Raw genomic sequence first — 286,562 nt, 5'->3', positions numbered from 1 at the left:
ACATACGTAGCGCGGTCATAACTAATGTGTTTGACCTGTATATCAGTGAAGAATATCAACATCTCAAATGGTTTGTGTGTATACTACACACAAGCGTGCTCTGACATTCAACAGTTGCTCACCTTTCCATGGGAATGTGTTCTGCTTTTCTGTTCTGTCCTGCCAATCTACCCTTTACATGTCTGTTCAGTGATGTTTTGTTTTTTTATGCAGTAGATCTTTGATACTGATGAGAAACTAGTAGCCTGTGTTTTCAGTGATACTTTTTTTCTTAACTGCTTTAGTCTTAGACCGCAGCGCTTATCAGATTGCCCGGAATGAGAGGGTTGGGTGTCAAATGTTAAGGTAGTCGGATGTGTGTTGTATGTGATTCAGCTACCTGAGTTTAAGGTGGACTGACGGAGTGGCCACATTAGTGTGCTTCCCCTTCAGTGGGGAGTTATCTCATAGTTTTTTTTTAACAACTGGTAACACGCATTTCTCAATACTGAGTTCACTTTTTCAAAAAGTCTTCACACAGTCAGCACAACAGAAGTTGATTCGCCTTGCTTTGACACAAAATGCAAACAACTGTTTTCTCACATAAACGCAAGAAAAATGCTGTGTTTTAATACCTCATCTGCACATGCTTACATACTATATTAAAACCTGTTTAATGCACATTCAAAACCATAAAAGCACCTTCTTGACATAACATGAAAAGACTGTAAAACTAGACTGCAAAATGTTACATTGTACTAAATTGATATCTAAAATACATCTATACATTTGATTTAAATTTCAAAAATATAAAACTCCTAATATAACCCTCTTATTGGGACATACAACACTTAGAATGTATTCCCATTCCTCTCTGAAAGACTTGGATGAAAGACAAGGATGGTGTCACCCATGCCTTACTCTCCATTCCTCATCTCCATAGAGAAATGATTTGCTCATTTTGGTTGAAAGTTGATGACCCCCCAGCCAAATAATCAGATATCCCCACGAGATGCAATAAATGCTGGATAGCTGGACATAATCTGCTATAGATTGCTGGTGATGGATCTAAAACATTCTTTCCCAGGTTTTTTTGTAAGAGAGGATGTGAGGTATGCAAAATACAGGGATTTCTATATCTGTAGTCATTCGATTCAGACTATATATATGCATAGTTTTGTTTTGCATCGCTGGAAATACTTTTGCTTCATTTAGTGCACAAAAAAAATAGCCTGTTGATTTCTGGTTCCTTTTCTGTGAGGTAGCACAATCCATGCAATGACAAAGTGACCTTTTTGTTTCAATTGAATCTTAGTTCATTCTAAATAAATAAACAAAGATAATTCAATATTGATACATGTTGTAATGCTACCTGTTGATAGTGGGTTTTGTTAGGTCACTGTGTGATGAGTGATCCTGTTGTGGTTGCAGAGGTGCATTTCAGATGTTTGATTTACTGTTGTGCTGAATTGAATGTCAGTTGAGAGGACTGTCTGAACAGTTTTGACGAAGTAAACTCAGTATATAGAGAAATCAGGGACAAAATGACGAAATGCAAGTCCCTATAACATGAATCATTCCTTTAAAGGGACTTAAAGACTTGGTTTAAGGTTGGGTTAAGGCTAAGGTTAAGGTTAAGGTTCATTTTAGGTTTAGGTTTAGGTTAAGGTAAAGGTTAAAGGTTTAGGTTTAGGTTAAGGTTAAGGTAAAGGTTTAGGTTTAGGTTTAGGTTTAGGTTAAGGTTTAGTTTTATGTTAAGGTTAAGGTTAAGGTTAGGGTAAGGTTTTGGATTAGGCTTTTAGTAGTTAGGGTAATACTCCAGGAAATTTGTCAGTGTAATGTCCCAAAAGTCATTAAAAGACACTACTGTGTGTGTGAGTGAATGTGTGTTTATGACAAATAAAAGATGGAGAGAAAGCACAAATTGGTACAGTTAGTGTCAGGAGTTGCACAGGTATGATTTCATTGTCTAACTGATTAGTGGCTTCAGTCCCTGACAGTCCAAACTTCATGGATGTTTGCTGCAATGTCTATCATGCCAGCCACAATTGACGGTACAGTGGCTTTATTGTTGCACCAAATGCATGAACGGTTCAGTGCAATAGATGCAGAGGGAACAAGAACGCAGGTTGTGAGAGGAGAGAGAGAAAAAAAAGAGAGCAGCTCACAAACAAGGCCTTCAAAGGGCCCTGGCTTCAATTAATCAATTAAGGAAAGAAAGAGAGGAATTTGCATATCCCCCCGCCAGTGTGAGAGCGAGAAAGAGAGAAAGGGGAGAAGGGGGGGGGGCTGGATCTGTAGCCAGGAGTCTTGACACGGATGGGAAAGGGAATGAGGGGGGATTTCCGAAAGAGAAAAAAAGGAGAAGCTGTTTCCTGAATGGCTTGAATAGAGCAAGGATGAAGGAAGAGGAAAAAAGTGGGTGAAGTGAGGAAAAAGGAGGCGTGGAAGGTCTTCCTAAAACCAAATCAGTGATATGATGGACACAGACTCATTTCAGGCACACTCAGAGAAGAGGCTACTCAGGGTTTTGTACTCATTGTCATGCACAGGAGGATTTCCCCTTTCCACCGTCGAGTGACAGCAGCGATGCGTTTCCATGGATGCACAGTTAAACATTATTATGTTGTCTTAGGAAAAAATGCCAATGCAAATGCCCAAACAGTAACTCGTGGGAGTCCGGCACACGCTGACTCTATTTACAAACAGCTCTCTGTCTCTTAAGCCGGCCAGGCTCATTACACAGAAGAGATATACCTTCGACCTGCTCTGCACTCTGGGGGGAAATTCCCCGCACAGACGTCGTGACATCAATAACATTTCCCCATCAGCACTTCTGTTTGTAGTAGCGAGCGTGTCTCCTCTTATGTGCGGCCGCTTTGAAAGACAGAGCCGGATTCACTCTGAGTCAAAGGGGAGAGATGACGGATTGTAAAGGGCACAAAGATAAGAAAGCCACCGACCGGCCAAAATGTACAATGATGAATCAGTCATTTCAGTTTTGCACTTTATAAAACACAAACTTGTGAAAGATACACACAGAGATATTCATGTGTACATTTAGAAATGAAAATGCCTTTCGTCAAGCAAAGATGCAAAGCTTGTTCCAGCTTCTTTTTTTCATCATTGTAAAACACTAAATAGTTTTGGGGATATGGACTGTTGCTCACACAAAACATACAAATAGACTTCACCTTGAACTCTGGGGACATACGATAGGGATACTCACAGTATTTTGATATTTTGAATCATTTCATCATTAATTGAAAACCCATCAGTCATATATTCAATAAAATAAATCAGCCTCCGGAGGTGGGTTGAGTATGTTAAATGACGTATTGTTTTTACTTACATACTTACAGTCACTGATTGATTTTTCCACAGATGTTGTTTAGTTAAAGTACATGAATATATTGACCGAAAGACTAGCAGTACTACAAACTGATGATCATTTCTCTCCACGTTGTATAAATCAGTCAATACATTTGTGCATTTCCAAAGGTTGCATTTTGCTCTGAAAATCTGAACACAACTAATTCTAAATAGAATATAGTACAAAGACAGACAGACTTTGTGGTAACTAAAAAGAAAATGTAATTATTATTTTTTTTTAATTTCCAATATACATTTTTGAAAACAGGGCTCTCGCTGCTCTGTTGGTTTCCATTGTTGCTGTTAACATGTACTCACCTGTGGTCATTTTAAAGTGATTACATACTGACTGACAAGTCAACAATCAAGCAATTAGGTGTTCAGACGTGTATTTTGGCCAGTTGGTCCATGTGTGTGGCATTTTGAATGGCAGTGTTTTGAAATGCAAAACAAGTGACTTTATGTCAGATTGTGTCTTATTAAGAGAAATGTGTTCAGTGTGTTGAACTACAAATTAGGTGCAAAGCAGAAAATATGTTGAGTTTTGGAGATTTGAGTTTAGGTTTTTGCTATCTCAGTGTCAGTCAATAATTGTGTCATTTTAGTGTGTCTTTATAAATGAAAAAAAAATGAATTAAAAGTAATTAAAATTTGAAATTTCTCAGAACCAGTTAAATGAAATCTGTTTTTAGGAGCTGAGGAAAACAAAAAAGCTTTAGGTATCTGAAGCCCTTTTGACATTGTGTACTGCTTACAGGGAAGTCAAGTGAAGTCAATATTATTTATACAGCTCCAAAATCACACATTACACATTAGCCTCAAAGGGCTTTACAGTTGGGACAGAAAACTACAAGGTCTAAGGTTAGAGGGAATGCATCTTATCTCTGACCTCATCCTAAAGCATGGACATCACCAAACATGCGGTGAGATTCAAGGAACAAGTGTAACAGCTGGCTGAGACAGCTAGAATGAACCCAGTCATCTCCATGTGTTGTGAAACTTACCCATCCTTACTGCACAATAGCTCGCAGTGGTACATGCTGTGCTGTTTAGTGTTTTGAAGTCAGTAGCCAGCTGATGTAATGAGGTGAAGAGGAAGAGGAAGAGGAAAAGAGGAGGAGGATGATGAGGAGGAGAGGTTGGGCTCTCTGTGGCCCAGCAGGTTTCCAAACCAGCCGCCTTGGAGCTGGACTAGCGGGGGTGAAAGAGATGGGGTTGTCACTGACAAAAAGCCTCCATCAGGGTTTGTGAATCCATGCGTGGTCTGAGAGGGGGTGGGGTGGGGGGTGGGGGGGGGGGGGGGGGGGTGTTAATGTGTGGTGTGATAACTGTGTGAAACGGCGCGTACAGGCAGCGGAGCGGCTCGTGGTACAAATAGATCAGTTAAAGTCACCACGTAGGCCTGTATGAAGACGTGCATCCATGAGCGTCCATTAATGAGATGTACATAAAGCAAACCATGGTTCCGTATGTGTGTGCATGTTGAGTTATGCATTATTTGTGCGTGTAGAATGTGAGTGGGCTGTGGAGAAATGAGCCACACACTCACTCACTCACACACACACACACACACACACACACACACACACACACACACACACACACACACACACACACACACACACACACACACACACACACAAGAGAAGGGGATGCAGGTCTGGTCATTCAGGGAACTTGTCGGCAGTTCTCTGAAGTCAAAGTGTTTCCTGTATCAGGACAGTAGCCGCAGTTTCACAGCGTTACCCGATACAAGCTGTTTCTACAGGCACAAGAGGACACCACTGAACGGTTTACAACTGTTTTTGTTTTTTTCAAAGGGAGACCCACATAATTATAAGGTTTCATTTCAACTTTGGTCTCATATATAAATGTGGCAGTGGGCTCGCGGATCAAACCTTTTGCCCTGAAGTCTCAAACCTCAAAAGTGAGGCAGAGATGGTTTGAAATGTTAAAAAAAAAGTATGAAAAGGGTCGGTTAGTGATTATTGTGAAATGCAGTGAGATGTTGCTAAACTGAGCCCCTGATCTGAAGAGGAAGCAATCGCATCATGTCACAAAGCAGTCTCATTTGTCTTTTTAAGGGCATTTGAGAAGCCCTTAATTAAAGAGTCAACACTACAGAAAAGAAGCACTGCTCCCCGACCTTCATTGGCTGAAAGTTTTATTTTTCCTTTCTGACCTCACTCAGCATCAATCCAGCTGCAAAGGTGTGGTCTCGATGTTATGCATGAGCTTCCGTCATTCATTTTTTAGCCCAGGCTCTCCTTGGTTACCTAATGGTGATCCCTGGGAGTTCAACTGAGGAGTAATCTTTCCCTCTCAGACGGGCTGTTTTAAGACACCTGAGGAGCTGAAACTATTCTGTACTAAAACAGCAAAAATAAGTGTAATAAAGTGTTTTATTTCCCAATGCAACACAGATTTTACAGTCTAACAGTAAATGTTGCTCATCGATCGCAGGAGCCTCCAAACATGCTGTCATACGTTTGCTTTGTGCAGCATGCATCCCATGTTCTCCATACTGTAAATCACATCGCAGTAAACGGTATCCACTTCAGCCACCGCGTACGCCGCAAACTCTCTTTTGTGAGCACATACAGGCACTGAAGGGAACTGGTTTTCTGAGGAAACGCTAGAGAAAACCAGTATCGGCGTAGATGTGCTACATATTGTAGTGCTGACCTCAACGTGACGCAATATTGTACTTTTTTAGCCTGACTCCAGATTCTCGGGGTAAACCGCAACAACTGTTTAAAGGCATGCATTAGTACTACGAGTGTTGGCAACTTTGACCAGACATTTCGAAAGCCCTCAACGTGGCCATCTTCATAAACACAGCTGTGGTAGTTATAATCATTTATATCTGGTTAACTAATAGCGTATTGCTCTGTTCTGCACTTGCATCGAAAAGAGTTTAACACAACTAAGGTATGGGCTCCGTGTTCCAAACAGGATGGGTGTTTCTGACCAAACACAACAGAACTTTTTACAAGTAGCACATGTAAAAATACAATACACCTGTCTGTAGCAGGGCCAATTACTTCCTTCCCCTGCAGTTGTTTGCAGTTGTTCTGGCAATGCGTGATGGTTGAGGCAGCTGCAGCGCTGCAGAACAGCTTATCAGATGTGGGGGAGCTGCGTTTCCTCAAATGCTGACCTGCACTACCTCACCACACTCTGCTCTACTTATTTCTAGGCTACTTATACTCCCTGTCTGTGTCTGACTCTCTCTCTCTTTCATTTTCTCTCTTTCTCTTTCTCAGGAAGCCGAATGGAGAGGGCCGGAAGCTGGTCCAGCGGAGGAGGAACACATGTCCCAGCCCTCAGGACATCACCCGGGCCCTGCAGAGCCCCAGCTCGGCCCCCAGCCCCAGCGCCGCCAGCCTGGATGAGCTCATACAGCGCTGCCTGAACTGCTTCGGTCAGTCCCTGTCCCAGCGTGTTTGCATGTGTTCCCAAAAGTGTGTCATGTGCCTTTACCCTTTATCACAGCCAGGTTATATAAATGAGGGATGAGGGAGAGAGAGGGGGGGAATCCAGGGCGAGAGAGAGACTGACAGGGAGGGAGGGAGGGAGTGAGGGAGACAAAGGGCAGTCTCATACAATCAAGCTTTGTTTAGTTGGTCTGCAGAGGCCAACTAGCTATTCCCATGCAATGGTAAAGTATACAGATCTCTCTCCTCTCTGCTTCTCTTTTCTCTGTCTCACTCTCTTCATTGGTTAGGTCATCCAAATCACATACCAAAAAAAATCAAGATACCCCTAGTGGTATCAGCACAAAGTGAATGTTTATTTATTTAAAAAATATGAGAAGATTAAATTAAATAAAGAAAGAAATAATAAAAAATGATAGAGATACCAACAACCTTAAGACAGTGACTAACACTTGGTTTCACTCTTCATGTCCCGTTACGGTATAATGTTTGATGAAAAGGTTCATTGTATATCAAGTAAATTAGACACATTTGTCTGGACCTTTTCTTTCTTTATTTGCTTATTTCTACTCTAGGTCACAGTTGGATGTATCTCATACAGTAGGCGACAGGCAGGAAAACAACCGGGGGCAGGTTGTCAAAAAAAAAGAATGTCCAATCCACCTGAGCTGCAAAGTCAGGAAAACAAAGCACCTGGAAAAAACCACGATGGAAATCTCAAACCCACCTCAAATAGAACTAAGTGACTGACTGAAAGGAACTGAAATGAACTGGACTGAGCAGCTTGTCCTGATCCAACAGTGTTTGTTGTTGTTGTTGTTGTTGTTGTTGTTGTTGTTGTTGTTTTGGACCGTGTTAATCCCTTGCCGCTGTGCTCTGGTTGCAGATTTGGAGGGGAAGCTCTCCAGCCCCAGAGGGACCCAGCTGGTCCACATGACCCTGATGATGCACAGTTGGGTCGTGCCGTCTCAGATGTTCGCCCAGAAACTTCTCGCCCTATATCCTCCACTGTCGCTCCGTGCAGGGCCGCGGTCCCCACCGGGTGCACTGGTCCCAATCACATGTCCCCGTTCATTAATCAGATCAGGGAACAGGCATGGCTTTGTTTTGTAGGAGAAAAAAAACAACAAGATTTTGAAGTAAATATCCCCGCTGCTGGTGTTTAGTGTAATGCCGTGCCATATCTGCACACCTTGATTCTGTGTTTGGATCCTTGACTCTTTTTCCCACTTATAAGGATTGTCCCTCGGACAAGAGGGGACCGAAGCGGACACAGATCTGCCACCTTATCAGGTGAGTCAAGGCCCGGGGCGCATGAGGGGAACAGAAACTGCTAGTCCTGTCTCCATCTGCGGGTTAGTAAGCATTCTTTTTTTCTGTCCTGCTCCGTGGAAAGGCAGTGGATCAGCCAGTTCCCGGCAGTGTTCGAGGCAGACCCCCTCCTAGAGCAGACCATGGGGGACCTGTGGGCGCTGGTCCGCTCAGACAGGGAGGAGACGCACTCGCAGCTCATCGACACCTCCTGCTTGTGAGCAATGTTTTGACTTTGATTCACCATCATGCCCCAGAGGAACCACGCTTTGCTTATTTGGCCACAACTCAAAGGAGTTCTTCTATAAATAGAAAGTAGTTTTTTCTATATATAGAAAATAAATTTCTATTTTTGTTCTGTTGCCCGGCTTTCTTTTCCTAGAGGCCCTCATGTGAACATATTCCAGGCACCCTCGCCCTCTGTGAAGAAAAGGAAGGTGTCTTTGATCTTCGACCACATGGAGCCGCACGAGATGGCCGAGCACCTCAGCTACCTGGAGTTCAAGAACTTCTGTAATGTTTCAGTAAGTTTAGAGAACAACTTACTAATTGCTGTTCTTTCTTTGCTTAAAGGTTCCATTAACATATTCAGAGCATTAATGTACCAACAAACTACTACTGTCTGTGTAAAGATAGAGTGGAGTTATGTCTACCTGAGCAGAGAATGAAGTCGCTCTCCCTCTGTGTGTGATGTTTTCCTACCTTCTCCGTGCTTTGTTGTTGTAGTAGGCCGGCTGTGCATGCTTGTAGTGCATGTTAGTGCATGTTAGTGCATGTTAGTGCACGTGAGCGTGCCCCACTGACTAGCTCACGCTCTACATTCCTCTCATAAGGCGGTTACAGCTTATAACACCCCTCTCCACTTTTGCCATTGTTTGCATTGTTAGCTCTGTTAGCACCATTAGCTGCAAGCTGCCAACTTGCAGCTCTCAGCTTGAGAGCTGTTGAGGGCTGGTGATAGAAATGCTCCCAATATATATATTATATATATATATATATATATATATATATGCATTACCAGTCAAAAGTTTGGACACACCTTCTCATTCAATGGTTTTTCTTTATTTTTTTAATTATTTTTTTCTACATTGTAGATTAATATTGAAGACATCCAAACTATGAAGGAACACATATGGAATGATGTGGTAAACAAACAAATGCTCAACAAACCAGAATATGTTTTATATTTTAGATTCTTCAAAGTAGTTGAATGAGAAGGTGTGTCCAAACTTTTGACTGGTACTGTACATATTATCCACCTGCACCAAAATCCATTTAGCTAATAATATTTACATGCCCAGACTCAAACCCTTTATAAAGTACGTGTATTAGAAAGAAGCGTCTTATTGAGAAGTTAGGTTAGATTCTTTGTCAAATTTTCAGTAAAAAAGTTGTCAGGAGTAAAAAATATAATCTGCTCGTTGCAAGCTGGCATGTGCACTTTAGTGAAAACCAGAGTTGTTTCCTGTCTGACCGCTGCTATCTGACTGGGCAGTTCATGGACTACCGCAGCTACGTGGTGCGAGGCTCGGTGAGGGACAACCCCGCTCTGGAGCGCTCCGTCATGATGTGTAATGGAGTCTCCCAGTGGGTCCAGCTGATGATCCTCAGCAGACACACGGCCCAGCAGAGAGCCCAGGTCTTCACTAAGTTCATTCACGTGGCTCAGGTAAACGGGCTGAGGGAGGCTCAGAGGGATTTGGGTTTTGCTGCTTAGAACTACACTCGTTTTATTATAAGGCCTTCATATTCTGTCACTCTGCTCTTTACTCCATAGAAACTCCGAATTCTGCAAAACTTTAACACTTTAATGGCAGTGACTGGAGGTCTCTGTCACAGCTCGATCTCCCGCCTCAAAGACACCTCTAACCTGCTGTCTCCTGACATCACTAAGGTTTTTCAGATATTACACATAACCATGAGTCACTCTGTCAATGCCTCACCGCAAAGACATTATGATTACACTTCTCTTTCTTAAATCCTTCTCCTTCTTGAACTGTGACATTTCTTTGGGTTCATTGTCTTTGTGTTGTATTGAATATATAGAATTGATTTGATCTTTTCACCAAGAAGGTTTTGTTCTTGTTTACTTCAACCTTCTCTGTCTGTCAAGATATATCAATATATATTTTAGCCTTAACTGTGACACTAGTACAGGTTTCAGTAATCATTTAAACATGTTATATAAGGGAGAAGAATAATTCAGGTATAACAGCAAAACATTTTTTATCTGTTATTGGTTTTAATACCCTGTTGAAGTTTATTTGTCTTGTACTTTTATCAATTATTTCTTTATAGTTGCTTTGTTACATTGTTACAAATAATGACATCATGCACACCCTAAAAGACATAATTAACGTATAGTTTGAACCAGATTCAAGTCACAAATTTGATGAAATTTAACTCAACTTGAAAAAATTACAAAATAAAGACTTGTAACTTGACTTAGACTTAAACACCCATGACTCATGACTTTACGTGGACTTGAGCCTTTTGACTTGAAAATACTTGAGGCCCAAAGATAAAAAAGTGTGCGAACATGAATCATTCCCACAAGTTCACACTTGAACTTAATACTGTTGGCTGCGAGCTGCCGGCTCAGTCGTTGTCATGTTTAGAGACGTTTAGAGGCATTGAAATTCTCCCAATCTTGCATTTAGCACCTTTAATCCCGCAGATCTTTTTTTTTATGATTAAATGCAGTTGCACTTGTTTTAACAAATAAATACCAATTTTATAAAAAAACATTCATGAATTAGCTCAAATGATCTAAATTCACTGCTTACATGGGCTTGAACAAGAAAGATTAACTTATGTCGCAAACTTGCATAAAATGTTGGAACATGCTGACAGAATTTTATATTGAAGTTCTGGGCCTTCACCCTCTCTCAGGCCCTGAGTGAGATGACAGAGCTGCTCTCCTCGCGCAGTAACTACATCAACTACCGGCGGGTTTACAACGTATGCAGCGGCTTCAAGGTGCCCATCCTGGGGGTCCACCTGAAGGACCTGATCTCGCTGAACGAGGCCCTGCCGGACTACATCAACGAGGACAAGATCAACCTGAGCAAGCTGGAGCACCTGTACAGCAACATCAGCGACCTGGTGACCCTTCACAGCTGCACGCCGCCCTTCGAGGCCAACAAGGACCTTCTGCATCTGCTCACGGTACCAGAGAGACACCAGGAGATGTTTTTTTTAGAAATCAGATGAGAGAGATCCTCAGGAGGAACGTCTTGAAACTGTGTTCTTTTGATGTTTCAGCTCTCTCTAGATTTATACTACACCGAGGATGAGATATATGAACTTTCATACAACAAGGAGCCCAAGAACACCAAGATCCAGGTCAGTAGAGCCCCAAACTCTTCTTTGAAGTTGAGCTCCATCTTACGCCACTCAGCTGACACTTGTTATAACCTCTTCTCACGAGAGGAGGGACACTTGTTTGCTCTCTGTGTGGGTGTAACACCTCTCTTCAAAACAAAAGCACAAACTCGGTGCTGTAACACATCAAAATCGGCCACATCAAAGCGCTGTACGTTAGAGGAGCTTGTTATGTGGTGGGCGTGCTCTTTTTTTGTTTTTCCTTTCCTTCTTCTTGTTTCTCACATGTGCAGTCCTTTTGTGTCTCATCACTGCATCTGTCCGTCCACAGCCCGTAGCACCGGTTAAAGCACCTGTAGTGGCGGAGTGGGGTTCAGGGGTCACCCCCAGGCTCGACCCGGACACCATCTCTAAACACGTCAAGCAGATGGTGGATGTGAGTATGTGACTCTGCAGCAACCTCCCGCCTTCTTTCACTTCCTTATTACTTGGCAGACCAAAGCAGAACTAAACCAACCGATCTCTGACGAGCGCAACCGCGTATCTGATTGCTCTGTCGCCCCCTGCAGTCCATAATGAAGAACTACGACCAGAGCCAGGACGGATACGTTGCACTGGAGGACTTTGAGAAAATAGCAGCCAACTTCCCCTTCTCCTTCTGCACTCACGAAACTGACAGGTGAGGAAGCCGCTGCACGCACGGAGGCCTGTTGCTATGACAACATGAGGTGTTGAATGGTTTACCAAAACAAAAACACTAACTCACTTTTTGTTGTTGCACTTTAAGGGAGGGACAAATCAGCCGTGAAGAAATCACCTCTTACTTCATGAGGGGAATGTCTATATGTGCCAAGCTGGGCTTCAACTTCAACGCACACAACTTCCACGAAACCACGTACAAACGGCCGACGTTTTGCGAGACGTGTGGAGGCTTTGTGAGTTTCCATTGTATGCGTTTTTATTTAATTTTTTATATTTATGGCCAACAAAGCTGCAATATCACATTTACCATGTCTGTCCTCTTGTAGCTGTGGGGAGTCATCAAACAGGGCTACCACTGTAAAGGTAAGATCACATGTCGTTTCATCCTGCATCAAAGAGTAATCCGCTTCATCAGACCAAGATGGAGGTCAGTTCACCCATATTACACGCCGCTCTGGCAAAGCAGATCATTTTGACCCAGGTTTTTAGAGATATCTGTCTCCCAGGTTTCTGCTGCCACGTGTGGAAGTAATTTGTTATCTGCTGCTCCAAGCATTAAATCCACGGAGCTGTTGTGATTTGGGTGAACTGATCCTTTACGTAGCAGCACTTCCTTTAAAGTCTCATCAGTCTTTTTGTTTCTTCTGTCTCTCAGACTGTGGGATAAACTGTCACAAAAACTGCAAAGATCTGGTGGGCATGGAGTGCTTGAAGAAACACAAGAACACGACCGGGTCCTGTCCGTGCACCCCGGCCCCCAATTTAAGAACCAAGGGTAGTAGCTGGAGTAAGTCCTTTCTCCGTCACACTGCAGAACACAACACCCACAGAATTTCCCTTTAAAATGAGCCCGAACCCTTAATATCTTATTGTTTCCTGTCAGGTTCGGAGGAGGAGGCCTTTGTTTTCCCCCAAAGTAACGACACAGAAAACAACCAGGGCGTGTCGGACTGCTCCACTCAGACGGATCCTGGGGTGTGGACGCCGCAGAAGAAGGACAAGAGGGGCAACCACCACAACTCTCTTGTGCATGCATCGCCGGAGAGAAAGGTGAGACAGAACTGCGGACGGAGCTTCTCAACCTTTTCTGTTTTTAATTTCTTACCACAAATGCTCAGACTGTCAGGTGCTGCTACAGGAGTTAATAAACGATGAGTCAATCAGTGACACTTAAATGACTCTCATTACTGTAAACCTGCAGATGTTTAATACTTCTGCTGATACAATCATCTCAAGCCTTTATGTGTGGAATCTTTGTATGAGTATAACATCTTTCAAATGATCTTGATAGGATAAGTTTTGACAAATATCTGCCAAATACAGAAAATGTCAAATTCTACACACTTTTCCTTGTCTTTTCCCTCCTAAAGCTCCTACGCAGGTGTTTTAACTTAAGGTTGGTTGCTTCGAACTTTTAGTCTGAAATCCTTAACACCAAATCAAACCAGGTTGTCTTTTACCAAAAGTATGGAGGAGTATTAGGGCCAGCCACAACGGGAAAAATTAAATGAGAGGAGAATGTTTTTTATTTATTTATTTTGCATTTCGAGAAAAAAGTAAAAATGTCATTATATGTTAACCCTAATAGTTTGATTTATTATCAAAAGTTCAAAATGTATTCTCAACATTTTATTTACATTTTCATAATGGTATTTCAACTTTATTTTCAAATTTAAAAAAAATATGAATATATATAGATAGATATTTTTTTTATGCCTGGCATTTCTAATGTAATTCTCGTCATTTCGACTTTCTTCTTATAATGCTATAGAAAATAAAAATATTCCTCTCAATTTTTTGCTTAAGATTAAGAGCCTATAGAGAACAAAGCAGGTGAATGGAATTTTGTTTTCGCTGATCAAAGAATTCAAGAATTACATTTGACAAAATCAAAAGCAACACCTCTCTTTAGAAACACTCAGGATAACCCACAGAGCTCCCCGTCGGCACGTATCAAAGGACTGCAGATTAAACAAACTTTGCATGGCTCTTAACCAAGTGTGACAAGAGACTATTTGAAGAAGCATCTTTTCATTTAAACTGTCTCACTAGAAAGTGAAAAAGTTTTTTTTTTTCACAATTCTTCTTGAGTTTGATAAGAACCGTCTTGATTTGTCTTGTGTTGCTCCAGCTCAACACACTGCCACAGAGAACCCGAGGCTGCTCCATGCCCGTTTCCTTCCTGCAGGAGAAGATGGAGGAGCTGCATCTCCACAAAGACAAGAGCAGAGAGCCAGACTGAACACTCCGTCTGCTAACATTTCCCCCGTCATGGACAAAAACACACCCAGACACCACCACGTTTCTGACGAACGCTACGTCTGACTGGTGTTGAACTGATGAGATTTACTGGCCATTCGCATCAGAAGGCCAGCAGTTATATGTATGGACTCCCTTGTGTTTTTCAAGTATGGTTACTCGTGTTATTTTATTTTTGTCAGTCTTGTGAGTTCGGCTAAATGTTCAGGCTTCAAGCACCGATTGTCCGGATGTAATTTATGAACACCTCGCTGGTGCCTTGGTTCTCTGGTGCTAAGATTCAACCTCAATCCATAAGGTCACTCATGACCACAGACAGGAGCTGCCTGGTCCTTATACACACAACACATGCAGGGTAGGAAATAAACACTAAGAATTGTCGCTGAAATTGTCACTTTGGCAGCTATATGACAACTCTGCTCATGAATTCGGAAAGCAAGCAAGCAAAACATTTGTATTATTGCTTTTTGTTTGGCTTATGGTTGGGTGATATGGAGACGTATACATGAGACAATTTGTCAACCAGTAGATATCGCTGTACTGTGTATGAGGTATCTATTCCTTTATTATCTCTGGTTAGATCAGGAAAGACAATTTTTTTAATCACTGTAGTCCTTTCTTGAGGGCGATAATGGATTTACGGAAGTTTTCATTTGATTAACTAACTGGGCATTTCCATCTTGTTAGTTTCTTAAATTTACAGAAAATGCTATATTGAATATACATATAAATATATATATAATGATGTCATACCATATAACATATTGCCCTCAGTTTAGTTGTTCATAAATAGTGGAAGGAGCACGTGAAGTTTTATCCATAAACCACCATAACTAGCAGTGGTAAATGTTCATTTCCTGCCCTGTCAACTTTTTGGACTTTTAAACAGTTCATTCAAGGTTCAACAGAACTGCACTGGAACTATTCTCTTTCAAGACAAATGCTTCTTTGTTTCATTCTTTGTCCACAATGTCAATCTTGTTGAAAATAAGAAAGATACACCAGCAATGATGAATCCTGCAGTATGTGTTGTGTTTTAGTTCACTTGCAGAAACAGAAAAGATTAACATCTCAAGGCGTATACAATTGCATTTATTGTATAAAGACAAGAAGACAGCTTGGGTAGTAACAGGTCATTATCAGATTTTCATTTTCAGGTAGAAAAAAAATGAGCTTGACAACTGGATTTAACTACCGGATTCAATGAACAGCAATCACAAAGGGATAAAAAAACTGCACATACAACTACTCAAGAGTGGCAAAATATTCATTTAAAGACGGAATTAAACGCTTAAATACTACAGTATCAACACCTATAAAAAAATGTTCCATAATGTTTGAATCCTATTGGGAGTAAATAAAATGTGCTCACTGGGAAACTGAAAAATGAAGAGCAAAGACAGATGGAAGGGTTGTGAAGGTAAAAAGCATGCATTTTTGATCTTTGTTAAGCTTCTCAAAACAAACAAATGTATTCAGGCCTTGCTGTATTTCTCCTGCCCCGTCACGTTTTCACACTATGCATCCTAGAAATATACAATAACCTCTTCAATCTGTAGGAAATGTGGAGTTTGCAGTTCAACAGACGCCCACATTAAATGCATAATAGATAACATTCATTAAAATGTTTAGATATCTATCATCTACCACCACGGTCACTGCGTAGAGTAAGACTTCATTCAGTAAAAAAAAGAAAAAATGAAACACATCAATCTGGTAACAGTTTGTGTGTACATTGATTGGTGAGGAATGAAGGCTGCTGAGTTAACCTAGACAGAGACGGTTATGGTTGGGGACTTGATGTGAGACTGTACAAAAATCGATTTGCTGCGGAGGTCAGTTTAGGACACAGGTGGATGCAGGTAGAGATGCGGACCGGAGCTACTGGGAACCAGATGAGCCTTGGCTGCCCTGTCCAGGGTAGCCACCATACTGGCTGTAATACTGGTTCCACTGGTTCTGGTTCTGGTAGTACTGCTGCCACTGCTGAGCGTACTGGAGGGAGGAACAGAAAGCAAGCACAGCAGTGAGAGCATGTTTACATTTTGACATTTCTGATCGGAAGTCGAAACACATTTTACTTTAATAAGAGTATAAAGAGCACATGCATATTAACATAAATATAAGTGGAACATCCATTTTCATTTGCCATGTTAATAGCTAAGTAGCAATATTGTGTTTTCCAGAATAAGGTTATAAAAGGGAATCATTTAAGCGTATAAAAGTAGTCAATGTTAACAGGGTTTTCAAGCCAACTGGGGTTCAAGCAACGCAGCGTAGCTCAGTACACCGGCCCACTGACAGCTCCCTAACTGACCCACCCCCTCTAAGTTTTTTTCTAAATGTGTGTGAGAGGCAGCGTTAGGTTAGTAATTTACTACCTGCTGATATTGCTGGTTGTAGCTCTGTTGTTGCTGCTGCGGCTGCTGTTGTTGTGGCGGCTGCTGCTGCTGCTGCTGCTGCTGCTGCTGTTGCTGCTGCTGCGGTTGTTGCTGGTGGTGGTTGTACGTCTGTGCAGTGGTAGGTGTCTGGCTGTAGCTCTGGCTGTAACCCGGGTACTGACTGTAGCTGCCGTAGTAACTCTGGTTGTAGCTGCTCGGGTTGTACCCTTGACTGTAGCTCTGGCTGTAGCCCTGGAGGTGAAGTAAGGAGGTCAGGAGATTACATTCATTAACTACTCAATTAAGTGTGGATTTTCTCCTATTTCAAAACATAAAAGCTCTTGTTAATTACCTGGCTGTATGCTCCCTTGTTGTAAGTGGCCGGGCGATTGTAGCTTCCTCCTGACTGCTGGCTGCGGTTATAACTCCCGCGTGCTTCGGAGCCTCCGTCACGGTAGCTGCTGCCCCAACGGTTCTGGTTATAGCTGCCACGATTGTAGCCTGCTAAAGAAACAAAAAATGTCGTGTTACATAGCGATATACATAACTTTACTGTAAACTATATACTAGCCCTAATTTTGCATCTTATGTATCATTACATTCAACAGAACTAGGGAAGATTTACATGATTAAGATAAATATGTATGAGGTACGTTGACTGCTCCGCTCACCTCCTCTGTATCCGCTGCCTCCATCTCCACTGCGGCTCTGGTAGCTACCGCGGGATCCATCACGGCTGTCATACCGCTGGAAGCTACCGCCGCCGCCGCCACCACCGCCGCCGCCGCCACCACCACCACGGCCACGGAACCCGCCCTGCCTGTTGTCAAAGCGTTTCTCAGGCGGCGGTCCGGCCTTGCGGCCCTCCTCATTGTACTGCTTCAGCAGAGTTTCAGCCTCTTCGTGCTGCAGCTCAGCGAACGTCACCCCCTCCAGGAAGTCGCAAGCCTCAGGAAGAGTAAAGTTGGCTTGGAGAGTGACAGAGGTGACCACAGGAGGAGGAGAGAGAGACAGCCCATCCAGCAAGAGATGGATGGAGAGGCAGAGAGAGAAAGAGAGGGATAGGGGGAGGGGGTTGTAGTGAGGACCAGAGTAGCCACACCACCAGAAGACAAAATGAAAAAATAATTAGTACCAAACAGAGGCAGTGGAAATCATAGAGAAACTAAGTTCAGATAGATGAAAGCAGATGGCAGGGTAAAGGGAACAAACGCCACCTCCAGGGGAACATGGAGGAAACATTTGTTTAAGCAGACAAAGGAGAGGGAGGAGTTCAGTAGAGGTGGGGAGAGGGACAAAAGGGGACAACTAGAAGGTTGGTGAGAAGAGGAAACAGCACTGCAAACCAAGGACAGCTGATGTAATGCTGTTACAAATTAACTTCCAACAACTTCAGCATGTGACTGCTTGTAAGTTTGCTATTTGGAAACATCCTTTTCAGGAAAGCAAATTGTGCAATATTAGCTCTACTATTACACTGACCTCGACGAGGTCCACATCTCAGTTTGCAGTGCATTAGAATTAAGCTGTATGGCGAGTGGCAGATAGAGGGCAAAAATAAGGAGGAATCAAATTCAAGTGGACTGTTTAAAAAAAATGTCCAGGTCTGATATCTGGCCAAAATATATGATGGGGGAAAGGGGGGGAGGGAGGGGGCATCTTCCAAGTTTGATTTTAGAGACAACACATAGAAAAGTAAAAAGTAGATCTGGTGTTTTGTTTGTTGTTTCCACAGCGTTCCTACCTTTCATTTCTAAAACAGCATGATCGGGCACATCCTTCCCCTGCTCATTGGTTTGCTTTAATGTTCGTTCTTTTAAATCCTCGTCCGTGGGACAAATTACAATAGCCTTGCGTTGAAAACCTTCAAAAGGACGCATTTTTCGTCTCCTTGCTGATCCATATACATTTGTCTAGCAATGGTGACAAGAAAGAAGTAGAAGCTTGTTTGTTATTGTTTACTTGTTATGGCTTTCCACTGGAAGGAAGCTGGAACCCTGCAATAATGAAGTGAGAGAGGTTTGGCTTGGATGTCAAGTCTACGCTTTTACTCAAGTTCTAATGGCCTCTCGTCACTCCACAGACTTACCTCACAGTCAGCACAGTCAGGTGTCCAGTGGCTGCTGATGAATGTTAATTATTGACACAAAAAAGGGACCCCGCACATATTTAACCTGACTTTCCTGTACATTACTTAACAACATAGACAAACAGGTTTCAGATCATTAACACCAATAGATATTTACGTCGTTGTGCTGTGTGAATCGTTGTGTGACGTCTTGCTGCAGTGACAGTGTGCTGCTTGTAAACAGATTTCTAGCAGAGCGAATGCTGATGTGTGAGCATTTTGTCCTCCATTTCAATAACCTAGATCATCATCAATGGGTTTGCGGTACTGCAGAGGTAGGATGATAAAACATCCTGCCGTTTTCATTATATGAATTCCGGTTTAGAACCAGATTACTGATTTAAATCCTTTGCACATTATTGAAGACAAAATATGAGGTGAAAGCAAAAACCACCACATGCTAATTTGGGCTGCCATGAGTAACAAGATAGTATGATTTTTTTTAGGTTTACATTGTGATAAACATAATACTTGAGTTAGTTATCCCATTAGACGCCTTTACCATGGCATTATGACAACTAGGGTTGCATCAAATGCAATCTATGCCAAAAATATATAAAAATACGTTCCATTACGACTGACATTCGTCAAATTTAGCCACACTTTTAACAACCGTCTCAGCTGCACCAGATTGTAAAAACTATCCCAAATCACTGACGCATCTGTGCACGTTGTCGGTCCAAATTTTGCTTCAAGATATCAAAAAGTGGAATCAAAACATTTAACAAATCTTGAGAATCCTCTGGGGTTCAAAACAGGATATTAACTTAAGGTTGAGAATTAAAAACTGCAACACATCTCCAGTACAAACAGGGCCGATCATAATAAAGTTAGCGTCATACTGTGTCGTGTTATTCAAATAGAAGATTCCACCGTCACCAGCAGTTGAACATGCTCCATCACTCATCTGCAAAGTTTCTGAGTGGGCGCAAAACACAGAGTACCTGCTGCAATCAAAGAACTCCCTGTTCATTTTACAGCAACCAGTGATTTCTACAATGACCAACAGACAATCAACACTGCACCATTATGCATCTTAGTATTTCAGTAAAAACAATTCTGTAGTAATGTCGCGACGAATGTTTATATCGGAAACATTGTGATAAGTGAACGGCTATTTCTTTTTTCTAAATACAAGTAGCGCCAATTCCTACTTTCTTTCATTCTCTATCAATTCCTTAAAAATATCTACAAATCCACCACACACGTTACAATTCTCTCTTTTTACAAATAATGATCTCTTTGTGATCCGATCTCACGAGAGCATTCTTCATCAAAAACAACTTGCTATTCTGAAGGGTCCCCCACACTTACCTCGACTCACCTGATCTTCATACGGACTCTAGTGCCAGACAAGACAACAGACAGATATAACCTACCTGCACATACTCACAGTTTCCACTGAAAAGCAAGTCCGCCATTAGACCCACCTACCTTTTATCACATTGCTGAACACAAGGATCTAAAAACTTAAAAACTGTTAGTCATTACTTACCTTCAGGGTCAATTAATTAAAAAACACACTTAAAAGTTCCATGTATCTCACTTAAAAATAGCTTTTAAAAAAGCTATCCACTCTGTCTTATCAAATTAGCAACGGAAGGTGTTTTTCTTACTCACCAGTCAGAGCTTACTTGTTTCTCAACATCTTTACATAGTCATGGTTTACTTGTACATTGTTGAAATCCACAAGACAAACAATACTGTATTATGACAAGAAATAGCAAGTGCAAATATACTGAGGGATGAAAACATGAAATACTCTGTCACTTATGAGAGCCGTTAATCATTTGCTTTTACAGTACATGACAAGCAAGAAACAAGAGGGTGATCAATGCTTCTTCTACTCTATAATACACAGAGCCCCCCTGAAAGATAAATAAATAGTCCATTAGAGAGAGTGATCATCAGGGCACATTGACTGACTGTGGCGACTTTCAGAGCAGAGTGTGGGTGGGAGGGCAGTACCTGATCTAGGATGTAGTTGCGTCTCTTGCGGGCAGCGATCTCAATCAGCCGGTTCAGACACTGGGTGGCCTGCTGGATCAGAACATCCCAGCGCCCGGAGTAGTTTTTCTGGCGACGCAGACCCATGACCTGCAGAACAAATAGTCAAATATGACACAGATGGACCGTTACATTGTGTGAATTAGGGTAACGCGATCGTTTTTATTTTCCTATGATCCAATGCTGGTTCCTCCAAATTACCAAGTGGTGGGAGGAGTTAAGCCACAACACACCAAGAAAGGCCAGCATGGATGTCTTAGTCTTAGTGTCATAATGTATTGAACACATTACTGTTAAAACATTTATATTACCTTGATAATAGAATGTGTACTATTCTAATAAGTAGTGGTATTACATTTTTTGTTTTTAATAAACTGTATATTCTGCCTAGTATTTTGATGTAAAAGTTTAATTAGATTAAAGATTGTGAATAATCATCTTGAGTTTGGCTCAGAGTCTGACAGAGCTTTGAAATAATCAAATTTAAGTGAATAAACATTCATTAGAGTGTGAATGTTATTTAAAATATTCAAACATAAAAGACAATATTTAATAGCAATGTGTCCTCTATTCCATTTAATATTTTCATCTCGTCTTTTATATTAAAATCCAAATCATATCCATAAATCAAACTACTCTTATGGAGTGCAGTGCAAAGCTTTGGTGGGCTCTGGACTCCATAATGAACAGTGAACGGAGATGTAGGAAAAGAGACGGGAAAATGGCTTGGAGTTAAGGATTATGATTAACAGAGTTTGGCGGGCCGACATGCTGCTGCATTAGAAACACGTCTAAATACACAGTCGGACGTGGATTGTAGAGATTATTTTTACAACATTTTAGCTGATCAACCCTGATCAAATCGTCCACATACAATGCGATCACCAAAAGGCTAAAGTCTAATGCGACTGTTTCGTTCACCTTCATCTTGTCCATGATGGCATTTGTGCCCAGGATGTTGTACTTCTTCTCAGGGTTACTCTCTGCATACTTTATGGCCCAAGTGGTCTTTCCGCAGGCAGGCAGGCCGACCATCATCAAGATCTGAAACAGGTTACCAAAGAAAACAGGTCAATTCTACTCCAAAAGACCAGTTTTGTTTTTACCTCATCTGCTAAACTTGCAGCTTTATTTTGTTGTTACGTTTCTGCTGCTTTGTTTATTATGCAAATAAATGAAATATCGCCAAAATCATGGGCTGCAGACAAACTGTAACCAAATCAATCACAACTTAACTTTTTGTGAGCGACAAACAAACAACCAACCAAACAAACGCATATTCTATGATTTCAGCGCCGCCCTACCTCGCATTCAGATTTGATGGCAGGACCCTTTGTGCCTCTGATCTTGTCCTCCATGCCTAGATTGTGGATGTAGGTGTAGCCCTCTGGTGGGGGGAAGTACGGCTGCTGCTTCTGTCCAAAGTTGAACTCAACGGCACAGTTCTTCACCAGGACGTGAGGGAACAGGGCTCGGCCTGCCAGCGCCTCCTTGGTTGTCCGGAAAGCTACGCCCAATGAAACTCCATTCTTGGAATAGCCCATCTCCACCTCATCACCACTGTCAAAGTCCTAAAATAGGAAATCATCACAAGTTCTACCTTTTAATGCTGTTCCGTCAAAGAAAATCAAATTATGAGAAATTATCTCCATAAACATTAGTTAAAACCCAAGGTCCACTAAATTGTTTTGTTGTATTAAGGTTGATAAATCAGTTAATTTTAAAATATCCTACATATTAATAGAATGTAATCACTGATCCCGTTACTTACAATGTAACAGCCGATGACGTCATTTTCACCAAACTTCTCGCCAAAGTCTGCAAACTTACAGTCTGCAGATTTCTTTCCTGTTCCTCCATATCCAAAGGAAAAGGGCTCCTCACCTAAAACCATACAGGGTGAAATACATTGTTACTCTTTTAAGCCACAGCCCTCTTTCGTTTCATTCATGTTAAACATAATCTTGATTGTTGGGGCAATTGCTCCTCTCACCAAGCTGAGTGCTGCAGTGGTTGAGAGACCATCCAATTCTGACGACATGGGGATCTGGCTCACTACCGGGCAGGTGCTTTACAGGAATCTCCTCGTTGATCTGAAGAGTGAGGGGACAAATCAGGTCAAAAACAAGCCTAGAGAAGACAGTCAGAAAATATCTATTGCAGTACAACAGCAACAACGCATCACAGTGGAAGTTATTTAACAATAACTGGTAGTAAAATCTCCTAAAGTTCTGAAGTTCAGGTAAGGCAATGTAGGATTTTTTAAAATCCCATTCTCTGTTAGCTTTTAACAACTAAGTAGAATGTTAATATGGGGTGCTTAAATGTTATGTAGTGCTTAAATGTTATGTAGTACTTAAATGTAAAAAGATACTGTATGTAAATATGATACAAAAGAACCGGTATCCCAAAGTATAAAAATGATAAACACACAGAGCCTGTCTCATGCATCTGGGACAATTATGTCACAAAAAAGTCTATTTACAGTAGCTCATTGTTTCACCAAACCACCATCTGTAAGAAGACTTTGCCCCATCATCTCATTGGTTGTTTGAGTGAAGCACACTTCTGTCTAGTTTTAAAACCACCAAGACATTAGAGAATGATACTTTTAACTCATTACCTTCATCTCATAAAACACACGGCCCTTCATGACACCGTGTGTGGCTCGTGCTCCAGCCCACAGGTAGGCAAAGCCTTCGATGGTCAGTGGATAACCACTGTAGCGATCTCGTGACACTTTGAAATGCAGATCACAGTTGTCTGAAAGGAAAGAGATTTTTAAATGAGTTTGTTTGTCGAAGCCGACAGGTCCAAGATATTAAATGCAAAACATGATAAAGACATGCTTGGATACAATCTTAGCTGTGCAGCTGTGTGAGGTTACACATTAAGTGTCATTTGAACCAGCTTTGGCATTAAAATGCTTCTTGTTGGTTAAAATCAGCGCTTCCAGCCTCTATTGATCAATTTTCAGGCTCCTCAGTCTTTTATATCTTGGATATCTCCAAGGGAGAAATCTGCTAAGGCACTTGGAGTTGCTGCAATACAGATTGTGGAGCAGGCTGAGGTAACAACATCTAACACTTTATCTGCAGCTGTATTAAAAGGAGCTTGTGAGACAGGAATCCACTCAAGAGTTCCCTTCCCTTCTTCTGATGAAAGGTGTAAACAGAGCGCCAACTATCAATGAAATAACACGAGATCAAGCTGTGGCTTCACTTAAAAAAAAAAAAAAAAAAGGCAGAGAGTTTATCCTCTTACTTACACGTATCAATTGTTACAAGAGTGTCATCTATGTTTTCTTCCTCGTCCTCAGCAGGGGGCTGTGGTGTGCGGGATCTGTCAAACATAAGCATAGTATGAAGTTAAGAGCCTTTACAGCCACTTTCATTGACAAAACTCTTATAAACCAGACCAGTCAAAGACACAACATTTCCCTCATTCTACTGTTGTGCTACACCAGTACTGTATTGTTCTACCTGCTAGAAGCCAAACCGAAAATAAAACATTTTTAGGATGATCATACCTCTTCTCCTCACGGTGCTCATAGTAGCTGTAGCTCCTGCTCTCCTCATATGTTCTCTTGCGGCCGTATTGTCCACTTCTATCAGATTCCACTTTGATTTGCTCAGCCTGACTTGCGCCATCTTGGCCGTCCTGATGTTCTGAAGCATTGCTATCCTGCCGTGTGTCTTCATCAGCTCCATGGTCGTCTTCCATTTTGACCTCAACTTTAATTTCTAAAATGATAAATGAACAATGACAGTAAGCGAGGGCTGGGCAATATATTGATAAAATATAAATATCATGATTTGAGATTAGATATCATGCTAGATTTTGGATATGTTAATATGGCAGTGTTGTCTTTTCTAGCTTTTGTTGTCTTTACCCACTTTGCCATTATATGTTCATTACTAATGCTTCTTTATAAAAAATAAAAAAAAACATTGTGTAAATATTTATTGCAAGGACCAAAAGTGAACCCAACAATGCCCTTGCAGTATCAATATTAAAGTATTTGGTCAAAATAATGACATTTGATATACTTTCATCACCCAGCAGTAGAGTGAGCTACACATTCAGTGTTACCGCTGTAGAACCAGGCTTGGTCAAAATGCACAGCTTTGAAATGACTCATATTTTAAGTGTTTTAAAGCACTTCTTCTGGCAATTGAGTAGAGAGATGATCCTATGATTCTGTTCCTCTCATGCCTTTAACTTGGGCCGGACAAAACATGTACACCACTGCTAACTATGGTGGAACGCAGACTTCCCTGACAGGGTCATAAAAATGCAATATTATAAACCACCAAAACGTTAAGTCACAGTGCTGCTGCAATCCTTTAGAAACACCATCTTGACAATTTGGATGAAGAGGCTGCCACAGAGGGAAGTAAATACCACTCAAAATACAGCGTATAATACTAACCAGTAAGTCGTTTAACTGATAAATTGGTGTGTGTCACTATTAAATACTAGTAAACTTTGCTGTGTCTGCAGAGTTTATCTCTTTCAACTATATTTATATCTTCCCTACTCTGGCAGTGAACACGTCATGAGATAGCCACGTAATCATGGTGATATTTTATAAAATAATCGAAAGTCTACGTGACTTTACAACATTGTATAAAATGTATCTGTGGACCAAACCACTTAATCTATAGGCCTTCAGGTTTTATATTGCATTTCTTGCTTAAAAAAAACTGCTGCAAATCACCTGGTTTGTTCTCTTCTTTCTCCATTGGCTCTGGCACAGGCTTGGCCTGTTCCTCTGACATGTTGGATTTCTGTACATCGACATCTGCTGTGAAGTCAGGTATGCTGTGACCCGAGTCCGAAGTTGGACGACTCTCATAAGGCTCGCCTTCTGCCTCCTCGTCCTCGTAGTAACCACCTGAATCTCGACCCTCATCTTCCTCTTGAGGGGCATCATCTTCCTCCTGAGGGGCATCATCTTCCTCCTGAGGAACTTCGTCTTGAGGGGCACCATCTTCACCATCGTCATTACCTTCATCGTTATCGCCTTCATCTTCATCATTATCGCCTTCATCATTAGCGCCTTCACCTACATCATTAGCGCCTTCACCTACATCATTGTCCTCAGCTACTTCTGCATCTGGAAAAAGGAGAACCAAAACTTTTAGGCTTGTAAGAACAGAAAAGCATGAACTCGCAAAATTAGAACTTGAATGATTTTATTTTTATTAAAGTTGGATTTAAAACTTTTTGAGAAAGTTTGATTTCTCAAAACAGTTTGAGAAATCATACTTTTTTAAAGTTTGATTTCTCATCTGCAAGTTCACTTTGTCCTCTTTAATACACAGAAGGGGAAATCGTACACACTATAAGTAGGCACTTATGTTTTCAAAGTCACGGTCAGAACAAAGGGATTGTATGCACTGGGTTGAATAAGCTTCCTCAAAAAGAATTCATCTAAAAGATGCCTCTGTTGCAAGTTAATGTTTATATTAAGAGTGTACTTAACTCGAAATCAGGCATAACATTGAGAGAAATCATTGTTTTAATTAAGCTTAATTTAAAAAATAATATTTAGATGGAAGACAACGAACAACCACTCTTATGTTTAAATACCAAACCTGCACAAGAACTTTCTCTGCCTCACACTTACTGGCCATATCATACCTCCTGCTGGTCATTCTGTATAAATGTCTTACTAGTAGCATAACTTTTAATTACACCAGCACCGCCTACTGTAACTGCTTCACACGTTGCTACTATTGATACTGAATGCATCCTAGTATATCCCTTACTTTCAGATGATATTGTGTATTACTAGGATATTCATATCTACCCCTTACTGACCACTCTATATCATATCAATTAAGTAAGATCTAGTCTTCTAATCATTTACAGGAGAACTGTGTACAGACACAACATCAATGGGGCTTACCCAGTTGCTCTTGTTCATCATCCTCTACATCTCCATCTCCATCCTCTTCGTTTTTTTGCAAGTCCTGGCAGAATTCATCGTCCTGCTCGCCTTGGTCCGAGCCATCAGCCTGAGCGTCGGTCTCCAGCGCGGCTTTCAGCCTCTCCACCAGGTCTGCCTTCAGGCCTTTGGTGTCCAGGCCGCGGCGCTGGAGCTCCTCTTTTAGCTCGTTGACTTTCAGTTTCTTCACGTCCATACTCATTGTGTCTCAGTTGTTGGTTGTCTTAGTTTGTTTACTAGAAAACAGGGGAAAAAAAGTAAACATTGAGCGGCGTTACAGCCCCACAACATGGTGTTCAACTTTCAAATCGGTAGCTGATGGCGCCAGAGTGCACAGCCACACAGGTTAGATTAGCTCGGCTAGCTCGGCTGGTTTATAACCGTGCTGCACATTTCACCCGGTTCCACTCTTATCTGAACACGACGTGACCTTGGTGTATAGCTGCACGTCTTTTAATAGTTGTTTGAAAGTGGGGAAATAGCATTGGACTATTTGTTATTGGCTCAGAGTTGCGGCTTTGTGGCTAATGTCGTTAGCTAGCCTAGCGCTAGGCTAGCTAACGAACCGATGCAGAGGAGCAACACCGGCTCAACTACCTCTAACTTTGAAACGGAGAGAGATGCATGCGTTTTATATCATGTGCAAGTTAGTGCTGCAGCTAATGCATAGTTTTCTCAATGTATACTTTTGGTTATGATGCAAAAATAAGATTGAGGCCTACCTTGTTTCAGGCGAGTTGCGCGGTCAGTCGGGATAAAAGACGTAAAGCGTCGCTGCTGCCCTCTGTGGGCCGGAAACCAGAACGTCACCGACCACCGGAAGTCAACCAGACCGGCGCATATCTACAGGTCTATTCTACTACTATTTAAGCACCGGTGTGGGTGTGCTGTGTCTAGTAAAAAAAAAAACACGTTAGTTTGTAAAAATTAGTCTTATTGTAATCGCCGAAAGTGAGGGGAACATATTGGCTTAGTTCGCGTTTATGTTGCTCGTCGTGCACTTGGAACAGTCCAAAGTGGGACGTGACGCGGTATTTACGTTTCAGGAATTCTGGGTAGTGTAGTGTCGTAAACCTACCCGCTTCACTCTGGCCCACACATATTAATAATAATAATAATAATAATAATAATAATAATAATAATAATAATAATAATAATAATAATAATAATAATAATAATAATTAAGCCTTTATTAGTCCCACAATGGGGAAATTATTATTAATTATTATTACATCAATAATTATATTCGAATAGTATAATACATATTGTTCTGAAATGGGCCATTCTGCATAACAATAACTTTAAGTTTAAGTAATTTAAGTAGGCCTATATTTTGATTCTAATCTTTTGTGCCATTACTTCAGTAACCTCTTTAATGCATGACTTGTACTTGGAATAAAGTAGGCCTATGTATACTCTGTGGCAGTGGTGGAAAAAATACTAAGATCTTTTACTTATGTTAAAGTAGGAAGGAAATAATGTATTTTTCTAACTGCACTATAATAATTTGACAGCTTTTGTAAATTAATTAATTCATTTTCCGTAACCGCTTATCCTGTTAAGGGTCACGGGGTGCTGGAGCCGATCCCAGCTGTCATTGGGCGAAGGCAGGGTTCACCCTGGACAGACTATCGCAGGGCTGACATAGAGACAGACAACCAGTCACGCTCACATCCACACCTATGGGCAATTTAGAGTCATCAATTAATCTAAGCTGCATGTCTTTGGCCTGTGGGAGGAAGCCGGAGAACCCAGAGAGAACCCACGCTGACACGGGAGAACATGCAAACTCCACAGAGGGTTCGGGCCCCTCTTGCTGTGAGGCGACAGTGCTAGCCACTACACCAACGTGCAGCCCATTTTTGTTAATTTACACATTAATAATATATATAATATAATATACAGTAATAATAAGTGCGGCTGAAACAATAAGTCGATTAATTGATTGACAGAAAATGAATCGGCAACTATTTTTGATAAAAGTTTGATCCTTTTATTTAATTTTTTTTTCTATTTTTTTAGGTTTAGTCAAAACAAACATTGGGAAGTTGTTACTTTGGGCTCTAAGTAATTGTGACGTGAATTGTCACTATTTTCAATCATATACATAATAGTAAAAAAAAGTGTCAACAGTAAAACCCTGCTTTAGCATTACTGCAAGTAATAATAAGCTATTGAAATAATAGTAGTAGTCACATGGGACATTTTTCTACATTGAGTACTTTTTTTCAGTGTACACTTTTGTGTTAAGTGACAAAAACTCTATTAACAGACTGCTTACCATTTTATTTCACACCTTTATGATTACAGTTGTCATCACATCTAATGTAAATGAACCATAAAGGAGATTTACAGTGTAATTATAACATGACATGTCAATGAAACTGTAGGGGCAGGCACATAAGAATAACCCAATGTGATCTGGTGTTTGTTTGTGTTTTTGTCCATGTTTGGCCATCAATCAAGCGCACAAAATGTTGCTCATTTATGCAAATTATTATCATCATATAAGCTAGAGTCTCTCCCAAGTGATTAAGGTCAATAAGGATCACTGGAATATAAAGACCAATCATTATGCTGAAGCTGTTGTAAAATATATTAACTTCAATTTGCCATTAAATTATAAATCCTTATATACAGTCAAATTTATAATGAACATGCAAGATCAACCTTAGACATAAACTATGAATATCATAGCAATCCCCCTTACCAACTGGTTGCTCAGTTTAAACATGAGTTAATGACAGCTCCCAAATCCACAGCGCACTGATATATTATATAAGCACCTGTTCCAGCCAACTTAATGGGCTGTGTGTGAAGCGGGGTCATTATCAATCTGCACATATGGCAGTACTCTGTGTGTGCACTCTTGTTCTTTCACACACAGACCAACAGACACGGCTAATTTCATCACTTTTTGGTAGGAACAGGATAGGACAGCAGTAGCCTATTGATCTCTCTCAGCTGAGCATCTAGAATCTCTGTGGTAAGTGTTAGTTCTCCTAGTTGAGTCTGTAGGCTTGTGATGGTCTCGCTCTGCTCCTCTTCTTTGCGGCGAGAGTTGGCCGCCTGCCTGCTGTACTCCAGCACCATACATCCAGTACCAATGACGAAGATGATCGCCTCTCCCAGCAACTCCGCACCCAGCTCTGCAGCTGCCTCCTCATTCAGTGGCTTGATGGTGGAGCCCCGAAAGCCCATTATCCGCATCTTCGTTCTCATCTCAACCCAGTGGTAAACTGTGAGGACAGAGAGCATACACAGTTTCAGTTAGATTTTCAAGAAGAAATGAGCTTTGAGCAAAACTAAACTAAACCTCTTAAGCACAGTTTGTTGGTGTACAAATAAGTCAGGGAACATTTTAAAGTCTGCAACTGAGGCAAAGCCCCTAACAACCACCACCAGCTATGAACTAACCCAGGATAAGATGCGATGTGATGAGATAAGAACAGATAAGATATGATAGGGCAATGAAGATGAATAGAGAAAGTAAATAAATAAATAGTAAGAGGTATATACCACTTGTATAAGAAAAAAACACAACAACACAGGAGCATTGGAGACGGTTATTGATGATGCAAAAGATCTTTAACATCAACATAATATTGTAAAGTATAAAATGGCAAATTATCACATAATAAAAGGTGAAAGGTAGTAATATCGTATAACATAATAGTTAGTATAATACAGTGATGTAAAAAACAGCAATCCAATAGAATAGCAAATATAATATGTAATTTTATGGGTATAAAAATACTATGTCCTAATATTCAGTGCCTTAGTGGCATTTAGATGCCATTGTCCACGTTTGACTGACAAAGCGCTCAGTCAATCCTGGATGAGATCACACCCAGTGTTTCTCTTTTTATTTTTCTAACAAAGATTAAAATCTTAATGTGCTATTGTGTCTTATTCTCTGTGTGGTTTCTCTGTTTCATTTTGTAAACGTAAACTTCTCTTCAAGAAGTACTACCTGAGCCTTCCTCGTAGCACTTATTGCATTCATATTAGTTGTTGCATTTACTGTATTTGTATCAGTTCGCTGCACTTATTGAATTCGTATTCGTTTACTGCACTTATCCTATTCGTAGTGGTTTGTAGCACTTATTATATTCGTATTAGTCTGTTGCAATTATTGTTTTCGTAGTAATTTGCCTCTGCACTATACTTTTGCTCTGGTTTATGCTTTAAGATGCTTGTTTAAGAAAGGAGATGCACTGATGACTTCTGGTGACTAGTAGTTCTCTTGAATACCTATGTTGAATACACTTCCTGTAAGTCGCTTTGGATAAAAGCGTCTGCTAAATGACTGTAATGTAATGTAATGTAATGTAATATATAATGTAATGTAATGTAATGTAATGTAAATGTTTTGAAAATGAATGCTTTTGACACAAGTTTTCTGAAAAACACATGAAGTGTTTTTGGCAGTGTTTAGTAAAACTGATCTGTCAAATGTGACTAAAACGACAGGACGCATAGGCATGTCAAAAATCTTTTCATATTGTGAGTTAAAAGCCATTCGGACTGCTGTCCTGTTCTGGCAAAAGCTAAAGGCTACTACATACAACCTGTTCAATGACACACAAAGCCCGCCCCCTTCGAGCTTGCCTGGCTGTGATTGGTCGACGAGGTAAACCCATTTAAATGATTGGGTAAGCGCTCTCGGCTACTACAATCTGATTGGTTGTCGCTCGGGTGTCTGACGCTGCAGTCTAGCGGTCATAGCTAGCCTTTAGCTCGGTTACTCACTCTGTGCCGGCGGCAGACAGATGTATGTCTTAAAGAACTCGCTCCTCCGGGCTCCCGCTTTTATTCGGTTCGCCACAGGCTTGCTCATCTGCCTCACTCCGAGGTAGAGGAGCTTGGCGATAGGGAAGGCACCGACAACCATCTTGGCGGAGACACGCTTGACAAGCGCTTCGGTATAGAATAGGTCACTTCCGCCCACGTGTTTATGACGTCAGCGGTTCAGAACATAAACAGTAATGTTATTCTCATATATAACACTTTTAGTTACCTTAGCAACTTTTCAAATTCCCCCAAAGTATTGTTTATAAAAAAATATATCAAATGAAATGCAAACAAAAACAAATAAAGCATTTTTTAAAATACATTTTTCATTTTTCTTTCTTTTTAAATAATTTATTTATCCCTTGGTATATGCCCACCTGCTCACGTGTGCAAGCAACTAGGCAAAAGCTTTATTCATTGACTTGCCCTTTAAATAACGTGAATTTATGCACGTCTAGAAAACTTAGACACTTAGTTCTTACTTGTATAGTATGTGTATTTATTGTCTGTGTAGTTGTATAGTATGTGTATTTATTGTCTGTGTAGTTGTATAGTATGTGTATTTATTGTCTGTGTAGTTGTATAGTATGTGTATTTATTGTCTGTGTAGTTGTATAGTATGTGTATTTATTGTCTGTGTAGTTGTATAGTATGTGTATTTATTGTCTGTGTAGTTGTATAGTATGTGTATTTATTGTCTGTGTAGTTGTATAGTATGTGTATTGTCTGTGTATTTATTGTCTGTGTAGTTGTATAGTATGTGTATTTATTGTCTGTGTCTGTGTAGTTGAGCTGCTGCAACACTTGAATTTCCCCCATGGGGATCAATAAAGGAATATAATAATAATAAAGTATACAGTAGTCAGACCTTTCAGGTTTTTAATAATTCATTTCTTATCACACGAGGAGGAGTTCCATGTGATCTCAGAGCCTCTTAATTCACAACACACACGGCTCACTCATGACTGGGGCCTGAAAATACTGTACACCAAATATTTCAAAACATTTTGAACCATGTGAGGTCAACATACCTTAAAGGTTCAAAATGTTTTGAAATATTTTGTCACTTGTTCAAAAGTCATTCAAGTGTTTTTTTAAATAAGTTTCGACTAAGTATTGATGTATTTAGTTTGTACTAGTGTTGCATTCCAGCTGCTATGCATATAATTTAATGGTATGTAATGTAATGTTAATACATTTGATTTTATGAATTTAAGTCATTTTAAATGAGTTGTTTTCAATTGTCTTGAGCTGGTCTTTCTTTATGAATATATCAAAATAAGACTTAATTGTTGCTCAATCACAATCCATTGCAGTCCGTCCATCTAATCAATCCATTGCACTATAACATATTCTAGTTGCTATGAACTGAAAATGATTACTATGATACTATGATATATTTACTACTTACATAACTTCAATAGAGACTTTTGACTTGCATTATCTATCTTATTTGAAGTAAAAAGGCAATTATTCAGCCATAATCCTGTCATTATTCATGTTGTCAGGTGGCACAACTGGTAAAGGTCAGGTGGTGCAACCAGAAAAAACATTAATTTAGAGCAATAAATAATAGATTTAAGTGACCAAAGAGTTGATAACTATAATGTTAATAACTATTGTATTGCATGTATTTATTTGTATATTTGTATCATTATTTTTATCATTTTAAATGTAAAATCAGATGCTTAAGATACCAAAAACCTGGCCAAAAGAATGCAATGATCTTAAATTATTTAAAAAAACAACCACATCCACAAAATAGATATGTGTTAGGCACTGTAGGCACTCTAAGGGATACTTGCCAAAGATTTCAGTTAAAAAAATGGTAGGAAATTATATATATTTTATCAAATATTCAGTTGCGCCACCTGACATTTTTTTTTGCCAGTGAAGTTCAAAAATGTGAAAAGTAATTTAACAAATGAGACTTGTTTAACAACATTGTTCCACACAAAAATATGCATAACATCCATTATTCGTCATTGACCCATATAACATTTGTCATATAACTGTAGCCTATAAAATAAGATAAGATAAGATAAGATAAGATAATCCTTTATTAGTCCCGCAGCGGGGAAATTTGCAGGCTTACAGCAGCATAGAGTTAAAGTGCACACAAGAGACATAGTAAAGAAAGACTAGATAAAAATAAAAATGAAAAATAAAAAATAAAAATAAAATAAAAAAACAAGTATTATAAATAAGCAATAAAAACAGTAGAAAAACACAATAACTGAAATATAATATTTACAGACAGAAAAAAAAAATATATATATATATAATATTTCATAATTTATATCTTAACATTTATGAATAGCCTTCCTAGATTTCTGTACACGAAAGGAGGTTATTTTCTGCTGGGGGTTCTGAAGCTGTTGTAAATCATGCAACTTGTAGGCTACCTGTTCTTTACAGAAGAAGTCAATGAGGAGAGTCAGCCCACTTCACCTGGGCCAGCTGTGCTAGAAACACCTGGCTCGGGTTACAGCAGCAGAAGGAGAGCCAGAGGGGCTGGACTCCGAGCCAAAATAACTCAAGTGGGTAAGTTACGCAGCAATGACTAAATGTCTGGAGCAATCACCACAAGAGAGCAACACAGTCTGAGCTTCACCACTTTTTCAGGAAGACGAAAGTTCTAAGATTTCCTCTCAAATAGAAAACGAAAAAGACTCATCTGTTTGAGGTAAGGAAGTTTTTTATGCGCAACTATCAGCGTTGGGAATACTGTATGAGGTGAGGAAACAATGTTTATTATAAGAACGTCAGAGTTAGTGTAACTCTTTGAGCTGAGTAGCTGAACTGCAGTCGTCAAAACGCCATTTTTCCTCCCTCTTTGAATCGTTCTTTCCATGGTTTTTCTCGTTCATTGTGAAAGGTCTTGAATGCGAGGAGGAGCTTGTTCTCAAACTAATGGGAATCAGATGTTACCATCTCTGCCTGGCATGCCTCACAGTCTGCACCCACAGAATAAAGCTTCAGTGCAGCAGCCAGATGCTGGACTTTCCTAGACTACTGTGCAGCCAGCAGTAGAAGACAATAACAGACAGTCATATTACTCTACAGACAGAGTTACTTTCTACAGGTAGGGCTGGGACAAAATTCATTATGAGAATGTATCCTCTTTCAATAGAATCGTATGGTGGTGAAATCCTATATCGAGTAATCGTGGTCTAAATTGTTAATAACAAGCACATACTAACTCATATGATTCTGAATTGATAAGAATTCTGCTTAAGGGAACACCGAACTGAAATCAAACTATTGCCTTAATCAGATTACTTTGTGTGCCATGGATGTAAACATGGTTACTGTGCAACCGGGAATATTATATCCTCTATAACATCAGTTTAATCTGTGAAATGAGAAATGTCTCAGTACTTTTCATTTGTCATGTATTAAGTTAACGCAGGAGTATACAGAAAAAAGGTTTTACCTTGGGGTTATTTCATATAGAATATGTATCTATTGGACTACCAGAAAATATGCTTTATCGTGATATATATCGTATCGATATATGAAATGTCCTTTATCGCGATAGAAGATTTTGGCCATATTACGCAGCCCTATCTACAGGGACTTTTGAGGTGTGGTGACTTCATTACTAGTGATTTAATAGTGAATTCATCAGATTTAATAGTATTTTTATGATCCATTATGTGATATTAAAGTTGGATGATCATCATATTGTGTTGTAGATTAGAAATTATGATTTTAAGTGTTGCTTTGATAAACAAAAGCTTAACCATGACACCGCTTGGGGCTCCTTCTGCACTGTTTCTTGTATTCACTGGTTAGAAATTCGAATGTGTCAGTTATTTGCTGAATTTATTAGCGGCTAATCTAAAAGTAAACCAAACCTTCCTGTCAGAGCAGGATTTGAATGGCATGTAGCCAACGTGTTTGCTCCATTCTGGATCCTCCGTCAAAAACCAGCCGGGCTACATTGTGAGATACACTTGCTAAAACCTGTTGCCTACAAAAAACTGTGACGGTCACCAGCCATCTGACTTTCTTCTAAGTGATCCAAGTTCATGCATGCTCACACATGAAAGCAATTACACTTGTCACTCCTTGCACTTCGCACCTCAGTTTGAGCATGACACAGCTAGACGGGGCTTGTAACTTCTGAGAAATGTCTGTAATGTTGTGCGACACTGAGAGATTCCTGAGTCATATGCTGAGGTAAACAGCGCTGCTCTAGAAGTGAAGGGGGTAGCTGGGATCAAGCTAGAAGCCATTATCCAAAAGAAGAATGAAGGCAGGTTAAGGGATTAGTTGCTATCACCTCAGAAATATATTTTGGTCTGTGCATTAATGTACCTTCATGTAGCTTTCAGAGACTGATGCTTATTCTAAGTTTGAAAAGATCAATAGAGCTGCATTGTTGAAGGGCTGTTGTCTTTGGCAATGACTTGAGCTGCTGTGAATAGAATGTGCATATGCTTGTTAGTGTTTTTTGTGTAGGCAGAAATTATTTAAATGACTAACTAGGTCAGAGGTATGGGTGTAATAAAATTAAGTTATTTGGGTGGAGTTGTTGTATCTGTGAAACTTACAGTTGTTGAAGTCTGTCAGTAGAATATATGATTCATTTATCAGCTATTTATTGGTAGGTCATATGTCAGCATGGAATTCAAATGTAACTGACCAGTTCATGCAATTAAGGGAAATTCAAAATTCAACAAAACTTGTTATAGTATATCAGTTTGCTCATAGTTTTCTAGCTGAGGTGATATTCTTTGGATAAACCTTTTCTAGGAAACACTCTTTCTGTGGCTGTGGCAGAAACTGAAGATGTAAATCATGAATTCTACCATCAACCACCATTCAACCAGAGAATAACAATGTTTTACACAATAGCTCCCAATTGTTTTTTCGCGATTAGTCTTAATCTCCTCTCAGACTGCGTGTTATCTTTGACTATGGCATAGATCCCTGGCATCAAAATACCTTCAAGAGAATCCAGACAGATGATATTCCAGATGTTTCAAATCAAGCTGTGCAAGAGTTTGTGGAAATATAAAAAAAAATGTAATACCAGGGGTTATGTTTTTTCACTAGAACCTAAGAGAGAGTATCATCGGCATGTATTTCCTTGTGGGACATGATTTAGTTTATGTTTTCTGCTTGAGCCAGATCACAAAGAGACATGAAAAGCAAGCCACAAAGGGAGGCGTTAAGTTGTGTCAGAGGATTTGTTTTTGTCATTCAGTCTCAGCCAAATACCTTGCCAAGAGCGGACTGTGAAAAGAGACAAAAGCAGAAAGCTCTGAAGGAAGGATACGAGGGAGGAACCAACAGGAGGGGGAGGAAACAAATGGAATGTTAAATGAAATTATGGAGTTCAGCATTTACTAAAATATTGGTTAGATGCTTAATCTGGAATTGTTGGTGAAGAACTTAAAAGAAAAGGGAAAGAGGGAGGGCCCGCTTGTAGTCTTGGTCAGACACACCCTTGCATTCTGCAAACCTACTGATTTTTGTCTTTAAACCTTTAATCTCCCTGTATCTTCCCACAGAACCTCTCTGTCAGTTAACAAAGTAAATAAATTGATTTCCCATTTGTTCAGCCTAGCATGAAGAGGTAGCCAGTAGTTTTCTTACTCCGTTGTGGTTACATCTGGGCTTTACCACACGAGCAAGCTAATTGTTGTATGTTAAAATGGTAGAACCAGCTAGTAATCATAGAACCATAGTAATCACAGCACTGAAAAGAAAAAGCACATAAAGTGCATTTGAGGTTTTCCGGGAAAATTCCCTCAAGAAAGCAACCAGTGTGCAGATCCACAGGCCTAGAATAGCAGCACTGCAGAGGCCACAAGCTGTCAGTCCACTTTAAATTTTCAGATGATTAATGTATTTGTGCTTTAATTCTTACAGACGAACAGCCTTTCTTTCTACTGCGTGTGTCCTTTAAGGTGTAACAGCTGCCTCATGTGATATATGTGATAACTGCATGTATTTTGCCTGTTTCAACAAAAACATATGCTTCTCTTGTAAAATTAATGTTGGCGACAGCTGTGGAGTTTACCTAAAAATGTATTTGCATAGTATTAAAATATGCCGATAAGAAAAGCAAAAGACAAAATGCAAATTACAAACACTAGCTGTCAAGATAAAAAAAAAAAAAAAAAAAAAAATATATATATATATATATATATATATATATATACATATATTTATATATTAAATAAAAATATATTAAATAAATATATATTAAATACAAATAAAATAAAGAAAGAAAAATGTAATTAAATATCAACACATCACCTCAAAACCATGAATCAACAACAAAATGCAAATCCACAATCTAAATGACAACAGAACACGACATGGTGGGAGGATTAGAAGGTCAAAGTCCTAAGGGAAGTTGGGCATTCTATTATCCTGTGAATGAACCTTTTAAAATGCATTATAAGTTAACAATACCATTGTAAATATATGCTCTTTCACCTCTTATTATCAAGTACTATTTACTTACTTGATATTGTTAAGACACATTAACAGTGGCATAAGGATTGAGGAAGGAGAAAATTAAACATCAAGCAAGCAGTAAACATTCAGTAAGTGGTCCAAAAATATGTACTAAGTACATCTAAAAGTAAATTGACAGTGTAACAGTAGAATAAAAAGAACAGTCACCATCACTGTAAAAGTTGTCATAGAACAGGTTTAAAGAAAACTGGGAAGGGGTGGGATTAGGGCTGTCACAATGTCAGATTCTGACTTTATTTGAGACCACTTATCATGGCCAAAATACTTTACATTAACAATATTATTGAGATATAATCCATTTGAAAGAAATAATAAATATGATGTTAGTCAAATTAAGCTTCATCTTTGATTATTGTGAGTTTTGTCTCTTTGTTTTTAGTTACACTCACAATACGATAGTGTAGGGAGGTGGAGAGTCTGTAACCATGACTGTGTCTATCAAATGATTCAAGAGTCACTGGATAACTTTCACGATATTACCAAATATGTGTTATTAACATGATGTCAACATTTCTTTGAAAATACAACAGCCATTTTCATTACTAGTATATTGCGACACCCCTAGGCGGGGTGAATGACTTTCTAGGCAGGAAGGGTAGAGCCCAGTGAGCGATCGACTTGACCTTTATGAGTCAGTGAGAGTGTAATCTCTTTGTGTGTGAGCTGCTCTGACAGAGATAAGCGTCCCAGACTGTGTGTGTGTGAGGTGAATGCCTCACTGGGAGGAGTGCTGAGGAATGTGAGCCTGTGTTACCCGGCATGAATACAGTACAGCAAAGTACACAGTGTGAAGAACAGCTTTTATCTGTGCAGTAGCTTCAATTTGACGACCTTACATAACATGTTCTTTTTCTAGCTCGTGTTCAACTGGTTTTGGGGCTCATCGGGAGGTCTAGTTTTAAAGTTGCACCTTTTGTTTCAGGCAAAAAAGATGACACCCTTGCCCTCTCTCTTCATGCCGACATTTTAAAAAGCAGCTTAAAGGAATGCTGCACCTTTTTTTCTTTTCTTCTTTTTTGGTCTTTCACAAAGTAAGAACAATATCTATTTAAATGAATCTGTTTGTAATGAACAGATACAAATGATACAACCTGGAACATATTTAACACAAAGAGTTGAAGTAGGAAGAGACACTTAACTCTCTGCTTCATTTTAAAGGAAAATGATGCATTCCAAGCAACTACAAAACTGTCTGTTGTAAAAAGTACAACCTCCAACAAACGGAGGTTACTGTGTATCACTACCTGAAGAACATGGAAGCTAAAGGGATAGTGGGCACATGAAAACAATTAAATTACAAGACTTTCTGACAGAGTAATGTCTGTAAAACAATACACACAACACATTGATGGTATGTTACAGATTAATAGTGTTGTTTTTGAAGTAGAAAACGTACCGAAATAGCTCACAGAAATGTCGAGTGGTCACACAGCAGGCCGAGCACTTGAATCATCGGTGACACTGGATTCTTTGTTTTTTTCACAGGCTGATGAGAGACTGATCTCACTGTCTGTGTCTGTCTGTGAGACTGTGCGTGCACAGCCATTATTAGTTAAATGGGGCGAGCTCGTAGATGGGGGACAGGTGCGTTAGGAAAGCGCAACACACTTTTATAAACATACAATTTAACTAAGATATTTTATTATCCCCAATGTGCACAGATTTACTGTCTAACATATTAGACTTACTGTTCTAATATTAAGGCTTCATAGAAACTGAAAGAGAAAGTAAGGTCTCTATCATTTCCTTTTCATTTTACTTTTACTAACATGTGTCATTCTTTCTGCAAGATGAATAGAAGCTTACTTCATCAGTACTTGACAGCTATAGCTGTCACACATAGAGTATATTAATGAGCATAAAATCAAACCAGAAATGTTTAATAACCAAGAACGATTTCCCGTGCAGACATATTAAGTGAGTATTAGGCATGCAGTGATTCTTTGGCATTATCACATTGTTTGAACAGCTTTTTGCTAATTGACCTGTTGGCATACCCAGCTGTCTGGATTATTTGTATTATAAACCATCCTTGACTATCAATGCACTACACCTGTCTGTTTGTCTGTCTGTCGGAAACTGGCTTTCAAACAGACCAGTCATATGTGATGTTAAGCCAGAACACCTGGCATCACATATAATGTGCTTGAGTCAGCAAAGTAGGACAGACACTGCTTCCAGTTTTCCTGTCAGAGGGCCTCAAAGGGCCGTGATGTCGTTGGTGGTGTGATTTGCCGTTTCAAGCATGCCTGCAAGTATTTTATTACATTTTATGAACGAACTTGTTTAGACATGAAGGGCGTTCAAATTGTGTTCACACAAAGTTGGCTCGTTGTCAGAGAGCCTGAGGGGGTGAGACAGCTGGGAGCCTGGAGCGGGAGAGAAAGGGTAGGGTTAAACACTCCTTAGCGTTTTCAGTTCGAAGCCACAGGAACTCTTAACTTTAAGGCATCAAAGTAAAAGTCAACGGCTCAGTCGGATGGCATGATGGGAACCTAAAGGGCAGACTGCAGAGCCTGTTCGTGCGAATCTGTTGCGTTAAATTGTTGACAGGGGGCCCGCCGATCCCTATAAAATGGGAATCAATCTCATGAGATCGTGAAAACGTCAGTTTAAGGTGGTGTGACACTTTCCTCCTAACAGGTGTGGTGTGTTTACTTCCTCAGGAGCCGAACGCTGCTACCTCGCAGCAATGAGTTCTCCGGCCAGCTTTGGCAGCAGCATGCTGTGTGAGTTTCCACAAACCCTTCACTTGTCTCCGTCTGGCTCAGTGTATGTCTGTGCATGTGGGGGGGAACACGCTATCCTAATTGTCCCTGGTGCTTGTGTGGTTTGTGTCCAGTCCAGACTATAAATGACGACCTGAATGCATCACTGGCCACAGCAGATGAGTTATCCAGAGAGTTCAACTCCCTGCTGAAGGGGGCCTCGTCTGACAACAACAACACAAAGTCTCAGGTATATACATACACACACCTCCAGCCCTGGAATCCTCTTGAGTGAGTTGAAGTCTCCCTCCCTCTCAGAGCTAGTCACTGCATGTCATTCTACATGCATTCTGTCTGATAAATGTGCTTCTTAGGTTAACTTGTCCATATTCTAAGCTAAATGGTTATCTACAACTGCACTAGCCAGTAATGTTAAACTCCTTGTTACTCAAAATACAACAACAGTTAGAAAACGACATATTCCACGAGTCTTAGCCACTTGCAGACTGTCAAAGGCTCTTTTCTTTTATCTTAAAAATAAAATGAATCAATGTTCTAATTTTGATACCCAGCACAGTAGTCATTCCTTATAATATTTATTTATAACAAACACATTTTCCCCTTCAGACGAGCGCTTTCATCTTCAGCGATAACCCCCAGTCCATCCCCTCCATCACTACGAGTGAGACAATAGGCAGCAGTAATGGCAGCTCTAAGCCTTTCTCCCCGAGCTCAACGACGTTCCATTCCCTGGACTCCATCTTCTCCAGCAACAGAAACGAACCGTCGCCACCCCCTGTCTTCACCACCAGCCCGCACTCATCCCCCAAGATCAAGAAGCAGGCACACTCTCCTCTCCCTCGAGCCGGATCCGACAGCTACTCCTACGGCCAGCAGAGCCCCAAGCACTCGCCTCACTCCCCCAGGCGCAATTCTCCCTCACGTTACGACAGGAGCCCACGGGGCTCCATCAGTTACGCCGATAGAAGCCCCTCACCGAGCCCCACGGCTGTTTCTTCCGACCAGACTTGGTCTGCCCCGGTCCACTCCTCCTCAAACACGCTGAGCCCTTACGACAGCAGCCAGATGGGCCGCAGGTCGCCTCGCCTGGATAGAGCCCGCTCTCCTTTGTACATCAATCACCCCATGTCCAACACGCTGCCTCGAAATTTTGCCGCTTTCAGGAAGTCTGGTGAGTGGCTGTAATTAGATGGAAGTTGTGGAGACAGCTGAACCCAACAGATATATGGGATTATAATGGGATTAGATAAACTATATTCCCATTGTTGTCGTTTTTTAGTTAACATCACATACAAGGTGGGAAACTACCTGATGGATTGTCGTACTGTATATGAAAGAAACATCAGCTCAGCATATAATAAAGGGCTTTGTGCTGTGATGTTTACAATATGACCAGCGTTGTTATGTTTCACGACAAACAAATGCTACCAATGGGCCTTATAGATAAGGAGTAGAGTAGTCTTAGATAAGCTACAGAAATACACTGCCAACGCAAACAAACAAATGTAATCATTCTTTGTTTAATGTCATGTTGCTCTTCCAGAGAATCTTCAACTCTACAAATGAAAAGATTTAGAGAAAAACAGGCCTTTAAAGTACTGCAATGTTGAAGCTTCCTTCCGTAATCTCTCCCTCTTTCTGGCACGCTGTTTTTTTTGTTTGTTGCCCCTTTTGCTCTTATTTTCTTTTTTAATCTCTCTCTCTCTCTCCCTCCCTCCCTCCCTCTCTCTCTGCTAGATGAGGGTGTGCAGCAGCAGCAAAAGAGCCCTGGCAAGTGGAATGAGACAGATCTGGACGTGTCCTACGAGAAGAAATCTCACCACACCTATGACAGTTGGTTGATTCCTGCTATTTATAGGGCTGGGCAATTCATTTAATATGATAATTTCCCTACGTGGTGATGAAATCATGTACGGAGATGTCGAGATACACATTTGTTTATTTCAAATTGATGATTGAGTGAAGAAAAATAGGCTTTACCATGTGGTGAATTTCATATGGACAATTTATTAATTTATTGAACTATCAGAAAACATGCTATATCGTTATTGAGATATCAAATGACCTATATCGTGATACTAGATTTTGGCCATATCGCCCAGCCCCACTCTCTCTTTCGTTTTGTATGTTAAGGTGAGGAATTAGTCCAGAGCAATCCATTTGAGTACAATACCAGATGAGCACTGGCGCCGAGCCTGTACTGTACTTGGTCTCTGTGTTCTAACTCAACACTTTCCTGTTACAGAGACAGAATGGCTGCGGCCGTCTCTGCCAAGCAGCTGGAGAGAATCCAACCTCGATGGCCCTCCTCCGGCCCCAAGCCCCAAAAAGGTGGGTGGGGTTAACAGAGAGGCTTTCAAATAGGTACTGTGAGAGACTCTTTTTTTATTTTAAGCCATTCCTTCGAGTTCTTGAGAAGCCACAGATATCCACAGAATGGGAAGTACTGCGAGTAAGAGGAGGAAGTGGGCGGGGATGGGAGTTTCACAAGCCTTGTTAAATCAAAAGCTCAAATCATAGCATTTCCTTTTTTTCTAAAGATACGTCAGTCAATTTGTGCCTCTATGGGATAGAAAACAGTTTAATGAACAGTCAGCACCATGTTACTGGCTTGTTGAAAATAAAACAAGCAACAAGCTAAAAGAGGCTTTGAAGCTCCGTAAAGCTGCAGAGTTATGTGATAATTCTCCTACACTATGACAGACAGTGCACATTATATGGTCATGTGATTCAGTGCATTGGGATTGGATTAGAATGTTTCCCTCTTTTCTTTCTCTTCCAGGATCCTCGCTCTCCATCTCTCATTTATTCCAACGCTTCTCTCCCCCGTAACATACGCATAGCCGTACCTCCGGATGTTTCTTCCCCAGTCCACTCCCCTTACTACCCTCAACCCATCATCTCCCGCATTTCCATTCCCCCGACTTCTACTCAGACCCGCCAACGCAAGCCCATCCCTCTCTCCGTCATCATGCGTCTCCAAAACCCCCACTGGGGAGCAATGTCGACCCCAAACCCCAGAGTCCTGGGAGTGGAAGGCAACCTGGCACCGTACCCACCACCTATGCCCTTCCCGAGGGAGTTCTTCCACAAACCTGTGCCCCAGCTGCTGCAACACCCACCTGAGCTGAGACAGCCCGCCGTATACAGTGACGGTACAACACATTCAACATCTGCACACACACTCTGACGTTAAATGTGTTCACAGGATATTTGTTGGACGGACTTCTCTTGACGAATGTGGTTTTGGTGTCCGTCTTTGCAGCGCTGAACTCGGGGGATATTGAAGCAGAGCTTGAGCGGCTGGACTTTGCTCATCAGCTGCCTGTGATCTCGGAGAATCCCAACATGCCAGAGGGCAGAAAGGAGGGCGCACCCCCAGCACCCCGGCCCCTCAGCCCCACCAGGCTGCAGCCAGTGGTGGACCCCGAGGCCCAGAGGCAGGAGATTCCCAACCTGGAGGAGCTGCTCCGCATGAGGGCAGAAATTCCACGGGCCCTGAAGAGACGGGGCTCTGTGGACCAGTCACAGCCCCTGAAGAGGGCCTCCCACTACCAGCCCAACCAGTACAAGAATCTCATCAACAAGCTCTTTCGCAGGAAGGACCACCGACAGAGGGGGGAGCGTGGTAGTGAGACCAGCAGCTCCTCAGACGGAGAGGAAGCTGCTCCACCACCTGCACCTCTACCTGCACCCACGATCCATCCTGATTTCAGAGTAAAGAATGGGCTAAGAGCAATTTATGATGTTATAGAAAAGCAGAAATTGTCCAATTGTAAAAAAAGCTATATTTTTATTTATTTTATTATGCATTCAACGCACTGTAAAGGAACTGTACATTTAGTTTTAAATCCTTGTGGTGGATGACATTCTCTGCAGTCCACTTTATGCAAGCTGGCATCCTGTTTGTCCCTTCAGAGCTACCATTCCATCCTGCGGCGGTCCAAGCGGGAACACAAAAGTTCTGGGAGGCGAGCACGACTCAGCCCGCTTGTCTTGCTGCTGGACGGAGCACTGGTCGGAGAACTGGACACAGTGCAGAGGGCCGTGCAGGAGGTGTGTGTGTATGCACTTATATACCTTATTGTATATACTGTATGTACTGCCACGCAACTACTGCTTTGCTGCAGCCACAACTACTACTACTACTCTGCAGCTGCTACTACTCATATATAGTCATGCCTGAGATACTCAACCTATTGCACCAATAATTACTTACAAATATTATATATATTTGATTAAACATGGAGCTTTGATTTATCAAGGAAGCAAAATAATAAAAGCTATACACAAAGTTGATATAAATTCAAAGGAATTTGCCAAAAAATGCCAAAAGTAAAGACTATAAAAAACATAATCTATTGAGATAAAGATTTATAAAAAGAAAAGGATTAATTAATTCATTAAAATAAAGGAAAATAAAAGTTTGGTTACACTGTTTTCCTTGGTTTCCATTGCTTGCAAAAACAAAAAAAAATTGGAACATTACTTATTTTAAGCTTAGCAGCCTCAATAAATGAAAATATCTATAGGGTAAAAACTTGGTCTGATCTAAGACGGTAAAGTGCAGTGCCAAAGTCTGCTCCAGGTCTGGATTTGCACTTAAAAGAAGCACAACAATATGTGATATTTTACTTTCATTCTCTCAGGGAAGGTTTGCTGAGTCTGCATTCAACACATCCCTGCTGCTGCTTCTTCACACACGAATACATTTGTCTGGAAGTTGCTTGTGCTGCACAAAAGCTTCCACCTACATTCTAGCAGTTAGGAGGTTAAGAGCTGTCTCAAGGTGATCCAGACAGTAGTTTAGGGTGAGGTTGCAGAGAGACAGAGAAATGTATTCATCTAACATCTTTAACACTTTCTTAATAGGTCCCAGTTTGAGGATATCCAAGAGCAGAAATGTAACGTATTTAATAACAATTTAGTCGTGTAAAATGTCTTCTGCAGATGAACGACCCTAGCCAACCAAATGATGAAGGCATCACTGCCCTTCACAACGCCATCTGTGGGGGCCACTACAACGTGGTGGACTTCCTGGTTCGCATTGGAGCCAATGTCAGCGCTCCAGACAGCCACGGCTGGTAAATATCTGCTTATTAGTTTATTAGTTTCCACCTGTATCCTCTCTCCAGTGGTGGAATGTAACTAAGTACATTTACTCAAGTACTGTACTTCAAATTTGAGGTACTTGTACTTTATTTGAGTACTTCCCTGTTATGCGACTTCTAATATAATATTGAAAAAAGTGTACTTTTTAATCCACTTACACTTCCTGTCAAGTGAAAACCGCATATCTCCAGATGCGTTGATGTTGAATGTTTGTGATAAACTGGAAGATTGAAGTGTTCCTTTATGTGTTTATGTGTTTCTTAAACCAAATAAACTCTTTTAAAAGCCTTTTGGATTAGCGGTTAAAATGCATCGTCACAAAGTTTTTCTCTTTTTAGAGATAAGTGGTTCTCACAGGACAGCGACGCTGCAAACATATGATCTTATAAAATATGATGCATTGTGGATTAAAGTAGCCAACAGTATATACAGGAGTTAGAACATTCTCAGCTGTAAAATGCAACATTCACATTAATGCAGCGCTAATATTCATCCAGAAAAAACATAATTTATAATAGTGAAACACTTCGTGAACATTGAGTGCTTTATTACATGCTTTTACTGAAGTAAGGGTTTGAATGCTGGACTTTAAGTTGTAGTATTATGACAGTGTTTTGTACTTCTCCACCACTGTCTCTCTCCAATGAAGGTTCTGTGAAAAGGAGCACATAAAAGTTGGCTTCTTAAGTTTTGGCTTTGCTAATGTGAGTATTGTTCCCCTAAATGTGTTAACCAACGTTCTTTGGCCCACAGGACTCCGCTGCATTGCTCCGCCTCTTGTAACGACCGTCCCCTGTGTGAGTTTTTGGTGAGGAATGGAGCCGCAGTCATGGCCGTGACGGAGAGTGACGCCGCCATCGCCTCCCAGAAGTGCGATCCTTACGCTGAAGCGTTTGAGGCGTGTGAGAACTTCCTGAAGGGTGAGGCAATTACACCTACACACACACCTACACATAGACCCACCCACAATACACAGCACCATTAAAGGCTTAGAGACAACAATAACTGAACGAATCCTAAGATGACACCATTTGACAGTTACTGGGGGCTCTGACCTTTGCTCTTTTAACCACGTGCTAAATGTGACGGTTGTAGTCTTCCATTAGCTAGTCACACACATACATACCCATCAGCTTACATGTATGGCTAAATGTAGAAATACCATCCTTGCAATGTAACTTGATGGGAGCAGATATGGTTCTGTTGTCTTACTCAAACACACTGCAACAGGACACATTGTGATGGAAAGCTTTAAATAACATGGGATTTTTCGGCTGATATGTTAGTATCCTAATAAATGACAATTTCTTACTAAATCTGCATTTTTGGCAGGCAGGAAAAGCCTTTAAAAACTGTGTAGAACACATGACACTAAAACTTTTCATGTATTCACTGGCAGGCTTTTTATGTAAGAAAGGTAAGTAGTAACAAAGATAAAATACAGATTAGAGGGGTTTAAAATTAAGATATGATTTCCTACATATTCAATATTTAAACAGCTGATATTCTGGTAAGCAAGTTTTGAACATGGGTACATATAAATGCATTAATGCCAGGTGTGGAGGAGGCCATGGGGGTGGAGAACAGCGGCGTGCTGTATGCTCTGTGGAGCTACCCGGCTCAGGCAGCCGACGAGCTGAGCTTCAAAGAGGGAGACATGGTCACCATCCTGCAGAAGCCCGAAGGGTCGGATTGGTGGTGGGCCTCACTCTGTGGCAGGGAGGGCTTTGTTCCAAACAGCTACTTTGGGGTAAGATTTCTAAATGATGGGTGTAAAAAATGTCGCCCTCACCCCCTGACGGCCTCACCATAATCCAGATTTTTTATTTTTTTCTCACAGCTTTTCCCAAAGGTTCGACCCAAGTCTCTCTGCTAAGTGGTCTCTTGCTGATGGTCAAAGTGGTGCAGAGGACTGTGTTGAACACTGTGCTCTACAGCTTCACACTGCTGTTATAGGACTGTGTCTGTGTGAGTAAAAAAAGCCTGTGTTGCTGCAGAGCATGGGAAATGGTTTTGATCTCATGATGGTCAGTCAAGGAGAGCTGAAGGAGAAGTCTCAGTATTCATTTTTCGCCTCACTGACAAGGATACATCTTTCTGGAACACTTCATTTGTACTGGCTCTGCTGTGGGATATTTTTTCTTCTTCTAGTAAAGCTACATCTCTGTACTGTGCGTAACCTCTTCTGTCCAGCTGTGCCCGTCCATCCAAAGGTTACAAAAGGTTCATATTACCTGCTGTGTTCCAGTCAGACGTTGATATTTGTGACACGTTGGCTGGTTGGTAATCAGAATGCAAACAGTGGCTGTTGGTTGTTCAGTTCAGTGAGGTCAATGTAGCTGTGTGCTGTCAACAAACACGGCTCGTGGTTGCTCCATTTAGAAAAGAGCTGTTCCTATCAGAGCTAAATCAACCTTCTCATTACTGGAGCAGATGTTTTTATTCTTTTTGTGATATTTCTAAAAATGTACTCTATGTACATGTCACTGTTTTTGCATAAAGTTGTATCCGATGGAGCCTACTATAAACCACCCTTGTGATTCTACCACATATTATTTTTGAAGAGTGATGTTTAAGTGTTTTTCTACCAATGTGGCTGCAGACTTTACTTATTTTTTAAATCAGCCACAGCAGGAACGTAACTGCATCTGGCTGGTTTCTACTTGGCTCTAGTTCGTATACACAATGTATGTCCGTCAAGATGCCCATATGAATTAACCTCTTTGGAAGAGAAAGTGGTCTTTATTTGGTGTATGTGTTCGTATTCACAGTGAATGTTTGGTGAGGCATTTGTTTAGTGTTTTTAGTAGTTTTCAGTTTTGTTGATAGGGACTGCTGTGCACTTAACCTGTAACCCCTCTTAAGGGGAACACAGTGACCAAATGTTTAAATACTCAATAAATACATAAGTCACATGTTTCTTGGTTTCCAGTGAAATCGTCTGTTAGGGTCGTGGGTTTGTGGCTTAAAATGAGAAATGTGAAATGTCCCTTACCAACCAGCAGATGACACTGTATAATCAAGTATGAATTCAACACATATTCATCTGTCAACGCTACGAGCTAAATAAAAACTAATATATAGTAAAGAACCATTTATTGAGGCTGTTTTGTGCAGCATCAGTCCTCTATCTTGTGCGTTACATTAAACCTTGTTAATACTTTGTTTCTTCCTCTTTGAAGTTATATTTATTCTCATTTTCTTTCTCCCTCTCCTCCTCTTCTACACCATCCCAGGGACTGCTGTGATTCTTAATGAATCAATTAGCTGCACTATTATGCATAAGGGTAATTACAAAAAAAAACTACACCCATGATTAATCATTTTTTTAATTAAGTCTGACTCAAGCCTTTTGATCTGCAGACTATCTCTACCCCACTGGTATTAAAAAAACACCTACGTTTGTGTGCTTCGTCACAATCCCTGAGGACGTTAAGTGTCAGCATTGTTTGAAGCTGTTTAATGTTTCTTTGTTTTTTTTCAGTTTTATGTAGATTATAAAAACATGTAATGATGATGACATACACAGAGACGAACACACACACACAATTTACTGTGGTGAGCTAACAAAGTGTTTCACATATCGTGGTGAATAATTCAGATGGTTTAAAGTGGACTGAACTGTCCACCGGTCCGTGGCAGCATACATAATGTTCGGCTGAAACAGATCTCCTCTTGGCCTTGGCTAGAAGGCCATGGCGAAGAAAAGGAGCATGCACTGCAAAACGCCATGTTCAGTCTCATCTTTATTCATAAAACATTATATTTCTTCAACGGCGCGACCAGGGAGGTGAGGCAATGTGACTTATACCACTGTTATTTAATTCAGCGGGTTTCAAGGAAGAAAATAGTAATTTCATCAGATTGAATATGATTATTTGCATGGAGGGAAATCAATTTCTTCCGTTTTCATGATGGATTGTTCACAATTTCTGTAAAGTAACTCTTTGGTTTATGAGATGAGTTGCAGTCACATAAATCAGTGGTTACCAACATGAGGGTCACAAGATGATTAAAAGGATATGGGAGATTACAATAACATTTAACATTTAACATCTTTCTGGCTTTTCTGTAATCTTTTATTGTGAATAACTTGAGATTCTGCCTCTGCAGACCTCTTTAAACTATTCTTATCAAAATGAGTGCAATGGTGAGTAGACATTGCTTTGGTTTGAAGGGACACAAGCTAAATACATTTTTTGATTGCTATTGCCCCTCAATGGCTGAGCAGGCGGCTTGCAGCTAACAGTGCTGTCAGCACTAACAGTGCAAACTACTGCAAAAGTGCTGTTAGAGCTAACTGTGTTTACCTGAGGGGGAAGCGTCAGTTGGCTGTAACCGCCGAATGAGAGCAGTGCAGAGCAGCGACCATGAGCCAACCATTGGGGCATGCTCACTAGAAACATGCAGTAAAAGTATGTCAACAAAGAATGGAAAAGCTCGGAAAGCAACATACACAGATCGAGAGCGACTTTGTTCTCTTCTCAGCAAGACGTTATTCAACTATATCTTTACATGGCAAATAGTTGTTTGATGCTATATTAATGCTTTGAATATCAAATCTAGAACCTCATCTTAAATATTTGAGTATTTGCTGCAAAAAACACAATCTAATGCAATCCACGACAATACAGCGGCACAATAACTTTTTCATTTTTTAATGTTTCTTATTGAAACAAAAAATATAATCATGGCTTCTCTCTAAGAGCACAGTTGTCACATTAGATTGCTTTGCATCGTATACAGGACTTTTCAATTTTTCCGATCAGTGAGTCTCAGACACTCTCCTGCCTGCAAACCACAAATGCACATTTTCCTTGGGCCCCTCTCTCCCTGTTGCCCTTTTGACTGCACTGCCTGCACTGGAGAAAAAACTGCAGCGGTGAAGAGTTTTGTGCTGAACAGTGATTCTGTTCAAGCAGAACTCATTTGATGCCTCATTGAAACCCCATTATAACCACGATGGAGCAAAATGAACTGTTATTGACGTAGTCTGTAGCCAGCTGGTTCGGGGTAGCGGAGGAGTGCGGTTACTTGCCCAGTCTGCAGCGTGGTTGCACATTTTCATTCACATCGTATTCTTATTCTCCTCACTGCTTCCAATTCTGCCTCCCCCCCCACCTCCACCACCACCAGCAGCCCCACCTACACACATACACACTGCGATTTCAGCAATTGTGGCCATTATCGGAGCCAGCCTCTTTGGCCCATCAGGGTCTGAAAACCTCCACTTGACGTGACGGGAAGGCCCTCAACCGCTGTTGCTGTCAAATAAAAACATAAGAGCACTAAGAGCAGATGGGCTTTATAGACATGAGGTGAAGAACAGGGCTGGGGAGGCTCTACACAGAGATAGTAGGGCTGAGACAATGACATAGCAGGAGGGCAAAATTGAAAGAAGAGAAATAAAGTGTGATAGAGGGAATGGAAATACCTTTTCTGAGCGCAGCTCGCAATTTTCTGTCTGATGGGATACGTGCCAGAGGAACGCAAGGATAATCTATAAACCACTCAACCGAATCAAATGTGCTCCATTACACCTGTCCTGACTGACAGCCAGGAGAATCAACTGTTACGACCTGAAATGTGTGCTGATGGCGACAAAAAGAGGGAGAGACAGTATTTAAAAGGAGCAGTTTATTTCATATTATTATTAGTGAATAAAGAGATAAAATATACAAAAATTGGAAATACCCTGTGGTATCCATGCACACAGATATTGTTGCAGACATGACTGTAGGTTTACGATGCCTCTGTCTTAAGAAGGCAACCAGTGGACCCACAAGTCATCAATGTTGTATGTTCTTTGCCTTTTAAGTATTGAACAGACTCCCCTCTCAGTTATACTTCTGAAGAGATTGGTTCAGTCAGACCGGAGGCGGGGAAGTCTTCTAATGTGATCTCAACATGGAGCTGTGTTTCATTATTTAGGGACAACAAACAAGTGTGTGTATGTGTGTATGTTTTTTTTGTGGCTCTACATGGCTGCGACAACAGTTGGGTGACGGATGTGATTCTGCTGCATGTGATGTGATCCTGCTGCATGTCTGTTTTGCAACAGTCAAGACAGAACTGGACTGATGTCTCGCTATATTTGAGAGCATCGTATGTGACAGCCAACAAACTGCCTTGAAGGGATATCCTGTGTGTGTGTGTGTGTGTGTGTGTGTGTGTGTGTGTGTGTGTGTGTGTGTGTGTGTGTGTGTGTGGTTTTGTTGCGTGTGTGCACATGTGTTCAGCCTACATTTTTTGCACGCATGCTCTCTTCTCGCTCAGACACTGAGGTAGGCAGACAGATCTGTGGCCCTGCAGAAACAGATCTTTACTGAGTGAGCCTTGCACCAAGGGCAAAAATAGGCAAACAGAGCAAACTACAAAAAACTAATGAATTAAAAAAAGGGGGGAACAACAGCCGACAAAAATGTCCACTCCACTTTTGTTTCTTTCTGTCTTTCCCTACTTCGTTCATTCTAGCCTTGCTCCCTCTCTGCGCTCCTGTGGAGTAATGAATAATAGAGGAGTGCTTGTCCTCCCTCGCTCCCCTAGTTAATCAGAGCCCGCCTGGCTGCCCTCTTCTCTAGCACTCCTCACTTTAATAAATCATTCAGGCCTTCAGGACAACAAGTCCGTCAGCGTGAGGGCCACGCTGGTAAAAAACCCTGCCAACTCCTCTCACTACAACCTCCTTCTGCCCCGCTCCACATCCAGAAGCAGCCCCGTCTCACTGCCAGCTCTTTCCTCTGTGTGTCCTTCACTTTCTCTGCTGCCCCATCATGTCCCCCTCTCACTCCTCTCTCTGTTTTTGGAGACAATTAGACTGGCAAGTCGTCCCACTTTCTCTACCAACCCCTCTCTGTGTCTCTTCCATAGGAAAGCATTTCACTTAAAATCTCCCTCTGCCAGAGTGCGACCCAATGCGTAATGTTCTCATTCCTCATTTCTCTCCCCCTTTACGCCTCCACTCCCTCTCTCTCTCTCTCTCTCTGCGCTCCCTGTCCGACCAGAAATTCCTGTCGGGGGATGACGTCACATGGATGTGTCCCCAATGAATGCTGCTGCATAGAGGGTCATAAAAGGGATGGATACAAAAAAAAAAACATTGCAGGGTGTGCAGAGAGACAGAAAGATGCATTTACATTTAGTTATAACTGCAGTTGCATTTCATTATTCATGGATTGAAGTAGCTTAATTTGCACCATCATGGTAACTTTGATCAAAGCAATGTAGGGAGAAATTCCTTCGGTAAAATTCAGTATTCCTGGAGCTATTTGTATCATGATTTGTTGCAGGGTTATGGTTCCCTCTTTGCTTCAGCCTGCTCCTTCAACTACTGCTCCGTACTACATTTCCCAGTATTGATTTCCTCCTCTGTTGCATGCAGTTTTGTGGGTTACACATCGAGCATGTAAGTGATACAACCAATTTAATATTATACTGCCAATATTATCACCTGTGACTGAAAATGTTTATGACACAGAGGCTTTCTGGTCCACCGAGGCTATTGATGAAGAAGAAATTTAGGGATTTTTGTCTGTTAAACTGCTGAGCATCAGTGCAAAAATGGTGAGACCAGAATGGAGCAACAAAACTTTGATATTTATTGTGGAAGTTTCATAGTCAGGAAAACACCACCAGCCAGGAAAAAATACTTGGACTTGGATCAGTTAAAGAAACACACTCGTAGAGAGCCTAACCATCCAAGAGTCAGTTGAGATTGGTTCACAGTTATGAACACAGTGCAACAATGCAAAACCTCAAATTATTTTCCCCACACTTACATACTTTGCTTTGTTAAACAAGAGCTGGAAAACACAGAGATCAATATGGTCACCTAACTCTGTAAGTTATGTTGCATATTTAACAAAATGTTGGCCTGTCCCTTTAACAAGGAGCTGTACTCTGTGTATTCTACCAGAAAGGATTTATGGGGCGGAAAAAACACACAGGAGCAAGATTTGAAAGTTCCCACAAAAGCCTTTATTGCTCCCTATACTTGAAAATGCTCTGTCACTCTATTGTTTTCTCCATTCTTCCACTCACAGATCGTCTCTGGGTTTCATCGCTCAATGTCCTCTGCATCTGACTCTCTGTCTCCTCCTCTCCTCTCTCTTCTGGATGTTCTCAGCCTCTTTGAGTCCTTTACAGACCGTTATCCTTAATCTGGCTCCATTAACCAAAGCTCCCCAACTCCCACCACCACCATCACCATCTCTGCAGGAGGGAATTAATCACTTTAACTGACCAGAAAGCATGAGACCCCCATCCTGTCCTCCATCTCTCCTCCTCTCTCCTTGGCTGTTTTTCTCTCCCTCACCCTGTCTTCCTCCATCCCACTACAGTAATGCTCAAATTACTCGAGCGCCTTCTTCATCAAGGCTCCCTCTCACTTTGCACATCTCATCCCTTAAATGGCCACTCAAGCATTTATTTCATTATTTACCACCAACTTCATTATACAAAAATCCTGCAGAAACTCTCAAACGCAGTGCAAGTGCATACTCTATGTAAATGTGTGTGTGCGTGGGTGTGTGTGTGTGTGTGTGTGTGTGTGTGTGTGTGTGTGTGTGTGTGTGTGTGTGTGTTATGTGTGTACTGTATGCCGTGGTATTTCCTTGCTGTCTGATCTGATTAGTGGCACAGTCCCTTTTTAAATGTTCATAACAAGGTGCTGTTTCAGTTCACTGTGGGGTTAATGAATAGAAGGAGGAAGATGTGGGCAAATGTGCTGCATCTGGGAAAAACCTATTACAGGCCACCAAATGAGAGGGAGAGGGAGAGAGAGAGAGAGAGAGAGAGACACAGAGAGAGAGAGAGAGAGGACAATTGGATGTGGAGTGCAGAGGAGAGTTGTGTAATATCATAATTTTGTGTGGTGACCTCAGTTAAATAGTGCGGTTTGCCTTGTTGGTGTGAAGCACTGCATCAGGCTGCTCTGTCCGTGTCTATCCACCGTGCTAAAATGTGGATCAAACTCCAGATGAACTTTGTGCTCTGGATGAGGCATTTAAATACATTTGTTACACGCTGCAGAGAACAATTTCAGCAGGCTCTTTTCAGAAAGCCCTCTGTGAGGCTGCACCGATCTAAATGCTAACGTCAGCATGCTAACATGCGATCAAACTGATGCTAAAATGTTTACCATGCTCAACAGTGTTTGTTAGCATGCTAATATATGTTAGTTAGCACCAAGCACAAAGTACAGCTCAGGCCGATGTGAATACCCTTTATTTTGCTGGAATTTGGTCATAAATCAAAGTTTTGGATGAAGGGACAACTGATTCATTTGGCTGTAGAGGAAAAGTCAGGGGGTCCCCATAATCAGTAAGATCCATCCTCTGGGGAGCTAAGATTAATGTGAAAGATTTCATGGCAATCAATCCAATCGTTTGTGACCAAAGTGGAGGATCAACTGGCAGACTAACAGAGCCAGCGTGGCAAAAAAGCTATTCGTTTTTTGTTCTCCAGTGTGCTGACTGAACCTTCAAGTCTCAAATATTGTATCTTTGCATGTTTTTGCTTTTGAAAGGGCTTCTCCTTTTGGCTTTAGTTATATTTAACACAGCCTTTTCTCTTTGTATGCTATAATAAGATTTCCCTTAAATCCATATATATACCCAGCCAATTCTAAGAGTGCTTGTCTCGTAAAACAATCATGATTGGGGAGCTGGGGTGAAATTAATTTATTGTGCAGCTTTTGTGTTTTTGTTGTTTCAACCGTCTCTATTGCCTCTTAACAGCTCTCATCAAGACGACGGAGCTCACATCTAATTGTGCAAACAGCGCTTACAGTGCAAACAGCGCGGAGAGTGCAAAAAACGGTGAAAGTCCAGATAAAGCTAGTGTATACTACAGTGTATACCTGAGCAGGAACCAGAAGATGGGTGCTTCTCTTTTGCAATGACAGCAGTGCAGAGCAGCAGCCGTGACCTAGCCAGTGGTGCACGCTCACATGCACTAACATGCACCAATATGCACTAAAAGCACACAATGCCGGCCTGGCTATGTAAACAAAGACAGGAGAAGTTCTGATAACAACACCGTCAGAGGGAGAGGGACTTCAGTCGCTGCTCAGGAGGACATTATTCCACTATAGCAAATAGTTGTTTGCTCCTATATTAATGTTCAGAATGTTAAATAACATTTCTAAATATAGTCAAATACAATCATAAGGCCACAGGGCTATTGTTAGCAAATATGTAAACAAAATTATTCTAATTGTAACTACTAAGCAAATACTCCATATACTGTATATAGCTTGCCAGATAGTAAGTCAATTTCACAATTACTTATAAAAAACAACATTTGGAAAACACTGTGAAAAATAAGCATCATTAGCTTGAGAAACCAAACATAAAGTCATCACTTTGCCACACATCACATCACTTCAAGGTCCCTTGTACTGTGCTTTGTTTGTCATAAGGAATAAAATGGAAGAAGGTAAATGCAACATTTCATTAATCACCCTGATTGCTTTAAACTTTGCTCTTTGTGGATGATGTTGTGGCACCATCCAAACATCTGTCACTTGTTTGAATTCTCTGAATGCTCTTAATGTTACATTTGTATTATTAACGTTTTGCTAAATGTGCATGTTTACCAAATCCCCATAAGTCCACTAACCATCTGGTCGTGGCTTGTTCAATGTGAGGTGTGCTGTCTGCTGGCACATCCCTCATGAGGATGGATGTTAGAGAGGAAAGAAACTGACTGCAACTACGCCGAAAAGAGACGGAGGACAGGCGAATAATTTCAGCAGGATGGAGCTGCCGAAGCAATCACAGGGAGCCCGGGACGGGGGGAGACGTCCCATCAATAAAGTGGACAGGACTGTTACTCTTTGTGTGGTCACTTTCATGAACAGCCTTCATATCTCTCCCTCGGTCTCCCTTTCAAGAGTTCTCTACGTTGGCCGGCCATTAAAGTGATACGCCACCTAAAATCTGTTTTCTGAGTATCAAACACTTATCCCTTGAGACTTGAAATGTGGCTGTAACAAGTTTGTAGGTTCGTCCTTAACAAACAAAGATCTGCAAACTCCTGAATTATGTAAGTTACACTCAATTCCAAGTTTTTTAGGGCAGAATATTCAAGGCCGGGGGCGACCTCTCCCCGCAAGATATGAGAACATAAATGGGTTCTATGGGCACCCAAGAGTCTCAGACATGCCCACTTTATGACAATCCAATCCAGTTTTTGGCAAAGACCACGCAGTTGTTATTTTCTTCTATTTTAAAATGGTGTATTTGAATATTTCTGCAAACCACATGAAAGCTTGGAGTTTTCAAAAAAAAGCAAGCCTGTCAGACACGAGAATGTCTGGTCTGATGAAACTAAGAGTGAACTGTTTGGCCTCAATTTTGAGCTGCAACATTACAAAATGTGTAAAAGTGAAGGAACACATTATGAATGCACTGTACAAAAACACACCAAACACACATCTCAAGCGCAAGCACACAATCAGCGTCCCTCTTTGGAAAAATAAAAAAGTGCAGTAGAGTAGTTTGCAATTGATCAAGTAGTGTGACCATGTGTTTTGTTAATTGTGTGAGTGTGACTTTTAACGTGGCGACTTATTCAGTATTGACACCCGAAAGCCTTTCAGTTTGACACTCTTTGTTAATGTTATATAATGACATTGCAACTTTAAAATCGATTAAGTAGCCATGATTGTAATGTCAGTGCAGCATGTATCACATTATCACATGTAACAGAATAATTTGATGGACACTGTTTTATCTTTCATGGATGCTATGCTCTTTAAAAAAATAATTATTTAATAGAAAAACCCAGGCTGCTGCGGTGAGGAATCAGCTGTTAGAACAAGGGCACCCTCTCATTCAGCTGAGTTGTCGGGGCGACCTCCTGAATGCCATTCTTGAATCACAGGTGTTTCTCAGGTGTCATGGTGATGAAACCGTGATCCCGCTGGAGGTGTTGACATCACAACAAGCTACTGTTTTGACTCGTTGGTCCCCCCTCAAACTCTCCTCCTCAACAGCGTATCCCTTTTTGTCTCCCCCCCTCCTCTCGCTGTGTAATCAATTCACTGGTACATTAATCTCTCTCTCCTCCAGAGAACACCTCACCCCCTCCTCTCTCTCTCTCTCTCTCTTTCTCTCTGTCTCTCTGCCTTCCCTTAGGTCTCTCTCCCTTGTTAATTCAGACAGACCAGCACTCCAAATATAGAAAACCAAAGCTATCTCCGAGCACGATGACACTTAACATCACTGAACCGTGCATCCATATAACTGTGTGTGTGTGTGTGTGTGTGTGTGTGTGTGTGTGTGTGTGTGTGTGTGTGTGTGTGTGTGTGTGATTGTGTGTGTGATTGTGTTTATGTAAACCAGCCTGCATGTGTGTGGGTTGGAGGGGGGGGGGCTGACATATGAATGTGTGTGGGTGTATTTGTGCATCTCACGCTGAGCTCTCTCCACTTTTGATCGTCCTTGTATCCCTTTGCATTTCTTCCCCTTTTTGTACGATAAATAATTCAGACCCTCAGAGCTGAGAGAGTGGAGGGAGAACATTCGTGAAAAAAAAGGAAAAATGAAAGAGTCATGAGCCCACCGACTTCTTCCATGTATTGGGGCACAAAGGCTGCATTTCCTCTGTAGTGGTGCGTAAAAAAAAAAAAGCTGTGCTGCAGCGCGCACACACAGACACACACACACACACACACACACACACACACACACACACACACACACACACACACACACACACACACACACACACACACACACACACACACACACACAAATCAGCCCTCTTCAGCTAACCCAGACGGAAGATTGAGCTGCTGCATTTGCATTTAGCCCAAAGTGCTTGGCACACAAACAGGATCTCTTGTTAGCCGTTGTCTGTAGCAGAGATAATAGATTACTTCCTGCTAAAATATCGATATATTCACAAAGAAAAACAACAGCAGGTTTGAGAGAAGAGCATCCGGGACACTTCAGCACATGTTTTTCTCGTCATATCTGAATTGAATAAATGAAACGTAATGTTATTAGACAGCCACACAGATAGAACACTCACTAGCAATAATTATGTTTCAGAGCTCCAAAGTGATTGTGTTTCCCCTCCTCAGTGAGTATTGGATTAGCTGTGTTTTCCCTATTGAGCTACTTACCACCCCAGGCTTTCTGCTAATACTACACTCCCCCTCCTCTCCCTCCTTCATCCACTTTCACAGGGTTTGCTGAGGTGGCCGTTCATGGTGGGGTGTTGCAGCTACCAGTGCCACTGAAGTGAAAAAAAGAAACACAAGCTTTCCAACAATAGAAAACCTTGCTTTGTTTATTTGCCCGAAGCTTTAATCCTCAATTTAATCAAGAATGTTGTAATTAAAGTTCATTTTAATAAGTGTTTCTGCTGATATAACAACGCTGCATGGGACCGTCCGTCATCTCATTGCAAGGCAGTTGTTACCTTTGCACCTAGAAGTCATTTCAATCCCCCGGTTAGCTCATTATTCTCTAATCGGCTTATAGAAAATGATTGACGGGCGAGGAGATAAGAGTCTTATTCTCACCTATAGGGACAAGTCCCTCAGCATCAGACGGTGGCTTAACACTCAGACTCACAAGTTAAAGTTGGGAGTGGATGGTGGTGACCATGCCATTTTGGTGACATAAGGAATGGACACATCAATAAAATGAAAAAAACTATTTTATCCAAATTAGCCATCTATCCATTTCCTAAACCATGATTGCTAAATTGTACATATTGGCCTCAACTATTAAACTCAAGGGCTGTGACTTTTCCTTCTTTGGAAAGTGATGGATCATTATGGCCTTCAGAACTACTAAATACTGCAGGTTATTTGGGGGCTAGAAGGAAAAACATCCTTCGTCTTAAAAATGGGAGGGCCACAACTATGAGAGGGCCACATACTCACACATACATAACCTATAGTTTTTTTTCTTTGTGTTTTCTTATGTAGCAAAATGGGATTCCAATCTGCATTTTGTTGTGCAAACCTGTTGGTAAATGACAATAAAAAGAATCACCTGCTGAACATGTCCGCTCTTTATCAACTGAAAGACTCTTTTGTTTTTGTCCGTTTGCTTTTGTCTAAAATGTTGGCATCAACTTTAAAACCAGAGTTATTATTCATTCATTAGGCCGGAAAATATTACAGTGTAGTACAGTTTCAGCCAGACCATGATGTTTTTTACTGTTTCAATTTACAACTTTGACCACATGTTTCAAATTGTTTCAAATCGTTTTAAACTGCGACCGTAATGCAGAAAAAATATGTTTACCTCGATCAACATAATTAAGAGTGCAGCTTAGTTGTTCATGAATGTAATTTTATAGACAGTGTTCTTTTATCCTCCTTCATAAACTGACAGCATGTGAGTCCTGCTGAAACACATATTGGAATGAAGTCACTAATATCTAATATGTTGTGCCAATATATTTTGAAATCTTACACCTGGAGGTTGAAACAAACCATGAAAGCGAAATTCTACTGCAGGCTTCACAGGCTGTTTTATGCCTTTGTGTTCAAACACTCAACCATATCATAGGGAGACTGTGTTGCATGTGTATTGTGCGATCAATATAATGTCTGACATTAACAAAGCCATACGTCGGTATCACTCTATGCAATATCATTAGTGCCCTCATCTCACTCCCCTCACCAAATCAATCCTCCTATCTCCTTCTCTGTCCTTTACACTGAGGGAGGGGGGGGCGAAAGGAGAGAGATGGAAAATAGAGTGATGGGGAGGATGTGCTCAGACTAAGGAGAGTGTATTGATCCCTGCTTCATGATGGACTGTGAGGCCGCTTGTCACTCTGACAGCCAAAGACAAATGGAGCATCAGATAGGCAGCTTTGCGGCTGTGCTGACTGGCTGGAAAGACCCGAAAAACAAAAACAACAACAACGACAAAAACACACAAAAAACAGCCCAAAGGTTAAACCGGTTCTGGGGGAATGGGATTCGAGGCTAAAAGCAGCGCACCTCATTAAATACTCAGCATAAGCCCTGTGGATTTCATTGATTGCTGGTGTCCAGCGATGCCTGAGCTTTATCCCACGCGGCCTCCCGGGGAAGAGGCGAAATGAGCATGAGCCACAAGAAGCAGGGATGATTGTTTTTTGCATCTTGAGTCTATTTCTGACTGGAGATCTTAATGTGAGCTAGCCCGGCCAGATAAAGTGGGTCACGGGGTGAAGCAGACATGAAAGGGCTGACACAAAGTGGAGTCATCCTCGCTGGGGGGCATCTCACTGCCTACGCTCTGGTGTACCACATACAGAACACAAAGACACTGCATAACACCACCCTCCCCGCTTTCTCTCCTCCTCCCGCAGCAGCATCGATGAGATTCTCATCTCATTCTTGCACCTGGCTGCACACTGCGGATATTGCATTTGCAGCTTTTCCACAATCCTAGCATCCACTTGCATCCCAATGAACACACACACACACACATACACATACACACACGTGTTGTTGCTGAGGCTAACCTTACAACCCCACGCTACAGTCTTAACCCAAATCCCGATTCCATCCCAAAATCAAGCCATGACCCTCTAATCCTCTTAAACAAGTAAGAAAAAGCAAAAAGCCCTCACTTTGCATGTGTGTGTTGTGCTTCCCATCCTTACAGAGGACCTCAGAGTAACACACATCAGGCTTTAGGACCCAGGTATCTCCACCGTGATAAGGTAATAGAGACGAGGAAAGGCAAAGAGGAGAGGGAGAGAGAGGTGGAGGAGGAGGAGGAGTAGCTGCATTTGTGGAGTCAGAGAAAAGCTGAGAGTGGCAGAAGAAAGTTGACACCGAGAAAGATGCGCTGCGAATGCGACGAGGATTAATGAGATACCTGCGAGAGAGGATGCGAGAGAGGATGCGAGAGAGGATGCTGCATTGATCCGTGTGGATGGTTAGAACCGGAGGACTCATCCCGAGGACAGGACAGGAACAGGACGGATCCCAGTTTAACGTGAAGGTGAGACAATATCTAAAGGAACAGATTGACAAACAGCATTTGCAAATCTTTTTACAAGCAAAAATAAATGAAATGTAAAGTGATTGCAGTTAAACTGCTAGTCTTCCTGTCCAATAATAATACATATTGTTTTACCAATAACATGTTTATATCATAATAATCACTCTATTGATTAGTGTTTTTGCTGCCACCAAGCACACTATTAATATTTTCTCTTTTTATATTATTATTTATTATATTACGCTTATATTTCTAGCTAAGCTTCTAATTCTGACATTCAGGAGAGTGCTGCCATTATTATGCATATTTATCGCTTATTAGTTAATCAAATATGCTATGGTAGAGTGCATATAATCATCATTATCTCAAATATGAAGCATGCAACAGAACTGAAACTTGGTACACAGATATCATTTGATATCATTTTTTTTCATGAAAAAATGTGGGCGGTCAATGGGAGTGCATAAAACCATCAATAGCTCAAATACCATACATGCTTAAGAAGCAATACTTGGTAGGCCACCAAGTAATGTGAGATACCATTCACTTCTATTCTTTTTTTTATTATATATTTTTGATAATCACCATTCAGTCGTTTTTAATATCTTGTGAAACATTTTAAGTTCCTTCTTTTTGTTTGAATTAACCCACTGACAATTCAGTGCCTGACAGTTGCCGCATAGAAAGGTGAAAAATAAACCAAAACGTAAACAGCAGGTAGATATGAAGTGGGTGCTCCATGGGAAGGGGTTGACACATTGAAGCGTGGTGCCAATAGCTCCACCGTGTTGCCATTTAGTGTAGGGTTACTTAATAACACTATTTAAGCCTTTTTACAAAAAACGAGGTGTTGACAAAATATTCTTGGTACAAAAGTTCCTCATTTGGGGAAGTGAATCGTGTTACCGATGAGTGAGAAAACACTTAATGTGTATAGTTTTTACACAATTAGACGCAAGCTTTCACCTCTAACTTGTTCAGCATGTTGATTTTTTCTTTGCTGCACTTTGATTCAAAAATGCACATTCAGACATTCAAGTTTGACGCTCTATGTCAACAGTAATTTGTCAGAGCAGGTCCTGCATTTCAATCTCTGTTTTGAAATGAAACCTTTCATCATTGATTCAAGGCTAACAATTGAGAAAGGTGATTTATGAATAATGATTGGCTTTCTGATGTCAACATATCCATCTCTGCAAATGAGACACTTTTTATATTATACTTTAATATTGTGGATATGGTCGTGGGAGCTCCTTGCATTATTAATTAAACGGACTTCTCTCAGCTTTGTTAGATATCCTATACACGACATGCTGCTTTGGAGTGGAACCGCAACAGCAGCAGAGCAACCCCCTCTTTTACAAACACACATATCTGCTCCATTGTTCATGTTTGTATAGCTGTTTGCTGCTGTACGACAAGCCTGCTTAGCAGAGATATAAAAACCGTAGCACGCTCACGCAGCATCCCTGAAACCTCAGGTAGCCTGACACATCCACATCCCTCCACACATATTCATCTTTTCTTTGGGAAAAAATACAAATGATGAAAATGTGTGGAGTTTGAAATGTGTATCTGGGTATACTTCTCTCCAGTGACTGTGCTCTGTGTGTGTGTGTGTGTGTGTGTGTGTGTGTGTGTGTGTGTGTGTGTGTGTGTGTGTGTGTGTGTGTGTGTGTGTGTGTGTAGGTCATTGTCAATTAGAGGCCAACAAATATGCCCTCCCTCTGTGATGATGATGATGAGGCTATGTAATACATCATCGCTCATGTTAAGATCTGTGAGAGGCTAATTACCTCATTCAGCTCGTTGCTGCGCACCAACGCTTGTCTTAGTTACTTGTGTGGACATTTTTGTTGTTAACTGCTACATGCTGTAATGTAATCCTTCTCCTGAAATTAGCCTAAATACAATTCTAAACTTAACCAAAACCCCAAATAATCCTCAAACCTCAAATCTCTATCTTGTGTGGACAACCATTTTGTCTCCAGATTGAAATGTGAAACCCCACAATGTTTGCTAACAGATTTCTGTCTACACATTAATTATTAATACTAGTACACACACACACATTTCCTGTCTCTCAAACACACAGATAAACACATGCAGGCACATACTGGTCATTAAGCCGATGTAAACACAGTCTATGACATCTGCAGCTTTTGTGTTGGGCCTGCAGCCTTGGTTCAGCATTGTGCCGGTTTTCAGTGTTCACAGATATTTGCACAAACGTTACTATAAACAACTTACTACATTTAAAACAATATATTTAAACAATAACAGGATTCCATTAGCTGACATTAAGTGTTTATTCTATGCATATAATCTTCACTCAAGTCAAAAAAACAATTTTGCAGGGATGAAACTTTCTACTTATATTTACTATTTATCTATACATATATTATAAAAATCGTGGATACACTTCCAGGTTATTATTTTCTGGCTGTACAAAAATGTCTACACATGTCATCAGCCAATAAAACACTTGTTTTTTTTACAAGTGAGGACATATTTTAAAAGCTTTGGCCATTGGTTAGATACTGCAAATCTGCAAAGCATTACATTTTAACACAAAACTTACTAAAAATACTTTAGCGTTTGTTTTTCGATAAGGGGGTTAAGATAAGACGTTAAAACTCAGGATTGGCTGTGCTGCAGGTAAATCACTGTGAACTGGTGGGTGAGAGGAAATCCTGGAAAACAGATATGATGGCTCTTTTTATAATAAAAAAGCCTGTAAGTTGAGAAGTACTACTATTTTTTAATATGTGCAAATGGCTTTTGTGTTGTATACAGTGTGTTGTGTGTTATTTGGAATGTACACAACAATAATTTAAATAACCTTATCTGTCATGGTCAAATGTTTTGTCACACAGTAACATCCACATACAACAGGAACACATCCGTACATGTAGGCTTTACATGTACGGATGTGTTCCTACATATCTGTAGAAGCACACTTAACACATGCACACACAACTACACAAATAACACATACATTTCGAGCCCCAGCCGGCCTCCGTACAGTAAATGTCCCGTGATGACGGCTCACAGATGCACAAAAACAGGACGCTGAGTACAACATACAACACGCTCTGTAGAGAGTTCTGGAGCTGTTCGCCACATATTGCCGATGGGTAACTTCCCGTTCCTCGGGCCTCATTGCACACAAGCACCAGCTGTGCCATCAGAGTGTATGTGTGTGTGTGTGTGTGTGTGTGTGTGTGTGTGTGTGTGTGTGTGTGTGTGTGTGAGTGTCAGTGTGTATATGAAGTGGGTAGTTATGTATGTGAGCATGTAGGAGGCCGGGCATGGAAGGCATCAAAGGGTTTGTTTACTGTGTGTTAGTGTCTAAAAGGGCGAAATGATGCATGGGGCTGCATATGTGTTTGTGTAGCTATGGGAAGGAAATTAATGTGTGTGTGGGTGTGTGTGTCTGAGGTTAGAGAAGGGCACACCATGGACCTGATTAATGAGCTCACACTGTCATGCACACATTCTGCACGGGGGGGTTTCAGTAAACCCCAGTGCCTGGCTTGACTGCGATCATTTGTTATGATGGAGTAATTCCGTGGAAATGATCCATCCTTCGCAGTCTAATGTGACAGAAACACAGCCTTACTGGAAGGCACGGCTATACGCTGGAATTATCCCATCCAGTTATTATCACGCCGAGCAGAGGAACAGTACTGAAATGGCAAATTAGCCCCTGCTTCATTTATCCTGCAGTGAGCACTCCACTCCGCGGTGAATTGGTTTCCATAGGAACATGATGTTACTTTGGGCTTTCACGAGCTGTGCAACGCGCTCGACGCTGCCGCCTGTTTTTCTTTTTTTGGCTTATCATTTCTGTTCAGTTTCCTCTCCACTCTTGTCAGTCACTCCACACAGATCAAGGAAGAGAGGGAGAGAGAGAGAGTGAGAAAAGGGTTTAGAAATGCAATCAATAGGGCCATTTAACCGCCACTTGGCTTTTCAGATTTTTTGTTTGGCATATCTCGAAGTCTGCTCTGCTCTGGTCTTATCAGCCTGACATCGCTGCTCTTCGAGACGTCTTTTTATTAGAGCCTTCGGGCGTTTACAGTGCCCAATCTCCCACAGCCTCCGTGTCATTTCTTTTCTACGAGTGCGTTCACTGTACATGCATCGCCTCAGTCTGTATCAGCTGATATATTACAGCCATTACATCCAGCTCTGTGAGTGAGCGCTTTGTGCGTCAGTGTGTTTCAAAAAGACTGCGGAGTTGCTGATTCTATAGAAGAGTCAGCAGCCACAGTCCTCTGCTTTTGTGACAAGGGGTTTTAAGAGCAGTGTTTCACTGTGGTTGCACATATCCGTGTCTTAAGAACAGGCTTTCTTTGAATGCAGCAAGTAGAAACTGTATGCAGAAAGACAAGTTTTAAGTTTTGCACGGAGGCTTTGCAGAAAGTCTTGGCTGGATTATGAAGAAGGGAGTCAAATCAGAGGGACGGGATGGAGGGAGCAGGGTGGATGTGTGTATGACAAAGCACCAGACTGAAAAGAAGAGAGAGAGATAGGGAGGGAGCAGAGAGGAGCTCTTGTAAAAGTGTCTGCTGTGATTTGCGGCGGCGTCCTTGCAACCTTCCCTCGACCTGACTGGATATTTTATGAGCGTTGCAGAATCAGAAGCGGAGGCAGGCTTATAATACAGCTGACAGAAGTCTTTTTATGGTGGATGGGCAGCGGCGCAAAGGGGGAGGGACGGGGGTGTAATAAAGCTGAGTGCATCTCTCCTGGAATGAAGCTGCAGGGCGATTGGGAGAGGGCAGAAGAGAGAAGGAAGGCCGGGGGTGCTACAAAGTGCTACAAATATTAGTGCGTGTTTGTGTGTGCGGGACGCAGCATATGTCCAGATGTGCGTTGTGAGGGGGGGGGCAGGTCGGTCGCACGGAGCCGTTGCTGACGTCAGTGTGTGCTGAACGATCGCTCAGCGTGTTCCGTATGAGAGGTGCTAGCCCTCCATAAAAGGGGGCGGGTGCATGGCGAAGCAGTATCAACGCACAACAAGAGCAGAATGCAGCCCTCAGCACCACGCCAGCCCGAAGACACCCAATTATTCTATGCTTTTTTTTCTCTCTGTGCTGTGCAGTGAAGCGTGCAACAACGACTCATTGAACTGATCTGGAGCCTGTGAAGCACTCTGTCATGCAGAATGACTTACTAACTGACGAGATAGTATGTATCAAATAGCAATTTTTTAAAATTCCAAAGACCCTAATGAAAATGAATGAAAAGACCCTAAACACAGACATTTTTCCTCATCTCTTCTCTCAGCAGTATGTCTCCACCAATCATGTGCTAATTTTAGATCTTCACACAAAGTCAATCTAATGCGAGTTAAGCAGCGCCAGGTAATGTTTTGAAGTCACTTTTCACCTCCATGTGATGGGACAATCAGCCGCATATGTCAAACTATCCATCCATTTTCTAAGCGGCTTATCCAGTGCAGCGTCGGTGGGGGCCGGAGCCTATCCCAGCATGCATTAGGTGAGAGGCACGTTTAATGTTGCTAACACGTATACGTTATGGTTAAGCTGGCTAGATTAAAGATCAAAATGTAGAATGACAGGCATCCATACTAAAATGTCATTTTAAAAAGATCTCCATCAACACTGAAATGCCTGAATGATATAAACAGCTAAATCTCTTTGTGGTCCTATTTCAGTTTATATACAGTCTCAGCTGGTTAAACCTCCTTTTTGTCTGTTCTGGCTCTCTGTAATTTTCCATATCAATACAGCCTAATTCGCTGTTTAGTTCTGATAAACCTTTTAAGTCTCTATTGTGAACAAGTCTAAAACTGTGATCTGTTGTTTCATTCCATTTTCAGGGTGCCATTTTAACAACTGGCCTTTAACAAATGGACTGACGTTATCCTTTAAAGCCACCTTTGGCTAATTTACACCTTTTTCTTGATCATAGAGCATTGTTCCTCTGAAATAACCAAAAATGTAACTTTGATTGAAGCTCATCAATACATGTTAACCAGGCAAATAGTGTTTCCCGCCTGCTACATTAAAATGTCGATCAGATCAAAATGTTACGATTGTGGAGCGGTTAAAAAATGCATTAACACAGCTGATTGACAACCGCTGTGCAGTTGTGATTGACTGTATTGACATTTAAAATGAAGATCACAGAGAAAGGTAGGTCAGGGAAGGTTTATGTCACAACAGCCTCAACGTGTCTGGTCCGACTTACGTCATAGTTTGATGTGTCCACACTTAACTGCAATTCACCTACTACAGACAAATCACTGCCTATTGTTAAGTCTCTCAGTTCACTTCTAGGAATCAGCAATAGTAGACCATTTTAAACGTAGAAAGAAATACCTATTTGGCTATTACTGACAGGGGGAGACTCAAGTGCAGACACCGGACACAAGGAAAGTTACAAACAGCTATGTGTTTAGTGAAAAAGCCAGGCGGTCACACATGGAGGGTCAGTCCAAACAGAGCAAACAAATCCAGACACGAACAAGGCACAGTCTAAAAACCATTCCAAAAAAAAGAAATGACATCAGAATTGCTGGAAAACAATGAACACACAAGGTAAAACACAATCTGGCAGGGGAGCAAAAGGGTAGACTGATTAGTAATTGAGGGCAGGTGTGGTTATCAAGGAGGTTGGAAACACACAAGGGCAAGAAATGAGACCACAGGAGATGCTAGTGTACCAAAATATAAAAGGAAACATTGAAAGAATGAAACAAAATGAAAAACACAACCCATGGGCAGGAAAGAACATGTCTGTTTCTAGGCAACTAGAACGTAGACACAATTAGAACGTTGTTTCCTATTAGAACACTAGCATCTGTCCGTTTAAGAAGATGTGAATGTTACATCGGCTGCTGCTACGATATGCTGGCTGTGTCTTGCTTTTAGGTAATCACTGATGCTCAGGCCATGTTGCAGCGCTGCAGTAACTAATGTGCAGAGTTACAGTGTGTCCCATTCTATGTCATTTAGGGCTGTCACACTGTCACACCCTTAAGTGTTTGATGGCTCTCTTGCAGACTTTTTGAACTCTTTCCATAAGTCTGCATTTCTGCAGACTTTGCCAAAGGGAATTACCCACAATTCATTACAATGTGACGTTCAACACAGGGTTACAGGTGGAATCGTGGAAGCTGAAGACATCAAAAAAGTTAAACAAAGAGGACGTCACATGGGGGTTCCGCCTGGCATATTACATTTACACTTAAATATTAAGGTTTAAAGATGGGACATAAAAAAACATACAAGCAGAGGCTATATTACACCGATTTATTCATCAAACAAAAACAAGTAAATAGATTACAATTACAATTACCTTTCGTTTCGTGAGGCAAACGCCTGGAAGACATTGAAATCAGGGAGTAGAAAATTTAAAGAAATACCCACATTTGTCCATAACATTTCCTGATGTTGTCATGGTAACGTGATAAGTGGCAGCAAAGTGCTGTCCCTTTCGTATTTACAGGACTTCAATCCCTTACAGTCTCTCACACTTAACCATATAACAGATGACATCAGTTAAGTCCCTGAGGGTTCAGGGTTAAAGGCTTTAGGGGGGACACTGGGAGTGGGCCCCAGGGAGGGGCCTGCAGCCTCAGCAGAGTTATCATTCCACACAGTAGAGGGCAGTGAAATACGGCTCTTTTACCAGCTTTTACTTAAATTAATGGGGGAGTCTGTTCACATAGTTAAATGATTCACCTTCATTCTGGGGACAAAGATGTAAAGCTGGTTCCTGCAAGGTTAGCCATCTATTTTTGGGTTGATCTATTTTTTTTCCTCTCAGGTGCACTCAGGGAAGCGTAATCTTCACAGGAAGCCTTTCAAATCGCACTACTACTGCTGACGTCTTGTGTCTGATGTGAATTTGTGGTTTATGCATGTAGCCCATGTAGTGTGTGCGTATATGTATATGTGTATATGTGTGTGTGAGGAATAATAACTCTCTGGTCCAAACTGGAGCCCTGGCAGTTAAGCTTGTGAAGTCTAAATATTTTGTGTGACCTTGCTCCTCTCTTAACAGACCTCCTCGTCCTCATCAAACTGGATAGAGTGCTGCCCGACTCCTCGACTGCCCCGAATGAAACCCTCTTGAGGTGGATGGGGGGAGCATTAAAAATACATCTCCCAAAGGAGCGCTGCCGAGCCAGGCAGCAAACCCACGGCCGTAAATCAACACCGGAGGACTTTTGATTTCTTCATCATGGCATCCTACAGCAGCAGCAGAGTAACACATTGTTGGCGGGCCCGCTGACCTGCCGACGTGCGCCATAGGATTCTATTTCTGGAGCCGCGTTGCTTTAACAGATTAACTGCCCTCAAATAAGGCCCCAATAAATTCCTTGCGCCACTAGTTTGACTGCTGTGGGAGGTTGTGCACGTTCAAGCTTCAAAACACCCCACTGTGCGTGAGTCCAGTAATTTGAAGGGATGCTGCCTTTCTCTACTCACAAGTGATTGCCAATTTTCATCCAAAGTGGTTGAAGGGAAAGATTGACATCCAAAGCTTTCATGCTGATAACATGACACTGTGCTTAGATTAAGACTTCAGTTTTTATTGGATGAGACAGTTTCCCTGCGTTCCTGAGGGCAGATCACACTGAAAACCCATTGCCCAGTGTTTTCATTAGCCTGTCGGGGGCTAATCAAGGTCCTCATCATCAGAATTGACATTTCCATATTGTATGAAAGAGAAAGTGGCCAACATTAGCATATTCATGAACGCTGACGCACCCAATCATGTGAAATGGAAGACGCGGGGCAAACCCCGAGCCATCAAGCCCTGAAACAAATAGCTTATGACATGTGAGGAAAAGAGGATCTTGAATCCCCTGCGCAACTTTAGCACATCCCATAGCACACAGGAGACGGCTAGTGGAGAGGATATTTCTTAAACCTGGCATTTGTTGTCGGCCTCTGGACCAGGGCCTACAATAAGAGAAAAATTTAAGAATAGGATTAGGGATGGATTAACACTGAAACACTAAAGCCACCAAAGCAGCTGCCTTTGCGTAAACCTATTGGACACTCTTCAGGGAGTCGCTCTGCAAACCGATTTGTAGATTACATTTGGTTGTTGATGTGGTGGCCTCCTGTGTGGTTGGAATTAAAAGAGAGGGATGGAGAATATAGATGAGCTGGAGCACCCTCTTCTGGGAGAAAGCCCCAATGACTGCCGGGCATCGGGGACGGGGCTGGGGCCCGGGACCGGACAGGCCCCGGGCGGGATGTTCAAGGGTATCTTGGTGAAGTGTGAGGAGGACAGGGCCTACCCTCCCTTAGCGTGGAGGAGTTATTGTGGACATCGTCCTGAGCTTCAGCAGCAGCAGCCGCTGGACCCTTGCTCCTTACCTCGCACGCTGGAGTCCTTTTACCCGCCGGCTCCCATCTGGGGCCATGCGGACTCCCTGCTCAGCAAAGACTACCTAGAGACCACCTTTGTGGACATTCGGCCCGGCTCCACTCTAGAGAGGAAGCTGCTGGCCGAGACGCAGGACTTCCACAGTGTGTCCTACAGCATGGATGATGAGGACGACCTGCTACCCGACTCTGACGTAAGACATCCCACTGACATGATGTTGACACTGTTCGTTCATGTGTACTGAAAACAAAGTTTGTGTCTTTGAATTACAACTTGAAAAATCAAGCATTTATTTAAAACAAACTAATGACAATGTTGTCAGAATGCAATGCAATTTAATCAATCTGTGCAGATGCTCAAGAGAAAGACTATTAGGGCCGAAACTAGCGTTTATTTTCTTGTCTATAAAGAGTCAGAAAATAGTGAAAAAGTCCCAGTATGTCTGGACTCTCTGTCCTAGAATCCAGAGGACATCTTCTAATGTCTTGTTTTGTCCAACCCAACACTATTCAGTTCACTATGATATTGAAGAAATGCTTTCCTTTTTTAATTTAATTAATTGACTAATTGTTTCACCTCAACACATAAATAATCCTCATATCTGCCCATTTCATTTCTACCACGTCCTCTCTATGGCTTGGAGGAGTTTTGCATAAAAAGCAGGAGCGTCTCTACTACTCTCAGTACAGACTCTGGGAGCAAAAGAGGAACTTAAAATAGACATATGAGCAGTGTATTTCAGGGGTAGGCAGCAATTGAATGCTCACTGTCAAAAAGCTAGATTACATAAAGCTCCTCTCCTGCCTCGGTGCAGGTAATGACACTACAGTAGCGATGGAGGATGCCAGTTCTATTTCATAGATCACTGAGCAAAGCCCATCATGGAGAGAGATGTAAATTAGCTTTAAGATTCTTACGGTGGTCATCTGATGTTTTGGGAGTCCACATGAGAATGTATATGCGGTAAATGTCAAAAGTAAGTAGCCACTGGCTGTTTAGATAATTATGAAAATGATCTCAGCAAGGTTATATCAAGAAGGTCTAAACACCCGCTGCGAACTAAAAGGCTGAAGGCCATTTTTACGATTATTACTTTGATTAAGAACACGAGCAAGCAGGCAAACACACAGTAGTGCCACACACACCGTTAAAATCAAGAGGCTGCTTCAAAGTTTGGATGAGGAGTTTGCTCCACAAGGACAAAAGAACAGCATGCATAATTAGTTTTTTTTCCTCTCCAGCTCATTCTGAATGCTGGCAGTAGTGCAGCGATGCAAAAGGAGCAGGCCAGTGGGAATAAAACCTTGCAGTGACCTCAAAGAGCCACCACGCAACATCTCCTTCTCCCTTGTTTCACTCCAAACCTCCAGTTAGAGGACTCAGACTCCATCACTGCTTCATGCTGAATGATCAGTTCAATTAGAGGCCAGAGAAGGAGAGATGACCGTGGGAGAAGTTTTTAAAGTACTGTTTGTATTGATGTACTCAATTCAAGCTCGAATGTTACAGGAGCATCTTTGTAAAGTGCACCATTATTTCATTATTTAGTGCACAAAATAAAACAAGTGTTATATGACAGGGTCAGAGTGAGAGAGGAAGTCAGATTGAATATGCAGCTGTTTCAAAAAGATGCTTGAGTCACGAATTGCCTGCGGTCAGCAGAGCTAGTGCTCATCCAGACTAACCCCATTCAGTCACATTATCTCACAGGCACCAGCAAAAGTTTTACAGTTGTTGTGGAGGACGAGAGCACAACAAAACAAGCACATTTTTAATGCGTCCATAAAACAGTGACTTACTGTTAGTGCATATTATATGTGATGATTTTTTAATGCAAATTTTAGAATGAATAATACTAAACATTGTCTTTCTTGAACAAAGGACTAGGCTTTGAGTCTAAAGGGTCCGTTCACTCAAATAACAAAATAATGTATATCTCACTCATCCTCATCTGGCAATGTACATAGTTTTGGTTTCACTTGTTTAAATCAATAAAGCTAATGTAAGTGGAAAACACACTGTTTTGCTAACTATACACCATTAAAAGCAAAAGCACTGGGCTGCCACAAAGTTAAAAGGAATTTGACTTGTGGTGCTCATGGCATTTAAATATGAAATTCAGCGTCTATTCAGCTGAGAGGTGTCCTTCCAGAAATAATGTCTTGGTTACTGTGGAGAACCCACAGGTCTTTAAACATCTTCAAATCAAAGAAATAGTCCCTATGAAAAAGGTTTGCAGTGTGTTCTGTGGATTATCCAGAGTAATGGGAACACATTTTATGGAAAGAGGTAGCTGTTGAATTTTCTAAATGTAATTTCCAATTGCTGGTATAAAATAAATTAAATTCATCTCCATTGCATTTGTGTGGAGGCAGACTTATATCTTACAAAACCTGCAAACAAACCATCTGCAAGGTGTCCTTCTGTAGTTTAACCTGAACTCAACCTAGGTGCGCTCTGTTTGAATCCCAGGACTCATCCATTGATGACTTCAGTGATACAGACAGTGAGAGCAACTTCCCTCTGATGATCCCTCAGGACTACCTGGGTCTGGCCTTCTTCTCCATGCTCTGCTGCTTCTGGCCCCTGGGCATCGCTGCCTTCTACCTTTCACAGAAGGTATACACACACACACACACACACACACACACACACACACACACACACACACACACACACACACACACACACACACACACACACACACACACACACACACACACACACACACTCAGTACAGAGCTGACAAGATACTATCTGGCACTGTAGTTCACAGCCACGGGTGATTTCATACCCTCTGCAGTGTAGACTAACAACAGGTCCAGTTTCTTGCAAATGTGGACATTATGGGTCTGAGTTTAGAAAGGGAGGGATTACAGCTATATTTTCAGGATTATGCCACAAGAGATTTGAAATGGCACAACCCAAAGGAGGAACGCATGAAGATGTGCATTTATTGTTTCGTATTTTTAACATTTAGACCATTTCAGAATCATAATTCAGAAACGGTCCCTCTCTCCCATAATACAGAGTGAATCACTGAATTGCTAAATATTTTTTATAAATATACTTTATGTCAATACACATTGTGGATACATTTCCTTTCCTTTCGGTGTTTGAACAGCTTGACTTTCTACTGCTGCTACGACTGTCGACTGAAGTTTCATGTATATAACTTAAAACATCGTTACCTAACATGATCCATTTATTATATATGTTATTCATATTTATATAATAGGCTGCACGGTGGTGTAGTGGTTAGCACTGTCACCTCACAGCAAGAGGGGCCCGGGTTCAATTCCCGGGCTGGACAACCTTCTGTGTGGAGTTTGCATGTTCTCCGGGTTCTCCGGCTTCCTCCCACAGTCCAAAGACATGCAGGTTAGGTTGATTGAATTGAATTGATGACTCTAAATTGCCCGTAGGTGTGGATGTGAGTGTGAGTGGTTGTCTGTCTATATGTCAGCCCTGTGATAGGCTGGCGACCTGTCCAGGTGAACCCTGCCTTCACCCATTGACAGCTGGGATCGGCTCCAGCACCCCTGCAACCCTTAACTGGATAAGCAGGTTACGGAAGATGGATGGATGGATGGATATTTATATAATACATTGATAGTCAATTATCTTTACTAAATTTAAAGAAAGCTCCTCTTTTATCCAACAACTTGTCTTTCTTATACATTTTACATGTCCCCTATTTTTTTATACAGAACTTTTATCAATATGTTTAAAGAAAAAACATATCTCAGTGAAAACTTTTGCATGAGATAAGCATGCCTATATCAGTGTTATGACTGCTATATATGTGTGTATATATATATATATATATATACATATATATATGCCAGCTTAGATACTGTATTTTCTTTCCTCTTGCTGTCCAATATCAATCTAACTCAGTGCTAATATGATAGCTTAGGTAATAAATCTCTTCTAAAACAAATCTGGTGGAAATATTGAGCAGTCCAAAGGGAATAGGGGACAACAACACTGCACCGACTATCTCATCAGTCACTATTATCAGTGACAGTGTGGAAAAGCCCCTAACATCTCTATCTCTAGTCACCAGAGGCCCCTTAGTTAATATTGGTATCCTTCCAGCATTGCAGGGGGGGAGAAATCCCATTAACGTTTTTGCAGAGCTAACTGGCAGCAAGCTGCAAAGGCCTTGTGATCAGATCAATGGCCTTCGTTAAGGTTTAATTAGAGTCATAACAAGAAGCTCCAAGGTGATAGATTTCCAATATTGTTGAGTGCTCCCTAAAACAGAGGTCAGAGTCAATGACGGGGACTGGGGGGAGAGGAAGGAAGGAGGAAGGAGAAAGTGATGAATGAGGCACAACCGCCGGGTGTGATTCAGAGACGGAACATAATATGGGTTTAGCGTGTGACTGGAATAAGTGGAAGAGGAAAGTGGAGGCCAGGGAGGACATTGACAAATGATGACGAATGCCCATCTCCTCTTTTTTCCCCACCTCCTCTAATCCTTATCTCTGCTGTATCCTCCAGACCAACAAGGCGTCGGCTCAGGGGGATTTTCAGGGGGCCAACGCAGCGTCCCGCCAGGCTCTGTGGCTCTCGGTGCTCTCCATTGTGTTTGGGATCATCACGTACATCTGTGCCATCGCCGCGTTGATTTCCTACCTGTCTGGAAAACCACCATAAAAGCTACTTCTACTACACACACACACACACATACGCATACAAACACACACACACACACACACACACACACACACACACACACACACACACACACACAAACAGACCTCTCACACATCTCATGAACACCAACACAAATGTAAAATAATCAAAGTGTTTTTCCGTCGACCCTACCTGCATTCATGTTTTATCTACACCAACTGGAAAAGGACAGGAGAGCTGGTGTAAGGATCATAATCACCTCTAATAGGATCAGGACATTATTCAGCTCAGAGGACAGTCCTCACTGGAAAAGAAGTCATACAATATCACTCCATATCGAGGATTTAGTCTGTAAATGTGATTTACGCTGTCACCCGAGGACTTAAGTTACCTGCCTTCCTTTCAATTTGTGCTGTAGTCGTCATCACGTGTTAAACATTACTGAAGAAAAAGAAGATAAAAAAATTGCAGATGTTATCGCAACACTGTAGATATCACTGTCACAGGAAGCAGAATGAGAACTGAGGGGACACGCAGCCTGGGAGGAGCCGAGGGGAGGCGAGTAGACGGGCGATGGAGGCTGCAGATTTGTAAGAAGGTCGCTGCAAGGACGAGGCAGCAGCTAAATCCTGATGGACCTCGCTGTGCTGTCACTTGTGGGGTGAAAGCTGGGGAAAGCTTTTAGAGCCCTGGAGCTATTTTTTTTTTTATATGTGGGGGCCAGAAGCATTATTCTTTCAGAGAAGCCAGAATTTGTTGCTACTCCTCTGGCAGGAGAGAGGGACCCACAGTGAAACACTGCACATTAGATTAACCCATCCTGATTTCACATTCTGTGTCACTCATTGTTTACCCGCAGAACGGACTGAATCTGCTTTGTTTAATGCCAAGTTCACTAAGTATCTTTATTTTTAAATGCACAAAAAGAAACTAAATGAAAAAATACAAATAGTGCCATTATATAAGAAAAATAAATATAACTTCAGGAGATTTCTAATGAAAAACAAGGTGGTGATGTGAAACACTGGCTCTGGGTATAGAAATGAAGGAGCTGCTCCTGTATACAGTGTTAGGAAGGTGCAGACATGCAAGGAAAAGTGCCAAATATATGGAAGATACTCTAAGGATGATCCTTTTATGAGCTGTTCCATGAATAGAAGCAACCAGGCTGCTGCTCCACGCTCTCCAAATATAGATTCTGCCACTTTCTCTTTCAAATAGACGACTGAAATCCTTCAGGAAGTTGCTTCTTGCAGGATGACAAACTTGAAAATGAAGTTGGCTACTTAAACTTATGTAAGCAAACAGTAACACTTTGTTCAGATGAACAAAGGGGTAAAAAAAATAGGTGGCCTGGTGAGACATCTTAGCGCTCAGCCACGTGATGCATGAGTCAGTAAAATCTCAATTTCGGTCACGACAGAAACCTGCATGGCCAGTTTGTAGTTTGACATGTACAAACCTGCTCTGAGCTTTGATCACTTCCTTCATTTGGTCCTGAACTATTGCAAAAAATAAAGCTAACAGCTTTGGTGAAAGTCAAACACTCCGGCCATATTGGTTTGAGCTTAAATGTGCCATTAATGAACCAGTGAACAAGGGAACTCAAAGGAAATTTTAAAAAAAAGACTGTACGGTAAAAGTGGATGTTTTCTATCTAGATGTATAGTTTTTATAGAGTCCCCTGATGAACTGCAAAGATTTTTTTGTTTTCTGCAAACCCAGTGTTGTATCAAGACTGAGCTGATAATATATAATGGTCACTGTGGGTGGTATATGTAGACACACCTGGGATATCTCAGTGTCTGACCCTCGCCAGCCATCACCGCTGCGATACAGCTGCACTGACCGAGTCCGAGTTGTACAGTCCTGACAATCCCGAGCCGTCCTCTGTCTCCACTGGAAATTTGTGTCAATTAAAAAAAAAAAGAAAAACCAGAACCTTTGTTGTTACGGCTGAGTTATCGAATCTCGCTGTCACCAGATGGGCTCCAGTCAGATTTGTCTCACTTTGTATCACTTGTATAGATCGTCAATAAAAAGGTCAAAGGTTGTGGCAAATGAGTTGGTACGAGAGATATTTATTCAATATCCTTTTATTACATGTAAATATTAAAGAGAGAATATCAATGAATCCCAATAAATGCACTTGTTTGACATTCATCTCTGCTCCTTTTTATTTTGCATCCTCACTTAACAGCTCAACGTTGTCTTCTGACCAAAGTCCAAATGTGAACCTCGAATCACCCACACAGCACGGCTGACTACAACTGAATTGAAGCAAAGGTAGCCCACAGTGGTGATTAAATGCTTTATTACAACATCAGTATTTGTAATTATTGTAAAAAAAAAAATGTTTTTAAAAGAAACTAGAAAAAGAAAAAAGAGCTGCTGCTTCATCAGAGGGTTTTGGAGTATCGGCGCCTGACAGAATCTCTGTAGAACTGGAAGATCTTCTCTGATGCTTTCTGACTGACTGCAATACACTGCTGCATCTGTAGAAGAAAACACAAAATATAAAAGGTCTGCGATATCACTAGAGGTAGAGTCTGAAAAAAAACATCTCGTTTTCAGCAGACAGATCACTGACAAAGTGTGCAAAACACAGCTTCAACTAATGTCCAACAAATGTGTAACATCACTTAGGCATGATTCCCAAAAACTACATTTGCTCATTTATTTACCAACCTCGTTTACTGAAAATGATCCTTTGGTGGATGACATCATTACTCTGCGTTCCGTGCTGTCAATAGCAAAGGTCATCACGGCCCGACTTTCCTGGCGAGAGTAGACACAGACGAGAACAAATGATCGAATTCAGCGAGGATTGTAACATTGCCGACTGCACTGAGAGGACATGTAAATGTTGTTTGGGTGCACAATGTCATACAAAGAAATTCCCACAGGGGACAAATTCCGTTACAAATCATCAATCCGTCATGTACAATGTATTCCAGAAATGATTCTGTTATAATGCATTAAAGTGAATTTCTGTTCTCTCAATGGTGGTACATTTTTGGTTTGGCCAACTTTCTCTGAATCTGCCTCAGATTCAGTAAGACTTCTACACTTCCCAAAGTGTCTTTTGAAAACGAGCAAACCATGGAGTTTTGTAAGATTTAGATAAAGTGAAATCCACAGTTTTATAGCAAATTTCACTAGGATATGGATTCTGAGTAGACTGTCCTGTGGATTACTGTTGGTGTATATTAAATCTGTTTTAAGGCTTTTCAAACCTACAAAATATTCATGCTCAGTTTTTTTAAAATTTCAAAGGACGATTTTTCCATAAATCAAAGGCCTTTAAATTTTCTTTTTTTAATTCCTGTACAAGGAAACAGATGTTTTTACCCTTTCTCAACACTTCTTATGCAATACACCCCATCAAAAATAGTTTCCTCTCAGCTGCGCTATTAGGATTTTTCGAAGTCGGATTTATTTTCTCACCTTGGGACTTGAAGAAATTAAATAAACAGAGTGCTTTGTGGTGTTTTTTTTACACAACACAACACATGAGCCTCAGATTTACCTTTTCCTGTGCTGCAGTGGGGTCTGTGATGATTTGACCGTCTGTGTCGATGGCACAGGTCACTCCACAGAACAGGCAACTCATAGGCAGGCCCGCATCCATAAGAGCCATGCAGGCAGCATTCAAAAAGCAGGACAAGAGCTGAGGAACTGGTAAGGAAGAACACTGACCAGGAAACACCTTTAACACAGCATTTCAGTGCCCTATCAGCTGAGCTTTACTGAAGGATACTGAACCGTCATCATGTATCAGCTGAAGAATGAGAGTGAGGGAGGAGCGCGGATGAAGTGACAAGAGCAGAGATGCCTCGCAGGTTTCTCGCACACACTGCTCTTGAGATCGCTCCCTTACACCTAGAAAATAAAGAAATGCTGGGATACATACTTGATTCAACCTGGATACAAATTGGCTCACCTACGCCACCTTGTGATGTGGTATGGCCATTATTGTACACTAGGAGTGGACAAGGCTGTAAAAACTAACAGTTAGTAGCCTCCTAAAGCCCCTTAAATTCCTTAAGTCCCACTAAAGAAGCTTGAAAATACATTTATTTCCGTACTGCATAAATATTTTTCTTGTTGTATAATATATGCACTAATTTAAACACTGCATTGTCACTTAAGTATCTTGCCTATGTGTCAAATATTCAAACTGAACATTAACAAGGAAATTAAGCACTAGAAGGTTAAAAGAAGAAATTATCACTCATAAAAGAAGATTTAAACTGGATTGTATTAGAAGAGCATTCAGGAACTGTATTAGACTCCCAATAAACACATGAAATAAAGCTGCATAATGAGAAATTAGATAATCACTTACTTGGCAGTCCCACTTTGGGCTGTATCAACACCTCCAGTGTTGCCCGGTCATAGATTTCCTTACTGACCTTGACCTCAGCTGGTCCGTACGCTGCAGCCAACACACTTGTGTCTCCTTCGGATGTGAACAAAAGACAGCATTATTCAACTGGAAATATTTAATTGATACTGGTGGGGAAATGATTAGTGGAGTGTAGATCTCTGACAGGTGTGTCTGCAGCAACCACTGCTATAATGTTTGATTGAATTGTACATGTTTATTGAACATGTTTTTCACTCGCAGGTCTCACACAACAGACAGGTTCTCCTTTTAATCTTTGCAGATCTCTGCACCGGGTGTGTGCAGGCCCGCGTCTCAGCTCCGTCTCACGCGGGTTACTGTACTTGAAGTGTTTATTTAGGCAAATCAAGTTTGCAAATACCTGTGTAAACTTGAGGTTGATGCACAAAAAAGAAAGTGTGGGTCACTGCAACCAGGTGTAGTCCTTGAGCATGCAGCCATAAATATGCACCTAAAATGTTACGTAGTTTGGTGCACGTTATGTGAGATAAAGGTGTAACATTAATGACCAATGTTAAAAGACGTTCACTTTTTAGTGCACTGAAAAAGCAACTTGAATGCCCAATTATACAACTATCATTAAGACAGGCTGACAGCATACTATCTGCAATAGAGTATTACCTACAGACAGACTAAATATATCAAGACCTACTTGATATTGAAGTCACAGCAATGTAAGCAAAAAAGTTGCTGCTGCTAGCCGTTTGTTGCATTTGAACACAGCATTCACAGACTCAATGCTAAAGGGTTACCAACAAGATGTGATACTTTGTGAGTAACTTAGTATGATGAATGATGAGCAGTGGTGGAATGTAACCAAGTAGCCACACTACATTTACTCATAGTGCAGAATTTAAGCACGATTTTGATGAAACTTCTACGTTACCTGAGTATTTCCATTTCATGCCACTTTATACTTCTTCCTCACCATATTTTTGGAGTTACTAGTTCATTTGCAGATTTGAATTTTTTAAAAACACAACATATAAAATCAACTCAGAAATAATTATACATTATTGTAGGTTAAGTTACACATCATTACATAAAGTAATACATATTAGCTCCACTTTTACCAGGTGCAACATTTACGTGACACACTAATGCGTCAATAATCATAACCCACTAATAGATCATAGCCCATATGACTCTGCATAATGAGACATTTACTTTTGCTACTTGAGGCATTGTTTTGATGCTGCTACTTTTGAACTTTCACTCAAGGAATAGTTTGAATGGAGGGCTTTTACTTGTAAATCAAATCTTAAAACTCACCTGTTCCTCTCTGCCTTCCCCTAAGGTCTTGATAATTTAGATTGCTTGTGTTTGGGTGGTTGTTCAGTTTTAATAGATATTCTTAGATTTCATTATGATTAAATTAATTAATTAATTAAAAAATTTATTTTTTGTTTGTTTTTAGTGTTTTATTATTATATTTGATTATTGTGATTGTTCTACCCTGTGCAGCACCTTGAGATTTCTTTGTATTTTAAAGTGTGCTATATAAATAAAATCCATTATTATTACTATTAATATAGAATGAAGTGTTAAAGTAAACTGAAGTAAACTGCACACAACCTAACACATGACACATGACAATAAAAACATGACAATAAAAACCTGTGCAATACATTACACTGTACAATAATAGTTAAAATAGTTTTTTCTGTCTGTAAATATTATATTTCAGTTATTTTTCTACTGTTTTTATTGCTTATTTATAATACTTGTTTTTTTTATCTTGTCTTTCTTTACTATGTCTCAGTGGGAGCAATAATACTATATACTTATAACCAATAGTCACATTTTTTGAGGTATCTGCAATAATAGTTAAAAATAGTTAAAATAGTTATTTTTTTCTCTGTCTGTAAATATAATATTCAGTTATTGTTGTTTTTTCTACTGTTTTTTTTAATTGCTTATTTATAATACTTGTTTTATTTTATTTTTTATTTTTATCTTGTCTTTCTTTACTATGTCTCAGTGGGAGCAATAATACTATATACTTATAACCAATAGTCACATTTTTTGAGGTATCTGCAATAATAGTTAAAAATAGTTAAAATAGTTATTTTTTTCTCTGTCTGTAAATATAATATTCAGTTATTGTTGTTTTTTCTACTGTTTTTTTTTTAATTGCTTATTTATAATACTTGTTTTATTTTATTTTTTTTTTATCTTGTCTTTCTTTACTATGTCTCAGTGGGAGCAATAATACTATATACTTATAACCAATAGTCACATTTTTTGAGGTATCTGCAATAATAGTTAAAATAGTTATTTTTTTCTCTGTCTGTAAATATAATATTCAGTTATTGTTGTTTTTTTTAATTGCTTATTTATAATACTTGTTTTATTTTATTTTTATCTTGTCTTTCTTTACTATGTCTCTTGTGTGCACTTCACCCTATGCTGCAGCACAAGGCTTCTTAACGCCATAGTAGGCTAACAGCAGCTGTCGGCCTTTCCCAGTCGGCTCAGAGACACACTTCTCTCGGTTGTTACCTTGAATGAAGGACGCTGAGCCGTCAGGTCGAGACAGTAAACTCTGCTCACAACCAAACTCTCTCAGAGTCACGTTTGAAGAGCCGCACACTTCCATCACGCTGCTAGTCTGAGATTCGTTTTTGTCGCGGTCGAGTGACGTCATCTGTTTTGGCATTTGGGTCCCTTACTTATGACGTATGTACGATAATACCCTTTGGGTAGATTTTTTTGATAAGATAAGATAATAAGATAATAAGATAAGATAATCCTTTATTAGTAGAGTAAAGTGCACACAAGAGACATAGTAGAAGAAAGACAAGCTAAAAATAAAAAATTAAAATAAAATAAAACAAGTATTATAAATAAGCAATTAAAAAAAACAGTAGAAAAAACAACAATAACTGAATATTATATTTACAGACAGAGAAAAAAACAACTATTTTAACTATTTTTAACTATTATTGCAGATACCTCAAAAAATGTGACTATTGGTTATAAGTATATAGTATTATTGCTCCCACTGATTATTAATGTATTAATGTGATCGTTCTGTTATTATTCCTGATGGCGTCAGTTTGGTCAGCAACGTTGCATTGTGAAAGTAACATTGTTTACAGTCAAGTCATTTTTATTATATTCCTTTATTGATCCCCATGGGGGAAATTCAAGTGTTGCAGCAGCTCAACTACACAGACACAGACAATAAATACACATACTATACTATACTACACAGACAATAAATACACATACTATACAACTACACAGACAATAAATACACATACTATACAACTACACAGACAATAAATACACATACTATACAACTACACAGACAATAAATACACATACTATACAACTACACAGACAATAAATACACATACTATACAACTACACAGACAATAAATACACATACTATACAACTACACAGACAATAAATACATATTATACAATACACAGACAATAAAAACACATATATACAACTACACAGACAATAAATACAACATACTTACAACTACACAGACAATAAATACACATACTATACAACTACACAGACAATAAATACACATACTATACAACTACACAGACAATAAATACACATACTATACAACTACACAGACAATAAATACACATACTATACAACTACACAGACAATAAATACACATACTATACAACTACACAGACAATGAATACACATACTATACAACTACACAGACACAGACAATAAATACACATACTATACAACAAAATAAAGATAGATTTATCGCCTTCTTTCTTCGCCTTTGTCCACTTTTTTTTGTTTTCCCCCCATTCAATTATACATTACACAGCACTCCATCTCAGTCAGCCTGCCATCCTCCTGCTCAACCTCACTTCCCCTTTTAAGCAAGTTATCAGGATGGGACTGTCCTCTACTCCAGTGGTTCTCAACCTTTTTTCAGTGATGTTCCCCCCTGTGAAATATTTTTTCAGCCAAGTACCTCCTAACCAGCACAAAGAATTTTTGGTTGAAATAAAGATGTAATACACAGCGCTGTGCCATCAGTGTCTGATTATTAAACTGTCAACACTGAAGATTGCATTGTGGCATTGAATTCAGTTCATGAACTTACACTTATATTTTATTGAATATTTATTAAATAACTATTTTGAAAGGATTTTTGAATGGATGCTAATTTTAAATATATTCTTTAAAAGAAAGTACCCCCTGGAGTGCCTTCACGTACCCCCAGGGGTACACGTACCCCCATTTGAGAACCACTGCTCTACTCCACCCACGTCCCCTACTCTGCCAATATCCACAGCAGACCCACAGTGATGCTGATGATGTATCTGAGCAAAGTGAGTGTTTAGATGAGATAATGCCATCCACATGACACACACATTTATCTTATTTAATCAAAGTTGTTTTGTTCTTCTTTTTTGTTTCATTTCCATTTGTCAGATTCTGCCTCCCAAAAGGTTGGGGTTATAGGCCAGGAGGAGTTTTTTGAGGAGGAGGAGGAGGAGGAGGACAGAGCTCTAAAGAGCATCAGAGCAGCAGAAAAGATACCGATACCTGAAAGAGTCCAGCATGAAATACAGCTGTACAGAAAGCTGCCTGCAGTACCCACATCAGAGGAAACTCTCGCCTGGTGGTGGTAGAGACGGGAAGTGCTGCCTCTCCTGTCTCAAGTGTCTCCCTCATACATGTGAATCCTAGCATCTTCTACTTCTTCTGAGAGTGTTTTCCACGACAGGGGACATAATCTGCAAAGACAGGTCACACATTCTACCAAAACAGGCGGATATGCAGATTTTTATACGGAAAAATGGTTAGAAGCAATACAATTAAGCAATGCTAAAATCCTGTTATTTATGAGGTATCTGTAGATCATTCACTGTACTGCTAGCATAATATTTTGCTTAATTTACCTTATATCAACCAGGAGTAAAAACATTTGTTCATAAAATTTAAATTAGATTTTTAAAGATTTGGTCATGCAAACTTTTTTAGAAACTTGAACGTACCTGGCATTATAAAATCTCTATTTCTACTAAATTTATTGAAGCATTGAATTTTTTGTAAAGACAGGAATAACAGAGAGAATTACAGCTGCTACATCTACAGGAGGAGTTATGACTTGACTTTGCTCGCTCAATATGACCTTAATATGCACCTACTTCAGGGTTGCTCGTACTCTTTCTACAGTACTCATTCACTAGTTTTTACCACATAAATCTTACTTCCGTTTTGTGAGATGTAAGTCAAGTAAAGATATGTTGGAATAGGTAATTCCATCACTAATTTGAAACCCTGGTTTAGCACTGTTCTTCCAAAGTAGTATTGGTACTACAATCAGTTCATTTCTAAAGGTATCAAACCCAGCAGCATGTAAAGATCTTGACAAAAAAAGTGATCCTAAAGGTGGCTTGTCTTAAAAAAAACATTGACACAGGACAAGCACAGTGCGCGCATCTAACCTGTTTGTTCGGTTTATGCCGATGTATGTTAGAATATATTTGTCTATACATACATGGAGACGACAGGTGAGGTATTGACAGTTAGAGCAACCCTAGCAGCAAAGTGACACTTGTAAACTGTCACACACTTAAGCAAACTTAGCAGCCAAAGCTATTGAAGCTAAATGGAGCAAATTTATTTACGAAATACGCAGTGATGGAAAGTAACTGTACATTTACTAAGGTACTGTACTCAGAGTACATTTTTAAGTATTTGTACTTAACTTGAGTATTTCCATTTTATGCCTCCTTTTTACTTGTAATCCACTACATTTCACAGGGAAATATTGTTCATTTTACCCCACTACATTTTTTTATAGCTTTATATTCAGATTCAGATTGTAAATACAATTTGTAATCAATAAGCAATGATATATAATGATGATGCTCATTATTATTATTGATTAAGCTACCAATAGGTATATTAAGTACCTTAACTTAGGCCTAACTTTACTAGGTGCGACATTGAAGCAATACTTACACCTTTTTGGGCCATTCTGCATAAATAGTACTTTTACTTTTGGTATTAATACAGGACCTGTAACAAAGGATTTCTACACTGTGTTATTGCGACCTAAGTAAACATTTTGAGTACCTTTACTACCACATTAAAAAATGTATCACTGCAAGGTGTTTACACAGCTTATAACATGTTCTGTCAGTTTTTACAAAGTCATTGTAAGAGACAAAGCAATGCGGAAATCAGGTGTGTAATTACATCCAAACAAAACACACTTGAGGCTTCAGGTGCAATTGATTCCTCGTTTAGTCAAGTATGATTATACCGGAAGAGATCTGCTTTGCCTTCAAACTAAGACTAAAGGCTAATTAAACCAATTTGTTCTGTATTTAAACTACTTTATAAATGTATCATGCCACTAGAAAGAACCATTGATATAAGATAAAGATAAACTGTTACTTAATAAATCACTATTCAAACACAGATATTACAAAGATTTAATAGTGGTATGTAACAAAATCAAAATCTAACGTAAAGCTCAACGGCATGTAAAGTAGTTAAAATGATCTCTGCCTTTACCAGCTGCAATATTAAGGTGATGTACACACATGACTACATAAATAATTACAATCAATATAAATATATTATTCTGAAAGGTTGATCTGCATAACAAGTACTTTTTTCTTTTGGTACATTCATTATGCATTGATTATATTCCTTTATTGATCCCCATGGGGGAAATTCAAGTGTTGCAGCAGCTCAACTACACAGACACAGACAATAAATACACATACTATACAACTACACAGACAATAAATACACATACTATACAACTACACAGACAATAAATACACATACTATACAACTACACAGACAATAAATACACATACTATACAACTACACAGACAATAAATACACATACTATACAACTACACAGACAATAAATACACATACTATACAACTACACAGACAATAAATACATACTATACAACTACACAGACAATAAATACACATACTATACAACTACACAGACAATAAATACACATACTATACAACTACACAGACAATAAACATACTATACAACTACACAGACAATAAATACACATACTATACAACTACACAGACAATAAATACACATACTATACAACTACACAGACAATAAATACACATACTATACAACTACACAGACAATAAATACACATACTATACAACTACACAGACAATAAATACACATACTATACAACTACACAGACAATAAATACACATACTATACAACTACACAGACAATAAATACACATACTATACAACTACACAGAACAGATAAATACACAGACATACATATACAACAAAATAAAGATAGAAAGATAGAACAGATGAGTTTTGACATTTTAACATGAATATTGTACACCGAGGTATTCTTACTTTTACCAAAGTTAAACATTTAATTTATTCCACTGCTCTCTTTTTGGTCCCCTCGACTCTTACTTTGAAGGTGTGACCGGATGTGACCGGATGTCCGCTTGTAGTTCTTCGCCCTGATCGGCTGCAGACTGTCCATATGGCGGCTGTGAGGACTGTGAACAAGATGTTTGGAGTTTGCTTCCATGCTGCTCGTCAGACGACAGGACTGAAGGCATCGAGACTGCTTCAACACAGAGCCTTCAGAGTCTGCGTGAGTTAAAGTGTCCCGTTACTGTTTCCACAGCTGGGTTAGCTTCATAAACACCAAAGGTCGCTTCAGCTACTTCGGGGTTGTTGGAAGAAATCGTCTGATTTTATTGCCTAAAATCAAAACTCACGTTGTCATGTTCAATTGTAAGCTATTATATCGTTAAGTGCAGGTATACGGTTGTGTTTAGGCTCAGTGTTTGACGTTTGGTATTCGATCCATCAAGGATTCACAGTGCGTTGCGAGACTTCGTCAGATATCGCGATAGGTTGTGAGCCAGCTGAGCCAAGGTTGTCCGCTACGAGCTGCGTTCCCATTGGTCGAGCAAAGGGGCGTGAAGGCAACACTTCCGTGTTTAGGTTCAACTTGAAGTGTAAATACCATTCACTAAAACTAAGGTACCTTTTAAACTGTAATGGTCGACTATCAAGACATACAAATACACTTTCTGGGGTTATTTATAGTGTACTGTCTCTCTGATGTGCGTCACATACTATACTATACATACTATACAACTACACAGACAATAAATACACATACTATACAACTACACAGACAATAAATACACATACTATACAACTACACAGACAATAAATACACATACTATACAACTACACAGACAATAAATACACATACTATACAACTACACAGACAATAAATACACATACTATACAACTACACAGACAATAAATACACATACTATACAACTACACAGACACAGACAATAAATACACATACTATACAACTACACAGACAATAAATACACATACTATACAACTACACAGACAATAAATACACATACTATACAACTACACAGACAATAAATACAATACTACACATACTATACAACTACACAGACAATAAATACACATACTATACAACTACACAGACAATAAATACACATACTATACAACTACACAGACAATAAATACACATACTATACAACAAAATAAAGATAGAAAGATAGAACAGATGCATATACTACTCAAGTAGAGTTTTAAACTGTAATGGTCGACTATCAAGACATACAAATACACTTTCTGGGGTTATTTATAGTGTACTGTCAATCCACTGTCTCTCTGATGTGCGTCACAAAAGACAATCTTTTTTTATTTAGTAATAAAACATGTTGCACTTCACTATCTATGCTTGCATTTGATCCAGTTATTCCGAGGCAAAGTGTGAAAATTTCCATTTTATGCCGGTTTCAGCATCTACTACTTTACACTTTATAGTGAAATATTATAGTTTCTATTCCACTACATTTATTTGATTCATTATATTACATTACATTACAGTCATTTAGCAGATTCCTTATTAGTTTAGTTATTATTTAGATTTATTTATACAAAATAACAATTAATACATCCATAATGATATATTATTATAGGTTAAGACACCTCTATAACCTGAACATTACACATAAAGTCATGTACACCTTAATGCATCAGTGATTATAATCCAGTTATGATATTCTGATATGAAATTGATGATTCTGCATAATGACTACTTTTACTTTGGGTACTTCAAGGAAATGTGGCTATATTCCAGTAAATTATTCTTTTGTAAAATGACATCATGCAAAAAGTCAGGTTCCCATTCAGTCTCAACAAAGCAGCTGATCCTATTTTTGGATGGCATTGTTAAAATAAATCTGAATCGACCTTTGCGGTACCTATTTAAGAGAGGCCCTGGCTTTGCCAAAGTGATGGTATTATTAAATAATGCTTGTATTCAATCTTTCAGGCTGTGCACCGTCAGCAACCATTTGACTCAACACTGGAAAAGCCACAATTCCCTGGAGCCTCAGCCGAGTTTGTGGATCAGCTCGAGTTCATCCAGCCCAATGTCATCTCTGGGATCCCAGTGTACCGGGTGATGGACAGGCAGGGCAACATCATCAACCCTTCTCAAGACCCTCAGGTACTGTTGGCCTGCCTACGCCCCTGGTTATTAAAAGTGGCACCACGTCCTCCACTCAGTTAATCCTTTGGCTGTTTTTTGTGTGTTTGTTTCCTGCTCAGCTCTCCAAAGAGACAGTTTTGAACTTTTATCAGAAGATGACTCTGCTCAACACAATGGACCGTATTCTTTACGAGTCACAGAGACAGGTGAGTGTTTTCACTGGAATGTCCCAGCAAACAAGGAAACAGCTGAAGAATTTTGTAAAAGCGCGATAACTCGTTTCTCTTACAGGGTCGGATCTCCTTCTACATGACCAACTATGGTGAGGAAGGGACACATATTGGTAGCGCTGCTGCCCTTGACCCAAGCGACATAGTCTTCGGTCAATACAGAGAAGCTGGTAAGGACGGGACAGAAGGTGTTTTTTTCCTAAAATAGTTCCCTTTCAGGTTAAGGGTTACTTTTTAAAGTTTGATAGTGATCAAAGCAAATGACTACCCTTTACTTATATTTTTACATTTACTTCTTTAGTAGTAAAGAACTGCTCTGCCCTCCCAACCCCTTTGATGCGTTGCAGGAGTGCTGATGTACCGCGGTTTCCCTCTGGACATGTTCATGGCTCAGTGCTACGCCAACGCCGATGACCTCGGCAAGGGCAGGCAGATGCCTGTACACTATGGCTCCAAAGATCTGAACTTCGTCACCATCTCCTCTCCTCTGGCCACTCAGATTCCTCAGGGTGAGTTTTACACGTGTTTTAACCCCTCCAGTCTGTCATTGCACACATACACTTTTTAAATATACATCCATGCCTTTATGTGTCCGTTTCAGCGGCGGGAGCTGCATACGCCGTGAAGAGAGAGAACATGAACCGCGCTGTGATCTGTTACTTCGGCGAGGGCGCAGCCAGCGAAGGGGACGCGCACGCCGGCTTCAACTTCTCTGCCACCCTGGAGTGCCCACTGATATTCTTCTGTCGGAACAACGGCTACGCCATCTCCACGCCCACCAACGAGCAGTATAGGGGCGACGGCATCGGTAAGAAGCCTCGTCGTGGTTTCCTGCAGCATCTGATTGAAAGCCTCAGCAGCTCTCATGAACACACTTTTCATTCTTTCTCCGATTGAACAGCCGCTCGTGGTCCAGGGTATGGCATGCTGTCCATCCGCGTCGATGGTAACGATGTGTTTGCCGTGTACAATGCTACAAAGGAGGCGCGCCGCAGAGCCGTGGCCGAGAACCAGCCCTTCCTCATTGAAGCGATGACCTACAGGTTAGTTGATTACACGTTAGGCCTGCGAGATGTGAGGAAAGTCTGAGACACTATTGTACCTATTAGTGTTGACATTTTGAATGTCCATATGCAGATGAAAATATATTTAAACAGTCAGCACGAGTACACACTTTTTGAGTTTTAATTAGTTTTGAGCTTTATGAATTTGACTTCTGCAAGTAAGATGTTAAATGTTCTAAAATAGTTCATTAAATGATTTGTTAGAACCCGTCTCTAAATTGAATTTGTATATTGGGAATATTTGGGAAGCATTGAAAGTTAAGGGAGTGGGTGGGTGACAGAATTTGAAAGGGTTGCAATTCTTACTTTTTGAAGTTGTAGAAAACGCGCTCCCCCCTAAAATGCCGTAGTAATTAAGAATTCCGCTCGTTCCTCAGAATTGGACACCACAGCACCAGTGACGACAGCTCGGCTTACCGTTCGGTGGACGAGGTGAACTACTGGGACAAGCAGGACCATCCCATCTCCAGGCTGAGACATTACATGACGGCCCGTGGCTGGTGGAGCGAGGACGACGAGAGGAGCTGGCGGAAGCAGTCTCGCAAGACGGTGATGGAGGCATTCGAGAAGGCCGAGAAACGTCTCAAGCCCAATCCAGAGCTGATGTTTACCGACGTGTACCAGGAGATGACGCCCAATCTGAACAAGCAGAGAGATTCCATGTGGAGGCACGTGCAGCAGTACAAAGAGCACTACCCACTTGACCAGTTTGAGAAATAACTGCATTCACAGGATTGAAAGAGTTGTGATTTGGTGACCTAATGTGGGTGGGATTGAGAATGGATAAACTGTTGCACACTTTTACTGTATTCATACTAATATAGATTTGATATGACTTCTCCCTCAATTCTTTGGAGAGGAGAAAAGATTGTGCTTTCAAAAACTATTGTACTTCATGCCTATGGGTTTGGTGCCTTAAGTTAATAGATTTACTGTCGGTAGTCAAGCCCCCCTATAAATGCTGAATCACATTTGTATAACAGTTATTACAAGGTCACCAATGTTTTTTTAAAGTGTAGCAAAAATAGCTGGTGCAGTTTGAATGCAAGAGAGACATAGAAATCGAGCAATAAAAGTAGAAGTTTGCCCTTGTGTATGTTCCCTCTTCCTGTAACTGTCCTCTACAGTGGTTAGGGTATTGAACAGGTTTCTTTGTGTTGTATTGAGGTGGCTTAATAACTTGTGCTATAGAACTTTCCTATTTAAATGGATTTAGTATACACGCCCAAATTTGAGATGGGTCTGTACACTCATGTTACATCTTTGGTGTTTTGTTGAAAATAAACAATGGAACTTTCAAGCGTCTTGGTTGAATTAAATTTTATTCATATTCAAAGGGAAGTTAGGCTAATGACAGATCTGAAGAGTGTTCAATTTGACATAGTGAAAAATCTTGACCCCTGATGCTGAAATTCCCACTAAAGCTGCTGAATGCTTCCTCCACTTTTCAAGGTTCTATCCTCTCATGACACACAGTCCTGTTATAACTTCTAAACAAAAGGTACAGTAACAAAACTGCTCTCCATGTTCATGCTGGAAGTGTGAGTCCATGCAAGAGGTCAACAGCAGAACAAAACCATCAATTACATGTCCTGCTGCTGAATCTTCATGGAAAAAAAGATACAACATGGCTGAGAGTTGTGGCTTCAGTCAATGTTTCCTCTGTTTTTGTTTTTTTTACTGTTACCATACAATGAGAGTTGGGGGCTTTTATTTGATCAAACAAGCTTCATCCTGGGCTTTCTGAAAAGATGCAAGTCCATTTAGCATTTGCTCTACGAGACTTTTATTTTGATGGTGTGTAGGTTGGTGGGAAAGAGAGTGAAAGGGGGACTGAATCACATTTTCTAATGCCGTTAGGGATGTTACCGCGTAAGAGCTGTGTATGTTAGGCCTCCACTTAAGCCTTTTTTGTACAGTTACTCGATGTGGCCTTTATTTTGAAGGTTTCTGGAGTGGGTGGGGGAGCGGGACATGGTTTGTAGTCCATAGGGAGGTCATCTGTATGGAGGTTATTCCATTATAGGCCTCATCCTGAGCCTCCTGTTTACATACATACGATTTTCTGATGTCCATAATCTCAAAAGTTCTGAGTGTGACGTGTCTGTGTATTTCTGTGTGTGTGTGTCCAACTGCACTAATTAGCTCATCACTATCAGCTGTTTGTCGGAGAATGGAAGGAGTTTGGAAAACTGGTAAAGTTCAGCATTCACACCAATTATTTCTTCTACAGTTTTTAAATGGCCTTCTTATTCCATTCAGAATTGTTTAGGGCCGGCTTTAACTGTACTAAGTTGGTTGGTGCTATTGTTATATGATGCTCAGGAGGGGTATTGGGTTATGGTTTTGGAGGAGCATTTTTGCATGAGGCTCCAATCCAACTTTTGTTTTCCATTACTGACACGCTGAAGCTAGAAAGTCATCCACAGTACTGATTAAAAACAAAACACACCAGAGGAACCGGTCGTCCAGTTTTAAAGTCTATCTCAGTAATCTTTTGAGTTGAACTGCTCTAAATGATGGTATTCAGTGTTTATGGTATGGCTGAATAACTTTTGTCAAAGAACTTTCCTGTTTGAATGGTTTGAGTGTATACGCCCAAATTTGAGATGAGTCTGTACACTCATGTTACATCTTTGGTGTTTTGTGGAAAATAAACCGTGGAACTTGAAAAACCTCTTTGAATTGAATTAGTTAGATTAATGACAGATCTGAAGAGTGTTCAGTGAAAAATCTTGACCCCTGATGCTGAAATTCCCACTAAAGCTGCTGAATGCTTCCTCCACTTTTCAAGGTTCTATCCTCTCATGACACACAGTCCTGTTATAACTTTTAAACGAGGTGCAGTAACAGAACTGGCTGAGATTTGTGGCTGCAATCAATGTTTCCTCATTTTTTTTATTTCTGGATCTTTTGGTCACCAGTCCAGTTCAACAAGTCAACAACAGACTGTGAATGCCCTTCCACAACTTCTTCATCTGCTGTGGGGAGCGCCGGTGGATCAGAATAAGATTCTTATTTACACACAGATTCTCACGATACTGCTCATTAATGTCAAAAGTCTGAAAGCCTGCGTTTGCCTCAGGAGAAACCCCCAAAGCCTTAAAGCACATGCCAGCGTAGACGTCGTCGATGGGATAGAAAGGAATGACACGTGAAATGGAATAAAGGCGTTGCAGCAACGCCCCAGAGAGAACGAAACCACCTCCACCAGCGTAAGCAGGGTATGGGCCGTCATAGAAGCTCAGTGGAATGTAATATTTGTTTTTAGGGACCCTGAGGGGACTTGCTCTGCTTATGACTTGTCCAGCATACAACTGAGAGGCCTTGGAAGGCTCCAGAGACTGCAGGTACCTGAGTAATGCTGGTGTGTTGACAAATACATCATCATCCCCGCTGAACACAAAGGAGGCTGTAGGACAGTATTTCACCGTCCACTGGAGGAGCATGTTCATTTTGAGCGTCAGGTTCAAGAGGGATTCATGGAAGTCCCACTGCAGGAGGTCCCCAAAGTGCCTTGCTTCAAATGACAGCAGAGAGCTGAGGTCAGGGTCATCCAGTGGGGAGCTGCCCAGCAGAAACAGAGTGTGCACTCTCAGTCCACTCTGATACACCCCCTCTCTACCCCAGGTCTCCCGCACCGCCTGTCTCTGCTCAAAGTTTCCAGGAGTTGACTTGATAGCAAAAAGCAGGAAGGGCCGGTTGTCTCCCTTCCCTTCACCAGAGATGCACTTGTTGGGTTGATTGAGCAGGACTGGGGGGGACCTGCAGTTCATGCCCTTCAAAAAGTCTTGTAATAAGACAGGGTAGGAGGTGAAGTCATGCACATTGGTTTGCAGATGCTCTTGATTCTTCTGCCTGCAGAGAGACCAGTCTGATTCATTTCCGAAAGGATTTCCCCCCTTGTCCAGATTCCTGAGTGCCGAGTACAGCAGGCGGTTCCAGTAGGCTCCATTTTGAGGAATGGCCTGTTTGAGGCCGTCAGAAACAGACACATTGAGGACATCAGGGAGAGGTATGGTGAATCTCTCCTGTTTGGAGGATTGTGCTTTCCCATCACTGTCGTGGACCTGGAGGCTGGTATCCCTCAGAAGATCCTCTGGTCCCGCCCTGAGACTGTAGGCTGTCTCTAGGTGTAGAGTCGCGTAGAAGAAGATCAGAAATAAGGAGACGAGGAGAACCAAAGCACTTAAGGTTTTGGTACGTCTCATTGTCTCAAGAAGAGTAAGCCAAGGTATGTGGTGTTGTCCTCAGATTACACAGCAGATGACACATTAAATGAACCTGCCCAAAAAAAAAAAAAAAAAAAAAATCAATAACAGGTCACTATATAACTTTAAAGTGGAATGTTTCAGAACCAGGTCGATAAGCAGGGGTGGCATGTTAAAAAAAAGTCTACTGACGGAAAGTTTAAACCCAAGAATTGTAATAAACCTGAATTAAACTACAGAAAAAGAAAGCTGCAGACCACATACTACACCTGTGTCCCTTCATCTAAACCACCTCCCTGCCAAGAAGACATAATAAGGCAAACCTGTTTGCACTTTCCTTGTCTGAACATGCCGCAAGTGATTTGGTCTTTCATCTGTACCGTTGAGATGCACCTGAACGTACCTTTCTCCCTAGAGATTAATTAACAGAGTCAGAGAACACTGCAGCTGATGAAACAGCGTGACAAATAAGAACAATGGTGTTTGATTTAAAACAGCAAGATGTAATGAGGACACCTTATGTCGCATTTCTGCTAAATCATAGTCCACTTCGTTTGATGTCTAACCCGTGTTAACGGATTTGTCACAAGATGGGTAGAATTCGATCGACAAGCAAATACTTCACAAACAAGCACACAATGTTATGAGGACAACGGGGCGGCAGGAGACTCTGAACCAGGTGTTCTAAAAAACATAAACAACAAATCAGTTACATTTTCAATGTTGTAAAATACTTACCTTCAGAACCACACAGGCAGGTGAACAGGTGTACAAAACCGCATCGATTAGTTTGCAAGCCCATGTTTTTCTTTACCGGGATTTGGGCAACGATGTAAATACATGCAGCTGCTGGTCTGAACCCCAGATCAGGTGATCACCTCACACAGAGGACCAGGTAGATGGAGGCCACGCCCAGGATGACAGTCTGACAGGCTTATTCAAACGTTTGACATGAAGCACACTGATTTACAAATGATTTAAGACCAAATGTCTCCTGCACAAATCACCAGCAAATTAACTGACAATGCTTCTAAAAGCATTGTTTATTCCCCCCCATCAAATCTGGCTACTCACATCCTGAGAACTTCGCAGTATAAGGCGATAAGGCGAGAGATTATTACATTACATTACATTACATTACAGTCATTTAGCAGACGCTTTTATCCAAAGCGACTTACAATAAGTGTATTCAACATAGGTATTCAAGAGAACTACTAGTCACCAGAAGTCATAAGTGCATCTCCTTTCTTAAACAAGCATCTTAAAGCATAAACCAGAGCAAAAGTATAGTGCAGAGGCAGATTACTACGAAAACAATAATTGCAACAGACTAATACGAATATAATAAGTGCTACAAACTACTACGAATAGGATAAGTGCAGTAAACAAATACAAATTCAATAAGTGCAGCGAACTGATACAAATACAGTAAGTGCAACAACTAATACGAGTGCAATAAGTGCTACGAGGAAGGCTCAGGATTATGTGCTGTTTAATTAGAGGTCACCCCTGATGTGACCTACAGAATACAGCAGCACTGAAAAGTACCAAAGACCAATGTGGGTGGTTTTTAGCATTTGGTCAGTTAAGTTTATTCACATCTACAAGAGCATCATTTTTGGAACATTGAGTTGAGCGGATTAAAAAGCCACGAACAAATACTGCGGATGTTGGGAAAAAAACACAGCCTCTGTGAGGGAATATAAGGTGCTAATGGTCAAAGAATTCAGATTGGTTTATATATATATATATATATTATATATATGTATATATATAAACACTGTAGGACACTGGTGTCAGTCCAGGATTTTCAAAAGCACTGCTGCAAATACTCGTTTTTTCTGCTCGAAGAAAACTGTCCACTCACTGACAAGTCAGTATAGACATCCACGTTCTGTTCTTCATCGGCATCTTGAAACTTCGGGTTGGATAAAAAGAATTATGCTATACATCAGAAAGGCTGCATACAGACAGAAATACACCCTGGGGGTAAAAAACAAGAATTGAATTGCCAAAAGAACAGACTATAATACGCTGTCTGCATGAATACATGCATTGGAAAGCAGTTTCCGAAGAAAATGGATGTTGAAAATCTGAAGCTGAATTGCAGTTTAAAATACATAAGAAAGTGAGGCATAAGGAATAGTTGAAAAAGTAGAAATGGATTTAATTAGTCTCAATGTCACTGAAAAGTTGAATAATACGGATGGTGGTCAAAAGATGTGGAATATTTTAAGGTTCTTTAAAAAGCTGACACTACACTACATTGTTGGCTGTAATCTGTTTGAAGAAGGTGAAGAAGTAGCAAAAGTCGGTAAATAAGGAGTGGGTTTAATTTGTATGAAGTCATTCAAAAGTTGAGTATTACCAATATGGATATCCCCTGTTAAGATACAGTTACCTTCTGGACCTTTTATTTTGAAAGACTATAGTCACCCTGGGTTTCTGTTACCATACAATGAGAGTTGGGGGCTTTTATTTGATCAAACAAGCTTCATCCTGGGCTTTCTGAAAAGATGCAAGTCCATTTAGCATTTGCTCTACGAGACTTTTATTTTGATGGTGTGTAGGTTGGTGGGAAAGAGAGTGAAAGGGGGACTGAATCACATTTTCTAATGCCGTTAGGGATGTTACCGCGTAAGAGCTGTGTATGTTAGGCCTCCACTTAAGCCTTCTTTGTACAGTTACTCGATGTGGCCTTTATTTTGAAGGTTTCTGGAGTGGGTGGGGGAGCGGGACATGGTTTGTAGTCCATAGGGAGGTCATCTGTATGGAGGTTATTCCATTATAGGCCTCATCCTGAGCCTCCTGTTTACATACATACGATTTTCTGATGTCCATAATCTCAAAAGTTCTGAGTGTGACGTGTCTGTGTATTTCTGTGTGTGTGTCCAACTGCACTAATTAGCTCATCACTATCAGCTGTTTGTCGGAGAATGGAAGGAGTTTGGAAAACTGGTAAAGTTCAGCATTCACACCAATTATTTCTTCTACAGTTTTTAAATGGCCTTCTTATTCCATTCAGAATTGTTTAGGGCCGGCTTTAACTGTACTAAGTTGGTTGGTGCTATTGTTGTATGATGCTCAGGAGGGGGTATTGGGTTATGGTTTTGGAGGAGCATTTTTGCATGAGGCTCCAATCCAACTTTTGTTTTCCATTACTGACACGCTGAAGCTAGAAAGTCATCCACAGTTCTGATTAAAAACAAAACACCAGAGGAACCGGTCGTCCAGTTTTAAAGTCTATCTCAGTAGTCTTTTGAGTTGAACTGCTCTAAATGATGGTATTCAGTGTTTATGGTATGGCTGAATAACTTTTGTCAAAGAACTTTCCTGTTTGAATGGTTTGAGTGTATACGCCCAAATTTGAGATGGGTCTGTACACTCATGTTACATCTTTGGTGTTTTGTGGAAAATAAACCGTGGAACTTGAAAAACCTCTTTGTTGAATTAGGTTTTATTTGATTATAAAAAGGAAGTTAGATTAATGACAGATCTGAAGTGTTCAGTGAAAAATCTTGACCCCTGATGCTGAAATTCCCACTAAAGCTGCTGAATGCTTCCTCCACTTTTCAAGGTTCTATCCTCTCATGACACACAGTCCTGTTATAACTTTTAAACGAGGTGCAGTAACAGAACTGGCTGAGATTTGTGGCTGCAATCAATGTTTCCTCATTTTTTTTATTTCTGGATCTTTTGGTCACCAGTCCAGTTCAACAAGTCAACAACAGACTGTGAATGCCCTTCCACAACTTCTTCATCTGCTGTGGGGAGCGCCGGTGGCACATTGAATGAACCTGCCAGCAGAAATGATGACACCTTAATGTTAATCAACACATTCAAACCTTTACAGTCTTGCCTCCTTAAATAAAGGGCAGATGAGACGGTTTGTCACCAGATAACTGTAAAGGAGGAATGTTGAAGAACCAAGAATGGCTTTTTTTGTTTTGTTTCCTGTAACAAAGGTAAAAAATGAAAACAGACCCAGCTGAGTGGGCATAACAGGATGAGCCTAGAACGGCTGATCTTAGCCATCATTCTAGACAGAAACTCATCAAAAATCCTAGCAACTCATAAAACTAACAAATTAAACAAGCTTGCATCATTTATACACCTTCATTGATAATGTACCAAATAAACTGACACATTAGACAAAAATTTATAGTAGTTTTGGAGGACCCAAGCACTTTTTTTTATAAAAAATATGTTTTCAGTGAGCTGCTGATAGTCACAGTTAAAATGGAAGTGTGCTGTTACAGATGTCATTTATTTATTAAAAAAAAATCTTAAAATTTGTTTAACCGGATTGAGGCTCTGGTTTTATTGAAATAAAAATTTCAATAAAACCAGTTTAAAATGTAAGTGTTGTCAAATACTTACTGAACCCAAGATGAAGGTGAAGCATATGTCTGAAGCAGCAGAAGAACAGTACAAAGAATAGTATCTGGCTACAGTCCTACAGACTGGTTCAGGTGCATTTCCTTAACTTTACGTTTCATAACATGTGGTCAAACCAAACAAAGGAGCAGGTAGATGGAGGCCACGCCCAGGATACTGAACAGACTGCAACAGGTTTATTCCAGGAACAAGTGACTAAAGTACAAATTATTTAACAACAATTGTTTCTTGAGGAAAATCACCAGGATGGTACATGAGCACAGTGTTCAGATCAGTAAAGCTGATGTATTGCATCTTGTGCAGGCATTTTTTCAGCCTGGTTAGATATGACAGAAAAAAAAGCACATATGATACAATCAGAAAAAGAAAAAAAAAGAAAAAACACACACACACACTTAAGAAACATCTCGTATACAGTGGGAAAAGGCTGCTCTTGCTTTCTCATCCTTTCCAAACCATGCAAATGTTCACAAAGGTAATTAGCTTATTTCATCTTTGTTTGTGAAATAAAAGCACTTTAAACAATTAGCAAATTTATAACGCTTTCTAAAAGCATGATTTATTTTTCCCCCCCATCAAATCTGGCTACTCACATCCTGAGAACTTCGCAGTATAAGGCAAAGTGGGCGTTTGTCGTGGAATCACCTCAGAAACTCTTGGCCTCCCTGCTTGAAGAGGAGCTCTGTAGCTGAGAGATTATGTGCTGTTTAATTAGAGGTTCCCTGATGTGACCTACAGAATACAGCAGCACTGAAAAGTACCAAAGACCAATGTATTTGCTTTTTGGCATTCGGTCAGTTATATTCATTCTCAAGCACATTCTGGGAAAACATATTCTTTAGATCTGCGTTATTAAATTAGCATCCTCTCAAACATTTTATAACAAGAAAAATCAAATAAAACCTTTATTATACAAGGGTGCTGGTAATATGATTTTGTATTAGGCCAATACCTGGATCATAACAATATACAACTAACATAGTGTTTATACCTAGAAGAGAATCATTTTTTAAGATGAGCGGATTAAAAAGGCAAGAACAAATACTGCAGATGGTGGGAAAGAAACACAGCATCTTTAAGGGAATATAAGGGGCTAATGGTCAAACAATTCAGATTGCTGCTAGAATGGAAGTGAGAGGCTCAAGGCAAAAAAGAAAGGATGCAAGTCGGTTGCTGAGGGCTTGAAGTAACAAGCAGTTGGGAAGTCAGCGAAGGTCGCTCTCATCGTCCTGTATGGTTTTCTTGATGCGGAGAAGCATGGTGGTGAGCCACTGGTCCAACCGTGAAATGGTGTCGAATTCCTTCACCTGCAAATAAGAGGTAAATATTAACAAAATTCCCCACACCCAAATTGTTACTTATGTATACAGTCAGGGACATATGTATTTGGACAGTGACAGAATTAGCCTCTTATCCCGACTCCAATGGATTTGAAATGAAGCAGTTCGGCTTTAATTCAATGGATACAACAATAATATCACATAACTGTTTAGGAAATCACACACACACACTCACATATTCATAACTGTTTAGGAACACACACACACACACACACACTATAACACACAGGAATCACACACACACACACAACACACTCTCAGCATGTTGACCTCAGATGTGTCAACGCAAATGAAGGAGGCCGACTTCACGCTGAAAAAAACTAAATACACCTATCGGGCAAATAGCAGAAACATTAGGATTGACCAATTCTACAGTTGGGTACATTACTAAAAAGAAGGAATGTACTGGCAAGCTCACCAACACGTAAAGGCCCGAAAGACCACGGAAGACATCTAAGTGGATGAACTCAGAATTCTTTCCTTGGTGAAAAAAAAAAACCCTTCATAACATCTACTGAAGACAAGAATACTCTGGAGGAAGTAGGCGGGCCATTGTCAGAATCTTAGATCAAAAGACGCCTTCATGAATCTAAATAGAGAGGGTTGTTGCCGTGTAAATAAGGCTGTAATTCCTAGACGGTCAATGTGATATTATTGTTATATATCTATTGAATTGAAAAGCTGAAAGTCTACACTTCAACCCCATATTGACTGCTTAATTTCAAATCCATTGCAGTCAAATAAATAGACTGCAATGGATATACTGTCTATAGACCCAGAAACACTGTATGACACTGGTGTATTGGTGTCAGTCCAGGAAACTCTTTTATTCTGCTGAAAGAAAACTGTCCACTCACCGAGTCAGTATAGGCCTCCACGTTCTGTTCTTCATAGGCATCTAGAAGTTTCTGGTTGGATAAAAACAATAATGCTGTACATCAGAAAGGCTGCATATTGACAGAAATACACCTTGGGGGTAAAAAAACAACTGAGATGCAAAAACAACAGGCTATAATACACTGTCTGCATGACTGTAAGCATTAGAAAAGAAATGATTACTTCTAGTTTTTTTTTCTTTTTCGTTTTTTTTTTGTTAAACACCCAGCATGGCTTTGTTACTCCAGTCAGAATTGTTGGGGGCGGGCTAAAACTGTACTGGTGCTTTTGTAGTATTATGCTGAATGGGTGAAATGGTTTTATAGGAGCATTAAAGCATGAGGGTTATTACAGTCCATCTTTTGTTTTCCATTTCTACCACGTACGTATATGTTAGCAAGTCATCAACAGTTCTGATGGAAAAACAAAAGAGACCAGAGAAGAGGGAAACTGCTCTCAATCCGCCTCGTCTCTCTTAAACTAAATGATAATTCTATGTCGGTTTTGTTTGTTTGTGGATTTTAACTCTAAAATAACACTAAAGCATACCTTCACAAGCTTGCATTCCCGCGAGTCTGAAAAGGCCGGAAACATCTCTTCATACTTCTGCACAGCAAGCTGGGCGACAGGAGGATACATATTAGACGGTTGTGTTACACTTGCTGTTCAAGAACAGAAGTTCAAGTGTTAAAGCCTTACTTTTGCATTAAGCATGTCTACACAGAAGTGACAGAGAGCTGCCTTGAAGAAGTGATCTTTGGCACTGTATTTCAGAAGTGTACTGTCCATCGCGTGGGTTCCAACCTAAAATCACAAAAAGTACAATTCATGTTGGTTTGTGACTACAAGTGACTGAACAACATGTTGAGATGAAGGCTGCTGGTGAGCATTATCCCACCTGTTCATAGATCTCAATGGCTTTTGGGTACTGCTCCAGCTGAGCCGCGTAGGTTGCTACTTTCAGAAGGCACTTGTTTGCTGAACTAAAGAGGAGAAATGGAGAAGAATCTCAGCACACATGTATTCACACAAATCAAGGGTCAAAGACCCCCAAGTACCTAAACCTCACACTCATAAAACAAAGATTTAAAAGGAAAGTAAATTGCATTAATTAAAAATAACAAAACTAAAACATCGCCTTAAAAGCAGACAAAAAAATATTGCTCATCTAAAATAGTCACCTGGTGGATTCTTCCCCTTTGTAATAATCTGCTGCCTGTTCATAATGAGCAATGGCCTGGAATAGAAATTGGACAACATTTGAAATAAGGTAAACAGAGCTTGACCTTAAGAGATTATGACAGTTTAAAACATTATTAGCGGTTAAAAATAGAAGCAAGAATCTGCTTTTAAATGGAATTAATACATCCAATAATAAACATAAAACACAGATATCTGACCTTTTCGATGTCCACCATCTCAGTCTCGTATATTTCAGCAATGTTGATGTGATGTTTGGCTGCGATGGTGAAGCGCCCCTATAACAAAACAAAACAAAAAAACATGAGAGGCAATCAACGGGGGCGTTTCATGCTACATAAATCAATATTTTCAGATTGAACAATTTAAAGAAAGAATCCCCGTTAGTCCACTCACCATATCAGTGTATATCTCAATGGCTCGATTTAGGCAGTTTATTGCCTCTGTGGAGAAATATAATGTTATTATTATATTTACACAGATTTCGACAAAAGTAAAAAGTAAGATTGAATGTCAAAGCTCAACAAAAATGAAAAGCAACCAGAAGGGAGAAGTCCAAAGTTCAAGTCCACTTTACAATGTTCCTGTGCCTCATAGATGGTGACCACTAGGCTTGATTTCATTATGTATTTGTTTTATTTTCTCCTGTGAAAAGAGTTAAATTGTCCACATTCCCATGTTCTAACTCCACATTCCCATGTTCTAACTCCACAGTGGGAAGAGCCGTAAATAATGTGGTTAAAGTCTTCACCTGGACAATCTTAACGACATCAGATGACACTGACTTTAAGTACATGTGCCCACTGGAACTGGTGGAGCAGCTCGTAAAGAAAGCGTGTCATATACTCCAGAGGGTGGTGATGAGTAATGATCACCTTGTGGATCTGCTTTTTTGAAGGCGTTCCCGGCATCTACGAAGTTAGTCGCCGCATCGTGTTTGCTCTGCATCTGGAGGTGCAGGAGAGCCGCTTGGGAGAATGCGTTTCCTGCGGCTGAAAATAAAATGTTGCATGTTAAGATGGGTCGAAAGTCTTAGAAGATCTAACCATGTAAAAGGGGAATCATTGCACCAGTTCATCCAACCTGTAGTAATCACACTTACCACACCAATTCTTGGCCATTTTGTACATGTTGGCTGCCCTCACATACATGTCACAGGCCTCTTCCGTCTTGGAGGAACCACTGTGAGAAAGCACACATGCTTAGTTAAACAAGACTGATACAGGTTATTGCTGGGTGATACTGACAGATATCAAGTGCCATAATGGTTCATAACTAGATATTGTTAATGTAAAGATATTTTGGGCATGACAGAGGATCATTGACTGATCACTCAGCTAAAACAGTCCAAAAAAAGTTCAGAAAGTAATGTATATATTAAATATTTTTCAAACTGATCTAATTTAACTCCCAATTGTGTAACTGTTTTTTTCTTTTTTTAAATTCTGTTTAAATTAATAATTCACAGCAATGCATGACAGCGAAACCATGAAGATCATTAAATATGTAATACATATCCTTTGTGTTATTAGTATATTATTATGTTATGCTTTTATTACATTGCGCCTTATATATATCCCATACTGTACTATATCTAACTATCATATTTATTATTATAATTTATTCTGTTTTACTACATTACATGTCTATATCAACACAGAGAACATCCATTACTTAATCACATTACAAGTCATTCTGGTGTACTTTGTTCATATAATTATTTACTGAACTTTTACTTCAAGCAAGACCTGAATTTCCCCTCTGGGGATCAATAAAGGTTTATCTTACCTTATCTAACTCTGGACATGAATGTGAGTTGCTAAGTTAAACAGAAACCTGCTTTAATACATTAAACATTAAACTGGTCCATTACATCCACTCTCAGCAATAGTAAACAAGGCGATATACACTGAGTGGACATGCAGGGTTTCCCCACTAGATGGCGCCAGAGCAGCAACACTACAATTAATACGTGTCTTTATGTTACACCCATCATTTGGCTTAATTACAAACTCATTATGGGCGAATATAATAAAGACATTGCAGCACTTGGAACTGTGTAAGCGAGCCTCGTTCCCTGCTGTATCTGTCTATTTCAGACTGTTGTGTTCTGTTGATCTGAGCGAAGATAACATTACATGATTACATGTTGTATAGTATGTGTATTTATTGTCTGTGTCTGTGTAGTTGTATAGTATGTGTATTTATTGTCTGTGTTGTATAGTATTGTATTTATTGTCTGTGTAGTTGTATATGTGTATGTGTATTTATTGTCTGTGTAGTTGTATAGTATGTGTATTTATTGTCTGTGTAGTTGTATAGTATGTGTATTTATTGTCTGTGTAGTTGTATAGTATGTGTATTTATTGTCTGTGTAGTTGTATAGTATGTGTATTTATTGTCTGTGTAGTTGTATAGTATGTGTATTTATTGTCTGTGTAGTTGTATAGTATGTGTATTTATTGTCTGTGTAGTTGTATAGTATGTGTATTTATTGTCTGTGTAGTTGTATAGTATGTGTATTTATTGTCTGTGTAGTTGTATAGTATGTGTATTTATTGTCTGTGTAGTTGTATAGTATGTGTATTTATTGTCTGTGTAGTTGTATAGTATGTGTATTTATTGTCTGTGTAGTTGTATAGTATATAACCATCTTCCGGCCTTTAGCTTTGACAGAATTAGCACAACAGCAGCTAACAGCCTTTAGCTTTGACAGAATTAGCACAACAGCAGCTAACAGCCTCACTCACCCAAACATCGCTCCGAAGAACGACTGCGACGATTTCATTTTCTTTTCGGCCTCGGCCACTAAAGCCATCGCTTCCTTTTCTTTCCCGCTGTTGTCCATCTTTGGAGTCACTGCTCTGATGTTGAAGGAAGACCGAGGAAAATGCGAAGTCCACAGAGCTGCTACTCGATGCTAACAGCAGAGGACTCGGTTCGCCTTGTCACGTCACCTGCCGTAAAGTAACCAGCACCCCAGTCATGTGACACGGGGGATGCTGCGTTCAGGTGCTCTTCGTAAACATCCGACATCTGACCCACCAAACAACAACATTTACTTATTTTAATTATGTAGAAGTACATCAATATATATACTGTGCAGAATGTACTCAAGCACAAGTAATTCAACATTGTGCTTAAGTACGGTACTTGAGTAAATGTAATTTGATAAATTACGGAAATCCAAAATAATAATGCTGGTCATATTATTATTATTATTATTATTATATTCCTTTATTGATCCCCATGGGGGAAATTCAAGTGTTGCATACTATACAACTACACAACAATAAATACACAGACAATAAATACACATACTATACAACTACACAGACAATAAATACACATACTATACAACTACACAGACAATAAATACACATACTATACAACTACACAGACAATAAATACACATACTATACAACTACACAGACAATAAATACACATACTATACAACTACACAGACAATAAATACACATACTATACAACTACACAGACAATAAATACACATACTATACAGCTACACAGACAATAAATACACATACTATACAACAAAATATCTAGGTCTACTATCTGAATAATTTACTTCATAAGTGTCATGCATAAAACAATACAGAAATAGGAATGAACCACAAAAATATCCCCTCTAATGAACATAAGACCAGTCCTATTATACATCCATCCATTAGTTTACCCTTTGAAATGTTGCGAGGTCCTGGGTCCAATCCCGACTGAGGTCACCAGTTATGAATGTATGTATGACATACATACAGGTCACCAGTTATGAATGTATGTATGACATACATACATTCATAACTGGTGACCTTATACATTGTATGTACTATTTTGTTAGTTGACATGTTAAGGTAATGATATGGTTATTTTATATTTCTAAATTATGTAAAGACAGTAGAAGTAAAGTAGAGGTATTTGCTTCCTCTCAGTATGCTTATTGACTCAACTTCAAATTCATCTTCTACATTTTGGGTTATTGTTTCTGAGTCCAGACCCTGTTTAATAATTGTGTAGGATCTGTCAACAGTTTGTACAACATATTAAAAGAAATTAAACAAAAAGTAGAATTAAATATAGCCTATACTTCAGCTGAGCAGATGTACCAAACCACAAAGCACCAGCTTGATTTTTAAGCATACTTTTTTCTCATTGATCAATAATTGTGTTAGTTATGATCCTTTTTAATGACAATAGGTATATTTCACAGTGTTGTGGAACATGTTTGTTCTGCTCCTTTTTGCTAACTACTACTATTTAATTTTAAGCATAATCTGGTTATATTAAGTCTTGCCACAGCATTATCTTGTTGTAGACTACTTTGGGTCATAGGGCCAAATATCTTCTGCTCTGAAAGTGGATATAAATTGTGAGTGTAGGTCTTATGTAAGCCTTTACCCAGATGATTTAGTTGCCTTAGGGTTTAGAGGCCCCTTTCTGCCTGAAAAAGCGACTTTGCAAAAACATATGATTCTCCAGGATGCTGATCATCAAAGCATTACCACAATATGACAGAATCGCCACCATATTTAATTCTTGGTCTATGAGTTTGGAGAAGCATAAATTAATCTTAATCCAACTGTCTGAAAAAGTTTGCTGTACTGATTTATCTGGTCAGCCTCTGTTATTCCAGATTCCAGTTTAAGATTTGGATCAGGATGTTTTCACTTATAGCTCTGCCAGGCTAAATGCAGTCGGTTGTTTTTTTGACAATTATAAGTAGAATCATTGGCTTTACAGCCATTATGAGGAAAGGATTTCAAATGTTCAAAACTAATAGGACAGTGTCTCAACAAAGACTGTGCAAGCCTTTTGTCTCCAAAAGTGACGATACATGCAAGTTTGTCCCCATAGCTTCTCAGAAACTTTAATTAATGCGATCTCTACATTCATGGGGCAGTTATTTAATGTATTTATTGCGCATGATTCCTCTCTGATAAAAAAAGTTTCTATTTTGCCGTTAATTAGGGAAGCCAATAAGGCCTAATTGATCACCAACCTTCCAAGCATTCATAATGTTTTTAACATAGCTGATTAGGTTTTCCACATGAGATCCACTTGTGTGATTACCTTGCACAGACATAAATGTATTGGACTTTGTTTTAAATATCAGATCCTACCCGCAGTTAAATGCAAAATACACAATAATGGATCAGTAATATTAATCCAGAAACATCCATTTAGTAAAACACCGACAGGCAACATTTTAATAAGATAAGATAAGATAAGATAATCCTTTATTAGTCCCGCAGCGGGGAAATTTGCAGGCTTACAGCAGCATAGAGTTAAAGTGCACACAAGAGACATAGTAAAGAAAGACAAGCTAAAAATAAAAATAAAAAAACAAGTATTATAAATAAGCAATAAAAACAGTAGAAAAACACAATAACTGAAATATAATATTTACAAACAGAAAAAAACTATTTTAACTATTATTGCACAGTAATGAGCCTATTTACTAGTTGTTGACATATTTACAAAGCCTTACTATTACACACTCAAAGTAATGTTTTGAATGCAGGACTTTTCCTTGTAGTTGAATATTTCTCGTTGTGGAATTAGTACTTTTATTTAAGTAATATTCCTATGACCAAAGTACAAGATCCTACAATAAATACACATACTATACAACTACACAGACAATAAATACACATACTATACAACTACACAGACAATAAATACACATACTATACAACTACACAGACAATAAATACACATACTATACAACTACACAGACAATAAATACACATACTATACAACTACACAGACAATAAATACACATACTATACAACTACACAGACAATAAATACACATACTATACAACTACACAGACAATAAATACACATACTATACAACTACACAGACAATAAATATACTATACAACTACACAGACACATACTATACAACTACACAGACAATAAATACACATACTATACAACTACACAGACAATAAATACACATACTATACAACTACACAGACACAGACAATAAATACACATACTATACAACTACACAGACAATATACATACTATACAACTACACAGACAATAAACACACACTATACAAGACAATAAATACACATACTATACAACTACACAGACAATAAATACACATACTATACAACTACTATACATACTATACAACTACACAGACAATAAATACACATACTATACAACTACACAGACAATAAATACACATACTATACAACTACACAGACAATAAATACACATACTATACAACTACACAGACAATAAATACACATACTATACAACTACACAGACAATAAATACACATACTATACAACTACACAGACAATAAATACACATACTATACAGCTACACAGACAATAAATATATTATATATTATTATGTAACATTCAATTACCACAAGATCCTACAAGAAAAACTCAGAGCAAAGCTTCAGCTTGGGACAGGCAGGCTTTTCACTCAGGCATAGCGGAGGTCTCCTGTTTCCTGCCTGTAGTTGGGTCCTGTACAGCAGCCCGTGCGAGGCTGTCCTGGAGACCCCGCGTTGCCTGCACCTCTATCGTCTCGGGTGAGTTTGTTACAAATGTAGAGATTTCTCTATTTATCCAAATAACTGGTACAAAGCTGCAATATTCTCTTCCTGCATTGAAGCCTCAACCCGCACAGCTATCACAACCTAAACGCCACATTGCTGCACGGCCGAGCAGACATAGACATTTTCCCCCGAATTCCCAAGCATACCCCCCTTCATCCAAGAGTATTCCCAACATTTACTCATATTTTTCTTGCAAGGAGAGATAGATAGCTAGCAGCGCAATTGCGTCTCCACTTCTGAGCAAACACAGCCGTCAAGATGAGGCTGAATCCAGGTGTTTGCTGTGTGATGCGAGGGTTATAATTGTGTCAGTCGGTGGTTTGTTTTGAATGTCAAAGGCTCAAGCTAGCTGTGCGTCTGAATATTTGTTGATAGCTAGCTTAGCATGCTAGCTAGCTAGGCTAACGAAATTCAATCCAGATGCATGAAAATGCTGGAAATACACGTAAAACGGGGGTTTGGTATTCAACGTTTTGTTGAATTAGAGTGTTAAGTCGCTTGTGTTGCTGGTGGATATTGTGTAATGTAATGAAAATGCAAAATATGCATGCAAAAGCTGTGTGAAAACAGCAGCTAGCATGTAGCTAGCCGCTAGCAGTCTCCATTCATATCCTGCGCACTGGCTGGTCAGAGAGAGTAATGGCTACGATACGCTGCCTCTTTAGAGCGGCAACTGGGCATGTTGTTGGCTCTCTGTGTGTGTGTGTGTGTTTGGAGATCTCGTCGGCTTGTTGTTTTGGTTTCACTGGTTGTAGAGTTGTAGAGACTTGGTGGTAGGTTCAGAGAGCAGCACTCTTAATCTTTACAGGTTGTGTGAAAACCGCGCGTTTTCAGTTTGTTGTCTTTTGCCCTCAGAGTGAAGCAAACACTGCTGCTGCTTGAGCTCAAACAGGTTTGTGTTTTCATATATATATATATATATATATATATGAAAGCATGACATGTTGCAGCTGATAACAATTGGCTTATCTGTTAAAATTAAACCAACAAAATTATTTATTGTTGTGTAGATGTTTCTTGCTTTATTCTCACATGGACAACTGCAAGCTGCAGAGATATCTGACAGCACTTTTAATAACAAACATTAAAAAAAATATTATAAATAAGCAATAAAAACAGTAGAAAAACACAATAACTGAAATATAATATTTACAGACAGAAAAAAACTATTTTAACTATTATTGCACAGTAATGAGCCTATTTACTAGTTGTTGACATATTTACAAAGCCTTACTATTACACACTCAAAGTAATGTTTTGAATGCAGGACTTTTCCTTGTAGTTGAATATTTCTCGTTGTGGAATTAGTACTTTTATTTAAGTAATATTCCTATGACCAAAGTACAAGATCCTACAAGAAATACACATACTATACAACAGTTTGTTGTCTTTTGCCCTCCGCTGTTTTTCTCAGAGTGAAGCAAACACTACTGCTGCTTGAGCTCTTGAGTTCATAACAGGTTTGTGTTTTCATATATATATATATATATATATATATGAAAGCATGACATGTTGCAGCTGATAACAATTGGCTTATCTGTTAGAATTAAATCAACAAAAATCTTTATTTTGTGTAGATGTTTCTTGCTTTATTCTCACATGGACAACTGCAAGCTGCAGAGATATCTGACAGCAATACTGATGTTATGTTTTGAGTCATTACTTTTGTAATTTGAATGTCAACTGGCCTTTGAGAAATACTATTCACACTTGGCATTGACTTTTAATAACAAAAATTTAAAAAAAATATTATAAATAAGCAATAAAAACAGTAGAAAAACACAATAACTGAAATATAATATTTACAGACAGAAAAAAACTATTTTAACTATTATTGCACAGTAATGAGCCTATTTACTAGTTGTTGACATATTTACAAAGCCTTACTATTACACACTCAAAGTAATGTTTTGAATGCAGGACTTTTCCTTGTAGTTGAATATTTCTCGTTGTGGAATTAGTACTTTTATTTAAGTAATATTCCTATGACCAAAGTACAAGATCCTACAAGAAATACACATACTATACAACAGTTTGTTGTCTTTTGCCCTCCGCTGTTTTTCTCAGAGTGAAGCAAACACTACTGCTGCTTGAGCTCTTGAGTTCATAACAGGTTTGTGTTTTATATATATATATATATATATATATATATATGAAAGCATGACATGTTGCAGCTGATAACAATTGGCTTATCTGTTAAAATTAAACCAACAAAATTATTTATTGTTGTGTAGATGTTTCTTGCTTTATTCTCACATGGACAACTGCAAGCTGCAGAGATATCTGACAGCAATACTGATGTTATGTTTTGAGTCATTACTTTTGTAATTTGAATGTGACTCAACTGGCCTCGTGAGAAATACTATTCACACTTGGCATTGACTTTTAATAACAAAAATAAAGATTGTTTCGCAGCAGTTATAGTACAAACGATAAAGAAAATCAAGAAGGTTCAAAAAATAAATGTTAACAATGCCAGAAAGGTAGACATGTAGATTATTCAAGTAGTCTATAGTGGATTTTGTAAGAACGATGAGTAAATAAAGTAATTATTTCCTTAAAATAAAAGATGAAGCTGGTTTAAGGACTCATGTTGCAGGTAACCAACCATGTACCCTTATACGACCTTATACTATAATAGTAATTAGAAAGCTTAATTAAAAGTTATTTATAACAAAATTTTGTCTTCGGTGGTACGTTGTTTGTTTGTTCTAATTCTGGTACAATGTGTAGTACTGCATCAACACATCAACAGAAATGTGTGATAATGATATTTTGCAGAACTTTGCTGAAAGAATCCAATAAATTATATTTTACCATATTACTCTAAAATGGTTATTGATAGTATATAAACACATGACATTGCTCCTTCTCACACTGAGGCAGAGGAGCATTTAAAGAAGGTCAACACAATAAATCGGCACTCATATTTCACTATAAGCACTATATATGGAGCTAGAATAGCACACACAATACAGGTTAGTTAGATAGTTATGATAATAATATAATAGAAATGTAACTGAACATATGGTTGGAAATATTATTAATTTGGTGTACGGGTCATTTTTGTGTGTTTAAAAAAAAAAGAAAAAAAAAAAGATTATTGATTGATAATGAAACCAATCAATCGACTTAAAACCTTTTCATCTTTAACAGTTGTCATGGATGATGAAGATGGCAGGTGCCTTCTAGATGTAATTTGGTAAGTCACTGCTGACACGGTGCAAGATCAGTTTTATATTTAACAAAACGTTCAGTCTTTTCTTTCATCTTGTCTTATACTGTTGGGAATCACATTGTTTTCTCCTGCAGTGACCCAGAAGCTCTTAATGACTTTCTTCATGGATCTGAGACCCATGTGAGTATGAGAGAAAAAAAGTGAACAAAGACACGTATGTTAGGCTAGATTTATAGTTACAGAAAATGGGTTTGTAATTAATGGGATGAGGAGTCTTAGGTGTGAAAATTTTAGTACTTAAGTCACTTTCGGAATACGCGTTAATGCACCCTGCAACCCACATCCCGCACTACCTTCCTTGGTTCTTTTTTTACGGCTCCCTCTGCTCAATGGTTGTCTTTTCTTTTTGATCGCACTATTTATGCTTTCAGCCTGCCTTCCCTTTTTATTAGGCTAATTCACAAAATGAAAAATGCTAATACTAACGCTTCCCAACTCTGTGTTATTCCTATCATTTTGCCCCTCTGTCGCTTTTCTTTTTGCTGGTTCTAAACAATCTGGGTTCTCTGGACTGTTTTTCTGTCCTTTCCTTGTCCTCCTCCTCTGTTTGATGGTCTGTATGTTTCTCTGTCCTGGTGGCTTTTGCCTGCTGGTTTGGGTGCCTTTGGTTTCTGTCTGTCCTATCCTTGGTGGGTGTGTCTGTAGTTGGACACTGACGACCTATTGGATGGTTCGAGTGACCCCTCAAGCTCGTTCTTCTCTACCACTGGGGTGAGTAAAATCCCCCAATCCTCTTCCTTCTGTTTTCTATCCATCTATGTAGCATGCATCTCCCAATACCCTCCCTTTCCACTAACATACCTACTCTAAACGCTTTGATTTGCCGCAATGTTACAAGAGGTTTTTGTGGTTGTTACAATGTAACACATTTTTTTGTGGGGTTTTCGTGTCTGTATTACTGTGGTAACTGGGTTGCACTCCTCACCATCACATCGAGCCATCAAATACATCCATCACCTTGTTTCACCTTTTTCCTGCTTTCTTTAAGGGCCATGTTCCAGAGGTCCAGCCTGCAGTGCAGTTGTCGGCCAATGAGCCGGCAGGCCTACCCAGAGTCAGTGTTGACCTGGACTTTCTGGAGGATGATGACATCTTGGGAGGATCACCGGGTGGTGAAGGTGGGAGCAATGGGATTGGGACAAATCACGAGCCATGTGACATCCTGCAGCAGAGCTTGGCTGAAGCCAACATCACAGAGCAAAGCTTACAGGAGGCAGAGGCTGAGCTGGACCTGGGCTCCTTTGGTATTGCAGGCCTTACGCAGGTGGTACAGACACTGCCTGATGCCAGCCTCCCTGGGGCTGGAGGCACTGCTGTTGGTGTAGGCATAGGTGTTGGTGTTGGGGGAGCAGCAGCAATTTTCCCTGGGTCAGCCCCGAGCACCACAGCTACTCCTCCCAATGCCACAGCCGACATGCTGGGGTCAGTGCTTGCTCAGCAGGGCCTTCAACTCCAACCCCAGGTCATGAACAAGGCCATAAGTGTGCAGCCGTTTATGCAGCCTATGGGCCTGGGAAATGTGACGCTTCAACCCATTTCAAGTCTCCAAGCTCTTCCTAATGGAAGTCAGTCAGGACATTTGGGTATTGGACAGATTCAGGTTGTGGGTCAGCCTACAGTCATGACTATTAATCAGTCTGGGCAGCCAATCCTGGCTAAAGCCATGGGAGGTTACCAGCTGCACCAGTCTGGGCCAGAGGTATCAGGTGCTGGTTCTCAGGCAGGGCTTGGAGGCTCAGGGGGTGGACTTCTGATCCAAGGTAACAAAGCCACTTTGGGATCTCCAGCTTTAAATGGACCGGCTGTTTGTGTCAGCAGCACAAACAGCAGCAGTGGTGGTACAATGACTGCTCCTGCTGGGCTTCTTGGCTTTGGCAGCACCACTCTAAGTTCAGGAATTGGACCCCAGGCGCAAACTCAAGGCCAAATCATGCAGAACGTGATCATCCAGCGCACACCAACACCCATTCAGCCTAAACCCCCTCAGGGGGGAGCCATCCAGCCTAAACTCTTCAAACAGCAGCAGCAGCACCCACAGCCAGCACCCCAACCCATGCAAAACGATGCCCACAAGGCTCTAGGGCTGCAGCAAATTCCAGTTTCTGCTGCTCAGAATGTAGCCTTCCTGACAGGAAAGCCAGGCTCAAACGTTGTCCTGAGTACTCAAGCCACAACACAAGGCCCTCAGTTTCAGCAAACCCTGTTCAAGCAACAATCAACACAACAATCTGGCAAGCCCCTCAGTGTACACTTGTTAAACCAACAAGGCAGCATCGTTATTCCCTCTCAGACAGTTCTGCAAGGTCAGAATCACCAGTTTCTCCTGCCACACCTACAAGCAGGTGGGCAGATCCTGACCCAGCACCCTGGGGGGCACATCATAACTAGTCAGGGACCTGGTGGACAGCTCATCGCAAACCAGATTTTAACTGCAAATCAGAACATCAACTTGGGTCAGGTGTTGACTTCACAGGGCCACCCTGGGGCTGCCCACATCCTATCTGGATCCATTCAGCTCCAACCAGGCCAGATGGGCACACCCACCCTCTTTCAGATGCCTGTCACATTGGCTCAGAGTCAAAGCCAGACCCAGACCCACACTGTCTCAGGCCATGCCCAGACAGTCATACAGGGCATGCCGATCCAGAACTCCCTGACCATGCTTAGTCAGGTGGAGGGGCTGAGCCCTGCAGTCAGCCTTCAGCCAGCCCTGCAACCTCAGCTAGGTGGTGTCCCCAGCAGCGGCAGCAGCAGCACAGGAGCAGCAACCATGGCTCAAGGCCAGCCTGGCGAGTGTGTAACTGTGCTGGGTAGCTCCACAGACCAGGCCGCTCATCCCACTCAGCAGCATGCGCCGCAAGCCTCCATCCTCGCCATGCAACCAGGTTCCTCTGTGTCCACTGTTACCACAGTACCCTCTTCTTCTCCGTCCATGTCTGTGTCCACCTCTTCCTCCGTCACAGCAGTGGGGCTGGTCCCCCATCAGGCTCAGCACAGTCCAGGGAGGTTACTTTTCACCAACCAGGGCTCCAGTATGATCCTGAGCCAGGAGTCTCTGCATATGTTCTTGCAACAGGTCAGTGTTCCATTCTTTGCATGTTTGCTTTTATTGTATACTGTTCAGTTAACATTGTCTTAAAAAAAAAATAATAATAACATGCACGGAGTGTTATCTTGCTCTGACATCTTTGGTGTACTATTTTACTCCCCATTCCCTCCAATCCCCTTCTTCCTTCCCTCCCTCGTCCTGAAACGGTAAATGTACTCCTATCAGGAGCAGCACCACCAATCAGAGAATGAGTCAACCCCCTCTGTGGGCGTACCAGCGTCTGTTATCGTCAGCAGCAACAGCGTCACTGCTCCGGCCCCAGCTGTCCATGACAGCCAATTAACTGACTCTTGGGTGGGTCAGAGCCACAGCCCTTCCCTTGGCCCCTCCCACATGACAGCTGTGGTAAAGCAGGTAGAAATGCCCCTTTATGACAAGCCCCACCCACTTGTTGCTGCTGCTGCCGCCACAGTGTTAGGGTATATCTTACCTTTCCCCGTCACTGCTCTGTTCTTCTCTTCTGCGTTAATCATTGCTTCCATGGCTCTCACAGTTGCTATGCAATTCCTAAGCTCAATAATTACTCGCTTGCAGCCTCTGTGTTTTTCTAACATTGCTTTGTTATATGTAAAGGCATGATCATTCCAGTTGTCCATATGTATTGTGTGTCAGCCATTGGGCCATTTCAATATTTAGCTGTATGCACCGCTATGTAGGACTGGCAATCAAGTGCCAGTTCTTTTTGCTTAATTTATGAAATGTTAAACTAATTTGGTATGTCTTTCATCCATTTTACTCACCGATTTGGTAACGGAATACAAAAACCATGCTCATGCTTTTTATAGAAGAGGTACCAAGGTGCCAAGAGGCCCTCTTCACAGCTGCCATTTTGACTTGTCATTTGCAGGGGAAACACAGGTGTAGTTAATAACGTCAATTATGACCCTGTTTCATTTAGGTCCGCCAGGGCCCTGGTATTGTGCATGCTGGCTCACTGGAATGACTGAAACACTAAATACAATGGGCCCATAATTAATTGTATTTATTACACCTGTGTTCACCCTGCTGTGAGAAGGGCCCAGTGCAACTTGGTCACCTCTTCACTAACACTGTGCTCAATCAGAATTAAATCAACTCACCTTCATCTGCTGCATTACTGACCAATGACTGATCAATCAATCCACACCTCTGTCAACCCTGCCCTTATCGTTTAGACATGTCATGTGCTTAGAGTGCCACTACCCAGTGTAACCCCTAGTCTGACCAGTGCAATGACCCCAAACGATAAGTCATGCTCCCCTGACCTCAGTCCCTGAAGTCTTCAGATCACCGTCTACTTCTCCATCACAGGCCCGCAGATTTTGACTTATTGCTTCTGTTAACTGTTTTTCTTTTTGGCTCGCCAAATGACCATTGCTCCCTTTTTACGTGTGATCCTCCTCAAACGCTAGAAAACAGTTGGCTTCTACTACTTTTACTTCAGCAACTACTAGATTTGAAAGTCTAACACTTTGCTTTTGTGTTGTTTTGTGTTGTTTTACCCACATTTGTGTAATTTAGTAGAGGGGTTGGGCGATAATTCCAAATTTTCCATATATATTGATTTTCAGTGGAATTGCGATAATATTGATCATCATAATCATTTTACTGTTGTGCAAATTAACCATTTCAAGCAAATTTGGATTAAACCGCAACAAAATAATTTATTGTGGTGTCTGTTTTCCATGTGTCAGGAGTTTTGTCTAATGCAATGCACAACCGTTGAATGCTGCCGTTGCATTCAACATTTTACTCATAATCATGCATACATTTGCATGCATATCCTTATGTATATTTAGATTATGATTAAGATTCTCATTTAGCCATATCGCCCAGCCCTATTTCTAGTTTCAAATCTTGAACCACGAACTAGAGTCATATTTACTATACTGTTTGCATGCAGAACGATCAGTGTGTGTGATTTTGTGCCTCTGTTAAAATATTGTTTGCGTTCTTGGATCAAATAAGCACATCAGTAATTTGTGATACCACTTCTTCAGGTACCCTCCGGTGGACATCAGCAGTCCCTGAAGATCCAGGGCATGTCCCCCTCACCGGCATTGACCACTCACGCCACAGCGCCCCCAGTGGCAGTCAGCCCCCAGCCTTCCCAGTCTCCTCTCACTCTGAGCCAGCAGATCCAGTCACCACACCATCAACAGCAGTCGCGTCCTCCCTCCCAGCCTCAGCCACAGTCTCTAACTCCCTCCCGCTCATGCACACCCTCAGCTCACCCTCAGCTCTTTATTGTTCATAACCAAATGGCCGAGTCCCCCCAACCGGCTCCCCAAGGCCAGCCGCTGCAGACACAGGCACACATTCAAGTTCAGCTCCAGCCTCAGCCACGACCGGCCTCACAGCCTGCCCCTTATCAACAAGATATGCCTCCAATGTCACAGTCACCCAAGCCTCCTCCTACACCACCTGCACAGCACCAGTTTACTGCTCCTCCTGTCAGCACTTCTGCCACTGCTGTAGTTAAAACCCAGGTTCCCATCCTGGGCCTGACAGCAGAGCAGCAGCACCACCTGCAATTAATAGGAGCACAAATTCAGACCCTGTCAGCCATCACCCAGCCCTCCCTTCAGCAGAAACAGCTGCTGGACAAGCTACACCAGGTATGGTCCCACTTCACCTCAAACTTTGTTGTTATGGCATTCGCATGCAATTAGTAGTTTTGCAATGTGTATTTTTCTTCACACGCTACTTTTTCACCCTGCTTTACTAAATGTGCCCTGTAAAAATATGGTCTGGTTTGCGGCATTCAGAACAACCTTAACCGTGTAGTGTTTTTTTTTATCTGATACAGCTCATACTATTGAATAATGTAATGCATGCAAAGCATACGTGTGATAGTCAATATTTGCAACCATTCAAATGACAATATAATTCAATATATTAAAAAGAGGGCAATAACGTCCCATAAGTTACCACTTGCAGTAGGTAAGCATACCTGGGATGCTTTGTTGCTCCTTTACACTTTTGTAGAAAGAATAACTTAAATGCATCATTCCCAACTCACCTGTACAAACCAATAGTCCAAGTAGGCTTTGGGAAACCAAACCTGTTCATCTAGAACATCTTTTGTAAAAAAAACCTGCTACAGGTTCAGCAGAACATCGTGCTGCAGGCCAAGCAGTCTACTCAGCCTCAAGCCACCGGTCAGTTCAGCTCCCAGCAAGACGGGTCTGTTGATAAAGTGGTGATTACATCGTCAGCCAACACTGGTACACCTGCTCAGCTTCTCTCAGTGCTGCAGCCGACGCCGGTGCTCGTCAAAACTCCTGCGACAGGTCAGACACAATTTGCCACAAACCATGCAACACGGCACTCCTGAACACACCTCAAAGTAATCCCCTTTGTAATGATTTGTTTTCTCTTATTTTAGCAACAAGTGACTTACAGGTATTCTCAGGAGCCCAAGGGCCAGCTGGAGCAATGATGAATCAGACTGTCACTCCTGCCAGCCTTACCCAGCCTGCACAGGTACAATGCACTAATCAAAGCCAGTTCCTTTCTAGGACATTCAAGGTGCTCATTGTGCGATGTGTGCTAACTGTTTCAAAAATGTGTTATTTCATGTATTTATTTTTTTTTGTCCAATCCTCCTTCGGATTTTCCCCACAGGTTCAGCCAAAGCCAGGGGTGATCAGCTCAGTGGGAGGGATTACTCTGGGGAAAGGTGGGATGCAGATACAGGTGTTAGGACCTAGTCTTAATCAAATGCCTGCTCCACAGCCCCCAGTTCCAGTACAAACTCAGGTAAAAGAGTGCCGCAGCATGCTAGTGAATGTCCTGAAAAACTGCCTCTTAAGATTGAAGGTGTAACTTATGTTTTAAATGTTTGTTCACATCACAGACAACAACAATGAAGATGCCTTTCAGTGCAGAACCCAGCAAAGAGGCCAGGTATGTGCCAAATTAATTTGAATCTCTCATTTCAACTGTCTCATAGTAGCATTTTTGTTAATAGTATTTGTTTATGCGCACACATCACTGCAGGATGCTAGAACAGCTGAGGAAACAGCAGGGTTCAGTGCTTCACCCAAACTACAGTGCTCCTTTCCACTCTGTTGAGGACACACTGCACAGACTGCTGCCTTACCATCTCTACCAGGGAACTGCCAACTCTACTCAAGACTATCAAAGAGGTCACTAACTCCATAACCACTAATGCCGCCAAGGTACCGTTTGGTGCCCTTTTCCCAATTTCACGATCTTCATGTCATCTTTTTTTCTCCTACACAGTGGATGATGAATTTGAAACTGTCTCCTGCCATCTGCTGAAAAGGACCCAGGCCATGCTGGATAAGTATCGCTACCTGCTCTTTGCCGAGTCAAAAGTAAGTTTATAAACCAGCATTTTCACCATGTGCCTTCTTACGCTTCTTTTTCCTGAATTGATATTGAACCGATGTTTTTCGGTGTTTAAACCTGAGCAGAGACTGGGCCCCTCGGCAGAGATGGTGATGATCGACCGGATGTTCATTCAGGAGGAGAAGATTGCGTTGAGTCAGGACAGGATTTTGGCCAAGGAGAGACCAGGTACCCTACTGTTTGTGGCCCTACTTTGTTTTGTGGTTTGTCTTGATCTAAATAAGGTGAATGCTAATGATATATTTCTGTTTCTTTTATTACAGAGGAGTTTGTGGCAAACGCACGCATGTTGGAGAGTGTCGTTTCATCCCAACAGAAATCCTCTTCTGCTGAGGCCACGTCAGTGAGTGGAGGTGTACCTGCTGCTGCCCCTGCTCCACCCCCTGCAGCTCCTGCCCCAGCCCCTCTCCCAAACATTGCTCCAAATCCTTCTCCTGCACCCACCCCATCTCCAGTTCCTGCCCCTGCTCCAGTTCCTGCCCCAGCTCCAGCACCTCTTTCCACCAACCCTTTCCCCCCTACCAAACTAGTAATAAAGCAGGGTGGGGGCGGAGCCTCTGTATCCTGGTCCAGCAGCTGTCCGCCAGCTGCAGCGAGCAGGCTGGCCGAACCCACCAGCCAGAGCTCCTCCTACAGTCGGGCTCCGGCAGCAGCATCATCATCCTCTTTCTCCTCTTCGTCCTTCAACTCTCCGGCAGCCGATGATGACGATGCTCTCCCACAAAGAACCAGCAAACCGCCTATGAAGACCTACGAGGCTCGCAGGAGAATTGGCTTGAAGTTGAAGATCAAGCAGGATCAAACGGGGTTCAGTAAGGTGGTCCACAACACTGCCTTAGACCCAGTGCACACACCACAACCTCAGCAGAGCAGCCAGTCCATATCCAAGCCTCAGACTCAGCCCCAGTTCGAAGCTGCTGTACCACACCCAAAGTCCCAACCTTTGTCAACCCCTCCTTCTACAGTCATCAGAACTCAGTCCCCCATATGCACTGCTTCTTCTGCCTCACCGGTCACCACAGCAACCACTCAGTGTAACCCACCACTGAGAGGTAATGTCCCCCCCAATGCAGCCCCATCTTCCTCTACCTCTTCCTCTCATACGTGGCCGTTGTCCACCTCCTCCTCCTCTTCCTCCTCCTCCACCTCCACTCAAATGAACGGGACATTGGACCACGACAACGTAGGTCGGGTCAAACACAATTCTGCCTCCACTGCCACTCCCTCACAGACGACATGTCGCCTACCCCTTCGAAAAACATACCGGGAAAACATAAGTCCCCGGGTGAGACCGGGTGTCCCAGGGGGAGGAGACGAATGTTTGTCCTACCCCAGACCCACACCGTCACCCCCCAGGCACGAGGCCTCCCCCTCTCCCCCCTCAGAGCGGACAGTTATAGCCAGTGTGAAGGTGGAGAAAAGAAGCAGAGAGGCATCACACACTCACGCTGATTCAAGCCACGAAACAGGCCGATTAGGGAGTGCAATGCAGGGGCTGGATGAAATGGATGAGGTGTTTAACCGTGGTATCAAAACCGCACAACACCATCATCTCCCACAGCTCCTAGACAGGGAAGGGTCAAAGGAGAGAGGGGAGGAGCACACTGACCCAGAGACAGATGTAAGTAAATACAAGAGGGCGAGTGGGAAAAATAGACACAGGGCAGGTGGGACATTCAGAATGGACCAGCATGCCCCTGGGCCTCCCTCTCCGGAGTCCTCCTTCACACGAGACTCTTTGCTTCCTGCCAAACGCTGCAAGTCGGACTCTCCAGACATGGATAACGCCAGCTTTTCCAGCGGCAGCCCTCCTGATGACTCTCTGAACGAGCACCTGCAGTGTGCCATCGACAGCATCCTAAACCTGCAGCAGGAGCCCTCTGCCCGCGGGCACCACATTAAAGGGGGCAACAGCAGGTCCCACCAACACCAAAGCCAGCGCCCAGGGGGCTCGGCAGCCTCATCCCACAGACCCTCAGTACCACCCTCCTCCTCTGCTTCCTCGTCCTCCTCCTTGGCCCAGCACCCTCAGGTCGGTGGCCGTGGCCACAATGGCAGCCTGGTTCCCCAGACCCAAAGCAGATAACAGCCCCTCAGCCCCAGGCCAGACTGACAAGGGGGAACCACGAGACAGATATGGAGGCGGGGGAAGGGGGGGGCTTTGTGAAAACAGTATCACTGTACTACTCTGCCAAGCTGTGTTGGCTTTGTTTGTCCATTTGAATTGTCCAGACATTTCTTTGTCATTTACAGCTTGAGGTTGATCTGTGGTGGAATAAGTCAGAGTATGGTCAAAGTTAAAACTGTCTTGGTGAATTGCATACTTTAAGATGTCTGGCATTTTGTACGTGTTCCCTCAGCCAAGCTCAAGTAACAAGATGAAATTGTCAAGGGATTTCTTTCTTCCTATTTTGCTTTTGATCTTTTCTTTTTCTCATTCGGTATTCATACATTCCTTTCCAGTGGTCTCGTTTTTTTCCTGGTTTACACGCAATGTCTCAATGAGCATCAGGCAGCTCATTTAAACGGTTAAGTTGTCAACAACCTTTTCTTTTTTGACCCGGCTTCCTACAGCTGAGAGACAATACAGCCAGATTCATATACATATAGTGTCTTTCCTTGTAAATCAAATTTGATTCTCTTATCACAAACATAATGCTGCCATGCAAACAGCTAATGCTAAATTAATACGGACCACCTCTTTATCTAGAATAAATGTCCCTCGTTACACCGCCCACTCTTTGGCTTGAAAAAAAAATCAATTCGCCTCAACTTCCCTTTTGTCTGCATTTTGTTTCGCATGCATTTTAAAGTGTTGACATGATGAGGAAATCATTTTTGAAAATTTGTGAGGTTGTTTTCCTTTTGACTTCTCTTGGGTACTGTAGTCCTGTACTGTCAAGATGTAAATGAAATGTGACCTTTTCTGCTTCAAATGCTAGATGATTTTCCAGGTTTTTGTTTTGAGACCACACCTCCACACACACACACACACACACACACACACACACACACACACACACACACACACACACACACACACACACACACACACACACACACACACACACACACACACACACACCTCTGCTCTCCTGTTGCCTGTTATTATGTCAGGTTAGTACTTTATGCGTTTCAGTCAGCAGGGGGCAGGCCTGTTTTAACTGTTTCTGTTTCTGTGTTCTTCTCAGTCAGTTTGTTTCATCTTTCTGCTACTGTATCCCTGGCTCCCATCTGTTTTTTGTGTCTTTTTTTTTTAAGCCTGGTGGACAATTCAAACACAAACAGCACAAGCATTGAAATGGAAAAAAAGGAACAATAATAATGTACAAAAAGACAGTAAGAGAATTTGAAGTATAGTATTACAGATTAATTTTGTATTGTATTTATTGTGTATAATGACACTTTTTAAAAAGAAATGTACATTTAGTAAAACTGTAAATTAAACCTTGCTTCTTTTATGAAACATTGCAGGGTCCTTAAGTTATTTGTCCAGCTTCAGGCTCCATTCTTTAGGATGACTAATGATGACTGAGGAATACGGAGTGATGGTGGTGGTGGGGTGTTTTTTTTCTTTTTTATGTCAGGCAGCCAGCAGGCGGTGTATAGAAGTGGAAAAATAGAGCTGGTTTGTGTGTTTCATCGCCTGGAAGGTTCACAGAGTTTGGGAGGAGCAAGAGAGGTTTGACCGATGAGGGGAAAAACTGTCACATCTGTAAACGCGTGACGTCTTACAGTAGGTTAAGTAGGAAAGAAAGCAAACAATTGAAAAACATGGAGGAGTTTGAGGCTACAGTTGGAGGGGTGCAGCAGGAGGATGTGTTTATCATTCAAAATATGCATGAGGACGCTGATGTTGTGTCATGTTTAAAAAAGAAAAAAAGATGACTCCACCCAAATTAGTTATGCACAAACCCCCCTCCTCCTCCATGCCCACGCCCTCTGACCACAGCTCTGCTCATCCCTGCCCTGAGCAGAGTGTTAGTGTTGCCCAGTGTTGCCAGGCATCCCTGGAAGAGGAGGTGCATTCAAACTTGGAGAAGCAAGCAGGGGGAGAGAAAAGTTTCCCTGCGTGTGGTGTGCCTGTGTGTCTGACTGTTTGCCTTGTGCTCTTTCAGCAAGCCGAGTAGGATCTGGAGCTCATCTGAAATACATTAAACCCTGGAGAAGAACCATCCTCTGTAATCTAGCTGCGTTGACGCTCCACGGAGTGTTCCTATTCGCTGTCCAACGTACACCCATACATGTAGCAGCAGCTCCTCCAGAGACTGTTTGTGTCTCCTCAAGTCAAAATATTTTCCAGAGGGCAAGACTGCAGAGAGAAAAAGAGATCCAGGCGCTGGAAGAAGTCCGTTCCTCCTTCATAAAAACTTGGTAAATACCCCTTTTCAAACTTTTTAACCATGGCTTTAGTGATCAGCATGTATTTTAGCTTTTATTCAAATATATCCAGATTGTGAAACATAAGTGGAAACTGAGACTTGCTAGTTTTTGAGTGCAAATGTCATAACTAAGCTGCAGAATTCGTGAAATAAAACACTATCTAACTCTTAATAGTGTATTTGAACAGCTTTTTCCATTGCTTCATTTGGATATTAAAGTACGATTCCCCTGGCACTTGTTGATCCTGCATGTTACATTTCTTGTTCTAAGTCCAAGACTGTTGCAATTGTGGTGTACAAACCCACAAGGCATTTTCCACCATCCTTAAACTTTAGAAATTGATCCCAGAACCTAAACAAAACCTTTGATTCTCATGGAAACCCTTTAAAGCCACGTTTAATCGTACAGCTCGGCTGGCACAGAGCTTTTTGTGTGTAATGGCGATCAAATCCCATTTATTGTGTCTCATGTAGATCTCCAGGCTTCGCCATTTTGACAGAAAGCCTTTCCACACCGGTCTTGTGACATGTCAGGGCTGTGTTGCCCATTCTCCTCTGGGCAGACTTTCTTTTTTTTTTTTTTTAATAAATTTCCATTCAAATTGGATTTGCAAGAGAGAACCTCTCCACAGATGAGTTAACGTCTGCTGACACGTGTCTTACCCTTGTGCCTTTGAGTTAGTCTGCTTCTTATAATGAGTTGTGCCTTATAATTCCTAATCCAGTGTTTGTGTAGACTACGGTTAAGAAAAGGGTCAATTTGTTTTAAATATAGAGACTACCCTCTATGAGACAATTAAGCCGTGCACGTATTTCATGTTCCAGCAAGAGGAACAACCACGGTCAAAAGGAATGTCTTACTCATTTCACTGTATTAAAATGAACTCTGCCTGTGCAAATCCTCACGCAGGGTTGGGTTTGCAAGTTTTCCAGCGTGAACACCTACTTTTTCCAGGCCTGCTCTGACAATGCTTGGAAAAACTCCTGGTGGGCCGAAGCTTACTCCAGATTCCACATCCTTACTCTAGGTTGTGGCAGACTTTGATCACCAGATGCAAGATCACAAAGACACTTTTTGCCATCTGGATCATCTCTTTTTTTCTCTTTGGATTAACATCCACTTGTGTCCTCATTACAGGGGCTAAAGGCGATCAGCGTGGCGACTGTTGTCAAAGGGGAAGATCCAGTCTTCAAACGAAACGTCAGCCCTGTTGTCCCTTCTTGGCGAGCGCAGAGGACGTTTCAAGGACAAGTGAGCACATAGATACAGGAAACACCTGAAGGTTTTCCAAGGAAAAACAGCTCCAAACAACAAACGCACTCGGACATTGATTTTTGTAAGAAGCTCCCTGTCGTCTCGTTAGTCAATCAACATGTCACGCTGGGGGAGAAAGAATGTGAAGAAGGCGCCAGAGGTGATCCGCACTGTGACAGAAGGGCTCAAGTCCTTGTATCGTAAGAAGCTGCTGCCTCTGGAGGAATACTATGGTTTCCATGACTTCCATTCCCTCAGTCTGGAGGATGCAGACTTTGATAATAAGCCTATGGTGCTGGTGGTGGGACAGTACTCCACTGGAAAGACAACGTTCATCAAGTAAGTGATTACAGCTCTGCATCAAACATATATTCACTGGTCACATTTTGTGTGATTGCTCACCTATTTAAGAACCAGTACTGAAATAATCACAAGTTATGTGTGTGTGTGTGTGTGTGTGTGTGTGTGTGTGTGTGTGTGTGTGTGTGTGTGTGTGTGTGTGTGTGTGTGTGTGTGTGTGTGTGTGTGTGTGTGTGTGTGTGTGTGTGTGTGTGTGTGACACAGGTATCTGCTGGAGCAGGATATTCCTGGGAGCAGGGTGGGACCTGAACCCACCACTGACTGCTTCACTGCCATCATGCATGGGGAGGTAGAGGGAGTCATCCCCGGAAACGCCCTTATCGTAGACCCCAACAAGCCTTTCCGCAAACTCAACCCTTTTGGAAACACCTTTCTCAACAGGTGAGAGCGGGACTTTATTCAGCGTGTTGTGTAATGATTCCACTGAGGGAGTTGAGATATCAGCATGAAATGGATAGACTATGTGAGAGAACGCAAGAAGGGGAAACAGGGAAGGAGATATAACGGAAAGTTTTTTAGCTCTTTGGAATTTCAGATCCTCGTGCCAAATTTCAGAGTGGGGAGGCACTTGCCTTATTTGTGGAAAAATGGAGAAAGGGAGCGATATCACCGGTGATGAAAGCTAATGTACTCAGAGAGGAACTGCAATGTACCCAAGTTCAAAGACGAGGTCAGAGGGCTCCATGGCCCCTCGGGGCAAAGACAAATAGATGACGTCACAGACTTTGTGAGGCCCAGGGAACCTGTAAGAGAAAGCTTAACACTGAAGTGCTTTCCTCTTCTCTGTTTAATGTCTGTGCTGCTGGATTTCTGTGTATGTTTTTCCACTGATGTAAACCACGAAAAGGGTCGCATGTTTTACAATAAAGTGCTGTTAGCTGTTTGAAATGTGGTCATGCAGACTGGAAGGGAACGCAGTCTTGCAGTCGATGGGGCCCTTAAGTAAAATTTCTGATACCAGTTTTTCCGGAGTCCCTCTCTCCCGCTACAGGGTGTGTTTGTTAGCGTATTTGCGTCTCTCCATTTGCTTTGACTTCCTGTTCGGGGACCGGTAGGCTCGTTAAACTCATAAACCGCAGGAAGTGGTGTTGTTGTTCTAAGCCACACATCGTTAGCTGGCCTTATTGTTTGATTTTGGCAGAAGTGGTCATTTTCCTTCAGGAAGCCCACAGCAACGAGACGCCTGGTTGAACACAATGGCCTGCAGTGGGAGGGGTGGGGAAGGGGCAGCTTCCAATCTGCTCCTCGGATCACATTGGCTTCTTTGATAAGCGTTTACTATTTTCCACATGATTTAGATTCTTCCCTCCTGCTCTGATTTTCAAACAAAACTGACCTCTCTGAACATGGTCTTATCGTTGTTTATGTGACTTGGCTCCTGTCTGATGCAAATACCAGGTTCCAGTGCGCCCAGATGCCCAACCAGGTCCTGGAGAGCATCAGCATTATTGACACACCGGGGATCCTGTCCGGTGCTAAGCAGAGAGTGAGCCGAGGTGAGAAGGGTACCAAAGGTGCCAAAGGTGAGGAGAGGGAATGGGGGGCCTTCAGAGACACACATCCGTGACCATCGACTCACAAACTCATGACCTTGACACGCCTGGCTAACCCATGGGACCAGTTTACTCTGTCACCACAACACTTGGCAGCGGGGCAAGAAAACATCTCAGCAGTACACTGAACAGCCATAAAACCCTAATCAGGAACAGAGATGGTACAGACAAAGATTCTGTCAGCACATCTGGAGGAATGTACCGTTGAGAAATAACTATCATCATCATCATCATCTCACAGTATTTTTTTCACTTTTCTGTTCATCCATGCTTTAAGTAACGCATTATTACTCAAATCAATCTGCATGAGCAACTAATACTTTTAAAGGGTCAGTGCATATACATTGTAAAAAAACAAACATATTACCTCACTTACCACTGTTGGTATCTGGCAGATGGTTTCAGTTTTATCTGTTGAGGTTTTGAAATGTCTCTGAGATTTCTGCCTCCAACCGAAATACAACGGAGGTGAATGGAATGTTGTTTGTGGTACTCGCAGCAGTGCAAAATTAAGGAAAAAGAAAAAAGAAGTCCCAGTTTCTCTGGATAATCCAAACAATTTATTTGGTAAAATGTAGTTCCAGTGCAAACTGCTCACAGTGAAGTTTACAGGTATTCCAGATTAACTGGGATAATGTTTTTGAAAAGATGATGCTGTTCCACAGTTATGGAATACTCTGTAACAAGTAAAAGTTCTGCATTCAAAACTGTACTGAAGTAAATGTACAAAAGCATCAAAATGTACTTAAAGTGCAAAGAGTAAAAGTACTGATTATGCACAATGACCCATTTCAGAATAATATACTTCTAGTGTATTGTTGAATTATGATCGATAGATTGATAGATATAATTGAAAGATACATTTACATATCACGTTGATATTGTAGCTGATAAATGTGGGGCTAATTTTAATTCCTTTATATACTGGTGTTTAGCTTAACCTTTAACAATATATCATTATATTTGTTCATACTATTTTGTGTTATTAGTTAAAGAATCTTAAAAGTAACTAGCAACTATAATTCAAAAGTATATTGTTTCCCTCTGAATTGCAAGTATAAAGTAACATAAAATAGGAACTATAATAATAGTACCTCAAAATTGTGTTTGAGTTCAATACTCTTGCATACAGTTAGGCCCTGGTGTCTGAGCGTACAGCTGGGTTGGACAGATTGAGATAAGAGGTGTGAAGGGTTTGTGTCTGTGTCGACCTTCTCCCCTCTCCTGCCCCTTTTTTTCTGTTAAGAGCATGCTGCTTACGTTACTTCATATCTTAGTTATTCAACCTTGTTTTATGCAAACAGGCTATGACTTCCCAGCGGTGCTGCGCTGGTTTGCGGAGCGTGTGGACCTCATCATCCTGCTGTTCGATGCCCATAAACTGGAGATATCAGACGAGTTCTCCGAGGCCATCGGTGCCCTGAAGGGCAACGAGGACAAGCTGCGTGTGGTGCTCAACAAGGCAGACATGGTGGGCACCCAACAGCTGATGAGAGTGTACGGTGCACTCATGTGGTCCCTGGGGAAGGTGTTTGGCACCCCGGAGGTTCTGCGCGTCTACATTGGCTCCTTCTGGTCCGAGCCACTGATGGTTACCGACAACCGGAAGCTGTTTGAGCTGGAGGAGGAAGATCTCTTCGCTGACATCCAAAACCTTCCGCGCAATGCAGCTCTGCGCAAGCTCAATGACCTGGTCAAGAGGGCGCGTCTTGTTAGGGTGGGTCTTTATTGGCTTATCAACATGCTCTTCAAATGTTTATTGACAGGATGACGTATCTGCACTTTAGTCAAGTAAGTTGTGTTAACACTTTAGTATGTGTACTGTTTTTTTTCTTCTTCTAAATCCCAGGTCCATGCCCACATCATCAGCTATCTGAAGCAGGAGATGCCTTCTGTCTTCAGGAAGGACAATAAGAAGAAGAATCTGATCTACCAGCTGCCAGTGATTTTCTCTAAGATCCAGCTGCAGCACAACATTTCTGCTGGAGACTTCCCAGATTGTACCAAAATGCAGGTGAGTCTGTTTTTTTTTTTTTTTATTACAAGCGGGCACATCTGGGAGGCAATTATGCAAAGACTTCCCTTTGAGTTCTAACAGGTTCGTTATATATAAGTGTAACTTGAAGTGTACAACCTAACATATTTGAATCATTCCCTTTTTGAAGGAGCAACTGATGGTTCATGATTTTAGCAAGTTCAAAACCTTGAAGCCCAACCTGATGACGGCCTTGGATGAGCTGCTGTCAGCTGACATTGCCAAACTGATGCCCCTCCTGCGGCAGGAGGAGCTGGAAGCAGGCGAGCAACTAGGTGTGCAGGGTGGAGCCTTCATAGGGACACGTGCCGGACCGTTCGGAGAGGGCGACCCCTTTGCGCAGGAGAACGGAGAGGGATGTGAGGAAGAGGAAGATTGGGTGGTGACCAAAGACAAGCCTAAATATGATGAAATCTTCTACAACCTCGCTCCCAATGAGGGCAAGCTGAGCGGCAACAAGGCTAAGGACTGGATGGTGAGCTCCCGCCTGCCCAACTCGGTGCTGGGCCGCATCTGGAAGTTGTCTGATGTGGACCACGATGGCATGCTCGATGATGAAGAATTTGCCCTGGCCAGCCACCTGATTGAGGTCAAGCTGGAGGGCCATGGTCTTCCCCCTGAGCTTCCCACGCGTCTGATCCCGCCCTCCAAACGCAGGCAGAAGGGCTCTGATGCATAGACATGTCACAGAGTCCCTGGAGCTGAGAGAGACTCTTCTCTATTGGCTGTGCTACTGTTTGTGTTTGCTCGTTTCGCCCCCCAGACCCAGGTCAAAATGTTTGTTTGTAATGCTTTCAACTTCTCCTCTGAGACAGATTTTGGTCTCGCACAATGGAACATACTGTATTAAAGCGTAAGTCAGTCCTTTGTGACCGACTGCAGAAAATTGTGTATTAAGAAATCACGGGTCTGGTTGCTTCTTCCCTTTTGGCTCCTCAAAGTTAGCTTTTTATGATGAGTTTTAGAAATATATATCTACTTGTGTTTGCATAGCAGAATAGATTAAAGGCTGGCACCCTCTAAGTGAGCAGTATTCAGCGTATATTTGAAAGAGTACAGAGCTAAACATTCCTTCAGTGACTAGATCAGAGTGGCACAGTATTAAAAGTATTGATCATTTGTAGGATTATACCATTTTCAGGTCTGATCAAATGATTTGTTAAATCATTTTCAACTCAAACTGGCAGCACAAATCTAATAACCTATATGCAATCACTTCCAATGCTTTACATGCCACCATTTTGTGCATAAACTTTATACATTATTTTTGTAATTGTTGCTGTTGTTTTTTATGTGCTGGAGCTAGACATCAGTTGTATGAAAGAACATTACTTGCTGGGATTAACTTTTCATTGATATATTACTGACTACTGTACGCAGCTCCACCAAACTGTTCTTATGTTAACTATTATTGTAACCAAATAAAATTCCCAGACTGTGTTTTGTGTCTTTAGTGACCATTTTATTTGTTCAAAAAATGGACAAGGCTTGATAAAGTCAGTAAAAGTTGAGTTCTTCAAATGTCTACAGTTAATCATAAAGTCAAATACAGAACTGATAGTTGACTGCATATAATTTGGCTCTTTTTTTAACAGGATTTGCTTTTCTATCGTGCTCACTTGGTCTCTTGGTGACGGACCAGATAAACAGTGAGTCACGCTCTCCCCTGCCAAGTCCCCATACCACCATTTTCCGAGACTCTCTGCCCTCTAACTCCCACCATCTGAAGCCTTTTCTGGGCCTCCCTCACACGCACACACGCAGTTTAACAGTCCATTCCCCTTCACCCATGTTTACTTCTACATTCACTCCCTCGGTAGCATGCCTGTGTATGTTTTTGATTCCATCCTGCATACACTATGCGGCAAAGCACAAATATGTGTCCCGTGTAGAGCCGTGTGTGTTTCACATAAGGCATTCAAGGTTCGCAGAAGAAGGGTTGGTCTCCCCCTCCCTGTTCCACTCCCCCATGGAAAGACACACAAATGAGAAACAGAGGCAATGCAGCCCTTTCCTCCCTGCTCTCTGGCTTACAGTGACTCACATGTGAAGAATGTGGTGGGTTGGCCCAAGAGTTATTAATATATCCTTTCCTAGGGTCCGCTAAGTTTCCTCATGCTCATACCCAGGATCTAGACACTGTACCTTTATGAAAGACTTTAACAACATCCCCCTATTTGGAGAATTCCTGAGCTAGACCTACAGCACACCATGCCCTCTCCTGTGTATATATGTGTGTGTGTGTGTGTGTGTGTGTGTGTGTGTGTGTGTGTGTGTGTGTGTGTGTGTGTGTGTGTGTGAGAGAGAAAGAAGGAGGGGATATGTGGAAAAAGTCAAGTGAGGTGACAAAATACAACCCAGATGGAACAAAGTTTCTTGACTAGAAAATGAATCTATGTTGTGTTCTTGTGTATTTTCAAGTCATTGCTACCAATGGCATTTTAATGAGTTGATTCAAATATCCCCATAGCAGTTTGAACAATGCCCCCGTTACATAGTGAGGCTGTGCTGAGTCATAAACCATCTCAAACAGTTGTGTGCTCAAATCAAGCTACAGCCTTGGGGTTAAACTTACAGGCAGGCTACAGCAGTGGATCCCCTCAACAACATCTGACATCCCCAACAATGGAGCTTACTCAACGAAACCGAGGTCTCCGTATACGTCACTCAGTGTTTACGTGGGGAATTCCTCACTCGCAACCCTTCCATCGAAGGAAAAACTGAGGTCAACAACACTGTAGAGGAGTGACATCTGGTGGATACAGGATTCCTGGCAACCTTACACTGAAAATGTACACAACAGTGTCCAACTGTAGATGGCAGACTGGAGGCATGCAGCTGCTTATCTTACAAGAAAGGTTCACAAGTCTGTATATATGAAATACTGGTCGCTGTAATTGTTCCCCCTGTTCGCAATGGCCCTGAAGGGATCCATGATGTGGGTCAAAATCCTTTTGTGCAAATCAACATTTCAATGTTCAGCTGAAACTAATAAGAGTCTTCAGCTGAATTTAAGATTGAATTTTTATTTCAAACAGCTGGACGCAGGGACTGTGGATTTGGACCAGCTATCATTTTTCTCTTCATGGCCAGCATGGACTGAGGTGATAGTTACGTCAGGCAATCTCTTTTAATTTGCATATGGACATGCGAGTACTATAACTGGAAAGACTAAAGAAAATGGAACCTATCCTTTAACCTCCCCAATTTTTTTTTTTTTAAAGAAAGTTTTTATTAAAGTCAATCTGTTTTTATTCAGTTGTACATCAGTTATTGGCTGATATAATGTGTCAATAATGAGTAAAGACAGTTACAGAGAACATTCAATTTTATTATCATTCCAAAAAAGTGAGCAAACATTATTGAAAAGCTCAAATATTTCCCATATTTCCTGCCTATACATGGCATATTCTGCTCTGATTAAATACCTGACTCAAGCTGTAACATTGAGAAACTAATGTATGACATATGCAAAATATTATGCAAACCATGAAGGAAAACCTACTGTATCCCTATTAAGAGACAAAATACATGTAGTATCAAAGGCAAAGTTATACAAGTGTATATAAAATATCTTTCAATTCAAATATTCATTCCACTCATGGCACATTAAGTCATGACTAAAGGTTTTAATCAAATGTCACAAAAAGGCAGATTTAATCACTTTAGCCAAACAAGCATTTCAATTATTTTCCCCAATTGTTTGCAAGACATTTTTTACTTTTTCCTGAAGCGCTTAGAAACTGAAATGGTTTTTGATGTCTTTGATCTGTTTCATCATGTCACCAATTTGCTGTCCCTGCTCCCTGAGGACATCCTGAACAACCTTCTTCTGCTGGGCATTGAGTGAGACCGTTGTCCTGGCTGAAGGCACATCCTTGTCCACTTGTGTCTTCTGGTAATCCATCTTCATGTTCACCTGTTTGATGCAGTTGTCAAGGTGTTTCAGTTGGTCGACAATGGTCTGCAGCTCCTTCTTCATATCCTTTTCACTGTTTGACAGTATGGGTAGTCGGCTTTGCAGGCTGCCCAGCACTTTTTTAACCCCGTTCATAATGGTTTCCTGGCGATACTTTGCATCTTCGTACTTGTCAGCCAGCCTCTCAGCTGCCTCTCTCAGACTCTTCCTCTCCTCCCTGCACAGAGTCAGCTCTTCCAGCTGCTTGTTCTTCTGGCCTGTCAGGAGTTTAACCCTTCTCTGCATCTCTTCCCGGGCCATGTCCTGCTTGAGAATGTACTCCTCACGGAAGACCTGTGTGGCTCTGCTGAGGAGCTGCAGACACTCTGGAGGTGGCGGCGACGAGTCCTTGTCCCCAGCCTTCAGTACGAGAGGATTGGTGGAGCTGCGTGCCAGGATGTTGCGGATGTGCTGCTCAAAAGAGTCGTTGGCCAGCCCGCGCAGAGGGGAGCTACCAGAGCCTGGACCTGGATGCGTACAGAGCAGGGGAGGGGAGGGAGGGCGAATGGAGCTCAGCAGGGGCAACAGGATGCACTCGTAGGTGCTGGTGATGCAGATCATGGTGGCGCCCAAGGAGAGGTCGGACACAATCACAAAGCCACGAACCGGAGCTGACTGACTAGATTGGAGTGGTCTGGTACAAAGAATGTGCTCTACAATACAGCGCTTCTCAGCAGCCAGCTCCTGGAGATTGTCCTTATCCTCCTCACCGGACTGGAGGAAGTTCTGCAGCTTGTTGACCCAGATTAGCCCCACACTGTGCACTCCTGCTTCGTGGGTGCAGTGATACCTCTGCTGGCAAAGGGGGTCTCTGTGCAGTCTGATCGGGCAGGTGAAATCAAACTCTTGAGGTTCCTCGTCCTCTCCTGTGGCTACTTTGAGGGTGAGCTCCAGCTCAACGCACTCAAACACATAGAGAGCCGGCACTGCGTCTGTGCCTCGGATCCACTTTTCCACTGCCCCGGACTCTTCCTCTTCTTCGGACTCCAGCACCACACAGTGATACAGCGTGCCCGTTTCTGTGGCGATGACCAGGATGCTGGGTACGCATGGCAGACAGAGAATGGCACAGGCATCATACCCATAGTTATCCTCTGCTGCAGGATACATTGGGAGGGGTCCAACGGGTTTGGTTAGACTCACACCCTTTGCCTGGCTGGTGTAGCTCACATAGGTCTCCCCGTTTTCGTAGAGGATGTACAGAGGGTACACCAGCTGCTCTTTGGAGCCCTGTGCAGCCAGCTGCCGAAGTGGGGAGGAAATCGGCCCGAAGTCAAACGCCACCGCTATCTCGCCTAAAGATGCTGCGTAGGAGCGGACCTGAGGATGGCCGCTGGTGTCATCTTCCGACTGCGACACTGACAGGACTTTGGCCGGCGTCTGGGGCGACTTCATGCCGTAAAACCTGATGGTGTTGTCGGATGTGAGCAGCACCAAATGGGGCTCATCGGTCTCGCTGGGGTACCAAGCCGCCTGCCGCAGACTCACAGACGGGGAGCTGGTGAAGAAGCGCTCCGCCACCGGGATGGTTTTGCAGTTGATTTCTCTCCGTCCGCCCTCGAACTCGGACCTCTTGCCCCACCGCTGAGGAAGCTCCAGCACCGAGGCACCCCGCAGCCCGACCAGGGCGACGTGGTGCTGGGTCGGGCTGAGCAACACCTGGCACAGCTCGAAGAGCGGAGGGTTGATGCACAGCAAGGTTTGGTAGTTCCCGCTACCGGGACTCTCATCCGTGTTTAGATGCCGCAAGTTGGTGGTGTAAAACACGCGGTCTGTGTCATCCCACACGAATAAATCCCCCCCTAAACAAAAGGTGAGGTTCTTAGCGACCCCTCTTTCATTTGTGTTGGGTTCCAAATCCAACTTCTGGCGTATTTTCTGGAATATAGAGTGGTTTGGTAGGTCGCTCAGCCAGCGCTCTGTGCCGAAAGCCGCCATCTTGATTTCCTCCCTGCTCGCCAAGGAACAGCAGCCCATGGCAACGAGAGCGCTCTGCTTTACGACAGTTATTTAACGTATTACGGTGGCCGGTGTCGTATATTTTGCAGAATCACCATGGCGTTGAAAGAGACCGCAGGGCTGTATGAGACACTCAAAACGGAGTGGAACAAGAAAAACCCTAACCTGAATAAATGTGGAGAACTTTTGACCAAACTTAAGGTAGAGTTACACATTAACGTGTGTTCTTTTCTGTGTGTATGAGTCGAAGCAGGAACACCAGCGCTGTTAGCTAAGCATGCTAGCTTAGGCTAGCCATGCTAACGTTGTGCTATAGTTTTATTGTAGCTAACGTTACCTATCGTTGTGCAATGATATTCCTTTTGGGATGATACCTTTGAATGTAAATGACTAACCCTAATTTAGTGTTAATCTGATGATGCAATGTCGTCTTATTAGGCTTTGTGTTGTGACAGGCTAACGTTAACGTACCGTCGGCTAATTCATTGTCCAGTTAGTTCCGACCTGGAACTTACAACCAAGATACACATGCGAGAATTGGCTTCTTTGCTTCTCTAACTTTAGCGTTTACTTCTCTATTAATCATATTGAACTTATCTTGTTCAACGCTAGTTAATGCTTACTATTTTCTGCTGACGTCACATGTGATACAGTTCTAAAGGAACCAATATTCAGATCTTCTATTTAGCTACAAAACGTTCTAAGTTAAAAGTGCCCTTTCCAAGTGAAAGTCCTGCATTCAGGATCAAGCCCGTTTCAGAATGGTATTGATTAGATTACTAGATTATGATTATTGATGCCTTAATGTGTCACTTAAATGTTGATGTGTACATCACTTAAATGTTGATGTAAATCACTTAAATGTTGATGTGCACATCACTTAAATGTTGATGTGTACATCACTTAAATGTTGATGTGCACATCACTTAAATGTTGATGTGTACATCACTTAAATGTTGATGTGTAAATCACTTAAATGTTGATGTGTACATCACTTAAATGTTGATGTGTACATCACTTAAATGTTGATGTGCACATCACTTAAATGTTGATGTGTACATCACTTAAATGTTGATGTGTACATCACTTAAATGTTGATGTGCACATCACTTAAATGTTGATGTGTACATCACTTAAATGTTGATACATCACTTAAATACATCACTTAAATGTTGATGTGTAAATCACTTAAATGTTGATGTGCACATCACTTAAATGTTGATGTGTACATCACTTAAATGTTGATGTGTACATCACTTAAATGTTGATGTGTACATCACTTAAATGTTGATGTGTACATCACTTAAATGTTGATGTGTACATCACTTAAATGTTGATGTGTACATCACTTAAATGTTGATGTGCACATCACTTAAATGTTGATGTGTACATCACTTAAATGTTGATGTGTACATCACTTAAATGTTGATGTGTACATCACTTAAATGTTTGATGTGTACATCACTTAAATGTTGTGTAAATCACTTAAATGTTGATGTGTACATCACTTAAATGTTGATGTGTAATCACTTAAATGTTGATGTGTACATCACTAAATGTTGATGTGCACATCACTAAAATGATGCCAAATAAATGTTATGAGGTAAACGTACAATATTTGTTCCAAAATGTACTTGAGTAAAGATAATAATTAGCATTCAATGTGAATACTCAAAAGTACATGTATTAGTAGGTATAGTCCACCACTGATGAAGGATATGTGTCATTATTTTAGATCATGACAAACATTTAGGATAAGCAACAATTTCAAATTTTGGAGAAAATGACATCAAACTTCTTTTGCAGGTTTCATTACTGGAGCTGAACTTCTTACCTACCAGTGGGTCTGCGCTCACTAAGCAGCAGCTCATTTTAGCTCGTGAGTAAAGGCGGCATGTCAAGCTGACAGACAACATTCATATTCATCATGGATTAGCGTTTGTATTCCAGTTATCCAGAAGATATCCCTAATTAAGAAAGATTTGTGTTTGTGTTTCAGGTGATGTCCTTGAAATTGGAGCTTTGTGGAGTATCCTCAAGAAGGACATCCCATCCTTTGAGAGATACATGGCCCAGCTAAAATGTTACTACTTTGATTACAAGTAATGTCACCTTTTCATTCTTTAATGTGTAGTGGGATTTTGCTACATAGCATTCACTGGGCTATTCTAACATAACCCTTTTTCTTTTACCTTTTGTCATTAAGGGATGAACTGCCTGAAGCTGCCTACATGCATCAGTTACTTGGACTGAACCTGCTCTTCCTGCTCTCACAGAACCGTGTGTCTGAGTTTCACACAGAACTTGAGAGACTGAGTGCACGAGATATTCAGGCCAACGTATACATCAGACACCCAGTGTCCCTAGAGCAGGTGCTGCAATTTTCCCTTTCACAAAGCACAAATTCAGGGTTTGATATTGCAACTGTTGTAAAATGTTGATATTTATGTGTCCAATTAGGAAGTCATTTTTGCCCTCACAAATATTTTTACATTACTACTGCAGTAGGAATAGGTAGTTGGTTGTCCAGTAAATTATGGACCAGCACCCAGAGGTTTATTAGTAGACTATTAGCTGTGTTTTGGTGTAGTGGTGCCCTCAAATTGCTGAATAATTTCCTTCAAATGATCATATTCACCCTCTTTGTCATTGTCTCCTAATTGGCTATCCAGAATTGATGGTAATTGGCCGACATGCCTTCGTAATGCATTTCAAAATAAATTGTGAAAATTGGGTCATAGACAATCTACCTGAGTAACCAAGATTTAGATTTTGGCCTGATATCCATGGATGTGCTATCTGTGATATGTTTTACTCACAAATATACATTCAAAGGTACAAATTACTAATTAATTGCACGAAAATAATTTAAAAAAATCCCACAGATAAATGCTGGACTCTTTGGAATTGTCTATTCACACATAATATGAACATTGTGTAATAATAATAATATGTAAATATGACTGTGATGTTTTATATCCTCTCCTTATCTTTTCAGTACTTGATGGAAGGAAGCTACAACAAGGTATTTCTTGCCAAAGGCAACATCCCTGCTGAGAGCTACACCTTTTTTATAGATATTCTGCTCGACACAATTCGGTAAGAATCAATATGGTAGCTAGCATGCCTGCTATCATTTCTCTTTATTTTTTTATTTTACTATGTTTAATCTGATTGTTCTGTAATCAGCAAGTCAAAAAATGACCAGGTGATAAAATGCCATCGTATTTAAAGAACACTTGAACTAAATCTGTGACGTTTTAATTGCAGTGATGAGATCGCAGGATGCATAGAAAAGGCATATGAGCAGATCCAGTTCAGTGAGGCCACCCGTGTGCTTTTCTTCAGTTCCCCCAAAAAGATGACAGATTATGCCAAGAAGGTATGTATAGATTTTGTTTGGAAAAATAGACTTAAATTGAATGCCAATGTTGGTACTGTGCAGAGATTACCATATACATTTTTTTTAAGTGTTTTGTATTTTGAAGTTTCATTTGAAAATAATTGTAGGGGAAATTAAGTGTCTCAGTAACAGGCAACTGTCTTACTTAGGTTTTATTTATCTGAAGAAAAAAAAGTTATGCTGGTAACTAAAACACAAAGACAGATTTAATGCCAACTATAAATTAAAACATTTCACCTCGTACGTGTCGTTTCTATCAGAGATGTTTCTTCATACTTGGTTTGTTGCAGATGTTAACAGCAGATACAAAAAACATGTACCTTGCACTGACAGAATGTGAAAACCCATGTGATTTTACAAATGTGAACAATAGTTGCAACAGCCTGTTAGGGTTCTAAAACAAATCCAAGCCTAATTCAGACCATCAATAATTTGGTCCAACAATTGGGCCTGTTTTTAAATAAGAGGAAACACATTTAATAAATTATGCAAGGTGGAAAAAGTAGCCAGGCAAGTTTTCTTATCATTTCAGCTCTGAAATTGAAACAAAATTCCATCCTTGATTCTTTCCGACAAAGAATGAAATTGCCGAACAGCCAAATCTTATTGTTGTTTCATTTCAGAGAGGATGGAGTTTGAGCCCAGATGGCTATTACTCTTTCACAACTCAGCAGCAGCGGACAGAAGAGGTGACCATCCCCTCTACAGAGCTGGCACAACAGGTCATCGAATATGCACGACAGCTGGAAATGATTGTGTAATCCGCCCCCAGGAACACACTCAGACACACAGGCCGCTGATCCAGTGTGCATCAAGTCCGCTCCCGTGCAGTTTCCCTGAGGAATATGACCTAATTGAATGCAGAGTGGTTGAGTTGTTGCCCATATCTCAAAAATCAACCTTTTTTTTTCATGTATTTCAGTTATCTGCAGGTCTATCTCTCTGGAAGTTTGCTTTCTTTTTAAAAGAGGGGGAACAAAACTAAAAGTATCACTGGTGACCCGTCTGTAGTCAGCATTGCTACACATGTACCTTTTATTGAAGACATTCAAGGTTTCAATGGTCCAGGTAGTTATTTTATCCAAAACGACATTAAAACTCAGCTCTTTAACAACTACTACAAAGTTAATTACATCACCACCCTGTTACCTTTTCTGTCAGTGTCACACAAAACAATCTACTGAACATTTTTCCTCCTAATTCAAGCAAACTCTTTTTGTATACAAAGTTAATTTACTCTTTAGTAAAGCCCACAGAAATGCATTGCCCTTGCCTTGTATCTTAGCAACTGACAGAATTGCCATTGAAGATGGTGTGTTTTCTAAGTGGTAATGCCTCTTACTCCCTTGATGGTTTGTAATCCAGTTGATATTACAATGCAAATCTTTGTCTGCAATAAACTATTCAGAAAATATATTTTTGAATGACTGGGTTTCTGTTTTTTTACACTACATTTCTAACTTTCTTAGAAAGCAAGTCTTTTGAAGGAACTGAGAAACTTTACTAAATGGCAGTCATTAATATAACAGCCTTCCAGTGTCTTCTATCATGGATGAGAATATTCTCCCTCCTCTGTCTCTCTCAGTGCTATCAAAGCTGCAAGTCTTGCTCTGGTGAACCAAATAGGTTCACACAGGTGGTTTGGGCATTCACTAAACCTGTAGAACTTCCTGATTCCTTAAACAATGGTATTCAGACTGGTACGCCAATAAATGAACATGCAAAACAATTTGCACTTATTTTCTAGGCTAGAGATTGTGTATAAAATAGACTTAACAAGAAACATCCAATTTATATTGAACATTGACTATACTATAAAATAGCTTGAGGTGTAATCTGTAACCCACCACTTTTGGACATTTGGTGGCAAAACTGCTCTCGGTTCAGTTGGACAGCAGGTGAACCACGGGTGGAGTCCTGTCTACTAGCCCTATGAGTTGATGTGTTGCACCTTCTCTGAGCACCTGATTTCAAAAGCCCCCCCCTCCCAAGCAGCAGCCTCTTTTAGCCACTCTCCCTGCCAGCTGAGCAGAGTCTCTCCAAATCACTCTGTTTGCTTCTTGTTTTGTTTATTTGATAAATGAAAAGTTTGGCTTCTGTGGTAGGTAGGAACCAGGGTTTCTCAGTTTACAAGACATTTGGCTTAGTGTGGCATTCAGCTGCCTTCACTCTGCTGGTTGGTGGAAGGAGAGGGGATTTAGTTATTGGGCGTGATGTTTAGTGGCAGTAGGCTTCAGTTGTTGGATGGCTTATCTTCCCTGTGTTGGGGAAGTGGTTAGGGTTGTTTGCAAGTACCATTTTTGTGTTATTGGTCTTGCGTTGTGTTAAAGCAATCTTATGTGTGCTACCCTTTCACTAGTGCTTTTTGAGGGTGGAATCTCTTTGGCTATGTCTGTTTTATGTTGGTTACTTTTACTGGCTAATTTGTGAGTTCATATACTTTATGCCTCTTATTTGAGTGTAACAGTTTGCTGCCTTAGAACAGACTTTTTTTTGTATACCTGTGTGAGCAGAAGGTGGTGCTGCTGCACTAGAAAGGTAAATTGCTGTCTTTGTGATACTTCCTGTTTTTCTGGTGGGCTCTTGAGTAGACTATTTCAGACTTGTCCTTTTTAAGAAATGGCAGCAAAAAATCCTTTGTTGTTTACTTAGGATCAACTGTTCAAACTTGTTTCCCACTATGACTTTGAGATTACCAGTAGTGAGCAACGATGTAAGGAAGGCCTTGAAGCTGTCTTCATTGAAAATGGAGTTCTTAAGGCTGAAGCTGAAAAATCTCTATTTCTGCACTCTCAGTACTCCCTGATGCTGCAATGGAACTAAAGTTCGGGGAGTTGGAATTGAAGGAAAACATTTTGGGGCAACTCCTCACTGTCACCGTTACTTGAAGAGCAGAGCATGTTGTTAGAGCATGACCTTGGACTTAAAGAACTGGAACTTGCTAAGATGTCCGGTCAACCTCCTTCTCACCGTTCTCGTGCAGGTTTTGATGTGGGCTGGCACATTAAAACGGTTCTCCCTTTTTGTTGAGGAAGATCATGAGAAATATTTCCCTCATTTTGAGAGTGTAGCTGCCACATTGGGCTGGCCTACCGCTGTGTGGACCCTTATGTTGCAGTGTGAGTTAGTTGGAAAGGCACAGGAGGTCCATTCCTTCTTGACTTGACAGCCGAGTGCAGACTACCAGACGGGTAAGAGCACCATCTTGCTGTTGTGTGAGATAGTCCCAGAGGTGTACAGACAGAGTTGTAAGGAGAGCCGAGAGACAATATTTGAGGATCTTGCCACCTATCTAAATCAGCAGAATGTTGTAAACATGGATGAGGCTGCTGTCCATGCATAACGCTGTCTTTGGTGACAAGCCTCATGTGGAGTTCAAGGGTAAGATGCTTCCACAGTTGTTGCACTCCCAAAGGGCTTATTACCGAGAGTCTTCCCCATCCATCCCATTTACCCCGTCTGTAAACTCTGGTAGATTCCCGACTAGGTCTAGTAAGAAGGGATTTTTCTATCCAAGGAAGCTTGGTGATGTTGTTGCTGGATGTCAAGTTCTTAGTAAGAAGCAATACAACGTTAAAACAGCAGAACATCCTGCACTAGAACCCACATTTTTTAAATTCTCTCCAAGGACAATGATGCTGATCTGAATGGGTTTTTCCCCTTCAATATCAACGGGTTAGTTTTCTTGCCTTGTGACCCTCAGACTCAACTGCAAGTTCAAATCTTAAGAGATACAACGTCAAAGCAGTCTATTGTTCCAGTAAGTGTGTTGCCATTCCCTGAAAGGTGTGCTTTTTGCACTTGGTAAAGGCTTTATAAAGGGTAATTTAGAGTTTCCCTTGCACAACGTCTCAGGGAATGTGGCTTTTGGGGTGTGCCTTCATTTCCTTCCTTCATGTTGTTTCCTTGAATCAGGGTTGTAACAACCTGTCCCTTCAACCCTCTTGCACCATGGTGAGCTCCAGACTCAGTATCTTCACTGTGCAAACCGTGGCCTAGCCCTTGACTGTCTCAACACCAACCTCACCATTTTCCCATTCATATGGTCCACTTGTATTTTGGGCCTGAATGGTGTATACAGATCCAGAGGTTTTTTCTTGCAATGTTTCAGGAACAGGACTGACTTGCATGTTTCACTGTTTCTATGCACTGTGCATCAGTGACTCCAAAATCAACACCAACCTCACCATTCTTCCCATTCATGATGCTATCTTCTTTTGCAGTGACTTTTCCTGTATCCTCTTGACATTGTATTGGTTTCAAACTTGCTCCAAAGAAATTTCACCTTTTAGAAAAAACTGGTGTTCCTGGGCCACTATAATTGCTTTGACTCTGCTTTGACTCTTTTTTCTTAGGCTTAACAGCATAATCTTGAGGTAGGGAAAACCTGTAGGTATCCCTTCAACTACTGGAACCTGTGATGTGGCTGCTTTCACTTCTGCTTTTTGTATGCAAGTGATCCTATTGATGTAATCGTCTGCTATGTTGGGTTGAGGAATTTGCTGCTGAACCTTGCTGCTGTGAACTCTTGCATAGTGATAAAAGTTTATTCAGCTGTTTGCTGGGAACTCTAACCATCATCTCTTGGCTGAGCCTTTATTTTCTTTGATAGTTTCCGCCGTCGTCTCAATTTGGCAGCTTCAGCGCAGCTGCTTTTTGATTTGGCACTGAAGCAATATTGATAGTCCACTGCTATGATGGTGACACTGTTGTGGTTCAATCATTGTTTGTGTAGTGCTTTTGGCTGACTTGAAATTTGCCTTGAATGGTCGGTTGGCTCTATAGGCATGGTGGCAAGCACTTCAGCAATAACAAGTTGTGTGGTTGTGTTTAGCTCTGCATTATTGTGAGCATTGTCTGTATCATGGCAGCGAGTCAGTGCTTGCCTTGTTCACATGTGAGAGAACACAATTGGATTTTTGACTTGGTGATTCCTTATTTGTTTTCATTTGCTTCTTTGCTGGGCAGGTTTTCTGTAGTTACACCTCTGATCACCCCTTTTCATGTAGGATGCACAGGTGCTTGCATTTAAGAGGCAGGAAGGTGAGGGATCATCTCTTGTTGCTCTTTCCTCCCAAAGCTGGTAAAGTTGGCAGATACAAATTCATATGTTACTGATGAGATAGAGGGACTTACAGTGCATGCATTAATGTGCACAAGAATAAAATGTGACACATTTTGTGACAGATTTGATTCACCGTAATGGCTATTTAGTCTTATGTATAATATTTGTGTGTTATGCTTTTATCATTTATGTAAGCATTCAAAGAAGTCAACTCACCTGGATTCAACCTCAGAAGGTGTCTTTGCAGAGCACCTTTGCAATCACTTGGACTGTGGTAGATACAACTGAATTTTGGAAGGGGTCATATGGTGCAATGGTCCTTATTGGCTGTAGTGGTCCCTCTTTTTTTTTTTTATATGTCTTTACAATGAAGTACGTACCGTACATGGATGCACTGATGTACAGTTTATCACACCACAAATGAGACAAGAATTAGGGTTAGCTAGCTGGCGCACCCTGCTTCCCTCCGCCTCACTCCCTGCCGCTCCCGTCTGCTCTTCTCCTGGCAAAGTAGTCTGCCATCGGCGCGGAGTGAACAGAGTGGTAATAATTAACAGCCAGAACCAGCTGTGCAGTAAGAAAGTAGAGAAGAAGTAAAAGTGGGCATTATTAAACTCCCCCGAGCCAATCAAAGCTTTGGGAGTTTCGGTCATGCTCTACGGCAACGCCCTGCTGCGGCTGCAATCAGACTCTACAGTATGTGGTCGGATGAAGGTTATGCAGGGATGTTTCTGAAGGCTTACTGGAAGGAAGGGAGGCACGGGAGAACCCGAACTAGTGCTGAGTAGTGCAGACTTTAAGACCCCTGCTGCAGTAAAATTAGAGGTTTTCCAAAGGTACTCTGTTGCTCAGAAACACTTCCACTTTTGTCCACAGGGACCGCCAAAATATTCACAGTAGCTTTAATATTGTGGCGCATACTCCTAAATTAAATATAGTTTAACTAAATTGCCTCAAACTATCTGGCAAACTGAAAACCACGTGGGGCAGATCCCATTTAGTTTGAAACGTTTTGTTTCTGGGTGCCTGGGCATATAATTAAAGTGCCATGTTTATTCTGCGTTGTTCCCAATGGGAGATGAAGGTAAAAGAGACAATGCACATGTGTTATCCAAAAAGGGTGATACTAACATCTATCAAAATATGTGATCTAATATGTCCTTTAGCTTTGCTGGTACATCACTAACACCTCACCTGTCAATTTGGTCATCAGTATTATCATTATTAAATCTTAAGTGTCTACAAATGTGATCGGTCACAGATCATCACTATGCTGTGTCCTCAATGAGCCTTTTGGGAATAGCATTAGGCTATTTTTATTAATATTGTGGATTTCAGCCATGATTTAATGTTTGTGTTCATTTTGTCATTTCATGATCATGATTAAATTTCCCTTAACATTTTACTGTATTGATGACATCCAAAAGTAGCTTTATTTAATTAGTATTATCTATTTAGTTTTTACCGTTGCCGTGGATAACCTTTCGCTTTAATACAATAAATTCCTGGTTTTGGATTAATAGAGTACATCTATCCATCTGTCTATCCGTCTGTCTGTCTACAAAACTGACTTCCACAACAGTCTGCTAACAGTAAAGTGTTTTCCCTCAGACAACTTTACATTGTGAGTAAGTCAAAAAGCTAATTGATGTTGTCTAATGAATTACAGGGTTTTGCAAAGATGGTCACACTTCAAAGAATTCACTTTAAAGAATGTTGAAGCCTTACAGGCTTCATAAATACGGTTATGGATTTTGTGCAATAAAGGGAATGTGTACAGAGCTGATTCCTGTATATGGTAGATGTTTAACATTGTACTGGATGTTCTACCAGTAAAGACCAATGATAGCCATGTTTTGTATTTTTTTTTTTGTAGCAATTGTGTTATTACGGCTGCCCTCGCTGCTGAAATATATGTTGCTCTAATTGAAGAATGGAAGGAATGTTATAAATCAACTTAAACAATACGGTTGATAGAAGCAAAGGTTGGCTATATGTTAACCCACATAAGAGTGATGTATTTTAAAGTTGTTACCTTCTTAGGATCTGTTATGCTGAAGAGTCATAGTATAAGACTAAAACTTGGGCTCGTCCGGGATTTGAACCCGGGACCTCTCGCACCCAAAGCGAGAATCATACCCCTAGACCAACGAGCCATGAAGCTGCTTCGTTCTTAGCCAGTATTCTGCACTGCAATGGCCAACTTTCTTGAAAAGTTTGGCCAGTTATTTCTAACCAACTGCCCACCGTTTTATTATATTTTGTGGCTTATTGTAGCCTAAAATAAACATTTTACTTTTACAGCAAATTCCTGTTCAAAACAACATGTTAACTCTTACTCTAGTTTACTGTTTGCTGGCAAGTCATGAAGCACACACTATGTCTAAAAACAACACTGCCAACCAAACTTTGAAGATGTGTGTTTATCAAGAAACCCAAAGGGGGGGTCGCTGTCCATGGTGCTGAAACCTTTGATTACTGCCGGTGGGACACTGTGGACTTGACTTTAATTTAAATAAGCATTGGAACACAACAATAAACCAAACTTATACTTATGCAATTAAAAGAAAAACAATGCTAATAAAGACGCAATGAAGTCTGTCATCATGCTGACCAGCCAACCCCCCCCTGGTGGATATACTGTACATTTTTTTAATTTGTATTCTTATTTTTTATTTTTTTTTTATTTTTATTTTTATTTTATTGTATAATATGTGTATTTATTGTCTGTGTAGTTGTATAGTATGTGTATTTATTGTCTGTGTAGTTGTATAGTATGTGTATTTATTGTCTGTGTAGTTGTATGTATATTTATTGTCTGTGTAGTTGTATGTGTATTTATTGTCTGTGTAGTTGTATAGTATGTGTATTTATAGTATAGTATGTGTATTTATTGTCTGTGTAGTTGTATAGTATGTGTATTTATTGTCTGTGTAGTTGTATAGTATGTGTATTTATTGTCTGTGTAGTTGTATAGTATGTGTATTTATTGTCTGTGTAGTTGTATAGTATGTGTATTTATTGTTGTCTGTGTAGTTGTATAGTATGTGTATTTATTGTCTGTGTAGTTGTATAGTATGTGTATTTATTGTCTGTGTAGTTGTATAGTATGTGTATTTATTGTCTGTGTAGTTGTATAGTATGTGTATTTATTGTCTGTGTAGTTGTATAGTATGTGTATTTATTGTCTGTGTAGTTGTATAGTATGTGTATTTATTGTCTGTGCAGTTGTATAGTATGTGTATAGTATGTGTATTTATTGTCTGCTTGGGGATCAATAAATAATATAATAATAATAATAATAATAATAATATAATATTTGATTTTACTTATATTCCTGACATGGACAAACCCTATAGCCCACCTAAAGCCACGATGCTGTCAATGATTAGTGAGGATGTGTTGGCACAGGACAGAGTGAGAAAGAGAATGAGAGAGAGAGAGAGAGAGAGAGAGAGAGATGGAGAGAGAAGGAGGGAGGGAGGGAGAGGGAGGATGCTGCCAGCGGAAAATGGCTGCTGCAACCTCAAGCCTATCCTGATACACCGAAACGACATCAAGGTGGAGAGAGAGAGAGAGGAAGAGAGAGAGAGATTAGGAAAATGAGAGCAGATAGAGAGAGAATGTGAGTGTTTCCTGAAAGGAGGATAAAAAAAAGAGAGAGAGAGAGAGAGAGAGAGAGAGAGAGAGGAGACCCTGGGGTGGGCTGCTGCAAGCGGCGGGCAACACCGAGCCATGGAGGGCGAGTAAGTCCTTACATTTTCATTTTTAACATTGCACATATATATATATATATATATATGCAGCCTTCTGCAAAAACGGATAGAAAGAACACCACCGCCATCAATGTTACACCAACCCAGCATCATGCACTATTCTCACACTCGGTGCTCTACAATTTAGCAGGCTGCCTAGAATAAAAACACCATTACGTCGTCTTGAATCAGCAGCATACACCCCATTTCTGATATATATCCATGTGTGATAAATGTTAAGCCACCTGCATGTGGACCTGTTCTTTTTAGACTGGTAGAAAGAAACACAACAGAAAGCTATGCAACAATTCAGGACTAAATGCGTGGTCAGAGATTGGTAAAAAAACAGTTATGAAATAAGTCAATGTGTAAAATGTACAGGGGAAAAAAGAGAAATATGTGGATTTGGGGCCAGAATCGCATCATTCAAGACTACAGTAAGACGAGGGAGGGATGGAGGCGTTGTGATTTTTATCAACGTGTCTCAGGGTTTCATTATGATTTTTAAAGCCAAACTTTATGAATGAAATGTGATTTTTTTCTCCTCATCCTCACCCCTCCTCTCCTCCTTCCCTTTTTTCTAATCTGGCCCCCTCCCCCCATCTCCCATTTCCATTCTCACCCACTCATTCCCTTTTCCTTCCCTTTTTTTTCCCTGCACGCCATTGCATTGTATTTAGGCCTTATACATGTTTCATCTACAGTCTTGCACTTCCCCATTCATAAAAAAAAAAAAAAAAAAAAAAAAGATAACATAATATCTGGGGTGTGTTAATGAGTGTGTTCAGCAGGGGCGTAATGGAGGAAAAAAAGAGCGTCTGGGAAGGGGAAAAAAAAATAATTGCAACACTTAAGATTCAGTGTGATTTGAGAATAAGAAAACATGCACATGTAGAACTGCGGTGCTGAATTATTCAGCCGATGGGAGAGGGCAGAGCTTCCTTTTGCAAGAATGCAAGAAGGGGCCTCTGATGGCGAATGGGTGCGTTCATTGATACATCTATCTGGGAAACACTCATTCTTCCTCCCTCCTCCCATTTGGCCATCGCTCTCCTCCTCAACGCTGGCTTTCTTTCTATCCATTTGCTCAATATACTTCCTTTATTCTTCCAGTTTTTACATGCATGTATAACGCCAAACCACATTGTCCAAATGTTTCTTGATTTTCCTTTTTTTGTTTTTTGTTTACCGTCACCACATGCTAATGAAAATCGTATTTACCTCAATCACGTGATCTTAGATTAGTAAATACAGCCATGACTTTGAGGCTACTGTATGATAGGCCTTTGAGCCGTCACATGTTGCAACGTCCCGAGCTGTCAATTCTGTCTTCTTTGTGTGAATTTCATCTTGCAATCTTAGTTCAACAGGGCTGAAACAGTTGCCTCACACTGAAATTAGTACTGCATTTTTGTATTGTGCAAGTCGATCTGGGTTTGTTTTTTTTCAGCTGAATGAATGAATGAATGTGCGTATCAGTGCATGCAGGTGTGCGTGTATTTGTGTGTGTTTGACAGTGTAGCCTATATCATTGTGTTGTTTAATCAACCTGGGCCTCTGCTCACTCTCTTGGCTTCCCTGGCAGTGTGCGTGTTCGTGCAGTGGTGATGACACGTGATGACTCCAGTGGCGGTTGGGTGCCCCTTGGAGGTGGTGGCCTCAGTCATGTGGTGATATGTAAAGGCCGGAGTCATGACGGCAGGGGCCGGAGAGAATACATCATACGTGGAGAACGGCTGCGAGATCGAGCAGTGAGTGTGTGCGTGTGTGTTATGGCTGTCTTTGGTGCCACGTTGCTCCTCAACACCATCTAAAGACTGTAGATTCATTTTATGCTGGGCCATGATTTTGAGGAAAGGGTACATCTTGGTTGGTGAACTAACTTCTTATGTTGCTGCGATTGCCATTTGTGTCTTTAGCCGGTGTTGGAGTGCGCAGTGCAAAGGGGGTTAGTGTACAATAAGGTGAACCCCATCTTCCATCACTGGCGAGTAGAAGATCGAAAGTTTGGCCTTACGTTCCAGAGCCCTGCCGATGCCATCTCCTTTGAGAAAGGGCTGCAGCTCGTCATAGACAAGCTCGACAGAGGTAGAGATACATGAGTCACCTATAAGAACTGTCACCAGTTACGTTCCAATTGGCAAAACCTAAATCCTCTCTATTAATGTTATCAAGGCTCTGACTCGCCCTCGTCCTCCACACCAGAAGAGGCCGACACTGAGGATGATGGACAAGCTGTGAGTATCTGAGTAGTTTGTCGGTTGAGCATTTGTTATCTAGAAATGGCTCATTTACTCTGCCACGTTGCCCCCGTGCAGTTATTGGTGTTTTTGACTTGTGGGATGACATGAAGCTTCTGCCAGTCTCATACAGGAAGTGAGTCGTCATCCAACAGCAGAAAGGAGATGCTGCCCAAACCCATCACCATAGTGACAAGCGAGTCGTCGTCTACCTGCTTTGTACGGTCGGAAGAATTTAGTTTCGGATCCAGCCATGCTGTCACAACTCAGACACCTGCTCAGGTAACACCTGCTGCTCCAAGTCTACCATTGGAACCTCATTGTGATAATAAGATGATCAAAGAAACAGGCACATGTTACTATTTCCAGTTGATCTGTCACGTAACATGTTCCTGTTACACTTGTGAGCTCTATTGGTGATTACTAAGAATGGTTCCTTCCCACATTCTTCTTCCTCCTTTTGGGGTTCCCTGCAAAATCCGTGATGTCTGAAATTTACACATTCAGAGCAATAAAAAAGAGATGGGAAGTTTATTTCTTCCCCCCTCTTTCTCCGCCCTTAAGTCGACACTTGGACTTTTATTTATTCTACGTAAAGTAATGTTAGTATTTAAACAACCCACTGCCATCCCATAGAATAAAATCGTATCAAAATTGTTTTCCATCATTTCAGTTCTTCCTATTTGAGATATGCTAGAGATGAAACCTTCTGTAACTGCTGCCACAGTACACACTGTTCCTGACTCACTCTGTAATTCTATACCCTCTCCACAGATCCACAGCAGGCCGGGACAGCACCAGCTCTCACAAATGACGGCTGTGTTGAATCCGCCAGCGCCCCCGCCCCCACCTCCTGCTCCACCTACTCCTCCTGTCGGTCAAGCGGCCTCATCTCCTCTGTCCCCCCTCTCACCCACCATCTCTCTGCTGGAGGAGGGGGACCTACGCAGTGTGGATCCTTGCAAGGACCTGTGGGGTTCTCGAGGTTATGAGGACTACCGACGGGCGGGGGCCACTAGGACTATGGTTGGGGGGCTGACCGGGGGTGTGGTTGTCAGTGGTGGAGGGAGTCTGCAGGACAAGTCAGAGCTGTGCGTGGTTCGCTTTGAGAAGGACCTGGCAGGAGTGGGGACGGCGGGCTGCGACGTGACGGTGAGCCTGGACAGTAAAGCTTCCCAGCGGCTGTCCTCGTCATCGCCCACCTGTATGTCCATGCCCAACGCAGTGTCATGCTCGTCCTCAGCTGCTGGCTCACCCCAGGAGACGTGCAAAGGATCGCCCTCTCCCTGCTGCATCCACACCTCACTGGCCACGCCCCGGTCACGGACTCGAAAGAGAGGAGGAGGGGCCAGCAGCGGCGGGGTCGACCCGGGGGCAATCTCCCCGGACGACGACAGCCCGTGTCCTCAGGCTTCATCGTCATGCTCATCACGCTGTGTGTACTGCCGCTCTGTTTTCAGCGCTTCGGAGAACGGGCGGGGCCGCTGCAGAGATGCCCCAGACCCGGCCCTGCACTGCCTGCGCCAGTGGACCTGTGTGTGGTGTGCAGAGAGTCTGCTCTACCACTGCATGTCGGACTCCGAGGGAGAGTTCTGGGAGCCTTGCTCGTGTGATGACTCTTTGGGGGGCCACCCGCACCCCCTTTGCTGTGCCCGCTGGTTGGCCCTCCTGGCCCTGTCGCTCTTCGTGCCCTGCATGTGCTGCTACCTGCCTTTGCGCGCCTGCCTGCGGTGTGGGGAGAGGTGTGGCTGCTGTGGGGGAAAGCACAAGGCGGTCCGATGAGGCCAGGCGGAGGGGGTGGGAGTGGTTCCCAGGACCAAGGAGGTCTAGGTGTTGAGAGGGGAGAGCATCTGTAGGGACGCAGGAGGTGGAGCTTAGCAGGTGGAACAGTGCTCTCAGTAGACCCAGACCTCCGACGGGGCCCTCCAAAGCCCCACGGCCTTCCACTGCATTCCGCTCGTTCTCTTTTCAACCTTGGGCCTTCCTCACTGGTCCTTGCCTGCTGATGGTGCACTACACTCAGACCAGGCTCTGTGGGAGTCATCTGGAGCCTTCATAGTGGATTTACTGAGGGTCGGCTGATCTAGAATTAGCGGTCATAGACTTTATGACAGTAAGAGAGTGGCAGAGGCAACGATGATGTGTACACTGTTTCAAATGTCTGGTTTTTTTTATTTAGAAAGAAAAACACAAAAAACTAAAGATGTTTATATATATGATTGTTATAATTTAAATTGGTATATTTTATTAAATGTAAAACATATTGACAGAATCCCCCAATGGCACACACTAACACGTACTCACAAACAAGATATCTTGGGGAAGTTATTTGTTTCATGTTGGCCTGTTTATCAGTCAGATAAACAGATGTCACCCTTTACCTCTAATTTTACCTCAGATGTTACTCAACCCTGGTTAAGAAATCAAAAGGAGGAAGGGGACAGAGGTTTGGAGAGAGTGAGCATGAGTGAGTGCAGTCTTCAAGACAGTATGAGCATCTGAGACTACTTGTGTTGTCTTTGGGTTAAAGTAGTAGGCCACAGTGGAAGAAAGGTTATAAACTGCAAAGGGACAATTAATGTTAAGGGAAGTTGCAATGACAACCACAAAGACTTAAAAGTCACAATGTGATTCGTTATGGTCCTTTGTAACCAAACACAAGGTTATTTTTGTTTTCTAAAAAAAAGAAAAGAAAATTAAGAATATGTGTCGAACATTAAACACCCTCACTTTACACACACATTTTTTCATCTTTCCATGTATTTTCAATATTATTAATAGAAAACATCACATCCCACCACTGTACTTGTTAAATCAGTCAAGGTGCTTACAACTGAGGCCTCTGAGCGAGTCTATTCTACCTAATGTACACAAAGACCGTACAGTCCCAACCCCAAAGAAAAACAAAACAGGACCCCATGCTTAACAATCTGTAGATGTGTATAGGCCTTTGGATGAGACGCCACCAAAAAAAAAAAGAAGTGCAATGAACAATGTATTGAAAGAGTATTTTTGTACCAGTTGCTCAAGTTAGGACAAACATAATTGAAAAGTGTTGGAACTGAATACTGTAGTGTGTTACTGTGTTCAATATCAAACAGAAATTATAAATATGAACACAAACTTGTCTTTGAGCAGCAGCACACAGCTCACATGTGTGACATTTACACGTGCGTGCTGTAGACTGTAGACCCTGTGATGAGAATAGAGACACATTAACTTGAAAAAGACCAATGGCGTCAGGTCTTTGTTTGGGCACAGTGGCAGATGTGTTTGCTGAATGTTGCTTTAAGTTTGAAGTCAAAAAGCTGCTATTTTAAGTCCTGTCCTAACCCTATTCAAAGTTTCCCGCTGCCTCTTAGCAGGTGGTGTGACGATGTAAAACATCCTTGAAGTTCTGATTCGACTCAAGGTGCTGAGGAAGCTACATAGTTTGTGAGGAAGTCAGGCATTTTGCAAGTTTATAGCTGGGCTTAAATATGAATTCACCCCCTTTAAAACATGCTTCTGGTGATGTACCTTGCATTTCTGTGTCTATTTTTCTGATTGGTGGTATATTTTTTATTCTTAATGAATAACTGGCCTAGGGTGGATATAAAATCTATTTCAATCACAGCTCTAACTGGTTTTGCCAACACAATATTTCAAAAATCGTAATATGCCAATGAATCAAAGAGCACAGGCCTTTTGTTTAGCCTCCCCACACCATTGTTTAACAATCATTCAAGGTAAATATATATTCTAGAAGAGTTGGAGACACCAGTTTCTCTACAGAAATTTGCCTCTTGACCGCAATTCACACACAAGATTCATAAAATCCCAATTTTTGTGACAACCCAAAAAACGGAGGCTCTAATATCCCTATAAGTGTTTTTGTTGGTCTCTTGGCCGACATGAAGAGACAAATACTGGATGCAAAATGCTTACACCTGCTTTTCTTTGAGTTGTTGAACAATTTCTTTAAACATTTAAGAAAGCAAGGTAGACATTGAAACAGACTGTGAGACAAATATTCTCAAAATAACTCATGAAATGCACCGAACATCACAGATTGATGATATCCCAGGAGTGTAGAGAATCTGTGGGGGGATTGCTCTAAATCCTTTAAAATGTCATTTGAGAATACGTACAGTACGCTCTGTATAAGGAAGTCACCTTGTAGACTTTGAATTATGGCAGAATGAACCTTTCAGAAGCTTCACCAGATTATTTACATTTTAGGTTTAGCCAAGAACTTTTTTATCCAAAGTGACTTAAAGTGAGTGAACAGGCAGTAAGTAGGGTTCAGAGTCAGGACACACAACTGCTGATGAACATGACCCTTGACCTCTCGGTTATGGTACAGTCATCTTTACTTCGAGGCCAGCCTGCCACTTATAAAAAGAAGAAACAAAAAAAAGACATGCTGTCACACCTGCAGGAAACACAAACTCAGTCACAAGACTGCCATTCCTTGATCCTAAATTAACCCCTTGTCCCGCACACACACACACACACACACACACACACAATCCCCACAAATCTGCGATGCATAGACCTGCACACGGACACACTTTGACTTGATGGTGCAGATATACAGAACTAGTAAAGCCATTGCACACAGTTTGCTACTTCTGGTTCAGAAATGGTGTTAGGGTTCAGTACTGACAGTCATGCGGTCACAATTGCAGGCCCCATTCTTACATCTTAATAAATGTGCCTTTTGATTTGAGTAATCAATAACTTATGATTTCTAAGTAACTCTGTGTTAAGTACTATTTACTTTTTGGGTCATTGATTTCTGCCAATGTGCATATTTTCAAATGTACGTATTTATTAGTTTAAAGTAATTAATGAGATATTACCTGTTTATTTATTTATTGAGATATTTATTCTGATTCTTTATTTTTTTGAGACAGGTTTTTATCTTCCGTGCTGTCTTACTTCTGACTTTGTGCCAATGTGCTGCTTTGAGGTGTTACATATCGTGGGTTTGTATCATTATTAAACCCTCACTCTATATTTTAAATCAGTGTCTTCTTCTCGCTCACATGTGCATGTCATAAACTTACTGTGCCTTTTCCCTGAAACCTGATAAAAGGTGTGTTCTATAATTATTCAATAATGCTATAAGGAATATGAGAAAAAAATAGCAATTGTTCTTTTGTTTCCAGCCTTTGAATAAGTTGACATTTTTTAACATTTATTTTGGGAGAGTAGATTTTACAAATGTGGATATCTCCCAAAAGAACAGAACTATGAAGAGGGCTACATAAAAAATACATCCAGTGACAATAAGAGGAAAGTCATAGCACTTTAATAAAGTTTCTCAAGTACAAATGGGTAGAAGAACGGTGACACAAATGTAACAACAACAACAACAACAACAACTTCATTCTATGAACTCATATCTGTCCTCGAAAGAACAGACACAAGTTGTGAGTAATTGTTGTTCTTTAGATGCTGAAGTCAGTTACTTGGCAGAATACATGTGCTGCCTTTTGTGTTTGAGGATCTCAGTGGAGGTGAGGGTCAGGTCTTCATTACAGACATCACAGTGATAAACTCTGTTAAGACTGGACACTGAGGAGGAGCCAGCCTTTCCACCCTCTGGCTCTGAAAACACAAACACACAATTAGCCTCAAATAATTCATCTCGTAACAAGTGTGAAGTCAGTTGTTGCATGTGTTCAAGTGATCGAATACCAACAGATACCTCTAAAATGTATATCAACATAAGACATTACTGACCTTCCTCTGGCTGCTGCTGTTCTCCTGCTGGCCTGCAGGTGGCCTCGTGCTGCATGCGCTCCAGAGGAGTCAGAGGCATATAGAGGTCACAGTTAGGACAGCTCCAGAAAGTGCGTAAACACTCACTGTAGAGATCCTTTGAGTCCTGCAAATCATAAAGTGGAAATACAAAGTTCAATGACTAGGTTTTGTCAGATCTGGAGATCAGTTTATTTCAAGTTAGATGCCTTAAACAAAGAAGGCTGAATGTTTTAATTCCAAACTTCTTTATATATTACTTCAGGGAAGAGCTAACTATCTAGCAACCATTTTGTTAGTGGTAGACTGGTAGATATTTTGTTGGGAAGTTAAACCCTTCTGTTTTATTTAATAGTAACCTGTATTTGTTCAGGAAAAGTATGTTGCCACAATAAGCTGTTTTACATTCATACATAAGCACAACAGTTTACACATGGAAGCCGATCTGTTCAACCTGTATTCTGATGTTAACCAGCAGCTCTGCTGGGGCAGTTTGGTTCAGTTGCTGAAGTAATGTGGAGCTCCAAGCTGTAACTAAAGTGATGTCCAGGCTACACCTTTTCAACACCGACCTCGAACAATACACACACGTACACAAGTTCCCACAAAATAAACACAATGGGAATTTCATATCCAAACACGGGACAATTTTGCTAGCAGTTGTAACATTAGTTTTCCATCTCTTTCTAACTTTTAACAGAAGGCCTGACTTGATTGCCACTGTTTCAGACAAACTCACAGCTAAACAGTTGTAGTTGAAGAAGCCAGCGACACGCAGGCCTCCTTTAATGGGGTCTGGCTTGGCCTCAACTCCTGGAAACAGCGGGTTTACATCTGGAGCTTTGTTGACAGATTCAGACTGACACTGAGGGCCGATGTACAGGTTCTGGGTCTGGAAAGCTGTGAGTCGCCGTAGGCTGTAAGTGACCTGGGAAGGAAGGTCAGAAGTATATTATCAAAAGACTATATTAAATGAGAATGTAAAATGTGAATGAGCATCTGGGTCACTGAGAATGTCGGGAAAGTAGAAATGAACAATATCGACACATACAGTAGTTCACACATAAACAAGTATTATTGCATCAAGAATGTGTATAATCCACTTTTCAGGCCTGTTTTGGGGGGGCTCCATACTGTAACCACCAGGTCAGCACTGCATCACTACCTCAGTGTAGAGCAGGAAGCGGACCAGGCCTTCACTCATCTTCTCCATGACTTTGCGGGACACTCCCTTAACTTCTGCTTCCCCCATCGTGCTCTGTCCCAGCTGGGCCAACAGGAGGCGCTCCCACTCAGTCCTGAGGGTAAGAGCTGTGGACAGAACCTTCAGGGCCTCCTCTGCCTCCCTCAGCTCCAGCTCCAGCCAGCCGTCCACCACCAGCCGCGTACAGTCAGCGTTACTGTCCACAGAGTTTGCTACCAGCAGCAGAGCCTAGAGAGCACACGCAGACACATGGAGATTTAATACTACTGTATAATCCATTGAATGGACCAGAGCTGGGAATATGGAAGAGGACATGATACAAGAAAGATATGTTTCCCAAAACAATGATGGTCTGTGACACATCTGGTACTAACTTGCAGTGCTGGAACCCGCACACAGTTGGACAAATATGGCTTGTTGGTCTCCAACAGAGTGACGAAGGCTAGCAGCTGGTGTCTGCTGCTCTCTCGCTTATCGGGCCCTGTAGGCAGGAAACACAGACAAAGATGGAGACACAAAAGAAAACATGATGAGAGTTGGCACGATAAGGAGAGTGAAAGGAAGAGACATATGAGGACAAAACAAAAAGACTTCATCAGTGGATCAGGATACCAAGGATTAGATGTAACACAGTGCAATTTGGAGTGCATTACCTCCAATACAGTTGTTTAACTGCAAACACATAAGACCACTGCTGAAAAAAAGATCAGCCATTGTTCTTGAAGTGCAGAACAAGCAAATTAAATAATGTTTTTGCAACATTGAAGAACATTCAGCTTGAATTTCAAAGAAACGTCACAAACAACCGATGTGGTCTATTCTAGAATTAAAAGCACTTCCAGATTGACATGTTTTTGGTAAATCGCTGATTAATAATTAAATTATTCAGACAGTGCTTTAAGTCATTCAGATATAAAGTGTGAATTGTTAGTGAGATTTCATAAGAAAGGTTTATCTCCCATTGCAATTTAAAGGTGTGTTTTGTTCTTATGAACAGTAAGTGTATACCAAGCATGCCATTAAAAGTTTTACATTTGTCTCTCTTATTATGCTAAATCTCTTTTATTGCTTCAAAATTATGTTTTTGTGTTATTCTGAAAGTGTTACTTTTTAAAAATGTTGGCTTTCACAGCAGAGTTATGAATTTTGAATATACCTAAAAATCTACATGGAGTACTTTTGAAAGTGGTTGTTACAGAATTTTACCAATTTCTCTTGTGTCATCCTCAGGCACTTGTAACACCTCTGGGTCGCTGGCAAACACGCTAGTCGGGTGGATCACCACTCCCTGCTTATTCCTTGTGTGAAACACCTAAACAATGTAAAATCACAAAGTGAAAGTCGATCAATACAACACTATAGAAACAACTGGTTTACTGACACACACCTTTATTGTATCATCTAAACTTATAAACTGGGGTGGATGCAACAGGAGGCCTGACCTGCTCGGAGTCCTTGCGGGTGGAGTTGTGTTCATCGGGCAGTGCTAGCTGAGGGTAGAGGCCGCGGCAGAGGAGCAACTTGAGCAAAGCCTGCTGACGGGAGGACATGTCCTGACTGACGCTGGCCGCCTCCTGCAGCTCTGACACATTGTGACGCAACTTGAACTTCACCTCCTGTTGTAGGCCAAACAGCACCACAGAGAAACCACAGATCAGTGTTACTGTGCCCAACATACACAAAGGCACAAGATGATATTCTCTGTAAAGATGACTATCCTAAGTGCTGGCCAGTCAGACTCCTCGATGTCAAGTTACCAGCTGTTTCCAGGAACCCACAAAACTACTAAAACCGCTATGTCAAACAATCAGACACAAATATAATCCACAAAGCAGCACATGCCTCTCTTTTAAAGACTGAAAGAATAAGAGGGAGATCTATAACTTTTTTATTTAATTCTTCTTAGTGAACCTTACAGTTACAAGTTGAGTGTAAAATGTTGGTGTTGAGGTTTAGGGTGCTTTGTAGAAACCTTTTTTCATGTTACCTGTATGTCCAAGTTCTGTCCTGCCCCCCCCTTGTCCTTCTTTCCTCTGCTGGCTCCCTCTGTGTCTGATCCTGAGGAGAACTCTCCGTCCTGACCCTCGTCCAGCCTTAGGACTTTACGTTTGCTGCTCTCCTGATGCTCATGATCTCTCTTCAGCTGATGCAGCTTCCTCCTCTCCGTTAGCCTCTCCCTACGCTGACTGCGGTCACCACCAGAGGCAGTGTTTCTCACCGAATCCAGCAGGCCGTGGCTCCTCAGCAAGTCCTGTCAACCATAGAGGAAGCTCATATGGTAAAATAGTGTTCACACATCAAACACTTGTCAAATGTTTTGTTTTTTTATGTGTGAACTACTTCATAAGTTGCCTACCTTGAACTGTCTGCGTAGGTTGACCATCTCATATAGACGCTGCTCCTCCAGGCCTCTCCTCCTGCACCACTTTCTTGAGCCACCACCTCTCTCTCCCTTCACCTGTTGATGAACAGTTTTAAGTACAATTAAGTATCAAATCTGACTATTCTGTTCATATCAAATAGCCAATGTCAAACAATGTTTCCATTACTGACCTCCACCCAGGCATTGAAGGTGTTGAGCAGGGTAAAGGGGTCCCCGTGGTTGCTGTGCAGGGGCTGGCGTGCAGTTGCACAGTCTGGGTTGTGCTGTGAGCTGCGCAGGAAGGGCGACTGAACACTGAGCGCTGCTGCTACTGTCAACACCGGATCCACCAGGTTAAACAAAGAGCCCAGCACCAGCATCTTTCCTGAATGAACACAAACACACACACACTTACCTAAATCTAGCTGCTACTGTATGTGTATCACTTTTAAACTCCAGTACGTCATGGACAAATGTATTGATATTTTGTATATTTACTTCAAGTGAAACCAAGCCTGAAGTTATGCAATTTAAACTTTACTCAACTGTTCACCACCTGTGTGTGTTCTGTTGTCAGCTTCATAAAAACAATCGATGAGACAAAAAAGAAATAATACAATACGAGTTTGGTGAAGGGCATCTTACCTATGACCACATCTACAGGCAGCTGTGCCAGCAAACTACCAATCGAGGTCAGTTCAGCCCGACCGTCCAGCGCTCCCTGCTCTTTCAGATAAGTAACTGCAGTCTGGATACTAGCAGCAGGCGGTGGATCGATGAAGACAAAAGAAAGTGGATCTCCAAGACACATGCTCTTCATCTGCAGGAACAAGGCAGCATAAATAAAGCTAAAATGTAACTATTGAAATTGAGGAATTAAATAGAAGATTTCCATCCTGCTTTCTAGGGGATATTGTTACCTGAAGAATGAGGGAGTCCAGAGCAACTCTGTGGATTTCAGGCACAGGATAAGGTGCGAAGGCATCATAATCGGACTCAGCGTACAGGCGGTAACACACTCCTGGACCTGTGCGACCAGCTCGACCTTTCCTCTGCTCAGAGCTGGCTCGGCTGATCCAGAACTCCTGCAGACGTTGCATCTTGGCCTTAGGATCAAAACTCATCTCCTTTACCTTCCCTGTAAAAGAAGGAATGACAAAACAACCCATTTGAGTGGGTGTAATTCTACTTTTGAGCCGTGTATTGTTTGTCCCCCTTCTGTACTATACCTGAGTCTACGACAAAGCGTACTCCATCTATTGTAACTGAAGTCTCAGCAATATTGGTAGAGATGATGCACTTTCTCACACCAGGAGGAGAAATGTCAAACACCTGAAGAATAACACGATGACAGAGAATTAGAACTGATAAACCATATCCAACATATCAGATTCAAACATTGTATGTCCACTCCAATCCAAACAAAGCTGTGCCTTATCCTGCTGGGCCAGTGAGAGTGTGCTGTGCAGTGGCAAGACAATCCAGCGAAGTGTGTGTGTGGCATAAATCTGACAGGCCTCCTGGATGGTGGAGATCTCTGCCACACCGCTGAGGAAGAGAAGCAGGTCGCCACGCTCCTCTGGAGGGTAGCGCTGATCGATGCCCTGCAGGATGCGCAGGTAGGGTCTGGGATCTAGTTTCTCTGAGCGCGAGGCCTGCTCCTCAGGTGGGATGGGCTGATATATCACCTTGGTAAAGGAAATATGCAATTTAAAAGAAAACATTCAACATATTCTCAAACCCTGAAAACACTAAAATTTTCTTTTTGGAACATAATTTCCAAATTGAATGCTTAGACTACCAATAATATATCAAAGTAACATACTGCATATTTTGAACCTGTTTTTTTGTCATTGTGACCATTTCTTAATGCATTGGTCTTTGAGCATGCCTACATCAAGACCCACAAAACTAATTTCTTCAAGTGAGATTCATATTTATTTCTGTGATCGCCCGCTGTCCTCTGCTTACCTGTATAGGAAACAGCCGGCCTGGTACCTGCAGCACAGGAGCACTATTGAAATAGTCAGAGAAAAGTTTGATGTTGATGGTGGCTGACATGAGGATGAGACGCATGTCTGGATGGTCAGCCAGCAGGGAGCGCAGGACTCCAAGAAGGAAGTCACAGTGGAGGTGCCTCTCGTGGACCTCGTCTACAATCAACACCTGGTACTGAGACAGCGTCCTGTCCTGCTGGATCTGTCGGAGCAGCAGCCCCTCAGTCAGGAACAGCAGTTTGGTGGCCGGGGTCCGGGTGGTCTCAAAGCGGATCTGGTACCCCACCTGCAAAGCATGACTGTATTCTGTGAGCTTATTCTGGTAAGTACTTTATGTGTTTACTATCAAGTCAGTGCTGCAAACAAATTAGGAGACTATATTTGACTAAAACTGCAATTAGCAATTTTCAATTACTTTATATGTATGTTATCTATTAGATGTTCTGGTTGTAGCCCTCCACACATTACCAAAGTCAAGGTGATAACTTAAAATGTCTCTTGGTCTTCAAGATGTTGTAAAAGTACTCTCACTACTCAGCATTCAGAGTGGCCCATTTAAAAACCATATATAATATATAATTGGATCATAATTGTTGATGCATTTATGTGAACATTACTTGAATGTTACAACTGGCAAAGGTGGAGCTAATTATAACTACTTACCATACTGCTGGGTAGCTTGTGAATTCCCTGGGATCAATAAAGTCATCTTAACCGTTCATTATACATCATATTTTATTTGTTGATTGTATTTTGTCTTATTGATCAGAATCTCCAGAGTAACTAAGTGACAACATGTACAGGTTAATTACGATATTTAGGACAATATTTATCCCTGAGTTTTTATTGGATTAGAATTTTAACGAAGCAAAAATTGAATTGAAGTACTCAAGTAATATAGAAGTACTTCAAATTAGTAAGTGAGTATAGCACTTGGGTAAACGTACTTAGTAACTTTTAACCACTGAAAAAAACCTCAATTTGCTCTTGATGTCTGATGTGATCGGTGAATGTTCGTTGACAAGTAAACAACTTGTTATTAAAATGCACTCGTATTAGTTGTTGCACTTACTGTATTTGTATCAGTTCGCTGCACTTATTGAATTTGTATTTGTTTACTGCACTTATCCTATTCGTAGTAGTTTGTAGCACTTACTATATTCGGATTAGTCTGTTGCAATTATTGTTTTCGTAGTAATTTGCCTCTGCACTATACTTTTGCTCTGGTTTATGCTTTAAGATGCTTGTTTAAGAAAGGAGATGCACTTATGACTTCTGGTGACTAGTAGTTCTCTTGAATACCTATGTTGAATACACTTCCTGTAAGTCGCTTTGGATAAAAGCGTCTGCTAAATGACTGTAATGTAATGTAATGTAATGTAATGTGCTTGACGAGTCTACAGTCTAGCTGGTGCTTCAACAACATTCATCTGGCCGTCCATGACCAACCTTTGAGCCGTACAGGTTGAGACTCTCAAAGCTGACCCTCTTGGCCAGGGATATACAGGCGATACGCCGAGGCTGGGTGCAGGCTATGTGGTTGAAGCCAGCTGAGAGTAGATACTGGGGTACTTGGGTGGATTTCCCACAGCCTGTGTCCCCAGCCACCACCACCACAGGGTGAAGCGAACCAGCTCCACTATCCTGTCCCGGTACTGGAAGATGGGCAGGTTCTTCTGATCCCTCCGAAGCTTGGCCAGCTTTCCAAAACTCTGTCTCTGGCTGAAGTCCAGGAAATGCAGCAGAGCCAAGCGGCAGTCTGAGACCTCCTGACTGCCTGGACCTGAGGATCTCTGCCGGCCTCGGTGCTCGGACTTCCCCAGACGCTCCTCCACATCCCTGGTGCACACAGAAACATTAATGCGGTACCGAGCATCATACTCTGCCGGAAGACCCAGGTCTACCTTCGTTCTCCCGTCTTCTCTGTCCCCTTTTGGTCCTGACCCAGACACATCCTTCTTTGTTTTAAACCTTTGGAAGCGGTCAAAGAAAGACCAGAACTCTTTGTGCTCCGGGCTGCCAGCCTGGATGTAGTCATGTCGGCGGAAAAAGATCTCGTCCAGCTGGGCTCGGCACTGCGGGCTGTCCCTCCTCCGGTCTGAGGCCATAGTTATTGTAGAATACCCTACTTGTCTTCACCACCCAGTTTATAACAAATAAACTAAATCGACATGTCTACGGCTTTGCAAACACGTTGGCTGCCTCCTCTTAATTTGACCAAACTATACATCGATTTAAAAACAAGTTTTAATGTTTTTAATCCATGTGTCTGAGAGAAGCACACGTCCTTAACATTGTTTGGAACTTCTACATCTGAGATTATTGGTCAATAATATGGAACGACTGTAAGAGAAGAAAACCTGATGAATACAAGTCTGCGAAATCCAGGGGACCAATAATACGGTGGGACCGTTTCCGTTCCGTCCTGAAATATGTCCGGGTAAACGTTAGACTCGGTTGTTCTTTGTTCCGGAGTTGAGTCAGAACTGATTACAAATTCTATGGCCTTTTTTTTGTAATCAGTAAAAATAACCATTGAATTAAAAAGTCATCTAATCCAACCCTTTTGTATTACTTCAAAATCAAAGATTGAACTTTTTTTTAAAGACACTCAACAGATGGCAATGGAGATATGTATGCAACGCAAAATCAAAACACAAAATGTAATTTGCATCTGGACCAAAATTAGCACTTCTTTCTGACATCCCATCATTTTTCTATTCTGCAGTAATTTCCATCACATGCATTGTGGCAATCTTCCTCCAGTCTCTCCTCAGTTAGTTTAGTTTAGTTTATTTGCACAATTAAAAAATAAACAATATTATAAAGAACATGAAATGAATATACATAAGATACAACTATGTTATATTGATGACAGAGTATCCTAACAATATATTAAGATATATCGTTAAAATAACAATACAAAAGGTAGAAAATGTAGTTGTGTGGAGATGTGTATGAGTGTGTGTGTGTGTGTGTGTGCGTTTGTGCAATATGGAGCATGTGTTTGTGTTTGTTAGGTAGAAATTGGTTTATACATATGCATTAACTCCTAAACAATAGTGATGATACATATCTCTGAGTGAAACAACTATAAATCCAAAATATAAAAATGATAGTTCTTAAAAAACATCCTCCTAAAGTAGACACATGTTGTAGGGACACATACGTTGTAATGAACATATTGCAGAGTGAACAAATCAATCGATATATGATTTCAGTTTAAAAAAGGGGCAATGCAGTACTAATATGTTTGATGTTAAAGTCTTCAAAAATCATAGATGAAATTCAGAGCATGAAACATTAATACAACGATTTGGAGGTTATATTAGAAATATTTTATTTTAAAATGGTATAAATCCACATTTACACAGATTCAAGATGAATTAAACTGGAATGCTATTATTGAGCTGGATAAGATAGGTCATGTCATCTTATTAAACATGAAAGCTTAAACTCAAACACAACCTACTTATTTATGCTGATGTATTTTATAATGATAGAAAAGTAGTTCACAGCTGTTAATATAAAAGGCCATCCATGATGAGAAGGCCAATGCTTTCCAAAGAGATCAATCACATCACTAACTCTTCAGGGATTTCTGCTGTACTAAAAATCACTAATAGGAGTAAGATACCAAGCCATAGGAGGTAAGATGAAACAAGCTTGCTGTCATTTAGTTTTTTAATTTATAAAATTCAGAACAAAGACAACAAGGAAAATTGGTGGGAAATTCTTATGATTTCTTCTGATAAAACACAAAACAAGAGAGTGTGAGGATGCACAATTCATTTGTGTACATGTTTAAAAATCCTGATTAAAATCTATTTCATGTGCAGCACATAATGTTCTCCATCAATACACGCTAAAAGAACAGGAAAAAAACAACACACAAAAATAAAACCTTTATATACACATTTAAAAACATTTCATCAACCCTACCCTCATAAAATTGCAGTGGACATAAAATGTGTGTCAATTGCTTTTCAGGCAAACAGTGCATTTTCCACTGCAGCTGCGACTGGGAGTCAAAACCACTTCATCAGCTGGAAAGTCAAATGGTGAAGCTTTGGTCATCAGTCCTTGTTCATGTCAACATGACCTCGTTGGACCATTTTGCAGTGGTCTACACTCCTGTCTTTTCTTTGATCCATCCTCGGAATTTGGTGACTCTTGTGTAAATGCCAGGTTTGTTCCTGCGGGCACAGCCATCACCCCAACTGACGACTCCTGCCAGGAACATACGAGTGCCAGATGGACTGGACAGAGGGCCGCCAGAGTCCCCCTACCAGAGACAGATAGAGGTACATGTGAGAGTTACTACATGGGGGCAGTGTGGGGAATTTTCTTGTCTCTCTGCCCCTTTCCTCGCCTTTGCCTTCTTGCAATTTTAAAGTCTGAAATGTTTTTTCCATGCCCATGTTATCAATTAAATTGTAAGACAATGCAACTGGTCTGGGCTCACTGAACTGAACAAGCCTAACATTATTTTATAACCACAGTATAATAACAGTTACACTTCTAGCAAATTGTCAAATTTTCATTTTGATATAATATTCATATGCCCTATTTTGTAAAACATTTGAGGAGAAAGCTGAAACAATAAGAAAGAAAGCAAGGCAGCATGAGGTTCAAGGGCCTTTTTTTACCTGACAAGCATCGACTCCTCCGGACAGCACTCCGGCACACAACATCCTAGACGTGATCTGCCCACCCATCAAATCATCGCACACCTTTTGGTTGATGATTCGGACCTGGGCCTTTTGGAGCACTTTTGCAGCAAATCCTGAAATCACAAAAACAACAGAAGGACACCATCAAGCTAACATTGAGGTCTAAATGTCATGTCATCAAGTTGGGGCTCTAAACGAAAGTAATGGCAGGCCTTCATCAGAGAAAAGTTATAAAAAGTATGGTGTGTATAAGCACCTACATGACATATTTCTGTTAGCAAATATAGAGCTGCTACAATTCAAATATATTTAGCAAATTATGAAAACCCAGTATATAACAGAGCATCGCCAAACAAAACCACAAAATTAAAAAACTGTAATAAAATGTTGGTATTCTTCCACTCACTGGATAGTTAGTTCAGTTAGTTAAGTTTTGGTCTCAGCATTTATTCTATTTTTTCAGTATTAGTGGCTACAAGTAATCATCAAAATGAGAAACAAAGGCTTTGCCGTTTGTGAAAACTCACCTCCTTCTCTAGTGGCGCCCCATCCCGTGATCCACACAGTGTTACCCATTGGAAAATCGTGTTGGGAAGCCGGCAAGCAGATGGGCCTGATGTAATCCGAGTACGTGACAGGACTGTCCAGCTCCATCAGGGCGATGTCATTGTCATAAGTGTAAGTGTTGTAGTTCGGGTGGGGTATGACCTGCTTCAGGTTCTTCTTCACGGTACTTCCAAGCGTCCCTTGGGTGTGAAGGCCGAGGTTAGCCTCCCAAGTGCCGGGCTGGGAGAATCTGAAGACGCAAAGTTCATTCTAAATCTCAATAAATACTGACAGGCACATTATGTTGGACAAGCATCACATTAGAAAATATGTATGAAAAACCTGAGTAAGGCCTGGCTCCTCAGATCTTGTTTACCATTATAGTTAAATTGAAGTGAGCTTGGAAGAGTATGTGATGACTCAGACTGCATCCAAAGTAAACAGAATGTTTAAAACCATTTATAATATTTATAAATATTATATGTAAATAAATTGTTTTGTATTTATTGTTCTGATATAAAAGTCCCAGTGTCAAGGCACTTCAGAGAAAATGCATAAGTATCAATCTACATCACAATATGTTTGGTATAAAGTCCTAAAATATCAAATTGTTATTTTTGACAGCTCTAAATTTAGCTTCCTGTGGTCTAAAACATGCATCTAAAACTTGCACGAGGGCCTGGAAAGATTTCATGCATGTTAAATAATTCACGCACACATCCAAGCATTGTGTTGCTAGTAAAAACACAGAGGTCTAAAGTTTCACTTACCAGCTGACATATTGTTTACAGCATATTTAAGAACACCCACAGTTTTTGTGTGAACACAATATTATTTGTTATTATTATTTGTGTTTAGACACATTCAAGCTCTTGAATAAGGATTAAATATTTTTGAAATAATTTAAGCACTTTTGTGGAGTTGTTGTAGAGTGAACTTTAATTTGTCTAAACATGGGTCTTAAATAATGTGGCCAGGATAGAAAATCAGAGAAAGAGGACTTTAATGTCATTCTGCTGTTGTACTTTTTTTTTTTAGGTTAACAGCATCTTCGAAATATCTGCAAAAGGAAAGTTGAATTATCACCAGACATCTAGAGGTGGATGAGCTGCCAAAAGATCTCTCCACCTTACTTACTCTGAAAGCTGCAAGCATGAGCTCTGATTTAACACCTAATGCATTTGCCAAAACATAATGATTTCTAGTTGCCAGTGAGAACATAAAACCCAAAGTAAGATGCTACCTTGTCCGGCCGTCATCTTGCACACAGTGGGCAGCAGTGACCAGCCACCGTTGATTGATGACGGACCCTCCACACACGTGACCGAAACCTTTGACGTGGAGGCTGACCTGCCAGGGAAACTCCCCTTCTTCTGAATCCTGACCGCCCACAATACGCGACGTCTTGAACATACTCCTCCCGCAGTCTGCAACGTAAACAATGAATCAATCACACGGCTGACTTGTTGCAGCTTGTTGTCGTGCCTGAGGTTGGTGGAATCTCACATCTGTTTTGTCATGAAAGCTTAATAATGCAGATGGCGATAATAACTAGTTTTGAATATCTGAGACAAAGTACATGTACCGGATGAAGTTTTAATTGGGACATACCGCAATTCTCCTCGTCAGATCCATCTTCACAGTCCTGTGTCCCGTCACATTCTGGGTTCACTTTACTGATGCATTTATCGTTTTTACATTTATAAGTGAGATCAGTGCAGCTAATATCAGTGCCTACAGAGAGAGGGAGGGAAGAACAGTCCAATTCAAACTATGAAACAGGTCCTGTATTAATTCCTTAAATGTGAGTGGAAACTCATATTAGCATTATCAATTATGTGTGCCCTAAAATGTATTCTTAACATTTCAAACTGTTTAAAATGAGAAAAACATCTTCACATTTGCACTGCAGTGAAAATTGTTTGAGAAATTATTTTTGCAGCTACGTAAACTGACTTTTTTGACCACTTAAAAACTTTACAACAAGTTAAAAAACATATCATCACCTTTTTAAAGATATTACAGCTAACATTTCCACAAACAGTTGCCACAAGTAGCAGACATTGAGCAATGATAGTATTCATTCTGAGTTGTTTGTGTCCTCCTGATAAATGTAAGTAAGTACACCCCCTCATTTAAGCCCTGCTTTGGTCTCCATCTCCTCCTGAGAGAAATAATTGGTTCTTTTGCAGCTTAATGCTCCACTTTGTTCACATATCAGCTGCCAACTTTTCATGTCTGCCATTTAGTGTACAGTGGGTGTATTAGTGTTGTATAGTGAGTATAGCTGCCTACTGCTGTTGCAGGAAATTTGGAATCCACTCAATAGCTAAATAAATCTGCAGAGGAATCAGGTGGAAGTGCTTTTCTACAGTGGGGAAAAAAAAGGGACTTATGTCAGGAGAAATTTGCAGTTTAGAAAAGGAGTCTTACTTCTCCCACAGTCGAGCTCATCTGACCCGTCCCCACAGTTGTCTGTGCCGTCACAGCGATTCTTCTCGGACACACATTTTTCATTCTTACATGTTATTTGTCCAGATTTGCATCCACCTTAGAAAACAAAAGAAACAGACAGGCATGAGAAAACTGACTTTTAAAGCTCATGTAAAATTCATCCTCAATGGGTGCAAACCGTTCTTACCACAGTCCAGCTCATCTGTGAGGTCTCCACAGTCATCAACGCCATCACATTTCCAGAACTGGGGCTTACACAATCCATTCTTACAACTGATATCCTTTGGATTGCACTCTGAAGGAAAACACAGTTTTTGTGTACAATCGATGTAGAGAGTAATTACACTATTGATGTTGTCTACTCTTTCTGACTATAATCTGAGTACTTACTGCAGCCTAATTCATCACTCATGTCTCCGCAGTCATTCCACCCATCACACCTGAGGTCTGTTTTAACACAGCGTTGATTTCTGCACTGAAACTGCTTTGGACAAGCTGTGGATGACATGACAGGGTTAACGGGAGATACACTTGCTTAGTGTCAAGAAATAACCATTACCGGGAGTCACTTACGGTCTTTGATGTCTATGGCCTCGTATGATGCATTGAAACCTCGGTCCACATAGGAGTTATCAGAGCGAAACAGGACGCTCATTGTGTTGGTGTTGCTGGTTTCTGTCAGGCTTCCGTCAAGCTCTTCTCCGCATAGTCTGAGGATGAGGTGCACATGCAGTGAGACATCTGCTCTGTTATGTAATTCCTATGTGGTTTTAAGAGATACAAGCATGGACTCACTTCTTTCCGTTGACCTCCACGTAGTCCTTGCGACAGTCCTTCGTGTTCTCCTGCCCAGGCTCAGACAAGAGGAACTTTCTGAACGTCACCTTCACCGCCTTACCAGCAGGGACCTAAATAATTGACAGAGACAAGTAAAAACTAATGTGCAGCTGGCCTCAGCATACCTGAACAGAAACCCTTCGTGAAACACAGAGTATGATATGGCTGTGTATAACTTGTCGATTAGGTGCGTTCGTCTCACCTTGATCGTCCACTCACACGAAATTCGAGGAGGATAGTAATTTGGGAAGTTGGGAGAAGTGAAGGTGCCTTTTTCACCTGTCAGCTGGCCACCGCATGTCGTACCTGTTAGAAATGTGTGTCAATTTCAGGATTTGTCCAAATGTCAAACATTGATAGTGCAGTGCAGCTCATAACAAAGAGTTTCAAACATAAATCCCTACCTTTACTACCACGTCGGATTTGTGAGACTTTTGCTCTAAATCCTGGGTAGTTCTTCTTGTCATTTGTGGCCATCGTCACCAGCATGACATTGCCAGAAGACAGAAAGGTCAATGGTTCACTAGGTGAGTAGTATCCACACATCCTGAGGATGAAAAAACAGACAACATTCACTTTCTATATGCACTGTTCACTGATGTGGTATCATGTAATTTCAAATTTTGTTTGAATTGGAAGTTCATTATAAAATAAATCAGTAATTGTCTTAAACTGATTCCAGAACATGTTATTATTGGAAGGCCCATGGAAATATTTGTGAGGTAAATTCGGTTTCTGAGGTTTTTCCTGCGCGAACGAAATTCAAATTCTCATTGAAAAATACAGTTTAAGAAGGCTGATTCCTTTGACAGGATTCAGTTAAATCATCAATTAAAGGCAACATTTTTCCCTTGAGAATAGTATCAAGTGGAGTCAATTTTTCTTCACTTATACAGTATAGCACTGACGCAATTTATCTCTTTAGTGCAAGAATGCCACTAATGATTTTATCTTGCACACAAAGTTATGCATATAGAGGTCTTGTTGGCTTTCTAACTGCATGTTTAATTTTTTTCAAGGTCTGGAAAGAGCAATCACATTCTAAAATTCTTTCATCTGATTTGCAACCATATTTAGACTCAACTGTCATATCCCAAGTCTGATTATTCTAAAGCTCAAACCCAGGCAATGATAGACAACCGTACCTTTGTATGCAGTATAAGTGTACATCAGAACACAGCATCTGACCAGCAGAGGGCCTTACATACTAGATGTAGTCTTCTCTATCCAAATCTAAAGATATGTACAGTGTGCCACTGCTTGGAAATAAGACTACAGAAGGCAGGCAAGTTATACATCTGCTTGAAGCTGTATTAAGATGAGACCAAAGGAAATACTCACTCTTCCATAACGCGGCTCTCAATGGCCACCAGGGAGTCGTAGATTCTGAGAAAGTCATTCTTGCAGTTCTCTTCCAGATTCATCGTATCAAACTCCAGCTTGATGACGTAGCTGGGTTCTGCTCTCAGCTGCCACTGCATGAAGGTGTTGGGGGTATATGGACTGTTAGGGAAGCCAGGCGACTGGATCTGCCCGATACGATTGGTCTTTGTATGTTCTGAATACTTGAAAAGACCTGAGACAGAAACAATGATTTTAGGGGTGTTCCCATTCAACTTTGTAAATCACAAGACTGTAGAAGTCAAATTAAATGATGGCCTTTTTACAAATTTATTCTGTTAACACTCTGCATGCATAATAATATGCATATACCATGCAACCGCTGTCTAATTTGTACTTGAGTGTATACAATTTTATGAATATGATGAAACTCTGTACTTAAAGTAAACAAGTCACAATGATGCTTATGCCAAATGGAGAGAAGAGTATCAACCTTGTACACTCCTAAAATCTTTAGATTAAAAAACAACACATAGCATGCCCAAATATGGCTAGACTACATGTTAATCATGCCCGTCCGACTTCTATTTACTGAAGAGTATAAATGACGTCATTTCTCATCCTTGATGAGTAGAAAGATAGGAGGTAAAAAAAAAAGCTATTTGTTGCCTGCCAACTATATTTTAGAAGAATGTAAGAGAGGACAATAATCAATAACGATTTCAGCTATGGTAACCTTTTTCAAACCCCATGAACTATTTGTTGAGATAGGTTTGCTGTTCTCTATTTGCATGAATAAGTTGTGAAAAATAAATAGATGAAGATGAGCACTTACTCCTGTATGATGCTGAAAACAGTCGGGGATCAAGTTCTGTAAAATGAAACACATAACAAATAACTTAGATGAGGGTGCTGACAGCAAAACATACAGAACTTGACATTCTACAACAAACCATAAGCAAAACAGCATGATACATTATGGAACTGAATCACAAACATTGCAAGTTAGGCCCTTAGTTGCTTTGACTCTACCTGAAGATATCACATCTTCAACGACCAGAGAGTTGCCAGGTCTGAACGTGTTTCGCCGCTCTTTGTCCACTAGCTTCTCCATTGAAGACATGGCTTTGTCAACAGATGCCTCTTGGCTGGTAGGGACTTTGAACTCGGACAGGTAGTAGGCAATAACACTGCCTTCACTGAGAAACAATGAGACAAGAATGAAATAGTGCAGAGTAGAAAACTAATTGTCACTTCTTCTAAAAGGGTCACAGATTTATGTGTGCTGATATATCACGGCGCTTATTTGTCTTATAACAATTACTGGAAATTAGTCTATGATGTATGTAATATAATGGCTCTTCCCAACCACAGCTATGTGAAATAGTCTTTATTTGTTCTTCCTAGAATCTATGTTACAGACTGATACAACTACACTGAACTGAAACAGTGAAGGCAAAAGTAAACCCAATCCATTTTTGGAGGGATGGAAATCCCCTCCAAAAATTTAAAAATGTGCATTCAAAAGCAGAAGGCGCATACATTCAAAATCTTCTTTCCTTGCAATTTTAATAACAGGCAATGTTGGAGATTAGTTTGTTTTAATATGGTGGTGCTATTGGATCTGCATACATGCATGCAAAAAAATCCCCATCCAGTAAGCTGAAGTTTCTTTTTAGATATTGTGCTAACAAACACACAAACAGACAAACAGGAAAGGAAACCTGTTCCTCTTGGTAGGGGTAATGATGAAAGAGCCTTACCTGAAAGCCTGAACTGTAGAACCAACATAGTATTTGGACAACTGTGGACTTTTGGAATAGATGGACTTAAGCTGAAAGAGAAAGGAGCAACATCGCAACAGATAGTGAATGGATGCGGTTTGAAAAAATATATATATTTTTCGGAGGACAGGGCAGTGGTCTCACCTGTGTGGTCACCTGCTTCGCCAGCGCCTTGAACTCAGAGCTGTTGGAGTTCTCGTAGGCATCTTCGAACACCTGGTTGGTGATCCGCATGGAGCCGCTGTACATCTTCTTGAGTCGCACATCTTTACGGACTGCAGGATCACAAAGACAAGACTGAGGATACACACCCACACTCTTACTGCACAGGATTTCAGCCCATTTTATCTCAGTGCTGTGGCTTTGTTAACTTTTATCCCTAATGTATCAAAAATCTTTTGATTTGTGAAGTTTTAAGTCCCCCAGGTGTACTTGGTTCAAATGATGTAGCTTTAATCCCTCCTTCTAGGTATCAGTCATTTTCATGTGCAAATAATCAGACGGAGTAAACTGAATTTAACTCGTTAATGAACATTTATCAAAAACAAGTACGCTTGTATATTTTTGTTACTTTATCAGAAGAAACTTGGAGAACAGCAAAGTAAATGTATTTAGTCTCTTCCTTTTGATCCATATGTTTTTTCCTTTACCACCAAAGAGAGCAGTTTTTGGGTCCTGATTATTTGTCAATATGTTTGTTGACAGTATATTTCAAAACTTCTGCAGATTTCAAAGAAATACAGAGGAATTTTAAACCAGGGGCTAAGAAACAAGTATTTATGTGGATCCAGTAATAAAAAATAGAAAACGCAACAATGTGCAGAAGGGCCTTTTTAAACTATTTTCCATCATGTCCTACATTAGATGCAATAAAACAAATCCGGCAAATCTAAGAGCTCTGCAGAGGGCATTTAAAAAGCACAAATTTGCAATGTATCAAAAAATATTTAAACTTTGAAAATTGAGTGTGACAGGGTTACCTCAAAGTTTACATCCTTTTTCATTAACTGTTTGCTATTGTGTCCTATTATCAAATTAATATCATGAAGGAGTTCTTACAGTGGAAATGCCAGACCAGCAGTCCGGTCATAAGAGCAATAACGGCAGCAAAGATCACCACCCCGATCACAGCTCCAACTTTCCCCGGACCCTTTTTCTTCTCAAGCTTTTTGTTATCCGATGCTGGCAGGAATTGGACAGAGGTGTCCCAGTCTTTGTCCTAGAAGACAGACAGACAGACAGTTGAATGTATGGATAAATGATGGACACATAACAACAACCTCAAAATATTAATTTGGACCATTTCACAGGAGCGCGAAGACATTTGTGGACATAAAGCTGCAAGGAAAGGAGTTTTAACTCTACCTGAATAGAGAACCAGCTGAAGATAAGTGACAGTAGCAGCCAGCAAGTAGGTACTTGTGTATTTTAGGATTGCCCCAAGCCTGTGATGACTAACAGAATTAGGTCCTCAACCAGATAAACTATGATCTGATAGATCACAAAATGTTTTTCTTTAACTAAAGGCTTTTTAAGGGGAAGAAATCTGAGACGATTTTTATTCAAAATCTACTACAGAAAGGGCTGTTTGAATGTCTGGTGCTGTTAATTAGAAGGGAACTTCATGCATGAGTCACGGCCCTGTGGTTACCTTTAAGAGGTGAGACAGAGGGGGGAGGGAGTACAAAGGTTTCTCCATGTAAAATCCTGTCAAACCTGCTGGGAACAAACCACTTGTTGATCTGTAGTGGAACACAACAAGTTTCTGTGTGTGCTCACTATACTGGAGAAGAAAATGAAAAGGTCCCTGTAAAACTGGACAACCCCACGGGCAAACAAAGATCTTTGATTTTGTGCATGCAAGTTTTACAATTACAAGGTGCTTATTGGAAGATCATCGGCTTTGCAAAGCTACGACTACATTAATTGTTTTAAAAACCAAGGACAACACTGTCTCTCTGCTTGTATAAACCTGATACTCCAGCTAAATGACTAGAATGAATTATACTGCACCTGTAAAAGAGCAGGTTTGGCATCTGTCATTCCCATTTTAAGTGCTCATTGCAGAGTGTGTGGATAGATATGTATGGCTCTGTGTTGTTTGTTAACAAAAACATTATTACATGCTTCACATATTTACAATGTTTTTCTTTATTACAAGCTACCAATTAAAAAAGGAGAAAATATTTTCAATTAAGAAATTGAGACAACATGTCGGCACACCCCATCTACTTATAAACAAGAAGGAGTTTTCCTGGCAATAAATCATTTTCAAAAATAACCAGAACTGCATCTGATAACTCTTCAAATTAATCATAAATATTAACTGATAATTAAGTATGGATCTTTAGTGAGCTTGTTAACAGTATCCATCGGTTCAATCAATATAATAATATAAAAAAATCCTTCACACAAAACTCAAAAATATTCAAAGTATATTCCTTAAAACGTAAAATACGTAATGTATCCGCCTTTAACAGGAATCTGGTTATTTCTCTTGAAGACAACAGAAGCCTAAATATTAATACAAACCATGTAAGCCATTACAACATATTTAAAAAATGCATTTAATTATCACCCAGCCTCAATGACCAAAACACACTTAGCACAACAACTTTTTCATCAGATCTTCCACATTGTGTCCTAACAAATCCTTTGATTGAAATCAAAAGGGCATTTCTAACATAATGCCTTTATGTTTATCCTCCATACTGTGATGCTTTCTGTGGAGTAATTTTGAACAGATGTACTCTAGAAGGACTCTAGTGAACAAGTCACAACAGGGCTGAGGAACTTGGAGGAATTCAGGCGTCAGGCCCTCGATGGCTGCCTGCGTTGCTTTCTGAGGACCTTCACTGATGAAGCTCAGGGATGCTCTACAGAGAGAATCCCTATTTGAAAAAGGTTTTAATCGAAAGCTTTGAGTCGGTTAAAAGCTACAGGGTTTTGGAGTATCATTTACCACATACTGCAGATGGGAAGATGCCTCAATACCTTTTTTTTTTTCATTGTGCCTACTTCTTGGAAATTAGGCACCATACAGAGAAAATGAGCTGGGCAAGTGCAACCTGAAAGGGCTTGTTTGTTCATAGCATATCTCATTTACAAGGAAGTTTGGTGGAAAGTTATACCATGAATCAAAAGACATACGACCCAGACCCCTGATATTTTCTGATGACCTTCAGTTTTTAATTGAATGAAGAAAAAAAGAAAGATCTGACATATGTATCCTAAGACGATCTATCACAATGGGTAGGCGTTTATTGATTTCTTGTATGAAAATAACACCCTTTTCGGGGGTCGTGCAGTACTTGAAAATCTAAATATTCCCTTTTTGGTTCGTTAAAAAAGCTTACCAAGAGAAATACGAAATTAAACTCCTGGCAGTTCCTCTAATCAGTACCTAACCAGATGCTTGGCAAGGAAGTGAAAGCTGTTTTTCTCAACTTCTGAGCGCTGGATTTACTTTTCACTTAGTAACATATTTGTCCTAAGGAAAAACATTGTGCTGGTGTTAAGAGTGCCTGTGACTGAAAAAGAAATGTAGATTTGCATACACTGTTGTGCGTACATCTCGAATGAAAAAACAGGTGACCTTTTATTCTTCATGTCTGACCGTTTTGCTATGGGAAGGTTCATTTACCTATATAGGTCACACTAACTTTGACTGGTCTTTTAAGGTAGTCTCTGCATCAGTTTGGTTCACTTCCTGTCTAATGCTCCCCACTGTCACACAAATACGCACCAATGTCAGGAAAGAGTGTCACTCCGGTAACACCCAAACTCTTACACAAAAGATAAGATAAGATAAGATAATCCTTTATTAGTCCCGCAGCGGGGAAATTTGCAAAACACACACAGACATCATATCAATATTCAACAGGGTAAAACAGAGCCTCCGCCTCAGTTAGATGTTTTCGTAGTAACTTGCCTCTGCACTATACTTTTGCTCTGGTTTATGCTTTAAGATGCTTGTTAGAAAGGAAATGCACTTATGACTTCTGGTGACTAGTAGTTCTCTTGAATACCTATGTTGAATACACTTATTGTAAGTCTCTTTGGATAAAAGCGTCTGCTACATGACTGTAATGTAATGTAATGTAATGTAATGTACTGTAATGTAATGTAATGTAATGTAATGTAATGTAATGACCTGTAGGCTGTACAGAAGTGCTACAAGTTTCTTACCGACTTTGGGGTGTATCTCAGTCCACTGTCCATGTAGTCCATCAGAGGTCAAAGCCTGCACTGCTAAGATTAAAACCAAAAGGACCAGAAAACACCTACAGTACTTCCTCTCTTCTTGTGTGTTTATTTGACTGGTAGTAGTCTCTGATGGTGTCCGAGGTGAACCTGCAGGCCTTTGGTCGCCGAGAGATGATTCTTCTTGTGTGTTTGTCAACGAATTCAACCTGCGAGCAGAACAATCTACAGTAGTCAGGTTACAACCAAGAGATGTGTCTCCTGGTGTCTCCTCTCCGGTCGATGTGATCAAACAAAAGTCTCTCTTGTCAGAATGTGTCGCATGTGTCTTCTGCGGAGTGAAACTGGACGAGAGAGCAGAGAAAGAATCTAGTTCCGAGAGCTTCAGGTTTCTGTGGGCGTGTCTCCCGCACCTGTCGCTGCTTCCTGTTTACCTGACACAGGTAAGTGTTTTTTTTTTTTTTTTTTTTTTTTTTTTTTTTTTTTAAATTACCTTTTATGGAAAATGACTACAGAAAAATTTGCTGGAATAAATAAAAAGCAGTGGTAATATCTTTATAATACTGACAGTTCTGGGAGTTCACAATTTGAGTTGAGTTTTGAAACATTTATAACATATATAATATATATAATAATATAATATATATTATATTTCAGCCTTCACACAATGAGAAAACGTTAATTGATTAAAATACAAAAAAAGATATGTGAAGTTGAAGATTTCACGCCATCAATCTTAAAAGTTTCATACTGCTTATGTTGAGTATCAGTCATATACCCACACGTCTGCTTCTCCACAGTTACATAGATTGTGCAATTTGTAACTATGACTCATCTTGAATCACCTCTATTTTCTTACATTCATGATGAGTTTCATAAGTTTCAGTTTCCAAAAATAGCATCCCAGTCAAAACGGAAATCCCCCCTAATCTGTGGGGATAATATTGATCTATATTTCTGCAAGAACCATGTGATCTTGTTCACAGTTTTTTGTATTTAATTTCCACTGCAAAAGTAAAGTGTGTTATGCCCTTTAAAATGTTTAATATACAATAGAATTATGGTAATTGGTCATGTTGCAAAATGTGCTTTGAAGTGTGTTTTGCCCTATTATGATAAAAGCTTAGTCCCACTAATGGATAGTTTTGGATTGACACCTTTAAATGGGTTTACTGCAAGTTAAGTTTCGATGGAGCAGGATGATGAGCAAAATATTTTCTGACTGCCGATTGTAGACTGTTTATTAGTTATTGCCAACAGAAGGTCAGTTTTTGATAGTCCATTATTGGCTATGGATAACTTTTTGTTAATTTTTTGTGTTCATTACATTACATTACAGTCATTTAGCAGACGCTTTTATCCAAAGCGACTTACAGTCAGTAGTATATTACATATCATTCACCCATTCACACACTGATGACAGGCTACCATCAAGGTGCCACCATCAGACTCTAACTAACATTCATCATCCAGTCCACACCGATGGCCTTCAGGAGCAACTTGGGGTTAAGTGTCTTGCCCAAGGACACATCGACTGCCAAAGCCGGGTATTGAACCACCGACCTTCTGATTGTAGAACTACCTTGCTCTCCACTACACCACAGCCGTTCATGGAACAAACTACTTTTCACACACTGCATCATTGGATAGCTGCTCATGGATGACTACCATGTATGAGTTGGACATGGTAGTCTACATGAGTGAAGCAGGTTTTTAGCTACCACTACCATTTCCATTCTGTAAGTAATTTCAGAGACAGTATTACAGGCGGATTGATACGACGAGGCAGCACTACTTCTTCTGCACAAAATACAGGAAAACCATGAACCTTTACAAACATCCCTCAAAAAGATGAAATAAAGGGATGTTTTCTGAAATGAAAAGGAGCCTTATGGAAACAATTAGTTAACTAATTTACCAACAGATATAGACCCATCAATTTATTTTTATGAAACAACAATGCGAATACTTGCCCTTTATTTGTCTTTTCTGATATTAAACTAAATATTTTGTAGTTTATGTTTGATCTAACAAAACCAGCAATTTGAATATGTCAAGGCAGGCTTTGAGATAGTGGGGTGGGCATTTTCTTTTTTTTTGTCTATCTGTCTGTCTGTCTATCTATCTATCTATCTATGAAAAGATGACACATCCATATGGAAGTTGTGAGTTTATTGATGTGTATCCCCCCTGTAACCATAAATCTGTTTCCATTGGTTTCAATCATTTTATTTTTAAATCACTAATATGCATATTATATTAGTTCCCAGTCTCTTCCCACAATCAAGCAGGCGGTTACAAGATTGAAGCTGTTTGGGTGCATAGTGAGACAGTCACATACAGAGATACTGTCACAGGAAGAGGAAAAAATAGAAAACAAGAAAACAAACTTAAAAATATATATCATATCATTTCATATAAGAACAATGCACACCACAGGTAATCCTCCGGAAAAGAAAGCCATGATTGCAACATCAACTATACAGGCATACAAAGACAATACTAAGAGAGAGAGAGAGAGAGAGAAAAGAGGATTCTAGGAATCAGTTTAGCCTACTTGTTTGTGTCATTCTCTACCTGTAAAAATACACAAGTTAGCCTTTTGTTTTTGCAGAAACCTGCTCTCCAAGCCTTGTCTTTCTGTGTGTCTCTGTCTACTTGCACAGCCCTCCAGCTCCAATTTGTCTTAAATTGGCATGGCCGGCTCAAGCCTTTCTGGGTCCCCAAATCCCCAAAGCCAGATTGGCCAAACCAAAATTTGTTACAGGTCCCCCAATTCCGAAAAACGTTTTTAGTACCCACCAGAACTATTTGTTATAATCTCCAAATGTAATATATTCAGGTTCAGAAACAAAACATAATTTATTGTTTGGCATTTGTTATTATCCGATAGTTATTTAAAGCACCTGAATCCACAAAATATTGAACATTTTGACTTCATTTTGGGTCCCCTTGTTGGGAGATAGGCCCTAAGCAGCTGCTTATGTTGTAAGTGTCTCTGTGCTGGCCCTGTTTTGATCTATCAGACTGTTCTACGCTTAATGACCAGCAAAGCAAACAGTTGCTCCAAAAACTTGTGTGTACATAACCCCAAAATATGTTTCAAAGCAGTTTTTCTGGTACTTGTTTTTTTTTTTTTTTTTTTCTTAGATAATTTGTGCAGGAAAAAATTTACTAAATAAAACAAAACATTTTGTTTGTAGCTTGTCATCGCCAGCTGTCACAGTCTATGTGATAATGCATTGTAAATCAAAGCCACATAGGAACCTGTCAGATACATAGAATGGAAAAAGCTTCCACGATACATTCAACTATGTAACACATGTCAATAAGTATTATTTAATCCATCAATTTAAACTGTTTCCCTATTGATAAAGGTTGTGTTTGTGTGTGTAGGAGGGGATATATTGTCACATTCACTTGTAAGGGTTCAGAGCAGGTTTTGTGTGATGTGTTTGAGCTGGGGGCCTGTGCACACCTTCACTGTCCCCGACTCTGTCTAACAGTGTGCCTGCAAACACAACTCATGACCACTAGCCTAAGAACCCTAAACCGACTCATAATCTCTATCCTGGGGAAAAAAGGCGGAATTAAAAACATCTATTCTTTTATATATTTGAACAGTATATGTATATTTTGTCTGTTATCATAACAAAGAACAGAAAGTAAATAATTCATGATTTCATTTTTTTTTCTCATTTGTTGTTTCACTATACATTTTAATTGGTACAAAGAACCTTCATATACAAGCAATCTATTGAGGAAGAAGAACAAAATAAAACACCAATTATTTTTGAGGAAACCATCAGAACTGCATGAATGACACTTGCATGATAGAAAACTAAAGTGTGGTGTCTGGTATGCCAGTTTGATGATGACCACTCAAAAAACATTTAAATTTGCTTGATTTGCCTTTCACTTTCAAAAATAAAGAAAATGTCTGAAGAAATGTTATACACCTTGATCTGAGATAGCTGTATTGATAATTACAGAGAAATCTGCACAATCACATTTTCCATAATGCAAAATTGCAGATACATCAACTTCTCCAAATAAACATGATCAAAAAGAGCTCTATAGTACAATAGTAGCAGTAGTAGAAGTAGTAGCATTATTTAAGGATTGTTTTGAACAAACCAGTAAATGGAGTTTGGATGTATGCAAATGATTTTAACAATAGCATTTGTTATTGGTCAGTAGTATGTTCCCCCCTCGGTTGCCGTCCTCGGTCAGACACCACAGCGCCCTCTGTAGGCTCTGGTTAGATCTGCATCTGCTCCAGGTATTTGTAGGTGGGGTTTTCGTAGCCGTGGTTTTGCATTTTGCTGAGGTGGCGTTCCTCTGGTGTCAGCATGGGGTCAACCTGTGAGGCAGGCACACAAGACTCTTTTAATGTCTGACTTATTCAACACACAACATGCTGTGTGTGGTGTATGCTAATTCTGCATGGACAATAACCTAATTTGCCTTGCATTAACCCATGCACCATTTACATAACCCCTGATAATTGAATGTTAATCTGACACTTGGAATAAAATGGATAGCAGTTCATTGAGAGCCCTGGTGTGTACGGTTCGCACCCTCTGCCCAAATCCTCACACTCTGCTCCAAATAACAGGTGGCTTACCTCCACGATGCCATGACTGATGGTGCCGTATTGCCTCTTCCTCAAAAGCACCAGACTGATCACAATAACAGTTGCTATGGCCACCGCGATCACCAGCAAGCCAATCAGTGCACTGCTGCCGAAGCTGAAGTCCTCTCCCAGGGGGCGGTAGGACTCCTAACAGGTTGAAATGGGTGAGAGGAGGACAGAGAGAGCAACAGTGAGGAGACAATACAGGCGCAGCTAACCACTGAAGCAATAAAACGTTTTCTTTGCTGTTATAATGAAGACACTGACACATACTACAATAGTAACCTCAATCAGGTCATTTTCTTATGCTAAATAGACATTCAAGTTTTTGTTTTGATGCTGTTATTTGACAATTTTTAATAAAGTTTCAGCCATCTTACAAATTGTTGTGATGACTGATGATGTTTTCTCATATTTTTTATATTCATTATATTACAACTTTAATAAACATATTTAGGCCTGTCACAATTACTACTTTTGTTGGGCGCTATTGTCCAGAAATAATTGCGATTAATTGTCATTTTAAGACCATTTCATGCAACGGATATAATGCTAAATTGAAAGCATTATAATGCAAGTAGCTGCTTTCAAAGAGAAATAAACTTTTAATTCTTAAGAATATTCAGATATAGGAATTGGAATTTGAACATTTTTTAAATATCCTAAAAATATAAAACATCACTAAAATAAAACTACACCACCAAAACAATAAAAAAATGGACTCTCCGCATCTGTTATTAAAAATATTTAATGTCAAAATCTAGTACGATAAGAAGATAAGAAGATATCATAATTATCGTGAGGCCTAACCCGCATTTAACATTTTACTTTTGTAATTACTATCTTCCTGTGTTTGTGGCTGCTACTTCTCTTACGTGCATGAATTGAATCTGCTATGCTGTGCAATTCACTTCTATAGCTACAGGGATTTCCAGCACACAACTATCTGTGTTTACTTCAGACAAACTCAAATAGAACTATTTGCAATGATTTCCGTTAATTTGAATTTTAATAATTACATTTTTGTGCACAGCTGCAATAGGCTCGCACTTCTCATCTGATCAATATTTTTCTTGCTGGAGTCTGTGTTCCCAAATATCTCCAGGGGAGTCGATGAGTGAATTGTTATCATGATCAATAGTCATAATGTAAAGACATAAGATTAGCAAACAAGATAAAAAAATAAATAATTTCCCTTTAAAATATAAACCAATGTAAGAAATGATTGACTTGTGATTGTGTGTACACATGCATGAAATGTGTCTTTGTGGAGGATCGTGTAATATCTTGGCCAATTCAGTAAAAACACACAACCACAGTCACCTACACTCATCTTCACAATGTATCCGGCACATATGACACAAACTAATCATATGTAGACAGCCACTGGGGAATCATATTTTACTGCTCATTCTCACACATAAACTCATCACTGAGATTTTAAATGTGTACATTCAGATACAATCACATAACAAACATGCACCCATGCAGAAATAACCAAAACATATTAGCCTGAACAGAAAAAAAACAAGAGAGGGGATTTGTGATCTGTTCCCAATCTGGTTTTTATGTTTTTATTCAGCTGCAGATCTAGTATCTTTGCACACTCTCTCCTTCTTTCATCCTCTCCCCACTACTGATGACTACAGTTCCCCAAAGAGCCCTGTGGAGGGCACCGCTATACTCACCAGCTCATCATCATGCATAACGCTGACTCTCTCTGCACTGTAAACCACTTCTTTAACATCCAGAGACTCATCAATCACCTGTCAACACAGACAGGGGAGCCCGGGTTACACTCACCACAGTGCGTGTGTGAGATCATATGTGTGTGAGATAGAGAGAGAAAGGCAGGCGGAGAGCAAAAGGATGTGAATGTGCATCAAAGTAGATTGTAAAGATTATCTGTGTTTGGGTGATGATACATTTGGAGCTGTCTTGTACAGACAGGAAGGAGAGAGGGAGGGGGTTCCAAGCATCAACAACAGACTCTCATCTAGGCATACAGTTAACATGTTTTCCTAAACAGCCACTCATTACTCAGAGCTCTCATCTAAAGAAGAAGCGCTGTGAGTGGAACTGGGTGTGTTCAGGAGGCAGAAATAAAGATCTGCTGTTTGCAGAGACAGAGCAGTCCAGTGTCTGTTTCCCATGAAAAAAATATATACACAATAGGAGATTTTAGGTATCACGGCCATTTGTTATTTTTTTACCCTCAGATTGCTCCGTCTGTGAAGACTTGCACTTCAAAAACAGAAACATGCATGCATTCAAAAACTTGCACAACTCATATTCACACACACAAATACACAACTTTGCAGTTGGGTGTTGGATTAGCATGCGAAACACAGTGCACATTCTGCAGCCAAGCATAGTTTGAAAATCCAAGAGGAGGAATAGTGTCTGGCAAAGAAAGGTAGCATGCGATGACTGTCGAACAAAGTGTGGTGTTGATCTGAATGAGGGGCGGCTGGCAGAGGCCAAAGAGAGACACGCAAATAGCCCAGTGTGAGATAGTTGTAACTATGACAACATAGTTACTGGAGTAATCTGACTCATTAAAAACTGAACTTAAGAGAGCTATGTGAAAGCGCTGTATGCACTCATTGTTTACTCAATCATCAGCTAAATTGCCTCGTCTGAGGTCGAGGTAATGAAATTAAACTGTCCGGAGAGTTATCTTTTTAGGACATTTAACAAATGAAATACAATTAAATATCTTTACAGAGTTTATCCGGCTTTAACAATGCTGCTCTCAGTTCACGTGTTGAGCAAGTTGGAAAGTTAAAAAAAGCCTTGAGGCACAAACAGAATGATAAAAGTGACAGCGAAGCTCTTACCACACTGTCGCTGATTTTGGGTTTGCTGTTGATGATTCTCTCCTCAGCACCTATCAGGCCGTCTAAACCAGACATAGCGGAGCCTGCAGGAGGTGAAGGATCGCAGTCAATAACAGCAGAGCAGCACAAACAAACAAACAAACAGGGATGGTGGTATTGATGGTGGACAGCTGCACATAGATATCCAGCTCTTCTTCTTACAACTGTCGCGTCAGTCTCCTTAGTGCACTGGTAACAACAAAGCCCTTTCTTCCATTCTGCACAGTGTGAGCACTGTGACACCACATGACTATGACCATACATTTTCTACAAAGGCCCTCTCAAAGTGGTGTTTTGCATTAATCTGCTCTATAAACACCTATTGACTAATTCAATGAAACCTTTCTGAACAATTAGGGGTCATCCAGGTATTTTGTATCCCTCACTTATCTACAATTTAATGGTCAAAACTCTGCACCATTGTAGTTCCTCAGCTAGAAATCCTTCATAGTCTCTTGAGATTTTAATAGATGATCATTTAACAAAAAACTGTGGGTTTCAAATATGCATGTTAGACTGATGCTACTGGAATAGGCATAGGATCTATTAATATACACAGACCAGATATGCCATGAATAAATCACGAACGGAGAGAGGAGAGAGTGAGCGGGGTAGTGAGGGCAGGGTCCTCCTGAGCAACGTACAGCAGTGTTGAGTCTTGCGTCGCCTTATTGTCTGCTGCTGTTGCTATTCAGCCAATGCCAAACGTTCAAGATTAGTACAATTGCCTTTGGATTAAGCGAGGAACAATGATGTGTGTTTACGATCCTCAAGCTGGAATGACGTCTGAAACTCTGGCAGGTTATCAGATGGTAGTGCAGGGTGCACATAGTGTCGCAGCGAGCCACAATAACACACAGCACAATGGGAGTGACCTCTATGGGAGCAATGTGACCTCTCATCTGCTTGGATTTTAAAAAGTGCTGAAGCAATTGGTCCATTAATCGTCAATCAATCATGTGCCAAATATTCACTGGGTCAGAATGTTGAAAATCTTGCTGCTTTTCTCTCGTTTTCTATAACTGCAATGTTCGACTAGTAAAAATGCAAAAGCATCAGCAGAGTGACAAAGGTCTATGAAAAATAACAGCAAAGGGTTTGTACTATTTAGATTCAACAAGTGGAAGGTGTCTCTGTGTTCACTGGGTAAGATCACAAGGCTAAGCCTAGATAAGGTGACGTAACCACATCCCTGTCTCAGATTTTGGAGGACAAATTGGGCCAATTTAGATTGGGCTGTGGGTCAGCAGCGGAAAGAGACGGGCCCACTACATCACACAGCTCCTGTCAAAAACTGATGAGGGGAATGAATGTGCGGGAGGAGGAATAATTAAGCAAGGTGGTTTGACAAATGCACTGTGGACGGGATGACAGCTAACACACGACCGAATAGTCTCTCTGAGAGGGGAGCTGGCTGGGACCGTTCTCTACCACTGCTTTACTATTCAGCATGAGGTGATAATCCTAGTATGATGAAAAGCACAAGAGCAACTGAAAACCAGCCACGCAGCCCATGTGAGTCATCAAAAAAAAGGTAGAAAATGAACCACCAGATGGCTTTTCATTAAATAGAAATGGTGGGAGAGAGAGGATCCCAAATTGTACCAAGGGAAATGAGAGCAGTGGAACACAAAAAAGAAGATGGGAGAAGGTAGGAGTGGGTGGGGAGTTGCAGAAAAACAAGACGCAACAGAGGCACCAACCTTTCTTGAAGGCACGTGGGGAGTCTGATAGATCGCCTTGGCGTTAGAAATGAGCAACAGAAAAAAAGAACAGATATGGGGAAGGAGAGAAGAGAGTTAACTTAGGTGAAAAGAGAAAAGGCAGGATTATCAAGCTGTGTTAATTGAATAAGAGAAGAGTCCAGCAGGAAAGAGTCTGAAAACAAATTTGAGAAATACCAAACAAAAAGGGAGTAATTTCAAAATTGGCTGGCTCGGTCTAAGCCCTCTGGGGTGTTGGCATGTATATCAAATGTTCCTCGGGGATTTACTTATAATTTGCCTTCCATCTTGCTTGAAGCGTTTGATCCACCACTTTTTTCTCTCGTTGAGTATTCAATCTTTTGTTTGGCAGGGATGTGTCTAATAGGAGAGCCATAACTGCTCGTTTATTACCCAGAGCTTTTGGCTGCAGCTCAGCGCCACAGCCTGAGTCTTTGTGCATTTCGCTGAACTTCAGAAGAGCTTCCTTGAAGGCCACAGGGAACTGTGCATGCACAGATAAGTCCAAACCCGCAACACATTTGCATCAGCATAGAACACATTGTAAACCTATCCTCCCTGACAGCACAACAGTTCTAGCGTGCTTCGTCACCAGTCTCCATCAGAGAGACTTATGTGTATGGCCTATTGTTCTCCACACAGCCACAGTGTTGTCGATGATGCTGCTCGTGACTGTGTCTGAGGCTTGAGCTGCTTACCCTCTGGCTCTGAACGGGACCCCAAGGATGTGACCTGGAAGGGCCGGTAGGGTTTGCCCTCTGACACGGGGACTTCCACGCTCTCCTCTGACGACACGGTGACATCTGGCTGTGATTCAGAGATAGACGACAGGAACTGGTCCATGTCAGCTTTCTGCTCCTGGAGTAACTCGTCTGCAAAAAAGGGCAAATGACAGACGATGAGATGGCCTGCACATCCTTTTTCACCTGTCAACCTTGGACATGGCAGCAATGTGCAAAATGAGACTTTCACCAATTACTGTTAACAGAGCTGCTTCTGCAAGAGACGTCTGTTCCCATTTCTGCTAACTACCAATTACTATTTTCTGAGAGCTATTTTGCGTGTAAATCTGCACATATCCCACCAGGATGCTGCATGGTGAAAGCCGTGACCCAGTTATGCCACTGCATCTGCTCCACTTTAATCTGCCCTGCAACACCATGCTATGGTTCTTTTAATGAACGCAAATACCAAAATAATAAAACATGCTGGACATTGCCTGTCTTAAATTGTAGCACTGGAGATAAATACATTCCAAATACAGTTTCCAGCTTTAGATCAAATTGCAAAAACGAGATCTGGTAAGTAGAGACCCTTAAAAAAAAAAAAGGGTAGAAGCAGTATTATATTCCCTTGCACATATTCATACTGATAAAGCACAATGCTGTTCTGTGTCTATGATAATTGGTTTCCAGACAGCGCTAAAGCTTGTCTACTAGTCACCTCCTATATTTGGATTTCTTTTTGAAGAAAGAGAAGAGTTTTTTTCAGTTCAAAAATGTATTAAGGGTCAGAGGAAATGTGATGTATTGGCTTTATCTGTCTGGCACATGTGCGAATGCCATCACTGTTTTCATTTCACTTCATTTCTATTACAGCACACTGTCCCTCCTCCAAGCTGCCTGACTCACCAATTTCATCCTGAATCTCCTCAGCCACATAAGGTACTTTGTAGAGCAGAGATAGACTCTGGTTCATCCTCTCCTCGATCACACGCAGATGGGTCATCACCTGGTGTTGGAAAAACAGACAAAGAGGGTGTCATGTAACCAAAATTCTGATTTCTTTTGAAGATGACAAAAAAGTGAAACTGTTTCACGGTACAGAAATTATGTTTCGCTTTTTTAAATGGATAATTCAAAACAAGACAGAATGTTCAAGATTTTGATGAACAATGTTACCATTTACATCAAGGACTGTGAATTGTATCGTAAAATGATTAATCATTCATTAAAATTGTTGATGAATCATTTTATGGCATATGAAAAATCCATTAATTGAATAATTGTTTCAACCCTAATCCAGTGACAACTAATTACAGAGTGATTTGCCAACTATTAGAATTTAACGTTCATCCCAGCAGTATTTATTCAATCACTAAGATTAATTAATCTTATTAATGAATGAAAATACACCCTTATCCCAGAAAATTCCCCCAAATTCTCTTGAGTTTATTGGTTTACTGGTGAGGATACAAGTTTTGTCACCTAATAGATTCACAGATTACAGACTTGGCTTTCCTGTTTGGAGATTTGCACAGAGAAGCAGGAAAAACATGGTGCGATGAGATAATGCATATGGAGAAATTGAAATTCAACTTCAGAAACAGGTGTCAGCAGGAAGAGAAAATACAAACCAAACAAAAAGATGAAGAACAACACAATACCACACCGATAAAGGAGACAGGAGATGAAGAAGTTGTTATGCATGTAGATCCTTCATTTAGTAAACAACATCAACCATTGCCACAATGCCACATATGCAAAATTAATACAATTATAATTTGTATTAATCGGTGCAACTAAAAAAAGACTATACAGCACAAATTTGAGGACAGACAGCTAGCTGTTTCTCTGCCCAGAATATAAACGTTCCAAAGAAAGAGAGTCGCACATGTTCACAAATGTAAACAACCATCAGAAATGCGCTTTCTGCTTGAGAGCATATTTTCTCAAGATGAGAACAGACTTGCTCGCAGCCAGCCAGCTTGCAGACATGAAACAAGTTGCTGCATGTGATATTCTAATCAGTTTTGAGGCTCTGAACTGACTTGACAGGATCTACTGCCTGTCAGCCCCAATGATCACCACTACACTTCACTCTGGGTAAAACAACAAACTCTTTTGATCGAACAGATAGAAAACTTTGTGTATTCCAAAAATTCTCCAGTCTCCTAAATAGGGTTTGTACCAGCAATATTATGTTAAGAGAGGAGGAACATTCCCACATTTCTGCTGCCAAAGTGGTTGGCAGAATATGAAAAACTACCAGCCACTGACAAAGCTGACCAGCTCTTGGCAGTCAGCTGGTGTTTATTTCCCACTATGATTATTGACGGTTATAATCTGGAACACAGATGTCAATAATGCACCTTTTCCCACTAAAGGCAAGATGCAGCCCCGGTGGCACCTTCCTGTTGATGTTTAACAAACAATCCTCATTATGAAGATTACATGTCCCAGTTTTGGAGCAGAGTATCAATGAATGACAAAACCTCTCCTAAGCTAAACAGGTCAGGCTTTTATGAAAGCAAAGAATCATCTTGATCCAAGAAAGTCACATAACACAGTTACATAAAGCAGAGTAAGTCCTCAATTTACAAAGGAGTTTTTGTGTAATGCCCTTCTAAGTCACATTTCAAATCCACAAACAGTTGCAAGGACTGAAAATGCAGATTTGAACATGCTGCAGGATTGGCTGAGTGATAAAAATACACAGGAGCTTAACAGGTAAACACTGTGAGAGCCCAACGATACATATTGGCTTCACATGACACAGAAGCTCACTGCTTCCCAGATCGCATGATTCATCGTAATAGTAACCCTCTGGTCCCTTTCCCTCCTCACAATGTTGTTTCATCCATCTGCTGTGTTATCTTTAATGTTTTAGGATGACTACTAATGGTGTCGAAGGGCTCTGACACAAACAGGCGAGTACATCTAACAGAGGAGCTTCCAGCCAAATCCCCGTGCAGCGGCTCAGAGTCCAGCATTATACAGGACCTGCGCAATGTTAATCTTCAGCGAAGGCTTAAGTGAATGAAATGCCCTCCCTCCCTCCCTCCCTCCGTCAGTTGAGCCTACTCACTCCTCCTGGGCTTCAACTCAGAGAAACACATACTCTTTCTACCGCCTACACACTTAGAAACAGGGCAGAGAGGAGCAGGCTGAGACATCATTATCCCTTCCCTGTCTGAGCAGGAATAGGAGGAGTGTGGGATCTTGAATGGCTTTGCATGAGCTTTCAGATTTAGTGACACTGCCTGTTTGTTGAAAGTAGTGTAGGAATGATGCAAAAAGTCAAATTATTGAAAGGTACAAATTAACCAAATTGAACTATAAAGACCTAAAGGACTTCACAGTTGATTATCAATACATTCTATAAATCTAAGAGAATTAATTCCAACATAAATGCCAAACATGTGCTGGTTACAGCTTCTCAAATGTGTGGATTTTGTGCTTTTCTCTCCTTTAATATTTTGGAGTTTTTGATGGATGGATTTGACAAAACAAGCCAAATCGAAAAACATCACCTTGAGACCTGGCCATTTTTACCAAAGACAAAAATATTAAAAATAAAACACTGACCTGCGACTTCATCTGAGCAGCCTTCTCAGGATCCACAGCCAGGACGTGTTGGTAGTGGCGGATGGTGTGCTGGCGGTCCTTGTTCTCGGCGCGGACGTACCTTCTCAGGGCTTGCAGGATGCGGTGGGGCTGAGCGAGATATGGGGTGGGAAGAAGAGGAGTGGTTGATAGTGTTGGGTGGTGAAACAGCCTCAAAAACATTTATGTGAAATACTGACTCTCAGAGAGATCAGTGTGATATCTTTTGTCGATTTACAGTAAGTGACATTACAGCATTTTGTTTTCTGAAATTGTATTAATCAATTGTTCTCTTCTTATTTTATAGTTATGAAAGTGTTGTTTATTGTTCTCTCTCCCTTTACACAGAATTTCAGTTTATATTTTTATTTTAGTTAATTAACCATGAAACGATGAAAGGATATGACCCAAAAAACACTTAGAAGTGAGCACATCTTGTGCTACTTGATATGAAAAATAACATGAAAATAATTTTCTTCCTCTCACCAAAGAACTTTTATCGTCAAATGTGAGATGCAAAAATATCTTTTGTATATCATGACATAAAATCTTCACACCACAGATGATGTGTAGAAGAAGCAGGGTTATAATTTCCTGCATGTCAGGGTAACATATGAAATGAGTACAAAATACTTTATTTCTTTTTGGGTGACAAGCCCAACACTGGTGGTTGGAGAGTCAACCAGTTCCTTGCAACAGAGTGAAAAACTGAGTGCTGAAAAAAGGCTGAAAAGACTATTAGATAAGAGGACACTGGGATTACAGCTTTGCGTTCAAATGTGATTGACGTTGTGCTCATGGAGGATTTTGGGATGTGTGTTTTTCTGGATGCAGCAATCCTTTCTCTTCATGATGAATTGCAAGTGGGCAGGGGGTCTTTTGACAGGATATGAGATCAGCCACAGGCCATGAGTAGTGTCAGGTATGAGTGTTGTCTGATAGAAATGTCAGCGTGTGAATGTGTTTGCAGATCGACTGTCGGGAGGGGAAACCAAAAGACAGATGGAGAGAGGTGAGGAGAGGATAAAAGATGAACTCAGAGGCCAGTGTGTGGTGTTTACCCTGGGGGGGTCGGCCTGCAGGGCAGCCAGGTAGTTCTCCAGGGCCAGACGGCGCCGGTCATTCAGCATGGCCTCCACCCGGGCGAGGTGAGTCTCCACCAGCTGCTGCTTCTCGCTGGCTGCCTCTTCCTCCAGGGACTCCACCATGGCTTGGAAGTGCTACAAACAAAATCACACACATATATAAATATGTATATGCACCTTAAACAGTGTAGCAAAACAGAGCTCTTTCAACTTTTAGTTTAAAAAAAAAAAAAAAAAAAGGAGTAAATATGTCTCCCGGTTTGAGTCTGTCTGGCTTGTAAAGGGAGTTGGGGACTCATTTGGAAGTCTCCCCATTCAGACAGTGCCCTAATTTAGCCTTAGCATGATAAAGATAGAGCAGCCAAGGAAAAGGGATCTTTAATGGCACAGGGAGTGAGGGACCCAGGGCCTGTTAGCTGTCATATCTCACTCCAACAAAGGGACAAAGTGGGGACTCCCTGGGGGAAGGGATCAGTGTCTTACCTGGATCAATGTCTGCCTCTCAGCCTTGGGCAGGTTCTTGGCCTGGCGATCAGCTTCTTCCCACTCTTTTCTTACCTGGAGTGAGAGAGATGGAAATGAAGCCACATGCAAGGGGTTCCTACTGCACCTGTTCACTCAAAGCGCATCAAACTGTGATTTTTGTAAATGTAGAAGGATTGAAAAGAAAGCCTTCCATTGCACAAAGTAACCGACTTGCCCAATTTGTGCAAGCCGTTTTATCAGTCCATATTATGTTCAGGGCTAACCCTACAGTAACTTTCTATTTCTATTGTAAAGTTTGAAGAATAGCTTTGCTGAAGCAACACGCATATTAATTGCTTGTTATAAGCTGCATTATAGTGCACTTCAAACTGAAACAAGAACCTTTTCATGAATGCTTGTGTGTATTATGTTCATATTGTGCAATTGAGCGACACAAATTTTACATTTTGCTACTTTAATTAAGGGAAGCGGTGTCCTCGACTCGACCTGGTAACTCACCCTCTCCATGCGGTTGCGGTGCCTGATCTCCAGCTGCTCCTTGGCCCTCTGGAAGCGACTGTGCTCCTTGTCGTCGGCTGGTGTCTCAAAGTAGATGTCGACATCATCAGTGGGCTGAGGAGTCGGTGGCATGGCTGCAAATTCAGAAACAGATATTGAGTGGACAGGGCTGCAAACTGACAACAATGCAGACAGACAGACAAACACAGATACAGACAGAGAGGCAGACTGGCTGATCCAGGCAGACACAAGTAGGCAGAATCAAAGACAGAACGACAACTGGGCAGAGAGAGAGAGAGAGTTGGAAGTAGAATGCAGATTGAAGTTGGACAAAATTCCTCACAGAAGCACTCCTCTCATTGGCGTTCCTCCACCCTCAGTAACTCTGATAAACGTAAAAGAATCTGACAGTCTTTCCCTTTGAATTCCTTTCATCTTCCCATTGGCTTTCTGCTGACAGGCAGCGTCTCCAACACTAATGGAAATATCTCTGCGCTTGACGGCTGGGTCATCTGGGGCGAGGCCAGAGGGCTCTGTTCTGGGTTCCTTGCTATACAGTCACGCAGGACTCAGTCCCTGCACGGCAGCAGCTCGCAAAAACTATAACGCTCCAGGCTTGCAAACAGGAAGAGACCTCATCCTTTCACCTCACCATCAAAAACAGGAGGCACAGGTTAACGGATAAACGCATAGCTCCTGGTCTGACCTTTACTGCTGCAGCTCCTTCAATTGTTTTACTTTTTCTGAAATGCAAAGGACCAATTGGTTTTTGCCATGAACTGCATTTGAACTGATGAATTGTGACTCATTGTAAGGTGCAAGAAATGGTGATTTCTGACATATGCTGGTGGGGTTCTAGCAAAAGTAGTGGCAGTGCTCTGTGAGCAGACAGACAGACAGACAGAAACATGAACAAATGGCAGGACAGTGACAGGCAAACAGAGAAGAAAACAAAACTTTAGAAAGGGTGTTTGAATGTGCATGTGTATGAATCAACACCAAATTAAGAAGAAAGAAAAATGTCATTTTTTTTATTCTATTTGGTATTTTCTGAGCTTTTACTTAAATACTGATTTTTCTTTTATATCACAATTTAAATCTTACTCTCGACCTATATTAAAGGTTGGTTGATTATTTGAAATAGTTCCAATATGGTAGTTTTGTTGCAGATACAAAAATCATTCTTTTTTTATGCATTACTTCTAGTAACAAGGGCTGCTGTACGAGACATTGGCTTAAGAAATATACACTCTAAAATTGGCAGAATCATGATAAGTTGAGAAGAGTATGACTCTGAGCAATAATTCAATGGAACAGCACACTGGAATGAACAAACTTTATTTAAAAAATACATATCTCTGATATATAGGCTTAATTTATTTCTGTCAGATATAGTTAGTATTGATTCTTTACCAAACAGTTCCAGTTTAGTAGAGAATAAACTAAAACTAATGAGCCAGTGTTTGCTATAAATGAAAACATTATGATATATTAGTGAAGATCTGGATGGGACATTTTATTCAGTGATACAGTGCTAAGACTATTAATAATCTATTTACAGAAAAATGAATCAGCAACAATTTGGATGAATTAAATTGACCTATCAAGCAAAAATACCAAATCTACTTCAAGCTTAATAAATGTGAATATCTGGTACTTTGTTTTAAATCATGTAAAATAAATATATTTGTGCTTATAACTGTTGCCTTGACAAAGCAAGCAACATGGAACCTTTTCTAGCTGAAACAATTTAAATAAAAAAGAACTGACACAATATAAAGATAAAAAATAATCATTAGTTTCCGCACTTAATGTATCAGTGGACTAATATAGGAAATTAGAATGATCTTGAGTGAATTCAGTTGTTGCTGTGGAGGTGACATGGTAATACCAGCTGCAGTGATTTGATGAGTGGCAGCTGAAGACTGCATAACAAGTGTTCTGCTTATAAGTCAGTGACAGACTAAACCCAAATTATTCTGAAGTGTTTTTAGTGAAGAGTCTGCAGAAAAAACACAAACAAACAGAGAGAGAGAGAGAGAGGGGTGTTGTCAAACCAGCCTCTGTCTGGTGAGACTTACTCAGGCGCTTGCACACGGCCATGCAGTACTCCTCTGAGTCGAAATTGTTGCGGTTGCCGGCACAGCCCCCATATATGAAGCGAACACACTTCCTTTGGCTCATGTCGAAGTGCCAGCGGGGCATGGAGGCACGGCAGGGGCCGGTCTCAGCCTCCAGGGTGCACACCGCTGCCAGGGGACAGCTTGTTAGATCATCCGGCCTCTGGGGGCAGCACTTCATTCCAGTCTCAATTCAACACACTCAGACAACTAGCACCAAATACTCCTTATCTCTGCTACATCTACAAATATGATTGAAGAACATATAAAAAAAATACAACTGGAGGATATTCTTTTTGTACATGTGCAGGAATTGGCAGCAGCTTGACTACAAATGAGGCAGGATGATTTGTCCTTGTACCCTGATAAAGCAGCACAGTACATCACAGTGTCTGCTGTGAGCTGAAGAAAGGGGTATTGCTGATGCATACACTTATCTAATTACAGTCTGGTTGAGATTTAAACATAACTGCCTATAGATTAAAAGTTAAAAAGGTTTGATTATATTTAAGTGGCTGGCAAAGAGCCAATAGCGGGGAGAGGGAGAGAGAGAGAGAGAGAGAAGGAAGGATGGTACATTATAATTTAAAACTACTAATTACCAACCTTTCACTTCCTGCAGAGTCTTGTCCTCATCTTGGCTCTCTGACATTTTGCTGCTCTCTTTCTTCTCATACTCGTCCTCCTTATCTGCCTCTTCGTCCTCATAGACATAGTGGTACTCCTCCTCGTCTTCCTCGTCTTCGTCCTCGTCCATAGGGTCCTCCTTCTGTGTGGGCTCCTCATCAGCTGTTGTCTCACTGAGGAAGGGAGGGAGGGAGGTGGAGGTGATTGAGTGGAGGGGCGGAAGCCAGGAAGAGGAGTGATTTATCAAACAAGTCAGAGCAGCTGCCATAGGTCAATGTCACGACACTTTAATTCATCCAGATGGCCAGTAATACCTGCCCTTCGCAACAGACCAGATATCAGGCTCACAGTGATTCAAAGACATGCCCTGATCATGGACAGAACAATAGACTGCTCACCTGTCCTCTACTGCATCCTCGTCATCCAGGTCGGCCTCGTCAATCTCCTCATCCTCTACCTCCTCCTCTTCGTCGTCTTCCTGGGAGGGCAGGGACGGTGGAGCAGATTCCCCGATGCGAGACGAGGGGCAGCATACGTACTCGGTGCCGTGGAACTTGTCAATGCCACAGGGCAGCAGCATGCCGTAGCTGTGCAGCATCATGGAGCTCTTGGCACAGGCCTGACAGGGTGAAAGTAGTGAGCTAGTGATGATATCCACTGGACATGGGCACAGGCGCTCCAGTCTGCGTCAGTGTCTAGGCCTCTTACTACTTCAAAGTATCAACTTTAGCTTTGACAAGGTGACATTTGTTTAACCTTTATTCATCAAGGGAAAGGACTACATCAACAGATGGAGGGTCGTGTGAGTCACGGTGGGAGGAAACTTTGAAGGTTTAATTAATCCAAAATCACATGATATTGTTGATATGCTGCAGTAAGGTCTCTTGGTTTTTGGTGTGTATAGATTTGAAACCAAAAATACCCCCCCATTTAAAACTAGGTGATTTTTCACAAATTATTCATGCATCGTCTTCATGCATCCAAAAGCTGCGTGTTCTTCTGCAAGAAGACAGTATTTCGAGCAGTTTATAGTAAATTATGTCCTCTTGTCCCAAGCACAAAACATGGTTTACGTAAAGAATGTTACATTAAAGTCAAATGTTCACCGCCTGGGATTGTCATATTTTCTATTACTTTATCCAAATTTCAACAATTTTCTAAATAATATTCAAAAAATGCTAAATGCAATATTCAAAATAAACAATTTTTAAAGAAGCAAAAAACAAACATTATCAAACCAACAATTAAGGCTGAATGTTTGTCTCAATTTGTCTGGCCAGCCTGTTGACAACTGAACATTAAATGTGGACTGTAGATTTTGGAGAAACTTGTCTTTTACTTTCATGCAACCAATATACAAAAAAACAGTGAGGTACGTACACATGCAGCCCTATGTGAATAGAACTATCAGAGGTATCTCGTAAAATATAAAGTAAGAAAAAAAATCCCTGTTTGTAATCCAATGTCTGTATACTTTATTCTATTACTGTGCACAACTTTCAAAAGGATTTGTGTAGTATTTAATACTTCTGTATGCTAAATGTCTTGCAGGGATCTTTACTAAGACAGCATTTGTTATATCTAAGTTTAAACAATCTTGGCAGGTGTATACTAGCTATCTAGTGGCAAAGAGGCAACCAGAGTCTGTGTGATGACTTCTAGTGTATGTCCCTTGCATCTATCCACCTACAGAAAATTGACATACAAATGATTGAGGATCTAGTTCTCTTGTCACATACTGACTAAAACCATTAACGGGCCACACTTCCAAAATGTCATGCAGTCTTCTAACTTGACTGCTATTTTTCAACAATGCTGTGCTTCACATAGCAGTTGATGGATGCTGAGAAACTGCCCGTTAAAGAACTCAGTGGCAGTCAGTGAGGGAGCTGAGATTGTTTTGGAGTCATTTTTCTTACCCAGATTTCCCTACTGGTAAGGTTTATTAGTGCTTGGCGTCTAACAAATTTGTTATTGAACGTAGGTCATTTTAGCCTCTGGATGTCGCACTATCTTAGGCTGCAGATGACACTCGGATTTGTGTCAGGAAGAGTAAGAGTCAGGAAGCACGGGGCAGGGAGAGACAAGAGCAGACGTTTGGTGAGCTGCTGCTCGTACTGTCATAGTCAGAGTGGCCCCCAGGGGCCAGCTCTGGAGATGCCCAGGGGGGATTAGCTGGGTTGGAGGGACAACACTAATCTGATTAGGATCTGAAATATGAGGGCTCCCAGCCATCCTGTGATCAGAGGCCCTAAGAGACTCACAGAGACAGGTGGGAAGATATTAAAGAGGGAATAGGAAAGATTGGAAAGTAATAAAAGTGTGACCAGCATGACAGTGAGAAGATAGGTAACATCTGTTTAGTTTAACTTCTATAAATCAAACTGATGCTTAACATTTCCTTTTACCACATGGCTGTTATTTTCCATTGCACTGCTATCTCGGACATTCAGCCTCCCACTGTTTCCTATGAAGTAATTCCTTCCTTACCTCTTTGGCTACACCGTGCCACTGCTGATGGCTGACGCACATGTCCATACGCTCCTTGTGGAAGAACTTGCACTTCTCTGGAACCAGAAGCACGTCACTCACAAACTCGCCCACTGAAACAGAAAATCACACAGGCCAATACACATGTTAGTCACACCACCAATCTGTCCAAAAAAAGAAAAAATGACCCCCCTGCCAGGTCACTGCTTATCAGCAGAGCCAGGGTTAGAAACAATAAATCGTCTAGAGGGACTTAAAAAAGGAATAGCGGATGAGATGAGTGGAAAAAAGGGCATGATTCAATAATTCATAGATGCCTGGTCCTTTACATTTCATTTCCACGGTATAACAGAAAGGGCATTTGACACTTGAACATCTGCCAGTGCACCTGAAGCCAAGAGGGATTCATCTCTCCACTGTAGCCAAACCTATAACTCTGCAATCAAAATGGCAGTGGAGAAAATCAGGTTTCACACTGTGACTCTTTTAGGGTAGTCTCCCTGCAGGTCAATGATATAATTTGCTTGATGAATTCAATTCGGAGATGTTTTATTCATAGAACGAGCTGACAGAAAGCAGATCTGGGGAAAAATAAATGACATGAAAGGCATCTTGTGAATTTTCTATGAATAGCTGCTGGTTGAAAACCAGGTGCGTATAAGCATATGGTGCAGGAGTCATAAGGAAGATTAAAAAGGAAAGCTACTGCTTATTGGCTGGCATTTTGACCAGACGCTCAGGTAGAAACACTGCCATCAGTCGCAGATGGAAATCCAGGCGGAGAGAAGGAGGGATGAATAAAAGGTTTAGGGCAAAGTCCAGATCAGAGTGGCTGAGGAATGGGCAGACTGAAAACACACAAATGAGGGTGTAAAGGTTTCACGACGAGGGCTGGGAGCCGTCCTATAAGTGCTCATTTAGTGGTTTGCAGGGACCTCGGCCTGAGGCAGAGCTGCTGGAGCACTACATATGAGCCAAGCAAGGCAGGCCGGCAGAGGGTGAAAAAGCAGTGTTTTGGAAAATGAGAGGGTAGGATAGGAAGAGGAGAGAGCTGGAAATAGCAGAGGGCTCAGCAGCTGCTTCTCATCTCCGCCCAGGAGATACAGTAACCACCTCACACGACCCCCTCATCCCCCCAGACCCTTGTTCTTCTGCTTCTCTGCTTTGTGCCCACCACTGGTGTAAAGTGAATTAATACATTTACTTAAGTACTGTGCTTGGATACAGCTATGAATGTTGTCATTACAAGTGCTGATACTTGCTTGGCTCCAGCTTGTCAAATAAGAAAATGAACCGCTTTTTTCAGTGTATTTTGTTTATTGGTTTGAATAGAAAATACTGGGGTATGACTAAAACAACACATTTGAAAATGTCACCTTGGGATCCAAATTCTAATGGACATTTTTTCTGACAAACACTCAATTCAGTCTCCTTCACCTCCTTTGAATTCTACATTTTAGAGGGTAATATTGCATTTATATTCCATGTATTTGGCAGCTGTATTTGCTTTGCAGATTAATATTTGGAGATATGTTTAAGATGTGATCACCTTACCTTATGACGCATTCTTCTAGTTTGCCAAAACTACCCAAAAGTATATCAAGAAATGAAAATGACCTCCGCCTTGACTAGCTGTGGCATTTAAAAAGTAAAATAGACTAGAGTAACATAAAATAACACTCAATTGTCATGTGTCAATTCTGCATGGGTGCTTCAACTTTTAATATTTTAGTGGATTTGGCCGATAATCCTCTTTAACTACATAAGTAACATTTTGAATGCATACCTTACTTTGTAATAGAGTCATTTTACGTTTCTTTATTGCTAGTTTTGCTTAAGTAAACAGATCTGAATATGTCTTCTGAGCCCCACCTCGCTCGCTCCTCTCTTCACATCCAAAGAAACACAGAGAGAGACTGAGAGAGAAACTAACTCCCAGTAACCTTCAGCTCCATATCCTGTGCACCGGATGCTAACTGATTCATTCACTCACACACCGTCTCCTCTTTTCGTCTCTGTCTCTCTCCTTCACAGGTTGCTTTGGATGTGAGGTACTAGAGTGGGTTTCATGCAGACGCCATATGCAGTCACACTGCAGTGGGTGATGGATGGTGGTGTTTGGAGAGCAGCTGTGCCTCGCAAGCACTCCTGCTCGGTGTGTTTCTGCCTGTGTGTGGCTGAGCAAGTGTGTTTATGAGAGCATGCTCCTCTTTCTCTGTGACCTCCTCTCCACCTACTCTATTAATTCGCCTTTCCTTTGACCTTCCGTCTATCAGACACCCTCACTAACACTCTCCAGTCCCCAGAATTGGCTGCACTGCCGGCATCTAGGGAGTGTGAAGGTAAGAACACACCCAATGTACCAATGATACCTTCAGTACTCGGAGGCGGTGAATTAAATTAAGCACCGACCAAGATCTGCTCATCGACAGCACAGCTATTGTGTTTCAAGGACTTTCCAAAGGAAGCCTACTGTAATGAAATTTAGTGAAATCAGTGTGAGATCTGAAAGTGCACCTAATAATTTAATCTGTAATAGATTATATTAAATCCGTATTATGTTTCTCAGTTTTTAACAATACAAAATACAGATTTTTTTTCTTAAAATGAATGTCAAAAACAGTTCTTTCAAAATATGATTTAATGTTAATGTAGATGTAGTTGTTGTCTAATGTTATTTCTTGGCATACAGTTGGAGAATGATATCAGGTTCCAATCTCGTGCTTTGACTTTTTGGCAGTGTGGCTACCCTTTTGTTTACATTTGCATCAAAGATTGTGCCTTTAAAGTAGAGGACATCTGATCCGTCACTATGAAAAGGTTAAATGGGGGAGACGTGACTAAAACCAGGAAGAAGCTGGAGGTTGATGTTACATAATGGAAGAACATTTGCATTTTTCTCTTGGGTTCTAGCTCATGTTAAGATCTTTTTCATTTGTTTTCAGCAAACATAATTTTTAACCATAAGCAGAACCTAGCCTTAACCAACACTGTAGCACTTGCCCAAATCTTACCTTTAGCTAATCTTTCACTTAGATCAAATATGTGATACTGTAACATAATCTTACAATTGTAAAGGGATTTAGTACAATTCTTGTCCACTACACTACTTCAAAGTTCAGGCTAATTTCAAAACATTTCCAGGTGCAAAGGTGTGGTGCTCTTTAAACAAGTTTACATTTGTATCCATTACATACTTATTCACAATCCCAAGGCCCAGCCCCTCCGTTGAAATCAGGAGTTGTTAGTGTGTGCCCTGCCCCTTCGTTAAATCAACAGGCTTAGTCAACAGGAAAGGCAAAGTATGTGTCATGTCTGTAAGTGTTACAAATTCAATTCTCATATTTTGTTATTGAAAAGTCTGAGGCAGAAAGTTGCAAAGAATAATCTGATGCCTGAAATAAATGTGATTTATTGCTAATAGCTACCAACAGCAATGGTTAAATAATTCTACACATGAAGCAACAGAAAGGAAATATAGAATCTGTCTTTTGAAAATTCTATGTAAATTGTGCTTACCTAGAAAAAGATTTTTGCACACATGTTATATTTCAGTAAGAAGCTGCTGCAGTCTGTGTTGTCCCAGTACATTTTCCCCTCAATTTGAAAGTCACACATCTGCCACTGACTGTTCTCACCATTCTAGACGTAATAATAAAAAAGTCTCTAAAATAATCCTCTGCTGTTTGACAAAGACATCATGCTGCTGGGATTAGAGTGCCATGGAACAAAGCCACATTCATTTCCAATACCATTGTTTGGGGACAGGGAGCAGGAAGGGATTGTGACTGAGCCTTTGCATGGAGAGATGGGATACAGCATAACCCATCCCTCTCTTTTTACACTGAGCTCCTTCCTTTGCGCTTCCATTATTCATATAAACCTATTAACTTGACATGGGTGCTGGTCTGGTCCTTTTAATCACATCCTTCAAGCTAGAGCCCACTTCCCTTTGGTCTTTTTTATTTCTTTTGATTCTACTATAATTAATGTACACTAATGAATATAAGGCAAAACCTCTAATGTCCACTTTTCTTGAACACTATGTGAACATCACAAATAATGAATAATTCAAAAGTACTCTTCATTGCACTAAATATGAAGCCTGACAAATACTGAGCTGCAGAGGTGAGGTGTGGTGAGGTGGCAAAGGCATGCCGTGGCTCGTAGCATATGCTCAGAGCCCTCCAATTAAGCCCCTTACATGCTCCATTACATAATTAAGCAGAAACCCTCTCAATAGCCTATTCCTTGCCAACACCTTATGTTTATCTCTCCTTCTCTATCTGTCTTCTCTGTTCTCTCTGTCCAGACTCCTCATTTGCAAACCAGCACAGCAGCAGAGCAGGCTTTTGTAATTTGATGAGGCATGAGTTTGCAGACCTTTAGCAATGATGACAAACAATGCATAAGAACAAACAATGAGGCTATTTAATTAGGTTATTTGATCGTTATAATTACATGGTACTGTTGCTCCATCATGATCAGGGGTCTTGGTTTGTTGATGGATGCAACAGTCAGTCACATTGAAGACAGAGGCTATCAGGTGTGGCAGGTAGTCAGAGGGGCTCAGCTTCAGGATGGAAGATGAGAGCGATCTGAAGGAATTCTGGAGACTGATTCTGCATGTGAATCTTTCTCATCTGTATTCCTGTCCCAGCCACAGAGTAGCCACTACAGTTGTGGTGTTTGCTGTCCCATGAATTTCCCAAAAGCCTCCTCTCTGCATTTGCCAAAAAAGCTCTTGAATGGTAGCCCATTTCACAGTCCAGTGCGACTGCTAATGGCTTTTTCATCCCAGAAAGCGACACAACTCAATCGGCAAGAGGCTTTCGGACAGAGGAAGGGTGCCGGGAAGTGTTTGCAGGGTGAGGAAGATGTTTTTTTCCTTCTCAACATAGCTTGACAAGTACAAAGAGGAGTCTTGTTTCAGAGCTGTATTTCTCTATTATTGCAATCCTCTGAGGCAGCAAGAGTGCGCTGTGGTTTTGTAAGGTAGGGAGCACAGAGACTTGTGGCCTGCAAAGTCTGAGGCTCTATCTGACATTTAATAAAGCAGAATATAGCCATGTTGCCACTGCTGATTACAGTGAGGCTACAGGAGACAAAGGAGGGAGAGAGGTGTGTATGACGGCACAGGCGAATGGAGAAATGGGGAGTAATAAAGCAGGCCTCCTCACAGACCTCCCTCTCGCTGACCCTGTGTGTCTGTGTGAGTTTATGGCCACTGTCTGAGGGGGGAAATAAGATTGTGCTTTATTGCTCAACAAGTCTCTCCAGCAATAATGCCTCCCGAAGCCATCCATTCACATTAGCTCCCATCCAACCGGGATGTGCTCAATCTGTAGCTGAAGGCCAGGATTAGTCATCTGAATCAGACTCCAATATTGCTCTTTGCCTAAAGCTAAGATATCTCTTCTTTCTCTACATTGAAGGAGGGACCATTACATAGAAGAGGGGGAGGGGGCACACTTGATATGAAGGGTCATTTATAGCCCTTGAAATACTTATGAATGTACAAGCTTACCTAAGCATTTGTAAGGCACCACAATGTGGGCATGCCCTTTGCACACCTTCTTCTCCTTCTTGCACCAGTTCTCAATTCGAATTGGCTGGTTGGCTTCCACCACGTTTGTGATTTGGAGCTCGGGATACATCTGTTGGAAGAAGAAGAAGCAGATAGTGTATGCAAATGAATGAAAGGGGTATTTTGTATTTTGTGTGTGTGTGTGTGTGTGTCTGTGTGAGTGAGAAGGAGAGAGAGAGAGGTGCGATAAGGGGAGCTTCAATGGGATTCTTTAAACCACGCTTTATAGTCTCTAGATGCAATCTGCTCAACCATGAAAGAGCACAAAATTTACACTTCCCCCAAATGCCATCAAAATGTCATCAATAAATGCAACTGAAGCTTGTGGGTAAGGCTTTTTTGAAAATGAACAACCCTGCTTTTTTTCTTGGTCAGCTGCATGATAAACCGAGACACCAACAGCCTTTTGGGTTAGGATATGCAGTAGGACAAATAAATAAGAGCCAGGATATCCATTTCATGGAAAAACATGTTCTTAATTTTAGAGACAGCTAGCAGCTAGAGGAAATGACAGTAGCAGAGACTGCTAATTGAAATGCCACCCACTAAACTGTGAATCATGCTTTGTCTTACAGAAACAGCTCAATAGCATGTCTAATGACAAATCAAATGAAAAGTGACTTTTTCCACCTTAGCAGCCAATTCCTCTCAATATAATCAGCCTGGTCACACAGACTTACATGAAATGGCCCGACCTGTTAAAAACACATTACTTGGTGGCGGCATGTAATGTGTTAAAATGATGTGTCGGCATCACAGAATCAATGCCAATGTTAAGTCAGTCAGGATCCTTTTTTTTGAGGTTGACCCTCAAATGAAATGCTTCCACATGACTATGCAACATACAGAGCTAGTGAGGTAGTATAAACCACTAAGAAAAACTATAGTAGACTAATAGGGAGTTGGATGGGTCAAACAAACACATGGTATTCAACAAGGAGACCAGTGTTCAAAACAGGTGTTCGCGTCCCAAAGTGTTGTTGTAAAGTGACGCCTTTGTAACATTTTTTCCTAAACCTAGTAAGTGTTTTAGTTGCTTAAATATAACGTTTGTTTGAAAGTCGTGCCAAAAGGAAAATGCGTGTTCATGTACATAAATCAATAGATTACATTTTGTGACTATTTCACAAAGTGCAGTGAGACTGGGTTGATATAATCTACCACCAGTTATTTAATTTTATTCCAAAAACTGAAAAACAGGGGAAAACAACTGAATGTTACTTAATGCAACAAAATCTGCCAGCACCTCCTAAACAGAATAGTGGCAGCTGTGGCTCAGAGGTAGAGCATGTCGCCCTATAATCGGAAGGCTCCTCCAGTTTACATGTCAAAGTGTCCTTCAAAGTCGAAGTGTCCTTGGGCACAAGACACTGAACCCAAAGTGAGTGTGAGTGTGTGAATTTCATGGCAGCCTCTGTCATCAATGTATAAATTGGTGTGTAAATGCAGTGTATAGCGCTCTGAGTGATTGGAAGACTAACTAGGCGGTATATGAAAGTCAAGTCCATTTACCATATACAGCAAGTCCAACCATAGCAAAGGTGCCAGTCTTAAGACTTAATACTCAACTAGATACCATACAATAAGAACCTTTATATAAAGAATATTAGTTATTCAAATCTACATCTACATAAACCAAAATCTTTTTGTAAATCTCACAAAAACTGTCATGTCAAGCTCATGGAGTAAAATGATAGAATGATAATGGCAACTCTGTACATGGGGTGAGGACCTCCACCTTAGGTTCTCCCTAAAGTCATTTCATTGGTTGTACCTATGACGGCAACATACTTTGTTTCTGCCCTAAACTGACTTTGGTGCTTGAATTTCACCACTTTGCTGAGACTGATAGGAAGGGAATTAGAGATATGTCTGTGTCACAGTGACTCACCTCCTGGCAGTACTGCAGCACACCCTCTTTGGTTCCGACGCAGCTCTTGGTTCCAGATGGGTCGGGTTCCCAGCGGCCAGTCTGAATGTTGACATGCATGTTGAGCTTTCCGCAGAACATTGCCACCTGTGGCTCTGCAACGGCAAACCCTGTGCCTGCATTGGCTGCTAGCGCCTGTAGAAAGACAAAGAGAGGTAGAGGGAGAGAGAAATGGTGGTTAATGCAGTCAATAATTATAGAGCCCATAAAAGCTGGGTAGTATTGGGGCTGACTTGACTTAAGAGACACTGTCGGCCCTACTCGCTTTTCTCATAAACTTCTTCAAGAGCCTGAACACCTATGTTTCCGCTAATGTACTGCAACAGATAACTGTGCTTGATGTGATGGAGTAATGTCAGGACTGCCTGTCAACGCTTGGCTGCTACTGTGACTCAATGCTGCAGTGCTGAGAGCAGAGGGGCTCAGACAGGAGACAAATTAATTGCACCTCGGGAATGTTTGGCTTGGTTGATGGTTAAACAAGTAGGGGTTTGATTAAATTTGTGCACAAAGCATTTTGCTCTGGTACCCATTGAGTGACAGAGGATACACACAGAGAGCAAGAGAGTAGAAAAAAACTGCAGTCCGTTATGCCTCACAAACCAGGACATTCCTAGTTGAGGGCAGAGCTTCGCTCATCCAGGCCTCCTGGGACCAAAGTCTTTCAACAAAGAATAGATCATCTATTCTTCAAGGTAAACACTGATGGTTCTTCATCAACTATACTACTAATGTGCTCTACAGACACATGTGAACAGCAATATATATGACGTAACAAAATATGTCGTCTAAGATACTACAGGATTTGTTGAATCAGTTCTCTGATTTACTGCCAGAATTTCCCATCTTTGCCAACCTCCCCACCCTCTGAACATGAGAGGAAATCTGCTATCTTTCCCCTGTTGTGCTTCCTGTCATCATTTACTAAGCCCTGCAGTTTCTTCACCAAGCAGGAAGCAGGAACATCCTGCAATATACAACCACTCTCTATAGAAAATGGACACCAACTGTTCAAAACTACTGCGTAATCAACTTTTACACAATTGCCATTAAATTAACACAGTGCAGTGCTAGCATCAGTCAACTCATCAGCACCTCATTGAGACAATAAGTCATGGCCTGCTAACACTCGCCTGATGCTAGGGGTGTCACAGCAAAGGAAACTCTTATGAATCAGTTAAGCAGTGTAGCTCTGCTTGCCAAACTATCGCAAAACACACACCAGGGAGCCTCCAGACAGGAAGTGGAACGGAACTGATCCCCTCTCGATTGTCTTTTAATGTCATCAGGATGGGTAAACAGGCTTCAGCCCCACAGAGAGATCAAGGGAATGAGCGAGGAGTGTTGGACTCAAATCTCTGACCGAGACGCCGACAGAGGTGTCCTCTGCAGCACAGAGCCGAGGAGAAAACAGCTGAAGAGGGAGACTTGAGTAACAGTGTGTTAGACAAAGCTCTCTGTCTAATGTTGCACAGGCTCCCGGGCTGATAATAGGTGCAGAACAGAGTAGAGCGAGGACAAAACAAGTGCTGTGTAATCAGCAGTTGGCTGTAGCGTGTGATGAGCTGCATTGCCAGCCAGAGCTGAGTCTGCACGCATACACATAAATTGAATACAGCTCCAGCCACATGCTTAGATTCAGCCGCACAAGCACATTGGTGCCTGCGCAAACACATACTACACGCTATCATAAAACACACAAAAATGCATACAGCCACACATGCACATGTTCATTCACGTAGGCAAGCAAACACACACTGGACTTTCTTGATTTGGTCCTAGAGGCACAACAGCTTCAGATTCAACCTCATTTCCCCTCCTTCCTCCATCTCCATGTCTTTGTGCTGCACTCCTCCCTCTCTGCACCACCACAGGCTTGTTTGCTCGCCTCCCTCTCATTCCTTTGTGAGATTGGCTCGGGGTGTATGAGAAGCAGAGAGGTGGGGAGGAAATGAGGGACACAGTGAAGCACGTAAGGGAAGAAGACAAGGGAGGTAGTGACAGCCTGACCAAAACTAGACTGTGCGACTGGTAAAAACAATTGTTTGAGGTTTTTCTACGCCCCTTTGACTTCACGAGTGAGATAAAGTCTTCAAGTGCAACAATCACAGTGGAGGCAGAGTGGAGGCGGTTTATACTGCTGCCTTAAATCTGCAGTCACATGCCTGTTTAGTACTTAAGAAAATAGCTGCTTTGGGTCAGACTTGCACAAATAAAAAGTGTCATGGGGAGAGGGTAGCTGAGAGCAAAAATAGTGACACACACAGACACAGATGGCTTAAGGGGGAACAACAGTGCGGAAGAAATGAGTCTGTCTGTGGTCCGTCTCATCACAAATGATACCTGAACCAGGGGGATGGCTGGCCTCAGGAAAACACATCTCCTGAAACAAAGACTCACGCTACTGTAGGAGAGTTAATGAACTTTGTTCTTGAGACATGTTTAGAGTTTGGGCCTCATCTCGAAACTGACTATCTACTGTTTATCCTGGGTCAAGACTCAGGAAATTTATTTCAAGAGCAGTCGAGCACACAGCAAATGTCATCCTCACATCATTTTTTACATTATCCCAGACAGATTTGTTTGTGGAGCCTTGTTCTGTTGGCCAGCTAAGGCTGCTGAAATTGAATGAAAATAAGAAAAAAATAGAAGAAATAGAAGTTATTCTGATTCAGAGGAGCTTTGGATGAATACAAAGACCAGGCCATAGTAAAAGTTGTGCATCAGAGTTTTGGTCTTGTTTTTCTTTTCGCTTTGATTTGATGTAACTGAAATCCTCCATAAAGGGCACATGAAATTTGACAGTAATCTGCTTCCACGGTTTGTCATGTTTCCATATGAAACAGAGGTTTCGAGAGGCAGGAGTGACCAAATTTTTAAGTTCAAAAGTGGAGACACAAAGGCTTAAACAGCCCTTGAAGATCACTTGTCTTCTAGTTAATTTGGTTGATCTAGTTCTAGTACAGTAAGTTGCTAGTCATATTGATGATCCTGGTGCAAACCAACACCCAGGTACACACCTTAAGACTCTGTCAGTGCTAATCAAGCCTGAGGGTTTTATGTGAGGAAGGGTTGGGTGGATTGCCCCAAGATCTGTAATCTTACTCACTGGGATCAAAAAGATGAGTCATCAACAACATTTTGACAGGTTACTGGAAGAGAGAAGGGTGGAATGTGGGTGTCAAGATACTTCCAGAAAAAAAATATTTTGAGGTGCATAGTCAACAGACTGAGCTTTCAGAGACTGGGGTAACAACAAAGTATTTGAATCATTGAATGTTCTGTTTTCTCATGATATAAAGACTGGAAAATCTCTTTTTTTGGTCTTGAATGTAACATACATACACACGAACACACATTAACGGAAAAATATGCCGCGACACCTAACAAGCCTAAGTCATCGAGCATCCATCTCTCATTACTGATTCATCGTGAGAGGTTATATCATGTGTTAGTGTGAACACCTGGTGCTATGTGGAGGTTTAGCCAGTCAGAGGGAGAGACAAAAGAGGGAGAGAGGGAGTGGAAGTTGGGAAAAGGGAGAGGCCGTTAGTCAGAGGAAAGCACTGATAAATAGGATAAATAGACAACGGCAGCAGGCAACGTGCACTGATTGGCTTATGTCCCGTCTTGACATATTATTCTCAAATGAGCGCAGACTGTAATACAATAAAGAACGGCGTGAGAAGCAGGAGAGACAGGCCTGCCACCACAGACGCTTGTCAAAAGCGATGTGGGTTGAGGATCATTTAGCTCGTTTTCACTCTTTACTGCAAACACCAGTCTGTTGCTGCTTTCCCAGTCTGCCTCAAGCACACAAACATGTTTTAATAGCCTGCTGTGTGTTCCCAGCCAAGTTTCACATAAAACAAGCCAAGACACGACAGTGCTAGTCAGGAGGGAAAAAAACAGGAGCATTGAATGCACACACAAACTTAATTCCTTTTTATCATGGTAACAGAAAAAAATATACCTCACAAGTCTGGAGCTTTAAAGAGGAACGCAAAAGAGTAATGGTATTTTCAGTTGCAGGTTATTTATTGTCTACATCCAGTCTACATTTCACCGTCAAGCATTTTGTGCTTTTTTCCCAGTGAAATTAGTTTCATTTCTTTGGGTGATTGACGGTGAGCAGAGTGTAAATTAATGCATTCATCATATGAGAATGCTGAACATTTGTGCAGTGAAATAACACTAAATCAGAGAAAGTTCGACAAAACCAAATTGAGGCTTTACATTTAGTTTGATAGATTATTCAGCTCAGGCCATTTTTCAGTTTCAATTTTTTTGTGATAAAAGGCGAAAAATGTTCTATTCTTAAAGATTCATAAGGGAGGAAATGAAGCCTGGTATCTTCAGTAGTGATAAACCAGTAAAAATAATACAAAATCACTACGACTACCGGCTCAAAATTACAAACAAACCACAAGTAATATTCCTAAATACCTTTTTAGAAAAATCCTCCTGGACCAGTATGGGTCAGTTATTACATGCCCTACTACACAACATCTGGGCAAAACCCAAAGAGGCTAATCCAATCTGTGTGTTTGTGTGTGTATAATCATATGTGTGTGTGTGTGCGTGTGTGTGTGTGCGTGTGTGTGTGTGGTCTCAAGTCAATCCCTCAGGGCAGCGTGATTAGCAGTGTGTGAGCTCAGAACACATTACCAGAGGGAAGGGAGAAAGGGGAAATAAATAAATGAGGGCCATGATGTTCAAAACACCTGGGTTTGAGCCCTTGTGATGATCCTCCAAAACAAACACAGAGACTTTGAAATAGTCAAAACAAACCAAACACAAAATTCCTCTGTAACAGTTGGATGAACAGGTCGTGCCTGGTTGAAATTTCTGACAAACCTAATTCCTGCTAAAATGCCTGACGTTGCATACAAAAGCAGCTCCAGGGTCATCTCGTCTGTAAACCTTGCAGGCCTCACTGAGCGATGGCAACAAGTCTAATTTTGGCAGAGGTATGGTGAAGCCACCCTGACAGTCTGGCCCTTATAAAAGCAGCTCCAAAATGAGGCACCGGTCAGGACACGTGGGTTCCCAGAATGCTTAATGTCCATGTGACTGCAGAGAAATGCCTGGCATCGTTAATCCACCTAATCCGTCCCTGTGGTGACTTAATACTTAAAGAAGACAGGCAGTGGTGAGAAAGCCACACACATGTATTTCTGTTCAAGCTTTTTATTTACAAAATGTTTTGGCATATAATTAACACTGATTTCCTTTTTTTTGTTGCTTGCGATGAAAAGTGTTGATGTGTATATTGGAGGAGAGTTCTCTGTGATTATGTGTAGTGGAGCAATTAAAGCACTGTTTATTTCTTCATGAGTTTCTATTTCAAGTTCTTGTATATTGTGTCTTGTTTTTGTTGCTTCTTAAAAACTGAATTTCCCTGTAGGATTGGTAAAAATACGATGTATATGATTGAATGCCTGATAAACCAAAATAACCACAATACGTACGCAGAGGTTTGATCGATGAACACTTTGCCATGTGCTACAATTTTTGGTTGTTTAAAGATACACCCAAAGTATGTCTCGATGTTTTTAATTGATCAAAAATGGAGGATAGTGAAACTTTTTATATGCTTTAATAGCATCATTATGTGAGCAAACAGTAGAAAAGAATGATGTGTGTCAACCCACTGCCAATGTTTGCATTAAAGGGAAGGAAATGTTATACAGACTTTTGTGTTCATTGTTTCTCACGTTTATGAATTTAAAGAGCAGCTTAACTGAAGTGCATTTATTGCAACTTCAGGTGTGACGTGAAAGCTGCTATACTGTCGCTGCAAAGAAATAAGCTGTTTTCCACTGTTTGCATTTAGTTCACTTTGCATTGTAAAAATTGTGGCACAGACTAATTAAATCACAAAGCACATGTGTCACTGTCCTTGGTTTTATTTCTTGTTTTATTTTGATAGTCACTCTCCTCATGTGTCATGTCATGTTTTACTTCCTGCCTTTGTCTTTTTTTCCCGCCTGTACTTTATTAGTTGATTAGTCGCTTGTATGTTAATCCTGTGTGTTTTCCCTCTTTCAGTTGTAAGGTTGTCTGCCTTAGTTGCTTGTATCTTTGTTCCCTTGGTTTCTAGTGTTTCGTTTCTTCCAGTGTTTGGCATTCCTGGGGTTTTAAGATTTACTTGAGAACAGGTAGTGGCAATCTATCAATTAACTCATTGATTGAACAGTTAAGGGACACAACTTTTTGCCAATTATATTTTTGGGATCAACCAATTAATTGTTAACTCTATGGATCAAAAAGTGTGAAAAATGCCCATCGCAGACTAATGTGTCTAAGGGAAGTCTATCCAAGAATGAATGTTAAAATAAATGGTTAATCTTGTAATGTGAGAAGCTGTATCCACATTGTGTTTGGCATTTTTTCCTCTAGTTTTGTTTGGAAAATCACTGAAACATCAAAACATAGTTATTGGTTATTTTTTAAGGTCTCTTATCTAATAGTTTCAGCTTCAGAACATTAACAAAATACTTCAAAGAAAAAACCAATATGGGTATGGTGACTCAAATGAAAACAATACCTACTGATACACTGTAATATTATTAATACAGTATATTACCTAGTATACCCATACAAGTGTTTTTCTGGGCATGCTTGATCGACATGATCTATTTTAATAATCTTGTTTTATTTCGAAAATGTAACTTTTATATTAATGTCTTTTACAGGCCATCATACATGTTGCCCTGCTCAGTGATGAAGGCCAATAATATTATTATACATCAATATCCATACACACACACATGCCAAACTACCCAAACATTTCACCAGCGGCAGATAACAGATGAGAGGGGGGGGGGACATTCAGCAACAGACGGACTGTGACATTTTCCTACTGACCAAACACCTCCACCACCTCCCACCCACAAAAGGGCAGACAGTAAAAACAGAATAATAAAAGGAAAAAGGTGTCATGTTCTTAGCCTCTGAATCAAAAGGGCAACCCCTCTCTGCAATGCAAATGAGCTCCTCTGTGTCAGTGAAATGGCCTTTTGTCTTCACCATTTGAAGTGTCCTAAGACTGCTCTGGAAATGCCCTATGAGTCAGCGCTCCCACAGTTCGCTGAACAGTGGAGTCCAGTCAGTGCCACTTTCCCTCCAAAGAAAACAACATAAATCTGGGAAATTTACAGTATCCCGTAAACTCAGTGTGGGATTCCTCTTCTTTAAAGAAAGAGACTTTCTGCTTCTGGGAAACCAGTCTCTTCTCTTAAAAGAGAACATTCTGGAGGGATGTGCATATGTATTTACGTGCAAAAATAACTTAATAATATTGGTTTGCTCCCATAAATATTTTCATACAGGTTAAACATATTAATTGTATGAATACAATTTATTAAACATGTTCAAGGGAACCTGTGTTTGTTAGAGCTTGAGGTAACAGAGAGATGCTCAACAGAAAGCTGAACATAATGTTTCCTGTTCACTAGCGGTCACCTCTGCTTGGCTCATTAACCTCCCATCATTCATTGCCAGACGGGACCTGATAGAATAGGGAAAGTCTGCTGTTCCTTCTGCCCCGAACTGTCACAGGGGAGTAGAAAAACACTGCCACCACACACCCAACGCCCACTGTGGAAGACAACGGCACGGCCCTGCCCCGTGAGTACCAGCCTCGGTTCAGACGGAAAGCCTATTTGTAATCCTTTCCGCTAACCTGTGCTTGATTGAACGTGCCTTTTTTAATGAGACTGTGTGGAGCTGTTCCAAAGTGCGAAACACTGGATATACGATTTACGCAGTCGTGTCCTATATTTCCTTTCGTGTCTTAAGCCACAACAAGTATTTCAGAGAGGAAAGGGAGTTGATCGAGCTAGGAATGTTCAAAGTGATAAAGGATCTGATGGAGGCTCAATAAGGACATTTCTACATCTTTGACTCAGTGAACTGTTATGAGATTAGCCTGCCACCTACTCAGTAACTCAATTTGAGTTTGGTATCATTTGATTTCAACTGTACTGTTAAGTGCAAGCACAAGTTTATTTGACTAGATCTACTTGTCTGAATTCCTGAGCAGGTCTCCCTTAAAGACAATAAACTGAATAAGGAGTAGCTACTTCCACAACTACAACTAATACTATTACAAATGCTACTACAAATAAAACAAATTATTATTATTATTATTATTATTATTATTATTATTATTATTATAATAAACTACAGTGGAAACCTCTTATAGGGAGCATTCTGTCCAAGTCAAATTAATCACTATATTTTTCATTTTCTTTATTTGTCATGCAGAAAACCATAAAATTGACCTTTGTATACTTAAAACATAAAGAATAATGAAAAGGCCAGCTTTGCTATTTACGGAATTTGAATTTGTAGTGAAGGGGGGCGAACAGAAGCGAGACATGTTGGTGATGATGTCCGTTGTCCAGTTAGAATATGGGTAGCGGCTTGCTAGTTTCCAGCTAACTTGCGGTGATTGAGTGGCTGTGTGTCAGGGGGAGATAACATGGCCTCTCTTTGGCTTAAAGCGAGCACACGTGAATGACAACTTGTTCAAATGGCTCGTCACTATGGAAACCTCTACAAAAGCATCCCAGCTATTCACACAGAGGAACATTGAGACTGCTGAAGAAAGAGAGGCAGAGGGAGACAGATTGAGAGAGGAGGGAAAACACGAGGGAAAAAGAGAGAAACAGATTGAAGAAGTGGAGCAGTGAAGAACGAGGGGAGGAGGGAGAAGAAAGCAGGGAGATAGATAATCAGAAGCTCACAGTGACAGGCGGGGGCTGGAGAAAAAATAAGAGGGGTGATTCAAGAAAGAAAAAAAATAATGGATAAAGAGGGAATGGGCCCACAGTTGTGAGAGACTGGCATATGAGACAGAGAGGGAGAAGAGATGGGAGGCGTAGTGACGAAGGCTATGTGAATGGCACAGAGGACGACACTCACAATAACAGCTGCTCTGCCCTGTTTGGTGCATTTAGCAACACCAGGTCCTTGCGTGCAAACACAGAAATGACCCTCGGCTCCATAGGTTTGCAAATATCTTCCCTGACACACACCCACATATAACAGACATACAGTCAACAAAGCTTTGTCTGTGCTCAGTCCCCTCCTGAACAAACAAACGGTGCCCAACGCCATGACAGGAGGGAATAAACAAACTTGTTTAAAACCAGTTCCTAATCTTCATTAAAAAAAATCCAGATGAAAATCTTGGTTTAACCTACCCAATAACCACAGCTGGCTACGTATGTGATGAATACTGCCATTTTGTTGCATTATTAAGCTTGAAACAATATTTAGTGGCGACATGAACGAAAATAGTCAATGAAACAACATGGACGCTCTCATTCACTTGAGTAGAAAATGTTATCTCGAATTGTATAAGTCCATGAAAGGAGCAGAAACAAAGCGGTTTGGATGAAAATAACTGAAACTGGAGTTCCTGGTAACGTCCATTGTCACTTTTTGTGGCCGGAAGAAACCGACTGCGAAACCACTTCGGCTGTCGAAGTGAAAAAAAATTCTAATTCACAATGTTTCTGAATACTGCCTGCTTTTGGTGAGTTACAGAGAGCATAATTTCTAGAACTTAAAAAAGAAACTGCTTCTACTGATTTGTCCACAAACCATGTTTATGGGTCATTTGTTGATATTTACTTTGTATTTCGGTCCACATTAGCTCCAAAATATGCATTGTAAGATTGGGAATATCATGCATCGACTTGTCGTAACAATTCTAGTATGCGTTATATCAGTTCATCTGAAGCACATGTTAACAAAGACAAAAATACTGTGTGAGTGAACTTGTATGTATTTACAAGGGTCTTATCTCACACTACCAATTTCACACAAAGCTTCCAGTGAGTGTAGTACGGTCAAGCAGCGGGGGACCCGTTAGTGGGCCTTCACAGTCACTTCACATTTTCAGTCTAAGCATGAAAATGTATCTCTTCAAGAAGAACCTCATGCCACCTTCTAAGTGCTCAATAACATTCTCTCTCTGTAATCTTTCTTCCCTGCGTGCTATAAATTGCCCTCATAAAAAATGAAGCCTTCAATGTCTGTTTAGCTCATTTTTTCCCCCTATCCTTTACACGTCCCTCTTTAAGGATCACTGTAGTATCACAAGAATATTGTCTGGGCTCTGTCACTCCACTTACCCTTGCACTCTTTACTGTAGGCTGCTTGTAATCGATGTGATCTCGTAAGTATTCTATGAGTTCATTTAAAGTGGCTGTGGATAAGAGTGTCAACTAAAAGCCTGCCATGTAATTGTAAATGTATTGAAGTGGAGAGATACTAGGGCAAGAGAACAGTAAAAACACTTAAATTGAGCAAAGTTCTTCTTTTTTTCGTTGTGTGGCACACTGCCTTCTCACTGGGGAGAAGGTGTGTCTGGACTATTTATAAGCTCCAGTTGGTGGGCCAGTGGGGTCTGGTCTTCCTGGCCTGCCCTCGCCAGTAGAATTTTTTTAGAAAGATAAATAAACACAAAAACATGAGGATTCTGACACCTTTTTTTGTTAAGCGGTATCATCCTAATTAAAACCATATTTCATCTTAAGAGATTTTATAAATGAGACCTTTTTTGAGGGAAAATAGATCTAAAAGGTAATATCCTCCATTCTCTTTCATGAAAAATTCTGTCAGAAGACTGATGCTCATGTGGCATTCATTTTTTTTCTGTGTCAAATTAAGGATTCACAGTGATTCTGATGTGCAATGGTATGCTTTCACAGCAGGTTCACACTGCCAGTATCATGGTTTTAGAGTGGGTAGTGCAGGAGCCTGGTAAAATCTATGAAGTTATCTCATTCAACTAGTTTGTGACCAAGAAATATCTTTAATCTGATTTAATTTTGATGATTTAACACATCAACTGTTATGCGACCATAGTTTTGGTGTCGACAGACACTTCTTTTCATCTACCAGTGATGAGCTTTTACATTGAAAACAGCCTGTTGTAACAAGCAAGGGGCTGAGTTGGTGTCGCTTCAGGTACCTTTGAGACATGATCCTAGAAGTCCAATTTAAGCAATAAATCGGTGAAGGGTTGACAGAGGCCAAAACACTGCACGTGAGTTTATAACACTGACACAGGATTTCACAGCTCTGTAAAGTTATCACTGCTGCAATCTTTTGTTGTAACAATAACAAGATAAAAAGGAAAGTATGGTGTTCAAGTTACAACGATGGAATGATGTGCGTTTGCTCCTTGCTCTATGACTTTGTGTTGCAGTCCAGCAAAAGTTGAGACTGGTTCAACATTTTCTTGTTGCCAGAGCCCTATGCATTGAAGAGAGTTACAAGTGTTGTAATTTTAGCGTCAAAGACAAGAGCCTCCATCTGTTTCACACCTGTGATGATCAACTGCATTTGTTGTAAAGCACAACCAGGTCGGAGGTACTGCTATTGGGAGGGAGCTAGGAAGCTAAGAAAAGTTCAAGTGTGTTGATTTGTTCGCAAACCATACATTAGCCAAGTTTGCTTTGTCCTTTAACTGTAAGCGAAAGAAAGAAATTGACTTCAGGGTTCCTGTTTTTTTTTTTCTTGCCTGAACTGTGGTTTCACAGCTTAATCAGTAAAAGCCTTTGTGGCAGATATCCTAGAGAACTTTTATGTCCCTGGGATTTTAATAAGTAAGGTTTTACTGCACAAGCGCTTTTTACAGAGAGACAAATCAAAGAACCCATTAACTCATGCAAAGTGCAGCTCAGATATTTATAATGCAGGTCCAAGTGACCAAAGGGCAGTAAGTCATGGGAAAAATGTAATTTGGTACAGATAGTTAAGCCACTCTGTCATCGCAGGACAAAGGTCCTCACTTCCCCTCACTTTAATCTTTTTCTCCTCCCTTACTTATATTATATATTTTTTCCCTCTGACACATTACCTCAGACACCCAGTGTCATCAAAACTGTGTGGTCTCGCCATCTTTGTCTCAGCTGCTATCTGTGCCACGACAGACAGACACACAGAGCTGCTGTTCAGATGCCTGCTTGTGAAACGAGTGCCTGACAGCGGACATCAGGATGCCTGCTGCATTTTGTGTTTCATTACTCTTTTATTCTGAGGGCAGGGACTGCCAGTGATGCAAGGAGAGCAGGGCAGAGCAGAGCAGGAGGCGACTGAAGAGCCATTTCCCCTTGGGCTCCTCTTGACACAGATTTCAGGCTGCATACATCTCTCTGGAATATTATTCCTCTCTGTCCACTTCTCCAGACCCATCAAACACAGCCTTGAGGGGCATCTGCAGCTATCATACAATTGCATTTGCTTTTCCTTGACTACCTGGTTAGATTAGCTACAGAGCAGATTGGTTTCTGGCTGGCAGTGGGGAAGGAGGCAGAGAGGACAGGGAATGAAGGGGAGAAGGTAGCAAGGGAGCTAATTTGTTTTGATTCTGCTCGGGTGTACTATTTGCAATATATGCTCACGAATTTTGGAAGTGACATGTCAAGTGAGAGCAAGGGCTTAACCTCAACTTCCTCGTTAGCCAATCACTGTCATGTCCTGTTGGTAAAGAGGCAAAGAATGCAGGAATAAAGATGGGCTGAAGGGGAGAGGCAGGGCAGGCGAGTGTGAATATTACCCAATAAAACACAGACTCTGCTATTGGCCATCTCAATGATTACCCATCACGAAAAATATATCTGCTTCTCCCCTGTGCTAGCTTGTACAGACAACAATGAGTTTTCACGACAGCGGTAAAAAGATAAACCAAAAAGCCTCAATAAATTGTTTATAGCTACTTAATTGCATAGCTCTGACTGAGGGGTTTATTAGAGGCGTAATTGAATTGAAGCCAATATCAAATGTCTGATTTGCAAATAAAAAAAAGACAGGCCCAAAAAATCGGAATCTTTAGGTGGGTGCTTTAGTTTGCAGAGAAGGTTGGTATATAAGCATTAAAGTCAGTCAACAGAGAAATAACTGATAACTGTGTGCTGCAGCGATAAAGAGATAATTACACTGAGGGTTTTACCCAGAGTTGTTGTTTAGTTGCTAAGATACGCAGGTGCATGATTGCATAAGTAAGGTGCTGGAGTGTTAAAAGTATTTCTTGCAGGAAGAAGATAATTGCTTTTCATTTTGCGTTAATGACTCGAGGATTGTGATGATTGAGGTCCATTTTCAGGGATTTTTTTTGCAGCAGCCTCACAGCTGCATGCTGTGCTGGCAATAGCTTTGAGCATGCCCTGCTCTTCCGCAGAGCTCCTGTCAGTACAATCACCCATTCTTCCCTTCTGCCCACTAAAAGCTCTCTGCATGAGCAAGCCCTCCAATCCCCCATCTCCCTCCTTTCATCTCTATTCACTTTGAGCACTATGGACAACTCTTTGTGCACCCATCTCCTCTTGCCACAACTATCTCTATACATTTACCTCTCTCCACCTGCTTCTCTCACTCTCTCAGCCTGTCTCTCCCTCCCAGAGCCATGTGAGCTGTGGCGACCCTCTCAGCCCTCTCTATCCGGGCTTACCGTCCACGTGGCCTAGAGCGGATTACATTCTTGACAGCACTGTGCCAGATGTTTATGACTAAAATAGATGGAGCAACTATCCTCACCACTAAGAAAAACAATACATTTAGCCAAAACTTGACACCACAGTTCCTATTTAGGCTTGAACAGGTTCCTCCTTTTGCCTCATGATCTCTTCTGCTTCCTTTGTCTCTAACGTCTCTTTTTTCAGTCGGAATCAGAGCTGCTGTCTTCATAACATTGTTGAGGGGACTAAATTGACTAGCTTTCTCTTGTTTTCATGTCATTGCTTCCTTTCCCCAACAGACTTGCACTTTTCCAATCTTCCTCCTGCAGCTTCTGCTCCCAGCGCTCTTGAGTGAACAAGTATGGAGATCAAATAGCCGATAAGCCACCCACTGTAACATACACATTAGCGTGATTAAATTGGCCATTGCCTGTCCATTCATTAAAAGCCTCTCTGTGCTGGGTGGGATATCTATCTAGCCTGTGAGTGGAGTAGGAGAGGAACGGGCTATGTGTGTGTGAGTGGATGGTGTGTATCACTGTCATGTGTTTGTCTAAGCCTGACATCACCATGGCGGAGAAGTTAATGAGGGTTGTAAGGTTATTTCTCACACAGTGATGCCTTTCTGTGGTGGAATTTCAGGTGATGTGATTGAGAGGGGGCCTGTTGGGAAGCGATAGCTGGGCGGGAAAAAGTCAACGGTGGGCTCGGCTCTGGCAGTGGCTATTCAGGAGATTTAGGGCTTAGGCGATTGTTAGACAGGGCTCAGTTTGTTTTGAACTATGGGCCTGTGTTTTTCGCGGGGCGCTTTATGTGGACACTGACTCTTCCCCCACTTTGTACTGCACTCTCAGCAATTTAAAAGAGGCGGATTAGACACAGGAGTGTGCCTCTCTCTCGTCTGCCGGAGAGCACTGCCTCCTAATCTCTGGCGCTGAGGAGAGGGGATTTGGAAGAAAATGACCGGTGCTCTCTTCTCCTGCTTCTCTTCCACTTATACCCTCCACTTTGAGTGAAAACACAGTGCTGTATCCTTCTTTCCACCCTTCCTTCCGTCACTCCCACTCCTGTTTTTGCGTTTTCCTGCTGGATGACTCTACGCTCATTAGCATGCAGCACCACACGGCTGCTCCTCAGGACCAGGCAGGCAGGCTGACATGTCAATAAAAGAACAACAGTAACAGGGCATCTCAGCCAGGTATCCAGCCCTGTCACTGACGTCTCTTTCAGCTGCCTGGACTCCCTCAGTTAATGAGCACGCAATTGTTGAGCAAGCAAAAGAGAAATTGGGGAAGCAAAGAGGGAAAAAGTGGCCATGAGGTGTAATAGAGATAGTAGAGGCAAAGAAGAGGGAAGTGAGGGAAGCACAAGGACAGAATGTATCAGTGAACAAAGAATGGCATGAAATAGCCAATTTTTCTTAAAACATGTGGCGCAGTACAGTCAGCGACGAGAGAAGAGGGAAGGAAAAACACTGTGTCTAAATCAGAGGGACTGTGGGGGGAATGCTGCTCAGTTGGAGCTGACATTGAGAGCAGGCGGGGGAAGGCAGTTTCAAGGACAACATGGAAATATCACATTCAGTCGCTATAAGGCAGCCATGAGTTGTTGTGAGGGCACACTGGAGCAGGAAGCCAGTCAGAGAACTGCAGGAGAAAGAACGAGATCAAGGACATGCAATGTTTCCAAGATCTGACAACATGAAATGATAGCAGGTGACAGATGTACTGCGTGGGGATGCTGAAAGCGAGGAGAAATGGGTTGACCTTACTAGTATTGGCATGATTGCAGGGGTTTGACTTTGATGCCATAACTCATTTTCAATACTGCAAAACCACAGCAGAAAAGTGCAGAGTGCTGCCAGATTTTACTCAGATATGTCTACAACAAAATTTGCTCCGTTGGTTGAAAGATTTATTGGACAGAAAATGTATTGACCATTTTTTGATAATTATTTAAGAAATTAATCAGACAAAAAAGACCAAATGTGTGCTGTTTCTCAAATGTGAAGCACCGTTAACCATGAACTCTGAATCGTTTCGTCAAGTGTTAACTGGAGGCAGCTTTTATTATTCACATATTCCAATTTCACTGTGGAGGTGAAGTAAAAAAAAAAGAATCAGTTGCTGAACACATTTTTGAGAACATATTGAACTTGTAAATCTTTCTGTTCAATTTCAGAAATAATTTTTCATCACCATCTTACGAGGCTGTATTAAAATCTTCAGTCTGATTACCACCTGAAAGTAAGTTATGGATGCCTGCTGAGTTTGACTCCGGTCCCTGCATGCAGTGCCACTCTCCCATGACCACCCAAGCTGATTTTAAATGAATCTGTGCTCTGATTGCAGAGCTTACTGCTCGCTTTTCTCCCCTGCAGACACCGAGCAGTGAAGCAGAGACACAGCCTACGAGTCTGCATTAGCCTGTGATGCTCGGGGCAATGCAAGGGAGGCCATCTTTACCAGGGTAAAATGATGGATGTAATGTAGATATCTGTCATTAAGCCCAGCTCTGCCCTCCCTCAGCGTCTCCTGGGGTGGGGGGATTTCAATCAGACTAGTGAAGAGTATAACTCCAGTGAGACATGCTGAGGCCAATAGCTAATCAGTCATGTCTCTATGGAGGAGACACAGACTTCACAGCAGGAGCATCCGTTTCCGAGCCTGTCTACTACACTCGCTTTTTGTCAATCGATTGACCTTGCTCCCCCACCTCCTGTGTCTTTCCCTACAGTGTACGGCCCAAGTCGGACCCCTCTGCTGCATGCTAGTACTTCTCTGGGAGATATCCCAAATCCAAATCAGCATCATGACAGCCACTGTGAGGCAGCCAAATCCCTGCGCCCTCACATGACTGGACTGCCTGTCAGCTCCCAGGACCTCAATAATAGTGCAGTGATGCTAAATAGGCTCCTGAAACATAAGGACGGGATGTGATGAACACTGAAGGGAGCGGTTGAAGGGTAGGTGGGGAATGGCGGGGGTGGAGTCCGGTGAAGGCGGCTTGCTGCTCAGAAGGCTCTATAATTAGCTGCAGAAGATCAAATGACTTTTAATGGGTTTGTCTGAAAACAGCAGTCTATTTCAGATTTCCGCTTGGAGCTATATTCACATCTCATCAAACTAATGGAATTCTCTAGAGTGCTTGATTGGTTTTTATCTCAGATCAAAATGGCTGATAGAGGTGCATGGCTGCAGAATTCCTGAGCTGCAGCTTTGTAATGAAAAAAGAGCAATATCAGGGCACTGTTATGTGGATGAGTAGAAAGTGGAAAGGGTTGTAACCAAAAACGTACACATGATGTCAAGTGACACGAGTGCTCCATTAGCTTGTGATCTCAGAGCACTCTGAATTCATTGTTTGGATTCACCACTGCATGCATCATTGTTGCTATAGGAGTTATTTCCCACGGATGTTTCAGGGCTTCTTGTGACAGATAATGGAAATCTCTACTGCTCATTAGTTTGAGAATTGATAAGAGAGATATTACAAGGATAATATGAGGGTCATGGCTCAGCCGCTGCCTGATCTGGGTGGAGGGATGTCTGGTGTAGACTGCTATATATGCTGCCAACAAATAGGCCTTGAGCGTGCATTAACACTCAGCACACAAACTGACACACACAGTGCAATGGGACACGCTTGGTGAACAGTCTGAAGCAAAAACAGCAAAAATGCCAAACATTTTTGTGTTATAAACCAATTAAGTTTGTTGAGAAAATAATCAACAAATTAATCAGTGGCCAAAATAATCTTAATTGTAACATTGAAACTGTCTGTACTACCATTATGATTCCTGCAAAGTTATTGCTCCTGCGCCTTCAATAAACTGTATTAATAAAGCTTATGTACAGTTCATGCAGGGGAAATAAAGGGAAATGCAGACCCGGGCAGAATAGGGAGTTGCAGCACATGCTCTTAGTGAAATTATACGTGTCACAATCTGTTTGTGCCCTTTATTTCCCAGGGTTTCCTGCTAGCATTCACGCTACATTAATTTCAGCCATTCAGTTATCTGATGTTTTCTATTTTAGACTGAGGAAATCATGTCCAATGAATTCCAGCCAGGTTCTAACTGTCATTTACATTTTGCACTCTCTCTTATTTAAACAATACTGAAGCCTTCATTTTATTACATCTGTGAGGGAAGGGAGGTGATCTGCAGGCTTTAGCTCCTCATCATGCACGACCACTGAATTAATTACAGAAAGAGTTTAAGGAACAGTAGGGGAAAAACTCAAAGAATTTTTTTTTCTCATTTATATTACAGGGGAAAAAATCTGTTCTCCCTCAGACATCCAAGGTGAAATAATAGCGTCTTCCTTTCCCCGTAGGTGGAATCTCCCCCTTGTTCTGTCTGTGTGTCACGTGGACCATCCCACAGAGCTGCTGTTTGTCCTTGGCCACCTTCTCCTTGAGAAAATGCTGCATCAGACGGGATACTAAAAGGGCCGTCACATAGCTTGAGTGCCAGCGGCAGCAGCAGCATTGGCCTCTCTCTGGGGGTATACAGTTACACTGCACTGCTTCTATCTCTTACCATTCTGACAGTTTCATTTCATCCCACTCTCTTGAGAAAAAAAAAAGGATAAACTCTAGAAAAAAGGAACATGGACTTTGTGCCACCGTTGGTTCCAGCCTGGATGATACCATTTCCACTACAGGCATGGGGGTAAAGAGAGGAGGGATATGAAGGAAGCTTGATAAGCAGGAAGATGGAAAGGGAGTGAGCTGGAACTAACATGCTGTGTTTTCCCTGGCACTGGATGGCGTATTTGTGCAGTGTTGCTCAGCAGAACAGAGCACTACAGCAGCCAGGCAGCCTGCCAGTCATCCAGCCCGCTTATAAAGGCAAGAGAACCACCATCTTCCCCATTCTCCTTCAGCTATAAAACTGGCATCGCTTTATACCTGGACATGCAGATAAGTTAAGAGAGGGACTTCCATTGGCCCTCAAATCACCACAAAAATGAGGCACTGCGACAGTCCTCAATCACATCCTAAAGCATGCTGGACACAATGGACAGAAAACATAAAAATAAAATGGCCTACCGGCGTGGTGCATGCACATGCAGAGACAATAAGGATGGACGCGTATGATGCACAAAGATAGAACGACAGACCCATCCACACACTCAAGCTCTCACACGAAACAAAGAAGCAGATCAACAAAGTGCTAAGAAAAGACATGTAATATAACTGAACTTGTTTGACAAGAGAGACTAAATTCAGTTGAAGATGGGTTCTAACAGCGTAAACAGAGTAATTTATGCTCTTACATTTTTTGGTGCAGTTGAGCAGGCAAACAGCAGGCACACAGTTAAACTGGTTCTTTGATTCTTGTCTGCCTGCCTCCATTCGATTTCACTTTGTGTGTAGGCAAAAAAAGACAGACAAATCAGTGCACAGGCTTCTCCGGGGCCTGCGTATGACTCTCTGATCTTACAAAAATGAGAGCGACACACCTAAATAAGACAAGGAGTGGGACAGTAGACACAGTCCTCGTCACATATGGACAGAAGGGGACTGAGGACAAGACGGGCGGGGCCATAAGCAGAGGTGCAAGAGCACTATAACTCATAGAGAGCACACCAGATATTTTATTCATGGGAAGAACCCAAGCAGCAAGAGTGACTCACTGAGCCACAGGGACACACACACACACACACACACACACACACACACACACACACACACACACACACACACACACACACACACACACACACACACACACACACACACACACACACACACACACACACACACACACACACACACACACACACACACACACACACACACACACACACACACTGAGTAGGGGGGTGACAGGGTTTATCCCACCTGCGTTGACTGTCTTCTCATTCTCAAACAGAAAACACATTAAAAAATAAAGTCTGAAATGGCAGGGCTCTTTTCAAAGGGATTTAAAGGAGATGTTTTTGTCTACTGAAACCTCCCTCACAGTGCTATCACAGGAAGAGAGCCGCTCACTGCACAATATAGCGAGCCGTTTGCACTTCGGGCTATGCATTCCTGAGCACTGGGCATACAAACCGAAAAAAGGAATTCTCATGCAGCCGTGTTGTCAAAAACACAGACTCAGGTGTTGTGGTGCTCACGTTGGCTGTGTACACGAGGATTGTCAAGGCTGTGCAGATTGGCCTACATATGGCAGGAGGCCTGGTGCAACTTAAGCGGTGTGCAGTCGTGAGTGTGCTGTTTTGAACCCACTCACTCTGCGAGTACCCCACCGCCCAGGATCTCTAACTGAGAAAAAACTGACTAAATATGTGATGAGCTGAGCGGTAAGAGGATTTGGGCAGACAAACACACACATTGTGGAGGAAATATACAATCACACCAACAAGCATTTCCAGTTGCAAAAGAAAAGGGGGCAACTCCGCTCACTTTGGATAATTAGAACGCACGCAGACCCTGGGAGACAAAGCCTGGCATCGTGAGAACAAGGCATCGCCTGATGAGGCCTCTCTATTTAAATCCCCAGGATGAGCTGAGAGTGTGTCTGTCGATGGAAATCGCTCCAGGAGACATGCATAGGCTTGGAGGAAGAAACAGCCAAGGCAATGAAAAGAAAACAGAGAGACGGACAGAGACTGAAAACTGCAGATGAACAGAGTGGCAGGAAGGTGTCTTTGAGGAAATGAAATGACGGAGAATAAGGCCTTGGATTCAATCAGACATCCCTTCCTACTGTTAGTCATAGAGCACAGATCAAACATCAATGTTGAGTGAACACCACTGATATATCACACAGGTGACTCACATTGTTTTGTGCCACTTTGAAGTCAGTATTCCTCTGCAGAGCTTGGAAATGAGGGTTAGACTGAGTTAGTGGACGAGTGGGGGAGTGAACTGAGTGAGCGTATGGTAGGCTTCCGGGATTAGTACCTTTCCCTTTGTAGATCTATAAGCACCCAGAATTTCTTGTCGCTAAGAGGATTCACAGGGATACGGGGCTGTCCCTCTCAACAATTGAAAGCAAGGTTTAGGCGCTAATCTACAAATTCAAGGGCAAGTGAGGCTGATTCTCTGGTGATGGAGCACACGCTGCTGCCTTCAGTTTGATTGACACAGCAGAACGTGGAAGTCAAAGAGGCAATCTTTAGGGATAGGAGAGAAGCACTACAGAAGGCTTTAACGGTGCCCCACCACACACAATGACGTATTGAGAGATCATTATCAAATGCAAGTGCTACTGGTTGTTGATTGGTTGGGTTTTGTTCAGGCGTGAAACGTCACCAACAGTCTGCCTTTGCCCTCGTCTCCCCTCGGTATCTTGATCACCTCTGTATTGTAACGACACCATGGGATGTCCCGGCTATTCAGAGGCACACAAAAGGCCCTCCCATTGGGAGTCACTCAGCTCCACTTAACGGACAGCTCCATGGCACTCGCCCCGAACAATCACAGCTAACTCTGGGGATTCATTCACATGCAATTGTTCACTATCAGTCCACATCCAGAGTAAATACAGACATGGGAGGCACACAGGAGCACACTTCAATATCAATGCTCACACAGACACAGACACACACACACACACACACACACACACACACACACACACACACACACACACACACACACACACACACACACACACACACACAGACTTAAGATGATAAGAGAAAAACTGCTGCTGCAAGAGCACTGCAACCAAAGAGCCATAAGCACAACACCAAAGTCATTTTTTGGGGGGTTGTGCTGAACAGATTCCTTCTTCTTCAGTATTCAGCATATCTCTACTTTTGTTGATCTGCTTGTCCACTCCTCTTCCATAAAGGTCTCTCCCATACAGGCTCAATATTTCCTTAAATTCAGACATGTGTTGATTTATTTGACACCAGCATTAAAATAAATGTGATTGTTGTGTTGTGCAACGCTCTGCATTTTTACAATGTGTGTCATGGCTGTGATAATCTCTGTGCTTGCTAAAGTCAGCAGAGAATAAAATGTACCGAATGCATTAACTGTTCCAGATCTTCTGTATTCCATTAATCCAGTGGGAGTCATACCAGCGAATGCCTCAGTATGATGCAATTCTGTGGGTAAACCCGCTATGTGGTTCTAGCCTGCACCCCATTACTAAATTAGCTCAAGAAAAGATACAGCTGCTCACTCTGGATTTTCAACAGGCTAGTGAAATTGAAATAAAAAAAAGTCACTGTGTTTACTAATACAAAGAGGGATAGGAAATTATAAGGCAAGCTAGAAATCACTGGGGCAAAACCTCTTTTGAAGCCACTGCAGGACTTTAAAACCTGCGACACAGAAAAGCTCAGATGAGGGCGGGAAACAGCTGAAGAAACAAAAGCTCAGGCACTCTCACAGGTATCTGACAAAACAAAAGCGTTTACACAGCTGATATAGCTGGCTAATCCCAAAATGCTTGAAAAGGAGAAACCGCAAAACAAGAGGGCTGCTTTGGTCTGATGACACCAAGACGTCGCAGTACACAAAGAGATGAGGGACAATGGGAGGAGAGGCAATAAACCATCCCTGACCAGCAGTGAGTGTGTTTCTGAGGAGCTCTCCCCGGCTCGTAAATTCAAGCTCAAGATCCATGGGAGTGCATTCAGTCAGCATGTCAGCACAGCAATATCTACCTCATCTGTGTGTCCACAAGCTCATCAGCAGGGCCCAGTCTGCACACACCAGCAGCTTCACTAACAAACAGCAGCAACAGCAACAGCAGGCCGTTGTTTTTGGCCGTCCAGTCCTGACATGGTTCAACAATTGGGAAATATATACAAGCGTTGGCTTCATTTGTGTCCTGGCTGAGAAAATGACCGTTGATGTTAAACTTGATGCTTTGTCAATCTGTGGTCTTGTAATTTAGTTTGGATGTAACCTGACAAAAATCAAACGTATCATCTCTTTGGATTTGTTGTCTTCTTTCTCCAACTCAAAGGTGTTCATATTTGTATTCTACCCAACAGATCTTTTAGGGGTTTAATTTCATCTTCAGTACTAAATCTTCGATTTCGGTGTGCATGTGAAAAAAGTGAAAAGATGTGAATAACCATATTCTATGCATGTGATGTTTTACTGCAAATACAAATGCCATATCAAACAAAGAAAAAAGCCTTGCACTTAAGGGCAGCCATTGATTAAACCACAGGAATCTTCAGCATGCGCCCCAAAGTCAAGGCGCTCAGCAGACACCATACATTTCTCAATTTAATCTGGGTGACTGATCAGGAAAATTCATTGATCTCATCCATTAATCATCTCAGGAGAGTCGGTCCTGTATTGATCAGCACGTCTGTGCGGTTAGGAAGGCAGACAGTGAGGAGGAAATCATTGCAGAGGGGACAGGTCTTTGTAGAGAGAGTGCAGCAGCTGCATAGATTTAGTTGGGGACATAATAACCATTATTTCCCCACATACAATGCCGGCCAATATACCGCCTCAAAATGGCCGAGGTTTTTGTCGCAAATGAGGGAGAGGGAGAAACATTCCCTGATAACCACTTTGCACAACAGTGCCAGGAGGAGACGTCTTGTAAAAGTGTTTTGTCATGGTAGCTTCAGCAGTGAGCAGGAACACTTGTGTTTACCCTGTGAGGGGGTGGGTGTTTGCTCTGAAAATGGGTGCATTGTTATCCAATGACACTCTCGTCTGACACTGCAGGCATCAGTGTCCGCGGACAATAACTGGTCAGCCAGCAGGCAAATAGGAAATCAGGTAGGTAGGGAGTGCGTGTGTGTGTGTGTGTGTGTGTGTGTGTGTGTGTGTGTGTGTGTGTGTGTGTGTGTCAGAGAGAGAGGGTGTTTTTGTACAGGTAGACCTGCATATCTAACAAATGGACTCCTGGGCAGTTTTTTAATGGTTCAAATTGTAATAAGGCCTACAAAGACAATAAAGGAGACACATTGGAGTAAGACCTTCCTTACATCAAACCTGTTGACAAAGGATTTCCCACTCTCTGTTTAAATAATATAACACATGTCGGACACAACTGTTACACTGAGCAGGAAGCATGCAGTTTGTAATCCATTGCAGAAGTCCCATGTGTCCCCAGAGGCCTTGGCAAAGCTCCTGCTGTCTTTCATTTGATCTCTGCAGTAAACCCTGCTGTAATTCTTGTTACATGAACAAACTGCAATCAGTGCTCAAGAATCAGGTGAAGAATGACCTGGAAAGCAAGCTGATTAATATTTAACTAGCTCTGATATGATATCAGCACGTTTAAAGCCTACCATATAAGAAAAAGTGTTGTGTAAATCCTTACATTAGGAGATTAATGGAAATCAATCAGATCAATTGGGAATGAGGAAGAAGTCACAGCCTGATGAACATATACATGTGTTCATCATACATGTCTCATATGAAGAGAGGACAGAAACACAGGCCTTCTGCTGTTCTGATCCGGATCAGACTAAAGCAGAGACCACTTCAGATTACATACCTCAATGTAGCCGGCCAGCGATGGGACCACAATGCCCAAAAGCAGGACAGATATCACCGGGACTGAACCCATCTTCCACGATCTGCGGTTCTGCTTCTGTGAACAACTTCAATCCTGAGAGAGCTCTGCGGGAAAAGAGGGCCGTCCTGGGGGAATAATGTGATGATCTATCCCTCTATTCCGCTTGTTTTGTTACCCGAGCTGGACAGAAACTGCTGGTGCAGACTGAGTGTCGGTGTCCTGTGTGAATGTGGACTGAGAGGTCTCTGTGCCTCCTCCCTCCTCTGGCTCATCGGATCCACTGCGCCACCTGCAGGAGCCTCCATCAGACACAAACATTAGCTGGGAAATTGTCTATAAATGTCAAAAGTTTTATTCTGTAAATGTTGACCTACTATCCCCCTCCCCAAGGATCCCTCCACCCCACACAAAAGAAAAGCCAAAAACGGATCTATGTTGGACTCTTAGAGAAAATAATATTTTACTGTAAATATTTCTGTACTTAGATAAGATAAGATAAGATAATCCTTTGCAGACTTACAACAGCGTAGAGTAAAGTGCACACAAGAGACATAGTAGAAGAAGACAAGCTAAAAATAAAAATTAAAATAAAATAAAACAAGTATTATAAATAAGCAATAAAAAAAACAATAGAAAAAACAACAATAACTGAAATACTATATTTACAGACAGAGAAAAAAACAACAACTATTTCAACTACTTTTAACCTTTCTAACCATTATTGCACAGTGCAATGTGCAATGTATTGCACAGGTTTCTATTGTCATGTTATTATGTTATTATTGTTATTGTCCTGTGGTCATGTACTTATACTTAAGTTACAATTTATATGCAGGTTGTTTACTTGTAATATATTGTCTTTGGGTATTGCCACTGAAGTAAAGCATCTACATACTTCTTACACCCCTTATGTTTGTTCAAACACTGCTGTAGAGGTAATGTCTGCTTGTTTTTCAGATGAAGAAAAGGAAGAAGAGTCCATTCAAACAGTTTCCATCTGAAACAAACTCATCTGATTCCAATTCAAGTGGATTAGGCTTCTCTTCTTACGTTAAAAGACACAAACGTTCTGGATGTTGGAGAAAGTCTGAGCGAATGATCCAACCAGAGGGAACATTTTCTGTTTTGGAGGTAATGTGACGAACAAAGATCTAATTTTCTTTGTTCAATTGGTTGTATTAATAGGGATATTACACACACACACACACACACACACACACACACACACACACACACACACACACCACACACACACACACACACACACACACACACACACACACAAACTAAACAAACAACGCCATCAGCCTTTTGGGATTTGATTATGTTGTCGGCAACTTGTTTCTTTTCTTCCTAAATTGTCAGTTGTATTTCTCTCTGATGGCTTATTGAAAAAGGCATCCTTGCTTCAGGCATGGCACTCAGAGTGGTTATTCATTTTTGAAACATTAGCTGGTAGATGTGTTTGAACAAGTTGAATTTGCAAATGTTTGTGTTATACTTTGCCTTTTCTTTGGCTTTAGGAAACAAATAGGCTGGAACTTGGCGACCATTTTCATTTATTTAAGGTATGCAAAACCACTTGTCTCTCAACAGAGTCTTCACTGCACATTGATCCTAAACAAATATAATGTGATTAGTACAGTATACAACAGTAGTACATTGGTGTCCAGTATTATTCATAGGGTGTATTATAGAAACTTCCCTTAGTCATGTAGTTAAAAAGCACTCTAGTCAAAGAGGAATTTTCTAAATTTTACCTCAAAACAGTCATGGATATATAGCATGTGAGAAGTCTAAGGAATTATTCCAAGAAACACACATTAGTAATAGTCATCATCATCTTCTTAAACACAAAACTGTAGTTTTGTTTAAATTTTTTTACAAAAAGGACAATTATTGAGACTGACACAGAGAAAGAGAGAAACATCAGCTCAAGTCTCCAAAACTCTGAACACCTCTAATGCTTGATTGTCGATTTGTAAATCAGTTTTTAAGCTCTTTAAAAAAAACATGAGTGAGTGCCTCTTTACAACAAGAATGGAAACCAACAGAGCAGCAAGAGATTTGGTTTAAAAATGTGTATTAGCAATAGGAAAAAAAATGAAATTCATGTTTACTGTTTTTGCTTTCTAAATTGTTTTGCTGTGCTTACATTTACAAATGCATGTATGTATTGGCTGTTTTATACAATGTGGAGAGAAATACATATTTTCACCAGTGTGCAGTAGCTATTAGTCTTGTGTTCTGTGTTTGGTCAATATATTAATTTAATCTAACAGTATCGCTGAAAAATCAAACCCTGCCTTCCAATGATAATAGTGCGTAACGACACTATTCTTGCTTATAGTGTTTTAACCGCAAGTGGAGAAAAATTGTAGTTGCTCACTGTAAGTGTAGTTTCATTGAATTGTATACATGTTATCTCGAATTGCTTTGGTCTTATTTAATTTAAAAGTATTCACTGGAAATAATCCGATTCAGGTCTAAATATTTGCTAGTTTGATATTTTGGTTTCTGTTCCAAACGCTTGTTTTGTCCATCTTCGACCGGAGATGGTGGTATGCTATAATTTCTGAACTATACAATATTTTTTACAAAATACTATTAGTTGTAATATATGTATTTGTATATATATATATTATCAGTATAACTGATTTAATAACGATGTGCGGTGGTAATCTGAGGGCTTTGGTTTGGCAAGTATTTCGGCGGCTGTGGCGTAGTGGAGAGCAAGGTAGTTCTCCAATCAGAGGGTCGGTGGTTCGATACCCGGCTTCGGCAGTCGATGTGTCCTTGGGCAAGACACTTAACCCCAAGTTGCTCCTGAAGGCCATCGGTGTGGACTGATGATGAATGTTAGTTAGAGTCTGATGGTGGCACCTTGATGGTAGCCTGTCATCAGTGTGTGAATGGGTGAATGATATGTAATATACTACTGACTGTAAGTCGCTTTGGAGAAAAGCGTCTGCTAAATGACTGTAATGTAATGTATTTCGAAAGTACACTTTCATGTCGGCACTTACGCTAACTTGATGAAGTTAATGTTGCAGTTCCTCTCTGTGACCACCGGAGGGCAGTAAACACACGTGACTTAGATGTCGGTTAACTTTGGCTTGTCATCTCCACGGTTTAACAGAAAAAAAGACTTTGAGATATACGTTCTATTAAAAAAACTTTTACAACATAAGTAATGTGAGCCTAAGCTAGCAGCGCTACATAAAGTACAATAAAGCATAAAAAGAAATCGAAAAAAACTTTATTTGATTGCCTGTACTAAAAAGCTCTAAATATAAATAGACGTAAACAATCAATAATTCAAAATATTGAAAATCCCTCCGTTTGAGCTGGTTTAATCGTATTGCTTCCGTCTAGCAGCTGTATTTTTAAGGGTGTTTACCAGAAGTATACTCTCATGGGTGCATCGATGCTAACTTGATGATATTAATATTGCAGCTATTCTCAGTGACCACCAGGGGGCAGTACACCTGCGTGATTTTAGATTCTGTCATCTCCACCTTTTTACGGTGACCATTCTGATCGCTTGTTTCGGCTTAGTCACTGTATTTTGAAAGTACTCAGCGAAAATGGCAGTATGCTTTAATGTCTGTTCAATATTAAAACAAATATAGTACATTACTCCTTATTATTAACACAGTGTGCTAAACAGCACTGAGCTACAGCTACAGCAGCAAAACTCCACTGATACACTTTATACTCTGTTTGCACAGCCAAAACCAATGTTTACACTGCACTGTTTGCACACATCTTTAATTTTTAATACTCACCTGCTGTACATAGTAAAGTTTTCATTCCTTTTGTGTATTTTTATCTGTATATTCTTGTTATTGTGTTGTATATTGTTGTTTGTTGTACAGTGTTTGCTGTTCGCTGCTGCTGGCTGGCTGAGGGCTACCAAACGAAATTTCGTGTATCACTACAATGACAATAAAAACCTCTTTATCTTTAACTTTATCTCTTTATTCTGTTCACTTGTCACTGTGTTTTTAAAGCTCTCTGTGGAAATACAAGAATGCGATCAAGTCTGTACAATATTAATACAAATAAAAATATTACCAACAAAATTGTTTGTCTTTATTGAAACATCTGAATATAAACTTACATGAATTGCTAAGATTAAGATACACTATCACTCAATGACCGTTTGTGTCTGTCAGCTTATTGTGTTTGCTTCAGTTTGGCAACTATATTTTGGAGTATTCACCAGAGGTATACTGTCATGTCTGCATTGACTCAAACTTGTTGAAGTTAATGTTGAGAAGTACTACCCTGAGCCTTCCTCGTAGCACTTATTGCACTCGTATTAGTTGTTGCACTTACTGTATTTGTATCAGTTCGCTGCACTTATTGAATTTGTATTTGTTTACTGCACTTATCCTATTCGTAGTAGTTTGTACCACTTACTATATTCGGATTAGTCTGTTGCAATTATTGTTTTCGTAGTAATTTGCCTCTGCACTATACTTTTGCTCTGGTTTATGCTTTAAGATGCTTGTTTAAGAAAGGAGATGCACTTATGACTTCTGGTGACTAGTAGTTCTCTTGAATACCTATGTTGAATACACTTCCTGTAAGTCGCTTTGGATAAAAGCGTCTGCTAAATGACTGTAATGTAATGTAATGTAATGTAATGTAATGTAATGTAAATGTAATGTAATGTAATGTTGCAGTTCTTCTCTCTGACCACAGGGGGGCAGTAAAACCTCGTTATTTGGGTGAATGAGTCCTGAAACGCCAGTTCAGTGGTTTCATGGAGGTTTTTTGTTTTCTTTATGTTTTTTGGTCAGATGCCTAAAATAAGACAAATCAGGAGATTTTAATCTTTTGTTCTACAATATAACATACAACAATTAATACTCTAATTTTGAAGCTTTAATGTGAATTTAAGACAGTTGCTAACAAGTCGCTAAATGAGACTACAAAACGTCATCACACCGCCCGGCGCGGCTCCTCTACCTTGTAGTGTATACGCGCAATAATGCGACCGTGGTGTAGTTCGTTTATAGCATAACATTAGCTTTTTACTTCTGTCGGTCTTAGTGACGCTTGCGAAATGATAACAATGGTGCTCATTCGTGTAGATTATCTTTCTGAACTAAACGTGTAAGTATCATAAACTTGTGTTCGCCAAAATAGTTTATTTTCTGCAATAATCCAACAATCCCATCGGCTTTTTGTCGCGTAGACCAGTGCAGTCCTAACTTCCGGGGTTGGCCCAAGGAATAGCGGCGCCATTGGCTGTCCCAGAAAAATACGTCATCGCTGCACCACTGCAGGTTTAATTCAATTGGACGAGAGGGGGTCTCATTTTTCCGATTGGCTGTTATTAAAGTGCCCATTAAGCTATACCCACGATTAATAAACACACTGGCAGCAACGTTGCTAACCGCCTCAATAAATCAATATTAAGTCCCGACAGCAATATATAGTGTTTCGTATATATAATATTTTAAATATCCCGAATTGTTTCAGCGCTTGAGTAAACAACCGCCAATCAGAAGCCGCGCTCCTGCGTGTTGCTAGGCAGATTATGTTAATATATGCAACGCAGCCGTCTCTGCAGCTACCATTCTGAGGTAAGAACGACTTGTGCGCTTTCCACTAAATGTAAGAAAACTAGGATTTGCTTGAAGACCACTCATACTGCTCGACTCCTGGGGAGTCTTCCTGAGAATACACATTAAATGAGCGGGATGTTTTAGCCCATATGAGCCGGGAGAACGTTTATGTTTTTCCACCGGGTCTGTAGTTGTTGTTGTTAGTCCCACCCAAAATGGAGCCCGGTCTTCCTTGTTCACGGAGACTTGGAAGGGCTGGGCTCAACTAGAAATGGGGGACGGGTGGGTGTACTCAAATAATTCAGTGTTTTACCAATTGAAATCCCTCCGTGTTAAACCCCACATAATGTGGTGCAAGTCCTGGGGTCCGTCAAGTGATGTGTAGGTCGGAGGTCGGCCTCTGGACAGCGCTGTACGGCCGTAAAGCATGTCGCGCTGCAGTAAAAACGCTGGTTTGTGTGGTATGGTCCAGTTGGGACTGAGAACCTGCGGGGTTCAGACAGGGGGGGGTTTCTTTTTTTAACGTTTATACCAGTTGTTTCTGAATGGGGTATTTCCACGGTGGCTTTTATGCCGACATGTGGCTGTATTTAGACACCGTTTCCCCAAAATGTTAACCTTGTTTCGCCTCCTACCCCCTGCTGAGAGTCCTGTGTGGCCGCTCACAATACCAAGTGACATGCTGCTTTATTTTGGCGTGAACGTCCTGTCAGACGAGAACATCTGTGTCTGGAGAACCAGAACAACAATCTGTGTTTCAGTGTCACTTTGCAAAGAGAGGAGCCTCTGCAGTGGCTCATTATTAAAGCTATTGTGATATGAAATCCCATATCACAATCACAGCTTGAGATGTATAATCTCAATTACATTACATTACAGTCATTTAGCAGACGCTTTTATCCAAAGCGACTTACAATCAGTAGTATATTACATATCATTCAGTAGTATATTACATATCATTCAGTAGTATATTACATATCATTCAGTAGTATATATTACATATCATTCAGTAGTATATTACATATCATTCAGTAGTATATATTACATATCATTCAGTAGTATATTACATATCATTCAGTAGTATATTACATATCATTCAGTAGTATATATTACATATCATTCAGTAGTATATTACATATCATTCAGTAGTATATTACATATCATTCAGTAGTATATATTACATATCATTCAGTAGTATATATTACATATCATTCAGTATATATTACATATCATTCAGTAGTATATTACATATCATTCAGTAGTATATATTACATATCATTCAGTAGTATATTACATATCATTCAGTAGTATATTACATCATTCACCCATTCACACACTGATGACAGGCTACCATCAAGGTGCCACCATCAGACTCTAACTAACATTCATCATCCAGTCCACACCGATGGCCTTCAGGAGCAACTTGGGGTTAAGTGTCTTGCCCAAGGACACATCGACTGCCGAAGCCGGGTATCGAACCACCGAACTACCTTGCTCTCCACTATGCCACAGCCGACACGAATTCAGTGTCACTTTGCAAAGAGAGGAGCCTCTGCAGTGGCAGTGGCCCATTATTAAAGCTAAAACAGCTTTTCTGGGTCTAGTGCATAACAGGACTTTGATGAACCTGCAACAGGAGAAGCTCCATTGCATTACACTGTTTGAAATCCCATATCACAATCACAGCTTGAGATGTATAATCTCAATTAACATGGTACAACATGATAATTGAGATTATACATCTCAAGATGACTCAAATGCATAATAGAATCAAGCCATCCCAATTTTACTTTGTATTACGTACTATCCCCATGTAGCATATTATGGTTATTATGATTATGATTATTGTTATTACTCATATCATCCCCAGTCATCTTGTCTGTGTGCATTACAGGCGTCGCTGGCTGCCTCAAGAGGGAAGTGATAGGTGACGTGGTTGGCGACAGGCCTGGCAACGTGCTGCCATGGAGACCAAACAGGAACCATCCGCTGTGTGGAGTCAGACTTCTGACAATGAATCAGGCAACGGCACACAGGTCTGAACTGTCCCTGAAGTGCTATATTCAACCAGTCATTTGCAGTAGAAAAGGATACAGCAGACTTTATACATCAGAGGACAAGTTAAGCCTCTCTCGTCTTGTCTGTTGAACACGCTCACCAGATGCACCCTTCTGTCCACTGGCCATAGTTTCTGCTGTATCCCAAAATTCACTATCCACATACATAGTTTTAATTAATAGAATATTAGAAGTTGTGGTCCTTCAATCTCTGAAAGGACAAAAATGAACCATCAGTTGTTTAATGCTAACATGTACTATGTTAATGGAGGCTTAATGGGGCATTTGTGTTTCCTGCACACGTGTTGCAGGTGCATTTTGAAGGCGGCACAGTGGCCCAGATCGTGTACAGTGGCGATCAGGCGGACCGGGGACAGCAGCAGGTGGTTTATACAGCAGACGGGAACTCCTATACCTCTGTAGAGTCTGCAGAGCACACACTGGTTTACATACACCCTGCAGATGGCACTCAGGTAAGAACCGATCTTTTTTTAGAGCAGAGTTATTTTTAACTCATATTTTAAAGAACAGTATGCATCGATGTGTTGGTGGGGTTCGATGTTTTTGTTCAAGGATGTCATGGCATATAGTGTTGTGTTGACCCTTCCTATTATGGGAGAGTCATTATTGACCACATATTTATAACATAACATTTTTCCAAAATATGCATTAATCCTCTCAAGAGTTTCTTTTATTTTCAATGTCTTGGTTCAGATGTGCAAAGTATACATTCATTAATGTTTACAATTGATAGCATGCACTCAGCCCTGCAGGATTTGCTCACAACTCGGTATTAAACTTCTCTTTCAGACTGTATTTGCTGACCAGCCACAAGTGGCTTACATTCAGCAGGATGGTACAACGCAACAGGCAAGTTTACAAAGTACTGTCATGTTGTTACAGAGCTGTGTGCCGCCTGATTTTTTTAAACCCTAATTTTTTTTTTTTTTAACCTTAAACCAATATGATCTCATTCGTAGGTCACAGTTTTGCTACCCAGTGGACAGAACATGAACGCTGCCAATCTGCATGTTCTCAGTAATGTAGCAGATGCTCCCCAAGCTATCCTGGAGCCAGTTACCCAGGTAAGGACATGACATGTCAATGACATGTGATATGATCCACAAAAATAATATTCAGGAATATCGCGGGTTAACATTATGCCTCTCAGAAACAAATGTAGATGGATGTGTCTTGACTTGACAACCACAACATTTGTTTTTTTGCATGCACAGAATATCGTAAATAAGTTTTCTCTGGTGGTGTAAAGCAATCAAGGGATACATATTCTTTTCTTGTTTTTACATTTAGATTGCATTGTTACATGTGAACAAGCCTGGAGATGAGAACTTGTCAGGGTTTCTCACGTACAGATAAACAAAGCAATATTGAAACTGTGAAATGTTCAAACACACACACAGGAGCAGCTGTCTGCTTCCAATTCACTCCCCTCCATGGCTGACATCGCGGACCCCCCCACCAGTCCCCTCGGGGCAACAGACTCCACAGACGATTCTGACGAGGATGAGGATGAAGACTCTGAGATGGATGACTGGGAACCTCGTCAGCCTCAGTCATTTAACCCTCACAGCCTCTGTGAGTGACGTCCTCCACAGTCGTAATGCAGTCGTCTGGTCTGTCAGGAGTCACTCATGTACAGCAGACAGCAGAGATGTTGAGTCTTGTTCTGTGTCTTGACTATGGAAATTATGATCTATTTAATACACTCAGATCACTGACTTACATAAACCACATAACATAACTGACCTAGTTCTGTACTACAAAAATGTTTTTTTTTGCTAAGCAATGTAATCTGTTGATTTATTATTTTCAACTCCAGTCTCAAATCTTTTGAAATCACAGATATATGTTTTGGTGATTTGTGTCCCATTGATCTTTTTTTTTCTTGGTTCTCAGGGTGTGACGAGTGTAATAATGCCAACCCCTCTGTGTGCCTGAAGCACGGCCCTCTGCACCCCATCCCTAACCGGCCCGTGATGTCCAAGGCCCGGGCCAGTCTGCCTTTGGTCCTCTACATAGACCGTTTCCTGGGCGGAGTGTTCTCCAAGAGACGCATCCCAAAGCGCACACAGTTTGGTCCTGTGGAGGGACCCCTGCTCTCTCAGAGTGAACTGCAGGACCACTACATTCATCTAAAAGTAAAACAGCGCTCTGCACGACTGATTTCTGTTTGATCGCTTTTAAGCTCTCTGTAGTTTTGTAGTTTTCATTTTTCAATATTTAGCTGCACTGAGTAAAATGTTTATGTAAAAATACACCTGCCATCTTTTGTACTAAGAAGAGTATATTTTCCCTTCTAGTTAAATATGACATTGTGATATTGGATAGGGATACTATAAAATCAAAGCTGTCTTTGTCTCGCTTCTCATTTTGGTGGTGTTTGGATCAAAGAAATAAAAAATAATTAATATTTTTTAGGAAAGTGCTGGGCAAGTCATAACTAAGGGAAACAGTATGTGTGTACAAGCATGTGCAGTCTAAGGTTGCACTCTCTCTGTTTGATGTCTAATCTTTTTTTCTTTTCTTGGTCTCTTAGCTGTGCATGCTGGATGCAGAGAAAGATGGGGAGAAGTCTGATGACATGTGGTTGGACCTTTCTGATGAGGACAGCTGTAACTGGATGATGTTTGTGAGACCAGCTCAGAACCACCTGGAGCAGAATCTGGTTGCCTACCAGTACGGCTCAGAGATATTTTACACATCCATCAAGAACATCCAACCCAAACAAGAGCTCAAGGTCAGTCCTGTGTAGTGCAGTTTGTGGCCGTACCGTGTCCCGCTGCTGCCTCTGTGTGCGTGACATGCATGTTGTGTGTGTTTGTGTGTGTGTGTGGCTGTGACGTTACAGTCTGCCACTGTGTGCTCGACTTAAAATGAATGTGCATCAAATGTGTGTAGATTTAACCAGCATAAAATCGGATATATGACAATGATTGTCACCAGTTATGGATGATCAGCTGACAACTGACTGGTTTCGACCGACGGCTGATCTATATTTGCATCTCTATTTTCATATGTAGGACTGTGCGCAAAGTAATGAACAACGTTGTAACTCCTGTATGTTTCCTGGTCAACATCAAACGGCATAAAAGCAGAGTTAGCGACAAGCTGGTGAGGAAATTCAGTTTAGTTCAGTCAAAAGTCAAATAGCTGGTTACTTAAGATCCAGATATTTTTCTCAGGAGGTGGCAAAGACAAGCTAGAGCTGAAAGGAGAGTGAAATGTCCGTAGTGATGTTTTTTTTTTTTTGCCTCTGCAGGTGTGGTATGCAGCATCATATGCAGAGTTTGTCAACCAAAAGATCCACGATGTTACAGAAGAAGAGAGAAAAGGTGAGTCGATGCACAAAATACTTCATATCAACACTATACAGCCCTGCTGTGATCAGGGTTCTATTCAATTTAAAACCTCAAAATAATTGATAATATTTCATTTTTAAAATGATTTACCAACTTTCTCATTAACATCACGCAGATTAGGATAGCAGAGCCCTGTCTGTTAGCTTAAACTTGCTATTCAGCCAAGATTTGCAGCATGGCTGATAGCGGTGTGCAGGTGTTTCAAACTCTGTATGATGGGAATCAATGCAGTGGAACTGTTTTGTTTTTTTTCTTCAATTTTGGTTATTGTAAAGTTTGGTATATATTTTATTCTGAGTCTTACATTTAACTTACCTTAAGCTGTAGAAACCCTGTGTGATGACATGTGTCCCATTACAAACTGTTACAGCAGGAGGGGTTTGAAGTAGTGGTAATTCCTGGTCCTCACTTTCTGTTGTTCCTTCAGTGCTCCGGGAGCAAGAGAAGAACTGGCCTTGTTACGAGTGTAACCGGCGCTTCGTGAGCTCTGAACAACTGCAGCAACATCTCAACATGCATGATGACAAGTTAAACTCTGTTACCAGGTAAACGCCTTTTTCCTCATCTTATTTTACATTGTATCTTTCATTTCTATCACATTAGAGCCCAAATGACCAGAGTCACTGTTTCTTTTCTCTCTCAGATCCAGAGGCCGGGGTCGAGGAAGAGGCAGGAGGAGATTTGGGACAGGAAGAAGACCGGGACGGCCACCTAAATTTATACGTTTAGATCCACCAGTCGACGCCATTGGGGAAAAGACAACAGTAAGGGACGCATATACGTGCCGTGATTAATAATTGATTAGTTGATTGGCTCTGAGAAATTGTAATGGGCCTTTTTACCTTTCTATCAGGAGATGCTGGGATTGACAGAGAAGCCTCTGGAGGAGCGAGCAGAAGCAGCTCAGAACGGGCTGAAGGTGGTGGAGATGGAGTCGGAGGCCGAGGCTGGGACTGAGGCGGAGGACCAGCTTATCCCTCCTGCAGAGGAGCCGGTTTCAGAGTCCGCCAGCCCGCCCTCCATCACGGACCTACCTGTACCACTAAAGGAGGATCCAGCACAGAGCAGCCAATCAGAGGGCCACCTCACATCTCAAGACATGCGCCGTGCCAAGAGGATACGGGTAAGACTGCTGTGTTCAGTGTAATGCATCAGCGTTTTAGATAAGTTTGTTATTTGGTTGCTTTACAACACATGTGTCTCTCTTCCTCAATGCGTGCGTCCCTCAAAGATGGATGTGCAGGTAGGTAGGACCAGGAGGATTGCAGAAAAAAGACCATTTGGTGTAAAGTTCCCTTTTGTCATCTTCCATGTTGTTACTATTTATGTGACATTTCAGGATATGGCCCCTCCTTGCACACTCCATTGCATCCATCGGCCTCGTCCCATGTCATTGCAGATCTACGTTAGTAAACACTGCTAGTAGCTCATCCCTTTCCCTCTCTTTTTCCCAATTCAGAATGCAGCGCTGCAGCACCTCTTCATCAGGAAGAGTTTTCGTCCTTTTAAATGCACCCATTGTGGAAAGGCCTTCCGGGACAAAGACAAGCTTGATCAGCACCTGCGGGTCCATGGCCGGGACGCGTACGCCTTTGCCTGCCACATTTGCAGCAAGAGCTTCATGAGCGACTCAGCCCTGGAGGACCATCTGCTTGTGCACACTGAAAACCGCTCCTACTCTTGTCTCTTATGCCCGGAAACCTTCGAAAGGCTGGACCTGCTCAAAGACCACGTAGGGATGCATGCTGTAAACGGCTGCTTCACCTGTCCTTCCTGCAAGAAGACATTTACTGACTTCATCCAGGTTAGTAATGAATGTCTCTCATGTTAGAACCGGGCGGTAGTCTGAAAGGGTCTGAAAAGTGAAGTCAATGTGGAAGTGCCTTAAACATTCCATCCAATAACCGGCAGGGGGTAAAAAGAAGTACAATTGTACAGAAGTCTGCGAGAAAATGACCTTACTTCTCACTTGATAAATACCCTCAGTTAACATGGTAAACATGAGTTTATGTTCTCAGTTGCTAGTTTCAAGTATCTTCAATACAGCATGATGTTCATTTCGTAAATTGTGGTCCCATTTAGAGTCAAACAGACCATAAAGCGGAGTATGTTTTAGGGCATTGCTACCTCGTAATTGACTGGTTGCTTCCACAGGGTTGTCTGGTCTTGGAGTTGCTCGTATTTTTGTCTCTGAACTTAAACCCTTTCACAGTGTGTCACTTCATGAAAAATATTTTAAACATTTTAATTGCGTAAAAATGTCCTGTTCAGCATTTGGTTGTACATAGCTCCACCAAATGAAAAACTCAGGGCTTCTAAACCAAAGCTCACAAACCGATGGGTGACGTCACAATGATTACTCTTACATACAGTCTATGGTTAGAATTGAGCAAAGCAACATTCTGTTTTGAAATAGTAAATGACCTTATTTACTTAGATTTCAGATGTTTTCTTCCTTAGGTGAAGAAACATATCCGCTGCTTCCATTCAGAGAAGATCTTCCAGTGCCCAGACTGTGAAAAGGCCTTCTGCCGGCCAGACAAGCTGCGTTTGCACATGTTACGCCACTCTGACCGCAAGGACTTCCTGTGTTCAACATGTGGCAAACAATTCAAGGTAATATGGAGCATTGAAAGATCACAGTCAATAGTAAATAGACATGTCAGTTTTAACGTGACAGTAAATTTCCTGTGCCATCAAGAGGAAAGATAAGCTGCGGGAGCACATGCAGCGTATGCACAACCCCGACAGAGAGGCCAAGAAGGCAGACCGCATCCACCGCTCGAAAACCCTCAAACTGAAGGTGCCCACCACGGACTTCGAGAGCTTCATGTTCAAATGCAGAGTGTGCATGATGGGATTCAGACGCAGAGGAATGCTGGTGAGCAACAAGTCACAGAAAGCTTTTTGTTTGGTGATAATGAAGTTTAAGATATTCCAGTACACTTTGCTTTATTTTCCTGCTTACAGGTCAATCATTTGTCCAAGCGTCATCCAGAGATGCGTATTGATGATGTGCCTGAGCTCACGCTGCCGATTATCAAGCCCAACAGGGACTACTTCTGCCAGTATTGTGACAAGGTCTGTTTTCCCCATCCTGTCTCGTGCACTTTGAAGTTTTTGGAAAAGATTTGTCATGGTAGTTATTTTATTATTTAATCAATATTTATTTAAAGTTCATGCTTTGAATCAAACATGCAAACTTTCGCTTCACCTAAAACTCTGAACCTGAGCTTTCAGTATATCAATGAATCAATCTGAGGGATCTCTGTGCAGGTGTATAAGAGTGCCAGTAAGAGGAAAGCACACATACTGAAGAACCACCCTGGGGCAGAACTGCCTCCCAGCATCCGTAAGTTGCGTCCGGCTGCTCCAGGTGAACCAGACCCCATGTTGAGCACACACACACAGCTGACTGGCACCATCGCCACTGCACCGGTCTGTTGCCCACACTGTGCCAAACAGTACAGCAGCAAGGTTAGTATGAAGCTCCGTCAAAGATATTATAAATATTTCTAAAGATGGACTCATTCACAATTTTATGCTCCGTCTTGGACAGTCCCGGACCCGAGCTGATAAATGTGTGTGTGTGTGTGTGTGCTTGTATCGCAGACTAAGATGGTTCAGCACATCAGAAAAAAGCATCCAGAGTTTGCCCAACTTGCCAACACCATCCAGGCTCCTCTGACTACAGCTGTCATCAGCAGTGCTCCTGCAGTCATCAGTGCGGACGGTACCACAGCTGAGGCTGTAGTGGTAAGAACGAGTAACAAACATGTTGAGCACCGACGCTCAGTGGATTTCTGAAAATGAGTAGTACATAAACAAAAAGTTGTAATCGTAAAGTAAAAAAAGCACACAGTGTAAATAATATATATGTTATAGAACATTAACAGCTGGACGCAGCAGAAGCTAAAAAGAAAGAAAGAAAGAAAGAAAGAAAGAAAGAAAGAAAGAAAGAAAAAGGGGTCAACTCATAAACAGCAGATATTCTAACTTTATGATTTATCTTCTCCACAGACCACAGATTTGCTGACCCAGGCCATGACGGAGCTTTCTCAAACACTGACCACAGACTACCGCACAGCTCAGGGAGACTACCAGAGGATCCAGTACATCCCAGTGTCTCAGGCAGGAGGCAACATGTCCCAGCCTCAACACATTCAGCTGCAGGTGGTGCAGGTGGCTGCGGTAAGATCCAGGATCTGATCTAGGACCTAGATTTGTTTTTTCAAAACTTTGATTTGTCCATAAAACTCAGCATTTTTACAGTATCCTGCTGCCTGATGCACGCCATACACTCAAATCAAAAGGTTCTAAATAGAGCTGAAACAATCAGTTGATTTATCGATTATCCAAATCAATTATCTTAGCAAAAAAGCCAACTGTTCTCGCATTCCAGCTGCTCATATTTGCTGCTTTTTTTCCTGTGTATCATTATAATCTGAATATAATTTTGTTTGGGCTTGCTGGTTGGAGAAAACAAACAATTTGACTGTGCCACCTTGGGCTCTGGGAATTTGTGATGAGCTTTTTTTCACTATTTTTTTTAAAAAGTTTGGCATCTAGTTTTTAAACATTTCAGGGGTAAACTACCTTTTATTTCCTACTGTATTGTAAAAATGTAGAATGCAGGTAAAATACTTTGAAAGTTGCTTGCTCTGTGGATGATTGAGGTGATTGTAAGAAAGTACTTATTTTGTCTGTGTTTCACAGGCTTCCCCCCCACATTCCCAGCACCCGACAGTAGATGTGAGCCAGCTGCATGACCCTCATGGCTACAGCCAACACTCCATCCAGGTACAACACATCCAGGTCAACGAGGCCTCAGGCACTGGACAAGGTGCCAGCCAGGTAGGTCCTCAACACTTTAATTCTGGAGTTAAGTTGATGAGTAATTTCTAAGGTATAATAACACACATAATGTTAAGCTTGATAACAGAACATTTCATCTCTTCACTCTTTTAGGTCACCGGTCAGCCTCTAAGCCCCACCTCCCAGCAGACCAGTCAGGAGCTGAGCCCCACCCAGCTGACCCCTGTGACCTTAGCTCAGAGCCACACCCTGCAGACCAGCAGCACTCAACAGCAGCAGCAGGGGACTGTCCAGCACGCCTACATACCTGGGAACTGGAACTACCGAGGCTACTGTGAGTCATCCAGTCAGACTCTGTATGTTTTGATGGTTCTTTACTGTATGACTTTACTCTCAGGTTAATATGTTTGTTTTTATTGTGGCAGCGTCTGAGATCCAGATGATGGCTCTACCTCACACGCAATATGTGATAGCTGAGGCCAGCACTCCTGTGTCTGGAGTCAACAGCAACCAGGTGAAAACGGTGAGTGAATGCTGTCTGATACCTGTTAGATTAAAGTGAAAAGTACATTTGGCTGTGGTTAAGGAACTCACTGTGATGCCATTTCACTTTTTAAACCCATGTTGTTGTTTTTTTTACAGGTAAATAATCAAATGTGATGAATTATTGTTATTTTAAACCATTTCTTAACTGAAAATACAAAATATTGTAAAATATACTGTTACCCTGATAAATTTCGGAATCTGTGATAGAAGATTTTGGCCATATCATCTTTCAGAAACTTGTATGCTGCCAGATGTGTGTTACATCCAAGACAATAAAAATACGAAATTAGCAGAAATTCAGAATTGAATATGGTTGCTTATGGCACCAACTGTCCCATAATTTGGGAACTAAAGACGTACTCATCCCTGTCCTGCAGACACACTACGTTATCTCCGAGGGTCAGACAGAGCTGGAGACGAAACAGACTGTTCCTCAGAGCACAACCCAGGGCCATGCGGAACATCTGGAGCAGCAACCAGACAATCAGCAAGCCACCACGCAGTACATCATCACCACAACCACCAACGGAAGTGGCACTAGTGAAGTTCACATCACGAAACCCTGAACTGTGCAGCGATGAACTCTGCAAACCACGGACTGATCCTGCATGTATACCTCAGCAGCTTGTATGCACATTATTGAACAAACACACAGTCGCACATGAATACATACAGCGCTAAAATGGGGATGACATGATGACCAGCACAGTTTTATGTGTCAGTAAGATGGTCAATGGGCTGTTGAGTTGCAAGCTGCCAGAACTTTGTGAGAGAATTAAGTTAGTAGAGAGCGAAATGCAAAGTTTAGATTTTTTTAACAGAATATATAAACAAAGACTGAACTGAACTTGCTTTAAGACAGCACTGGAAAACATTTTCATTGTAACTGCTGAAAACAGGGACATAATAGCATTATATTAAATACAGGGTCCTGAACTCATTTGGAATGTATGGACCATAAAAGCAAACATTTTACAGTCTTACTGTGTGAGCTACTGAAGTGGTGGAAAGGTTTTGTTGCTCAGTCCTTCCACATATTTGAGTGTCCATTTCACATAATTGTAAGGTTAAAGGCATTTCTGAAAGTATAGTGTTTGTACTTAAATCCTGGAAAGAAATACAGAACCGAAAATATGGAAAATACAGTCCTCGGTTGGCCTTCCAAAACAGATCATTGTGTTTATGCCCAACACCATCCGTTGTGTTGTATGTTACCATTTCGTTGCTGATACAGATGTGATTTGTGTCTATTAACTTCCTTTTGGGAATGTCTCAGACATTTTCTATCCATGTGGTGGATTGTCCTAATTTCTAATTTGTCCTATTTAAAGTGTTACAAACAGAAATATAAGGGGAAAGCACCACAGGTTTGCAACTGAATGGCTGAGGAGCTCCACACACAGTGTTTTAAGATGATAAGGGCTTGTTCCAGTGTGTTAATCTGTTTTTTAAAATACCCAATATAGTGAAGGTACTTCATTTGGGGCTGTTGCTTAAAGAACAGCTTAGTGTCTTAGGGTAAATAGGATATTGACACGCAGCATGTGTCATATTTCCTTCTCAATAAAGTAAGAAAAGAGGAAGTTATTCAGAAGGAAGAGCTCAAACCTTGTGATGCCAATCACCTGCCTACTGTGTGTTCATGAGCAAGGCATGTCCGATGCTGGAGCTTATAGTGTTACATTATTTCTAGTACTTAGATTTCAATAAGTACTTGTAATTTACCCATGAAGACAACACAGGTACACACAATTGTAATATGTGGTTAATGTGCCCATTATTTATATTAGTCTATAGACTTGAACAATGTAAAATATTGCAGGAATATTATGAGACTTTGATCATGTACAGTGATGATTTTGTCCTGCTGTCTATGTGTTGAGAAATTAAATTCTTTTATATCTGCACACTGTGTTTTCTGTTCAATTCATTTTAAGGTGTTGAACTTGGGGAGCAAGCGATGCATAAACGGTCTGTTCAGGTGAATTATCAGATTAATTGGGGTCTTGATCTGTCTGGATGTTATTCTCGCTCTCACTGCTAGATGGCAGCATGGCCACAGAAAACAGTTTTACAGCATCTTAAAACTGACTAAAACATTAGAACGGAACAGACAAGTGCCAACCTCAGTTATGTGTGAGTGTTAATTATCCCTCATTCAACTGTGAATGAGGGATAATTAACAATATTTAAATTAAGGTTTTAATGCTATTCAGATCTAACAAGTTGTTTACATGGTTGTTCACAGGGTGTGACCTAATAATAGATGGGTGACTCCCGGTGTACCTGGGCGGAGCAGGGCTTGTCCTTCACACAATTGTTATCAGTATGTTTCACACATTCCTTCGTTGATGGAAGGTAGGAAAAGCAAAAAGAAAACACTACCTGCATTAAACCAGTCTTCCAGTTGAACCAGTTTAACAAGCTTAACTAATCACATACCAAGTAGGTGTATGGTGTTCAATACTTGCCCTGGTGCAGTTTCAGACAGCATGTCTTTGTCTGTGTTGCTCCCATGCCTTGGTTGACAGTTTGCCACCCCAAAAGTCAAGGGGGTACAGGACAAGGAGGGAGACCGGGCTGGGGACAGGCCTGTAAATGGATGGAGGAATTAAAGGAGGACGAGGAGGGAGAACCGGCAGAGAGGAGCCAAACACGGCAGAGGTAGGTAGATCTGTGTGTCATCTAACAACTTATCTTTCACTAGCGTTTGAGTGGCAGGAATCTGCTTATCTGCTGCTACATGGGAGAAAAGTCTGAGTGAAATCTGCTCAGGTATGTTGACAGCAAATGTTTTATTGGGCTTCATTAGGCAGACATCTGTCAACATTGTTCACCTCTAGGTTCACATCTACCTGTTCACCAGAAACAAGCTAAAATAACTGACAGCTAGTCCATCATTATGAATGCATGTTGCATAGCAAAGTATTTTTCAAAAAGATATTTCAAATTCCAATGTAGTACCCAAGATTGACCAAATTGTATGAAAAGTGAAGCAAAACCAATCTGTTTCCTCCTCATGAATGTTTTTCCCCCAAAAACATGCATTCTTAGACTTGAGAGTCAGTGCCAATGTTTACCTAAATTTAGTGCAAATTAATGAGGCATTTCAGTGACAATATCTCACTAAAGAGATCCAATATGAATGCTACAGTGAAATGACCTTAAGGCTACGCTAATTCTAACAAAATGTCTGTCTTAAATGTGTGTTTGCATGACAAGTTAACACAATAGTGTTCCCATTCATTTCCAACGAATCATTTCTCACTCTCTGTGTTGCATTTTAACGATTTGCTGTCTCTCTATTGTTCCATTACTCCAGCAGTTCAAAAGAAACACCAGTTGTTCATCAGCCACAGCAGCCGTCTTGGTTACAGACTCTGAAGACACTGAGACAAAGCTTGTATAGTCTTGCTCCAGTAGGTGTAGTGTGGTCAGTCTGCCAGGTGGAGGCACCGCTGCACCCTTCTCTGTTACTGGTGGATGTGTGCTGGAGGCTCCTGTTGATGTGTTTGCTGTGGATGATTCTGGGAGGTTGTGTTCATGCCCTGAAGTCCTGCCAGTGGCTAGGACAGAACCAGGTGAGCGCAGCGGCATGAACTGAATCTCACTCACCCTGTTGTTGGTTTTCCTTGTTTGTTTATTCTGTGAGTTTGCTTTAATTCAAGGGGAAGCGTACACTGAGGATGCAGCAGGAGGTTGTTACTGAAAACAAGAATTACCACTATTTATGGTGAGACTTCATTTTACAGCCATTCTTCCATTATATGATGTATTATTTGTGGATTTGTTACAACAGATAGAGACAATAACGACCATAGAACGTATAGGCCCGATTTGATATAAGAACACTGTAAGCCTCAGGCATTTCCTTGCCCCAAGTGAGCTACAAGTTGGCCAACACCTCACAGTATAAAACAGCTTCTACAGATGTCCAATTAAAAATCTGCTTTATCCATATTTCGGAAAAACATTTCATTTAAATGCAGCCAAAGTAACCACAACTGTCTTATTCATTACATCTATCTGCGATCAAAATGCTATATTTTATTTCACTGTTTTATAAAACACCAGTACGTCTGTAGTTGTGAGGGCTGGTCACCATTCTCTATTTTGCCATTCATGGACATTACCTACCCATAAACATTATACCTCCAGGATGTCCCAGTCGAGTAGCCTGGACCACGGCGTTCCTCTGAGCCTTGCCCTGGCCGACAGCCTGCTGCTGTGTGTGCTCCAGGAGCCCCTGTCAGACCCCAGTGTGCCCCATATAAAGGCTCTCCTCTCCATGCTGGAGGTAAGAGGGAGAAAACCCACCTTGAAGAAGCAAACACCGCACACACAGCAGCCTCCAGCTATACCTGTCATCTCCTGTGTTTTCATTCGCGCTTTGCATGTAGAACAGTGTGAATTCTTTGTTGGTGATATTAGATCAGACCTTGTACTCAGGCATACACAAATATTCTAGCCCAGGGCAATGCTCACTGCTGCTGTCTTCTGCACTCCAAATCAGCCAGTTTGGCAGATGAGAGACATTATAATGTCTTGTCTCCTCGTGTATTTGTTTGCATTTTAGCACTTACCATGAATGTGGCTCTATGATAGTAGTGAGTCTTTTAGCCTGTTGGTTTAATGTTATATAATTTAAGTGGCAGGTCAACATTCTTAGTGATAGAATATCTCAAAAACTAATGACTGAAATCTGCTGTAACTGTGTGAGTTTATTGCTCACAAATGTGCTGTCATGCTGGGTTAAGAACACTGTCATCCTGCATCAGCCTCAGGCTTACATTTTTGAGCCATGAAAAAAAAATCTCAAGAAACCACTAGTGGGACTTAAAAACCTTTTGACGAGTTTGAACTGTTTGCTTTTTTTCCTTCTTTTTTTAGGATGTTCCCCCAAAAGATATTTTTTAAACGACTATTGCAGAATGAGTATCGATTTTATATGTTTTGGCATTTTTTAAAACTGTGTGAAAATACTTTGGACAGTTGCATGTGTAGAACAGATGTGTCAGTGGAGAATGGATATAAAGTAGATTCCACACTATCTTTTGAAATATTTATGTGACGGCATTATAAACGCAAATAAAATGATATAACTATATAACTTTCAATGGATGTATGTCAGTGCTGCACAGCCACATGATGCATACATTTTCTGAGGTAGTTTAAAGTTTGTGGGTTTCAAACCAACCCACAAAACTAAACCTGTCCCTCTCAATCCTCTATTTTTCACTGTAGTCAGTGTGTCACACACTTGAAAAGACTGTTATCGGGTCAGAGGCGACGCAGGATTATATGGGCAGAGACTCTATACTGATAGACAAAGTGAGGCTCATCCACACATACCTGCAGCAGAGGTAAGGTTCAATATCTACTGTACATGCCATCTGCTTTCTTGGAAACTTTGTTCAGTTGGATTGACATCACACATTCCCTTCTGCTAGATCGTGCTCACTGTGTAGACTCGTCCAGGTGCAGGGAGATTTTGAAGTCAGTGTGAAGGACATGCTGGAGGGCCTAGAAGGCCTCTGGGCTCAGCTGGAGAAGCTCCATACTGGGGTCACACTCACCAAAGAGGGGCGCCCAGGCCACGGAGATCTGGCTGCTGCCCAGACAGACGCAGAGGTAAGCAGGTGTGAAGGTCTGTCTGCAGTTGTGTGGTACTTGTATTACAGTGTGTTTGTATTTCTTTGGGAGACTCCCCCCTCAATTCTGAAATGTTGGGCTTTTTACTTTTTATTTACAACTGAGAAATATATTTAGAAGTTTTTCTAACGTTAAGTTTTGCCTAGGCAAGGCAAGTCTGTTTATATAACACACTGTCATACACAGAGGTCCTTCAAAGTGCTTTACAGGCAAAGAAAGAAAGAAAGAAAGAAAGTAAGAAAGAAAGAAAGAAAGAAAGAAAGAAAGAAAGAAAGAAAGAAAAGAAAATCCGATAAATAAAAGTACAGACAAGCCTACAACAATAACAGTTGTCTTCTTTGTTTGAGATTATTTTAAGAAGCATGAATCATTGACGTTTTCCTTGTGCTTGCCCTTGAGTGTTGTTTGTTATACTCTTATGTCTTTGTCAAAGACTTTGTTTGCAGTCTTGGGTCACTACAGGAACAGACTTCAGTGCTGCCAGGCTCACCTGAAGGATAGCACACAACTAGTACAGGTAAAGTTCTCCTCATGCAAGAAAAGTTAACTTCTGATATTTTCTGCTGTCCTCACTCAATAATCCCCTCTGTCCTGTCCCACAGGAGTTAACATGGCGTCACACGCAAATAAGCAACAGTGTGAGCAGCAGCAGTGAGTCAGTCTGGCCAGAGCTGTTGCTTCAGTCCAACATTGAGCAGGTACACTAAACTCCCAACAGTTTTCATAGGTTTAGAAACTCGCCAGGGCTAAAAACTCTTCCTTCTGTGCAGTTTGACAAGGTGCAGGAAAGTTTCATTACCCTGGAACAACAGACCTCTACTTTCCAGACTCACTTGGAGGGACTTGGAAAGGAGACTCAGGAGGGACACACAGGGCCTCTCGATCATCCCAACGGGGCCCAATCACGCTCAGTTTCTCCACAGACTTCCTTACATCGCCACAGTGGAGGCAGAACTCTCGAGGAGCACCGTAACTCGACCTCTGCATCCACATCTGTCTCCTCAATGGAAATAGACACAGACACAGAAATAGAGAGTCCTCTCTCACTGTGTGAGAGGTCGGCTCTGCAGTTCACCTCCACTATCGGACGCCTGCGTAAATCTGGAAGGATAAAGTGAATTGTATCGGACTGTTCTTGGTATATGCAGCAGAGATTTTTTTTAATAGAAAAGTTTTAATTAATCATGGAGATTTTTTCAAATGTTGATCATTTGCTGGTTGCCTGAAATAATATTATTTATTGCTTTCTGTGATTTTTATTTTTATTTAAATTTTCCATTTCAAAGACTGGTAGATAGGAGCTTGAGAGAGCAGCTTTTTAATTTACTGAATATTTCAAACACAAGGGGGCACACTGTCCCCAGTTATGACAAACGGTCCCACGTCACCTATTCAACATACTTTAGAATATCAAACCATTCATATACTGTATAGGCATCTCGAATCTCAACTTTTCATGAGGGAAGTGTTGGACAGACAAACATATGGCCCATAAATGTGTTTCTCTAAGATCAGAACATCCAGACACAACGTGTGTCTGAAGAAGTGTTGAATGACATTCCGGCACATTTCATTAACTAATTAATAACATCATCCATTCTGTTTGTACTTTGACAGAGTATTGTAATATTGGATCAAATGATGCATTTTTTTGGTTATGGCACCACTTCCTTTTTTAACCAATATTGTAAAAGTTAAAACAAGTTTTTATATTTATTTGTACATTTAAGAAGCATGCTTTTCTAATGTGCAGGAGTAAAGGTTACAGGTTAAGAAATCCCAGACTTTTTACTATTCCAGAACAATTTTTGGCTCTGCCTCGAGTGGCCGCGATGACTTGAGCCCTTCAAAGCAGGGATTTTTAGGGCAGAGGGGGGGGGGGGAGGAAGGTGGAAGGGGGCAGTGGAGGTCAACGCCGGAAGCGTTTCTGTTATTACTAAAAACTGAGCAGCCCTTTAGACCTTTTTGAAAGACATGAATGTCTTTGATCCAAATTCAATTACCCTGCAGCTCCGACACTGATGGCATAGAAGTAGACATAGTTTTCTCTACCAGATACTGACTTTTCTGGCAGGATTACTGATGAGAATCAATTAATTCATGGCTGCTGTTATGTGCTAATTGGAGGGAGTCTTTACAGTTTGCAAGTCGTGGATGTCTTTTGACCATGAACTTGCCAACCATCTGCCAGATCCTGCATCTGTCCGATTCCCTCACAATGGGGCAGTGATTGGAAGAGGTGGGGCCGACCCCTGGGAATCTGGGATCAAAGGAATGCAAGCTGAACGCTGCAGGATCCGAGCTGTCACAACACTGAAGACACAAACACACCATGTCTGGACATATAGAGGGACGTAAAGACTGTGGGTGGAGAGATGTGTGTTTGTTACCGTGAAGTTAGGTACAAGAGCTGAGAGAAGAAAAATCCATGTTATGACATGCCACATGAATATGTAACTGTAATTTTCCACGAATCAGTCATAAATACACAGAACAAAAACAGTCTTGGAGGCTTGCTCAGAATAACAATGACCCCATTTGCTTCGAGGTCCAATAGCCAAAAGACAACAACAGAACTTTAAGAATTTGATTTATGAAGTGCTTTAATAACTGACTAGAAGGATTAGGAGTGAATTCTATTAAATCTGAATGAAAAACAGTGCTTCAAATACAAAACAAGCCCTACTTTGCAAGCTGGTGGGGAACATCCCGGTCCTGTCCAGATGAACACATGCTTCCCATGGCTGGCATGTGCTGTCATTACCAGCAGAGGGACGGCGTCTAGGAGAGCAGAGCACCCACCAGCTATCTACTCGCTGAGAATGTAAGAGTAAGCTAATGAAATTACCAAAGGCTTTGTTTAGTTACACTAAAAAGTTGATGACTAGCTTCCTCAAGGGCCACTCCAGTCCTGGAGGAGAGGCTATTTCAAAGCTAGCTCAAGTGTGTGTTGTTTCAGAAAATATGGTTCATGGCAGAGGTCAATCCCTCGCCTTATCCTGACAATTACTCAAGATCGTGTTTCACTGGTGTACACATAGCACACATTTGTGCTGATCCCTCCTCTGATGGCACTGCAAGACACCATACAGTTGTGTGGACGCCTGCTAACTGATATAAACAAAAATCAAGGAACTTGTCACAAAACTTGAGATCACAGTTAAATAATCCACTTAAATATGCCAGTTAAGGATTATTCACAGTGTAAATGTGCAAAATCTTATTCAACATAATGTTGAGTAGGTAGTTAGTACATGAACATAAGTATCAAACAGAAGAAACATACACAATGCCACCAAATAAAGGCAAGAACAACTAATCAGGCTGTAAATATAAAGAATGATCATTAAGTGTGTGTGTGTGTGTGTGTGTGTGTGTGTGTGTGTGTGTGTGTGTGTGTGTGTGTGTGTGTGTGTGTGTGTGTGTGTGTGTGTGTGTGAGCATGTATGAATGGTGGGTGTCCTGTTAACCTTTTAACTTAATGGCAGTGACATTTCACAGGATGAGATATGACGTCATCCCCGTCAAAAAGGCTGTTTTTCTCATCCAATGATCTGAGGAGTGTGACAACCACATTCCCTATACAATATATCAAACAGCAGTTAGAGGAACAGCAGCTAACCTAAAGTCATCAAAAAACATTTAAAACAAGTGAAAAAACCTTATAAAGGGATGAAATATTTTTTAACAACGAGACAACTTAACTTGTTTTACAGTTTTTCTATAAATTTCAACAAAAGAAATACCACCTAACAAGTCTGTATTAGATCTGCAATAGTGGGTAAAAATGACTTGTTTAAATGGAGATATTGTGTAGTGGAGCAACCCAGTTTGACATGATCACAATAAGCAAAATGAGAAAAGGTGTTTACGATGAAATTTGTTCATCAAGTTTTTTAACATTTTGTTAATGTGTACATTTATAATTTGATGATTTTGTTGGGCTGTAAAATCAGAAAGAGGTACAAAACGCTGAATACAGAAAATAAATCCACCAGATACGTTACTAACAGATAGGATTCTAATTTGTTTTAATAATGAAATAGCTTTTTTGTCCTTATTTCTTCGTCAAACATGTTTGTGTCAAACATGAACAACATTTTTTTTGCTGGCGATTTCATGTTTGGCATTCTAGTCTACATAAAACCATTGGATGTCTGCATATTCCTTTATTTTTATTATAGCCAAGGACTGTAAGTCAAATTTAAGACTTTGTACAAAAGCAAAGTCCTCCGGTTGAATCACAAACCAAATGCGTCACTTCTATTCAAAGCCTTGACACAGACAACAGAGGGCCATGCCACTTTTAACCTGAGGCTATTGGAAAACGAATGGACAGCTGCACATTGAGACCAAACATCAAAACACCAGCCACAGATGTACGCAATTAGCAACATGGTAGACATTTGGGGAGCAAAGGTCCATAAACTCGCATGTTATTATGGTTGATCTAACATTGCTGGAGGGAAGCCTCCACTCAACAACATTAATGGGTTTTCAGTTTGGCTTGAAACATTCCACTATCTGGAATTTACTGTCAAAGAAATCTTCACTCAAAAAATCTTTAAGGTTTTCTACTCTGATACTAAATCTTATACCATTCAGTGCATGTGTGTATGTGTGTGTTGGTGAATGTAAGTAAGAGAGCGACACAAATAGTCTCAACGTGTTTCCAATCATGAGCAAATTCTAAGCTTCCTGTTGGTGTAAATATTTTCTTATTTTGTTTATCCAAGAGAGCAGGGTAGAATAATCAAGCCTGACCTCCTGCCCTCCTGTTTCCTATTCATCACATGGACGCGTTAACCTTCTGCGTCGACACGTCTGAGACCAGAGGTAGGAGCCTGTTGTGAACCGTCTCTGGCTGATGGGAGAAGTTAGTCAGGAATGGATGGACTCTCCAAAGGTCATGAGCAACAGCCCTTGATACCAATGGATAACAGCTGTGAGTCCAGTTTAAAAAACAGCATAGCCAACTTTTGATCTCCATGCAAAGACAAAAATACCGTCTTTCAGATATAATTCATGTGCTAATGTTCCATGATTCTATGGATTGATAAGGTTTAGTTGCAGAATATATCTGAAAAATGAGTTACACTACAATTGAAAGAATAAAAACTCACGTTAAAATCTCACAAATCTCTTCCAGATATAGCTGTCTGCAACTTTGAAATATTACATGATAAATCGTTCAGCCCAGTATGTTTCTGAGCTTTATGGAATGATGCCCTTAATATCTTTTGCATCAACTGGCTTTCATCTTTCATATATATTTTTTCCTTTACCAAACGTATTGAGAGTTTGATTTTGCAGTATTCTCCCGAAGAAACAATATTTCTTTGCAAATGTTCTGAGATATCTGCGACAAATATGCAGTGGCTCTGAACTCTGGCTTTCCTGCTTTTGGTTGCTTGGAAATTTAACCCTGCACTAATCCTTACTCTAAGGTTACTCTCAAAGAAAATACTGGTTTCATTTCTCCATTCAGTAAAAGACACTTACGTCGATAAATTGACCACTTATAGCAAATGTTTCTACAGTTACATTTGGTGGAAATTAACCAGCTTCTCAAACACTGTTCTTTTTTTGTTGTGGCCTAGTCTGGTTCTGTCCCCTAACCTCTAAAAGCTGGAGCTTGTCTCTTCAGTCCTCTGTATGAGGCAGCGATGTGTGAAGCAGCTCTCTGAGGAAAGGCTAAACAAACAGGCTGGCCCAGGCACAAAGAGTCCGCCACTCAGAGACATGTGGCAGCAAAACCCTCTCAATCCACAGCCCACCCCCCCAAGCCACAACTCTGAACCCCTCACACTCCTACCAAAGCAACACATCGGCAACCCTGAGCATGGAGCCAAGAGAAGGAAAGATGGAGGAGGAGGGGGAGCAAATTCTGATTCCTATTCACTGAATGTCACCACCTCACAAAGGGGACCGCATGACACTGCCACTAAATCAGAGTTAATGGACTCCTTTCTCAGTCCTGCGAACATGACAGGGGGCGTGTGTGTGAGAGTAAAGGGGTGTGGGAGAGGGACAGGGGCTGGTGAGGGTGCCTGTTTGCCCCATTGAAGGGGCACATGGGCCAATGAGCCTTGTGTGATATAGTGTGAGCAGATTGGCGAGGGAAGTGTGTTTACCAGGGGCATTAAACAGCTCCCCAATGTAAGGCACCGTGTCTTATTCAACGCTTATTTTCTTTAAGCAGTCCATAATTCAGAGGATTGACTCGCTGCTTTCTCTAAATTGTTAGTGATTTAAAAAAGGTGAGTGTTAATCATATGGTTTGTTTGACTGTTCTGTCAAGACTCTTTCGGCACAGCTGATTTGTGTGTAATAAGCAAAACAACATAACATCAATCACAAGCCACTTTAACAGTAAGTACAACGCTACACAAACCATGTTGGTGCAAAGGCAATCCATCAAACTCCTAAAGTGAAGGTACAGGGAGCACCATCCACGGGACTTGTGAGGCGATTGTTGATTTGCATGTGAACACTTATTTCACAATGAGGAGCCAGACTGGGGGACAGCAATTTCGGAGCCGTTTGTTATCTTCCCAACAGGGCAGAACCTAATACGACTGAACCCCTCCCACCCTTGCAACATCGCGCCCCATCCCACACTCAAAGAGCACAGTTTAGAGGCCGGGGCCGAGATGAGTGAAGATGGCATTGGTGTCACTTGGCAGGCATTCATAGCCCCCGCCTTGGACTGCACAGGGGAGATTCGGAGAGACAGAGGCGGAGAGACACGGAGCCCCAGGTACCGACCTCATTAGCAGATAAAAGCAACCTTTCTCTGTGACCCCTGACCCCGGAGGTTGCCATGGAGCCTTCCAGTCGAGGCATATATGGAGCATGCTGGGATTGCTCACAGCAGGGTAATGAATATGGGCCGCTGTGAGAATTATTAAGACCTCGCCCACCCCCTCCTCTCTCATACACAAATCCATATTCGTCCGCTTCATGCCCTTCTGAGCTGAAGTTGTGCTTGAGCTCTCTCGCTTCCTGCTTTGTTTCTGTTCAGGCGCCTTAATACCAGTCAAACAGTTAAGCTCATTACATCCCTTAGTTCACCTTTGATGTGCAGAGAGGAAAAAGAGTGATAGTTTACTGAAATATGCAATAAAAATACTTTTTTATCTTCGCTTGTTTCTTCTCAGATATGTGGCCATGTATGGTGTTTGTTTTTAAGCTTTCCTGTGTTGCATTATTGTTGCATACATGTATTGTATTTAGTCCTGAAGTTAATAGAGATTGTACATCTGTTATCAGAGCCAGCCTGCTGAAATTTATCTTTCTACCTCAGTGACTTCCTTTTTTTTAGATTAGCATTTCTGAATGAAGTGTGGGTTTTTGCTGTTTCTGCTATATCCCATTTGATATTTTTTTATTTTCAGATGTGTTTTTCTCTTTGAAACACTTGATAAATTTACTTTGAAAAGTGCAATACAAACAAAAGTTATTATTATTATTATTATTATTATTGCATGGGAATGTGTTCATACGGTACATAGAACCAAGGAAGTCTCAGATTGTGTCGTCATACTTTGTGCTCTTAAAGGTAAAGCCTATGGAAGAAAGTGTATCTGTATGTTACAGAGCACATGTTCATGTATGTATCTGTGTACGCATTAGTGTGTATGTGTGGTTGTTGGAGAAAGAGGAGGGAGGGGGTTATATCTTGGTCATGCTGACTGAGTTTTATAAGCTGTGGCTAACCCCACTCCCCACAGCTGACTGAATATTAAATAAACAGAGCCAAGTGGATGAATTCAGCGGAGTGAGTGCTCAGGCTGGAGAAGCACTACTTCACCAGCGCGGGGCCTCCCCCATAGGGCCCCCACATCAGCATGTCTTATTCTTGGCAGCTGCAGTGGAGAGAGTCAACCTATAGGGTAGATGGGGTGTGTTAGGGGTTGTGTACAAGGGGGAGGCAGGGGGAGTCACCTTAAGACGAGGGGGGAGGTGAATGAAGTGAAAGTTGGACGGAATTGAGGAAAGAGGGATGTGGGCAACAGAAAAACTGGGGGCTGGCGTTTGTTCATGTGCAGCTGTGGGATGAAAATCACAACCAGCAGCAGAAGAAAACTTAGCGTTTGTGTCGTCTCTGGCGAAATTCTCTTGTGGTTTTGTGGAGAGTTGGTGGAATCTGTGAAAGTGAGGCAGTGTGTCAGTGTCAGTCCGTCTGTCAGCCTTGAACAAACCTCCTGCCGGAGACACTCCAGGCCGTCATGCTTAGTACCAAATTGCTTCTCCTATCTAATGTTTTCTGAGTTGACATTTAATATCTTGTGTCTGATACTAACATGTATAGACAGTAATGCTATAAAGAAACTGCAACAAAATAAATATATTTTTGATCTGATGTTTGTTTCAAATACATTTGATGTTGGAGATGTGTTGTGACAATGGTTTTGTTGGACCTTCTATGTTCATCTCTTGCAGGTACATGTAATTGGTAGGCGGGGCTGTCCACTCGGACTGACCGGGAGCACCTGGGCCCAATGTTCTTAATCATTGTATAAACTGCTGCCGAATCCCTCTCGGGTGCACTCCCTCCATGCTGCTTTGTTTGGGTCCCTTAGTATTTTCCTCACCAACTCTTGCACAATCCTTGGAACATATTTTCTTGTCAGCAATTTCTATTTTTTTGTATTTCTGTAAATGAGAAGCGGATGAAGTAAGAATAGCACGTGTGTAATTCATAACATTAATGATAGCTCTGGCAAAGTCATCTGAAATGAGCCAAGGGATTGCACCTTTAATAAACATTAATTATTAAACCTGTGATTTCCCTGCCATAAAAAGTCAAAAACTCTGCTGTTTTAAAAAGCCTAAAGCTGAAACACAGTAGGCCTTTGTCACAGAAGACTTTTTTTTTTAATTTAGAAAAGGGGCAGATGTAATTAAGAAAATGAATTCCACTTTACGACCTCAGTTTAAGGGTCTTGGCTTTGTGCATTTTGGCTCACTGTTACACATAGCTTACAAGGACACTTAGATACAACAGAGCCGTGTTATGAGTAACAGCTGTGCTTCATATGATGGGTCAAAATATCTGGTTCGCAAATTCTTTGGCCACAAATTTCTTAAAAAAATAAATTAAGTGCTGTGTCATAGTTAGAAAACACCAAATCTCTGTCACATGTAAACATTTTGTGGATAAATAAACATAACTAGACCTCTGCATTTAACCCACCCTATGCATTTAGGAGCAGTGGGCTGCTATAAAGGACCTGGGGAGCAAGTTGGTCATGTCTTGCTCATAGACACTACGAAATGGAGACAGTAGGAGCATCTCCTACTTTATCTACAGGGTCATGTAGAGGTACACACACACACACACACACACACACACACACACACACACACACACACACACACACACACACACACACACACACACACACACTGCTCCGTCTGGAACCCCCTCACGACCCCACTTCCCAAACATTACTGTCTCACACCCTTGAGAGTTTCCTGTGTTGTGTTTTTTTCATCTCAAAGTTAAAATGAGATCTGTGGCTCAACCCCTCCACCACCATCAATACACCCAATGCTTTCCATACACACACAGACTGTACTTGGTCTGTCCTTTGGGAACCCTAAACCGACCATCCCAGACCGTGAGTTTAGTCATTCCAGACAGTGAATAAAAAGCATTTGATATCAAGCTCTTGCTTGATTTATAAGGCGCTCCCACATGAATGCTATCAAGTCGCAGCGAGCATCAGGGCAGGTCATGGGAGACATTTTCTGGATGGATTGAATCCGCTGGGCTCCAGCCTTCCACACCCTGCTCCATAAACACAGCTGTCAGTCTCGTGTCTCCTGTCATTGCCAGCTCTCATGTTTTATTCTCTCCTCTTTCACATAATTTGAGCTCTAGGGCTGAGAAGGCAGAATGCTCCGCGTCAGCATCCTCCTCTGTTGTTAGAGGAAGTAGGAGAGTTGTGCTTACTTGCTGACTGAATTGATTACGTAGCAAAGCAATATATTTGGGATGCTCCCCCGTGTTTACAGAGCAATCTTCGCCAGGAATATACACTCCTGTGAAGCGCTGGCCATCTCTAATGACTCACACCAAAAGCCAGCGAAGCACATAGTGAGAGTTCAGCTAATTGAAGCCAGCGTCTGTGTTTTTTGATGAATTGTTGTCCTCTTCGTATCCCTCCCTAAGCGTCCTCCCACGGTGTGCTTTAAACCTCCCACAGAACACTACAAATACACATTCACATGCACACACACACACACACACACACACACACACACACATTCATACACACACTCAGCAGAGCAGGTAGGGCTGTAGTTAGGGATATGGCGTTTCATCTTGACCCCAAGAAAGCAGAGGCACGAGTGCAGCTCATTGGTTTTCAAAGGGTGAATGAAAAAGGAAACAGAAAGATTGAGAGTGATAGACAAAGAGAGAGTATATTTCTGTGTGCGGTGGAGAAAGAGGGAGACTGAAAGAAACAGCAAGAGGAAGTAGGGAGCTCGCTAAAAACTCTCTGCGGACTCCCCTCTCATTCCCTTTCCTTCAGCACCAAGTAGGTCGGCGTTCCCCTCGCTCTCCTTGTGTGGTCCAGAGCTCCGAGTCATTCCCAAACAATCGGCATTAATCCAGGGAGCGAGGGGCCTGGAGCACAGTGCTGCCAGACTGCCAGAGCACCCTCACCTTGGCCTGCACTGACGCATGCACACGACACCCACTGTACAGACACACCAATAGACTCATGCAGCCTTTAATCAGGCTTGGTAGTGTGTTTTATTGTACAGAATGACTTTGATTTAGAATAAGCAACATCACACAGTATAGAATGACAAATCTGCAGCAAAGTGCAAGTCGAGGTGCAAGTCATAGAAGTAAAAAAGTAAATTACGAATCACTTTTGTTGCAAATTGTTTCGTTCAGTTCAAATATTGACCGATTACATTGTATGCTCACTTTTTTTCTAAACTAAGTAGTAACATTGAACGCACTGCCGTTCATATGGTCGGTCTGTTGCTAGTTAAAGTTACGTTCAGTTCAGTACAAAACAAGGCCTATATAAGCAGTGTGTATAAACTTAATAGCTCAAACAGCCACTTATTTGTTAAAACAGTAATCTTGTTTTGCTTGTTTCAGTTGTTTTTCGTATTCATTTAATAAACTTGAGGAAGAAACACAGTGCTCAGTGCACTGCCAACACTGCCAACGACCACTGATTAGGTCAGTGACAATGAGGATTCAGTATAGTTAATTCAGTTTGAAAACTCCATGTTGACATCTCAAGTTCCTGGTTGACCCTACTTGCCATAGTTTTCGTGCACACAGTTCTCTGTGCAATGAGGGTTTATCTCCCCCAAAAATTGATTAAATAATCTGGTTTGACTGTTTTGTACAACCTGTCCAATCGTCTAACTGTGTACGTTTCTTACCCTGTGTACCCAGATCTCAACCGACACATTGGTGCGCGCAATGTTGTCACAACTGATACTAATCATCGCCCAAAATAGGAAAAATTAGACCCATCCTGTAAAAATCTGTAACTGAAGAGAACACACCCATCTTCGAACTCGACCTTCATTTTGATCTCAACTACAAATCAGTAAAGTTTTTTGACAGAATCTTAGACGTTTTCAGATCTGCTTCCGTGGTAGTTTTTGATATAGTCGGTGTCTCCAGGTCCACATTCCGCAATGATGACACACACAGACTCACTTTGTCACAGCTGTTAATTATCCTTCAAGAATGTCTTAATAGTATAGCTCTGCAGCAAAGAGATGTTTAATATATATCAAATATATATTTCAATTTCATTGATTGTCTGGCATTTTTCAGTCAACACCTCTGTTCTTTGATCATCTTTTTCTATTCCCTCATCCCTATTTTGACGCTTTGCATCAAGCCAAAGGTTTTATCGTTGGTTGTTCATTCAGCCTCTGTAAAGAGCTCACATTGACCAGAATCTTTTCACTTCCTTCCCACCCCTTCACTCATCTGCAGGCCCAGGCATCTGGGATTTGCCAGCATCATGTGCTGCGGCCTGGAATGTATATTCCTGGCAGTGCTCAGGGTAAATTACTGTAATCAGCCATTACTCTAATTCAGTCATTTACCGGACTTTACACATTCATCACTTTCATATGATTCTAGGCACCCAGATGATGAAGTGGAGTGTTTGTGTCCCCCTCCCTCGACCCCCTTGCTGTAACAGCCCAGAAAACACATTTTGCTTGTGGACCAACTGGACCCCCCGCTACAGCCTCTTACAGACTAATCACAAGCTCTGACCAGCCATTAGTCAGTCAGTTCAGACACCCTGACACTACGTCCGGTACCCCAACCTCACCGCACCATGCTCCCCAGCACACAAGCCAGAAGGTGGGTGTGCTGCTGGGAGATTGTCTACATGGAGTTGGGGCAGAGAACCAGGTCACTAGCTCCCTTACAGCTATTACTGTAATTATAGTTGGCGTTGTTAATTGTTTTTTTTTTGTTGGGCCTAATGCGGTGGGGGACTGGAGCAATGCAATTAGTGAGGCTGGAGGAGGCGATGGAAGATGATGGAGTTTCGGGTGAGACAGAGGGGGTGAGTCAGTGGGGAAGCCGAAATGGGAGGGGGGAACAGACGTTAGAGTGCTGGATTGAAATGTCAGTCCAGGTTATGATTAGGAGGCCCAGATGCGACCATGTGAGAAATGAATTTCATGCCTGTTGATTCTGCGATTTCTTCTGGAATGTATGGGTTTTGCTGCAGAACGAAAGAGAACAAGAGAGCTCCTCAGACTGGGGACTAACATAACACTTTGTGCTCTGACGCAGAGAGATAAAGGGGATGAGAGGCTGAGCTTCTTCATGGGGAAGATGTTGTGCTTTAATATCGTCCTCAAATGTATTCTTTCAGTTAGAAGTGAAAAAATACATAATAAGGTGGTTTAAGATTTTTTTTACGTACAATTACATATTTTAGAATACTCTATTTGAATGTATTTCTTCATAGATTTGTCTTCTGTTATTTCAGATATGTATTAGCTGACCAGTTATGTGACAATCAATTAGGGAACTTCAAACAAATATTCCCTGGTGTTTGTGTAGGGATGCGTCAGGTTGGATTTAAGGGCTGAGTCTGAAGAAAAGGCTTGAAGCATTATGTATCCCTCACTGTGGGAACAATAAAGCCCTATGTACACTTCTCTCCCCTTTGGCTCCTCATGTGAGCACATGTTTTCCATTAATGTTTGGAGTGTCAGCAAAATGTGACACAAGGAGAAAGCAGGGTGTCTGAGGAGGGTGTGGAGATGGGCTGCCAGGCACTGTTTACTCTGGCCAGCTGCAGTTGTGGATACCAGCCTGCAGCCAACTGCCGACCTGTCATCTCACCAGCAGCTTCCAGCCCCACCTTCCTCCCCCACCCTGCTCACTCTCCTGGGCCAAAGTTGGACATAGACTGCAGGATTACTTGGACTAGACAAGCAGCGGAGATGCTGGCCAAGTGAACTCCTTGTCATGAGAATGCAAGCCTCAAAGTTTGGGTTTATTTGCTCTAGAAGTGAGCAATTATCGTTTTTGTTGGCATAAAAACAAAACAAAACATCAAAAACTATACAAATGAGAGATACAGTTCATGGTTCAGTGAAGGTGATTAAGACAGTTACAGTTATTCCTAATTACACTGGATTTCCCGTTATTGCACAGTGGTGTTGGAATAAATGATGCTTGTAATTATTTGTCCTGACCAGAGGAACCAGAGCGTAGAGGCTGGAATTAAGAGGTGAGAGCGCTTTGGTTGAACTTAGTGACATGCCTCAGTCTTTTTTTCCCTGCAGCTCCAGTCCAGTGCACAAAAAAGTCCAAGATAAACAACTGAACTCGCAATGTACTTTCCATAACTGTCAAGGTTTTAAAGCCTTGATAGTTAAGAGGTATCATTGAATAAAATAAGAACAACAGCATGAAAATATAAAATAGCAGCATTGTTTGTCAGATATCTGACATCTAAAATGTTCTGATATCTAAACTTTTCAGTGGGCGTAGTTGGGACAATTCAAACTAATATATGAAGAGCCACAGAAGATATTCTCCAGTTTTAAAGGTAAATATGTCGCCAATAATGGTCCAAATGCTCTGCAGCACTTTTACAAAACTTAGTTGGTATAGCTGTCCATGGGAGACATCGTTGAAATTAATTTAAATGCCAACAAGTTATGCTAGATTATTTTCCCTAGAAATATGTATTTTTCCCGAGCTTGCAACCCATTATCTGATATTGTATAGATACACATTTTTTTCAATAACATAATGCATTTGTTTGGAGATTTTCTCCAGGTAATGTTTGCTCTTACCAATCTTCTGCTGGTTACTCTTGGTCCAGTCAGTCAGAGGGTGGTGAGAGTCTGAGCAGCGGGTTCCTGAGCAGTGAGGTAGTGCACATGCTGTAATAGGGTGTCGCAGTGAGACATAGTGTTGTGTCTGTCCATTGGGGACATATCATCATGGAAAACAGAGCAGAGCTGGACATTTCGTAAAGTTTTCAGCAGCCCTGTAGGAAATGAGTCAACATACTCTCGAAAGCGTTTTGTCGCGCCCTCGGCACACAGTGTGGGTGAACACACAGGTGCAGATTACAGTTTGTGTGTGTACATGTGTTCCTTTGAGCATGTGGCTGTGCACAGGGTCCTGTTTGTACCTCTCCTGCTGGGTTTGTTAACGAAGGAGTCTAATTGGATTTTTTTGCGTTGGTGCTGGGGCGTTCAGGAAAAGGGCGAGGCCTGTCCGAACCCCCTGAAGAGAGGAGAGATGAGGGGGACAAACCTGCGGCCTGGATTACCACTGTGCCCTTTTCTCTCTCTTGCTCTGTCTTCCTCAGGAAGGGGATTATTGTCCGTATGGGCAGGGAGGCTGGTGAGAGAGCATTTTGTGAGTTCATCCTGTTAAGATAAAGGGCAGGTCATGCAAGACTACACAGATTCTGCTTTCAAAGCGAATGGGAAAGGGATAATCTAGTGTAGGTCAGCTGCTGCTATTCAAACCACAATATCCATTACGTCCATCGGTAAATCTCTTCACTCAAAGAGTGCTTATAAATTTAACAAAGTTGATTTTTATGACATGGCACCCATGAAACACTCTCTGGACTAAGGTCCACTGCAGATGAAAATGAACCTTACTTGGCCAGTTAATTTGCTGAGCTGTTTACTGCCATGTTCTTTTCCTGTTCAATTAACCGACTGAATAAAAAATATGGAAGTTGAGCCTCTCAGATATGCCATGACAATGGGAAAGAGGGAGGCACTGCAGCTTTTTTCACCAACAAAAGCAGTCAAACAGAGGGAGACGTGGAGTGAGGGTGAATACAGGTTCGCTGTCCCTCAAACTACTTTCCACCCTCCCTCATTCCCTCTCCCTCCGCTGGGCTATTGTCCACTGTCCTCAACCTCCCTGTCTTCCGGCTGGGACTGGAGTAGTTCCCGATGGCCACAAACAGGATTAGGAGCACCCACGGCTCCGATCATTCTCTGTGGATTTGGGAGTGTTACTGCAGCTTGGCTGGGCTATGGTACTTTAATTACCCAACCACCAGGGGGCCTCAGAGTGGCCCGGCGGGTAACAAATGGGGAGCGGGGGAAAAGCTTCTGTCTTTACATGGGAATAATCCGTGAGCCCCTCTCATCAGGTCAACTTGTACTAAGCACTGACATCCATTTTTAACCCTGACTGCTAGGCTTTAGTGCACAATGCACGTTAGTTTGTTAACATTTAAAAAGATTAAGAACTTTACTTTGTTACCTGCTTTAAAAAGTAAAAATAAGTGCTCTATAAACACACTGTTGCAGTATGGTTTTGCAACTGAATGTGTAGTTCATCATGTTTTACAAGGGCTGTAGATAGATACATGACAGTAAACCAATTACATTATCAATTTATAATAAATTACATTTATTGTCATTTATAAGATGTTCGAACACACCATAATGTTTTTAGTTTTTTCCATCAGCATTATCTTGTCTGCACAATATAAGCTGCAGGTGTGTCTGTGAATGCAGGAGGGCAGACCTCCAGAGAGGAGAAACTCATCTGCAGAAATGGTATAAATATGTATATAAATGTTTGCGTGTATGAGCTAGGCCTGCTGAGGATGGAACTTCGAGCAGAATCAAATTAAGGATCACACATGGGATGTGCTTGTTAATAGCATTATTGTACCTTGGCGTTGTCTTAAAAAAGTGTTGCTTCATGACCAGAACAGTCCAGGCACGCTGTGACGGACTAAAATGCTAAATGCTAACATGCTCATGGTGGATAATTGTTCACTGAGGAATTTATACTTTCAGTGAGGTGAGTGAGGACAAAAAATTGTAAATGTATAATTTGGGGATGACCTGTCATCCTTTAATACAAGAGCCTGGGTTACCTTCAAATCAGGGAGGAAAAAATAGGGTTCAGGGTTTGAGGCCTTAAGAGGGAAATTGGGATTTGGCCCCACTCCTTTGCTGTAATATGTGTGTTTGTGGCTGCAGCCTTGGTAGAGTTTATATTCTTTACATAATAATAATAATAATAATAATAATAATAATAATAATAATAATAATAATAATAACTTTATTTATATAGCACCTTTTAAAAACAAGGTTTACAAAGTGCTTTGACAGACCAGCCAGCAAGACAGTGCATAAGAAACAAAATGAAATAACAAGTGACAATCAAATAAAATAAATAAAATAAATAAAATAAATAAAATAAATAAAATAAATAAAATAAATAAAATAAATAAAATAAATAAAAATAAAAATAAATAAAATCAAGTGATAATGGTAAAATATAGTAAACAAATATAAGATAAAATACCAAGACCAAATGAAAATGAACCAATAAAACGACGACATCACATAAAAGCCAATCTATAAAAATGTGTTTTAAGAAGTGATTTAAAAGAGATTACTGATTCTGCAAGCCTTATCTCCTCCGGTAGGTCATTCCAAAGCTGAGGGGCCCTTATGGCAAAAGCACGGTCGCCTTTGGTTTTCACTTTCGACTTTGGAACAACCAGAAGGGCCCCACCTGAGATCTAAGGCTGCGAGCTGGCTCATACGGGGTCAACACTTCTCCTATGTATGTCGGGGCCAGACCCAGACGTGCTTTAAAAGTGATCAGCAAAATCTTAAAATCAATTCTAAAACGAACAGGGAGCCAGTGAAGAGAAGCCAGGATTGGAGTGATGTGATGTCGTCTGTTACAACCAGTAACAGACGACATCACATTCCACGTTCGCTCTAGAAAAAGGTTCTAGCGGTGGTTTCCACAGCCAATTTTATTTCTTGTAATATTTCCATTTTAAAGAGAGTTTTGTCAATTTTCTGTTTAATTCTTTTGAGGCTACACTGTGTAAGACAGATGAATATTTATTGATGATAATGTTTTTCACAGAGTGCCTGTCTGTTGTTTTGGACATAAGGGGTCTTGTTGCTGATATTGTTGTGCATAGGCTGACATATAATGTATCTATTTTGTAGCCTAAAGAGGTTCTTTAATTCAACAGTTTTTCTGAAGTATTTTTTTTTTACAAGTTCTTTACTAGAGTAAATTGTATTTAAATAACAGTACTGCCATCTGTGTATGAGTGTGTGTGTAACATGGCAACTGTATCACAGGTTGTTTGTTGGTCTGTTGTCAAGTGACAAGATCCTGGCTTAAAACAGTGCTTAGTACTAGAGAGAGGAACATCTCTTTGTTTGCTTACTACTACACCAGGTTTATCTTCTTGTGTCTGTATGTCCATACCAGACCTGCTGCACCTGCTAATGATTTACATATGAACAGACAGAAGATTATTGTCTGTACAGCCAACTATGATGTCACAATAGGAGCACAGCTGTAACGATAATTGATTTTATGCGTTTCACATTGTGCATTGTCTTTTGTGATTACAAAGAGACTCTAGCTTTTTTACTATTTAGGAGATGCCAAAGTGCAGTCTAATGAAAGTGCATTCATGACCGCGCTTTGTGTTTCATGGATGCAATATACAGCTTGAGGCCAAATGTTACAGCAGACTTAGAATGCCAACATCTGGACCTGGCTTAATGTCACTGTTTGCTATGTGTGCAAGTGTATTTGTGAGTCTGTTAGATGGCAGATCAGTGTGTGTGTGTCTGTGTGCTTGTGAGAGAGCTGGGTCTGCAGAGAAGGAGGCAGAGCATGGGCACAGACAAAGGTAGGCCTGTGTGCCCCTTCCAATGTCGACCTGTGGAAAATTCCCCGTCAGTGCTGTGCCAAGAGGCCTGGCCTGACGAGGTGGGACTCAGGAGGAATGTGAGAGGCAGACGTGACCAGGAGTGCCAGCATTTAACCAAAGCCAGAGAGGGTAGAGGGGGCACGTCCTAAAGGGCCGGTCAATTTCAATTCACAGATTTCTCTTTGTGATGAAAAAAGGTGTGATGTTTCCATTAAAGTCAATAAAAACCATGTTAAACCCAAAATAGTACAATATTTTTTTCTCACTCACCAACTGGAGTGCTGCTCAGCATTATCACAAACATATTGCAGCAGTACGTCATTCAAATATAGTGTAGGAAACTTTCATGCTGGATCATAGTTCAATGCATCCAGGTGTGTTTCTGTTTTCTCCAATTGATTTTTAGCTGTAGTCAGTAGCAGGCAAAGTGAATGTAAACGTATGCATGTAGGCTATGCAGGTATGCATGCATTTATGCATGTATGTAAATCTGTCTAGGGCAGTAGTTTGCTGTCAGACTTGCACAACATCTGGTAGTATGAGATGAAGAGCTGAGTGCCCTGCTGGTTGTGTCCAAGTGTCCAGTTGCATGTTTGCCTTGTAGTAGAGAGTATGCATGTCAGTTAAATGGCTGGAATTGAAAATAAAAAGCCTGAAAGTTAGGTAGAGGCCAATGGGAATATTTTGCATCTATCAGGAGTAGTAGTTGGACTGTGGCAGATGGAAATACTGTGTTGTCCCTTGTCAGCTGCATTCCCTGTGGTACTTGTCTTGCTGTCCTGTGGCTTCTGGCAAACCCTTCTTCAAAAACCCATCTTTATCCGCTCAATCAAACAGCTCAAAATCTCCAATCACGTCTCTTTCTTTCTCACTGAAGCCTCATTTTAGGCAGCTGTCCTCAGGCAGCTCACCTGGTTGCCTGGCCCCAAGGTGTCAATCTGGACCAGGTGTCCCTTTCTACCCATCAACCCTTTAGTGAGGCATGTCTGACCTACAGGAAGTTGCCAAAACATCACACCCCACCTGCACTGGAGGCCTGGTTTTCCTTTAACCTCCGTCCCCTCCACTCCTGACGGCTGGAAGATATGCTACAGTGACTGCAAAACTCCAGGAACGGAACTGTTTAAATGTGCAGCTTTGCTAATGAGCATGAGTTATTGCCTTGAACGGATATTAATAATGAATTATGAAGCATTATTAGGGCAGTGGGGTGGCATAGTGATTAAAGAGTGTGTCTCGTTGGTAGAAAGCCTTAAATCCAATCATGTTGGACAGCAAGATCCCTTGGGGTGCTTTAATAGCCTTGTAGTGGTGAGGTAAGCAAAATGACTGGATTCTTCCTTTCCTAGAATATCACAAAAACTGTGTTACTCTTATGTCCCTTTATGGTCTTTTCAGATAAATATCTTTCCCAGAGAATCATTTTATAGAACAGTGATCAGTTGCTGTTGTATTCATTGAGGTGTAAGGGGTGCAGAGAGGAAATTGTCCTGTCTGCCAAGCCTCTGTGAATCCTGTCAGTGGCTCCACTGGGGCTACCGAGCCTCCCTCAATCAGGTCCAGGAGCCGCCAGGACCCTTGCATCTGGTCCTGCTTAGAACAGCCCCCAGCCTCTCCCGAATAACAAAACAATAATTTGCTTTTGCTCTGGTTTTCTACCACAGCCAAGCTGCAGAGGGGCGCTAAGACAAACTGCTGGGTGTGCTCCTCTGCCGTGCAACCAAAGCATGCGTGAAAACACTCAGGTTTTGGAGAAAACACATGCGCAAATACATAAGTAAACACACACATGGAGACTTACATACACAATGGAGAAAGAGAGAATAGGTCAGCTTTGCCTTGCCCCCTCCCTTGTAGACATTCCTGGAGCACCTGCACTCACTTAATATTTTGGCAGGACTGGAAAAAAAGCTCCTCTGCTCAGCGCCTGTCATGTTTGTTCACTGAAGGAAACAAGCTTGGTTTTAATTAGAGCCAATGCCAAGAGCTGAGGCAATTGCCACTCTGTACGTCTCTCTCTTGTTGCTTCATATACTTTAAAACAGAGATGAATGGAGCTGGAGCTTGCACGAAAAAACAGCGTTTGTCTGAGCATACGTTAATTCTGGTCAGTGGGTGCATCCATGCTGGCAATTGAAAATAGAGGAAAAACAAACCAGTAATGCCATAGGTAACACAGGACATACTATATACGTATGATGGGGAACATAATCGTTTGGATAATTGCTGTGTTCATCCAAAACCCACCTTCCTATGTCTAACTCTCTGTTTTTGGCTCAGACTGAGGTTTTGTCCTCGGGGGGTCCGGGGTTCCGCTCTTGCTTAACCCCAAGCCCCCTACCCCTTTTCCCCACCTGTAACCCAGCTGTGGCCTTGTGCAGCTCATGAAAATTCCCACCAAATTATTTTGACAAAACACCAACATCTGCTGCCGGGAGACACCCCTTCATTACACACACTTGCGAACATGCTTATTTACATATAGATGCTGAACTCTGTTTAGAGTAATCAGTGCACACATGCTTACGTATACTTACGGTGTCCAAGAAAAGTCAAGATTTTTTTTTTTTATTATGTGGTGTGTAAAGTTTTCAGCCTTCCTGTATGTGCACTGTATTTTGGTATGCTTCATACAGTAAGTGCTTTCTTCATTGTATTGTGTTGTATCTATTTATTTTTGTATGATGCAGTGTGTTACTCTCTCTCTGACACCTTATGTTAATCATGTGTTAATGCAACAATAGATGCTGTGTTTCATCACACTTTGTGCAACCAGTGACAGTGCTTAGATTGAGAAGCTTTGCTTGAGACAGGAAGACACTTTTGATTTGTCTGTCTGTCAATATATGGATAGAAATCAGGGATGAATTTTCTCGACAGGGCCTCATATGACTTGAGCACATGCTGAGCCTTTCGGAGGGTCTTTTATTTTGATTTGCACCAGCAGGGGATGGAAAGGAGCCTGCTTGGTCTCTCTCCATCTGAGCCCCTGTGGACCCGTCATAGCCGCCCCCTATCCAGAGATGAGACGCCACAGCACTGATTTACTATTCAGAGGTTATTCATCGCCTGTGGATAAAAAGACAATTGAATTATGCTGTTGGAACAGCCAAGGCAGGGCCAGAGCAGTTCAGGACAGACGATCTGCATGAACCGAGACAAGAGAGGAAGATAGATAGAGGGAGATGTCTGATCCCTCTGATTGCTCCAGGCGACTTCCTTTTTCTCCAATTTGTACTATGTGCCAATGAAAAACAGAAATGGGAGTGCTGTTTGCAATCAAGGCCACTGATATTCCCAAAGATGTCAGGAAAGCTTGTGCCTAAAGGATAGACCTGAGCTTTGAGAACACAATTGTGCTCAGGTGTGTATTTCATGTCAAAAATGATGTGGCAAACATTTGGGAATGCAATGGTAAACATTGTTTCCACAAATTGTTTCTTGGTTGTTTTACTTCCTTTTCCTCAATGACATCATGCTGTCAGTGTTGACCTGTCATCACTGCATCAAAACTTTACAGCGGTGCAAAGAGTGGCCCACATTTTCTGCCATTTGTTGAAGATAAAACCCTCATTCAAGTCTCAGGTGAAATAAACCACGAGAGACGCCAAATACGAATCGCTCCCCTGGCTCTGGGGCCACATTCTCCATGTTTCTTATTAAATTGCTTTTTAATCACTGCTGCAGAAATGTCTATGCCAGATGCACTGAGGTGTTGGCAGGACATCCGTTGATTTTGAAGGACAGGGATGTTTTACCCATTTCCCATCATCCATGTGGACTCAGTGATATTAAATTGAAAATGCACATTGAAATCCCAGGACACACACAGATTGCAAAAATTTCAAAACATCAACAAATGGAAAAAACATTTAACAGCAAGAATCTCTGTATCCAGAAGTTGGGTCCGTTGGGTGGCCTTTGCTCAGGGGGTGGCCCGCAGTGGCATGTTATGAGTGTTGATTGTATACAGTGTGAGTATCAATTGTAACACCCCTCCTATGTTCGCCAAGGGGAACATAGCTCCCTCTCCCCCTAACCTCCCAGGACACAGAAGGTGAGCTGGACACCGGCCCAGATAAATGTACCGTCTGTTCCAGCTGGGGTTGTGTCAGGATCTCCTGGGCGGCGTGGACAGGCCCGTCTTTGTCCAACAGGAGCTGCGTGTGGTTCAGTATCTTAAGAGAGTCATAATCACATTGGCGATCGGGGTGTTAACAGGCCCCCACAGCTGTCAGAAAGCGATGCACCCTGGGAATGCATGACGAAGGAACCGCTGGCCCTGGGCGTGCGGGTTGGAGTATATGTTAATGTCTGTACACACAGCATGCATATGTCTATTCATCTCTGCGAGGGCAGTATGGGTGGATGCCTCATTTCTTGTCCAAACAAACCAACAGCTATGGCAGCACATCAACAGCTTCATCCTGTAATTTGACTGTCTTATGAAAAGCATCTGTCTGGGACGTTGTGTCGAGGCATTCTGAGCGCTGTTGGGATTTTGAACGACTGCCAAAACACAGTAAATGACTGGAATCAAAACTAAACACGACAACATAAAGCGATATAATTTCAGAACCAAAAAAACCCACAAAACATCATCTGTTTTAAATCAACCCGAAGACGTTCTCTCTTCGCTGTAGAGACATTTGAAGGCCTTTTGATGCATGGATAGAGACCCAAAATAGCCTGGTGGTTAGGCAAGGGGATCTATAGGGCATTGCAAGGTCCCCTCTGTTCATGACCCATGCTCAAGTACCTCCTGTCGAGGAGCTGATTCATGAGCAGGGGTCAGTCCTTCAGAGTATATATCAGGTTCTCAGTTTGTTGCTTTTAGCAGCTGTTATTGCATTCAAGAGAGCTCCCCCTGCTGAATCACAGGCATGAGTTGAGGGAGGGGGATGTTGCCCTCAAGGGCCCCAGCGTGCAGGCAGAACAGGAGTCAGGACCTTCACTATGTACCACGGCCCGGCCGCGGCAGGGTAACGTTTCTGCAAACCACGCCCACACCAGGCTGTCTCCAGGCTGGCAAGCAAGGCAGCACAGGCTAGGTGGTCTGGCCCTGTTTACCCCTTCAGCTGCACGCACAGGCTTGTTTAAACAAAGTGGGTGCCTTACAAGTTTCCCCTCAGCCTGTGGACGTCATCAGGCAGGCGCGTGTTGATGTGGCCTTTCCCTGGAGGACCATCGACTGTGTCCTCCGGAGAGGGAGAGAGAGAGAGAGAGAGAGAGAGAGAGAGCGAGAGAGAGATGTTACCAGCTGCAGGACTCAGACCACAGCCCCCCTCGATCCAGTTGTTTGACCAGATGACTGTGGGCCAAAAAGATGGTGGAACCGCATCAAAATCTTGGCTCTGTGGAAGCCCTGATAAAAATTTGGATCCTAAAGTTGAACCCTCCAGCCAACGATTCAGCATTCTTTCACTCCACAATACTGCCAGCTCTTTCTGTGATCACTGTATACTCACCCCATCACCTGTTGCCTGCTTCTCACAGGTAATCCTTGCTGAGACCATGCTTGAAAGTACAAAAAATATATTATGGAAGGATGTCAAGCATGTTAATCATAATTTTGAAAGTTGTAAAATAGTTATGCAACTAAGAAAAACTTAAACCTGTTGGTTCCGATGTAACCACAGTCATTGTATCAAAAAGATGGTTAACAGAAAAAAAAGTAAAAAATAGCATGTTAAAGGGTTGGAAATTATTTTGAGAAACCTGATTTCATAAAAGATGTCTCACTTTTAGCTCATCATTTAAATGGGAAACCAAAAGGATCTGCAAATCTTTCAGTTACTCTAATTAATCTTTGGGTGAAATTGGTGAGAGCAACGCTTGATAATCTGATCAAAAGTGTCAATTTTTCTGCCTTTACAGGTGCAACAAACCTAGCCTCTCGGCAAACAAAAATAGGAAAGTGAAGGAGATGTCAATCAATCAAAAACTCACCATCTGCACCAAGAGTGTGTCAGACCTTCAAATAACTGTATTTGTTAGATGCAAGCCTGAACAATGTTCTAGAAATTATGTCAATTTCTGCCCTTGAGCAAACATTGCAAAGCCATATTAATGGTCAAGAAATGTGAATAAAATGAAGCAAATCTATGATTACCCAACCTAAAAAAAGGTCAATTCAGAAAAGAAGAAAAAGGTTTGAAGGAGCTGGTATGCACTGTATCTCAAGAAAAAGGCCTAATCAGCAGAACCATATGACCTGGACTTTATCTCTTGAAAACAGGACCTTGCTATCTAGTCATGCTGAAGTCTTTTCACAGGAATTTTACCGGCAGGAAATCTCCTTTTGGCACACCACTGTCGCTGATACCAGGCCATATCCATATCAGTCAAGAGCAGTTGAATGAGTCATTAGTAGCTGCCATGAAGGCCACTTGGCTGCCCACTTTATCATTAATCAAAGCACTGTGTCCTTAATGGCAACCAATAGTGTGTAACAAGCAGTGCTATCTGAGTGCTTTGATCAAGCATCGCTCTGTTCTCTATCACCCGGTTGGCCCCGGGTGGCCCTGGTTGGCCTTGTGTTGTAGGCCCTGCCTGGCCCATAGGGACAGGGTTTAGAAAAGGTGACTATCTCAGATATCCCCCCACCACCATATCGTTCTTCTGCGCCTCCCCCCTTCTGTTTCTCCAGCACATGAAAGCTTTAAGAGGGCACGCTGGTCTGATCCCAGCCGCTGACATGAATTTTTGATCAATGGCTGGTGCCTCTGAAGGACCTTTTCCAACACCGCATCGCCAGTCTCCTCGCTCCTGATGGCAACCCGTCCACTCCTCCCCTTTCCTCTCACTCTAAAGCTTGGGCAACTCCAAATGTCAATGATGTTAGTTTAGCCATTGTACACGGCTGGCCGCATCTGAATGGGTGACTTGTCCCCAGGCCAGCCCCCTACAATGGCCTCCTTTCTCACTCTGACTTGTTCTCAGCATTTTCCCCCCTCCATGAAGAGAGGGCTCTCTCTCTGGCTCTCTTAGCGCTTTGGCTCTGCTGAGAATCCTGGAGCCGTAGTTAAACTGGAAGAGAGGGAGCAGGAGATCAAGAGAGAAGGCCAGATAGAGAGAGAGAGGGTGTGAAGGAGAGATGGAGGTTGGGAGGTCAGCGGGGAGGTGGACCGTGACAGAGCAGTAAGCGGTTTTATAACCAGAGTTGTTACAGTGTGCTCTGCCAATAATTACCAGCATAGAAGAACGGCGGTAAATCTGGCTTTCACAGACCAGCTAAGCTTGTTAGTGTGCTTAATCGGACAGGGAAAGAGTTTGTTGTAGCGCTGAAAGCTTTGGGGACTGAGAAAATGTGCACCCGCTTCCCTAATGAAGAGTGACGAGAAGAGATGGGGTGGGGAGGGGGTGGAGGGAAGAAAAAGTCATACATGTATGGCAAATGTACAGATCAGGATGGGTTGAAATTCCTCATCTGTGAGAGAGAGCACAGCTCGAACTGCCTGTATGGACTGATGGATATAGCTGAAGGGCAAGCTTGGTTGTGGAGGAAAAAAAGCTGGGTAGAAGGTTGGAGCCTTATTTAGGCCCACATTTTATCGGAGGCAAACAGGGTGGAGCCCAATTGTTTTAATGTTTTGGGGAAAGTTCATATCAAGGTTTGAGTCGATTGAGACAACTTCAAGGCAGCAGTCTTTTCAAACCAAATGACTTCATGATGTGCAAATCTCTCAGGTCTCCATCAACAATTAATATGATGTGAAATTTGAAGGTTTTCCTTTCAAAGTTGTGTTAATAGTGTGTGTGTGCCTGTGTGTGGTTCTCAGAACTTGTGATTGGGTCTTCACCTCAGTTTGTGTAACCCTGAGCAAATTTGCATCTACTCGTGCACTCTTGCAATTGCGCAGCCTTTAAAATTTGCCTTGCACCGAACAAGCCTTCAGAGCAGCCAGGCCTTAAACTTATATTTTGTGATGTGAGTCTGACTTAGGCCCCCCCACCCCCCACGCTTCAGGTTGAAGCTCCATCACCATCAAGTCTATCGTCGCCACTTCCTTTTGCTCAATAAAAGAAAAACAATATGAATGTAATTTGTTCTTGAACAGCTGCTGGCTGCGTCCAGAACTGACACACACACACAAAACCAACTTACCCCTACTTTTCTCAATGAGGTTTTTATAGACCCTGAAAGTCTGGAGCAGGAAGAGAAGTATCAAGCCACATATTTTTGCTGACTTTCTTTGAAATGAATGAGGTCATCATTTTGGCTTTAATTATGATAATCTTGTCATTTTTGGAGTTATGAATCTTATTTTAGACTTATTCATTGAGTGCTTCGTCAAAAAAGTTACATGATTTACTTTTGTCATACACTGAAAATCTTTCATGTGTGTAAGAGCAAATTGTCAAGTTGTCACTGCAGAGATTCAGTTCCCATACCAAATGCTTATTATACAGTTGAACATGAAATGGAAGTCAAAACATTTCACAAGAACATTTCACAATCATTTTTTAAAAGTGACTTAGATGAATTTCTCATTTCCAACAATGGCCTGCATTCTGCACTACTTTTTGTGCTGCCATCTACTGATGCATCATTGAATTGCTTGTAATTTTGCGGTCTGGGAGTCAGGTACTTTCACATCTGGAAGGCACATGCTTTCTTAGACAGATGTATGAGGGGTCAGGGGTCACCCGGGCCCTGTAATGCAGATTTAAAGAAGAAAAGTGAAGAACAACAGAGATGAACAAACCTCTGAAGTGGCTCCAAGGCTGGACAGCACAGAGTGAGACTCTGATCAGCATCACTCAGGTATACATGTGATGACAGGGTGGTTGATTCCACAAAAAGACAGGAAAGAGGCTGCAGAGACTGTCCAGGACTTAAAAAACGCTTCTATTAAAATGGATGTATATGTGGTTACATTGATGGGCAATAATCTCACTCCCATACTTTACATTCAGGCTTTTTTGCTACGTTTTTTTCTCCTATACTGAGGATTGTTTTAACTTCTGACGGTCCTACTTTAAATGTAGATGTGTTGCGTGGCGTGCTGCTTGTGTCGACTCTTTGTTCCCGCTGGTCCTCTGCTACTCGCTCTGCTCAAACATGTTTCTCTCTCCCTCCCCTAAATTCCCTTCTTTCAGAGGGAGGTCAGAGGCCAGGGACTGTGACCTACCCTGGGGGTGGGTGAAGGACTCACCCCTCCCTCCCTTCCTTGATAGATGGGCCATTCCTTCCCATCTCTTTATTTTGTATACACCTGAGTCCCTTTTTCTCTCTTGGATCAACTGACAGAGTGCAGAAAGAGCTGCCGTATCCAGTTTCCAGTTCTATCTTGGATTGTTCGGACAGATCAATAATTGCTCCACAGACGGTTGTGTGGAGTCATTGTGCAGGTAAAAAAGACAGAAAAATGGAAACATTGTACACTTCTTTTGATCTGAAAATAAGTTTACAAATCCAGTGGACACAATGGAGCCTGTGTAGATCTGAATTTCGTCCATTTGTGTGATTACGTTTTCCGGAATATGTATCTAGTTAGTAGTAATCTTTTTAAGTTTTCCACATCCTAAAGAGAGGATTTACCATCATGATACCATCTTGTTCAGGAAAGTGATTTAAGATGAAGTAAGGCCTCGAAAGTAACATCAGACAGTGTATGGTTGTCCTCTGCGCACTCATACACTCATATGTTTTGAAGTTCACCACCCTCCCTCCTCCTTTGCCCCATGCCTCAACATTGGCAACAGTCCTGCATGTGTGTTGGCTTAGATGAGTTTTCTGGAACCTGTGGAAGAAACGATTTGCGTAACACTCCACTGTCTCCTGCTCGCTCTGTCAAAGTGTTGCTGGTCTCTGCGTATGCTTCTCAAACACGTTTAAACAACTTGCCCGCTCTCCAATCCTCTTTCCACATTTTGACAAGCCAGACAAGCAAAGTGTTTGGGATGAAGCTAGCCCAGTCTCAAGCTTGTGTCTCCCCACTCTGTCCCCAGTGATCTGGTTGATTTTAACAATCTCCTGCTCCGTTCCTAAGAACTAAGATGTTTTCTTATGTGTCTGTGGCCTGTCTTTATATACAAGTTTCAAAATGTGAATGTTATAAAACTGATTTTAAGTCATCCAGTTCAACATTTTCTTCTGTATTTATTATTCCATTTATTTTTTCAAGATCTTCATCTTCATTTTTGTCTTATTTGGGATTTTCCTTATTGCTTTTCATTGCGTGTTTTTTTGTCAACTTAATTTCCATTGGTAACACACTCAAATTCTCTGTTTTGTGATTCATGCCTACATAGATAAATCAAACAGAAGACTTATCCAAATAATGACAGACTATGGTACTGGAGCAAGTTAAGAGTCCTTATAAACTGTTGAATTTATCATTTTCATGAGCGGGAGATTCTGTCCGTAAGCTGGTGGCATTCCTTTGCTCCTCAAATGCAATTATCTTTCCCCATTTGTCTGTTTTTGTTTTCCCTGTCCTTGCCTCTTGTGCTCATTTCCTGTTTTGAGCTACACCAGGCTTCTAGCCCCCCCTTCCCATAAGTATGGGAGCATATCTGTTATTTACAGCCTCGAGGGGCTACCTGTCATTCTCACCGCCCCATTGTGATTGCCATGGTGACACCCAAATTCCACAGAGCACAGGTCCCGACCCCCACCCGCTCCACCATAAAGCTCTGACCCCTCACCTCCACACCTGGGGATGCAGGTCACAAAACTTTTTGCTGTTGATTAGAGACTGAAGGCCGAACAAAAAACTGATAAATAGATGGATCTTTAGTATTGTTTTTTGACTTCTTTACTTAATGTTTCTCTTTATATAATGGATGAATCATTACACATAATAATTACAAATCACCACAAAAAATGGCTGTGTGAAAATGTAAAAACCCAGTAACTACTATCAATCAATCATTTCATTTGGTAAATTTCACTGTGTTACCCTTCTAACCTAATAAAAACACGTTTTCTAATGTCAAGGATTCTATTGTCATGAGTGTTAACAATGACAATGACAGTGTTTGCAAATATTAAGATAGAGTAGACGATCATGTGATTGCTTGTCCCAGCGCTGGAAAATTAAAAAGGTTTTAGAGTCACAATTACCAAATTTGTTGTCTAACTTGCAACATTATATACAATTTAATGAATAGATCATCAACATTTTGGGAAATATTTGTTAGAGGAGATTTCTTTTTTTCACAGAATAGCACACAAACCCCATAAAACCAAACTGTTTTACCTTTTTTGTATGGATTTAACAAACAAAATAGCATGTAGACTTTGTAGCCTTATCGACAAAGCCAGGCTGGCTGTTTACCCAGTTTTCAGTCTTTATGCTAAGCTAAACTAACTGGTAGAACCGGTACATGTATATGAAAGTGGTATTGATCTTCTTATCTAACTCTCAGCAAGAAGTGTATTTCACCAAATGTTGAACTATTTATTAAACCTCTTTATCAGTTTAAAAAGTTGAGAGCTGCTTTTCAGATAAAACATCTTAGGCCTTCTTCAACACAATACAGTATTTATTAAATATCCGAGGATCTCTTTGTTCCATGTGTCTGTTTTCCTTGGTGGTCTTGGCTTCATCTCGACACATCAGCCTGAATGTGTTTGCACATGTTCCTTTGGAGTGTGATCGAACAGATCTCAAGCTGCTTATATCCTCTTTTTTTCAACCTGTGTGTGTGCTTGAATAGGTGTGTGTCTCCAGTTCACCATTGTGGACATGTTGCCATGGATACAGAGGCAGCTTGAAGAAGAAAAGACATCAGAAGGTGATAAGAGGCTGCATGCTGTGAACTCATGACCACCTGTAGGAGGCAAAGTTACAGAGTTACATACTGACGCTGAGTTTAATCTGTTAGCAAAATCCGAAACTGTAAGGATATCATCTGATATCTTCCATTTAACACCGGAAAATCACACAGCAGGGATTTCATTTTCTTTTTAAGGTCTGACACATGCTGCTACTGTTACTAGAAATTATGATATGTCTGACTGTTAATAAAAAAGCTTATCCTGTTAACAGGCGCCAAGGAAGTCTGTTGTGTGAATGGAGAAGAGATGTGCACTCGTGCGACTATTAACATTCAAAGTTGGGTGAATTAACCCTCAAGCCCCTCAGGCTGTATTACTCCATAATAACATGGTTTCATGCTTTCCCTTACTCATATTTAGCATTGTAATGGTTTACTGCTGCAAATACTTTGGCCCAGCTGCCGCTATAGTGTAACTGTAGAAGGGAAGCATTGTAGTGCAGGGTGCCCTCTTGTCTACTGAACGGACTGTGTAATGTTCGAGAGAGAAATCCAGGCAGACATAATAAAGTCATAGAGGGAACATATCAGGTACAGAGAGAAAAACATGACACATTATGGAATGAGGGGGGGGAAGTTAAACGTATATTGGGGTGTTGACTTTTAAAACCTTAAGCCTATTAAGCCGTCCAACAAAATCCACCCTATGATACGTTCACACTGTTCAGTGCAATGCAAGTCTATGATCAAATAGTGTATCTGTAAATCTGTACTTTTGTGCAGAATGAAGTAATTATCCCTCTATGTGTGCTATAATCCAAGCTTCTCTGTACTTTGTTGACACAGCCAGGCCAGCTGCGCTTGCCTTTTAGTGCATGTACGTGCATGTGAGCGTGCCCAAATGGCTAGCTCCAGTCGCCGCTCCGCACTGTCAGCACTGTCAGCACTGTTGCCATTGTTTGCACTGCTGGCACCAATAGCTTCGAGGAACCGACTCATCCGTCGCCATGTTGAGAGCTGTCGGGAAGTGTGTGAAATTACCAATTTTATGTGTATTAATAATGTGTATCAGTACAAAAGGACAATGATATTCTCTTAGAAATAGAGGCTAAATCACTTATTACAGAAGCTGAAAGAATACTACACTGAGTTCCTCATTACCATGACCAGTAACCAAACTCTCTGTTAACCCATCTGTTGCGTTTATAAACTTTACGGTCCTGACCAGGAGCGCTTCACAAGCTCTTTCCCCTCTGGAACAACTGGTCAGTCTTGTGGTCCAGATCTAATGGGGCAGACATTATTGTTGGCCGGGAGACTCGCTTGTCGGTCTAGCGCTTCGTGCCAAGACGCCAATCAGAATCCTCTGCTGCTGCTTTCCATCTGACTGCCATCCTGGCTGCTCCACACCCATGTGACGCCCACCTGTCCATCACTGTTTGTTTGCTCGTCTTCTGAGCTGTCCGCTGTTGGGCCAAACCACACAACCATCTGCCCTCTGCCTGGCTCCTGTCCTCTGAGACACGGATCATCAAAATGTTATTCCACTGTAAACCTCAGCAGAACTACTGGAACCCCGGTGCTCTGGCACACTTCTGTATTGTCTCGCAGACGCGAGGAGGGAAAGTTTGAAGGAGACTACTGTAAGAGCGATTCCCTCCCTGGGAGTCCTGAAGGTCAGAGGGCCGATTCATCTGTTGTAGAAACACCGAGAACATGTGGTCCGACACCACAACCCCTTCTGTACCAACTGGCCATAACGTCCATTACTGATGATTTATGCCTAAAAAACTGCTTTTATTTCTTATGCTTATTCCTACTATTATATATATTTATATATATTGTGTGTTTGTTTTTTTCTTCTTTTAATGTGTTTGCAATTTTTGGAATAACTGCTTTTGGATCATAATTTAAGATATTTTTTTTTTCTCACTTTATTTAGTGTTTTCATCTTGCATTTGATAATATTTATGCCTACATTTTCAGTATGGCATTTTCTGTACTATACTTGTACAGTACTTTCTAAACTTGCCTGTGTAGCCATACCCTACCATAGTATATATAAACATACACATAGATGCTTACATACATACATACATACAGTATCTGCAGTAGTAAATCTATCTATATTATTTTCCTCCCATTTACACCTAAATATAGTTTGATGAGTCTTTGTATCATCACTTTGTGACTTCACATCTTTAACCCTTTTTAACCTAAAACCTCTCCATCAACCTCTTTTCACACACTCCTTATTTTGCAGTCTCTGTGCTCGTCTCTCCTCTGTTGTCTTTCTTTGAAAACAGCTTTCAATTTCCTGGGTAGCCGCCTTCAAAGGGAGCGGGCGGGGGGCGAGAGGCTGAGTAGGATGCCAGAGGCACAGTGACAGCTGGGAGGCAGGAGACTCCGAGACGAGATCAGAGGGTTCGAGTTTCTGCCCGCAACAGACACGCTGTCATTCTCTTAGCTCCTGCCCCTGCTGCTTTCACACACACGCACACACACACACACACACACACACACACACACACACACACACACACACACACACACACACACACACACACACACACACACACACACACACACACACACACACACACACACAGACACACCTACGGACAGACAGAAGTACAGCTAAAGAAAAGCACAACTACGTATACATAAACAGTTATACACACACAAACATGTGCACTTAGTGATGCATACACAGAACATGGACATAAGCATAAACACATAGTTACTGCACATAGCTACACACACACAAACTGCTAAACAACCAAGTACTATACTGTTATCCCAACAGGCAGACACACACATGAACACACCTACACAAAGTGCTGAAAACATACAGTGAATTGTTCACAAATTAAAAGCTCCCACAAAGCAAACTTCACAGCAAACTTTCCACAAAAGCACCTGCCATAACCCGCGCCCTGCATCACAGCAGCAGAGGTCTTCTGAGGCTGCAAAGCATTGATTCCCAGGTGATGATGTAAGTGTTGAGGGAAGAGCAAAAATGATCTTATTCAATTTACATAATGTGTTGACTTTGGAACTGATAGCATTCTGCTGGAAGGAATGCAGGACCTTTTTATTGGCAGCTCTCTCCCTCAACACATTTTAGTGATTAATGCACTCAAACTGACTTGAAACATCTGTCCTACTTCATCATCTAACTGTCTTCTGGTGCTGCAGTTGGTCTGCTGCACGGCGGCTTGGTTGGCCTTCAAAGCCAGGCCAGGTAATGGCACTTTGTCTTTTGTGACGCTGCCACATGCTCACAACTATGAAGAGCTTTTGAAGATTCTGGCACCATATTACAACAGTATCTCTCTACTGTTTAATCATACCTTTCTAGTGACCAGGAGGGCTCACTGTAAAGGGAAAACCAATTCAACCAGAAGGCATTGTTCTCACTCCCAACTCGTCAAATACAGACTGTTGGTTAGTGCCTCAAGGCATCTGTAAGGCAACCATTTAGTGGCTGAACGAACCAGGCTTTCAGCTACCTCCAATGAAAACCCTCCCGCTGCATAAGTGGTTGATGGGTCAAACAAACACAGGACTTTCATCCAAGAGACTGGTGTTAGTGTACGGTAGACGATGGCATTTTGTCACCTGAGTCGGTAGTGACGTGAGTTGCTAGTAAGGCAGGTTAACGGCAACAACGCTCTTTTTCCGAAACCTAACTAAGTCCTGTGAAGACAGAAGTTTATTCTGAAAGGACACTATGCATGTTACTAGTGTATATCAACAACCCGTCTGACACATTGGAAACTAACGCTAGAGGGTACCTAGTACGTCAATCTCCGATGTCAAGGGGCACTGACCATGGTTCCAGTTTGGGAGTGAGAATGTTTTGCAACCACAAAGCTTCCGTTTGCACACGAGCAGGAGTGGAGATAAACAAAAGAACTGTTTGGAAAGGCTCAGTGATGCTTTCATCAGTCTCACCTCAAAAACCAGAGTGTTGACTGCTCTCGTATTCCCAGTGCATCTCGCACTCTCAAGGAAAAATATGCAAGAGTGGTGGAGGAAAGCCTGAGATTGAGTATGAAAGAGAGAGAGTGGAAGAAAATTAGACAGTAGGGACTCCAGCTAGAGAGGAGTGGGGGTGGGGGAGCAGGGGTGAGAGAGGGAGAAAGAGAAGGGGGGAATGGTCTTTGTTAATCCCTCCACATCTGGCTTCTATTAGGATGTGGGGGCCACTAAAATAATGTTTTTCACCCTACAAGCCTTTCTGTGCTATAAATTACCAACCAGCCACTGTGCCTTCCTGACTGAAACTCTTTCAGTGAGCCAGTTTTCGTTTCTCAGGCCGTCAACTCGACTCCTCCCCCCACCTCTTGTCCTCTCTGCTTTCTCGATTTCGAAACTCCCTCTCAGCGCCGTCGCAGTAAAATCAGGCCTCTCTTCCTGTCAACCTTCCACACTTCCTGTATGTACTCTGGTCTTTGTAACTCACTACATATGAAATTATTCCCCTCTATCCTCAGGTGTTGGTACATGGGTGAACCAAGAGATTAGGGTAGTGTTTGGAACTGATGATAATGCTATGTCAAAAAAGACAGCCTCTTGGCCGTTTCAATGCCGCCACTGTGTTAAGCAAAAAGGTTGATGATTAGATGA

At 41.4% G+C, this 286,562-nt stretch overlaps 18 protein-coding genes and 1 non-coding gene across 31 annotated transcripts in view; 9 read left to right on the top strand and 10 right to left on the bottom strand.

Annotated features, from left to right (window-relative positions):
* rasgrp4 (RAS guanyl releasing protein 4) overlaps nt 1–15,415 on the top strand; it is a 16,199-nt gene extending 784 nt beyond the window's left edge. The window contains exons 2-17 of one of the 3 annotated variants that reach the window (XM_054604900.1): nt 6,618–6,775; nt 7,675–7,786; nt 8,019–8,081; nt 8,185–8,316; nt 8,482–8,623; nt 9,595–9,768; nt 9,877–9,993; nt 10,992–11,267; nt 11,364–11,444; nt 11,755–11,859; nt 11,993–12,102; nt 12,211–12,358; nt 12,452–12,488; nt 12,781–12,912; nt 13,009–13,175; nt 14,257–15,415. In XM_054604900.1, the coding sequence (XP_054460875.1) occupies nt 6,618–6,775; nt 7,675–7,786; nt 8,019–8,081; nt 8,185–8,316; nt 8,482–8,623; nt 9,595–9,768; nt 9,877–9,993; nt 10,992–11,267; nt 11,364–11,444; nt 11,755–11,859; nt 11,993–12,102; nt 12,211–12,358; nt 12,452–12,488; nt 12,781–12,912; nt 13,009–13,175; nt 14,257–14,367 (2,065 nt within the window). In that variant the 3' untranslated portion in view covers nt 14,368–15,415. Of the gene's footprint in view, nt 1–6,617; nt 6,776–7,363; nt 7,787–8,018; nt 8,082–8,184; nt 8,317–8,481; nt 8,624–9,594; nt 9,769–9,876; nt 9,994–10,991; nt 11,268–11,363; nt 11,445–11,754; nt 11,860–11,992; nt 12,103–12,210; nt 12,372–12,451; nt 12,489–12,780; nt 12,913–13,008; nt 13,176–14,256 lie in introns of those variants that run through there. The other 2 variants (XM_054604909.1, XM_054604916.1) reach the window with 2 other exon arrangements.
* A 45-nt stretch (nt 15,416–15,460) lies between these two features.
* Nucleotides 15,461–27,678, bottom strand: hnrnpul1 (heterogeneous nuclear ribonucleoprotein U-like 1). 2 transcript variants are annotated; one of them, XM_054604879.1, is made up of 16 exons: nt 27,576–27,678; nt 26,815–27,089; nt 25,621–26,019; nt 24,430–24,643; nt 24,169–24,242; nt 23,524–23,663; nt 22,894–22,993; nt 22,672–22,784; nt 22,205–22,471; nt 21,822–21,944; nt 20,862–20,990; nt 18,510–18,678; nt 17,437–17,733; nt 17,118–17,269; nt 16,766–17,017; nt 15,461–16,379 (listed from the first exon to the last, which is right to left on the bottom strand). In XM_054604879.1, exons 2-16 carry the CDS (start codon nt 27,053–27,055, stop codon nt 16,266–16,268), a joined length of 2,784 nt encoding a protein of 927 aa, XP_054460854.1. In that variant the 5' UTR covers nt 27,056–27,089; nt 27,576–27,678; the 3' UTR covers nt 15,461–16,265. The 2 variants fall into 2 exon arrangements, with proteins under 2 accessions (XP_054460854.1, XP_054460863.1); XM_054604888.1 differs by having other exon boundaries at nt 17,118–17,266.
* A 1,239-nt stretch (nt 27,679–28,917) lies between these two features.
* opa3 (outer mitochondrial membrane lipid metabolism regulator OPA3) lies at nt 28,918–31,795 on the bottom strand. The gene is made up of 2 exons (XM_054603503.1): nt 31,606–31,795; nt 28,918–30,092 (listed from the first exon to the last, which is right to left on the bottom strand). Exons 1-2 carry the CDS (start codon nt 31,745–31,747, stop codon nt 29,764–29,766), a joined length of 471 nt encoding a protein of 156 aa, XP_054459478.1. The 5' UTR covers nt 31,748–31,795; the 3' UTR covers nt 28,918–29,763.
* A 2,317-nt stretch (nt 31,796–34,112) lies between these two features.
* On the top strand, nt 34,113–49,134 carry ppp1r13l (protein phosphatase 1, regulatory subunit 13 like). Of its 5 annotated transcripts, XM_054627317.1 has the most exons (14): nt 34,173–34,191; nt 34,273–34,333; nt 40,812–40,874; nt 40,988–41,103; nt 41,481–42,045; nt 42,612–42,707; nt 43,120–43,205; nt 43,657–44,029; nt 44,140–44,591; nt 44,793–44,930; nt 45,825–45,958; nt 46,740–46,906; nt 47,543–47,736; nt 47,827–49,134. In XM_054627317.1, exons 3-14 carry the CDS (start codon nt 40,838–40,840, stop codon nt 47,860–47,862), a joined length of 2,394 nt encoding a protein of 797 aa, XP_054483292.1. In that variant the 5' UTR covers nt 34,173–34,191; nt 34,273–34,333; nt 40,812–40,837; the 3' UTR covers nt 47,863–49,134. The 5 variants fall into 5 exon arrangements, with proteins under 5 accessions (XP_054483381.1, XP_054483292.1, XP_054483247.1 ...); XM_054627406.1 differs by lacking the exon at nt 34,273–34,333 and having other exon boundaries at nt 34,113–34,191; XM_054627272.1 differs by lacking the exon at nt 34,173–34,191 and having other exon boundaries at nt 34,203–34,333.
* Nucleotides 49,135–71,090: 21,956 nt separating this feature from the next.
* Nucleotides 71,091–75,997, top strand: tmem91 (transmembrane protein 91). The gene is made up of 3 exons (XM_054606653.1): nt 71,091–71,525; nt 73,805–73,951; nt 75,842–75,997. Exons 1-3 carry the CDS (start codon nt 71,091–71,093, stop codon nt 75,995–75,997), a joined length of 738 nt encoding a protein of 245 aa, XP_054462628.1.
* Nucleotides 75,998–78,273: 2,276 nt separating this feature from the next.
* exosc5 (exosome component 5) lies at nt 78,274–83,021 on the bottom strand. The gene is made up of 6 exons (XM_054601271.1): nt 82,887–83,021; nt 80,325–80,438; nt 79,737–79,858; nt 79,506–79,646; nt 78,665–78,754; nt 78,274–78,471 (listed from the first exon to the last, which is right to left on the bottom strand). Exons 1-6 carry the CDS (start codon nt 82,981–82,983, stop codon nt 78,376–78,378), a joined length of 660 nt encoding a protein of 219 aa, XP_054457246.1. The 5' UTR covers nt 82,984–83,021; the 3' UTR covers nt 78,274–78,375.
* A 4,831-nt stretch (nt 83,022–87,852) lies between these two features.
* bckdha (branched chain keto acid dehydrogenase E1 subunit alpha) lies at nt 87,853–92,493 on the top strand. The gene is made up of 8 exons (XM_054601874.1): nt 87,853–87,997; nt 89,741–89,917; nt 90,019–90,105; nt 90,191–90,299; nt 90,477–90,638; nt 90,731–90,937; nt 91,031–91,172; nt 91,571–92,493. Exons 1-8 carry the CDS (start codon nt 87,884–87,886, stop codon nt 91,911–91,913), a joined length of 1,341 nt encoding a protein of 446 aa, XP_054457849.1. The 5' UTR covers nt 87,853–87,883; the 3' UTR covers nt 91,914–92,493.
* Nucleotides 92,494–93,899: 1,406 nt separating this feature from the next.
* Nucleotides 93,900–96,213, bottom strand: b3gnt2l (UDP-GlcNAc:betaGal beta-1,3-N-acetylglucosaminyltransferase 2, like). Of its 3 annotated transcripts, none has more exons than XM_054603252.1 (3): nt 96,143–96,199; nt 95,728–95,815; nt 93,900–95,477 (listed from the first exon to the last, which is right to left on the bottom strand). In XM_054603252.1, the coding sequence occupies exon 3, from the start codon at nt 95,402–95,404 to the stop codon at nt 94,124–94,126; it is 1,281 nt and encodes a 426-aa protein (XP_054459227.1). In that variant the 5' UTR covers nt 95,405–95,477; nt 95,728–95,815; nt 96,143–96,199; the 3' UTR covers nt 93,900–94,123. The 3 variants fall into 3 exon arrangements, with proteins under 3 accessions (XP_054459227.1, XP_054459234.1, XP_054459219.1); XM_054603259.1 differs by lacking the exon at nt 96,143–96,199 and adding an exon at nt 95,921–95,973; XM_054603244.1 differs by lacking the exon at nt 95,728–95,815 and having other exon boundaries at nt 96,143–96,213.
* A 3,743-nt stretch (nt 96,214–99,956) lies between these two features.
* Nucleotides 99,957–106,175, bottom strand: napab (N-ethylmaleimide-sensitive factor attachment protein, alpha b). The gene is made up of 11 exons (XM_054596050.1): nt 105,969–106,175; nt 104,321–104,400; nt 104,094–104,210; nt 103,615–103,661; nt 103,419–103,496; nt 103,200–103,255; nt 102,917–103,001; nt 102,718–102,822; nt 102,568–102,636; nt 102,000–102,050; nt 99,957–101,109 (listed from the first exon to the last, which is right to left on the bottom strand). The coding sequence occupies exons 1-11, from the start codon at nt 106,064–106,066 to the stop codon at nt 101,008–101,010; spliced, it is 888 nt and encodes a 295-aa protein (XP_054452025.1). The 5' UTR covers nt 106,067–106,175; the 3' UTR covers nt 99,957–101,007.
* Nucleotides 106,176–109,753: 3,578 nt separating this feature from the next.
* bicra (BRD4 interacting chromatin remodeling complex associated protein) lies at nt 109,754–123,962 on the top strand. Of its 2 annotated transcripts, none has more exons than XM_054601140.1 (14): nt 109,754–109,785; nt 112,969–113,014; nt 113,125–113,170; nt 114,039–116,126; nt 116,325–116,513; nt 118,139–118,756; nt 119,245–119,431; nt 119,527–119,624; nt 119,766–119,900; nt 119,998–120,047; nt 120,141–120,289; nt 120,387–120,481; nt 120,581–120,683; nt 120,779–123,962. In XM_054601140.1, exons 2-14 carry the CDS (start codon nt 112,974–112,976, stop codon nt 122,599–122,601), a joined length of 5,622 nt encoding a protein of 1,873 aa, XP_054457115.1. In that variant the 5' UTR covers nt 109,754–109,785; nt 112,969–112,973; the 3' UTR covers nt 122,602–123,962. The 2 variants fall into 2 exon arrangements, with proteins under 2 accessions (XP_054457115.1, XP_054457106.1); XM_054601131.1 differs by having other exon boundaries at nt 120,578–120,683.
* Nucleotides 123,963–124,483: 521 nt separating this feature from the next.
* ehd2b (EH-domain containing 2b) lies at nt 124,484–131,540 on the top strand. The gene is made up of 7 exons (XM_054609333.1): nt 124,484–124,889; nt 126,036–126,491; nt 126,717–126,893; nt 127,911–128,008; nt 129,370–129,782; nt 129,915–130,079; nt 130,231–131,540. The coding sequence occupies exons 2-7, from the start codon at nt 126,271–126,273 to the stop codon at nt 130,777–130,779; spliced, it is 1,623 nt and encodes a 540-aa protein (XP_054465308.1). The 5' UTR covers nt 124,484–124,889; nt 126,036–126,270; the 3' UTR covers nt 130,780–131,540.
* A 1,829-nt stretch (nt 131,541–133,369) lies between these two features.
* nup88 (nucleoporin 88) lies at nt 133,370–136,075 on the bottom strand. Its single transcript, XM_054609211.1, has one exon. It carries the CDS (start codon nt 136,033–136,035, stop codon nt 133,837–133,839), a length of 2,199 nt encoding a protein of 732 aa, XP_054465186.1. The 5' UTR covers nt 136,036–136,075; the 3' UTR covers nt 133,370–133,836.
* On the top strand, nt 136,076–140,825 carry psmd8 (proteasome 26S subunit, non-ATPase 8). Its single transcript, XM_054609456.1, has 7 exons — nt 136,076–136,218; nt 137,824–137,896; nt 138,017–138,119; nt 138,224–138,389; nt 139,016–139,116; nt 139,288–139,399; nt 140,044–140,825. The coding sequence occupies exons 1-7, from the start codon at nt 136,114–136,116 to the stop codon at nt 140,179–140,181; spliced, it is 798 nt and encodes a 265-aa protein (XP_054465431.1). The 5' UTR covers nt 136,076–136,113; the 3' UTR covers nt 140,182–140,825.
* Nucleotides 140,826–146,569: 5,744 nt separating this feature from the next.
* On the bottom strand, nt 146,570–146,641 carry trnap-ugg (transfer RNA proline (anticodon UGG)). The gene has a single exon. It is a non-coding gene; the product is annotated as a tRNA-Pro (tRNA).
* A 3,206-nt stretch (nt 146,642–149,847) lies between these two features.
* Nucleotides 149,848–152,262, top strand: spred3 (sprouty related EVH1 domain containing 3). Its single transcript, XM_054606504.1, has 5 exons — nt 149,848–149,991; nt 150,160–150,328; nt 150,416–150,477; nt 150,604–150,762; nt 151,255–152,262. Exons 1-5 carry the CDS (start codon nt 149,848–149,850, stop codon nt 152,260–152,262), a joined length of 1,542 nt encoding a protein of 513 aa, XP_054462479.1.
* A 3,503-nt stretch (nt 152,263–155,765) lies between these two features.
* On the bottom strand, nt 155,766–164,187 carry dhx34 (DEAH (Asp-Glu-Ala-His) box polypeptide 34). The gene is given in 17 exon segments (XM_054600868.1): nt 155,766–156,075; nt 156,211–156,355; nt 156,968–157,156; nt 157,394–157,660; nt 157,807–157,913; nt 158,639–158,744; nt 158,875–159,048; nt 159,420–159,683; nt 159,789–159,890; nt 159,986–160,179; nt 160,440–160,614; nt 160,715–160,932; nt 161,024–161,126; nt 161,228–161,482; nt 161,766–162,077; nt 163,241–163,416; nt 163,419–164,187. Coding segments are annotated over 17 exon segments (3,411 nt in total). The 5' UTR covers nt 163,900–164,187; the 3' UTR covers nt 155,766–155,932.
* A 1,274-nt stretch (nt 164,188–165,461) lies between these two features.
* Nucleotides 165,462–178,003, bottom strand: st14a (ST14 transmembrane serine protease matriptase a). The gene is made up of 19 exons (XM_054600869.1): nt 177,615–178,003; nt 174,486–174,645; nt 173,571–173,701; nt 173,406–173,476; nt 172,675–172,841; nt 172,478–172,513; nt 171,643–171,877; nt 170,706–170,848; nt 170,504–170,607; nt 170,260–170,372; nt 170,038–170,174; nt 169,855–169,959; nt 169,652–169,759; nt 169,444–169,560; nt 168,622–168,744; nt 168,254–168,437; nt 166,992–167,260; nt 166,441–166,577; nt 165,462–166,076 (listed from the first exon to the last, which is right to left on the bottom strand). The coding sequence occupies exons 1-19, from the start codon at nt 177,654–177,656 to the stop codon at nt 165,918–165,920; spliced, it is 2,541 nt and encodes an 846-aa protein (XP_054456844.1). The 5' UTR covers nt 177,657–178,003; the 3' UTR covers nt 165,462–165,917.
* Nucleotides 178,004–180,752: 2,749 nt separating this feature from the next.
* Nucleotides 180,753–230,204, bottom strand: aplp2 (amyloid beta (A4) precursor-like protein 2). Of its 3 annotated transcripts, XM_054600864.1 has the most exons (17): nt 229,936–230,203; nt 205,978–206,151; nt 204,027–204,156; nt 198,500–198,612; nt 196,408–196,628; nt 195,989–196,182; nt 195,344–195,511; nt 193,263–193,396; nt 192,762–192,836; nt 192,255–192,413; nt 191,176–191,304; nt 188,500–188,599; nt 187,567–187,740; nt 185,106–185,188; nt 183,954–184,031; nt 182,257–182,412; nt 180,753–181,992 (listed from the first exon to the last, which is right to left on the bottom strand). In XM_054600864.1, exons 1-17 carry the CDS (start codon nt 230,005–230,007, stop codon nt 181,891–181,893), a joined length of 2,262 nt encoding a protein of 753 aa, XP_054456839.1. In that variant the 5' UTR covers nt 230,008–230,203; the 3' UTR covers nt 180,753–181,890. The 3 variants fall into 3 exon arrangements, with proteins under 3 accessions (XP_054456839.1, XP_054456840.1, XP_054456842.1); XM_054600865.1 differs by lacking the exon at nt 183,954–184,031 and having other exon boundaries at nt 229,936–230,204; XM_054600867.1 differs by lacking the exon at nt 195,344–195,511.
* A 5,146-nt stretch (nt 230,205–235,350) lies between these two features.
* Nucleotides 235,351–248,233, top strand: prdm10 (PR domain containing 10). Its single transcript, XM_054608358.1, has 23 exons — nt 235,351–235,553; nt 237,430–237,571; nt 237,904–238,065; nt 238,403–238,462; nt 238,573–238,677; nt 239,014–239,188; nt 239,510–239,751; nt 240,150–240,350; nt 240,873–240,945; nt 241,400–241,517; nt 241,616–241,736; nt 241,826–242,095; nt 242,432–242,776; nt 243,433–243,588; nt 243,674–243,853; nt 243,943–244,053; nt 244,249–244,449; nt 244,585–244,728; nt 244,993–245,163; nt 245,689–245,826; nt 245,941–246,121; nt 246,213–246,310; nt 246,711–248,233. The coding sequence occupies exons 2-23, from the start codon at nt 237,500–237,502 to the stop codon at nt 246,897–246,899; spliced, it is 3,513 nt and encodes a 1,170-aa protein (XP_054464333.1). The 5' UTR covers nt 235,351–235,553; nt 237,430–237,499; the 3' UTR covers nt 246,900–248,233.
* The last annotated feature ends 38,329 nt before the right edge of the window (nt 248,234–286,562 follow it).

This window comes from Anoplopoma fimbria, chromosome 1 (assembly GCF_027596085.1).
Source record: "Anoplopoma fimbria isolate UVic2021 breed Golden Eagle Sablefish chromosome 1, Afim_UVic_2022, whole genome shotgun sequence".
Lineage (NCBI taxonomy): Eukaryota > Metazoa > Chordata > Actinopteri > Perciformes > Anoplopomatidae > Anoplopoma > Anoplopoma fimbria.
The sequence above is the reverse complement of the archived record's forward strand: the minus strand, read 5'-3'. Positions and strand labels throughout refer to the sequence as shown.

Bases quoted from the DNA above. Each gene is read 5' to 3' on its own strand.
- hnrnpul1 (XM_054604879.1), bottom strand. From the start codon at position 27,055: ATGAGTATGGACGTGAAGAAACTGAAAGTCAACGAGCTAAAAGAGGAG. The intron at 24,243-24,429 runs GTATGATCATCC...TATGTTTGACAG, and splicing joins GAGCACCGTGAGGAGAAGAG to ATCCCGCACACCACAGCCCC. The intron at 23,664-24,168 runs GTAAGTAAGAGG...CTTTCCTTTCAG, and splicing joins TCTTGTAACAATTGATACGT to ACAACTGTGATCTGCATTTC.
- opa3 (XM_054603503.1), bottom strand. From the start codon at position 31,747: ATGGTTGTCGGTGCCTTCCCTATCGCCAAGCTCCTCTACCTCGGAGTG. The intron at 30,093-31,605 runs GTGAGTAACCGA...CTGTCCTCACAG, and splicing joins CTGTCTGCCGCCGGCACAGA to TTTACCACTGGGTTGAGATG.
- ppp1r13l (XM_054627406.1), top strand. From the start codon at position 40,838: ATGAGTTCTCCGGCCAGCTTTGGCAGCAGCATGCTGT. The intron at 44,592-44,792 runs GTAAAGAATGGG...TTGTCCCTTCAG, and splicing joins CGATCCATCCTGATTTCAGA to AGCTACCATTCCATCCTGCG. The intron at 45,959-46,739 runs GTAAATATCTGC...TTTGGCCCACAG, and splicing joins GCTCCAGACAGCCACGGCTG to GACTCCGCTGCATTGCTCCG.
- tmem91 (XM_054606653.1), top strand. From the start codon at position 71,091: ATGGAGAATATAGATGAGCTGGAGCACCCTCTTCTGGGAGAAAGCCCC. The intron at 71,526-73,804 runs GTAAGACATCCC...TTTGAATCCCAG, and splicing joins ACCTGCTACCCGACTCTGAC to GACTCATCCATTGATGACTT. The intron at 73,952-75,841 runs GTATACACACAC...TGTATCCTCCAG, and splicing joins CCTTCTACCTTTCACAGAAG to ACCAACAAGGCGTCGGCTCA.
- exosc5 (XM_054601271.1), bottom strand. From the start codon at position 82,983: ATGGAAGTGTGCGGCTCTTCAAACGTGACTCTGAGAGAGTTTGGTTGT. The intron at 79,647-79,736 runs GTATCCTTCAGT...CCAGTTCCTCAG, and splicing joins TGATACATGATGACGGTTCA to CTCTTGTCCTGCTTTTTGAA. The intron at 78,472-78,664 runs GTTGGTAAATAA...TTTCTTCTACAG, and splicing joins GATCATTTTCAGTAAACGAG to ATGCAGCAGTGTATTGCAGT.
- bckdha (XM_054601874.1), top strand. From the start codon at position 87,884: ATGGCGGCTGTGAGGACTGTGAACAAGATGTTTGGAGTTTGCTTCCAT. The intron at 87,998-89,740 runs GTGAGTTAAAGT...TCAATCTTTCAG, and splicing joins ACAGAGCCTTCAGAGTCTGC to GCTGTGCACCGTCAGCAACC. The intron at 90,639-90,730 runs GTGAGTTTTACA...TGTCCGTTTCAG, and splicing joins GGCCACTCAGATTCCTCAGG to CGGCGGGAGCTGCATACGCC.
- b3gnt2l (XM_054603244.1), bottom strand. From the start codon at position 95,404: ATGAGACGTACCAAAACCTTAAGTGCTTTGGTTCTCCTCGTCTCCTTA.
- napab (XM_054596050.1), bottom strand. From the start codon at position 106,066: ATGGACAACAGCGGGAAAGAAAAGGAAGCGATGGCTTTAGTGGCCGAG. The intron at 104,401-105,968 runs GTGAGTGAGGCT...GCTTTCTCACAG, and splicing joins TTCTTCGGAGCGATGTTTGG to TGGTTCCTCCAAGACGGAAG. The intron at 102,823-102,916 runs GTGGGATAATGC...TTGTGATTTTAG, and splicing joins CCATTGAGATCTATGAACAG to GTTGGAACCCACGCGATGGA.
- bicra (XM_054601131.1), top strand. From the start codon at position 112,974: ATGGATGATGAAGATGGCAGGTGCCTTCTAGATGTAATTTG. The intron at 118,757-119,244 runs GTATGGTCCCAC...AACCTGCTACAG, and splicing joins TGCTGGACAAGCTACACCAG to GTTCAGCAGAACATCGTGCT. The intron at 120,290-120,386 runs GTCACTAACTCC...TCTCCTACACAG, and splicing joins TACTCAAGACTATCAAAGAG to TGGATGATGAATTTGAAACT.
- ehd2b (XM_054609333.1), top strand. From the start codon at position 126,271: ATGTCACGCTGGGGGAGAAAGAATGTGAAGAAGGCGCCAGAGGTGATC. The intron at 126,894-127,910 runs GTGAGAGCGGGA...TGCAAATACCAG, and splicing joins GGAAACACCTTTCTCAACAG to GTTCCAGTGCGCCCAGATGC. The intron at 128,009-129,369 runs GTGAGAAGGGTA...TTATGCAAACAG, and splicing joins TAAGCAGAGAGTGAGCCGAG to GCTATGACTTCCCAGCGGTG.
- nup88 (XM_054609211.1), bottom strand. From the start codon at position 136,035: ATGGGCTGCTGTTCCTTGGCGAGCAGGGAGGAAATCAAGATGGCGGCT.
- psmd8 (XM_054609456.1), top strand. From the start codon at position 136,114: ATGGCGTTGAAAGAGACCGCAGGGCTGTATGAGACACTCAAAACGGAG. The intron at 136,219-137,823 runs GTAGAGTTACAC...CTTCTTTTGCAG, and splicing joins AACTTTTGACCAAACTTAAG to GTTTCATTACTGGAGCTGAA. The intron at 139,400-140,043 runs GTATGTATAGAT...GTTTCATTTCAG, and splicing joins TGACAGATTATGCCAAGAAG to AGAGGATGGAGTTTGAGCCC.
- spred3 (XM_054606504.1), top strand. From the start codon at position 149,848: ATGACACGTGATGACTCCAGTGGCGGTTGGGTGCCCCTTGGAGGTGGT. The intron at 149,992-150,159 runs GTGAGTGTGTGC...TTGTGTCTTTAG, and splicing joins AACGGCTGCGAGATCGAGCA to CCGGTGTTGGAGTGCGCAGT. The intron at 150,763-151,254 runs GTAACACCTGCT...CCCTCTCCACAG, and splicing joins CAACTCAGACACCTGCTCAG to ATCCACAGCAGGCCGGGACA.
- st14a (XM_054600869.1), bottom strand. From the start codon at position 177,656: ATGGACTACATGGACAGTGGACTGAGATACACCCCAAAGTCG. The intron at 169,960-170,037 runs GTAAGTGACTCC...TGTCATCCACAG, and splicing joins GGCCATAGACATCAAAGACC to CTTGTCCAAAGCAGTTTCAG. The intron at 169,561-169,651 runs GTAAGAACGGTT...TTGTTTTCTAAG, and splicing joins CACAGATGAGCTGGACTGTG to GTGGATGCAAATCTGGACAA.
- aplp2 (XM_054600864.1), bottom strand. From the start codon at position 230,007: ATGGGTTCAGTCCCGGTGATATCTGTCCTGCTTTTGGGCATTGTGGTC. The intron at 195,512-195,988 runs GTTGGTAATTAG...GTCCCCTGGCAG, and splicing joins GACTCTGCAGGAAGTGAAAG to CGGTGTGCACCCTGGAGGCT. The intron at 192,414-192,761 runs GTAAGACACTGA...TTTTGTTTGTAG, and splicing joins AGAGGCAGACATTGATCCAG to CACTTCCAAGCCATGGTGGA.
- prdm10 (XM_054608358.1), top strand. From the start codon at position 237,500: ATGGAGACCAAACAGGAACCATCCGCTGTGTGGAGTCAGACTTCTGAC. The intron at 239,752-240,149 runs GTAAAACAGCGC...TTGGTCTCTTAG, and splicing joins ACCACTACATTCATCTAAAA to CTGTGCATGCTGGATGCAGA. The intron at 240,946-241,399 runs GTGAGTCGATGC...TTGTTCCTTCAG, and splicing joins TACAGAAGAAGAGAGAAAAG to TGCTCCGGGAGCAAGAGAAG.